This window comes from Lates calcarifer, linkage group LG3 (genome assembly GCF_001640805.2).
Source record: "Lates calcarifer isolate ASB-BC8 linkage group LG3, TLL_Latcal_v3, whole genome shotgun sequence".
Lineage (NCBI taxonomy): Eukaryota > Metazoa > Chordata > Actinopteri > Centropomidae > Lates > Lates calcarifer.
In genome coordinates this window covers 718,072-1,006,429 of record NC_066835.1, presented here as the reverse complement: position 1 = coordinate 1,006,429, position 288,358 = coordinate 718,072, and the positions used below count along the sequence as shown (strand labels likewise).

The window sequence follows — 288,358 nt, the reverse complement described above, 5'->3', positions numbered from 1 at the left end:
GACCAGTAATGACTTTTCAATGAGACAGATTATAAATTGAGAGTCACTGGCAAATTTGAATAAAGTGACAAGTATTCATATGTGAATGTTGTAAAAAGTTAAAAGTAAACCTGGGGGCTCATGGTAATATTAGACAGACTGTAAAAATATACTTTCTATTCTCTGTGATTGTTAAGGCAAGAAGTACAGCTTTGCTGTGAGTAAACTCACTTATTGTATTTTGGATTTCTTTAAGTCCTAAGTCATTGACAGCATACAGGGTGGTCCAAGCCTTCTCAGATACCCTGTCATTCAATACGTGGTTTTGATATGAGCGGATAACAAACAGATGCAAACGATTCTCTGACTTCATCTGACTTTTTGCCATCATATTTTTATTTTTATTTTTCCCATTGTTAGTCTGTCACTGGATGGGGAACCTGTCCCTCACAACTCACATGACTAGTTCACAGAATCGTAAATCAAATCAGAACACAAGGAAATAACAGACAGTGCTGGAATTACTGGAAGTTACTCTTTCCAGAAAATCTTCCCAATGTCATCAGAATGAATGTTAATAATCTAATTTAGTAAAAGTACAGAAAACTAGAAAGCTAGAATTAGGTGCTGGAAGATGTTGCTATGTTTGACTCACAAGCTAGCAAGCTCCTGATTCCTGCATTAACTGAGGCAGTGAACACAACAAGGATATAGGTGAAAGGCAGGGTGGAGCTTAACAGAGCAAGGGAGGATTGGAGTAGTTTTAATGGTGGTGCTAGCTTGACTTCCAAAACTTATTATTATTGTAGCTTTAACATTTTTCTAATTTAATTTTCTTTGTGGAAAAGTGCAGAAAATCTCAGGCTGTAGTTCAGTGTGGTGGTCAAAGAGGATAATTACATGCTGAAATTGGGCTACAAGAAGAAAGAGAAGTACATTCACTTGTAAACCAAATTTTAGTTCTGTTACTCTCTTGGTGTCGACTGATGTTTAAAATAAAATTATACCTTTAGATATGTCTTTTTGACCAAGATAGCATATTTGGCTCTGATTCCTCAAATTACATTTGACTAGATAACTTCCAAATCAGGTGCACAGACCGTGTTATCACCCTGTGTACCTCATATTATCTTTGATAATTATTCTGTGACAAATGCCATTCTAAAATGCACTTCTCTATATAAATAGGACTTACCTGCCATTTTACACAGCATGTTAGGATAACTGTGCAATAAACAACTTGTCTAGTATACCATGCTCTAATGCAAATAAACATTTATTTTATGTTGCTATTTCACACCTAATATTGTGGATTTTCCTTCCCAAAGTGAGGTAAGGTGAGGTAAGTGTCTTTTCTTCCCCTCACTTTCTAAACACTTTTAATTATAAAGTGCTTTGCTGCATTACTTCTCAGGCCCTGTCCTCTCCACATATCTGCTGGCATCCTCAACGAGGCAGGAAATTGAAAGAAGGAGACAGAGTCAGCCACAAAGCTGATGGAGGATGAGCTGCCGACCATAATTACCCCAAGTGCTATTCAAATGGCACCACCTCACTTTATGGACAGTTAAGAATACCCATGCTCTCTAATGTGCTCTCACAGCTCCATCAGTGATGTTCCTATCCAGTGGTCATATTCAGACACATTGCTGCAGTTCACACACAATGGCTGCTTAATAGCCAGCTACTTTAAGACACTACATCAGTACCTTCAGGCTTCTGCTGAGCTTTATAGCCCATAGACTATTCAGTGAATGTTCCATCAAGACATTGTAACAAATGTATGCTTTGCTCATCAGGCTGTTTCTCATATACATCTAAACAACATATTCTATACTCTCTTAACTCTATATATAACTAGGACCACTAGTTTGCTCAGATGTGAACTTTAAAGTTTTGAAAATGAACATAGGAATGAATAAAGAAAATCAATTGCTAACTTAATTCATCTGAGAATTACTAAAGAAATAAGGGGAACAATGATACATTGCGGTGACATGGTGGTACAGTGGTTAGCACTGTCGTCTCACAGCAAGCAGGTTCTGGGTTTGAACCCCAGTTCGCCTGGGGCTTTTCTGTGTGGAGTTTGCATGTTCTCTCTCTTCCTGTGTGGGTTCTCTCCAGGTACTCAAGCTTCCTCCCACAGTCCAAAAACATGCAGGTTGATTGGTGCGTAGGTATGAATGTGAGTGCGAAGGGTTGTTGTCTCTACATGTTGGCCTTGGCCCTTGACTGGTTATCTGTCCAGGCTGTACCTGACCTCTCGCCCATTGTCAGCTGGGACAGGCTCCAGCCTATGGATGACACATCGCTGCCGTTTAGTTTCAGTTACACACTGAATTACCACAAATAAAAGAACTGGACTGACTTATTGGGCAGTTTTGGTGACATCATCCTGCATCATCATTTCCACATGGAACCACATGGGAACAGCAGGTCATGCATCTCTTTAGCAAACCTGATTTTAACCTGTTTTTTATGTTCTCTGATGAGCACATGAAAACATAATTAGTCTAACTGTAGGGCTGTATTTTCATTTTGGTCATTAGATGTCACTGGTGCGCCCTCTATATTGTACTGTTCATGTGTTTTGTCCCTCTCAAGACCCGGTACTTGGGAAGTTGGGGTGATGTGCACCATGTTTTGGAGAAAGTTTCAAGTTGTTCTTCTTTTTGGTCATGCTGTATGGTTTAGAGGCTGTGTTTGAGGAAATAAAAAACACTGAACTCTCAATCCCGAATCCTGTCTCCAGTGTGTCCTTTTCTCCACCTGACATCCCATGATACTTTTAAAAAACACAATGCAGAGCACTGGGAGGGCAGAGTGGCTAAACGAGGTGATGGATGCGCCGAGGGAGTGGGCTACATAAACATTAATAGTACTTACTGCACCTGGACCTTGTATTAACTAACATAGTGACAATCAAGTAGAAACAGATGAAAAACTGGTGTGTTGTACTGTCATATTATGAGGAGTTAGTTACTGAATAGTCACTACATTTGATTCAGTGTGAGAAAGTAGGACACAAACACGAAACACCACCGTTAGTGACAGCATTTCTCTCTCTGATCTGGGCAAATCCCTCTCACTCAAGTGTTGACATGCAAAGGTCCTATATGTTACCATGGTTACCAGATGTTTATTTCATAAATATACAGATGTCTTGTTCAAGACAATTTAGCTTTTGATGAGTTCATATGAAAATCACATATCTGCATTATAAAATCCCTCTTTCTCCTCTCTCCCCCATTTCTCTTCTCTCACCTCAACTGGTCGAGGCAGATGACCACCCACTCTGAGTGCCATTCTGTCTCAGGTTTCTTCCTGTAAAAACATTACTCCATAAAGTGCCTTGAGATAGTATATGTTATGATTTGGTGCTATATGAATAAAATTGAATTGAACTGAAGTAATGCATCACATAAAAAAGAATAGTATGACAGTTTTTGAAACACACTTATTAACTTTATTCTAAGCCAAAGTCAGGATGAAGTAAGCCTCGTTTAGCAAACAGACTGGAAGCAGGGGAAAACAGCTAGCCTGACTTTGTCTATCAACACCACATCAGATCATTAACTAACATGGAACCACTTCTTTGTTTAATCTGTTCACAAACGGAGATGTAAATTTGTGGTTGTGTGCTGGAGCTATTTCTTCGTGGATGCCAGAGATGATGTACAGGTACTGGGTGGATGGATAAACTGTTGTTCATCAAGCAATAGTTATACCACAAATATTCATCTACAAACAAACTGAAAAGATGGCATTTGATGCATTATGCAAAGTTTTTTGAGTTTGACTGACACTGGACTAAAAGTCAAGGTATCTTGGTTTCTTTTTCTTTTTTTTTCTTTTTTTGGCTGATGTTTTAAATATCTCATGTTTGCTCCTCCAACTTTATTGAAGTGTAATAATAACTTACTATAATAATAAATGATGTGCCATACCATACACTAATATTCACTGTTGTAACTGTATTACCAACACCAAACATGGATTCAAGTTTGTGATTTTCTTCAACCATGCAGTAGAATCCACAGTCATGCATGAGAAACTCTAACAGAACAGGTTGGGATGAGAATGAGCGATTCAAGCCATTTGAGTCCCTCCCTGTACCCACACAGTCACTCAAGGTCAGTGTGGAGGCTCAAAAAAGACAGATTTCCTCCCCAAGTGTGATAAGCCTTGGGGCAAGCACACATATTTCAGATGTTCTCTGATGATAATCGTCAACACTATACGGTGGCCTGGGGGAAGTGATTAAAGCACTTTGTCTTCAGTCATACCTACCTCGTCCAATCCTCGTCTCTGATCCCTATCTGAACCTTGCTACTGTTTGCCTAGACAATGCAGAGCACATTTCTCTATCTCTCCCCATCTCCAAGTGCATCTCTACTGCAGTGTTTATTCATAACACTGAAAAACATGGAAAAAGAGTATTAAGTGAAGTTTATATTACTCAGTAGACAGTCACTATCATATTGAATGCTGAGCAAAGGAGAGTTAGAGCTCTGCTGTCTGCAATTTAAGTTAAATCCACGAGTTGGACAACATGCCTGCAGCAGATACAGATACCTTCAACTGAAATGTTTTCTAATGTTTCAGAGGATTTGTCACGTGGATGGTTCATTTTAACTTAGCATAAATTAATTTGTCAAAAATACTAAAACTTACAGCCTTGCTGGCAGCTCCTACAGGGTGTATTGTTAATAACACCCCAAAACATGCAGTTGACAAGGTGCATTCAGACTGAATGTCAAGCAAAATTTCACCTCACTTATGTGTGTGAATCAAACTGCTTTGTGAATGACGTATAGTCTGGACACCTATATATTATAGAAAAAGTATTCCCTAAACAAAATAGTTTTTGTGTCTAAACCTAACTGTAGCAGTGGCAGATCAGGAAATGGTCAACGAAATGGAAAGAGTATATCATACTTTATCAAGTTATGGTGAACATATTAGCAAACAGCTGCCTATTTACACATCGAGCAGACACAGATTTAGATTTAGCTCTGTTTTGATCTCCTCCAAATCCTGAGAAAACTCTATTTTACCTTATTTTGTAATTCTTCCAGCGACTAAATGCTTCACTATGTTTAACTGCTTACAATAGGTTTATCAGAGATTTCTTGTTTAAAAAAAAGCTGAAAGATACTGAAATGCTCTAGAGCAGATTTTGTTCTAATTGTATGTAGGTTCATCACTGCAAATAACCTCTTTTACAGTACATATATTCATTTAATCCTTTGTAAATATAAAAATATTGATTAGTGCGGCTTTGAAAACATTGAGATGGTACATATTTTGTCATTTAGTTTGAAGGATTCTTTTATCACCACTGTGTATTTTCTTATAGACCTGTAGGCCTTTGGTCCTGTTGTTGATGAACATTCATAAAATTAAGTTATATAGCCTTAGCTCACAAAAATGTTTGACTCCTACCAGCTCAGACACCTTTGCATCTACTTGCATCTTTCTTTTGACTTTCTCTGCTATCGACCTGCCTCAAACATTTGTATAAACACATCTTTGGAGAAACCAAATAATACACAGATAATTTTGTGATTCTAAAAGACTATAACTGTGTCCAGAGGGTGGTACATAAAGCTTTACCTCTTTCAGAGCAGGAATGTACTCACAAAATGTAAAAGGAATCTGTCTAATAAAACTCTTTTTTAGCCCTGATTGTGGAAGTAAAGGGAGAACTATGGGGCCACCACAATTATTACTAATCGAGTGCCATGAATATCTACAGCATATTTCATGGCATTCTGCTATGGAGTTGGTAAGAAATCTTGGCCCAATCAAAAGTGTTGGACAGACCAACTGACATGACTATTGTTATAGAATGCTAACATCTATAATACAAGCTTATATAAACAGAAGTCGCCTTTTCAATGGAACAGGTGTTGATGCAGTTAAGAGAACCATTCCTTTTTTAAAGTTCAATATTTATCAAACACAGACAGATTCAGGCAAACTATGATTGGCTTAATGAGTCATCTTTAAAACCCTTGTAGAGTGAGAGAGGTTGTCCTGGGTAGTGGATGAGCAAACAATTGTAAAATCCTCTTTGCCTTTGTATATTTGTGCTGTTTCAGAATCCAAGGAAGATTACTGTTAAGATTTGGATCTATTGCATTTGAGATAGCTCCTAGAAAATCAGGAATGTTCTGTGAAGTAGCTTTCTAAGGGCATAGAAGATCAAATACTTCAAGCAGAAGTACAAAGCATTATAGGGGTTTGAGCTCTTCTCAGGGGCTGTGGCTGATTTGAAATGATAAAAATAAAATATCAAAGTTTGAGGTGTGAGCCAAGGAGCGAGAAGAACAAGGTTCAGGACAGGACTGTGAGTATAAGGTCAGATCCCTGGACCTTTGAAACACAACCCTGTCAGACATGTATACATATTCTACAAAACCCTGAATTATAAATGTAATGTTAAGGTTAGGCAGCTCAAATATTTGGTTAAAGTAATGGTTGTATTATTTGTCTGACTGTGACATGATGGAAACAGTTTCCTTACACCTTCCTAGGAACTGGATGTTAATCTCTTGCAGTTGAATCATCCAACACTGGGCAATGAAACGTTATGGATGCACTTAAATTGGCTGCAAGAACAGCTTAAAAGCTTAATTAGTTTAATGCTCTAGATTGGAGAAAGTGTCAGTGGAAGTGGTTAAACTTCGAGAATGGAGTAGTTTTGTTCCAACAAACATAGTGCAGGCTTGGAAAGTGAGCCCTGAAAGCCAGAATCATCAAAGTAATAGTTCATACTGATCATCAGCTCTAAATAATGCAATATGTTATGTTTTACTTGTTGTATGGTAATGGTAACTGTTTGTAATGTCACGCCAAGAGTGAGATGAGCAGATTGATATCAGACACATAGCTCTGTTTTGAATAAGGAGCTAGAGACAGAATGTTGTTAGCCTGGCTTAGTATGGACTGGAAACAGGGGGAAACACCTAGCCCGACTCTGCCAACAGTTTGATAACAAAAGTAAGCCTCTACAGCTCTTCAGCTCACTGCTTAATATTGTATCTCATTTGTTTGGCTAATACAGAAAAAGAAATGGTAATTTGTGCTTTTAGGGGGAGTTGCATGCTGGAATTATTTCTTGGCAAACAACACATGGGTGCAGTAACTGTGTGCAGCAAACCCAGATCTTGTCATTATAGTGTGATTGCCAAATTTGGCAACAACTTAACACATAGACATAAGACTGATGTTGATCTTCTCACGCCACTAAATATTCTTAATTTTGATTTATAACAAGATTATCCATCTGTCACTCTTATCAGTCAGTGAGACTGTATTAGTAGTAATTTAACCCAAACCATGATCTTTCTCTAAGCTTGACCAACTTGTTTTTGTGACTAAATTCCAATCATATATTAGTCACAATGCTGTCACATTAGAAAACAGATTTATTTTCCAATACACTAAAGGAAGGTACAAACAAATGATGTTGTCTGGCAATAGGGAGGATATGTACTGGGCACTGACAAGGGAGATATTTTTTTCATTTAATACCTTGTACATGTTGCAATCAGCATCTCTGTGCAAAGCCTGTTCACCTTAAGTAGGCTAATATGGATTATATAATAGTTCATTTCACATTCCCAACTTTTATAAAAGTAAATGCTTCTGCTATTTGTCTTCCTTTTGGCAAATGCATTATCCTCCACCACTCAACATGCGTAGCTGTTTATGCCATTGCCATGATGGCTGTTAAGAATGAGCAATAAAGAAATGTAGCTGGAAAGTAAAACAGCAATATTGCAGTATTCCACTGGTGCACATGTGGAATTAAGTTAGTGAGTACTTTATGTCACAGCATGCTATGACAATATGTAAAAGTTCAAATAGGGATCGGTTCAATCGGTCTTGGAAGCGAAGAGCTGTGCTCTGCTCTCTCTGCTGGTGTGCTGCTGGTAATTGATCTGGCAGCACTACTAACCATCTGGGCTCCAATCTCTTCAAACACAGTGAAAAAGACTTACCCTGCACTCACTCAGATCTGTTTGGAAAGGCTGGATGGATCTGCACAGCCAGTAGGCACAGAATCAGGTTGAAGGGTGCATTTCTCAGAAGTGCCCTGCCTGCTTCTGCAAACACTGTACTAACTAAAGAACCAACACACACACACACACACACACACACACACATATGTATATACAACTGCCTCCAGGAGATAGTTTTGTACCACTATTGTACACAAAATAAATACATCTGCGTGTTTGCAGTGATTTATTAATAGATCTGAAAACATATTTTTGTTGTTACTTTCTTAATATAGATTTCTACATGAACATAAAATTTTCAGTAAAAACTAAAAGCAATTTTAGTAATTTAACACAAGAGATTTCTATATGTGATTCAGCTAACCATATCCAGTTTGGTTACTTATTCCACCACAAAAGGCATTTGGATTGAAATTTCCTGCTTCACTGTCACAGTAGGACTAGTTGGCTTTCATTTTCATTTTCTGATATATATATGCGAATGAAGAAGACCAGTCGGTTAGCAATCACGATGCCCAGATTTTGGGCAGATTTTGTTGATTGCTGAGAAAGATCTGAGCTGGATACACTGAACAGAAGGACTGGTGGGAATTACCAGGACTTCAGTCTTAGAGAGACTAAGCTGAACAGCATTCAATCATCCATTTTGAGATACCATTGAGACAGACAGTGAACCAAGACCGTCAAGTCATCTGGAAGAAAGGTCAGATAATGCTGGGTGTCATCAGGATAGCAATGGGAAGAAAAACCATGTGAGTGGATAAAATCTGACAAAAAACAGGTGGTACATATTGAAAGGAGTAAGAGACCAAGTGATTGCTCCAGAGACTGGTGCTGTGCCAGAGATGCCTAGTCTGGATAGGAAGGACAGGAGGATTTGTTGGTTCACTGTGACAAAGGCAGAATGAGAACTGATGACTAGGCATTCTCTCTCGCTAACTGTAAGGTTTCTATATCTGATGGCATGCAGTTTCAGTAGAATGACTGAAAATTTGTCATAAATAGCAAACTATGGGCTTGCCTGGGGAGAAATCGGGAGTTTGTGTGGAGTTTACATGTTCTCCCTGTGCCTGTGTGGGTTCTCTCCGGGCTCTCCGGCTTCCTCCTACAGTCTAAAGACATACAGGTTAATTGGTGGTTAAGCCTGTAGGTGTGAATTTGAGTGAGAATGGTTGTTTGTCTCTATACATTCCCTGGCCCCCCTCCCCTTATTAGGTACACCTATACAATCTAATACAATCCAGTACAACAGCTCTGCCACATATCCTTTTATCAAACTTAAAATGGACAGCTTTTGTGAAAACTGTGTTAATTAAGATGCAGTATATCCTTATTAGTGAGGTTGTAGTCAGTGGTGGTGTTGTGGCTGCATTATACTGAAAAGGGTTTTGAATATTCTTCCCCCCTCATGTTTGTAAATGAGATGGACAAAACATTAGAAACAGCTCTCAGGATAAAGTAGTTCATTTCCACACTGCTGCAACTTAAAACTTCAATGATAAACAAATACAGAGAGATGAATACCTCCCTGACAGTGACAGCTCAAAACTGAACGTTATTATCTTTGTAAAGGTAAAATTTATAGCTGAGCTGTTATATTGGGTTGCATTGGATTTCACAGATGTCCCTAAAACGTGGCCCTACATCTCTGGCCCTGTGACTGGTGACCTGTCCATCCTGGGATTGGCACAAGCCTTGAGCAGGAAGGATAGAGCTGGTCTGAGATGGACTTACTGTTGACTTTTCAAGAACCAGGTAACTTGGACCTGTGTGATGTTTAAAGATCATGAAAAATATCTTAGGGAAGCATTTATCATGGGCATGATCACAGGCATGTTTGTGAATGTTTACAACTCTTGGTTCAGTGTGTGGAAATAAAATTGACTAGAACTATGGAGCATAGTACTTCACTGCCAGCTGAAGTCCTGTCATATTCATGAAGCCTGTCATTATAACCTGACATATCACTATCAGAGGTGGGAACAAGTCATTGCTTTGCAAGTCACAAGTAAGTCTCAAGTCTTGGTTGGTCAAGCCCTCAAGTCCCGAGTCAAGTCCCGAGTCAAGACAGGCAAGTCCCAAGTCAAGTCCAAAGTCAAGACCGACAAGTCTCAAGTCAAGTCCTAAATCCTGCAGTTTGAGTTTCGAGTCCTTTCGAGTCCTTTTATCCACAGAGTAATAATATGTTTACACAGATAATGTATACTTAACATCTGTATTTATTTATTAAAACAAGTGCAATTGAAATTGCAGAAAAATTTTATTCATGTCATTTTTATTCAATGTCATTTTTAACATTTAACTCATATTTTGTAAGAATATTCTTAATTTTAAACCACTCTTTACAGAATAAACACATTTGAAAAAACAATTGCAACTGTAATTATTTGTACAAAAGTGCTAACATTGTATTTGGCATATTGCATTTCAACTAGTTCCACAGCAGTTTGTCCTGTCCTGTACTTATCTCATCTCATATTGTCTGTGTGTTTATGTGTGTGTGTGTGTGTGTGTGTGTGTACATGTGAGAAACATATCACATACATGAACATAACAATGAACAGGGTTGTGCTTTTTATACATCAGAGCCCTATGCTGCATTGCATTTGCAAAAGACCAAATTGGCCAAAAGTCTGTCAGTCATTTGTGCATGATGGGGATGTAGTATGATGTCACCATGGCTGAAAACTCACTCCATTGGAGCACTGGAGGCAGGCACTGCCAAGACTCTGATGGCCACTCGGAACAGTGAAGGAAGAGTCTTCATGTTCAATGCCCAGAACAAAAGGGCGTTCTGTCCTTCGGCTATGTCAAGGTAGTGACTTAGCTGTAGTGATGGAGTAGTCCCAACATCCTTCTTCTGCCTCTTATGGTATGCAGCAAACAGCCCTTCTCCTTCTCTGAGGTCCTCTTGCTCCTTTTCATCAACAAAAGGAACAGGCTGCTCAGTCTCTGCAGCATCTTGCAGGATCAATTTTGGAAAAACATGTAAAAACAATAGCAGAAACAATAGAGTCTTTATTACCATTTGTGTTGGTGATGCAGTGTGTTAGACTGAAATACTACAGAACACTTAATTATTGTTGCAGTCAATTAGATCAGATTACGAGGGGAAAAGTTACATTAGACTCAGTAACATTTACCTTTAACTTGTTGTGCCACCTCTGCCTTGATGTCACGACTGACCAGCACATGGGGCTCCACCCACAACAGAGAAAAGGCTGGATCCAAGGCAGCTGCTTTGAGGTAGACTGGATCTGAAAAAGGAGCAGTGACCCCATCTTGTGTCCTGGCCATTTTCACATTGAAGATTCCAAGAAATCTTCTGTTCAGGGATGCCTGGAGACTTCTGACCAGGCTGCTCAGGAAACAGACTTGAGGCTTCAGCTTCTCAAGGTGGTAGTTGAGGGACAAGACGGCATTGATTGTGATGACCTTCTCCCCCTGTGTCAAATCAGTTGCTTCTCCAAATGGCTTCAAGATGTCCACCAATTCCTTCAACAGATTCCACTCCTGTGCTTTGAATGACAACTCCCTGTGCCCAGCCTTTTCTAGAACAGCGCAGAGCTTTAGATGATTGCATTGGAGAAGCGCCTTCACTTGCCTTAGTGTTGAGTTCCATCTTGTGTTGACTGCAGCAGGGATGCCTTTCTGTTCCCCAAATTCAGCATCAAACACATCTTTGAATGTTGTGCTTGTGTGCAGCAGTGAGCTGAGTTTTGATAACTTTGAAAGAGAAGGAGATACCACTTTTGTTTCTTTCAAACTGTCTCCCACCACCAGCTGAAGAGTGTGCGCAAAACACTGCAAGCGCTGTTTCTTTGCCATAGCAACATTACTGTTTGCTGATCTTCCAGGATTAAGTCACACCAGAGCTCAGGGTCATCAAGATGATCTCCGTCATCGCCATCCTCTTGTTCACTGGGGAAGCACACAGTGAATGCTTTTCGCATGTTAGCAGCATTATCACTAATAATGTAGTCCAGTTTATGTTTAATGTTGTATTCATCACATATTAACTCAAACTGGTCACAGATTCTTTCAGCAGTGTGTGAGCCTTGGAAGCACTCACAGGCCAAGAGATTGGACTTCAGCTGTATCCTCTCTGCCTCTTTCTCTATCCAGTGCACAGTGACACCCAGGAATCCCCTCATCTTCCGGTCAGACCAAATGTCCACAGTGACTGAAACATGGTCAGTGTTGCTCTGTTGCTCTCTCTCTGTTTTTGATCTCAGTGTTCTGCGACACACTGGGCTATACTTGCTGTCAAGTACTGTCAGAAAGTGCAGAAAACTCTTGTTTTCCACAATAGACAGGGGCAAGTTGCAATCAATAATCAGGTCGGATGACTCATGCTGTAATGCCCAACACGATTGTACAGAAACTGCGGGATTGAAGGCTGTTGTGGTTGATTTGTGATGCTTTTATTCATCTGGTATTCTTCAAATCTGTAAGAGGTAAGCATATCAAACAGAGGTCAGAAAATCCCTTATAGCCACAAATGAATTGTATTGAAACTACTCTTTTATTACTCAAATTATTAATATCAATCTTAGCATTGTGTTATGAATTGTATTGTGCGTGCGTGTGTGTGTCTGTGTGGTAAACATTACGTTACAGTTGCTGCTGACCGCTGTCTACTGTGTGTGATACTGTACATTGACTAACGTTACATATAAGTACCTCATACAACCCTGCTTAAAAAAATCACTAAACAAATGTATGAATAAGGGAGTGAATTCGCCGTGGACGTTTGCAATGTAACGTTAACAGTGAGTTTACAGCCTCATTGATTTAACTACACAAGAAAAAAAGATACAAAGAAAAGTTAGCCAACGTTAGCTTTCATTCAGAACTTACCGTTCTTTGTGCAACTTCAAATGTCGAACGAAGTTGGAAGTTGTTGCGTCTCCGTCTGTAATCTTCAACCCGCATGTTTTGCAAACTGCAGTTCATTTTTTGTTGACCACCTCGTAATTTTTATACCCAAACGAAACTATCTTTGGTATCATTTTTTAATAACTGGTGCATTGTTTGACAGCTCCTCTTCATTGGTTGTCCTGCAATTTGATTGGATGGATGCTGTCGGATCAAAACAACCTAGATCTAATTTGATTGAATGTTGTGCCGACAGCAAATACACGCACAGGCGCACACATACGCACCATGAAAGATACAGAGCGTTCCTTAATATACTTATTAATCTTTGGATTTTGGGGAAAGGAGCAAGTCTTGTCAAGTCAAAAGGCTCAAGTCCAAGTGAAGTCACGAATCATTGACGTTTAAGTCCAAATCGAGTTGCAAGTCTCTTTACATTTTGTTGAGTCGAGTCTAAAGTCATCAAATTCATGACTCGAGTCTAACTCGAGTCCAAGTCATGTAACTCGAGTCCACACCTCTGATCACTATTACTCTGTTGATAGACTCATACCAACACTGTTTGCTGCTACAGCTCCCTCGACGACCTCCTCCTCATGTGCTATATTTTTGAGATTTTTGACATAATGTAGACTAAACCTAACTGTGTAACCATTTGCCATAAATAGCAAGTTCCTTGACAGAAGTGTCTCTGACTGAACTATCATCTTGGGGCAGCAGTCCTGTGTCCTCCACTGACACACATCCTGCCATTCTGTTTGAATTAAATCAGCATTGACTCATGTGCTGCTTGTTGGGACAGGCCTAAGGATTTGGAACAAAACTGATGTTTGAACCTCTCCAGTTGTGTAACTGGTGTTGCAAATATGCATAAATATGATCTGAAAGTTCTCGTTGTAGTAGGGGCACCACTGTCCAGCTTAGGGACAAAAAGTGTTTGAACATAAATGTTATATATTACAAATCTAATCAGTCAGATATTTGAAGTCATAACTTCCAATTTAAGGGATCCAGTTCTCCTTGCAGAGAAACACAAACAACAACTACGTTCAAATCTATGTGTCATTTATTAACTACATCTACCAAAGTGAATGAATTATAAAAGATAAAATTAAAATGGATGTAAAGAAAAAGACATAAAGATCATCACACTAACGTGTGAGTGATATGGTGGAAAAAAATAGGTTTCGGCTGTAACTGATATCATTGTATTATTACAGAATCATGAGATGTCTATGAATGAGATTGAGAGATTTAAGTTTTAATTATTTAATCATCAACTGTGTCATAAGTAGGTTATGAATGTTTTTGACTGCTTGAGCTTGGATTTTTACTGAATTATTTGGAAACATTTGATAAATGCAATGATGTAGTTGGACAAGATGAAACAGGGGATTTGACAGACTGGAATGTGGTATTATTTATGACCATTAATCTGGTTGTGCCCTGCAGAGAAAGATAAACAAAGGAGAATACCATAGTAAGGGCCTGTGGGTCTGAGAGAGTCCCATCTGCATAGTTCTTTTCATGTTACTTTCTTAATAAAAGTAACAGTGCAATGCAGAGATGAAGTTTTGTTGGATAGAATGAAGATTTGGAGATTTGGAGTGTTCATTCCCCAGGTCAATATCAACCTGGGTCCATTAGAGTTTATCTTCTAAACTGGCTGTTTGACCTTTGAACCTGGTTGTATACTCCTTTGTTCAGGTCATAATTTTTAGTGACCTTACTTTTGCCCTAGTATCTGTCCTGGTGCAGGCATGTTTACCTCTCCCTCACTATGAACTCTTCAATAGCCTAAACGTAGATGCCAGGCATGATGTTGCTATACTGGGTAATAATATATGGTGAGCCTATGGTCTGTGTGGGAACCAACTTCAGTTACCAAGGATAAGAAATGTCTTATTGGGTGGTAAATAAAGCTACTGATTGGAGTTTTCAACCACATCCATCTGAGATTGGAGTTTGCCCAGTTACCATAGAGCTGGTTCAGTTGTCATCACATGACCTACAGTTAGCACAGAGCTTTAGTCTGACAAAATAATCTTCTCTCAGTCTCTAGTCCAGATGTCTTTCCAAGGTCAAGAAAGATCTTTCATGGGCAAACCTAGACACAGACACAAAATATTGTTAACACAAATGACCCATGGCTTAATCTGCCAGTCTTGTTTAAGATGGAGCAATAATAAAAAATATTCAGGGAAGTAGTATCTTGTAACTTCATATGTATCACAGGGGACATGTACTCTCTACACCTGTTACAGGACAACAGTAGCCTGATGATATCCATTGTTGATATCCATTCTGGATTATTTTCTGTACCAGTGGGGTTTTTTTGTTGTTTGTTTTTTCCTTCTACAATATCTATGCATGACAAGATCATACATTAAGGTCAGAGATTGATGCCAGTAAGGGTTTAACAACTAAGACACCTGGTATAGTTAGAAATTTAAAAAATAAATAAGTGTTGGTCCATGACAAAACACAGACTCTGGTTACCTGCATGAAAGTCAGAAGCATTACACACTCACCCACCACCACCTTTAAATCCATACTTTCTGCATCACTGCATAAACACAATTTCCTGCACTGGATGTAAATCATGTGCTACAGACTGACCAAAATTAACATAACTTCTAGGATTACTAGGCTGATAGTGGAGTTAGTAGAGTCCAGGAGTAGAGTTCCAAAGAAAGGGAAAAAGTGGGGAAAATATTTAGGTAAAAACACTATAAAACACAGTATCTGTGTAAATACATCATGAAACAGACCACATCTTATCTATCAATCTATGTCAAATGTTTTTGTCTAAAAAATAATCACGGGTATCATAGCTCTAGCATTTAGCATAGCAATTACGCTATACCTTTTCCTAATTGTAATATATACTGTACTAAAGATGAAAATACTTGCACCTCAGGAAGGCACCCAGTAAACAGCCAGAAGCTATCAGCTGTGACTGTGCCCTTTCTTCTATATGTGTACTTGTGTTTGAGCAGGAGAGCAGGCAGAAAATGGCAGCAGAGAAGTGGAGGCTGTCTGCTCAATGAGAGCGACTGTCTGCTCAAATCTACGGTGGGCACAAACACTCTGCAATGTCCTGGTTAAGGGAGGCCAGCCAGCCAGAATGAAAGGTAATCTCAGATATCACTTTCAATACCCCTCGCAGCGGGTGCAATGTAGAGGAGATGTATCTAGCCTTCTCAGTGGATTAGGACTGTGTTCTCCTCAGAGAAGAAGTGACAGCGGAGAAGTCAATCTCCAGGGAAACCTCACTTTCTGTGTGCCTGTCCCTGTCTGTCTGCAGTTCTATCTTCCAATACTACTGTTTTGAACTGGTCCAGAATTTCAGCAATCCATCACAGTTTTGGATACATAAATACTTGTCTTGTTTATGTCAATTTAAGGGAAAGCTATAGTTTATTAGATAGAGTTTTATTTTTTAGTTCATTTCTATTGGTGGTGCTAACTTAGTACTTAGTCACTTCAAAGTTCTGTTCTCAACCACATTCACAAAATGAGGCAACATGGAAGTACAGGTTATTCTGTGGCATAAACATATCTGAATTAAGCAAATAACAAGCAATTTACAAATCAAACCCATAAGACAAGTAAGAGTCTATAGCCAGGTTTGAAACTCTGGGAGGGCATATTTGTGGTTTGAGCTAAATGCTAATGTTACCATGCAAATATGCTCACGTATAATGTAACTTGTTTACAAATACACAACTTACTCTGTAAACAAATTTTAATTTCAAATAAAAATTGCTGATATAGTTTTTATTAATTAAAAAAAATTAACAACCCCCCCACCCAAAAAAATGTATAGTAATATTTACACATTTGTGGATCCATTTGTATGCAAGAAATGGATTTTTCACATTGTGGATCACTTCCTGTCAATTTGTGGGTTACATGATCTATGTGACCTCCCTCCTATTAGTCAGAATAAGGTGTTAGCTACTCTGTTCTGGTAAGGTTACAACACTGTAAAACACTTAGATATAATACAGGAAATATATGTACCTTACTGTTGAGATCTGGGAACATAGTGCCATTGCTAATGAGAAGCTTGACCTGGCAACAGCAGATTCACTTTAACCTACTGTCATTCATTTTTCATTTTTCCTGTGCAATGTTCCAACTCCAAATAAAGTGGCTGAGTTTATTTGGGTAAACTGCTGGTTTATCTACAGTCTGTCTGATTGGTTGATTGTTTGTTTCTCTTGACTTAGACCTGAAGAAAACACAGACTCAGGAGGGTGGGTCACACTGTATTTTTTTGTTTAAAAAAAAAAAAAAAAAAAAAAAAAAGGGAACTGAAGCAGAGCAGATAAATTTTACACTGTAGGAATAATAAGAGGGGACTTGGCAAGGAGGGACAGAGTGGTCAGTCTGTGGATGTAGATAGCTAGGCTTGAGTTGAGCAACAGGCAAGAAGACAAATGGGGGATGATCTTGGAGCACAGGAGAAACCAGTTAGCACTTATGAGAAAAAAACCTAGAAACACGGTAAAGAGCCCTGATGGAGTACCACAAAAGTAGACTGAACAATCTGGTGATAAGTGACTTGAAAAGCATAGTTTAAGTACTGCAAAGCTGATGGGATGAGAAGCATGCTCATGCATTCAGGAGAAGGAAATGAGTGGAGTCGGTTAGGTGCAAGGGAGTTCACAATGCCCACAGAAGACTCTCTGCAGTGACGCCAGCTGGGAGACACTGGCAGCTTGATTTGCACAACAGAGGGTTTAATGCTTCTGATTTCAAAGGGTCCCATACAGCGGGGAGAGCTTCTTGGAATCTGTCTTTCATGGAATATGTTTTCAAGAAAGCCAAACTTTCTGATCTGGCTTTTAACAAGGTACCAGGATCAAATGCAGATCACCAAGATGGTTGTCAGCCAAGTGGAGCAGAGAGGAGTGGGCATCCCTCCAGATCTTTCAGGAACAACATATGTAAGCTTGAGTTAAAGGTCCGGCGATGGGCATACCAATATTTGCTATGGAAGGGGAGTTGTATGCATATTCAATCCAAATGAGTTGACTGCTCCAGGACAAGGAGTTACTGGCAGCAATGTAATGCAGAAATGCTTCCAGGTCCTGGTTGGCCTGTTCTGCCTGACCGTTGTGATAACCAGATGACAAACTTAGTGCAGCACCAAGAGCATGAAAAAAGGATTTCCAAACCTAAGAGACAAACTGGTGCCCATGATCAGACACTTTGTTGACAGGGATTCCATGGAGCAGGAATACATAATCAACCAGGAGATCAGTAGTATCTTTGGCTGTGGGGAGTCTGGGAAAATCGGCAAACAAGGGTAATGGTGGTGCCTGGAGAGAGAGGCAGTTCGGTGACAAACCTGAGTGCAATGTGGGACCAAGGGCAACTAGGCACAGGCAGAGGGTAGAGAAGTCCAGCAGTTGTAGGTCTTACCACAGGCGCACACAGAGCAGGTTGAGATGAAGGCTGCTCAAATCTTTTCAGGGCAATCTTCCCCTGCCTGAGTGGACATGGAACTTGCACTTACACAAACAGTTTGTTTTGTCATCTTTCGAGGATCTGACTGATGTGGATGATGTGTTCAGATATTGAACAGGAGTAAACCAGGATATCATCTAGGTAGGTGAAGACAAAGTGATTGAGTCCCTGAGCACATCATAAACCATAGTTTGGAACACTGCTGGAACATTGGTGTGGCCAAGTGGCATCACTAAATACTCAAAATGGCCAAAGGGGGCGTTGAAGGCTGTTTTTCACTCATCACCTTCCCTTATTCCCACCAGGTGGTAAGTGTCCAACTTGAAGATTCAATTCAGTTCAATTCAATATTGTTTATATAGCACCGAATCACAACAGAAGTTATCTCAAGGCACTTTTCATATAGAGCAGGTCTAGACCATACTTTTTAGATTATTATAATTACAGAAAGAGACCCAACAGTTCCCACCAAGAGTAAGCACTAGACAACACTGGCTCACATCTGCCTCAACTGGTTGGGTTGAGAAAGAGAGAAAGAGATGGGAAGGGGGAGAGAGGGTAGTAGAAAATAGCAACAGAAGAACATAGCATAACGTAGATTCCATGTAAAAATGTTAAGTGGTATCAATAATACAAAAGTAGCAATAAGAGTAAAGACAATTAAAGTTGTAAATGCAATAGTAGTAGTGAAGCGAAGATATCAAGTTAATGATAAGTCTTTATGGGATATGAATCTATTCTGAGAGAGAGAGAGGGAGAGGGAGAGAGAAGCTTAGTGCATTGTGGAAAATCCCCAGGCAGTCTAGGCCTATAGCAGCATAACTAAGGGATGGTTCAAGCAAGCATGAGCCAACCCTAACTTTAAGCTTTATTAAAAAGGAAAGTTTTAAGCCTATTCTTGCACAGGGTGTCTGCCTCCCAGACCAAAATTGGGAGAAGGTTCCACAGTAGAGGAGCCTGATAGCTGAAGGCTCTGCCTCCCATTCTGCTCCTGGAAACTCTAGAAACGACCAGCAAACCAGCATTCTGGGAACACAATGTTCTAGACCAGTCCCAGCCTTGTCAGATGCGTACAGGAACTGATGAAGCCTCTTGGATGAGAGGTGAAACATCTTACCAGACTACAACTAAGTCCAGTTGCGTTCGATTTAAATTTCCTTGAGATAATGTTCTAGTGAGATTGTAGGGAATTATTAGCTCTTTAAGATAGGGTGGTGCCTGACCATTAAGGGCTTTGTAGGTCAGGAGGAGGACTTTAACACAGGAGATACATGGTCTCTTTTTCTAGTTTCTGTCAGTAGTCATGCTGCAAGTCTTTAGAGACTTGTTGGGGCAGCCTGATAATAATGAATTTCAACAGTCCTGCCTGGAAGTAACAAATGCATGGACTAGTTTTTCAGCATCTGTTTGAGACAGGAAATGTCTGATTTTGGCGATATTATGCAGGTGAAAGAGGGCTGTCCTAGAAGTTTGTTTTATGTGGGAGCTAAAGGACATATCCTGATCAAAGATAACTCCAAGATTCTTTACAGTGGAGCTGAAGGCCAGGGCAATGCCATCTAGCATAGAATTGGTCCAAGCATTGACCCTTGAGGAACTCCATATCTAACTTTTGTGTACACCGAGGAATTGTCGTTAACATGTACAAACTAAAGTCTATCAGATAGACAGGACTTATACCCGATGTAGTGCAGTTCCTTTAATGCCAATAAAATGCTCCAGCCTCTGTAAAAGGATGTGATGGTCAGTTGTATCAAAAGCAGTACTAAGATCTAACAAGACAAGTACAAGCCCATTTTGTGATGCGATGAGTAGGTCATTAGTAACTTTCACAAGTGTCATCTCTGTGCTATGATGTAAACTCTGACTGAAAATTCTATCCTGAAGATAGTGGCACCATGAAGGGATTCAAAGGTAGAGTTGCTAATTGGTAAGGGGTGTTTACTCTTAATAACCAAATCCCAGAAAACAGTATATTCTTACCCACAAAGAAGAAGCCTGGACAAAGAGGAAGCGAGAGGGGCAAATGAAGCCAGCAGCTAGACAGTCATTTGCATATTTTTTCATGACCTCATGCTTTTATCGAAAAAGGTTGTAGAGCTGGCCAAAAGGCAGAGGAGCACCAGATAGTAGTTCAGTCGCACAGTCATATGGGCACTGTGGCAGCAAGGAGATTCTTGTTTGCAGAAAAAAACATACTCAAGAGGAACAGCAGACAAATCGGGAGATTTTTGGGTGGGGGAAACCTCTGTAGGTATTGGGGAAGACTGCGGGCAAGACGAATGACAGAAATCACCCCAGTTTATAATCTTTCCTGCAAACCAGTCTCTATGTGGATTATGTTGTTTCAACCATGTATGTTTCAGAACCAAAGGAGTAGAAGAAGAGGGAATTAGATTGATCTGGATGTACTCACATGGGTTATTAGAGAGAACCTCACCACTCGTGTAAGTGACACGAGCAAGAAATCTTCCATCCAGAGGGTTTACTGTGATAGCTGAGTCCAGGGATACCAGCCTGGGAAGCTAGCTTCACATCACGGAAATTATCCACCTCCACCAGAATCAACCAGTGTGAGCAGGTTAATACACAATAAATATTTCTTTCTTGTTTGGTTTTTGCACAAATTACCATATTATCAAGTATCAAAATCTATTTGCTGCTGCCGTTCAGTTGTATAGAAATATTCTTTTTAGGGGACATAATTGCAAGTGGAATATATTGGAGCTTTCAGAAAAATATTGGATCCCCAGTCATAATACTTAATTGGAGTTGGAGTTGTCAAAACATTTGTTTTCATTAAAAAGCAAACCACATTCAGACAGAGCAGCTCTGTTTCAGCCTGTAAATGCCCTGTCTGTATGGGAGGCAACACAGCCTACTTCCCAGGCTTTATCTGTAGCTGCTGCATGACCTCTGTTGGTGAGGCAATATTCATTTCATTCAAGGTCAGCTTTGAGATGTAGTGGATTCACTCAGCTGTCCATCTTATAGGATGTAAAGAAAAAAACACCAAAGCTGACTCATTAACCATGACTCTTAAAGCAGAAGAAAAAAAAGAAACAAGATGAGAGGAAGAAGCAAATCAATCTAGTATTTGCCAACTGCAGGCAGTCATGGATTTGTGCGACTCACAGCCTTGTCTCATCTCAGAGTGACAGCGTAGAGTAATGACTGGTAATGCTTCGCTGTGATTACCCAATGTCATTTTTCTTCTCGCCACATTCACACTTCATGAGAATGTTTTATCTGTGTGCAACAGCAATGTGTGTGTGTGACTGAGAGAGTGAATGGATGAATGAGTGAGGGAGTGAGTGAGACAGCAAGTGAGAGAGGAGTAAAGGAAGTAGAGGCAGGGAAAGCTGAGCATTTTATCTCCTCTAGCAGTGTGTTATTGCAATGGAAATGCCCACAGCCAAAATGTAATGTTGTGTTGGTCACTGTTATGGTGCAATAAAAACTATGATAAAGACAATTATTATGTAGAATAAGATATAGCATTGCACTTGACAAAATGTGCAGTGCATGCCTTATTCTATACACCAACATTGTTGTTACAAGATATGTATGTAAAATGTGCATGTGGTATAAAACATTCTAGCATCTTATTTACTGTGGGCTCCAGATGTAGAAAAATACCCATAATGTATCTTTCTTCTTAGCAGAATAATGTATTAATCAATTAATGAAATACCTTTTGTACTGTAACAATGGACTGGTCTATACAGCGGAGGGTCAGAGGAGAGCAGGAAAGCAGAGCCTCACCTGTCATCATGAAAGGTGAAAAACAAATAATGATAAAATAAATATTAATATTTGTTCACTGATCTTTGCTTATAAATGTACTTTCTGTAGGATTCCAAACATTGAAACTGGTGCAAACCTGTTCCTATCCCTCTATAAGTTGCCAATGTAATGTTTGTAGACACTTTTATTATATGTCCTCACTTTCCATAGTCTATGTAATGTATTTCGGCCGTACATGAGCCCACAGGTTTATGCTTGTTCTGCTGTTGCTCTTCTACACAGATATGACAAGCACTTACACGGTAGCAAAAAAAAAGTCTATTTATTTTTATTTTTTGCTGTGACTGCAAAAATGGAAGATTCTGTATCTAAGCTTGAAATTTTCTCAAAACTGGACTTTAAATGAAAACAGGAAGTGATAAATAATGGAAGAACAATGCCAGAGCTAAAAGGATTGCTTCAAACGACAAGACAGAAGATAACTTGCTCTTTTCAAACAGAGTGGTACACCCAAAAAGGTTGGCTGTGTGGGCAGACTTTTAAAACTAAAAGGTTCTCCCTTTTACGACAAAGTCACAGAGATTTTTGTCTGGAAAGATGGGCAAATATATATGATTTACAAGTAAGGGTAAGACCATGCATACACTGCTGTACAGTCCACGACAAATATATGAGAGTAATGATAAATACAATTTTATACAAAACAAGATAATAAAATAATAAAAAGAAAAACTAAATATTTTTTGTTTTGTTTTTTGTTTATTTTTAAAATAACTTATTTTTGTCATGGACTGTATATAATTTCATTTGTATTGAATGAGTATGAATTCTGGAATTGCGATGGCAAATTAACACAGAGGTGAGAGATGAAACCTAACCAGTAGTCAATGTGCAAGCAGCCAATTGAATGGTGAATTTAAGTTAATCTACTGAATTCAGATATTTTTTAATCTGACTCTGAAAGAGTCAGTGCCTCACCAGCCACAAACCTCATTGTATGTCACTGGGTTTATATATATTATTACATTTTGAGGTCAGTTGCACAAAGTGTTAAAAGGAGGCTGGGGATAAAGACACTCACAGAATACAAAAAACCTGTATATTATAGTGTATAGTGTAGTGTAACCAGAGAATATGTAAAAAGCAGATTATTTAAAAGTAGTTGTTGTAAGAGTAGTTACTGCTACTCTTCTGGGATCTGTTCCTTCAAAATACCGCTGTCTCTGCATGGAGTTGATCTTATCCACAGCAGCACCACCATATGGTCCATACTGCAGCCAGCCATCTCTCCATGAAGCGCCTGCTGAACCTGGCCCACCTCTCACTGTACCTTATTCATTTAATCAAAGCTTTGATTAGGCTAACAGGCTGTTGAAGAAACTGAGCTAAGAACTCTGTGTATTGTATATGTTGCTGTGGATGGAGATGGCAGAAGGGCCTGAAGGCAGGAGGGCCACGACTGGTCTGAGGAGCCAATGGGGAAGTGAAGAATGAGGCAAGTTCATTTGTAAAGCACCTTTCAGCTGTTGGCTGTTCAGAGTACTGTACATAAGACAAAAGTCAAGTCAAGTCAAATTTTATTTATATAGCGCCAATTCACAACAGAAGTTATCTCGAGGCACTGTACATATAGAGCAGGTCTAGAATGTACTCTCTTATCTTTAAAATAAGATATCTTTAAAATTTAAGATTTACAGAGAGAAACCCAACAGATCCCACCATGAGCACGCACTAGGCAACTGTGGCAAGGAAAAACTTCCTTTTAAGAGACAGAAACCTTGAGCAGCACCGGACTCAGGGTGAACGGCCATCTGCCTTGACTGGTTGGGTTTAGACAGAGAGGGGGGTGGGGTGGGGGGATGGGGTAAAAGAAAAACAACATTGCAGATACACAGACTAAGTCAAAATGTAAATAGTAGTAATAATAATAATAATAATACTAATAATAATTATAGCTAAAGGAATAATAATGACAAACATTAGTAGCACTAACACTATCACTAACACTAATAAATGTTTAATTATGTTTAATGATTGTAACATCATCAGTTGAGCTGGATCATGGGAGCAGCAGGAGACTCTACAGCTACAGACCAGTAGCAGAGAGAGAGAGAGAGAAGCACAGCCTGGGCACTGATGTGCTTGAGGGAAGAAACACACAGTGATGCAGTGTATTGCAGTATTAAGACAGTTTATAGTAATCTCGTCAGCAGGACATCATGGACAACATTTAATAACTACTAAGCTTAACTGATGCATTAAGACTGACCCAAGCCACCGAAGGAAAAATGGTAATCTGAAATAGGAATCAGAATAATATGCTAGCCAAAAGTTAAGGCATAAAGATGAGTTTTTAGTTTGGATTTAAAGGTCTGAACTGAGTCAGCGTTCCAGAGGAAGGGGGCCCGATAGGAGAAGGCCCTGCAGCCTGCTGACTGGGGACAAATAGCAGCCCTGCACTCTGAGAACGCAGAGCACAGGAGGGAATATAAGGGTTAAGAAGCTCCGACAGGTATGAGGGGGCTAACCCATTTAGAATTTTATAAGTCATTAGGAGAACTTTAAAGTCTGCTCTAACATTCAAACCTTCTCGATTTGGTTAGCATTCTAGCTGCAGCATTCTGAACCATTTGTAGACTTTTAGTGCTAGCACGCGGTAGTCCCGAAAGCAAAACATTACAATAATCCAGTCTAGAGGAAACAAAAGCGAGAACTAGAATTTCAGCGTCTGCTATGGAAAGAAAAGACCGAATCCTAGCTATATTGCGCAGGTGAAAAAGACAGTCTTTGTAATGTCTTTAATGTGCTGATCGAAGGAAAGAGCAGGATCAAGTGTGACACCCAGATTTTTGTCTGTTGTACTTTGAGAAATCACACAGTTGTCAAGGAATATACTTACTTGATCAAACTGGTGACTATATCGTGCTGGGCCAATAACCAGCATTTCAGTTTTGTCTGAGTTTAGAAGCAGGAAGTTTTGAGACATCCAGCTTTTAACAGAAGACAAGCAGATCTCTAATTCCCTAATTTGAGCGGCATTGTCAGCCTTTATAGGCACATACATCTGGGTATCATCAGCATAACAGTGAAAGTTAATTCCATGACTCTGAATAACTTGGCCAAGAGGAGAAATATAAAGAGAGAAAAGCAGAGGGCCAAGAACAGAACCAAGAGGAGTGTGGGTACTCCATATTTCACATCAGAAAAGGCTGATATGGTGTTATTACAAGAGACACACTGAGTTCTGTCAGATAAGTAAGATTTTAACCAGCTGAGGGCCAGGCCAGAGATTCCAAATCTATTTTCCAGTCAGTCCATGAGTATACAGTGTGGTTTCTTAAGTAAAGGTTTAACAGAGCTGTTTTGAAGGTAGAAGGAACAGTGCCAGTCGTCAAATAGATTCACAATATTCAGCACTGCAGGGCCCAAGACTGGCCAGAGATCTTTGGAGAGTTTACCTGGTAAAGGGTCAAGAAGGCAAGAGGTGGGTTTAGAGACTCAGTGTGATGCTCAGCTGGTTCTGCATCAGATGCCAGAGAAAATGAACTGATTTTTAATCTAATCTCATCAATTTTACTGCAGAAAAAATTCTGAAACTCACAAGCAGTAAAGGGCGAGCAGCTAGGAGCCTGCTGCTTTTCAGTGAGTTTAGCTACAGTGTCAAAAAGAAATCTAGGATTATGTTTATTGAAAAATATGCTGATCTGGCAGTAGACAGTGCATGCTTATATTCCAGAACACCCCGGTGCTACTTCTGATTTTGATTTATGCCATTTGCGCTCTAATTTCTGGCAGGCCTGCTTCAGAGAACGTGTGTCATCTGTGAACCAGGGTGTAGACCTCTTTGACTGTCTAACTTTAGTGGTGAGAGGTGCAACTGAATCAAGAAGACTAGACAAGGTTGTATTTAAATCCCTGGTACAGTTTTCAACAGAACCTACTGCTGCAGTAAAATGGGCCAGGACCTCTGGTAGTTGCTCACCAAGAACAGTTAAAATTGTGGGACCTATGTGTCTGGTGGAAGATACATTTGAAACAATTTTAGGGGGACAGGCCAAAGTTGCATCAAATTTGATAAGAAAATGGTTGGAGATAACAGATGTGACAGGAGAGATAGTCAGATTAGACACCTCTATCCCACAGGAGAGAATCAGGTCTAGAGTGTTACCACCACAGTGAGTAGGTTCATGTACAGACTGTGTGAACCCAAAAGTATCAATAAGTGCCAGAAAGGCTTTATTTAGAGGGTCAGATGCCTTATTTGGGTCAATGTTCATAATTAGAATGTCATCACTATATGTGACAAGACATGTTAAAAAAAAATTCCAAATTCATCTAGAAACTGTGAGTAGGGGCCAGGTGGTCTGTAAAGTACCACAAGGTGGAGTGGTTGCAATCTATTTCCGTGGTGATGGAGATCTGAAGCTACTGGTGAAGTTTTCAATACTACAGCCTCAAAAGAGTTAGAAGTGACATTTAGAGCTAAGGTTAGACCAAAGAAAGACTTATAAATTAAGGCGACTCCCCCACCTTTTTTTTCGTAGCCCGAGGAATATGTGCATTGGTACACTCAGGTGGGGAAGCTTCATTTAATGGCAGGAACATATCTGGTTTAAGTCATGTTTCACATAGACCAATCATATCCAGATTATGTTCAAGAATCAAATCATTTATCAATAATGCCTTAGTAGAAAGTGATCTAATATTTATAAAGCCAAATTTGAGGATCATGTTGAGCCTGGAGCTGCCAGTAGCAGCCTGGTGTGGCAAGGTACTTATAGATGAAGTATTAATAGGAATGAGGCATCTACTTTCTCTATTAGGAAATTTTAGTGGCCTTTTATTCAGTACTTTATGGGACACAGCACTGTCACCAGTGGCAGGAGTGGTGTTTTGTACATGGTGATTAAGAAACTTAGGAAACTTGTGATTAGTACGGCGGGGAATGGAGACAATCTCAATGCAGTAGATCAGGCTATCAGTCTGAGCATCTAAAAAAATTTTCCTACGTTAATCTGCTGCACACCTCATCATTACCCCGCATGGGTAAAGGACCGGAGACAACTAACTGATGCTGATACATCTTTCTGGCAAACTCAAACGTCCTAGCTAAATTAGCTACACAAACTAGCTAAACAAAAGGCATCAAAACAGCATATGGAAGAGACACTAGACAACACAAGACACAAAGGCTTTAAAGAATAAAATAAAACATAAGCTAAAACAGAATAATACAAAAAAAAGAATAGAAAAGTCCAGTAGGAGAAACATATTTGTATTTATATTTGTTTTAAACTATATAATAGCTATATAATAGATTGAATTTTAAAAACTGATTTAATAAAATGTTCAATCACCTCCTGGTTCAGAGTTTGCATGTTTTCCCTGTGCCTGCGTGGGCTCTTTCTCTCCTTCCTCTTCCCACAGTCCAAATTGGTGACTCTAAATTGCCCATAGGTGTGAATGTGAGTGTGACTGGTTGGTTGTTTATATGTGTTGGCCCTATGATGGACTGGCGATCCGTGGATCTATCCAATGGATAGATGGGACTTGTAACCATTGTTTTGGCACCAAAACTATTTATTTCACTTTCAGATTAGTTTTGTGTTGTTTTTATTGCACTTGGCCTGATCGCAATGACATTTAGAAAAAATAAATAGGCGCTGAGCAAATATATGCATAAATGTTTTGCAATTAGTCCAACTTTTGTGAAATCTGGCAAAACATTAGCCAATAGTAAACCACCTTGACAGTGCTTACCTTTGAAATAAAAGAAAGTCCAAAACAGACAAAACTACCATTGTGTAGCTGTGTTATACCATTAGTTTTTATATAATCCTCTTCTGTCAGGGTACAAAGAGCCAGAGACATGGTTTACAGATAGCTATGAGACAAGAATCGATGCCATAAATAGGACAATGAGACTGAGAACTATTGTGAGGTCACTGTTGTGCTATTGTGAGAAGGGCATGTTAACAAGAGCCTGTCAGCATAGTGACTGTGCTCCTCCCTCTCCCTCGTGTTCTCTGTTGTTTGCTCTCCCTCTGTGTTTTTGTTCGTCAGTATACATGATATCGATGAGCAGTTTCATAATTGTATCATCAGATCTGCGGTCGCATGTTTTGGATGGTAATGTGACGAGAGTGAGTGACTAAGTGACTGATTACCACCTGGTGGTGAGTTGGATCAGGTGGTGGGGAAGGCTGGCAGACAGACCTGGTCAACCCAAACGTCTAGTGAGGGTGAACATTTAGTGGAGGCCCCTGTCCGTGAGGTTTTCAACTCCCACCTCCGGAAGAATTTTTCACGCATGGGGAGGTCGGGGACATAGAGTCCGAATGGACCATGTTCAAGCCCTCCATTATGGAGGCAGCAGGCAGGAGCTGAGGGCAGAAGGTTGTCAGGACCTGTTGAGACAGCAACCTGAGAGCCCGTTGGTGGACAGCAGCGGTGAAGAAGGAGGCCTTTTAGGCTTGGCTGGCGCAGGGGTGTTCTGAAGTGGCAGACAGGTACTGGGGGGCCAGGATGCCTGCAGCTTCTTAGACTTAGACTTAAACAGACTTTGTCATTCAAATTTACACCATACAGTGCACATTAGAACAATATTCCATTGCCTTGGCTTGAATAGTGCAGAAATGAAACAGCAGCAGTGTTGTACATGAAATAGAGTGTTGCAAAGAAATAAAATAGATATACAAGAAAGAACAGCTATATATAAAATACTTGTGCGTGTAGGTTTGAGTGGGTGCGTGAAGGAGGGTGGGGGATTTTATTTTGAGTTCAGCAGTCTTATGGCTTGTGGGGAAAAAAACTGTAGTTGACCTGGCTGTTGTGCTCCGAAGGCTGCAGAACCTCTTACCAGGCCAGCAGCGAGAAAAGTCCGTGGTGGGGGTGTAAGTGGTCTCTGCTGATGTTATGAGCCTTGGTCAGGCAGTGCTTTTGGTAATGTCCTGGATGGGAGGAAGTGTAGTCCCATTGATTTTCTTCGCTGTCCTCACCACCGTTGGCAGGGACTTCCAGTCCGAGGCACTGCAGGTTCCTGACCAGACAGAGATACAACTGGTCAGTATGGTCTCTATAGTGCCTTTGTAGAAGATGGTGAGAACTGGAGGGGGGAGGTGTGCTCTTCTCATCCAGCACAGAAAGTACATGCGCTGCTGAGCTCTCTTTACAAGAGCTCTGGTGTGATGGGACTAGGTCAGACTGTCTGTTATCTGCACTCCCAGGAACTTGGTCCTGCCGATTCTCTCCATTGCTGTGTCACTGACGAGGAGTGGTGTGTGACTGGGCTGGCTCCTCCTGAAGTCGATGATTATCTCCTTGGTTTTGTAGACATTCAGGGCCAGGTTGTTGGTTTTACACCCAGTCCACCAGATGTTCCAGGTCATTGTTGTCCTGGATAAGGCCCAGAACTGTCGCGTCGTCTGCAAACTTCATAGTGTGGTTAGTAGTAGACCTGGTGCAGCAGTTGTGGGTCATCAGTGTGAACAGCAGCGGACTCAGGATGCAGCCCTGAGGGGAGCCGGTGCTCAGGGAGATGACACTGGAGTCGCTGTGCCCACCCTCACAGACTGAGGTCTGCTGGTGAGGAAGTCAAGCAGCCAGTTACACGGGGGTCACGGAAACAAAAACTCTGGTGTGTGAGGAGTTCAGGGGGGCTATAGAGAGGGATTTTTGGTTGGCCTGCAAGGAAGTTATGGCAAATCATTCAATGACTCAGGAAGGGAAAGCAGGGCTTGGCTCAGGCTTTGGGCGCTGAGGTGGTCAAAATGTTCCTCAGTGGCAAGGCACGAGGCATGGATGAGATTCACCCTGAGATGCTGGAGGCTCTGGACATTGTGGGGTTGTCTTGACTGACACGCCTCTTAAATGTTGCATAGAGATTGGGGACAGTACTAGTAGAGTGGTGGTCCCCCAAGAATTGGGACTGGAAGGTGTCGAACTGCAGATTCTGGAAGAACAATATGATCCATCCTGGCCGTAACATTGTGACAGCAGCCATGTTGATTTACTTGAATATATGGGTACTCATTTGACTACTTTACTCTGTGGAGTCTGTCACTAATGTAGTGTCAGTAAATTATTTTGAATATTTATTCCACTGTCCTAAAGGATAAGGTTAGGCACACAGTATAGTCCCTGATTCCCTTCTGTTATTGAGATGGACTTTCAGTTGCACTATGAATTGTGTGTTTAGGTCTGTATTGGAGCGCCTCTGCTGTTGTCTCTAACTGAAATACTTGTCCAAGTGACAACAATCTGTGAAACGCATTGTAAACTCTAGTCATACTTGAAAGATCTTTCTGACATAGTCCTTAGTCCTCCTCCTGGTTTGAATCATGTTTGATGGATTGAGACAACTTTGTGGCAAATGATGACAGATCTAACCAGGAGTTCCTCAAGATTCCCCTCTTGGGGGCTCCTCTAATCAAACTCTTAATACTCCTACTTGCCAAGCTTATAGGAAACAATTACTGTATATTAAAATAATTACTCATAATACACATGTTAAAGAGTTAAGAGTAAGTTATTTATTAAAGAATTTCATCAAACACAAAAGGGGGAGGCAGAACTACAAAGTAAAAAGGGCCAATTGGTGCTGTCTAAATTAAAGAAATAAATATAACCAAAAGAGGAACCTAAAAATTAGAATTAATCCTAGAATTTTCTAAATACAACCTAAAGTTTCTTCTGCTTCTCTGGGATTGGGTCGCAATGGCAACAGGCTAAGTAGAGTATTCCAGATGTCCCTCTCCCCAGCAACACTTCCCAGCACTTCCTGGGGATCCCAAGGTGTTCCCAGGCCAGATGAGATTTATAATCCCTCCAGCGAGTTCTGGGTCTACCCCAAGGTCACCTCCAAGTTCCCGGAAAACCTCCAAAGGAAGGCACCCAGGTGGCATCCTAATTAGATGCTGAACCACCTCAACTGGCTTCTCTCGATGCAAAAAAAGCAGCAGCTCTACTCCAAGCCTCCCCCGGATGTCTGAACTCACTCCTGTCTCTAAGGCTGAGCCCTGCTACCATATGGAGACTCATTTGGCTGCTTGTATGTGCAATCTCGTTCTTTCGGTCAGTACCCACAATTCATGACCATAGGCTTGCCTTCTGGCTCAGCCCCTTCTTCATCACAATGGCCCGGTACATCTACATTACTGCTGATGCTGCGTAAATCCACCTGTCAATCTCCTGACCCTCCGTAAATTCAATCATGAACAAGACCCGGAGATACTTGAACTCCTTCACTTGGGGCAGCAAATCTCCCCCACCCGCAAGGAACAATCCACTGTTATCCAGCAAACAATCATGGCCTCAGACTTATAGCTGCTGACTCTCATCCCAAACACTTTGCACTCACCTGCAAACCATAACAATGCATGCTGGAAGTCTTGATCTGATGAAGCCAACAGAACCACATTATCTGCAAGGAGCAGCAATGCAATGGTGAGGTTCCCAAACCAGACACTCTTATTACCTCAGCTACAACTTGAGATCCTGTCCATGAATATCACAAACAGGGTTGGAGACAAGGGGCAACCTTGGCAGAGTCTTAAGACCCACTAAAACATTTCTGACCTTGTGCCAAGGATGTGGACACAGCTGAGGAAGTGAAATTTCTGTTGTGCCTTTTAGACCAAAGCAATGGAGTGAACAGTCCGCTTGAGGTCCCCACTGATGTGATTGCCCAGGAAGCTAAAGCTGGACACCCTTTCCACTTCTTCTCTCACCATTTTCACTGGCTGAAGCTCCTCTTGATGCTTTCTTAAGTCAATGATGAGTCCCATTGTCTTTTTAATGTTCAGTGACAAGTTTTTAACTACACACCAGCAGAGGGAGGCCCTACCCAGTATTAGCATGGTGTTACTATTCAAGTTGTAGTGTCTGACGTTCCATATATGGTTTTTACTCTCTTGGAATGCCTGAAGCTCCATGTATGTCTTTCTATTCTTTGGTTCATGTTTAGGTTAGTAGCCATGAACATATACATATAAGGGACAAGGAAAGGGCCTTTCTTCCCTTCTCTCTGTTTCTTGGGAAAGTGAGGTCATTGAGTGAGAGCCCGATGTCTTGCTATAAATCGTAAAGACGGCTCACAAATATATATATATATATACTGATGTTGAGAGCTGTTAGGAGAGAGATCCATATTGGCTTGGATCCTCTCGCAGGCTACTGCAGAGCTTGTTTTGATGCTGGACTTCTTTGCAATAAACTTCTATATGCAAGCAAGACAGTGTCAGTGGAGATCTTCTCTTCATCATCTTCATATCATCACCATTAAATATACCACAAAGTGCATAGGCAAACATGGCTGAAAGCTTTTGTGCATTTACACCTCATTAAAACATTGCTCCACTCTTCCTTAACTCTTCTGCTTTCTTCTGATTGGTACCCTTTTGAAGTGGTGATAAGTGGATTGTGGTGATATTTCAAGCAAACTATTGTTTTAAGTTAATGTCACATGTTTTTTCAATCCTAAGATCAGCCATTCAGCCAAATGGAGAAAAGTACTCATTGTGTTATTTGGTAGCATTGTGTGCACCACACTGAACATGGAGAAGAGAAGAGAAAGAAAAGAAAGGAGTTCCTTGGCCACAGTTGCTAATACTATAAAAAAAAGGAAAACTTCAAAGCAGATGTAAGTTCTTCCAAGATCAAGGGTACAACAGGGTATAGTTACTTTCTGAATGACAGTTGGCTTATGAGATCATGCTACAATAAAAAAAGGCACATTCGGGGCCACACCTGTGCATTTCCCTGTATTTCTAGTGCTTGTGCTTATGTCTTTGCACCCTAGTGTCTCTCTGTTCTAGTACCGCTACCTGCCACTTGGAACCCCTTACCTTTACCTTCAGCTGGTGTATGTGTCTGTGTCTGCTCTGTGGTCCAAAACAAATTTTAATACAAATGTAACAGCTCTGTCTCAGTCACAGGTCATGGCTCCTCCAGCAGGATAATAACCTGAAATACACATCTAAAAGCACCCAGGGAAGAATGACAGGAAAATATTTGACCATTTGAAGTTATGTCCTATGATCCTGATCTTAATCAAGTTCTACGGAAAGAGCTGAAATTCACAGTTGGGAGAAGGCACCGATCAAATGTGAGAGAACTGAAACTATTTGTCTAGGAAGACTGGAACAAACTACCACCTGTGCAGTATACATGAAAATCTGCTTGAATTTAATGCTTGCCTCAAATGGGTTTACTACAAAATATTAGGTCAAAGGTCCCAGTATTTGTGTCAATACCATTTTAATTAGTTGTATTTAATATCTATCCATCCATCCATCCATCCATCCATTATCTATACCACTTATCCTTAAGAGTCGAGGCAGTGGACAGTGGGCAAGAGGTGGGATACACCCTGGACTGATCACCAGTTTATCACAGGGCCAGTTTCAACTTATTTCAGCTTTTTTAAGTGGAAGAGTATCATTTTCTGTATGTTACATACATGTTACAGATAGGCCCTTATCTCTTCTGTTCCTTGGTTAATGAAAACTCCATGTATCCTTACATTACATCCTTACATACAGCACAACCAATAAAACAGAAACATAAAGAGGAAAAAAATGTATGATACTGAATTTACTATGTGATGTCTTACCGATGTCCATTGTTCATGTTGGCAACAACTCAGCGCTTATTTGACTGCTGTCTATTCTTTCTCTCCTCTCATTTTAAATTCTGAATAGTAATAATCCCTATTGTGGTTGACAGATAATTCTGTGTCAAAACAGAAAGGAAACTAAAATACCATTTCAAACTTATAAATGGCATGTTCTTACCATCGAACATTTAGAAAACATGCAACAGTTTTGAAGACGGTTTTTCCAGCAGGTCAGTTATTATGGCATTGTGCAGCTGTATGTTTGAAAAATGTCACTGCTGATTTGCCCTGGGTTTGTAGCATGATATTTGAGACTTGGTTGCTGTACAGAATTGTGTACATACCTGTGATGAGCACATGAAAAAGAATAAAGAAAGAAACACTGAGTAATTCAGCATTATGTACTCCTCAACAGTGTTAATTTCATCAGTACAATAGAGTCTTATACTCACTACTCTGCTGCTTAGAGTTCAGTTTTTAGCAGAAATACTGTTTTCATTCACTATTTAATCCCAGTAGCTTCTAGTTTACAGTTTGGTGGGCTTTGTTCTATTTTTGTTTCTTGCCTTTTTTTTAGATTAAGTTCTGTCAATGCAACTCAATACTCAATACCTCCAAGGTTGTGTTAATTCTGAATTCATGAAGAAAACACTAGCAAATTAAAACAGGGAGGTTTCTTACTAAATATGATTAAATATAAGGCATCAAAGATTAGTAATAAAGAACTGTGTTTAATATAGGCCTGTTTCAAGAAGGCCTCAGCATCTGACAGCAAATTATTATTTATTCTAAACAACAGAAACACAAAAACAGATGACAACTGTATAGAGCATAACATCGTATTCATTGTACTTCACTGTCCAGAAAACAACGTCAGCCAGATGTTTGATCCTTGTGGGCCTTGTGGGCAGGGTTAGGCAGTGAGAGTGTCCAGATTGTCTCTGCCAAAAGCAAAAGAAGACCCCAACTCTGAGATCCATTCAGCAGGCTGCGGTACTCTGGCTGCTCGTTCTGCCCACCCTGCCAGATGGAGGGCTAATCACAGGAACAGCATGCAGCTCGACCCCCTGAGTTAGCCCTGCCTGTCTGGACACAATGCAGGATGCTAAGCTCTGTTTTTCACTGTACTGGTCTGTCACACTGCTGTTTGCTTGCTCCATCTGTCTTCCTCCTTCTCTGATCCATTTTAGAAGTTTGCTTCACTGGACATCCTATTTCCTGTCACTTTGTGGCTTCTTGTACTCAAATATTACAAAAGCCCACAGAAAAAATCTAAAAACTAAGCAGATAGCAAACAAGTGGAACAATGAGTCCAAGAAATCCAGAGCCGGTTAGATTTTGCTGTGACCTACTGAGTATTCTCCAGAGAGGAGCAGTTGCAGGAGATAAGGGGGACTGTTCGAGGTCGATGGTATTGAGCCTGCACTCCTGTCTCTGACGAGATTAGTTGGCAGAGAGAGACGTTAGGTAAGTCACAATTTGAAAAGAATTGCAGTTTATAGATTATCTGTAACCTTCTTGTGCCCAAAAAGCCGCTCTTCCTAACACTTATCTGTCAATGACACAATTCTGTCATGATGAGATTGTATGTGTTCAGTTTCTCTGTAAATTGCAACATAGGTGTTCAGAATCAGCAGTGTTTCAAATAACGGCAGACAGAGGGTCCTCTTGTGTGTCCATATTGACTGTATTTGTTGATTTTCAGGACAGTCGTCAAGCAAAGAAATGGAAAACCATCTCATGTCCTATTTAACTCAAACATGATAAACAACTGTAGCCTTCATCAGGAAACAGAACTCTACAGGATTTAAAGTTTGATTCACAGACAGATAACGGGCAGATGGTCTGAAGCTCAAATACACTAAGTTTCTAAGTTTCTTTGTTTCTGTTTATCTGTCTATTTATCTACTCATCAGACACTCCAGAACATAATAGTTGACTGGAGTGCCATGGAATTTGCTGAGGTATTTTATTTTCCTGATCTATCCTCTAACACTGCCATCATCCCAAAAGTTCGGTTTTTGACAACTAGGATGGTTGGCAGATAGGGGGTTCAGAAAGAAAAGGAAAGCAGCAGAAAAATAAAACAGAAAAAACTTTTTTTTTTTTTTTTTTTTACAAAAGATATGTTAAAACGTTCTTCCTCTGAATTCATCAATGCTGTTCAGACAAATCAAGAAAAATCACTCTTTGAACTGAAGTTTAGAACGTGGTTCATATTTTTGTAGCTTTGGCTGTCATTCCTATCAGCAGTACTCACATCTGACACACATTATTCTTTTATTACCTGTGATATATAAAATATGTATAATATAGTGTACATGCCATATTGCTCAAGCTTTCCATAACACATGTAATCTGTTATGCAGTACGGAGTGTCTGCCAGTTAAACTTGGCCTTACATTAAATTCAGGTTTCCCCTTTGTCATCTGACACCACCCATATCCAGCCCTTCTCTACTCCACACACTGATATGATTGGATGTACAGTATTTGACTTTGACAGCAGATACACAGGTTTCCATCAAGTCTCATACTTTCAGTATTTATGTTAAACTTTGTCACATTTTAAACTAGCAATTACTGATTTTTAGTGGCAACATTAACATTTTTATCACATTTTAGAGTGATATGGCAAACAGTGACCTATTTATACACCTAGCAGACACAGAGCAACATCAGCATTAATCTGGAGTAGGTCTGTCCACTTTATTGATATAACTCCAATTTTCACTCTTCTTTTAGGTGTAGTTTTGTCTCCACTAGTCCGTGAGAAAAGTTTCTGGCTTTTTACCTTCTTAATGTTCTACTATGTTCTACATATCTACCATCTACCTAGTTTGCGTTCTGTTTGCTGCCAAGCAGGTGGTTCAACTGTGGGTTCATCAGAGCTTTGTCATAAAAAACAATTGTCTGCTGCTGCTGGACACAATGCTACAGTACACAGCATAAATGAGTACACCTCCTCTGAACATTGAGACACATTTTTTTCTAAATGAGCACCATCACAATTCATAGGAAGATGACAAAACTGAAATTTATTAAATATATTCTCAATAACAGCACAGAGAAATATGTCATTTACATCTGTAAAATCAGTAATTTAGGCCACTTTACTCAAAGCTGGGGTTGCAGAAATTAGTACACCCTTGAATCAATCTGGCAAGTATTTAATATCTAGTACTTAGTATGTCCTCCCTTACTTTTATGCACTGCACTGACTCTTCTTGGCATCAAGTGTACAAGTTTGCAACATACTGTTCTATCTATCCCGTTCCACTCCTGGAGGATAACCTTTGACAGGGCTACAGACTGCGACCAATTAGTTGCATTTTGCGACCATTTTTGGAGACTGTGTGACTAAATACACAGCAAAATCAGCAGTGTTAATTCAACACCTATTGAGTTAAATTCAACTCTTTGAAAGTGTTTATATTGGTCCACACTACACTCTCTCTCAATAGTTAAAATTTAACACTAGTCGACACACTTGAGTGTTGAATTTATACAACGCTAGTGTATAGTGTCAAAAGTTAACACTAGCCATAAATTCTTTTTTAACACTGTACAGAGTTTCAGCCCTATTAACACTGTAGAGGATGTAAAATTGAACTCAATATTTAACTCTTTGTAGAGTTGATCTGTTTTTAAAAACACCATCCATCATCTATACAGCTTATCCGTTAAGGGTCGTGGGGGGGCTGCAGCCTATCTCAGCTGTCACTGGGCGAGAGGCAGGGTACACCCTGTACAGGTTGCCAGTCCATCACAGGGCCAACATATAGAGACAAACAACCATTCACTGTGGGAGGAGGCTGGAGTATCTGGAGAGAACACATGGAAAAGCACGGAGCCCGAACCAGGGCTCAAACCTGGAACCTTCTTGCTATGAGGTGATAGTGCTAACCACTGCACTACTGTACAAGCCAAGTGCATGAACTTCCGTGGATAATCTCAAAACATGTTGTTACCGTGTCCTCGCCTTGAAAATAAATTAATAAGTTACCTCACTGTTCCATTGCCATAAAAGACCAGCGGACTGCTAACTGCTATTTTCCCCATGAGCAAAATGTTACTAGATCCATTAATTCACTTAGCAACACATGTGATACATGGTTATTCTTTTCAATTAACTAGGCAGTACCATAGACTGTATGGGCAGTACATGGCAAGTTGATTAGCTAACACTATGTAAGCAACCAGGATATTTAGCATAAACCACTAGCTAAAACAAATAGTACTGGGTAGGTAATTTAAGATTAGATGTACACACATCAATGCTCCTGTTCACAATTGGAATGTTGTCTGGTCACGACGAGTCAAAAATAAAGACAATCGCTGGCTGGTCTCCTGCCTCTATGCTGGAAAACACGTTGGACCTCTGGCAATAACACTGGCTACATAGTGAAATCAACTCTGTAGAGTTGTTAGCAGAGTATGTAATTTAACTCTCTGTATCAACACTGACACTGTCTGAGGATTAACTAGCGTTGAATTAGACTTTAACAAGAGTTGAAATGACTCTATATTTTTTCTTTCAACTCTAACACTGAAAATCTAACCCTTTTGATTTTGCTGCAGGTCCAGTGTTTCCTAAACATTGCTTTCTTTGTGGCAGGCTGTATATCATATATGTCCATGCTGCTTCTCTGACCCCTCTGCTGCATTCCCAGTGCATGCGCCACACACACACAAATGATAAAATAAAATTTAAAAACCCTGTTATTTAGTAAAGAGAAAGAACCAGTAACAGCCTGAGCTGGACTGATAAGGGTAAAGATAAGGGATGGATGAAGATAAAACACTAATGATAGCCATCCCTACAGCTGGTTAGTGCCCTGAGTTACCCTGACTTAAGTAGGAAAAGCAAATCACTGTTCAAATCACTTCACTCTAGGTCTGGTTTAACCGGTGATATTTTGTGATCATTATTTTATGGCGCACAGTGTGATCACTCTCAAAAATGTGAAAGATTACTTTATTTTCTCCCATATAGAAGGGCAACTTAAAACATTCATGTAGATTTTAATGCTTTTTAATTAAAATAACACAATACATTGTTATTGTCTATTTATTACCAAAGCATTTATCAGTAATATAGTTAACATGGAAAAAATATGAATAACTTGTGTGGCAAGTGGGAGGATGGAAACAAAAATAAGTTGCCCGACAACGCCACCTGGGGAATTTCACCTCAGGAAATAGATAAACAACTGGTAGGTCACGCCAGTTTCGAAAATCACCACGAGACAAGAGATGGTTAGGAAGGGACTAGAAAATCAAATTTATTTAACAAATGACAAAAAAACGTATATATATATAAATGTATAAAATTTGATAGAGCGTCAGCTGTGTAGTCAAAAAAGAGATACACAAAGGGGAGGGGGGAGAACTGCACTGGACAGGGCTGAGGCTGACCACAGCGGCCCCAACAAAACCAAAATCAGGGGAAGAGGAGAAACTAAACTTAACCACCCGTGGCACCATACACTCACACACTGGATTGTGAAGAACCCACCACCAGGAATTGGGTCGCCGCCGTGGGCCCGCAGGACCTGTCCATAAGAGAAGGGGAATTAAAATTGGGCTCGGTGATTAGCACAGCTGACGCTCACACACCTACATACACATACATACAGACACCTACACACATACAAAACCAATATGTGAAAATAAAAAAAAATAAAAAACAAAAGGAACAAAACTGAATCAGATCACCCACTAACATTAAACAAAAAAAATCAAATAAAGAAACAAAAAAACTAATAGGAAAATAATCTAAAAGTAATCCGCAGCTTCAGGCCGGCGGCGAACCGCAAACGGCCAAATGGAGCTGGCATGCCGGCAACAGGAGAAGCCAGAACAGCAGCGCCCCTCCGAAAGAAGTGGCGGAGGACGCGATTAGGCTCGGCTTTTACTGACGCCGCCTCGCGCCGGACCATCCACAGCTGCAGCCGAACAACACTGCAGCATAAAATAAACAAACAATCAGTAGGAGGCAAAACAAAAGGAGATAGCGGACAACGCCGACTCACCACGCGGAGACACCCACACCAACACGGGCTTCCAGCGGGCCAACCCAGCCCAGCAGTCTGCCACACTGCATGAGGAAAAAGTGTCACCAAGGCGCATATAGGCACGTTAAGTAAAAGGAGGAAACAGGTGCGCATTACCTGTGTGCTGACGAGGAAACGCGCACCTCAACGGCAAGCACGACCACAGACACCCGCGCAACCACCAGCCCAGACTCTGCCACACCAGGCCACAGCCACCACGGGCACGGGCGGAACCGGAAAAAGGAGGAGTGGGAGACGGCGCGCAAGGCATGGCCACTATATATGTGGGCACGGCGCCGTTTCGGCAATCGGTGCACCGGGAAACTGGTACAGCGCCCTACTGTGGGGGGGGGCGAGTAAACAATGCTCCGGCTACACTTGCATCGAATGTCAATTTAAACGTGCTCCTAACTTTTGGGCTGGTGCTCCTAAAATTTTCAGTAAGGATTGCCAGTGCTACTAGAGGAAAAGTTAGTCTGGAGCCCTTTTTGATGGGGAGTGCTGCTCAACTTGTGTCTTTAAAATTCTCCACAAGTGCTCAATAGGATTGAGGTCAGATGACATACTCGGCAACTACAGTACTTTCAACTTGTTCTTCCTTAAGACTACAGCAGTGGCCTTGGGAGAATGTTTAGGGTCATTGTCATGTTGAACAAGTGCCCAACAACCCAGGGTATGGAGATAGGGTAGCATGTTCTCTTTCAAGATTTTGCAGTAAATCCGCAAATTCACGATGCCATCAGTGAAGTTCAATTGCCCCACACCCTCAGCACTCATACATCTCCATACAAGGACATTACCACCAAACTTTTGCTTGCTTTTTGTTTGTTGATCTTAGCAGAACATTTATGGGGATAACCAGAACATTTCAATCCTTTTTTTTATTTATCCTTTTTTAATCCATCCTTTTTGAAATTCTGTGTCACTTTTGCTGCTGTGGTCTGACTTAATAACAATAATTTTCTAATCATCTTGTACCCTTTTTATTTTATGTGTAATGAAATAATTGTCAGGGTTTGAATGTTTTTCCTGTTTTATTTTGGTATTCTGTCTTGTCTTCCTGTTTCCTGTTCTTTGGTTATTCCAGTTGTCTTTACTTCCTTGTCTTGATTACTGTCCCCGCCCTAATGTGTTTCACCTGTGTGTCGTTATCTCCTTGTCTAGGGGTATTTAGTCAGTGTCTCTTCCTCTTGTTTGTTGCCAGATTGTCTTGTCCCTCGTGTCAGCTTTCCAGCATTTTCCCAGTTTTGATTCCGTGTGTTTTTGACCTTTGCCTGAGTTCCTGCTCTTGGATTTAGCCCGTTGTTTTTTGGATACCGTTGCCTGATCGGACTGCCTTCCTGTGTACCTGACTATTGCTGTGAATAAAGAACCTGACCTGCCATCTTTGTCTGAGTCCTGCATTTGGAGTCCTGCTCTGCTGTGTGCTTGATAATAATCTTCTTTTTCAAATTTCAAGATAGCTCTCTACCATGTGGTTCCATTATTGTCATCATTAAGTCTTAGAGTGATTTAATGTGTTAAGTACCACTTTGTCAACCAGTTATACCTGTTTGAGTGGGATGGTTCAGCAGACTCATCTGGTGATTGGTTGCCCTAAATGAGCACCACAAAACCTTTTAGTAAGTGTTATTTTGTAACATTCTACTGGGGTGTACTCATTTTTGCAACATGGCCTTTTACTATTTTGACAAGAAAATCCTTTCATGTTTAGTATTGATATATAGCATTGGTAACTGACAAATGAGAGTTGAAGGAACATCATATCATATTAGAATTAGATACTGCAGAATCCAGTGACAAATCTCGGTGAATATGTCACTATAAGTGACCCCTTTCACATACATGAACTCGTGATCCATTGTAAGGATAAAATAATTGATAACTGCTTTAATCAAGTGCTAACAGTTGTCCAAACATACAAAAACATATAACACATACACAAAAAACTTGGCACTCATTACCCTGCCCAATCTGCAAACACAGGGTCAATTCAATTTAAATTCTGTTTTATAGCACCAAATCACAACAGACGTTATCTGAAGGCACTTTTCATATGGAGTAGGTTTAGACCATACTCTTTAGATTATTATAATTAAAGAGAAACCCAACAGTTCCCACCATGAGCAGCACTAGGCAACAGTGGAGAGGAACAACTTCCTTTTAATGTATTGCTGTCTCTTAAGTTGTAGTTGTGTGGCTTTATACAGTTGTCCTTTTATGAATAAACAAAGTTGTACTGAATTAAACTGTTGTGTAATAACATTATATTACATACACATGCACAGTCAATCTTAGAGACTAAATGCTGCACACTCCCACGTACTGTGCAATGTGCCAGAAACCTCGAAAAAGGGTTCAACCTAACTTTGAATTTTTTAAGAGGACTCCGCTCCAGTTCATTTGATGATTCCTGTCTATCATCTGTTCATGACATTTACAAAGCTTGTCAGTATGGAGAGTGTCCTAAGAGAAAAAAATGTGCATGGTTTACACAGCACACTGGACACACACAGTCTACTCAGAGTTAAGTGCACATGTTCTGACAGTAGACACAAAGGAAACTGTTGAACTTCAAGTCTTGTGATCTATCAAACCCAGTCTGATAAGAATGCAAATGTCTTGTCAGGGCTTCTCATGGTCTGTGGCAGTAGTGTAATGGACACTGACAGGCCAACCCAGCTTCTCTGCAAGGAGCATGTATGATGGAGAGTCATTAATTAGTCCAAACTGTGCAGCTTTCCACAGGTTTCAGGCTGGCTTGCCCATCACTCGCCTGGTTAAGGTTAGAAATCACTCAGTGTTCCTAACATCCTGGAAAGAGAGAATATCAGGCAGTGTCAGACTTTGTCAGGCCTCTTTTGTCAACACAGTGAAAAAGCAAAGAACAAGACAGACAAGGTGAGGTGAGGTGTTGTTATGGTAATACACTGTAAGTGTCAAAGAAAGACAGACATAAAAAAATAAAAGAAAGGGAAAAGTATACTTGCCGCTGTGTCTGAAAACCATTCGCAAGCTGTCTTATTTAGATTGAGCCAGATAAGCTGGGCAAACAAAGGTCAATGTGTCAAAAACAAAAATGGAAAAAAACACAAGATAACAACCGTTCATCTGTTTAAGTCAACAATATGGTGCTCATTCTGTATGTGCAAACCCTACATGCTTTGACCTAAAGCCTAATCATGATACCTAATCAAATACCTGCAGAAGGTGACAGACAATGAAACCTTAGAGACAGAATAAATATCTAAACTGTGAGATAGTAGAATGCTTTCATCATTTGTTACGACTACATTCTAGCATTTAAAACACAGTTGTAAAACATTTTATACCAAAGCATTACCACAATTCAATGTTCTGCTGATGGCCATCAGTGGGTTAAGTGCCTTGCTTATGGTGCCTCAACTTTCTACATTCACTATCTCCTCCCATACAGCATATTCCTAAGTGGAACAGAGTCACTGTTAATGATCTTCATTTCACCAATGTATGTTTCACTGCTCTGCAGTCCAAATGTCTGATGTTACAAAGGTCTCTTCTATAAACCTGTGCATCTCATTCATATTCTGATGATATACATTTAATAACAACCAATTTCAATGCACAAGTTATTTACATTTATATTTCAGTATATATTTCAGCATCACTTTAACACTAAATGCATGTTTATATATCTAAGATTAAATAATAATTACAACACATTAAAACATGTTTTGCAACAAAAGCAGATTTTTTTCTAATGATACATTTGTTTTTTGTTTTGTTTTTTTTGATGGTCTTTGGGAGGCATTTCTGTTTTCCCAGAGAAGGTCAATCAAAGGACATTGTGCTCACTGCTCTCTGTGGACAGCATTTAGTTTACTGAGGTAAAAAGTCTCCAGCTCACCCAGAGTGGCATTTTGAACTGTGCCTCAGCAGCCCTGACCTGCTTTTCTACTGTAATGGTATTGCATTACAGCCAGTTCCAGCTTACTGAGTCTTAAGATTGAGCCCTTTGCAGTTCAAACAGGTGTGACATTCAGACAAGCTGTTCTCTTTTGTCCTTGGCCACAAATCGAGATCTCCCAAAATGTAATGTTCTGTAGCTAGCTGATGCTTGAGTAGGCAGGGGGGATGCTGGGTTGAATATATCACTCCATCAAGGAGAATAATTTCTGTGTTTTCCAATACCCTAAACATCCTATCCACAGACAAATCCAACAGTAAAATTTTCTATGTAATTTACATTTTTTACTCAGTGGTAAATTATCTTCTGTTTGTGGCAGCTTTCATTTTTCTCTCCCTAATGTCCATATTATCAAACAACCAAGGTTCCTGAGAGTAAACTGAGGTTTAACTCATAACAACCAACAAAAAGTCCAAGCACTAACACGGTTTCAGCACAAAAGACTCAGATATCCTGCATCACCCCCAAACCCTCCAATAATGTGTTTCAGTCTTTTGTTACTGTTCTGAGGACATGATGTATGTCAGTCGGAGATATTACTGCTCTTGGTGACACACATCATGTAAATCATGTGATCACTCCTTTGATGAAAAAGTGAGGAAGAGAAGCCTCTGTATGGTAAGTAAGTAAGCATATTTCCAAAAATGTTGAACTATTCCTTTAATCTGACTTTACCCTTAAAAGTTAGCCAATACCAAAAAGCTTGAAGCGATGTGATTGTGATAAAATGAGTGAACATCCAAGTTTTATTCTGAAACTGCCAGTTTTTGTGAGAAACTGTTTGATAAAGATAGAAGATGATGTTGGAAACCCTATTGTATTAGTGTTACTCAGGGTTTACAAGGAACAAAGAAGAATTCTGCAGTCCTCACATCAAATTAGAATCTAAATATCTTATCACCTGCTTTAAATCACCTCATCCATCAGAAGTCTACAGAGTAAATTATCCATTTTTTTTTCACTCGTCACATCTCCTGCTGTTTCTCATGTCTATCTACCAGCTCCACTCATCTTCTCTTCTAATGTCTTCTCCCTATCACTAATGACATTACAACGTCCTGTTGTGGGGTGAGTGGGAGAGCTGCTTTCACTCACACTGCAGTGCTGGGACTTGTTCTAAATGCTGTAAAATAGAGAGCCGGCATCCTAAAGTTATCCCCAGGCTAGTTGAGGTTCAACTGAAGATGGATGTTTTTTTGAAAAAAAAAAAAAACAAGAAACATCTTCTTGGGGTTTACTTTCCATTTTCTAAGATACTTGTTAGCATATCACAAAACTACAGATCCTATCAATTTTTACCAGCAGTTAGCATTAACAATTTGTAGTTCTGAGTTCCACCCAGACCCTTATGTAATGATATCTTTCTAACCTTTTAGCTGTGGTCTCTGCAGTCTAATAAACATCTGTGCAGTTTGCTCCCCCCCAAATACTATTGTTACAGCCATGTCTGAACTGGCCACTGCAAATTGACTGGCCTCTTCTTCTGAGCTGCTGCTGTTTAGCTTTTGGGAAAAGGTGTTTGTTAAAGACAGAAATATTAAAGTAACATCAAGCAGTTGCTGCCTGATCTCATCAACTGTTTTAATCTCTTTATTCTCCTTAATCTTCACTCTCCTATTTATCTACCTTGCTACTTACTGTGTGTGAGACAGCGTGCAAGGGCAGGTCAGAGCCTGCTAGGTTTATAGGTAGTGCAGGTTTGGAGCCCACTATCTTAAAATGTCCAGCCAGTGAAATCTTCACAGTTCAGACTAACAGACCCATAGCGAGGTCTATACCATTAACTCTGTTCTCTCAAGTTCTCTTTTCCTAAATACATCAACCACAACAATCTAATCATCATCCCCACCACTGGTGGTCATCTACTGGTAGTCCCACCGATTGGCCCAATACTGAAAGCTCTGGTCCCAAGAAGACCCTAATATTTGGTTTTACAAATGTCAGATACTAAAGCCTTACTGATTATTTAACTTTTTTGCATAATGTGAATATGATTTGTTCATGTGAAACCATTAAATGAAGTTTTCTCATGTGAGTATGCCAGTGTCCATGTTACTTGGGTTACTAAATAAGGTGGGTATGTCACATTACTCCACAAGACTATTTTCAATTTAACCTCTCTATATTCAACTTCTGTGATGCTCTTGTATTAAAACCATCTCTATAGCTGTAAATGACTTTGTCCAGAACAACAGACTCTGTCCATCCCACACTGTGGTGCTCCACATACCACTTGGCCCTTATTTCCCCATTTGATTTTTTTTTTTTTCTTTCAGGATCATAATGTTGTGATCTAAGATTTTTTCTTTGCTATTGTTATAGAATTTTGGGGCTTATAGCAGCCTATGCATGATTCCCTATTCTATATCTATTTTTGAGATTTTTATTTAACCTGGCATTGTTACATTATAATTTTAAAAAGCCTCATTGACGATGTGATGGAATTATATATAAAGATTGTTATTATATCATTACATAACATACAATGTTTTGTAATGTTTTTCTATATTGACTGTGCTCCACCCCTTTCCAAATCACCAGGGGTGACCCTGGTGTATTGCATACTTCTCGTGATTAGAGGGTGACTGTGTATCTTTGCTCTTCTGCTGATTGTTGAGTATCCTCTGATGAAGGTCTGACAAACCGAAAGCTCACTCAAATAAAGTGAAAACACTGCATGGATTTGAGTGTGCAGAGATCTTTTCTATCACTTAAGACAAATTTAGTGAATTTATCTCAGACAGTGTTACTTATTCTGTTGAGATTTTAATCATTGGCAGTTTCAATATTCATTCCCAAATAAGGTCTATGATACTCTAAGTCTTTCTTCTTGAAACTTATGGTTTCACCTAGCTTAAGTCAGAGACCATCTGCTGTTTGTTTGCTGCTGCCTTCTCTGAGAAGTAGCTCAGACATCATCCTGGCTGCCCTCAGATAAACATGAGGCAGGGTACTAACTGTATCCTGATTCAAGGGAAATCAAGGGATAGATTCTAATCTATAGTGTACCTAACCTATGTGAAGCAACAGCATATTGCATGTTCCCTTGAATGCTACCAATGCCCTTCTCATATGAGATGTAACTACAGCAAGATTCTAATAGGAATAGCTTGACACAAGGAGAATATTCATTCATTCATTCATTATCTATACCGCCGATCCATTAAGGGTTGTGGGGGGGCTGGAGCTTATCCCAGCTGTCATTGGGCAAGAGGTACACCCTGTACAGATCGCCAGTCCATCAAAGGACCAACACATATAGACAAACAACCATTCACACTCACATTCACACCTACAGGCAATTTAGAGTTACTAATTAACCTGCATGTCTTTGGACTGTGGGAGGAAGCTGGAGTACCCGGAGAGAATCCACACAGGCACAGGGAGAACATGCAAACTCCACACAGAAAAACCTCAGGCTTGAACCTGGAACCTTCTTGCTGTGAGGCAACAGGCGATTAACCACTGCACCACTGTGCCGCCCACACAAGGAGAATATTCTACAACTAAAATGAACAACCCAGTTTGAGTCAAGTATTCTTATAATGATAGCAGCACAAGATGATGGGAAACCCCCCAAACAACTTCAAACCACGTGGGGAAAATATAACACTGATTCAGCCCATACAATAGTATCAAGCAAGCACATGCCAGACAACAACACAAGAAATTAGCTATATGAGCTCTCTTCATGAGGGAAAAAGCCAGACACTCTCTGGCTCCAGCCTCTGAAGAGCTGCTGTTTTTCTCACTGTAAATCCAATATATTTGGGTTTTGGACTGAGGGAGATACAATTTGAAGATGTCACCTTGGGCTCTGGGTGAGGCTGTGATGGCTGTTTTTCAATACTTTATGACACTGAATAGATAATCAACAGATTATTTTAAAATGAAAATAATCATTAGTCACAGCCCCAAACCACATGATGCTGAGCAAAGGGCTGGAACTTAAGTCATTTGTCTTATTACAAATGTAAATGTTTTCTTCTGGAACAGAACCAGGGTGTTCCAGCCCTCTATAAATATGACAAATCAGAGGATCAGATCAGAAGCCAGGGTTACTGAAGGTCATAGATTACAGCTGGACAAACAGAAAGTATGGATGAAAACAATTTTACAGGACAGTTGCCTTGGTTTAGAGAATAGCTGCTTTTTTTTTCTTTTCTTTTTTTTTTTTTTTGTGCAGACAGATCGTGATATCATTTTTAAATAAAATCTCCGCCTGAAGTGTGTGCCTCTAACCTGTGACTTATGCATACTGAATGCTCAACATTTTTTCCTTTTGGGGGCTTGAAGCAGTGCTTGATTTGTTTATCAAAAGCTGATAGAAAAAGCGTAATTCATCCTGGAATGAAGCCGCTCATTGCAGTCAGTGAACATGAAAATTGGATTCAGGTAGATAAGTCAATCTTTGGGTTGGATCCTTTTACTGTTGACCTGGGAGAGTGAGAGTGAGGAGGTGGAGACAGAGCACTGCTACAGCGTTTCCATACCATATCAGTCCATAAATGTTTGTTTATGTGACTTTACTTTTGCCTACAGAAAAGGAATTTGTTTTATAGTCTATAGTGTTTTATACTTTGTTATATTGACTTTTTGCTTTTATTTTCTGGCTTATACTATGACTTAAAATAAAAGCATTTACTGAAATTAAATGACTTTGATTGCATTTTAAGTTCTGAAAAGCATGCAATTATTAAAAAATTTGTTTTATATTCACTCATGAAAAACACAATGAGATATTTTGGAGGGAATACAAAGCAATAAACTTTGCATTACAGAGCTGGCTTTCAGAAGAGATAAACATGATTTAGCACCTAATCCACTTGGCCAAACACCAGATCTCCATGCTGTATTTTTAGAAAATGCCTTTTGCTCAGAACAACACAGCCCTCTGTGCATAGCTTCGTATTTGTAATAGAAATGCACTCTCAGGATGTGTCTGAAATCCTCTACAGTACTGAGATCAGCAGTGTCAGCAGAGAGGATTCACTTCTTAATCATCAGTGTGGCTGAAAATATCTTCAGAAGACAGGCCTTTGGGTGAATGAAATAATTTTTATGAAATTTTGTTGTATTTGGTCTGCACACTAAGAAATTAATTGTCATGGCTGGTGCCACAACACCAGGTTTTCCTTGTGTCCTCCTTATTGTGTGTGTGTGTGTGTGTGTGTTGGGGGCCTGGTTTTGGCACCTGGTTAATCTGCACACCTGCAACTCATCACCAATCAATGCCAGTACAAGAACCCTGGCTCTTCCTCTCACTCATTCCCAGATTGTTTTTCCTCGTATGAAGATATGTTGTTTCCAACTATTGGTCACTTAGCTACTTCTTGTTTCTAGTACTTGTATTGTGTTTCTCCTGTGCCTCAGTCCTGCCTTCACCTTACTCACTGTCTCTGCAAGCTGCTGGATCCTGACTCGCCTGCAAACCATTCTGCACTATACCCCTCTTAACGTGCCTGCCTGTCCACCACTTCATCACCCCATTCAATCTATGTACCTAAATCCATGAAATATATATATATATATATAAAATGAGTGCGCTGAGAAACAGTAGCCTAGGTATTTGACTGTAATTATGGTGTGTGGAGAGAGTGAGAGAGTGAATAATTACACACATTTGCTCTCTGGACAGGATTAACATCGCTGATTAGTCCACAAAAGTGTAATGCTGCTCCAGCTAACTATCTCCAATGAACAGTAGTTTGTAGCTTCACCAGTCAGCATGTACAGTCTGAAAGAAGCTTAATGCTTATTAATCACAGGACTATCAACCTAGATGAGGTTTGACTGCAGTGGATCACAATAAGGCAACATGGGATACTGTTAATGATAATTCAGTGTTATGTTTTCATAGAAAGGGATTATCACTCAACATCTGGCTTATGTTTTGGAAAGTACTGAGGACTGGTAGTGCTACTCACAGTGGTGGAATTACCATGTGAAACACTCCAGCCTGGGCTTCCAGAAAGAGTTTGTCCCAGTCAGGAGAAAGAGGAGCTTGTTTATCAAAGGCTTGACGCTGCTGTTATCAGCTCTATGCACTGATGGGTTCCGGTTGGTGGGAAAGTGTGGAGGAACTGGCAGCCTCTCCATTCCTCTCCACCAGAGAGCTGAGCTACACACAGCCTACAGTGACTATTTCTCTCATTCCAGTGTGGGGCTTTACTGAGGGCTTCTCTGTCAGTGCTTACAATGAATTCATATATAAATGTAGAATAATGACAGTGAGTAGCATTTGCTATAAATAGATAAAAAAATGCTGAATGCTGCAATGTTGGTATTCTATATAAAAGAGGACTGTATATTTATCCTGTTTCAACTTGTTATCCTATGATCCTCATAGTCATTTACTCCCTGCCTGTATCTGTTTTATGATTGCTTTACAAGGAGCAAGGAGCAGATGTGAGCGAGAGTGTTGTCCCTCCCTTTGCTGCCTAAATGTAGAGACAGCTACAAAATGACAGAGATCCGCTGCATGGAAGCATCTGTGGCCTAGCCTGACATTACTCCAGTCCTCTATTTGGCAGCTCCTAATTCCTGTTCCAGTCGAAGGGTTTCTGCATTGCCAAGAGCTAATGGGTCATGTGACGTACCCACAGGACACCTGCCATCCCAGGAACCCCCCCTCTTGGCTCTGACATTTGATCATGCAGAGATCCTCCTATTTGTTTTGGATCAGTTTTGTAGTATGGCCTTTGGGGAAGAAATTGACAGTAGGTTTTAACTTTGCTATATTTACAGACAGTCCAATTGAATTTAAGTGCTGGCCTACATTTCCATACTTAATAGTGTCATTATGACAGCAGCAATAGATGCACTCTAAGCTGATTGAACTAATTTACTGCCTTCCTCTTTTGTGTTGTTTTATTGCACAGTTTAAGCTAGCCAAGGGGGGATTTCATACAGCAGGTTTAGAATGCAGATATGTTCAGCTTCCGTCTGCCAAACTGATCTCAGAGGCTTTGTCTTAAGCCTTGTAGAACCACTGGAATTGTAGGAGGAGAATTGAGGATGATGTGGTTGTCTGCTGTTGCAGTTCACCCTGTCAGAAGCTTTTAAAAACCTGTTCACAATAAGCAGCTGGCTGGGGATGCTTTCTGTTCACGGCTGGCATGCTCAGACGCTCCCGGATGTGTCTCCTGGCTATTGTCCCTATAAAACACTCTTTGCCGTGTGTGTAAAAAGCCGCATTTAGCATAATGAAATGTAGGAAGCAATCAGTGAGAACACTGACAGAATTCAGGCTGACATGTGGGATATTTCCTGCTTGGGAGAAGTCTAATGTGGTTTATACTCACATCTAGTCTCATAACGGCATAAAAAGAGGCATGGCTATGCAGACGCTACCTGGGGCTGCTTTGCTTCACCATGATGCCCACACACACACACGTTAGTAAACAAATTAGCGTTATTTACATCCAATCATTCAGTCTATGCATTGAGTTAGTCGTCTTTGTCATTCATTTATCATTTGTCTCACCTTTCTCTTTCCCTCTGTTTGTATTTACTTTATCACTGAAGGCTTTCAGTATTGATTTTGGATAAGGATTTTTAAAGCAAAAGGTGTTTAATAAAACCCAGAAATGCCTGAAACATGTCTGTTGTTGACCCTTCTAGACCCACAGTGGTGAATACAATCAGCAATAGATTGATCACACCTCCTTTGTCATCAGAGTTTGGTCTCTTGTCATAGAATTGTAGGTCAAATTTAAGAACCTCTCATATGGAGGTCACTTGTGAATTTGGGAAACATTAATATGAATTATTACACATACCCCAATAAATCTTTCGTCCATTGAGATGGCTTTATAGAGTCAGATGTAATAACACTAACTAAATAACTGTAATTAACAAAAAAGTTACGGCCTGAGCTGTGTGCCATAGAAATACTAAACTTAAATTTACACATTTACAACAACACAAAACACACTAACTAAACAACCAATTGTTGCTAGACTTTGTAAGGGAGAGCCCTGACCAGAGACAAGAGCCCTGTACTATGAAACCAGTTCAACACCACTAAACCTAACAACCATATTCTCACTGAGCAGCCGTACGGCCATGGTTATCAACCCATTCAGTCAATCCAGGATTGACAGTGCATTCATATGAAAAAGGCAGAGTTATTAATTGTAACAATGTTATTAGAACCATGAGTAAAGTACCTAATATGATAAAAGATGAAACTCTGACAACTCTCTTTATTATTTGTCACTTTATTATAAAGTCTTTTGTCCTCATTGGGGTCCTGTGGGAATGGTGACTCTAGTTTTCCAGTGATGTGACTGGTCAGTAGTTGGGCTGTTGATGAGTTTCAATCTGATCCTCTGACCTGCTCCAGAGCAGGTTAGCCGTTCAGCATCAGTTACCATGGTGATTTACTGTGCTAAGAAGTGAACCACCATTGTAATACTGAAAACCCAGTGTTAAATCTGAGTGGAAATTTTCCCTCCACTACATCCCTGATTACAGTGACTTCTCATAGTGGTAACCATTTGTGACATGGGGTGCTTGAGGAAGTGAATGGTACATCTGTCCTGGGAAGTGCCAGGAAGTGTAGTACAAAGAGCTGGTTTTGTCACAGATAGCAGTTCTCGCTTTGGCTGCTTCCATACACCTGGAGCCAAAGCAGCCTCCACCGGCTGGGGAATGACACAACTGCAGCACCAGATCTGTCAGTCAAAGCTCCAAGGAAGCAGAACCAAAGGGGGTCTCATGTGGCCTGCAATTTTCTTGAGGCCATTAAACCCACCCTTTTAATTCCGTTTCTAACACTCACTTTATTCTCGTTGTAAAATGGCCTTTCAGCGCTCAACCTCCAGTTGAAAGCTGAAAGACAGGGATGTGAAAAGCACTTTTCAGAACAATACTGAACACATCTGCTAATGTCTTGTGCTAAAAGGAAATATATTGGTGGACATGTTCATTCAGTCAGGGCTCTGTGAAGATTCTTAGGCAGGTCACTGGATAATGTGGTGTAAGGATATAATTGTACATTGATTTTGATTTCATTTCCATCCTTTAAGCAAAGACTTGACACATTATCATACCTTACACAACTCATCAGTGCTAGTCATTTGTTGAAATTCCTAAATACGTGTGTTGTTCTTTCTGTTGTGTAGTGGGGAACAACTGCACAAGACTAATAAATAATCACAGTCCGTGAACAAGCAAAAATACCTGCAAAGAGGCAGGAGCACTTTGATGGTTATGCAGCACAGACTATAAAGTCTGCTGTTTTGTTACTAGTGTGCCTTCCTCAGAGACATACATCACAAGGTCTAAGTGTTGTTAGCAATGCAGAAAACATTTACATGGCACTGTTCCAGTTAACACATGGCTTATTGTACAGTAAACAGTACTGCCCCTTAGAATTCATATAGCTGGGGGGAGGCAGTTTAAAGTTTGATCAATTTAACTCCCACTCAAGGTGGACGTTTCTCTCAAGCTTACATTAAACCTAAAATGAAGCTGTTGCCCATAAGTTTCACAAATACACAGATCATCTATTGTGGATGTCATTCTGTCATTTCTGTGTCAGACCAGCTCTATATCAGCATGTAGCAGACAACATACACACTATAAATAAAAAAGAAAGGAGACAATATGGAAAACGGATGTGAGGTTTATTCAGTCTGTAAAAATAGAAATTGTTCAGTAACTAAACTGATAAATCAATTTTAAATGAAACACATGAACAAAAGGACCAACTGAAATGATCACTTATTACAAGACCTTAATCTTTAGCCTGAAATCAACATTCTGCTGAAAGAGGACACAACACTGTGGCAGAGAGCTGAGCTTTTAATGATAGATTGAATAGTAAAAAATTGATTGAAAAACAAACATTGCATAAAGAAGATGCAGCTAAAGTTTTGATTCTTTACTTCTCTAAAAATATACCTGTTTTAAATTAGAAGTGGACATGACATTTTCATATGTCACGTCTTAGCTCATGTAGTCTTTATGTCATGACATCACCTGGTGTGATGATGGTGCTTTGTGGAGGGACAGTCAGTCAGTTATCATTTACACTGTTGTGACAAAATTACTGTTACTGAAACCAGATAAAAAGAGATGTCTGACTAGGGCCAATGGAAAATGTGGCTGCAAACTTCAAAAATAACAACTTTAAAATACTGAAACAAAAGAAAAAGACATGACTATATAATGTGTTTGTTCAATATTGAGTTACATCATTACTTAATCAGCAATGAGCTTCCGGAGTTAAAAGATGTCAGTTACTTGGCAAAGAGTATCCCAGGTGTTGCACATGTCCATCACTTCAGGAGAGTGATTTGTTCAGACTGGAATCTTCTATGGCCAAATTTACAAATATAGTGTGAACAGTTGGTAAATAATCTCAGCAGATGGAGTTTTCCTAGTTGCTATGGAACTGTCTGATTCTGAGACAACTGAATGGTTTGATGAGTATGAAAATGATATGAATCATATGCTGTGGCCTTCACAGTCTCCAGGTCTCAATCTGCACTCTCCACCACCATCATAAAATGAGGGAACATCTTCTGGAAGAATGGTGTTCATTCCTCCAGCAGAGTCCTGAAAGCTGTGAGAATCGATGCCAAGCCATAATTATTTGACAGTCAGGTGTTAGACCCCATTATCATTTGCACAGTCCAGGATGTACCCCACCTCTTGCCCAGTGTCAGCAGGGATTGGCTCCAGGCCCCTGTGACCTTCAAAGGCCAAACAGTATACCTAATGAATGGATGGAAGAATTAACTTTCAGCCTTAATACTGTGAAAGAAAACTAGTTGAGAAAGAGAAGAAATCAAACCATTTGTCTGATTGAAATTAAAATGTGTATTTGGTTTTACTGGTATAACATCCATATCCCCTCTGTAAATCATGTCCTTTGCCCTTTTTCAGCACATGAAAGAATTTATACTAATTTATACTTTTTGGATACATGGAAGCACCCACTGTTTGAAATATACTAGTCAGAATGTAGTTTATTTCCAAGATATGCACATAGCTTATCAAGCAAACATATTTGTATGATCATTACCACTCACATAGTAATGGTGGCACTAATAGTGAGGCAATTACCTGCAACACAACACAACACAAAAGGAGACATGGCCTTTGACCTATGCACCACCTTAGCTTTGTAGCTAATTTCTCCAAACATGAACAAGACATGGACATGTCTCATCTAGATAGAAAGCTAACTACCTAAGCAGCTTTGTTAGCACTCTGCACAACTTAAAAGCTGCAAATGCTATCATCAGTCAATATAGAGGCTAAATGGTGTGCTCCTCATTCTTCTAGGTCACTGTTAATAGTCCATCTTTGGTGTGTAAGCCACAGTTACCAGCACAAGATTTTTTCATTGTTGCTTGATGTCCTTGCCTACCTCAGCTGTCAATCAAACTTGTACATTTACATTTAAAAAATATTCCAGCAATGATTTTTGACTGCACAATGGGATGATTTTTTGTGATTTCAGTTGGAAAGAGTTGGATGACTGCCACATCATCTAACACAGTTTTTTGAGTCTGATTTCCTGCCTCTAAATCAACCAGAGGACGAACTGTATACGTTACCAGGTGCGAAAGAACAAACAACTCTGCGGCTCTGCCCATACCAACATACAGGTAATGTAGATTGAATAATAACTTGTTAAAGTCCTGAAATGCAGCTTACCTTTTATTCCCCCCCCCATCCCTCTCCACATAAGTGTGCCCTTCTCAATTTCCAGCTTCAGTGAGAATGAAGAAAGATAGGGGGAGAAAATTGGAAGTTTGGTTTAAAATGCAGGCAGCCTGGCTTTCTGCTTGATGGCCTGTGACATCTCCCTGCACCACACTTTGCATGGCAGAGTAGGAGCTTGTAATAGAATTTCCCCCACTGAGGAGGTTAATTACACTCTTTCTCTTCACTCCTCCTCACCTTGCTGCAAAATAAAATAAAAATGCACCACATCACCTGTAAGCTCCTGTGACAGCCGCAAATCCCTGTCGCCATCTTACCTTTTAAGATTTAATTCCAGGTTAATGTCTGCCATCATGTTGCATTATAGGAAGACCCTCTGGGGAACTTGAGCTGCCTTCAGCCAAAATGACTGACATGACAGCTTCTGGCAAATAGGAGAGAAGAGGAGGGAGAACAGGTTGTCTATCACTGTTTTGTGAAAAGAGGTCATCATGTAACTTGACCATTTTGAAAATACTGAGGCTTGAATTTATCACAAAGCACTCATTAAAGGATGACTAGCGATGGACTGATAATAGTACAGCAGACAAAATGCCACAAAGAATTGTTTAAATTCTGTTTTGGCATAATGCTGCAATATAACAAATGTGGAGACAGTCTGTGTAAATGGTTAGCTTGTCTACAGCCAGTCATCTGACCACTCATATTTGTTTCCACTGGACAGATTTTAGCAATGTTGCAGAATTCCGTTTTTCAGATAGTATTATATAACCAATAGAGTTGATGGTAAGAGTAACAGAAATAAAATCTGTGTTGCAATAAATTGTAGTTTTCCTCCTCCAAGAGGACAGCTAAGTATTTTATCCACATCATTCAGTTTGTGCTGCCCTCACTAGGTACAATCTGACCAGCCTGACATCAGCTTTTGGCTGACACATAATTTTCTGGAAAATTCCCAAACAATTGCTTTTGCTTACCACTGAAGAGAGAGTTCGCCATAGATAATCAAGTCCCAGGGTCTCTTGCCTTTGATCCTCCACTTGCTGCTATCTGAAGCAGCCGGGATGCAGCCTCCAATCATACAGGTTCATGCTTCAGCGAGGCATGGTCAAAATCCCACCATAGGCCAGTGTGCTGCAAGTTAGTGGGGTGGAATGAGGGGGAGGATCTCCTCCTCATCACCTTCAGGAGGTGCATGTTCACTTCTGATCCATCAGCCTGTAAGGGCTGTGGCAAAGGAGATTGCTGCTACCCCAGGTAATATAGCCAACTGCCTGTACTCACACTCTCTGTAAGGAATTTACAGACCTAATTAACCGACAATTTTCAGTTAGCCAGTTTTCACATCATCATGTTTAAAAACAACCTATGACTTAACTTGACAAACTTAATAGGAACATTAACAAATTTCAATAATATTAGTCTATTGTGGACTATTGCGACTGACATGGACTCACTGCATCAATTTATTCGGGATGCACATATTCAAAACTGCAATCAGTGGAGCTCAGTCCAAGAATGTGAAGTTTGTTTAAATATATAGAGCATGTAAGGTAGGCTGCTTTCATATGCATGTACCACAAAGTTCCTCAGCTGTCATACTGTGCATGATTTTGTGTAATCCACTGCAGATGATCATTGTTGGACTCCTTGAATACAATGTACAACAATGACAAGATTATATTTTATATTGAAATATTCAACAGCTGAGCCAGATGTAATCCCATGATTAATCAACCCTCTCTGACGGCTTACACTGATCTTTAAAGAATAAAAAACAACGTTTTTTTTTTTTTTTGAGGGAGGAAGAGAAAAAATAACAAAATAAGTTTGTGTTTTGTAGGTTGACAGGAGAAGGAAGTTATATTCCCTCCAAGTCCACAGAGCTATTTATTATTTTGTTGATGTAGGTTCATTGTAGATAAAGCTTCCTGAGGAAAAAAGAAAAAAGTCCTGGGTTTATGTTTGCTAAGCTTAATTATATTTATAAATGCTTCAGTGAGGTTTTCAAGAGCAGCTATCTGTAATGTGTAATATTTCATATTTATGAAGCATCTGCATAATAAAGATAAGGTATTCAATTAACTGAGCCATAAAAACACCATGTTATTAAATATTAATCATTCCACTTATTGCTTTGATTTCTAACTACTTAATTACAAACACACTGTTCTGCTTTGGCGCTGTGAGTTTGGCTTTTCGTCGTCTTTTAGCAGACTATAAAGTGTTTAGCAAAACACTTCACACACAGCTATAAAAGCATGTGTGAGCTAAGTGAGGGCCACCCAGTCCCACACACACCACCCACTGTTTCACATGCAGAGAATGTCCACCATTTTATTTTTTATTTATTTTCATTTTAAAAATGTGACATGCAGCTGGTGAGATACAACCAGCTACATCACCCCACGCCAAAGCTGCAAAATGCTGTACATCTTACGTGTTGTATTTGTAGAAGTGATGCAGACTAATTTCACAGGAAATCTTGAAGTCTTTTATTTTCACAAAAATAAATAAAAATGGATGTTTGAAATGTATGAACAGAGGTGGACTACATGGACACTGTGTCGGCTGTGTCTTCAGGAGGCAAAACCTTGACCAAAATCCTTCCTTAAAGAAATAGTTCAGCATTGCTTGGTGTATTTCCAAGACTGAGATGCTGAGGCTGCAGTACAAGGCTGCAGTCAGGACCTGGTTAACCCAGCTTAGTATGAAGACAAGACTGCCCTAGCCTCTGAAACACATATGTTTCTGACTGACGGCAAAACAACCCTCAGACAGGTGTACTTACTCCAAGTTAGTTTTGGAATAATGTATTATTGATTTTGAAAGAACTGAAAGGTGGCCCATTTTCTACTGGTGTGTTTGTATGAAATCACACACACATTTTCCTGTAAACTGTGTGTATGTGTGTGTCACCCACGAGACACAGTAACAGGTCAGAATGAAAGCCTCATTATATTTTAGCTGCTTTGCTGTTGATCAAGCAATAACATTATACAGATGAATGTAGATTAAATAGAAATTCATCAAGATGGCTCAGTTAAAATGAAAAGACACTAATATCATCTTTCACTTCTGACATTGTGACCTAATCTTCATGGTTGCCGTTCTCTCGGGGGGATGGATTGTGTCTCATCTGTTTCACTGCCTGCCTCATTGATAAATTCCATTGACAAATAAAAGGAAAGCCTTAGAAATTGCTGTTTTCCCCTCTGCTGAAGTGTCAATCACACACACAATCTGTGAACTGAGGAGAAGCTTTCTTGGCCGTGTGTGTGTGTGTGTGTGTGTGTTGAAGCTACAATACATAAAAAAAGGTCAGGCAGACTGGGGCAGGACTCAGCTCCTTAGCCTGCCAGCCATGGAGGTTGCAGACTAAGTTCCCTTCAGCTCTGCAGCATGAAATCCAGGGCTGTAGAGGGGGATTTGGCTTCTTGGTCTAAAGCCAAGCAGGGAATTGCATGACTGGCCATCACTGGCACCAACACCCAAACCCAGAGACGCTTCCCCTCTTATCTACCCCTCACCATCATGCTGCTGCAGCTCCTACCTCGTGGTGCATAAGCAATATTTCTACCAGCATCCTCAACAAACCCTCCCTAGAGATTTATCTGGCTGTTGAAGTAGAAAATGAATATTTTACAGTTCACTTGCCTGATCAATTACCTACAAGCTGTTGCTGTATTTGTGGCTGGTCGGAGAGAGCGCTTGTAGGTAGTGATAGAAAGGTCCATAGGGATCCTTCTCCTCTTCCACAACAACAGCAAAACCAAAAAAAGAGCAGAGGAGTTGTGAATGAGATGGTCTCTGGTGAGCCACTCCATTTTGTATGCACAGCTCTGGGATTGTTGCAAAACAAATTAAAGCTTTTAGACGATAATTAGCGTAGGCTAATTTCTAGAGGTTACAGACACACTGGGCTGATTAGAAGTTGCCAAGTGCTCCTTGATTCAAGGCCAATTTGAATATTTACTAAATAAATATATATATTATCATCAGTGCTCACTGATTAACATCTATCTTTATGTAGTGTCTTCATGGAATTTCCCTCTAATAATAATTGTGACTGTTGGATGGTGACTGTGCTGCTCATGTGTTTTGCCTTCATCTGAGGAAAACAAAACATCAGGGTGTTGAACACAGTGTTCCATACAACCAGGAGGGAGTGGGTTTCAGTCCCACATACAGTCTGTTTGTGCTCTGGGCTCTTTGGGGTCCCAAAGCTGGGGCAGAACAGACTATTATTTACATTTGTCTTTGGAAGGTCAAAAAACTTTCTACCACATTCTTGAACACACTTTCTATCACATTCAACATGTTTCTACCAAACATGTTGAATGTATTTCACACATTTTAAATGCTGCATTGTTTCATCTTGTAAAAAACAAAAACAAACTACATGCTGATAATAATAATAATAAGGTCTTATTGATCACCCTCCATATTCTCCTGATTTGGCACCATCTGACTATTTTCTGTTCCCCAACATGAAAAAACACTTGGCTGGGAAGCACAGTATCTGCTGTTGAGGACTTTTGTGAGCATCAGGATGAAGAGCTTCTATACCACAGGAATCCCAGCGCTGCAAAACAGATGGAAGACGTGTGGACTGCAGGGGAAACTGTGTTGAAAAATAAACAAATTCAAATTCAATCTAATTCAACCATTGCATCTGCCTATGAATCCCCCCACCCCCCACCCCCTTTTTCCATGAAAAGAAAAAGCAAAAATTAAGTAAAAGAGAGAGAAAAATGGAGTCAATCCAAAATAATATTATACATGCATATAAAGCTCTCTACACAATAACAATAGAATAGAATTTGAATAAAAGGGAAATGAATAACATGAACATTCTTTTTTTTTTGTTTGTTTAACAGAAACCCCCTGCTCTCCTCCATCCACACACACATACGCATAGTCTTGTCGCCATGGCTGTAGGGGACATTACATTAACTCACATTAATTTCCTGGAGACTTACTCTGACCTTAACCATAACTACCACTTGCCTCATCCTGACCTCAAAACACATCTTTACCCTAGCATTTAATGATTTACGTCATGGGGACTTGCCTTTTGTGTCCATAAGGAAAACAAGTCCTCATAATGTGACTGAAGGTTTAGGTCCCCACAACATGAGGAAAATCTAGACGATACACACACACACAGTCTTGTATCCCTGACCAGGGGACATCACATTGACTTAATGTAGCAGGAAAAACACCATCTGCCCCTAGCGGAGGTGAATCGACTGCCCCTTATTTACTTTGTTTGTTAACCAACCAGCATTCCGGGGCACCTTATAAAGGGATGAGGTGCTCTTCCTGGCCCCCCTCTTGCTCGTTGGTCTCAAGACCGCTTCCTTCTGGGTTACCTCGTTCCCGTCTCCAGTTTCCCCTAGCAGGTAATGTAGCAGTGGCTGCCTCAGTCATGCTGTAAAGCATGGCACAACTCACCATTGATCACCGCTCATTTTATTTGACTGCAGCTGATTGGGCTGCGGCTTCGTGCTGGTGTAGTGTCTGGCAAGCTGTGCTCTCTGCCATCTATTGGGGTGCCTCGCTGCTGCCGCTGCTCCAGGTAATAGACGCCTAGATCAGTGTGTGCGTGTCTCCTGGCTGCTTTGTATTCCTGCTTCTTCTTTTGTTAGTTTGTATTACTTCATTAGTTTCCTTTCTTTGACAGACTGAGCTGGGCAGCTGTTAGAGCAGAGAGAGGAACTGCTGCTTTGCCTTGCCGTTTTTTGCCATTGGCCGTGGACTGACTGTTGCCGACCACGGCACCTGACAGCTTTGCTCGTGGCCGATAGCCGGCACCAGAGTCGGCCTGGTCGGCCCTGCAAGTGGCATAGGCCTAAATTTTAATGTGTGGATGAATGCGTTGGGTTTCCCCATTTTCACTGTCTCTTGTTTTATTATATTGTTTCATTGTTATTGGGGTTACTTTCTGAGTTGGGATGATTTGTGTTGTGTTTCTGTTGCATTTGTGTTATTTCCTTTCCCTTAATTAGTCTTTACTGTATTTGGATTATTTAGGTAATTTGGTTAAGTCATTTGTATTTTGATACTAATTTGTACTTGTGTTAATTGGATCTTTTAAATTTATTTTCTTTTCCAATTGTGAATTCAGATTATTTTTGGCAGCAGATTTTGTTGAAGTCTTGAGTTTGTGATTTGTGGCCTGCCCAACTTTTATATTTTGGGTTTGTTTCTCTTGGTAAGTTTTGCTTTATTGGATTTCCTTTGGGTACAACCCCTTTTATTCATTTCTTGTTTTCTTTCCTCCTTTTCAGTGCTGAGGGCTGAAGGTGGTGGTCCTGGGGTCCGAGGTGGTGGTTTCCCCTTCCTGTGTGACGTGCGTCTCCTGGGTTCCTGGTTTCCCCTTCACTACCGGGTGCTTGTGTGTGCTTGCCACGCGAGACTGGGGTGATCTTTGTTTTCTTTGTGTGTGTGTGTGTTTCTTTCGGGATCTCTCACCCCCTCTGTGACCCATTCTCTCCACCGGTAAGCCTCAACCCTGATCCCCACACACACACACACACACACACACTTTGTTACAGTGCGTGTGTGGCGGTTTTAGTGTTTTTGTTTATTTGTAATAAAGTGTATTTTTCTTACCTGGAACCACATCTCCTGCCTATCTGTAGGACGGGCCTGGGCACATTATGGACTCTACCATCACCAGTCTATAATTCTCTGGGTGAAATTCCCAGGGTGGCGTTGTCTGGCTGCTCTTCATTCAGTCCCCCTCATATCGCCACATTAAACTTGTGCTAATGTTAACCTTTACTATGACCAAACCCTTATATGGTCAGCATACAAACTACATGACAACAGATATTGGGTTAGATGTCATGAGACCAGTAGCTGCCAGTTCATGAAGATTGTTTTAAATGTGCTCAGTATCTGTAACGGATGCCAGCAACTGATAATGTCACCTGTGAGACATAGCAGTAAAAAAAAAACAGGTTTACCTTAAGTTCCCGCTGTCTGTAACCACTGGAGTCACTGTCTGTCTGGTGTATTTGCTCAGTTGTGAGGTTTGTGTTCATTCTTGCTTGTCAAAGACTTAAAAAGCAGTGCAAGTTGGTGGGAACAATCTTCCAGTCCAGCTACACTCACACAGAACTTTATTAGGAACACCGCACTAGTACTGGGTAGTTCCTCCCTTTATTCTCACACCAGCCTCAGTTCTTCGTGGCATAGATTCCTCCAGATGCATCCCAAAGGTGTTCTACTGGATTCAGATCTAGTGACTGGAGAGGTCACTGAAGTTCACTGAACTCACTGTCATGTTCATGAAACCAGTTTGAGATGACTTCTGCTTTGTGAATTGGGACATTATCCTGCTGGAAGTAGCCATTAGAAGATGGTACACTGTGGGCTAAACATGGAGGACCATGTTCAGCAAAAAGGCTGTGGCATTCAAACCATGATTGATTGGTATTAAGGACCCAAAGGGAGTCAAAAAAAAAAAAAAAAACATTCCCTATACCATTTTGCCACCACCACCGACCTGGGCTGTTGTCAGAAGGCAGGTTGGGTCCGTGGATTCATGCTGTTAACCTCCATTTCAGGAGTGGAAGCTCAAATGGTCTCCCAGCCTGTATCTGCATGGTTTTATTCATATTATGGGCTGACTGCATGACTGCATGAATAAGCGGGCATACAGGTGTTCCTAACAAAGTGCCTAGTGAATGCAGTCTTCAGCTTGGGATAAACCCAAGCTTTAGCACTTAGAGAAATCCAGAAGTTCTTATAAGAGACATCACTTCAAATTTAAACAGTTAGGAACCCTCTCCATCAAAATTCACACACACTGAACTGGTTACCTGTTTCAGAAAAAATATCCACATCTGTCTATCTTTAAACTTTGAATGAAACCACCTTTATTCATTTAGAAATGCTGCCAGTTGTTCAGTATGTTTTTGCTATGGTAAAAACGCAACTTTGTGAGATAATGCAACCACAGTTCCTTTATAGAACAAATTACTTTGACCTCTTTAGAAGAAGGACTTGGACTACTGTTTGATTTTTACCTCATGTCTGCATGCTGCTGATTTTTCTTTGAAGTTGAATTAGTGAAGTGTCTGATTATGTCTCAATCAAACACATCTATTGTCCTGCAATCAATGCCCTGATTGCAGGAGACAGAAAATTTGCCTTGTAGTGTTAATAATGGAGTAGTATTCATCAGGGGACATTCAGACATGGAAGTTGGCAAACCCTGCAATCCCTTCACAGTGCAATCTCACACTTATCACAACCAGAACATACTGAAACACATGGACTGTGAGCATCAGTGAGAAATTTTCTTTGGAAAAAAAGAGGGAAACAAACACCTTAAAGAGGTTTGTCAGTGAAAGGTCTGACCTTGATCGAACAAAATCATTCAAATGCCTCAGTCCACCAAGTTGGAGCATTTTATTTTTCTGTTAAATGTTCTATCTTTTTGCAAAGAATGGCACAAGCATATGTTTATGCCAATAACTCATGCATAAATTGAGTGACTAAAAAAAAAAGTAAATAAGCTGAGGAAAAATAAAAGAAGAAATAGATCTTATTGATTTCTTGCCTACTAACACACCTGTTCCCAGTTTCCTAATCACCACAGCCAATACTGAAACCTGCCACTGTAGGCTATATGTCACTTTATGTTTATTGTATAATCACACAAAGTCTGCTCATGTAAGAGCAGTCATATACTGTCATATATTGAATCTTGTTGCAAAACAGACCTTGCATCTGACTTCATATTGTTTGCATGGCAAGAGGTAATTATAAACACAAATATAAAGATGAAGAAGGTAAGTATTTTTAAAATTTTCTTTATACAATTTTTTTTTTCACATTCTTTCCAAAACCTGAGCTGCACAGCCATTATACTGCCAATTTGAAAATCATGGTAGACGTTTGGAGCTTTTTAGACAAATCATGACTAAAAGTCCACCAGTGCCCCCTGGAGGCTGCAGTGTTATGTTGGATGGCACATACCAATGATGTTGCTATCCTGATAATCTTATTATTAATGAGGCTGAAAATGTAAAGTTTGTTTTCACAGTGGTGCCAAATGCAAAGCCTCAAAGTCATTTAGATGGTCTATATTTAGATTATGAGAAAACAAAAGTTTACTTTTTTGCCAATGGGCGACACATGAGGCCAAAATGGAAAGGGTTGATCCTCTCAGGAGTAGAATGAACTACTGATGGGTCAACAAGCCTAGAATAAATGACAAAAGGATCAAGTAAAAGCAGAAAAGAATTTAACAGTAGAAGCATATGGAAATAAATCAATTAAAATATGCTTATATACAGATGGTAAGTTTCACCTTTTAAAAAAAAAAAAAAAAACGAAATGAAAAACATCAATGGAAAGACCTCATTTAAACCACTAGGTGTGAAACTAGGCCAATGGTCTGGTCTGGTCTGGAACCAAGCTATAACATGATTACGTGGACATCTTATTAAACCAAAACCGAGGACAGCCATATTTGTAGTTATTCTTTTAATGTCATTATTTTGAGATCACAAATTAATTATTACACAAAGTTGAGTTTTTACTGCATTTGTTATCTCCAAATAACAAAGCTTGTTTTCTCATCTTAATAGGTTAATGATTTTGTTAATTGAAGTTTTCTCAGGATGATTACCTATGTACATTATAATATTATATTCACAAGCATAATTTATTTACATTTAATGATTAGATCATTCACTTGCAAGGGTCTGTGGATTGCTACAGTGGTGGGAAATTGGAATCAGGGCCAAAAGTTGTATTTACAACCACAAAGAGCAAGCAGTATAAGAAACCAAGCAAAGAGATATGTTCTGTCTGTCTGTCTGTCAATCTCCTCTGCTCTTCCAACACACAACAAACAGCTCAGTTCTCAGACAACAGCTGAGCAACAGTCATGCCTCATCCAGGATCCTGTTCACACTAGACCCAGCCCTGCCATTATGTTGAAAACACAAGCCTGAAGATAACAAGTGCAGCCATTCACAGTTTCTATATTATAATGCAGACAGCATACCCAGGATTACACAATAAGGTGTCTCCTGTATAGAGGATATGCAAATTCTGAAAGGCAATTGATGCAATTATGACATGAAAATGTTCTGTTTGGAATACTGATCCAATTTCTGCAGTGCACATGGTCTGATTCTGTGTAAACTGCCTGATTGTGGTGCTTCAGAGGAGGTAATCAAATTACTAATTAATCCTCTTCTGACCACAAATATCTATGGCACATTTCATGGTATTCCAGCCATAGGTTTCTGACATACTTGATCATAAACTAAAGTGTTGTCCTGGGTGAGTGTCACGATAAGACTCATTGACAAACTGACTGACATATCAATACTTTGGTAAGTTTAATAAAATACATTTGGCTAAAACTAGGGCATGAACCCAGATACATAAATGATTAACTGGGGCTGGGAGTTATTATTTCTGGCCTACATAGTGTAAATGAAATCTGACTTTATTTTGCTTCTGTTTATCAGGAGGGAGATGATAAAATAATCCGGATTGTGAAAATTGTGGGATTACACAGAAAGTCATCACAATGGAGTGATTGAGACTTTGCAAAGTGTAAAGCGCCTTTCTGTCTGACAAGTTGACGCAAGTACAGATCATCACGTCAGATACAGAAAAAGTAATTCAGACTTTTTGAATTTTAACAGTTATGCCATGCTAAGAGTTTTAACAATGGTTCCTGTAATCCTCACCCTTCCTTCATTCAACATGCAAGGCATACATGATTGAAAAGATTATGGTGGTAGTTATTTGATGAAAACTGCTTGCATATGTCTGCTGGAGAATAACCACATTAGTTTGCTCATGTGCCAGATATGGACACTTTTTAACTAGAATCCTGAACCGTGAGTTATGAATAGAAATCATCCCCATTATCACCACTCCTTTTATCTGTCCAAACCAACTGTATCCATCCCATCTCAAGCTCATCAACTCATTTGTGAAATGCTGGAAATTAATTTCAGTCCAGTCTTGCTGACAGTGATAGAGCACATTCACTAATTATATTGTTACCATGGTGACAGTGTGGGACAAAGCATGGTGCCACAGGTTTAATTTCTAATGAAGTATTTTTCCTTCAATAATATCTTTTATATCTCATTCATTTAGCATCTAAATATTCCATTCTATGAGGCTTCATGCTTGTGTTGGTTTTGCAAAGAACCTGAAGCCTGCACATTGTAAAATAACAAGAGGGATACATGAAAGTAGACCAAGAAAGGAGACTTTTATGAGTCAGGTCTGCTTTAGCTCATTATACAGTGACTTCAGAAAATATTCAGACCCCTTCACTTTCGGTACACTTTGCACAGCTCATCTATTGTGTTGTAGATTAAATTTCAAATGATTAAAACTACACTCAATCAGAAAGACCTTTTGCTGTGGTACTCTAATGTGTGGTCAGTCCACCTGTAGCAAACTCAAGTGACTGGACATCATACAGAAAGACTGTGTATTTAATTCACACTGTATGTCAGGACAAAGACCAAGCCATGATTTCTGTATAACAGTTATGTAAACAGACAAGATTTAATGTGTAATGGATTATCCATATCAGGTAAATTTAAAGGGGTCACTACATGGCTGGCTGGCCATCAGACATACACAAACAAATCCTGATAACGTGCTGCATCAGTGAGTAGGATGACCATCAAAAAAGTCACTGGGAGCAGCCTCACATGTTGTTTTTGTATTAAGTCTGGTACAGCATGCAGGAAGCTCTTTAAGTCAAATGAAAGACTGACTCTTTAACCTGAGAAAATGCAATTTTAAACTTCAACTTAAAAAATAATCAGTAGCTGCAGCCCTGTTGAAGAGTGTGCATAATTATCAATCTGTACAGAAAGTAATGGAAACCTGGACCAGTAGGAAAGACACAAACAGTGCTTGTTCTAGCCCACATGATGCAAAGGAAAAACATTAATGGTACCTGAAATATTAATATTGAGCACCACAAACTTTTAATATACAACCACTACTAAACCTTTGAAGGTTTAAGTTCTTAATTATTCTTATCTACCGGTTGTGTATGAAAACACGTTTCTGTGAAGACTGTTGATTGCTGGCTATATTTTGCTTTCAGTAAGTCATATCTGAGTAGATCAGTGGTGTAAATGCTGTTTGGCTCCTTACATTGTACATATCCTGTCTTGAAGCCTTTCTGTACATATCTGGACAAAGGTAAAACTTAAAATAACAATATTTTGGAGAGATTTGATCAATAACAGAGCCATAAAACTGATCTGACCTCCATATCAATACAGTCCTTTTTTTGGTAGTTGTTTATCCTTTTCTCACCCACCCATTGTCACCCCTAACATTTGCCAAAAACCCTTTTTGAAGATGTGTCACTGCTCTGGCTATTAGTTATTTTTATTTGTTGGTTAAGTGCATGTGTCTGGCTTTCTGCAGGATAAATATTAAGATCAAGTGGTTATGCCTCCCAGTCAAACATACTGATGATAGAGGGGATACAGTAGGAGTGGAAACAGAAATTGAAATGGTGCAACTGGGTTGGGGACTGCTGAGGAAGCCTTTTTTTATTTTTATTTATTTATTTATTTATTTTATTTTTTTTTGGGGGGGGGGGGGGGGGGGGTGTCGCAGATAAACAGAGCAGCCCCGGGCATGATGGGAAAGAAAAAAAAGCTTTGTAATAGCAAAGCATATCCTCCTGTCCTCAAGTGCGGCTTACCATATTTGCATCTCAGCTGCATGTGCTTTGAAGATTCAAGGACTTCTGTGGGTCTGGACATGTAGCAGGGATTTCTCTTCCTTTATTGACAGCCTACTATGAACATGTTCACCTGTTCTGTGAGTGTATGTACTGTACTGTATATTTACATACTGTGATATGCAAAGCATGAGTAATGAGTCAGTTTTTACATTTGTTTTGCTTAATCATCTTTTCACCTTTTGTTTTTACTGTAAATAGTCACACAGCATGTACACTTGATGATAATTGAACTGTTGTGTTTGTTTATTTGCCCTGTCTATGTGGAATATAATGACAGCAAAGATTTAGCCAGTGAGTAATTAAAATGACTGAGTAGTGAAAGGCTCATCTTGTGCCATTACAATGACAAATCTCTAAACTTGAGAAAAGCAAAAATGTAAAGTACCTTCATGAAGAGGGCAAGAAAAAAAATCAAAGCAATAAAATGAGGAATGTTACCACCATGCAGAAAATGTGCACATTTTATGTGCGCAAGTTAATTATGCCACTTCAGAGGAGCTTGTGAAAGGATAAGGAAAGCTGCATAAATTTAGCTGTAATCCAGGCAGGCAGAACTCATTTGCAGGGATGGTCTTATCTGGGCACTGCAGCTTTCTCACAAAATTAACCTTGGATATTTGGGCCCAATTCAGCCAGCGTTTGATACTCTCTCTCTCTCTCTCTCTCTCTCTCTCTCCCTTCACTCACACATTGTCTGGATACTACCCCTCCCCCATATGGCAGTACACCCCTCCTCCTCCTCATGTTCCCTATTTGTCTGTCTCTCTTTCTGTGTTACATTGTGTGAAGTCAAAAGTTTATTATTGCAGTTAGATAGATAGATAGATAGATAGATAGATAGATAGATAGATAGAAGTGTTCATAATTAACTGATATTTAAAGACTGAGACAAAGTCTCACAGCACACAGGAGTGTTATTGATAAACTTTTTATCTTTTTATATTTACACTGCACACTTCACACACAAAATGTACCTCAAAGTGACTTACATTAACCCTTGTGTGACCCTCCGTACATTTTTTGCATTTTTCAATTGAAAATACTCAATAATTTTGTTTCTGTTAATGGTAGTGGGACAAAATTTTGCAAGGATTTCAGTTTTTCTATCAAATTTCAAAATTCAACCTTTGATCTAATAATAGGGGTATAACACACTGTGTACAACCTTTTACCCTCGAAAACATTTTTTGCACCACTGACTCCCATTATAACATACATTTTTGATCCTACTCCAATTTTAGCATAAAACAGTGTTTCACATAATCCCTTTTTCTGTTGCATTTCTGACTATTGCTTGGTAACAGAATACATGATTACAACTAAAATGGTCTGGGTGTGTTGGTATTAATGTTAAGTTGTGGTATGAATGTGTGTATTTAGAAAATTATTTGTGTGTGTGTGTGTGTGTGTGTGTGTGTGTGTGTACAGGGAAACGTTTTTGCTCATCATATTTTGAACATCCCTGTCTCTCTCTCTTTCTTATGCCCACAGACCCCCACACCCAGTATATGGAAAATATTTCATATTTTGTGTTTTTATTATTTAAAATGGCATTAAAGGGTTAAAAATATTTGAGGAATACATGTAAATTTAATAGTTATGATCACGACTGAAGTTGGTCAAAAGATTTAGTGCACTGAAAGTGAAAAAAAAAAGTATAATATTTTTATAGCACTTTTTAGGAACTGCACATTTTTTGCACCGAGGGTAAAACATAATTTTCTGGAGGGGTGCACAAGAGATAAAAGTAACTGTTTAAAATTAAGGGACAATTCAAAATTTTAAAATCTGAAGAGATCAGGGAATTGAAATAACAATTAAATAACTATTAAAAAATAATGCTCAGTGAGGTAATGACTGAAAAGTTCTAAAATGTGTTGTGTGTATAATGCCCCCTGGTAGACATGTAAATCTAAAAAGTAGAGGATAGAGCCTTGTGGCACTCCATATGATATGACAGACTCACTGAATTGACCTCAAAGCATTTTACATTAAATGTAAGGACCGAAAAAAATAACATGCAAAACAAAAATAAAAGGATCATTTGAATGATGGTAACTAATAATAATAATAGTAACTAAAAAAAAAAATCAAGTTCTAAAATTTAGTTTGAATGCAAATTATTTGTAATATAGATGTAGTTACAGATCATGACATAACTTAATAAGGGATAATCTGTTGATATTGCGTTTTTAATTTGTTGCAATGCCCCCAAGTGGCCAAAAATATAGGTTTATTAAAAATATTTTATTATTTTCCCCACATGTCCATGTCCCTACTATTAAGTGCTCAAACTTCAAATACAGAGACAGGTGGAATTTCTCTTTGTGTGTGTGTGTGTGTGTGTGTGTGTGTGTGTGTGTGTGTGTGTTTCCTCTTTTTTTTGTGATTTGTTTCTTTTTAGTCTCCCATTGGAGCATATCTTCCTTGATCTTCCTAACAGTCCTCTCATACAGTACTATGCTGTATGGTGTCAACTGTATTTACTGCCAAAGTGACAGCGATCATAAAGTATAATAGGCCATGAATAAGTCATAAGCTTGCATAATGCAATAAATCCTGTCAGCATCTGGGCATGAACCCAGTGAACTTATAGTAGTTGCCTTTATCACTGTAATTGAGTTCTGCAAGAGAGAGACACTTTCAAGACATTCAAAATTATTGAATTGTTATTAGTCTTGCAACAGAAGTGTTTTTCCTCTGATGCTGACAAGGTAATCTTCCACTAGGTGCTCTGAAAGCAAGTGGAGCAGCCAGAAAAGCTTTTTTCCCCCAACTCTGATGCTACCCATAATCCTCACTGCCTGCTCTTCTCACATCATTTTGGCAGTGCGTCATCTGGAGACTGATGGTCCTGACAACGTCACCTGTCCCCATCTGTAACACTAATGTCCCTGTCAGGTGATGCCAGCAGAAAACATAAATCAGCCCTTCTGTCGGGCTGCTAATGGGACAACTCCTAATGTATGTATATCCCCCTCAGATTCATTCTGTATGCTGGAAACATATGCTAATCATGTCTCACTGTCCATGAGGCATGAATACGGTGGCCCTGAAGGTCAAAACACTACAACATGTCAGAAAACACATCATTTCACAAAACACAAAGACATTTCACAAAATGGAAAAGGAGGGACAACGGCCCCTCTATGTGATTAGACAGAACCCCTGTCTATTTAGAGTTTATCCAGTGATATGCTCACAGTCAGTGGGTGATAGAATGGAGCTTAAGGATCCCTAGAATGATCATAGAGAGAGAAAATGAGTGTATAGGCTATAATAATGAGGGCATGTTTTACTACAATCCTATGCTTTGATAAATTCATGCACACAAGATAACTTTATATACAGACAGCCATTACAACAAACTGATTCATACTTTGTGTGTGTCTATCGCTAAACTGCTGCAGCTGAGAGGGAGGGAGAGAGAGAGAGAAACATTGGATGAGAGGCAGGGTACACCCTGTACAGAGCACCAGTCCATCGCAGGATGTTCTGTTAACTCACTGACATGAAATTAATATAACCTGTATAACCCTTCACCTGAAGAGCAGCAGGTATGCTATACCGGCTCCAGTGCTCAGGTGCCAGGTGTTAAAGGCACTGAAGAGTCGGTGTCGCTAATTTTAAGATGACGGAAAGCCTTACAACTTGTTGCGGTTGTGATACACAGTTGTGTGCATTTAACATGATGTGACACTGCAGTTTGTAATGTTAAAAACAGTCTGCTGAAACTGTCAGTTTTTCAGTGCTCCCCGACACCTGGCGTGTGAGCACTGAAACTGGTACCAACTGGTTAGCAAATCTGCTGCTCTTCAGGTGAAGGAGAGCCCAGGTTATATTTATATAATGTCACTAAGTTAAGAGAACATAATATGAAGGTCACTATTTCCCATGTCTCTCTCTCTCTCTCTCTCTTTTGTACCAGCAGCTGCAGCTTAGTGAGGTATAGACAGCAAAGATAAAGCGGTGTGGCCCAGTTTCCAGACATGATTTACACTCTCATTATCAATGACTAATAAACGTCTATTTAAATAAAGTAGTAAGTGTAACTCATGCTGTCTTGTACACTAATAATCAACTTAACATTGATATTATAAGTAGCCTAGGTGCTGCGCACTACATGCTTCGCAGAGAATGTCAGTCTGTATATAAACTTATCCCATGCACACAAATTAATCAGAATGTAGGAACATAGTAAAATGTTTTCTCTCTCTGGTCTTTTTGTTTTTTGTGCAATGTCTTTGTGTTTTAATTACTACTATCGCTCTGTGTGTGTGCTGGATCTTTACAATTGCTGCTAAAACAATTTCATAAAATGAGAATGTTTTGCCCCCTAGAGGCCAGAAAAAAGCAAAACACAAGTAATGCCACTTTTTTAAATGTGCATTATCACAAATGTCATTATGTCTTTGAATGAAGTTTTCTATCTTTGGCTCTTCATATTGGCCAAATCCAGGAGTCAAAGCATATTATTAATACAAAGATTTTGTAATTGTGCTGCTATCCCTCCTCACGGACCTTACACCTCACATTGTTACTTAGAGATTTACCCATAGCTAATCCATGGAGAGCAGCCACTGCTGTGATTTCACAGGTCACTCACTCACCTTTAAGTGCTTTGACATTTCAATTTGCCTCTTACCTCAAAAGGGGTCTTCATCCAAATGGACTGTTTTTGATCCTCTCAGAAATGTCTACAGTAAAGTGTGATATACAAGCTTGGTGGCTCCTGTGCTGCTGCCTCGTTTATTTATGAGGGAGTTGTCACCAAATGAGTTAAACTTCATTCAGTTAGACTTGAAAATTTATTGCAAACCTTGTTGAGGAAATGTATGAACTCAAAAAAAGATTGTTTGGGACATAATGTTCAACACTGGAACATCTTTGCTGAGCATGACTTCATGATAAAATGAAAGCTTGTCTGCAGCAAGATCCACCCATTAAAGTTATTTTCTATGGAGGTACAGAACGTGTATAGAAATGAAAGAAAGAAGACAGTTCCTTGCTATTTTTTTTCACTAATTGGATTGAAATTAAGTGGAAGAAATTGTGAGACAATTAACTGTGCTTTTTTATCAGGGTTGCACAGTCTGAAGGAGGTTCAGTGGTGGCCCGCCTGCGCTGCCAGCCACAATCTTTCCCTCTGCTTTTCACAGCCTTTGTTTATCTCATTTTTCAATTAACCTCCACGATTTAACTCCCTCCATAAAGCCGGGTGCATGTTTGCTCCAAAGAACAAATAAAATGGTCTCTTTCTCTCTCCCTCTCTCACGTGCTATCTTTTCTTTTCCGTTTCTCTGTCTATCCCTCTGACTCCTCTCTCTTGGCTGCGGTGTTCTTTCAGCCCAGGATGCTGAGCTTCACAGCGCCTTGCAGGGTTTTAGCAGGCATGAGGCTGTATGTGTCAGATTAAAGAGGGGAAATCTGTGGCGTGCAGGGAGAGCTTTGTAGATATGGCAATTTGGTGATAACTTCCTCTTCTCTGCACCCTCCCTCCCACCCACTGCTCCCACCCTCCTACCGCGTGCCTTCCATTTGGAAGAGACCACTGGAGGGAGGGAGAGCTGCTGCTGCTGGAAAGCCTGGACAATCTTTTTCCCAGATCTGATCCACCCTGCCAGTTATCAGAGGGACTGGAATGCATGTTTGTTTTATTCCGACTGTTTCTGACTTTGCTTTCTAACCCTGCTGATCTTATAGTTTAAATTTTAATTAAAAATTGCCTCAGACAATCTGTCCATGGAAAATTATTTGGAGCTACATTAGGACATATCTTGCCTTCACATCTGAGAAATTCATTAATGCCTTTAATCAAACCTATTGATTTTAAACCACCACAAAACTGCACCCTAACCTGAGAGAGGAGGGATCAGTTTGCTGTTTCACATTGCTCTAACAGTGGTTAAAAGTAAGAGACTGAACCCCAAGATACATAGGCTACTCTGTGATAAATTATTACTAATGAGGAAGGAGGCCCAGCAAATCAAAATGAATTAATTGCCTGAAGAACATAGTGTGGTAGAGTAATTGCATTACTTGTTTTCAGTGTCACTTGGGTGCCATTTACTTTCACAATCAAAGGCCAGTTTGAAAATCAAATACAATACCATCTTGGGGCTGCACCACATTTGACAAGGCTGATTGAAAGAATGTAATACCCAGTGCCCAAAGAAACGCACACTGTTTGCCACAGTGCCCCCTCCCCCCTTTCCCCTTTCCTCCACCTATAGGGGGAATGTTTATCAGTGCAGCAGGTCCATGGTTATGGATGATCCAGGCTTGATGCAGTGAAGTCCCACCCCGAGGAGCCAGAGTGTTGCTTATTTCAGCAGAAAGCTTCAGCAGAGAGTGGCCATTTAGTAAGAATAAGCACAGGACATGTTGGATGTGATGTCAACAGAGGGTCTCTAATAGATCAATCTGACCCTCACAGATAAATCTGGAGTTTTATGATCTTGAACAGAGCTCTGTCCCTACTCCCACTCAGCAAGTCTAGGGGAAATTGTGTCTGGTAAACATGAGTGTGTTGTGATATATAAACCATCATTAATTCTGAACATGTTCATCAAATTACTCTTCTCACATAAGTAAATATTCTGAGATATTTTGCACCAGACAAGTGAATGTAATATATATTACACTGACATACACTCACCGAGCACTCTACTGTAGACACCTGTACACCTGCTCATTCATGCAATTATCAGCCGTTCAATCATGCGGCAACAGTGCAATGTATAAAATGGACTGGGGAAAAAAACAATTACCATTCTTTACAACTGTGGAGAACAGAAGAGCATCCCAGAATGAACAACACCTCCAACCCAGAGGCAAACAGGCTACAATAGCAGGAGACCACGTTGGATTCCAGACAAGTACAGAAATCTGAGGCTGCAGTGGACACAGGCTCACCAAAACTGAACAACTGCAGACTGGCAACACGTAGCCTGGTCTGATGGATCTGGATTTCTGCTGAGGCAGCAGATGGTACGATCAGAATTTGGAGTCAATAGCGTGAATCCATGGACCCAACCTGCCATGTCTAAACAGGCTGGTGGTGGTGGTGGTTTAACGGTGTGGAGAATGTCTTCTTGACTCACTTTGGGCCCTTTATACCAATCAATCATGGTTTGAATGCCACAGCCTTTCTGAGTATTGTTGCTGACCATCTCCATCTCTTTATGGCCACAGTGTACCATCTTCTAATGACTACTTCCAGTAGGATAATGCCCCATGTCGCAAATCAGAAGTCATCTCAAACTCTTGAACTTCAGTGACTTCTCCAGTCACCAAGTCTGAATCCAGTGGAACACCTCTGGGATGTCGTAGAACAGATTGGCAATGGCAGCATGAATATGCAGCTGACAAATCAGCAGAAATGACTGCAGTATTTTTTAGACCCAGCCATTTTTCCATCAGTATTTTTTTACCTCAATATTACTACTGGCAGTGTGGAGAAGGTCTTCAAACAGCATTTACTGTAGACCTCTGTGGTGGGAAATAAAATGGTTAAGTTTATTTCACAGGTGCATAATTACTTAACAATGTGGAGGAGATGAATTTCCTCAAAAGAGCTACTCTGTTTAAAATGTGTATGTGTTAAATAAATGTGTTTGGTCAGTGTTCAACATTCATACTCTTAACTCTTTATAGCTGTGAAATACTCCCCTATGTTCACCAGATAGCTTCTTACTGTAACTGTTGTTTGCTGTTCAGCAGGTAGTGGGCAGTGGGTTTAGCTGAAAGCAGCTGCCTGTTGCTGTCCGAGTTGGCTGACCACAACAAACAGCTCTTACTGCTAATGATCACACATAGTCATTTGTGTGAAGTAATTTGTATGTATAATTTGTAATGTTGTACCATTATTTTTATTTTCATTATAACAGAAATTAATAGTACAGTTGTACAGAGACAATAATACAGCAAACCTTCCTTTTTATGTTTCAAATTGTGTTTTCTGTCTTTCTGTTTTTGGTTAACTTAAAATGACATACTTTTAATATTATAGCTATTGTTAATATAATATTACATTAGACTTTAATAGGAAGGAATTATTCAAATAAAACTGCTCAGTTGAAGTCTGTTCTGTACCCGCAGGCATTTGGTAGGAGGAGAGACAAGGGAATAAAGTATTGAAATGGCCTCCAGTTCCCCAATATTTTCCTTGCACGCTCCCTTCTCTTGCTTTCCCCCCACTCTCTCTCTCTCTCTTTTTCTCTGTGTCCCCCTCAGCCTCTCTGTCTCCTATATGTTGGTCGACATCTTTGCTGCTTTAGCTCTATCCTACATAAGCCTGCTAATTGACTCTGGGCTGTCTGGGTTGATCTCCTGAATCAGACACTAGAGCTAGAGACCTTTCAGCCTACCAAGCTCACAACACAATTATGAGGTGACAACTCATAGGCTGCAGATAGTTTGTCAGTGCAGTTAGCATTCATTTGTAGGAGCATCAGACCAACATTAATAGGACTCAGGCAGGTCAATAGAGATAGGGAGCTGCTGCTAAACATGCAGGTGTGTGTATATTATACAGACAAACTGCTCTGGAAGGGGGAGGTGTTATATTATTGTATTAATGCAAATATTATTATGCAAATATATCTCCATATAAGAAATATGTAACATAGGCTAATCCCTCTGTATCCTAACCTGTAGATCTATACAGTCAAATCTGCAGTGCAGAACCTCTCCACCTTCTGGCAGTGAGAGTAATTACAATCTGTCTCTTTGTCCTTGCTGTCGATCACTTTCTTTTTTACTGTAATCCTTCCTCTGAACACCAAGTTTCTATTTTACCTGGAACAGCAGAAACTTTTCTTGGACACTTCCTAGCTTAATTAGCATCATGTGAACTAATTTGGGAGTAAGGGCTCGAATGTAATGGATTTATATGTCCTACACTGTAGATTTTATAATGACATCTTACAAACAGAAAGTTCAGATAAACTCTTCCATAGAGCTCTGGGGCAAAAACATTATGAGGCCCCTAACTGATTCCCTGAAGTTCAGGTTACATGCCATGGTTAGTAGTACTCAGCCTATGGAAACAGTTGTATTATCTTCTGTGGCTCTGCAGAGGCTTTATAAAGCCCCTAAGCTACTGACATTAACAAAAGCTAACTGGAGTAAGGATTTCACAGACCTGGAGTCCAGTCAATGAAACAACAGTGAAGGTGTGGTTTAGAGCTACTGGACTTACTACTACACTCAGACATCTTAATTCTGCTATTCACAATGAGAATCTGCTGGTGTAAACCACACCTCATGAAAAAGAGATCTCAATCAAGAATTGTTGATTTGCATAAAGCTGGAAAGGGTCACTGAGTCATCTCAGAGACTTAAGATATTCATCAACCTGCCTAAGGTTTCCCAAAGAGCACTGTGCCACTCCAGAACACTACTGGGAAAATGTTATGTGAACTGAAGTTAAGGGTGAATTGTTTGGTAGGAACTATGTTTGATGTAAAAAGGGCTCTGTACACCAACATGAAAACATCATCACAAAGGTGAAGTACAGTGGAGGGAGCATCAGGATTTGAGGCTTTGCAACCTCTGGGCTTGCACAGCTCACCATTACCAAGAGTCAGAGTGTAGTGTGTGTAGAAGCTGGGTGGTGTAGAAGCTGGGTGATGCAGAAGGAAAATGATCCTAAACATCAAAGTAAATCTCCTATAGAATGACCTCAAACAAAGAAAATTCAAATTAACTTCAGCACATTTTTGTGTTTGTCTAAACTTGTGACTTAGATGAAGATCAGATCATGTTTTATGACCAAAAAGAAAACCAGAGAAGTAGATCATTCTTGTCACTCTATATATTATTTTTCTGTTTATGTATCCATCTACTATTACTACTGTTTATTCAGTTATACATTCATTTATCCATCCTTATATGTATCAAAATTCATTGCATTCATTCATCCAGTCACAGCTCATTCATTTAGTCATTCCTTCATTAGACATTGATTCATTCATTTCTGAATTAATTTATTTAATTTATCAATTTAAATGTCATCTACTTATTTCTATATTTGTATAATGTTTGTTTTTCCATAAGGGGGATAGACCGATGAACTATTATATAATCTAATCCTATACTAAAACTATACAACACAGTCATTCTGACTGATTCATGACTGATTGATGACATGCTGACATGCTGTGGTAAGCGTATCATGTCATTTCCGGTTGCAAGTGTTTTAGAATAGCATCTCTGCTGTCACATTGTACATTTAATGCAATCAGTAGTTGCTAAATCACTCATAGCCCATTTTCATTCTGTTGCGACTTTTTCGCTGCTTCCACACCACCGTATCACACACCGTATTAACAACTAGCCATGGCCTCTCTTTCTCCCTCTCCTGCTCTCTCTTGCTCTGCGTGTCAGATGTTTAGTTACTCCTCTGCCTCGTTTAGTGAAAACAGTATATGTAATAAATGTAATTTGTTTGCTATACTTGAGGCGAGACTTAGCAAATTAGAGACCCAGCTCCACACCATGAAATCAAATTCAGCAGCTAATGCTAAACAGCCCCCAGTAGTCGGTGCAAACCTGCCTAGCATAGCTCCTGTTAGCCTTCCCCTGGTAGTTCCTAAGCAGCCATGAAAGCTGGCTGCTCAGGAACTACCTCACCCAGCTCTGGCTGAGTGACTGTTCGTAAGGACAGGCGTAGCAGTAGGCCAAAGCCCACTGTGGATTGTCACCCAGTTCACGTTACAAATAGATATTCCCCACTTAGCGACACACCCAATGAGAAGCCAACTCTGGTGATTGGCGACTCCATTTTGCAGAACATGAAGATAGCGACTCCAGCGACCATAATGTAATCCTGAGGCCCAGAGCGGGCAACATAGATTTGTATTTAAGGCTGCTGACTAAGGATAATTGTAAATATGGTACAACTGTTATTCACGTCGGCACAAATGACACCCAACTACGCTGGTTGGAGGTCACTAAAGTTAATGTGGAGTCTTTGTGTAACTTTGCATAGTCAATGGTGGACACCATAGTTTTATGTTCAGAAAACAATGTGGGCCAATTCTGTTTGTCATAGTTTACCACCCTCCTGACCCATACGCTGACTTCTTATCTGAATTCTCCAAGTTCATATCAAGTTTAGTGCTTAGAACAGGTAAAGTCATTATAGTGGGTGACTTTAATATTCATGTGGACGTTAGCAATGACAGCCTTAGCTCGGCATTTACCTCATTATTGGACTTTATTGGCTTCTCTCAGTATGTAAATTAACCTACTCTGTTTTAATCATACCCTTGACCTTGTTTTGGCCTATGGTATTGATATTGAACATCTAACAGTTTTCTCACAGAATCCCCTTTTATCAGATCACAATTTAATTATTTGAATTCCTGTTGCTGGATTACGTATCAACAGGCAAAACTGTCTTTACTAGAAATCTTTCTGATAGTGTGGTAGCTAGATTCATGGAAGTGATTCCCTCTGCCTTAAATTCATTGCCAAATTTCAATTTAACAGAGGACTCCCATATTATCCTTATTCTCTCCCAACTTCTCTTGTGGACAGGCTCATTACATACAACTCTAGACTCTATTGCCCCCTGAAAAAGAAAGCAATAAAGCAAGAGGCTAGCTCCATGGTTCAACTCTCAAACCTGTACGTTAAAACAAATAACATGTAGACCTGAAAGAATTTGGCATACCACCAAACTGGAAGAATCCCGCTTAGCCTCGCAAGACAGCCTTAAAAGGTATAAGAAGGCCCTCTGTAATGCTAGAGCTCCCTATTTCTCGTCATTAATAGGAGGAAAATAAGAACAACCCTCTTTTCAGCATAGTAGCAATGCTGACAGAGTCACAGCTCTATTGATCCATGTATTCCTTTAACTCTCAGTAGTGATGATTTCATGACCTTCTTTAATAACAAAATTTTAACTATCAGAGACAAAATTCACCACCTCCAGCCTGCAATCAGCTCTGAGTTAAGCCAAGACACAGGATCTCTAGAGACAACTGTAACACCTAATCTAGACTGTTTCACTCCCATTGACCTCCACCAGCTCTGAAAGTTACAAACGACCTCCTAATTACTTGTCTTGTTAGATCTTAGTGCTGCTTTTGATACAATTGACCATCACATCCTTTTACATAGACTGGAGCATTTTATTGGCATTAAAGGAACTGCACTAAACTTATTTAAGTCCTATCTATCTGATAGGTTTCAGTTTGTACAATGACGTAGTTACATTAGATGGCATTGCCCTGGCCTCCAGCTCCACTGTAAAGAATCTTGTGACCATATTTTTCCTGTGTTAGCCTCTCTACATTGGCTCCTGGTCAAATCCAGAATAGAATTCAAAATCATCCTCCTCAAATCAAGCCAGCAGAACAAAGGTGCCTGAGTATACTTGTATGTGGTTTCTTGGCCTGGGCAATTCTGCATGCAACTTTGAACGTGGCCATTTGTGCTTTGCTGTTCACCAGTTCAGATTTTACCATGCCATTCTCCTGCTGATGGTGTTCTGACAGTTTTCTTTGAAAGAAGTTGAGTGGCTGATTGGAGTGATGGGGGTGTGTGGTCTCCAAGTGCTCAGCAAAAGGCTCCCCAAACTTAAGTGAACACAATATCACAATATTAGTGTTGGACATGATATTAGTGGGGATGCCATGGGGCTGGAAAACTCTGTGAACAAACAGGTTGGCAGTTTCTGTGGCAGAAGGTAACTTGGGAGGAGGGACAAAATGTACAGCCTTTGAACAGTCAGGTATGGTCTAGATGGTTCTCTTGTGGTCTGCAGGCTAAAGTCCAATAACAAAGTCAACAGCAATATGGGACCAGGGGTGGTTAGGGATAGTTAGTCATGTCAGTATATAGAGCCAGTTCACAACAGAGGTTATATTTGGGCACTTTTCACACGGAGTAGGTCTAGACCATAAATATACAGTAAATTATGATAAATGATATAAATATAATATATAATATAAATGTTATGAAGGTAGAGGGCACAACAGTCCAGCAGGTGGTTGGTGGGATGGTTTGCTGCAGGCACAGATGGAGCAGGAGACAACAAGGGTGTGGGCATCATAAGAGATGGAGGGCCACCAGAACCATTGCTTTGTGAAGGGGATAGTATGGTACACCCTGGGGTGGCAGGCAAGCTTAGATTAATGTCCCCAGAGCAGCACCTTGAGGCTCAGAGAGTCAGGTACCAAAAAGGCTGTTAGCAAAACTGTTACCTGGATCTGGTTGTGTGAGACCTTGGGAACGCTGGAACAGCACCTCCCCCATACCAGAGTCAAATGCATCTACCTCAACCACAAATTACAGGGAAGGATCATCAGTGTGTGAGCACTAGGGCGGTGGTAAATAGGGTCTTTAAAGCAGAGAATGCTGTTTCAGCCTCAGGTGACCGGGAAAATGGGATAGCTGTAAAGATGAGTTTTATGAATGGATCTGCTACCTTGATGAATCTCCAGTAAAAGCTGGCGAAGCTGAGGAAACAATGGAGCACTCCACCACTGCCGAGCCACACCTCACCATTTTCAATAATAAAAACCAGGAAACTGACAAGTGGGGTGTGAAACTCACATTTCTCAGCCTTAACAGTGAGGCACTAACCTATCATGCTGACAATGTTCCACCAGGGACAAAAAAGTAGGATATCGTTCACCAAGGCTTTTGTGAGTTTGAAAAGGCATTACCTTGTACTAGTACTGAAAGTGCCCCAAGTGGGGTATTAAAGGCCATCTTCCATTCATCTCCCTCTTTAAGGCCAACAAGGCCGTACACATTCAGCAGATCTAACTTGGAGAAGACAGAGGCCTGGTACAGGAGTCTATGAGAGGGCGCAGATATTTGTTTTTCATGGTTATGTCCACAGTAATCAAAGCAGGGGTGGAGGAAGAGATCTTTCTTCTTAACAAAGAAAAAACCAAGGGTATGGGCAGATAAGGCCAGCAGGCAGGCAATCTTGAATATATTTCACATTACAATCATAAGAGCAATTGAGGAAGCAAGGAGAGCACTCGTTGCTCACTAAATACCTTGGCCAGATCATAGAATGCAGCATTGGACAGCGGAGACATCAGGTGGCTTGTGGGGGGAGAAGCAGCCAGTCTCTGGGAAGCAAGAGGCAGTGTGAATGACAAAAGACAGTCCAGCTGAAGACTGAGACTCAGTCTAATGGGGGATGGTCTCTGAGTGGATAGATTTGATTTAAGGAAGCTAATGAACAGGGATTAACAAAGTCTAAATGTTTCTTTGGTCAGCCTAGTAAAATCCTTCCAGTAGTGACTTTATTAGCTATAGCTGCACCACCATCGCAACTGCATCTCAACCCCAGATAACCATTCACTCAGTGTGGTAATTACTCTGGTTATTAATAACACTGACAGGCACTATCCTGAACTGTCTTACAAGTAGCAGCCATGCCAATTATTCCCATAACTATTTGAAATAACATGAAGGATAATGTTACCTGCATTTCACCCTATCAGTGTCATGTGATTATTGTCCTATATGGATGGAAAAATAGGTAACGTTTTTCATACTGTTTACATGATACATGATTTTCTGTTTTAGTTTATGCTGTGTTTTCCATCAGTATTTGTCATGTCAAAGTGAATCAAGATGGAAGACAATGGCTGCCCAGGCATTTATCCTGATGTGATACCAGTGCTGAGAAGCCAGGGAATCAACTTCCTTTGAAAGAGCTGTCTAACGGTCAACAGATAAAGAGAGAAAACAAAGCTGTGCCTGAACATACTGCCAGCACCCAGCTTTACTCAACCTGCCAATTAACTGATTGTGGGCAAGTGATCAGCAGCAGCTGGCACCACAACCACATCCACCTCTTCCATGTCACTGTCTTGCTTAAATCTGTGGTTGTCTCTACAAATAAAACTCAACAAATTCAATTCCATCTTACACACATTTACTTTTTTATTTAAAGACATGTATCAACGCTGCTGTTCTTATAGTGACAAGTCCGTTATTCATCAGCAGACTACAAGCAGCTATTGGGTGCACATGCCAAAAATATGAATGTCAGTGTTAACATAATTACAATTACAATTCAAGCAGTTAATAAGCTTAAGCGGAACAAAGGTACAAGTGTAACATTGCCAGAGGTAAAGAAAAAAGTTTTTACACTCTGCTGAAGTGAAGAAGTTGGCATATAAAAACAAAATGCAACAAAGTACGAAAACAAAACGAAAACAGTCTCAGGAAAAACTTGAAGTTCATCAAGTATGTGACACTGATGCCTCAGTTCCGCTGAAGGGCCTGAAAATAACAGCAGATGAAAAAAATCACATCCATGTGGAGTGATGAGGATGGTGTTATGTTCCTTAAATTATTAGATTATTGGTTGTTAATGAATCACTGTCAGTCTGGTCCCTCCCCTGGCACCAATTTGCCTTGGGAGATCTTAGTGATACAACAGAATCACTGGGACACACAAACCCTTCCACCACAGTATGATGGCAATTCTTGGAGGGGGGCATCCTTGGCACAAAGTCAAACATGTTTTCCATGGGTGTTGGACTCAACCAAGGTTGCCCCTAGTCTCCAAACCTGTTTGTGATATTCATGGGCAGAATTTCAAGGTGCAGCCAAGGTGAGGAGAATGTCTGGTTTGGGAACCTCAGAATTGCACTACTGCTCTTTGCAGATGATGTGGTTCTGATGGCTTCATCAGACCAAGACCTCCAACATATGGGCAGTTTGAAGTGGTCAGGATGAGAGTAAGCACCTCCAATTTTGAGGCCTAGGTGGATTATTCATTCTGAGTTGGGGGAGGATTTGCTGCCCCAAGTGAGACAGTCTAAGCATCTTGGGGTCTTGTTCACAGGTGAGGGTAAGATGGAGTGGGTGATTGACAGGAGGACTGGTGTGGTGTCAGCAGTAATGTGAACATTGCACTGGATCGTTGTGGTGAGATGGGAGCTGACCCAGAAGGCAAAGCTTTCAATTTCCCATTCAATCTAGAGTACATCCCAGACCTCACCTATGGTCACAAGCTTTGGGTAGTGACAGAAAGAATGAGATTGTGGATACGAGCAGCAGAAATGAGTTTCCTCTGTAGGGTGGCTGGGCAAAGACTTAGAGATAGGGTGAGGAGCTCAGACATCTGGTGGGAGTTCAGAGTAGAGCTGCTGCTCCCTCACATTGAAAAAGGAGCTAGTTGAGGTGGTAGTACTGCTGGGAGAGGGATGTCTGGAATACTCTGATTAGCCTGATGCTGCTGCAACCCAAACCCAGGATAAGCAGAAGAAAATGGATGGATGGATGGATGGAATGGTTGGATGGATGGATGGATTTTGCAGAATGTTACAGAAATTTGGTTACATTTTTTATTATATTTGACTGGAAACCCTCCTTGGGTTATAATTTGGAGATTTCTTGTTTTTTCCCTCTATTTTCTCTGATGTTTCCCCTGCCTAGTTGTTGAGTGTTTCTCACCATTTTGTGTCCCTCATATGGTTGTGTGTGTCTCTCCAGCCCAACCATCTACTCACCTACAGCTTGTCATTATCGATTGCCACCTGCTTCTCTACAGTATAAGTCCGGTCTTCCTCTCTAGTCTTCCTCTCCAGTCTTTGTTGACCCTCTCAGTGGTAACACTATCATCAGTATCAGTTTTTGCATGTTCTTTGCCTCTACCTGGCTTGTGGACCTCGTCTTACCTGTTTTCTCTTGTCCCCCAGATCTACCCATCCTGTTCCAACCAATGTGTTCAGCCTCATGCTCTGTGTTCCCCATGGACATTATACACAACCAGCCTAGTCTTTGTTCATGGTTCTACCTATTCTGCTTCATCCTGAACCCCAACAACACTTGGCCTGACATACAGAAACACTCTGATGGACATAGCTTTCCTTGGATATCTGCCAGTCAAGAGACCCTGCCTTATGCGAACCCTTCCTCAAAGACTTGTCCCATCAATGCTAGAGCCCATCAGTTATTTGGTTACCAGACCTCTTTGCCATTTTGAACATTCTCCATAACCTTCTGTGCAATAAACTGTTGCAACATGCCTATGTATTTGTGTCTGCATTGTGGGTCTAGCAACCTTTATTGGTGAACTTAACATGTTACTTGTGTTTTTGTAGCCTCTGAGGGATTATGTGGATGACATTTCACTGCAGGAGGTAGACACCACAGAATTCTGCAGAGACATGCAGTAATCTTTGGTCTACATCTAGTTGGTCAGGGGGTTCATCCCACAACAAGATAATGACTCAAGTCATCTCTGCAGGCTATGTTAGAACTACACTAGAAGAAAGGAACAAGACAGAAAGCTTCAAATCATGAGATGGTCAGCACAATCTCAGACCCAAGGGAGCTGGTTTGGGATAAAATGGAGAGAGGGGTGAACACATGCTGAAACTTCTGCAACAGTGGTGGGATGAAGAGTGCATTGAGATATTTAATTAAGTAAATTTCAATTAAAGAAGATGGAAGATAGAGGTGTGCTAAAACTTTTGACTGGTAGTGTATATCAACAGAAATGAAACATTGCAACAAGGTGTATAAAGAAAGGCAAAGCAGATTCTTTTATTGTTTTTTTTATTCAAAGATTAAGATAAAATCACAAACAAGAAGAATGCCGCAAGCATTCACACTAATTATTTATGCAAAAATTATGCAATTTTGCTATTTATCCAATTTTGAAATTTTGCTATTACTACATTCTGCTTTTGCTATTATTTTGATCTTCTGCTATCAATATATCGTACTATTGCTATTTTGCTCTTGTGCTATTGATATACAATATTAACATCTTGGTTGGTTGGTCATGGTTTTTTCCTCAATCCCTGTACCAGAGACATTTATATATACGTTTGTTTTCCACCATGCATTTGTCTGTGGTCTTCAGTGGTGCAGCTGGTAACGTGGATGCCTACCAATCACAAAGTTGTATGTTCAAGTCTTAAAGCAGGCAGGTACCACAAAATGTCAAAGTAGTAATAATAATAATAAAGATTATTATAAATAAAAAGATCTAACAAAAGTTTTTTTAAATACCTGTACCAGAGACATTTACATATATTCTCATTTTCCACATTACATTGCCATGTGAGCTTTAGTGGCGCAACCGGTAGAGTGGATGCCTACCAATCACAAGGTTGCTGGAATTGAACCGGCAACCTTGTACCAAAAAACTTCCAGAAAATTTGATCAATAATAATATTAATAATAAAGATTATAATAACCATGGGAAATACCTTTTTCTAGTTTAAAGATAATTTATTTTTCTTGTAGTGGACAACAGTGGTTTCAAATCCCAGAATTTCTACAACACATTTTACACTTGATACTCTAAATATCACTGTGCGCTTGGGGAAAATGTTGGGAATTTGGCACAGTGTCAGGCACCAGAACCGCAAAATGGTGTTTGACTTAGGTAGAGCAATGATGTGAAAAGTCCAATTATACAGATACAATGTAAAGGAACTTAAAAGAAAAAAAATATGCTATTTAAGGTTGTGGTGGGGAAATTCTCTTTTCAGATACAACAGTGTTTTTAGTGGTGTGTTGAAGATCATATCACATTAAACAGCACTAAACAGCAATTTGATCCTAAAAGCATGTTTTTATGACTTTTTTTATGACTCAGCATTTTATAAAAGCATCTTTACATGTTTTAATAGATAAACACCCAAAAACTTCATCTGATCTGATCTTCATCAAAACTGTGTGGGTGTGGTTTGATCAAATTTGATTGAATTTGAGATACAAAAAATCTCCAATGTCAAATAACCCAAGGTCTCCTAACTTTCACAAAGAATTGTGTGTATATGGAGTACCCATACTAAGAAGCTGCATGAGAAAATACATTTTTTCAATGCCTGTAAGGTGTGTGGAGGATAAATCATTTCTGCTTAATTTACTGAAAAGACTTGTTTGCACAGGTATGACCATTACCCAGTGTATGTGAAAAAGCAATTTGGACCAAAGATGACTGGGAAACTGACACAGTGTGTATATTCTATGATATTTCATTCTCTATTTGCATGTGTTTGCATATTAAAATGATGGGGGGTTGCTTTCTATTTGCTCTGACTTACATCAGCCTCTGTGTTTGCTGTTAGTTCTACTGCCCTCTACAGGACATCTGCACAGGACACACCACATATAAACACACATGTAGAGTCAGCAGGACAGTGAATGCATATCCTCTGTACACACGCACACACACACTCACACACTCATGCCCCCTCTCTTAGTTTTATTCAAAGTTCGGCACAGAGCCACAACAATTAATCACACAATGCAACATAACACACTCTGCATGGTGTTCCTTGGGCCTCTAAATGGGGTAAATAACCCCAGCACTCACCATGCAGGGAGACATTACCTCAAACAAATATGATCAAAACAAAACTAATGACGTGTAAATTGTTTATAATGTATTCTGAAATGAGCAGGCCCAGTGCAATGACTGAGAGTAATCATAGACACGAGAAAGACATAATCAAGAGGAAATGAATATGAACATATCTGGAGCGCACTTTGACACTCTGTGTGTGAGTGGTTTGAAGGTGTGTTATACAAATGTGTTGTGTCTGGCAGTGGGAAAACATGTGATCTCTTCCACTTGTGCTTGGTGAGAAAAATGCTGTTTGAAGAGTGAATGACTGACAGATACGAAAAATGTTCCTCCGTTTCATAAAAGAGCAATCACAATTCTGAATGAACTGTTACTTGTAAGAGAGGAGAACTCTACTGCATTCTATTGAACAGTGACAAAAAATGAACCCCAAGGGTGTCATTATAATATATTTGATTTGATTAGCTTACACATACTGGTTACCAACAAAGGTTGTTATAATACATATATTATAATGGTCACAAATAACTGCTATATTAAATGCATATATGTCTTAAACAATATGATAGTAACAGTTATAGTTGTTATGTGATAAGTTAAACAGACAGTACAGTAAAAAAAAATGTGTAAAAAAATGTAAAAAGATTACATAGTCATAAGGAATAATTTATAAATGTTGAAGTCGAGTTATTGCTTATGGTTCTCACACATTGACAGCAGCTGAAAAGAGCTATCACCTCCATGCAGGCAAGCTAAAATTCCTGGCTTTAAAATGGGCAATCACTGACAAATTCTGGGATTATGTGTAGTATGCTCCAACTTTCACTGTGTATACTGATAACAACTCACCTACATTCTGTCAATTGCAAAACTGAATGCAACCAATTCCAGATTGGGTTGCAGAGTTGGCTGATTTCCACCTTACAATTAAGTACAAACCCAGAAGGGAGAACAGTGATGCGGATGCTTTGTTGAGAATGCCACTAGATGTAGATTCACTAATGAGAGAGTGTTCTGAAGAGCTGCCACCCAACACTATTGCTGCGACCATCCAAGCTGTCAGGGTACAGGAAAAGACCCCTGCGACCTGGTCATTTACAGCTGTATCCATGTCAGTCTCAGCTGAAAGAGAGCCACTGCAACAGTCAGTCCCATACCAAAAGAACAAGAGAAGCACAAAAATCAGACCCAGTCATCTGTACTTTATTGGACCACAAACTGTGGTTATAAACCACCACTTAAGGAGCTGAGAGCATTCAGTCCAAAGACAAAATGCCTGTTCAGAGAATGGGACAGATTGGCAATAGATGATGATGGCATTCTATACAGAAGCACCACTGCCCCCAGGCAACTAGTCTTGCCAGGAAGATACAAAAGAAAGGTATTGGAAGAGCTGCATGATAACATGGGACACCAAGGCACTGACAAAACAGTATCTCGCATACGTGACCGCTTTTTCTGGCCACATATGCAGGTAGACATAGAGCACTATGTGACTAAAGTCTGCAGTCAAGTCAACTTTACTTATATAGCGCCAGTTCACAACAGAAGTTATCTCAAGGCACTGTATATGTAGAGCAGGTCTAGACTAGGGATAGACCAATTATCCGCTGGGCCGATTATCAGTGCTGATATTCGGCATTTTGACGCATATCAGCATCGGCCTTTTTTTTTAATCCGATGGCCAATAAGAGATCAATTTAAAACTGGGTTATTTTGGCTCTGATGCAGCTGCGTCTCTCTGTCTGCAGTCACTACTCTATTTCCAGCATTGTCCCACCCACAGCACTATCTGATTGGTTACACGTAGAGCCATGGCATGGGTAACAGCCAATCAGCAGTGAAAGCTGTGCATGCACAGTGCTCACACCCACAGCAGAGAGGAGAAAAAGTTTGAACTTAAAACAAAGATAAGTGAAAGATAAAATAAAATTTCAGTTATATTGAAATTTTGGAAAACTGTATTTACTGTAGAAAACTTTAGGGAGCTATTTATTTGTTTAAGTTTTCATTTAACTTTATAAGACATGCTGCTGAGCCTGAGAGAAAATTTTGACGCCAGTATTTTCACTTATACTGCAAATGAATATCGTCTCCAAATATCGGTTATTGGCCTCCTTGACTACTAATAATTGGTATTGGCCCTGAAAAAACTATATTGGTCTATCTCTAGTCCAGACCATACTCTTTATCTTTTTTTTTATTTACAGAGAGAGACCCAACAGATCCCACCAAGCACTAGGCGACTGTGGCAAGGAAAACTTTTTTTTTAACAGGCAGAAACCTTGAGCAGAACCGGAATCAGGGTGGGCAGCCATCTGCCTCGACCAGTTGGGTTTAGACGGGTGGGTGGGGGGAGGTAAGAGAAAGACAACAATTCAAATACACAGACTAAGCCAAAATGTAAATAATAATAATAATAATTATAGCTAAAGGAATAATAATGACAATAGCAATAACTCAGTTGAGCTGGATCATGGGAGCAGCAGGAGACTCTACAGCTCCAGAGGCAGAACCCTGCAGTAAGAGACAGCAGAAGAAAGAGAGAGAGAGAGAGAGAAGCACAGCCTGGGCACTAATGTACTTGAGGGAAGAAACACACAGAGTGATGCAGTGATATTAAGACGGTTTATAGTAATCTCATCAGCAGGACATCATGGACATCATTTACTAACTACTAAGCTTAACTGATGCATTGAGACTGACCCAACCTGCCGAAGGAAAAATGGTAATCTGAAATAAGAATCAGAATAAAATACTAACCAAAAGATAAAGATTAGTTTTTAGTTTGGATTTAAAGGCCTCAACTGAGTCAGCCTGTCTAATATCAATAGGAAGGATGTTCTAGAGGAAGGGGGCCCGATAGGAGAAGGCCCTGCAGCCTGCTGACTTCTATTTAACTCTGGGGACAGATAGTAGCCCTGCACTCTGAGAATGCAGAGCACGGGAAGGAATATAAGGATTAAGATCAGACAGGTATGAGGGGGCTAGCCCATTTAGAATTTTATAGGTCATTAGGAGCACTTTAAACTCTGATCTAACTTGAATAGGGAGCCAATGAAGGGAGGCTAAAAATGGAGTAATGTGGTCAAACCTTCTCGACTTGGTGAGCATTCTAGCTGCAGCATTCTGAACCATTTGTAGACTTTTAGTGCTAGCAGTAGTCCCAAAAACAAAACATTACAATAATCAAATCTAGAGGAACTGAACTAGAATTTCAGCATCTGCCATGGAAATAAAAGACAGAATCCTAGCTAGATTATGTAAGTCAAAAAAGGTGGTCTTTGTAGTGTCTTTAATGTGCTGATCGAAGGAAAGAGCAGGATCAAATGTGACACACAGATTCTTGGCTGTTGTACTTTGAGAAATCACACAGTTGTCAAGGGATATAGTTACTTGATCGAACTGGTGTCTATATCGCGCCTGGCCCATAACCAGTATTTCAGTTTTGTCTGAGTTAAGAAGCAGGAAGTTTCGAGACATCCAGCTTTTCACAGAAGACAAGCAATAAACAATAAGTGCCAGAAAGGCTTTATTAGAGGGTCAGAGGCCTCATTTAGATGAATGTTAAAGTAACCCATAATTAGAATGTCATCAATATATGTGACAAGACATGATTAAAAAATTCAAAATTCATCTAAAAACTGTGAGTAGGGGCCAGGTGGTCTGTAAAGTACCACAGGGTGGAGTGGTTGCAATCTATTTTCCTGGTGAGGGAGATCTGAAGCTACTGGGGAAGTTTTCAATACTACAGCCTCAAAAGAGTTAGAAGTGACATTTAGAGCTGAGGTTAGACCAAAGAAAGACTTGTAAATTAAAGCGATGCCCCCACCTTTTTTTCGTAGCCTGAGCAACATATGCATTGGTATACTCAGGTGGGGAGGCTTCATTTAATGGCAGGAACATATCTGGTTTAAGTCATGTTTCACATAGACCAATCATATCCAGATTATGTTCAAGAATCAAGTCAATTATCAATAATGCCTTAGTAGAAAGTGATCTAATATTTATAAAGCCAAATTTGAGGATCATGTTGAACCTGGAGCTGCCGGTAGCAGGCTGGCGTGGCAAAGTACTTGTAGATGAAGTATTAATAAGAATGAGGCATCTAGTGTTTCTATTAGGAAATTTTGGTGGCCTTTTATTCAGTACTTTATGGGACATAGCACTGTCACCAGTGGCAGGAGTAGTGATTTGTACATGGTGGTCAAGAAACTTAGGAAACTTGTGATTAGTACAATGCCGACATCTTTCTGGCAAACTCGAACGTCCCAGCTAAACTAACTTTGGTGACCTCAGACTGCTTCATTCTAATATTATTGGTGCCGATATGAATCAGAATGTTGCTATAGCTAGGTGTGGAATGTGCCTGAGCCCCCATGTTTCTCCCTGCGTGATGACAAGGCTAAACTAGCCCTAACAGGCTCGCTGTCGAGTCTGTGGCTAACGCTATCTGGAGTGGCCGTCATATCTAAGGTAATTCTAGGAGAAAGGAGCTGCTCTAGTTGACGGACACATCTCTCTAGCAGAGACACAGTGTCTTCAAGAGCAGAACAGCTAACACAAGCCATAGTAGTAGTAGTAATAGTACCCTCACCTCATTCCTACAGCTAACCGGGTTAGCTAACTTGGTTAGCTGTAGGAATGAGAAGAGGCTACAAACAGCTATGCTAAACTAAACTAATAACAAACAGGGTAGTCTCTCACTCCAAGAAAGTGTCAATAAACATCAAAAAATACAATAGAATAGTACAAAGCAGCAGCAGATAATGTGTAACAGAAGACTTCAGGACAAGAAAGCGAAGAGAGCAAGCAGAGCAGCAAGGAAGTGTCAGTCTCACAGAATCACGGCATACAGCACAGGTAGCATCACAGCGTCACCAGAGAGATGTCACTTGCCTAAAACAGAAAAAGCCCCGCCACAACACAATTAACCCTCAGTCTGGAGTCCGATGGGGGGGGCTGGGAGGATGGTTCCTGGTCCCGGCCGACCGTGGTGGCAGCTGCCATTTTCTTTTCGTTAGTTTGGTTGTCCATGTGTTTGGTTAAGTTGGTTAATTTACCTTTTTGTAGAAATAAATTCCTGTTTTTTAATCCGCCAACTCATGCCGTCTCCCTCTCTTGTCATAGTTGTTGAGCCGGGCTGTGACAAATGGGGGCTCGTCTGTTCCTAGTTTGGCCCGGTAGATATTTGTGTAGCGCTGTTGGTTCAGCGGAAAGTGAATTTTGATGAGTTGATGAGTTGATTTTGATGATAGAATTTGATGAGTGAATGAACCGGTTGTTGCGTCAGAGTGACGGTGACGTGCGGTTGTAGTTTTCCTCGTGGAGCATTTTTGTGAATGAAGGTGCGGTGAGTAAACCGTCTGGTTGTTTTGGGTTTACCTGTGGTGTCGCCATGATAGGTGGTGTTTTTGTTTGCACTGACCTCTGTTATTCCTGGAGACACGGCCTCGGTAAGTGGCTGCTGTTCAGTCCCTGTTAGGCTCAGGACGAATTCCCTTCGAGTTTGTCGGGGGGATTTGTAGTGTGGTGATGAAAGTGGTTGGAGCAGTTGTCTCGGGAGCACGTCCGAAGCTGCAGGTGGGGTCGCCACATTGTGGTGGTTTTACCGGGCTTGCGGGATTTAGTGCGCAAGTACCCACTACAAGTAGCACCTGAAGACTAGGGGGGAGTTAATTCTGGAGTAGGCAGTTAGAGGGACGGAGCTGCGGTGGCGTGTGGCTGTGGATCTCAGAGGCTGCTGATCGTGCATCAGTTGTGGCGTGTAACTCGACAGGTAAGATTAGTCCGTATTTGTTAATATGGATTTGGTTGAGGAATTTTGAGTTCCAACGGAGGAATTACTGCAGTGTTGTTCGCGGGAGCAATTAGTGATGATTGCCGAACATTTTGAGATGGACGTTGGTGATAAACGGATGAAAGAGAACATGAAAAATATCTTAAAAGAGAACCTGATAGTGGTGGGTGTTCTCCCTCAGCAAGTATCTGCTGTTGCTCTGCTCTGGACTTGTTGGGGGCGGCTGCCTCTGGCGAAGCTAGAGGGAGTACCGTCTTAACATTTGAACAACAGAGGGAGTTACTGTTGTTATAGATGGAAGTGAAAAAACTTGAACTGGAGGAGCGCAGATTGACCTTGGGTAATGTGAATGGCATGAGGCAATTTCCTGGTGGGGTTGCGGGGCCCGCGCATGAATTCCAAGAATCTGCGCTTAGTTCCCCAATTTTGTGAACGAGACCCAGACACATTTTTCTCTCTTTTTGAGCGGGTAGCTGAAAGTAGGGATTGGTCGGATGCTGAGTGCACCTTGCTGCTGCAGTGTGTTTTAACAGGCAAGGCCCAAGAGGCATACTCTGCACTCAGTGGAGCGGAAAGTAAGGTGTATGTTTCTGTCAAGGCTGCGTTATTAAAAGCGTATGAGTTGGTGCCTGAAGCATATCGCCAAAAGTTTAGATCTTGGGATAAATCTGGTAGACAGACGTACGTGGAATTTGCCAGGGAGCTTGTGACTCATTTTAATCGTTGGTGTACTTCACTTGGTGTTCATACTTATGAAGCATTGTGTGATCTGGTTGTGCTGGAGCAGTTTAAAAACTTGTTGCCCAGTAATATTGCTACATTTGTTGCGGAACACAAGGTGAAGACTGCTGCTGAGGCTGCTGTGCTGGCAGATGAGTATGTGCTGACCCATCGTGTGGACCATGAGCACAGGGCTCAGGATGAGTTTGGTTTTAGGGGAGATGGCAGTAAGTTTCGGCCAGTTGGTAAACGGTGAGAGGAGACGGCTGGTCCTCACCATGCTACGTCAGAAAAGGCCGTCCGCTGTCAGGTATATTATGATTCCAGTAAGAAATGTAATTACTGCAAAGGCAGAGGACACTGGAAAAATGAGTGCCCTGCGAAGGCTGGATCTAAAGGCGGGTTCAGTAATGCGCAGGTTAAGCCGGTGGCACTTGCTGCTCCAGTCAGGTATAACAGTCCAGTTGAGTCGCCTTGTAGTTTTTCCTCTCGTGTCATCTCTCCCTGTTCCGTTTCTCTCTCTCCTCTTCCTTCCGATACACAGGTAGAAACTGCAGTGAATTGCAGCCCTGGGCACCGGGATTTCTCAGCGTTTGTGTCCGATGGCCATGTGTCACTGGTGGGGAGTGATGATAAGGTACCGGTAAAAATCCTGAGAGACACAGGAGCTTTCGATTCCTTTATTGTTAGCACTAGCCTGCCTTTTTCTCACTGCACTGACACCAGTGATTACATCTTAATGCGGGGAATGGGGCTAAACGTATTACCTGTTCCTGTGCATAAACTGGAGTTGGACTGTGGACTGGTCCAGGGCGAAGTGGTGATGGGTGTACGTCCCGCTGCCAATTCCAGGCGTGGATATTATTCTGGGGAATGATCTAGCTGGTAGCCGGGTGTGGGCCGATGGTCCGCTGCCTCCTGTAGTAACCTCCTCTCCTTCTGTTGCAGAGAAATCCGACGAAAGTGCGCAGTCTTTCCCTAGTGTTTTTACAGCTTGTGCGGTGACCCGGGCTATGTGCCGCCGGGAGGCAGAGCCGGAGGCTGAGCAGAGTGACACAGAGGGGAATGAAGCTCCCTCCGTGTCCATACCTGACTCGCTTCTGTCTGTTTCACGTGGTTAGCTGGCGCAGGATCAGAGTTCTGATCCATCGCTTAGTGAGCTGTTCCTGACACAATTTATGTCAATCTTTGGGATTCCCAAGGTGATCCAGAGTGACCAGGGCTCAAACTTCTCGTCTCACCTGTTCGCTCAGGTTCTGAGACAGCTCCGGGTGAAGCATAACCAGGCTTCTGCGTACCACGCTCAGAGCCAAGGGGCGCTGGAAAGATTTCACCAGACCCTTAGGTCTCTGTTGCGTGGGTACTGTGTTGAGCTGGATCAGGACTGGGAGGAGAGACTGCCCTGGTTGTTGTTAGCGGCCAGAGAGGTGGTGCAGGAAAGCACTGGATTTAGCCCTAATGATCTGGTGTTTGGGCATACAGTCCGTTGGCCGTTGACTCTGCTGTATGATCACGTGGGGCAGGCTGAACCCCCTATCAACTTGCTTGATTTTGTCAACGGGTTCTGACATCGGTTGTATATGGCTGGGGAGAGGGCTAAAAAGAACTTAACCTGCACAGAATAAGATGAAGCAGCTATATGATCGCAGAACGGAAAAACGTCAGTTCAGTCCGGGTGATCAGGTTCTTGCTCTGTTACCACTGGTAACATCTCCTTTTCAGGCGAAATTTCAAGGTCCATACACAGTTTTGCGCCAGGTTTCCGAGTTAAATTATCTGTTGGAAACACCCCAGCGTAAACGTAAGACTCAGCTTTGCCATGTAAATTTATTAAAGCCTTATTTACATCGGGGGTTGCAGTCTTGTGGGTTGGGGGACCCTGTGCAGCAGCGTATTATAAAACCGTTGCTAGCGGCAGATACGGTAGGGAGGCAGGTATCTGTGGCTGAGCCATCATTGGAGGATGATGGGGTGGTTGCACCTGATGAGAGCCTGTTGAGAGGCCGGTTAAATAACTCTGAATCACTGAGTAAGTTGGAGTTTTTGCTGGGGCACTTGCCCAAGGAGCAATGCACTGAGTTGGTTGCTCTCATTCATAAGTATTCGTGTCTGTTTAATGATGTCCCAACTCGCACACATCTGATTGAACATGACATTGATGTGGGTGATGCGCAACCTATCCGTCAGCGCTTTTACAGAGTGTCAGAGGAAAAATGGAGAGTGATGGAAAAGGAAATAAAATATATGCTCGAAAATAAAATTGCGGAACCTTCCTTTTCCAGCTGGGCGTCCCCTTGCCTGCTTGTGGATAAAGCAGACAAAGGTAAATGGTGTTACAAAGCTGGATGCATATCCACTTCCACGGATGGAAGACTGTGTGGATCAGGTGGGCTCAGCTTGTTTTGTTAGCAAATTTGATTTGCTTAAGGGGTACTGGCAGGTTCCGCTGTCACCGAGAGCTAGAGAGATATCTGCCTTTATCACTCTGTTTGGTCTTTACACATACTCTGTGATGAGTTTTGGGTTGTGTAATGCGCCAGCGACGTTCCAGCGTCTTATGAACATGGTTGTATCTGGGCTGTCCGGTTGTGCGGTGTATCTGGATGACATAGTTGTCTATAGTAACACCTGGGAGGATCATATCCTCCGTATTAGACAGCTGTTTGACCGACTCCATGATGCACATTTGACAGTCAATCTGGCGAAGTGTTAGTTGGCCAAGGCGACGGTCACCTACCTTGGAAAAGTAGTGGGGTAAGGGCAGGTGCGGCCGGTGCGTGCTAAGGTAACTGCTATAGAGAAGTATCTGGTTCCTACCACTAAGAAGGAGCTTATGCGCTTCCTGGGGCTGGTGGGTTACTATCGCAGTTTCTGTAAAAACTTTTCAACTGTAGTGGCCCCTCTGACTGACTTGTTGAAAGCCGGAGCAAAATATATCTGGTCAGCTTCTTGCCAAACAGCCTTCGACAATGTTAGATCTGTTTTATGTTCACCTCCTGTCCTTGCAGCACCCTGTCTGAATCGTCCGTTTCAGCTGCAGGTGGATGCCAGTGACGTAGGTGCTGGTGCTGTGCTGCTCCAGTTAGCCGATAACAGTGTTGAGTGTCCCATGAGCTTCTTCTCTCGGAAATTTAACTCCTATCAGTTGAATTACTCTGTGATTGAGAAGGAGACTCTGGCTCTGGTGTGGGCACTGTAGCATTTTGACGTCTATGTGGATTCTGGTGTTCCTCTGGTGGTCTATACTGACCATAATCCTATTGTTTTCCTCCATTCGTTACCTGATGCGATGGTTTTTGTTTTTACAATCATATTGCTTAGAGATACGCCACATCAAAGGACCTGAGAATGATGTGGCTGATGCATTGTCCAGAGCTCCTTGCTCTTAAAGATGCTTGTCATGTCTGAGTAACCTCTGTGGTCTCCTGCCGTTTTCCTTTCTGTCACTCTTAAATTGCTTCTCCAGGCGCCGGGGTTGCTGGGTTGCAGAGTGGGTAGTGGTGGGGGTTGGCTCAGAGATTATTCCAGGTCCGGTGAGTATGCTTGAATCAAGAGGAAAGACTAAGCTCAATGGTTGTAAAATTTTCAGAAGTTGGCAGAAGGTAGGTAAGGTTTATTGTTGTGTGTGTAAGCCACATTACTAAAAATTAAGTTGTACTACTGCTATTATGGGTTGGTTGCCAACGTCAGTAGTTGGGTGTCGAGATTCCTGATAGGAACCTCTCTTTTATGGGGTGTGACGACTCCTCCACCTGGACACTAGGTGTCCCTGTTGTGTTTCTCTTTTGCATTTCTTTCTTGCTGCAGGTGTAGGGTGGAGGGTCATCAGCTGATTGAGCCACACCTGGGCCCAGTGTGTGCTCCTTCTTATATTAACCCTCAGTCTGGAGTCCAATGGGGGGGGCTGGGAGGATGGTTCCTGGTCCCGGCCGACCGTGGTGGCAGCTGCCATTTTCTTTTCGTTAGTTTGGTTGTCCATGTGTGTGGTTAAGTTGGTTAATTTACCTTTTTGTAGAAATAAATTTCTGTTTTTTAATCTGCCAACTCGTGCCGTCTCCCTCTCTTGTCATAGTTGTTGAGCCGGGCTGTGACAGTCACACACAGCCCTTTGAACTGGTATGTACTGATTTCCTCCATCTTGACAGATGCAAAGGCGAATATAAGTATATCCTTGTTATTGTAGATCATTTCATATGTTTTGCTCAAGCACACGCCACCACATCAAAGTCAAGAAAAACTGCTGCAAACCACATCTTCAGTGACTTGGTTTAAAGTTTGTCTCTCTCACTCACATCCACCATGACCAAGGAGGAGAGTTTGAGAATCAGTCAGTTCAGTCAGTTAAAGAAACTTAGTGCAGTGGCCGGGTCCAGAACAATACCCTATTACCAATGGGAACGGTCAAGTGGAACGTATGAACAGGACATTGCAGGACAAATGCTGAAGACACTCACTGAAACACAGAAATTGAACTGGAAAGAGTCCCTAAACAAACTGGTGCATGCTTATAATTGTACACATTGTGAAGTCATAGGCTACTCACCATTCTGTCTTCTGTATGGGAGATCACCCCGGCTTCCAGTTGATATGCTCTGTGGACTGCACCCGCAATCAGGCTCCAGTGACCCGCAGAACTATGTGGAGAAATGGAAACAAGGCATGGAAGAAGCCTATGCCATTGCCAGACCAAAATGCCCAAAAGCTGCTGAAAGGAACAAGCGGTGTTACGACTCAAAAGTGAGGAGCATGTCTTGGCTAAAATGTGACACCTAGGGGAGGACCAGGTAAACTCCGGAACTATTTGGAGGACAGGGTTCATACAGTAGTCAGACAAATGGGTCGTGACCTGACAATTTATGAAGGAAGACCAGAAAACGGTAAGGGATGTGCCGGGGTCCTGCACAGAAACTTGTTAATGCCCTGTGACCACTTCCCTCTAGGGAGACACAACCCCTACCCCTATAAATGACAAAAACAAACACAAAGGGAGGAACCAGCTTGCATCTCAAACCCAGGAATCTGATGAAGACAGTGGGGATGAGTATGAACTTCATTATAAGCCACTCTGGGTCCCCACAGTATCAGCAGAAAGAAACAGGACATTGCATGACCCAGAGATGGAGACTGAACACTTAAGCTCACCAGCAAGAGATAGAGTTGAAATGCCAGTTCAGTTAGAGGACTTCAGTGAACCTGTAGAAAGCCTGTTTGGGATGTCACCATATGCTCCTCCATCATCAAGTGTTGTAGCTGAACCTGAAAAGCCACCTAACCAGTGACGACAAAGGGAGAGACATCCTGACAACACATGATCTGTGATCAGCTTGGCATTCCTTCTTGCTACAGTTTTCAGCCAGCATCTCAAATGTTACCTGTCTACCATGCATCGGGACTGATTCAAGCCTTCTTCCATATATGGACTCCAGCAAGTATGAAGCCAAAGACTTTACAAGACAACTGTTGCCATGGACAGTTTATATAAGAATCAGAATCAGACTTTATTGCCAAATAAGCTTGCACATACAAGGAATTTGTCTTGGTATATCAGTGCTAAAGAACAGTGATAATAAAAGAAAAAGTAAAAAAGAAAAAAATATATTTACAAGGAACATAAATATACATAATTAAAATGTAAAGTGTAGAGTGCAAATGTTTGAAGGTGGCAATGATTGTCCGTTGAGATGTGCGTTAATGTAACGCATAGGTGTGTGTATAATGTTAATGTAATATGTAGAGGGGGATGGGGGGATTATAGTCTGTGACAGTCTGTGTGTGTGTGTGTGTGTGTGTGTGTGTGTGTGTGTGTTGGGGGGGCTAGATCTTGTTGAGGAGCCCAGTTGCAGAGGGGAAGAAATTGTTCTTGTGGCGTGAGGTCTTGGTTTTGATGGACTGGAACCTCCTGCCAGAAGGGAGTGTCCTGAAGAGTTTGTGACCAGGATGGGAGGGATTTTTCCTGCCCGCTTCAGGGTCCTGGAGGTGTACAGGTCCTGGAGAGAAGGCAGGTTACAGCCGATCACCTTCTCAGCAGACCGGATGATGCGCTGCAGTCTGCCTCTGTCCTTGGCAGTAGCAGCAGTGTACCAGATGGTGATGGAGGAAGTGAGGATGGACTCAATGATGGAGGTGTAGAAGTGCACCGTCATTGTGCTTGGCAGGATGTACTTCTGCCACCGGAAGTACATCCTCTGTTGGGCCTTCTTGATCAGGGAGCTGATGTTGAGCTTCCACTTGAGATCCTGGGTGATGATGGTCCCCAGGAAACAGAAGGACTCCACAGTTCTGACTGGGGAGTCATACAGGATGATGGGGGAGGGTGAAGCTGTGTTCTTCCTGAAGTCTACAACTATCTCCAATGTCTTCACAGCATTGAGCTCCAGGTTGTTTTCATTGCACCACATAACCAGCTGATCAATCTTCCTCCTGTAGGCGGACTCATCCCCACCACAGATGAGCCCAATGAGGGTGGTGTCGTCTGCAAACTTCAGGAGTTTGACAGACTGGTGACTGGAGGTGCAGCAGTTGGTGTACAGGGAGAAGAGTAGAGGAGAGAGAACACAGCCTTGAGGGGAACTGCTGATGGTCCGAGAGTCAGAGATGTGTTTTCCCAGCTTCACATGCTGCCTCCTGTCTGACAGGTAGTCTGTGATCCATCTGCATGTAATTTCCCAGAGGGAGTCATCCCAAAGGTCCATCTAAGTCTAAGTCTAAGTCTGAGTCAGGCACACTCAGCTGGGAGAGTTTGTCCTGTAGCAGAGCTGTAATGATGGTGTTAAAGGCAGAGCTGAAGTCCACAAACAGGATCCTGGCGTAGGTTCCTGGGGAGTCCAGGTGCTACAGGATGAAGTGGAGGGCCATGTTGACTGCATCGTCTACAGACCCGCTGGCTCTGTAGGCAAACTGCAGGGGGTCTGGGATTTGAGGTGGGACAGCACAAGGTGCTCAAATGACTTCATCACCAAAGAGGTCAGGGTGACTCTCTTCAGTCAACACCCAAACCAGGCCAGTTTTTAAACCATACTGTGGTCATTTTTCACTTTATCTACACAAATGACACATGTCTGTGTTCAGTAAAGTCTCCTGGTGCTGGTAGTCACCTGATTTCATTGATAGCAGCTATGTTTTTTCAATCAATACCACAAGTTCCAGAGGTGGGTTGAGCCACCTCTCAATATTGTGTGACTAAATGAGAGACCAGGTTACTGCAGCTGCCTGTACACAGGTGATGGACATTTGGAGCTCCTCTGATCTCTGTGCTGTTTACATACACACACACACAAACACACACACACACACATACACAACTGACACCTGAGGCCTGATGCCTGTACTACAAAGCAAGATAACTTCCTGATTAACCTGTACTACGAAACGTGGATAGGTTTTACCTGAGGTCTGTTACCATGGTAATTTATGCTGCATCTCTAAACTGCTCTGAGCAGTTTATGTTCGTGGTTAACTCTGTGTTACCAGTGTTACTTCTACCTAAGCTCCACCCCACAGGTGGAACAACCAGTCGATATTGGCACAACGACTGAGAGAGGCTGACTCTCCAGGACAGGGGTTGTCTAAAGATGGTCAGTGCCCCCTTCCTCACCACACCCCACCGCCAAAAAAAAGTATGTACTGGATGGTAGAGATGTGTGGACCAAAGGATGGAGTTTTTATGCTCCGCATTTTCCATTTTCACTTTCAGTTATTTTAATTTGTATTTTTTTCTCACAGTCAAGCAGCAGAATTGAGCATCATTAGTGTTGCATTATCAATTTGAATAATCATTTACAATGGGGTGGGGGGCATTATTGTCCTGAAAGACAATATAATGTGACAGGCTGTTAATGATGGGAAATATGAACGTGAACAACTTTATAGAATGTTTCTATTTCATCCAGGTTCAGAAGTTCATACTGAACATAACAGCATTACATTCATACATATACAATCTGAGTGTTCCAGGCAGAACATCATTAACAGAGAGTAACAGCTAATTTTCAGACATGTGACCCATGTGTTGACTGTAATCCAAGTATCTGAGAAATGGTCACATAATATTATGTGTCCTTATATCTCATATTACAGATTAAGAATCCAGAGAACATGTGACAAGTCTCCCTGGCTTTGTTGGTTTTGCATTGTGTCGCTAGAGTCTCTTTAAATTCCTCTTCATCTGTGCTCTCTTCATCTGAGAGATACGCTACACGCCCCATCTTAACCACCGTCATACCATTTAACACAGATCGAGGCAGTCGGGGTTTGTCAGCCCCGACTTTCCTTGATAACCTGAGTTAAACACCCTTCGTAGTACAGGCCTCTGTACATTAACACATTGGTCATTTTGATTGGTGATTTACCCTTACACTCATTTCTCATTTTAGCTGTTTGTCTCTCACCTCCTCTCTCTCTCACTCTTTCTCTCTCTCTCTCTCACTCATGCACACACATCCTGCATACTTTCTGCTACAGAAACCATTCAACTATCAAAAGGTTTAAACTATTAACCTTTTTACATTTGTGCTTATTCAACTTTCTTCAATTCTTTATGCTTTTTAAAATGTTCGACTTTGTCTGCAATTTTGCTATTCAAATGCTTTCAACTTTTAACTATTTCTTCTGCATTTCAACAATAATTTCAGCCATCTTTCAGCATTGCTTCAGCGATCCATTCAGCTAATCAGCTTTCACACATTCATTTTCTAGTTGGCACTAATATTAACTTCAGTCCTCATCACACATAACAAATATTCATGAATTTTCAGAATTTTTAAATCCTTAAATGCCAGTTTTAGCGATTGAAGTCAAAAAACACGAGAAGTTGATTTTTTCCCATCCCATACATGCAAATTGGATTTCATTGGATCAATTGGATCAAAAATTGGCAGCAACATTGATTCTGATCTGCATCAATATATTTTTATTATAATGCCATTATTAACTTCAGTCCTCACCATATGTAACAAAAGTTCATTCATTTTCAAAATGTTTAACCCCTTAAATGCCAGTTTCTGTGATAATACCTAATTTTTTATAGCAAAAAAGAAATAACATTAAATATTAATATAAAATTAATGGACAAATACCTTGCTTTGTTCTAGAAATTACGTAAATATACAAGTGTAGTTGGCCTGCATATGATCATGTAAAAAAATAATGTATCACTAATGTATAAAAATGTATTAAGAAGAAAAAGAAAATATTGCCTGTACATATTACAGTACATGAAAAAATATCTTCATCTAGTGGAAAACAATAAAACATGAAATTTTGAAGGAATGTCAATACCAGGGAATGAAAAACAAAAAAAATTAAATTAGAAATCAAATTGCAGTGGTAGTGTATTCAAAAAATTTTTTGAAATTTTGAATGGGAGTCAATGGCACAAAAAAATGCCAAAGGGACACTGATTGCTCTATTTAGTTTAAAAGGCATATGAAAGAAATCATGAAAAATTTTATTTATATACTTAGAATATTTAGCATATAAATGCAAGTCAGGTAGGCCTATCATTTGATAGTTGAAAATATTTTCTGTAAAGTTTTTTCCTCACTACATGATTGCCTAAATGCTTTCCAAAGCTAGGTAATTCCCTGATAGTAGTTTCATAGATGTTGGTGTTATTTGCCCGGAGCCATGTTGGTCCACCCCACTGTAGGTCTCGACGCACAACCAGAGCTGTGTGGCACTGCAGCTGTTGTGCAATGTGAAAAACCAAAGCCAACCCCTGCCAAGGCAGTGAATTACCAGAGCTAATCCCACAGGCGGAAGCTGAGGATCTTTCATCAGAGAACAAAGCTCTATTTCTTCTCTGACTGAGGCGCAGACACCGCAGAGGTTTAGCAGGGTCCTCAGAGTCCTGCCCAGGAGGGTTTAGGGCTGGACAAAGGTACAGTTACACAGTGTTTTTGGAAAGGATGATAAGAAAACACAGTAGACAAGGAATACAAAAGAAATAGGTGATGAAATATGAAGTACTAAGGAACCACATTATGATGCAATAAATGACAGTAATCCTCCTAACATACCTTTGTGGCAAATAAACTCCCATTAAATCAAAAAAGGACAAAAACTGTGAAAAGAAGGAAACAAACACTCAAATACAGGAGACGATTTTTTAGTCTTGCTTAGCCCAAAGACTGGAAGCAGGAGAAAGTGTGCCTTTCTTCAGAAAGTGAAAAAATACACTCCATCAATCAACTCCAAAAGCTATTGATCTCCATTATGTTAGCTAACAAGCTAGTCACTTACAAATTATGACTCTATACTACCTCACTTGACGTTCAAGAGAGCCCTCTACAATAAAGCCTTGAAGACAAAGTCCACCCACAGAGGAAGCTGTAGTAGATAACTGCCTGACACACAACTTTCAACTAGGATCCCATTTTATTTCTTGACTTTTCACCTGCAGTTTGGTTAGGGTAAAGACAGCAACTACAGAATGCCCATGGAATCTATCTCATAATTGTCAAAGGAAACAGAAGTACCTATCTACTGCTATGTACAACAAATCCCCTTGTGATCTTTTGCATACTGATTAGGTTGATTTCACATGTTCTCACACTGAAACATGGCTGCAACCATAGCTCCCTTGTTCCACTGTAGTGGAGGCAGACAAAATTCTGAATTCTGTGAGTGTATTCCCAATGCCCTGCACATTCAGTACAGGCCTGGAGTCAGGCTGTGGTTAGCTTTATTTGGTATGGCAGGGGGTAGCAGTTAGCATGGTTTTGTCCAAAGAAAATACTTCTACCAGACACCTCTAAAAAGCTGATATGTTATATCCTTTTCATCATTTTATTCAGTTGTTAAAACATTTTGTGGTTTAAGTGAACGGCCAGGTGTAGTGACTCCATTTGTTCTGTCAGCTATTTTCAGTGGTAATTAAGGTTTGTTCTCAAAGTTGCTAGATGTTCTTAAACTATGTTACACTAATCTGTATATCCAGATGTCATAACCAGGTTTTGTACCATTGCAAATGTACAAAACACAGCAAAAAGTCAAAGTAAAAAAAAAGTTATGTTTTCTGAATCTGTTTGTCAGAAAATAGCATATTATCTGTATTATTTGTTTGTGTACAGAATGTGGTAATTTGTGCACTTCAAAGTAGTCAATAGACATGTTTTTCACTTTAGACAAAGCCAAATTGTTTTCCTATTGCTTTCTATCCTCCTCAGGTAGGGTGACTCTGATTCCTTTAAGGATGACTTCAAAGACCCTCCTTCTATTTCTATGTAGAAATCTCTGATCTCAGAGGTTTTGACTATGATGTCCAAAAAAATGTACACTATATCGATGGAGGAACTCATTTTTTTCTACAGAAATGGAGGAAGCCACTAGAACTCTTGGGAGTTGAGAATAATCTGGATCTAAATAGATAATCTGATGGACAATAATCACATTTGTGGACCAAGACTATGGATATGACTCATATCATTTATTGCTGTCTCACCATATAAAATGGGCTATTGTACAGAGTAGTGTTTTGTTTCACTGTGTTACTAATGTCACAACTTCGTTTATTATTTGAACCAGTCTTGCAGCAACATCTTTGTAACTTTGCCTGTTTTTTATTGTTTTTTGTATATTGTTTGTTCATTTGTTTATTATTTAAAAAATGAATTTTAAAAAAAGAATGACCACAGAGAACTCCAGTTCCCACTCTGCAACACAGAAAGAAGGGGTCAAATTGTAAAAATGGACCCTGTAATTCTTTCATTTTCCTCTTCTGCTCATTTTCCTGACTGTCTTCACAAAGGTCTGAGAAACCCATAACAGAAAAGCACAACCCTGTTGCTAAGCAGTTCTCAGTAAACATTTCCTGTAACCCAGCACAACATCTTTCTATTAAATCATATGTTGTGATGTGAAGAGTTGCCAGAGGTTAATTTACCATGGTGCAGACATCCCACATTGCTCTACCTGTTTTGATATCGATGCAAATGGCTGTGTTTGAGGACTTGAGGAAACATGATTTCTCCATACAATTTATGGGCGCAACAGATGGATTTTCCCCTTCAGGAGCTGAATGAAAAAAAATAACATTCAATATGTAATTACCTTCCATAGACATAGTCATGGTCTTGTCAGGAATTCAGTGTGCACCCATGACACTGGCGGTTTAAAGCAAAAGAAATAAATGTTTGTTTGGCTTTGTGGAGGAGGGAGAGAACTACCTCAGCTGTTCATCATGAGAAGCAAGTCGAACCCCCATCTGATACCGGGAGACATCTCACCATACCAATGAGTTCCTGTCAAAGCACACACACCCACTCTCTCCCCACCAGCTACATCTATATGCAGTATTTGTAATGGTTGTGTGAGACTCTGTCGCAGTATATTTTTTATTCTTATTAACTGCATGGGTGCAATTTATTTTCCTCTCAGGCAATGAAGGTGGTTGGGAGTGAGGGAAACTCTGGTCAGAGCTGATAAGCTGCTGCTCACACGCAGGCCTGCTGGAGGGACCAGATTTACCAAGAAGACAATGTCCACTAGGTCAGACACATGCACAAAAACACACGCACATATACACACTCATTTGAATACACTGTACTTGTGAGGACATCAGCTACATTACTACAACAGACTTGAACCTTTACATTTGAGGAAAATTCTGGTGGTTTTTAAACTGGGTCTGATACAAAAAACATCTAACTTTAGCAGTGAGATTTTAAAGATGGAGACTTGTCAGTCAAGGAGATAAAGAGCTTAACTGTATATCATTATTTAGATCATATGAATTCTATCATTGTAGAAAAGGTCCTGTTCTTATTGTCAACATGATCTCATTTATTGCTTATAACTACATGTCATCACTGTGACATCATGGTCATGGAAGTAATTAACATCTCTGATGAGCAAGCAAGTGATGGTGATTATCTTACATGGTTTATGAGCACCATGACCAAAGTTAAACCCAAGTCATGAATATTCACGGCGGCTGTTTGTTTATATGAATAGAAATACAAAAACAACAATGTAATGATAAGGGGAAAAAAACTACAGCTTGCAGTGCACAGTCAGAAACACAGAGATGTCTATAAAGTGAAAGAAGTACTGCACTGTCGGAATATGACAGCCAATCCATCAGAGAAATGGAGGCTGTGTCTAAAGCACCACAGAGAAAGTGCCTGGAAGTTTTATAAATAGTTGCATCTTTTAAAGGCAATTGGAAGTTGTCAGACACATACCATCTGCATTTCTGAGAACATTTGAGAATATCTCCAGTAAAGGCACTCTTTGAACATGACTGAAACATTATAACATGCAAAGTGGCAGAGCTGAAAGCCTCTGTAGAAACGAGTGGATCTCCTGCCGAGTCTATTCACTGCTCAGTAACATAGTGTCAAGATGCCAGGGCTAATGAAGAGAGTTTCCATGACATCTATTAACCTTGTTTATACTTAAACTGTGTGTGTGTGTGTGTGTGTGTGTGTGTGTGTGTGTGTGTCTGTTACTGAGTGTTGTGAACATCCATATTTATGAGGACAGCTGAGAGTTTCCTTTTTCTTGTCCTGCAGAGAGGGGCAGTTTGAGGTTAGGGCTCAGGGTTTAGGGTACAAGAATTGCAAGCTTTCAGTAAATTGGCCAGTTGGCAAGTTAGTTAGCAAAGTATCTTTTCTTGCTAGACCATTTTTGTAATCCTTCTATTTTTTATCTTTATCAAAAAGTAGACCAGTGTTTAAGACACAATAAGTAGCTGGAGCCAACATGTGAGCTCAATTTGGAAAAAAAACATATTGAAAACATTTGTGAATAAAAATGTAAAAAAAAAATGTGATAATCTAGCTGGCATGTCTATGGTTAGTAAGGTCCAACAACAGATCTCCATCTTCATCAAGGAGGGAATCCAAATTCCAAAACCCAAGGTGTTTTCAATGAATCTCAAAACCTGGCCTGTATATAAACAAGACTCTCATTGTGTACAGTCATGACATTCTTATTATCTAGGGTCATATCCAAATCAATTATAGATTATGATCCTTATAAACTAAGGATCACAATCTATAATTGATTTGATAACCATAAATTATGATTAACTTTTTAGCCGTGAAATTTACATGTGTGTTTCTCTTTAAACCATAAATTGAAATACTGTATAGTACAAGATCAAATGTCACATTCTTATTATTAAGATAATAGTTCAAGAACAGTGCCCCCTCCTGGTACCTTTAGTTATCTTTAAATTAACATGCACTTTGACCTGGAACATAAAGTCAGTAGCTTAGTCTTAGCCTGGAACTGCATTTTTGCTGCATAATCTTAGCATCAATCTATTGCAATCCTTCCTTTTGTTTATGCCTTTGAAAGCATTGTCTGTAAGTATTGGTTTAATACAGAACACAGAACAATATCTGGATATTAGTTTTCTTGAAGACCTTGTATGTTTTTGTTGTTGTTAGCCTAGCCATATAGCCTGTTTATTGTACATGAGTCATAAGGGCTGTAGTGTAAAAGTACAACAACAATACAAACAATACAGAACAATACAATTGATCATTGTCTTACATCATGTATTATCTTCATTAGTTACTATCATATTTCAGAGTTAAGGAAGTTTCTAAGTTTGTAAATGGTATCTGTACTTGCACTTGAAGCATTATTTTACTGGTGCATTGTTTGTATGAGGATTTACACAGTAGCTTATGATTTCATCATGCATCTTGGTCATTGTATTTTGTTTATGTTTTCTAGTTTCACTCCCATTCAGACTGTTCATGAAGGTACTGCCCAATAAAGTGCCAGGAGCTTGGACGCAATATCCTTACTCCTGTATTAATTTGAATGGAGTTTGGCTTACTGCTGAATTGTGTACCTCTGCATACACACACAAGGAGAGCAGTACAAACACCCTCTGCCAGTGTATTTAATACATCTTGAAAAACACTGTGTAATTATTATTGTTTGTGTGTGTGTGTGTGTGTGTGTGTGTGTGTGTGTGTGTGTGTGTGTAAACAGTGAAGATATTTGCTTCTTTAATTAGAACTTTAACACTATTAACATCTCACACAATCAGATGTTTCAGGTAGACTAAAAGCATCTCACTCTTTAATAAAAAGGTCTGTCTCTGTAGGAATCCTATCCATAATGTTGTTGTTGACACTAACAATAACAATCTGAGTCTGTCAGTGGCAAAAACAAGCACTTTAGTGGACGTACTTTAATATATCAAAGTTCTGACGACATAAAAAAATAAAAAAAAAAAAAAAAATATCTAAGAAAATAAAATTATCAAGTCACATTATTTCATCTTACTGTTTCAATGATACTGACATCTAGAGCATGGACTTAAGTACTTTCAATTTCAGATACTTGTCATGATCAATATCATTATCACTGCACTTTATTTTTTCATTATTGTTGTACATATCTTTATTTTTTTTTCTTTATTTTTTTTTAGATTTTTTTTTTTTTTTTTTTTTGATATCATTCTTTTTCATGATATTTACAACAATTTTGTTTATATATTTTTTTTTTTTTATTTTTTTTTATTTTTTCTGCATTAGTTGTGTATTTTAGACAGCTGGCTGACTTTATTGACTTCATGCAACTTGTGTTATCATTGCCATTTGTGTGAATCTTGGTAAAAACATTTGCACAAGTGAGCCTCACACAACAGAGTAAGAGAGGTTTTGTACACAACAGTAACACAAAATAATCTTAACTCTCCATCCATTGGAATGTTCCTCAATAAGGACTCCTGGAATCCCTGATGGACCCATGGGAGTCCCTGAGCCCCAGTTTGACAACCACTGTATTGAATAGTAAATCATTTTATTCTATGTACATCAAATTGCATCATCAGATTTATTTTAGTGAAAGCTGGAAATGGCACTTCTTTAAATATAATTTGTTCTGCATGTCTGAGAAGTAATTGGTTACCAATGAACATTTTATTGTATTGAGACATCATCAGGCACTGCCAGTGCGGTAGAAATACAAAAATACAATTCACTGTTGAGAATAAAATGTAAAGGCAGTCCCATGAAAGATAAATACAGAACATGGTATCACATGATTTACACCATATGAATGGATAAATATTCCAATTTAAATGCAAAATCTTTAAGTAGAGGGAGGCTATAGATAACACAGACATTTTGGTACATTTTACTACAGGATTCATAAATAACATCCAATGCAATTACTCCTATTCAAATGAAGTTTTAAACCTTACTTGTCATGGTGTGTCCTTTTAGTAATGTTTTTATTTCTTAAACCCTGTGTTTTTCTTGCTCTCAATGTAATTGCTTCTGTCCTCTGGTTCATCAAGCTGACTGATATCTGTGGTAGGATACTTTCTCAAGATCTCAGCTATCTGCACCAAGCCTGCACAGGCTTTTCTGCTGCTCGTCTTAAATCAAACTTCACTAAAGCAGCAACATCCACTTTTATCATCTGCCGTATTTCATTCTACCCCTCAGAGTAATGGGTTGAGTCTAATTTTCATTATGTGTAGCCTACAGTATGTTTGTGCATTTGTCCCTTCTAAATGACTCAAGCACTTTCCTGTATGTTTGTATATACCAAATAAACAGTGAAGTCTATGTGTGATCATCCACAATGTCATTTTTAAATTGATTATAGAGTAATTCATATCCCTGTATTCCTAATTAAAATATTTTCAGTGTTTGTGATTACTGTCTTCACAGACACATGTTGAGTCTGACATTTCTAAATAGACCCTGTGCACTGTTGCAGTTAAATTGTGTGTATTGCCATTCATGTTTTATTGCCAGTGATGAATGTTCAAAATGTTCAAACTATCCTCATTTCTTCATAAACTGAGCTAACTACCTAGCTTCATTTGGGTTTAGATAAGGGTTTGTCTTTGTACTGATATGGAAATGTGATTAACCTACATACTGACTTATTAGAAATTATTTAGTTTTTATTTGTATGACAAATGAGCAAACATGAGTTTCTGATGAAGAGCATGTGTTATGATCAAAAGCTACTGTGTACAGCAGCCACTACATGGATCTTGAGGTGAGATATTCCTGCTTCCTGTTTCTGGAAGCACAATTATTGACTACAGCATTTTAATTCACAATTAGAAAATAGACCGCATTCATGCCCCTTGTCCTTAAAGTGATGTTTTCTACCAAAGACAGAAAGCAAAGCGAGTTTTTGCACTGCACCATTTGTGTGGATTTGACATAAACATCAATGTTAGCTCTGAGCCAGCTAGCAACAGAAACACCAACCATGCATGTGGAGTGTGTCTCTGTGTGTTTGTATGCAGCTCTGCCTCTGACCTTTATTTCCACTCTTTGTGAAGCATCATGGCTCAAGTTGAAAAATGACCAACTTGCTGTCATGTCTTCATTTCAGTTCTTGCCACCCAGTAAAAACATCATGCCACCTCTAAAATTTCACTCACATTCTGTTTTAACAGTTGGTCTTGTGAATTCACTGAACTGAATGTTGATTTGTTGTTTGGGAGACTGTTTGGATTCCACTCTTTAGTTTTGCTTCCATTAATTTCTGTGAGAAGGAAAAAAGAAATATTTTTATTAGAGTTTTTATACTGCAAGACTGAGACTGATAAAATGATTGGATTGACAAAAAAGGGATGATCCTTGTTCACAAATTGCATCAAATTGCACCCAGTCATCGCCAAAAACACAAGCTAATATCTCATGTCATCTAATGTTTACAGGGCAGCCTCACTGTACTGCTCTATCTATTTGCACTACTAAGGAATTGTATAAACTTTGATCTGGTTGGGAAAAGGTAGCTATCCAGTGAGCATTAAATTTACACTTGGACTCAGTAACATTATGACATTGATTCCAATTTCAGACTCAGTTGTTGTCATAATCCCTACAAACACTATATGGCTCTGTGCTAATTAAAGATAAGATAAAATAAGATAATCCTTTATTAGTCCTACAATGGGTAAATTTACATCGTTGCAGCAGCATAAGTGATTGAAAAGATAGAAAGACATAAATACAAGTAAGGGCAAGATAAAAACAAGATAAGGCTATAAAAAATATACACAACAGTATAAACATGACAATGTAATAAAAAATATTAACAGAAGAGCAATATACACAGGACTTTATACATAGACAGAAAATGAATACAGGAAGCAAGGGCAGGAGAAAAAAAATGTTGAAAATGCTGTTATAATGATGCTGTAATGCAGTGATGATGACGATGATGGTTTCCATGTTATCTCCTAAGTGTTTTGATGCAAACTGATTAAAAAAAACCTACCACTCTCCAGCACAATACAGGGCCATTTGTCATCAAGCAACGACAGGTGTAATCATCCTTTTTGCTTGCCTACTCCATCAGTCTTCCCCTTACCATGTATCAGGATCAATCTAGGCTCATTTATTTTAATCATCTCTTATTTGCTAAATTGGCAAAGTCAAAGGAGGACAATAGAAACGAAGCTCATTTTGATAATGAACCAAAGTATGAATTTCTACAGCTGCATCCTTTCAAAAAACTTTCCCATTTCTTCACTTTTTTACAAGACATTTTGCTGGGTATTATAAAAAACTTGAATTAAAGAGGAAAATCAATTATGGTCATTTTCAACATTCAAAATGATTATTAGAATTAGTTGTGATTAAAATTGTACAATGCATTGGGTTGCACTAGATTGTACAAGTGTCCCAGAAAAGTGGGCACTGAGTATTCATAAATGTTTTTCCATCCATCCATTATCTATACCACTTACCGTCTGAGGGTTGCCAGCTGACATCAGGCAAGAGGCAGGGTACACCCTGGACAGATCACCATTCTATCATAGGGCTAACATACAGAGACACACAACCATTATTCACACTCACATTCAGGGGAGGAAACTGAAGAACCTGGAGAGAACCCATGTAGGCACAGCGAGAACATGTAAACTCCACACAGAAAAGCCCCAGGAGAACCAGAGTTCAAACCTGGAACCTTCCTGCTCACATTATGACTGAACTGGAACTTTAGAAATGTTTATCAATTTTTATTTTGTATATTGTAACACACTGTGTGTTCAATGTGTTTATTTAAAAGCAACCATTTGTTCTCAATTTTCCTTCTTTTCTGCTGCTGTATGTATTTTTTGTTTATGTATTTATTCATTTATTTTTGCTTCAACATGAACTGAGTTTTCTGAGCAAAGAAGACCTGAAAGCATGGGTATGTCATGTATTTGATATCAGGCTATTGGATTTTGTTGTGCTGACAGACAGTTTTGAAGTGCTGCAATTTTCACCTGCCAACCAGGTGAGAACAACACAATGATACAGATTCAATTTTTTTCATTGCTTACAAACATTTTAAACTGTTTAAGTAGTGCTAGTCACTGAGCATAATTACTTGCATACGAGTATCCTGGCTATAATCTGGAGTATCCCTCTTTCTCAGCAATTTAGGACTAATGTGTTAGACAGCACTATCCACCACCATCATCAAAATATCAAACGAGGGAATATGTTTTGGAAGAATGCTGTTCATACCCCCAGTACAGTTAATTTGTGAATCTCTGACAATAAACACTGAAGCTGCTCTGGATGCTCATGATAGAGTAACACCTTACAGAGACACCTCATGCCTTTTTCCTTTAGTTTCAATGGCTGTATTTCACTGTGTGGTACATAAAAACCCCCCACCATAGAGCAATACTGTATTTTTTCAGCAGGGAACGTTTTCGTTTATTTTTTCAGTGTCGACAAATGATATGATGTATTATTGGTCTGAGCAGCAGGTGGTGAAACTGTTCAGCCTATAGTAAGTGAAGACTGTCTCTCTAAGTACTGATGCTGTATGTAGGCTATGTGTTTGCAAAAATAGAACTATACATGTATGTATCCATCAATGTAGTATTACATTTAGAAAATTAAGTACATAAACTCAAATACTAAATCATACTTAAAAGTTTTATTTGTATTTATTTACCACTTTTTCCTTTTTCCATTAATTTATTTCTGATGTGGCTATCCTGTAGCTTCATAGTGTCCCCATGGTAACAACATCCAGTCATTTGTGCGTCACCGCTGTGTTCTCCATTGTTCACATAACATGCCGTTGAAAGGAGACCTGCCTCATTCCCTGTAGTAAAAACGAACCAAAAAGTGAGTGTTGCTTTCCACGGTGCAATTTTCCTCTAATATTAAGCATGATTTTATTAAGTCAAATTTGCCGGCTCAGCCATTAATGAACATTATTTCCTGTCTCGAACTACTGCTAATTAGCTGCTAGCCGGCTAAGCTAGCACAGCTATGTTTTGTGATTAGCACTTAGTGTTGCTAACAACGCTAACACTGACCTGTTGTTTGTGCAGTTTGGCACTTCTGGTCTGTTACTGTCAGTTAGTTTTACCCTTGCTGTTCTCGTACTTATATCTGGGTGAAGCGGACTCAGGGATTTACGTAACATTTTCGTAATTTGAAGTGAATAACTACAGCTAATGCTAGCCACAATTAGCTACCTTGCTTTGTAGACAAGGACGTGAGGTGTTAACGCAGCTGTTATAAATATGAGGTTGTTTAACGCTGACGGAATTACTGCGTACAGTCAAGCTTGTCCGGTTAAAATAGTCTGTGTGATTCGGTATTGGTGGAAAGAGCAATACGTTGGTAACAACATGACAGCACTGCACAGTGTTTTTATAGCTGCGGGAATACAGCGGTGCGCTTTGTTTGCTAACAGTTTGCTAATACTCGTCACAGAGTGCACGTGAAGAATGTGCATGAATCTCTTATTTGTCCCAGTGTCAGCATCAAAAAAGCAGCTGGGATATATCCTCTTAAACCTGTTGGCGTTTAATTGAGTTATGGTTATCTGCCAGGTCTGGGACTTTTTCAATAAGAAAACCAGAACTACTTTAAATCTGGAGCAAGAACTAACTAAAAAGAGCTGTCCGGGGTCTTACTCCGTAGAGCAGGAATTGTTAGAGTTATGAACAGGCAGAAAAACAGTAAAAATAAAATAAAATCTTACAAACAACATTCTACTTTACAGCCCACTTAGAAGTTACATCAGTTTAGTGCTGCTCAAGATGCTGTGTGTCACTTAGGTTGCAGTGAGGGTTTGGCTGCAGACTTTGCAATAATGGTAAACCCCATATATGATATCCAGAGATCACAATATGGCTGCTTTGACACTCTTTTTATCATTTGTCATTTATTTGTTCTTTGCTAAGCTAGTGTGGCTAGCTGTAGATCTATCTATTGCAAATGTAGCCTGCTGGACAGTTTAACAATTAAAGCAACATTATGCAACTATTTTATCTTAAAATAACAGCATCTGAACCATTTTGACAGTACACTGACTGGTAATACGGCGACTAGTGTCTCTTTCATTCCCATGCAGTGCCCCCTACGCCTTGCACTATGTGAGTTTGGTGATTACAATCTCTTGCGAGAGGTGCATTAACTGAGTGATAGTTAGTGGCCTAAACCACCAGAATCAGGCCCGACAAATTCAAAAGGAAAGAAAAAAGAAGAAACTTCTAAATTGAATTAGGCGACCTCTGGCTCTGGAAGCCAGGGATCATGGGCAATATACACTGCCGTGTTTCAGTTCCCCGGCTCCTGCAGTGAAATTTTACAGAGTACTCCCGCACTTTCTGCTGCAAATACCATTCAGCTACCAAAATGTTCATCAACTGTCAATGCTTTTTTAAAATGTTCAACTTTTTCAGCAATTTTGCTATTTAAATCTGTGTACCGGAGATATATCATTTTCCACATGAGCTGCAGTGCGGGCCTCAGTGGCGCACCAGGCAGCATGGGCGTTTGCCAATCAGAAGGTTGGTGGTTTGATCCCAGGCTCCTCCGGTCATTGTGTTAAAATGAAACTTTATTGATTACCACGATGTTCAGCTGTCAAAATGGTTTTAACCTTTTTAGATAATGCTTATTAAACTTTTTTCAACTATTTATGCTTTTTAAAATGTTCAGCTTTCTCTGCAGTTTTGCTATGCATATATTCTGCTATTTTAAGCATCACGTCAGCATTGCTGCAGCATTCACACTGCATTTTCTGCAGGAAATGCATTTTCTAGTTTATACCACCATGCCACCCAGTAACAGTCACCCTAAAGGAAACACTGTATATTAGATTTAGTTGTTAGTCTGTAACACTATAGGTAATAGCTGACATGTAACAGCCTGACAGGCTGTGGCAAAAGACCCATTTGGAGCCACTGTATGGTTTTGTTTATTTATTGTGCATTCTAGGCTACTATAAACATAGTGTCAACATGATGGACACTGTGGAGGAGGATGGCTCCCTATGAAGATATAAAATGTGTTTTCATTTGCTAATTCAGAGCAAATGAAAACACATCGATGATTTCGGTGATTACACTAATGAAAACATATTTTTGTACATTAACTATCGGCTAATGGATCCATGTGTTACACACTGGACCTTTAACCACTTGAACTCAGAACTCATCAAGTTTAAATCCCCACTCATGGCAACTGAGGGTGCTGCTACTGAGCAAAGTTAGATTTTGTTGCTTTAATATTAACAAACTACTTATGGGCATTATGTCATAGCTTTTCTATTCTGTTTTGCTTCAAATATAATAAGTAATGCACTATTACTAAGCAGCACGCAAGAATCAGTTTGTGCCATCTGGGGGTGGAACATGAGTGATGTGCTGTATTTGTGTGCCATATGCCAGTGGAACAGTGGGCCATATTACACAGAATGGTGTAGCACAAAGGATTAATGCAGATGGAAAATGGTATCTGTTAGTTGAGCGCAGCAGTGGCATACCATAATCAGTAGTAGATAAAACTGGTATAGAAAAAGTATTGTTCAGGAACCCGTATCGAAGTCAAGGTATCGGTAATGGTACCAGTATTGAAAATATCCAGCCCTACATGTACTGTTTCACTAAGACATCAACACTCCTAATCCTGTTGATAAATCGAAAAAAAATATTAAAGAAGGGATAAGTCATAGTTTTAAATTGACTGACAGCTAAAGCAGCCTAATATAATTGAGATTTAGACACAATTTGAGATTTTCATTAGGCACTATTTACGTGTTTATAGAGGATAGCAGAATTCATATTTATTTGATTAATCTCCTTTTGACAATCTGTTACATGTTAACGTCAATCTGATGTGTTGAGGCTACATCTCCCTCTAAGTGAGTGGGACTGATCAATTTTAGATATCATGTAACAGTTTTTGTATGATAAAGAATAACAAGATTTCTCTAATTACCTTCCTTTATTTAAATTGTTTTATAGTTTTGTACATCTTATTGCTGCATTACAAAATCCAAATTTGTCATCTTGCTGTGTGGCCATAACAGCTTACTCATACTTTGTTTTCTGGTGTTTCATTTTTTTCAATTCTCCTTTGTCAGTGGACCGCAGTTTGAAGCGCCGGCAGGTGAAGCCACTTGCTGCCTCTCTCTTAGATGCCTTGGATTATGACAGCTCAGATGACAGTGACTTTGAAGTGGGAGATGCCTCAGGTAAGCATGGTCTTCAAAGCAACTAGCCTCCATAAGTCTAAACAGTACAGAAAATTTTACATTAGTAATTAAATATACCGCTGTGATATTATACATAAAATTAGGGATGTGCATGAATAATAATCAACTAGTCGATTAATCAACACGGTAAACGTAGTCGACATCTAATTTTAAGAATGGACAAATTTTTATTTGACCAATTTTTAATCGGGTGGAGGTGTGAGGAATGATGCGGAACTAATGTTTATGGATCTGTTTCTGCTGAGTGCTTCTTCTCTGCTCCATCTTGCTCTGTATGGTGCAAGAAAAAGACTGCAACAGACCTCTGCAAAAAAAATAAGCAAAGCGGGGGTGGGAGTGTTGCTTAATGGTCTTTGCAGGACTTATTGTTTTAGAAGTTTCATGTTCAAAATATGTTTAATAAGGACCTGTGGGCTGATAACCGAGCTGTCGCTAACATTAGCTCACATTGTTTCCAGATACTCAGCTTGTTTTTATGTCAAGATTCCAGTGTTCATCCTTCAGGAGGTTTTTACTGGGAGCCGAATTATCCACCTGAGGCCTCATTGAATGAATAAAGCAGTTTCATATTCAAGAAAAAGAAGAAATATTTCTCAGTGACGTGGTCATCTGAGAAATACGTGACGTGGACGTTGAGAGCAGCTGTTTGCTCAGCTTGTTTCTCTGAAGATCCAGATGTCTGATGACAAAAATTGTCATCTGGTTTAAAATTGACTTATAGATCGATATTGATATATATCTTGATATAAATCAAATCACTATTTCTGTTGAACTTAGAGGTTCCTTTTTACTCCTGAATGAGATGTGAAGATACCATAAGGTCAATTTTATGGCTGCCCCCTAAATGTCGACTATTTGATGCATCGGTTAGGAAGACCCTAATTCAACTCGCAGAATGTCAGTGGACAAGTTGTTACGCTTTTTTAAAAAACTGCCTCGCAGTCCACACACAGCACTGGAGGAGCAACAGAGTGACTGAGGCTGTAAACTTTATAACCAGATTTTGTTTTGAAATGACCAAACCACAAAACTAATGTAGAGCCCAGTAAAGAGCCAACATAAAGTTAAATACTTGATGAAAACGAAGGACAGAGTGACAGCGCGATGCAGGCAGTGTGAGTCGCTGCGATTCTCTCTACTCTGCTGTCAGGTGAGAGCTGTATGCAAGTCGCGAGAACAGACACAGCTAAAGCTGAAACTACTGGTGATATGATGAGTTAAAACTGGCAGACAGTGTCAGAGAGATAACTGAGCTGTGACTTAGACACCAACTTAATGTCTGCTCTACAAGCAATACCACATAATGACAAAATGGAAACAGAGTTTTAGAAAATTTTGCAAATTTATTAAAAAGGAAAAAACTGAAATATTACATTGACATAAGTATTCAGACCCCTTCCTATGACACGTGAAATTAATTCAGGATCCTCCCATTTCTCTGGAAATGATCTGGAAAGGCACACACCTGTCTATATAAAGTCTCACAGCTGACAATGTGTATCAGCCATGAGGTCAAAGGAACTGCCTGCAGAGCTCAGTCAGGATTGTGTCGTCGCACAGATGTAGTGAAGGCTACAAAGAAATTCTGCTGCATTTTAAGATTTCCAAGACCACAGTGGCCTCCATAATTCTTACATGGAAGCTGGCTGACTTGCCTAACTGAGCAATCAGGGGAGAAAAGCCTTGATAATGTGAGAGGGAAAAAAAGATTTTTTGATTTTAGCATGAGGGTCTTTTCACAGTGGGGGCGATTTTTTCATGTGATTAATTTGCGTGGCAATTTATTTTGTTTTTGTTATGAGTACTATCACAAAAAATGCAAATATTACGTGGTGAAAAGCAGTGTAATTTTTTTTGAAGGCGGTTGATTTTTCTGAGCTTTCGCACCACATATAAAGACATCACAATCACACAGACTACCGGAGGTTGCTCTGGGTCAAAGGATCCTGTTAATTGGTCCACAGATGCAGTGGTCGCCTCTCCATATGAAAGGGACCTTAAGACCCCAAAATAATGGAATCTGACCAAAATGGAGGGGTATGAATACTTTCTGATAAATGCACAATAAGTTCTTATTGCAAGTCACCATTGAAGAGGACTCATAATATTAATCTCAGTTAAAGCTGCAAGCAGTGTTGAACTGGCCCTTGCACCCCGCACCTGTTGGGGGACCTGTGGCCAGGGGGTCCCTGCAGGTCGTATGGCGCAGTTCTGCAACTGCGTGACCGCCAGACATAGAAAGTATGAGTCAGAAGTCCCTTACTGCCCCCATCGGGTGGTGCTATGACTATACCTGAATATTGGCATGTAGATGTGTTCAGGCCGTGACACTTAGCAAACGTGAAGTGTGGGGCAGATTGCACAGTGCATGTGGGAGTGACAACTTCCTGTTTAATGGCGAAGCATCAAAATTCACAATTGCGACACAGCAAGGGCATCCCATGAAGACTCACTTTCTTCAGAATTCAGCACCATTATGATCTTAATGCTTGTCTGACCACATTTGAGGTTAATCACATCAACCTACTCAGATAAAACACATAATTTCCTGTTGCCAATAGGTGGTGCTATGATTATATCTGTATATTGGAATGTAGATGTGTTCAGGACAGGCCTGTTGTCAAACCTGTGAAATTTGGGGCAGATCAGACAAAGTATGCATGAGTTAATCAACTTCCTAGCTAATGGTGAAACATCAAAATTCGCCACAGACATACCCTTCAACATCAAAATTTTCACAATATGGCATCATGAAGTCCTTAAGGCTTTCCTGACCAAATCTAAAGTGGATCATGTCAACCTGCAAGTAACAGGATGTCAAGTCTAAAACATGTCATTTCCTGTTGCCAGTAGGTGCCGCTATAACTTTTTGTGAATATTGACATGTGGGTGTGTCACATTCCATAGTCATGGAACCAGACAAAAAGGTGGAGACCACACCAGGCATAACTTTTTAACAAAGAAATTTATTAAAAAACTCAGAAAAAGGGAGTCAGTAATCAGTAGTGTATTATGGATGCATGTTTGCAAGTGAGGTGGCCGAATGTGTGTGTATGAGTGTGTGGATGCGAGAACCTAGAGTCAAACCAACATAATCCACTAAACAAAGAAAACCAGGCCCCAAACAGTCCCCTACACAATGTGCTGGAGATCCAAGCCAGACAAACTGCAGAGAGAGACTGCCTGCACTGAGCAGAGTACTTCAGCCTGCCTAGTGTCCACACCCACACTTCGCCAGGTGCCAGCCATCCAGCCTGATGATCCTTAGCAGACACCACCAGGACTGGGAGGGATCTCCTCCATCTGTCACACCCCCCGAATAAGACAGAGGTACCAACTCTGACCCGGTGAGATACAACAAAACAGCAAAAGTACCAAACACACATTACTCCTATCATAATTAGACTAGTTAACTGGAACATCATATCAATATAAACTGTCCAAAGGAACATCATAGCAGGTCACACAGAAAATCCCCTCTCCCCCCATTATCTCACCAACACTCACCCTTCCCATGACCCAGCAACTTTGGATCCAGAACAAGCAACTTTAAGAGAACATGAGAATGAGACCGCGGCCTGAAAACAGGAGAGGAGAGGAACACAGAACAGGCACATAAGGGACATGTTATAACACGGGTGCACGGACAAAGTATCTGCCACCCTATTGTCTTTGCCCTTAATGTGACGGATATCTAAATGATACGGCTGCAAAAATAATGCCCACTGCATCAACCTTTGATTAGGATTTTGCAATGACCGCAAAACAGTCAAAGGGTTATGGTCCGTATAAACAACCAACTGGGAACCTGACCCAATATAAACATCAAAATGTTGCAGAGCTAGAACCAAAGCCAGTGCTTCTTTCTCTATAACTGAGTAATGATGCTGGTACCCTTTAAACTTCTTAGAGAAGTAATTGACTGGGTTTTCAACCCTCTTCTCATCCACCTGCAGTAACACAGCACCTGCAGTCCCAGCATCACTGGAATCCACCTTCAACGTGAAGGGATGGTCCAGCTGGGGACCTGCAAGCACTGGAGCCGATGACAACAGTTCTTTCAACTGTGTGAAAGCCTGTTGACAGATGGGAGACCAGACATATTTAACATCATCTTTCAACAAATCAGTCAGAGGAGCACTCACTGAAGCAAAATTAGGACAAACCTCCCTATAACCACCAGCCATTCCTAGGAAAAGGAACAATTCCTGCTTTGTGGTTGGAACAGGGAACTCCTGTATAGCTCTGACCTTTTCCTGAATTGTACGCACTTCTCCTTGCCCAACCACCCTCCCCAAATAGGTCACAGTGGCTTTGGCAAATTTGCATATTGCCAGATTGACTATCAGCCGTGCCCAAAGAAGCCTGTCAAACAAAACCTTTACTAAATGGTCTTCCCATGTATCACTAAAAATGACAACATCATCCAAATAGACTGCCCAACCCTCCAGCCCCACACCACCTTATTCATCAATCTTTAAAAGGTGGCTGGAGTGTTGCGCAGCCCAAACGCCATAACTGTGTATGAATACAAGCCAGATGGAGTTACAAATGAGCAGATTTCCCATGCTCTGGCAGAGAGCGGAACCTACCAGTATCCTTTAAGAAGATCAAACTTGCTAACGTACTTGGCAGACCCCACCAGATCTATACATCCATCCGAGGCAGAGGGAAAGAATCAGGTTTTGTTGCAGCATTAACCTTCCTAAAGTCAGTGCATGGCCTAAATGTAGAATCAGGCTTTCGGACCAGGATACAGGGAGACGACCAGCTGGAGGTGGAAGGAACAGCAAGACCGTTTTCAAGCATATAATCTACCTCTGAATCCAGTAGATGTCGCTTTTCAGGATTAACCTGATAGAACTGTTGAGTGATGGGCTTTGCATCCCCCACATCCACATCATGCTCTATTAAGTTGGTACATGTAGGGGTATCAGAGAACAGACCTGGATACCCTTGAATAATCCCAACTAGTTGTTTTCGTTTAGTCTCATCCAGTTGTCCAAGCTGTGAATCTAACCTGGCCAAAGTTTCAGAATTTTTGAGACAGGGTTGTAACACCACATCACCATACATCTCTTCCTCCAGTCCAGTACCAGCCACCAAAACAGGGCTATCTTGAGCAACATTGTTATCACATGCAAAATATGGTTTAAGCAAATTTACATGACAAACCTTGACTGACTTTCTCTTATTTGGCATCTCGATCAGGTAATTTTGCTCTGAAACCACACAGCAATGATTTCAAATGCTGATGAAAACGTTCGAGTGCCCCTTGACTTTGTGGATGGTATGCTGAAGACATATTATGGGTTACATTAAGTTGTTTAAGAACCTGGGAGAACAGTGGAGAAGTAAAATTTGACCCTTGATCTGTTTGTAACTTTTGGAATTCCAAACACAGATATAAACTCACTAATAGCCTTCAACACAGAGTTTGTAGTGACTGACCGCAATGGATAAGCAGCCAGATATCTAGTGGACTGACACATTATTGTTAGCAAATAGGAGCAACCAGATTTGGACCGAGGAAGAGGTCCTACACAGTCCACTATCAAATGATCAAAAGGCTGACTCGCTGCAGCAATTGGACACAAAGGTGCTGGTTTTAAAGACCGATTTGGTTTACTGGTAACCTGACAAGTATGACATATCTTTATATATTTGGAGACATCACGTTTCACACGGGGCCAGAAAAAATGCTGTAGCACCCGATGGTAAGTCTTTTTGACCCCCATATGACCTGCAATATTATCACGTGCTGTCTGAATCACCAACATTCGAAATTTGTCAGGTAGTACCACTTGCACAATGGGATCCCCACCAACCCCATCACCATGAGGAGCCCAAACCCTCAACAGCAGGTCATCCTGGAGTAGATAACCCTGTCTAATGTTTCCCACCTGACAGGCAGGCACCACCAACTCATACAGGTCTTTCAGAGATGGATCCTTTTTCTGTTCCTGCACCAGGTCTGCACGAGAAACACAAAGATCATTTGGCACAGCAAAGAACAAAACTTTTGCTAGGTCCCTAGTTACCCCACTGTCAGACAACGCTGTAGCCATGACGTGAGTCACTGCACACACCACCGAGGCTGCTTCCTCCCCCTCCTTCGCCTGCTGCTGCACCCCCTTCAGTGCCACAGTGGGACCTGGTGCAGGATTTAGAGAGGAACAACATGAAAGATCTGTCTGCTCTGGATGCATTGATACTGGAGATGTAACAGCACCCCCTAGAGGAGCTGAAACAGAAGGACATGGCAGCGGTTGCTGCTCAACCTGGACTGAATCTTGAACTCTAGGTGTCAAAACAGGTCTTACATCATCCGTCCACATACAACCATCAGGTACTAGATCATTACCCAAGATGATGTCAACTCCCCTCACTGGAAGTTCGGCCCGCACAGCAATTTCCACCTCCTGAAAGAAACCACAAGATAAAAACATCTTATGCACGGAACAAAAAGGGTTTGAGGCACCAAACCTCTACAGGGCACACAACTCCCTGTGTCTGACTGTGGAGAAAAAGGCAAAATTTCAAAAGTGTGCATGCCTGACGATGTACCAATTTCATGTGCTGAGCACACACTCCTGAGATTCACCACTGTGAGCAACATCAGCATACTGTCGCACACTGTAATTTTATGCGCTACATAGTTTTGCTATGCGTGGAGAAAGCGGGAGCAGTGCGCGATTGCGCAGGTGCGCAGCTTAGAGGGAACATTGCTCCTGAATCTCTCAACACTTTAACTGAGACTTCCTTTGTACCCACCCTTTAACTTCTCAGAACCATCAGAGATGAATATCTGATAACACAAATCAGCTTCAGGGGTGTCCCTTGTTTGAATTTTCATGTCAAAAGGTGCCACCAACTCCAACTGAGGTAACAGGTCTATGTACTGGTGCTACCAACCCAGCTGATTTAACCTGAGCAGATTTACCTTTCCCAGCCAGCACAGGACACTATTTTTTTCAGTGACCCTTTTGGCGACAGTAATGACACACATCCAGTCCCCCTTTACCATAAAGTTGTGGCTCCATACATGGAGGCCCATTCATCCTCTGCGGTTTGTCACCATTTAAGTGGGGTTTTTCCCCATACAATCGCTCCCCAAAAATGCGTTTATGAGTTAACACATATTCATCAGCTGTAACTGCTGCTTCACTGGGAGTGGTGACTTTACGTTCAGTGATGTAAGTGGCAAGTGATCTGGTACAGCCTGTTTAAATTGTTCTACAAGTATCAGATCACATAGAGTTGGAAAGGTCTCGACCTCAGCTGCCTTACACCAACAATTAAAATGTAGTCCCAAACCCCTTGCAAATTCCACGTTTGTTTTCCCATTTTTTTCCAGCTTCTGAACTTTTGGTGGTATGCTTCAGCCACAAGCTCATAAGCTTTTAGCACAGCATCTTTTACCTTTGTGTAGACCTTGCAATCTTTCGCTGACATAGCGGAATACACCTCCTGGCCTTTCCTGTGAAGACGCACTGCAACATTAGTGTTCGCTCCTCATCAGGCCAACCTCTAACATCAGCCACACGTTCAAACAGTGAAAAAAATGTCTCTACATCCCTTTCATCATACTTTGGCACCAACCTTAAATTTTTATTGACATCAAAATGATCAACAGTTGCACCCTCCTTACCAGCATCAGCAGGTAGCGCCCCTGCTTTAATCAGACCCAATTTCTGCTGCTCCACTTCCAGTTTCATTTGTTCCTTCTTGTACTTCATTTTTTCCAGTTGTTGTTCATGTTCCAATTTCATCATTAATAATTCCTTTTGCTGTTCAAAGGTTAGCCAAGGCACAGAAGTAGAAATACCACTCTTACCATCCTCTGTCTTCAGAACTCCTTCCTCTTGGAAATTTGTCTTCACAATACTCATGATGGTTTCCTTTGTGCGCCTTGCATCCACGATGAGTGCATAATGTTGTGCTAGTTTGAGCAGCTGTTCCTTTGTACATTGTTCCAAAACTTCACATGAAGGAGACTCAATAAACTCATCTACAGTAGTAGCCATATCTAAACCCAAATCTAGTAACCTAGACACTTCAACAGAGATAAACAAACAACAACAAGTGGCTCAAACACTGGGTCCCCCCTTTACTAATCGCCTAACCATAAACTAGATATACTCAACCCTAATTTTCAGTGGCATTGCTGGGTTCGCCAAGGGCTCTCCCAGGGTACCACCCAAAACAGTAAAGGCAAAAAAAAAAAAAAACAAACTGCACCAGCCCCTCTATTAGTGACTGCTGCTACACCTAACAGGGGAACACCACTGAAAACTTTGCCACAATTAACATTTACCAGTTTATCTCCAACCTAGATGAACCAGTACCAAACTAAAGCTCTGCACTTATCAGATCACTGTGTAACTCTCCACCAAAACCACACTAGTACACAGCCTTAGCTTTGGACGAGCCCCCATTTTGTCACGTTCCATAGTCAGGGAACCAGACAAAAAGGTGGAGACCACACCAGGCATAACTTTTTAACAAAGAAATTTATTAAACAACTCAGAAAAAGGGAGTCAGTAATCAGTAGTGTATTATGGATGCGTGTCTGCAAGTGAGGTGGCCGAATGTGTGTGTATGAGTGTGTGGATGCGAGAACCTAGAGTCAAACCAACATAATCCACTAAACAAAGAAAACCAGGCCCCAAACAGTCCCCCACACAATGTGCTGGGCATCCAAGCCAGACAAACTGCAGAGAGAGACTGCCTGCACTGAGCAGAGTACTTCAGCCTGCCTAGTGTCCACACCCACACTTCGTCAGGTCCAGAGGGGCGCTATGGAGCCATTTTACAGCGCCAATGAACGAGACCCCATCAGATGTCAATTTCACCAGGTCTGATGCGTGTACAAAGTTTCATGAGTTTCTGAGCATGTTTAGGCCCTCAAAAATGCAATTTTAGTGTCACAGGAATAATAATAATTCCTACGATTACAATAGGGCCTTCACACACTAGTGCTCGGGCGAGAGGACTAGGACTAGCCTTCCTGCCAGCAAAGCTACCGTTGGCAGATATCGTGTGTAATAAAAGACTGATAATTTGGACTGACTTTCAGACGTTTAGGGTTGGCGAATCAAAATTGTAGCAGACTTTGTGATACATCACAAACATTGTCTGTCCATTGAAACAATATTGTATTGTGGCAAGAAGGGGGGACGTTAGCAATGGCGGCCTTAACACCGCCCAGTGAAAGACCTCTTTTGCTTCTAAGGAAGTCGATTATTCACACTCAAAACACTGAAGGAAAAGTTTCTCTGTGAAAGCCTTTAACCTTTCAAACAACAGAGCATGAGACGCGGTGGCCTCGAACGCGTGCTCCTACAGCGGAGTAGTTCTGAGATATTTCAAGTTATTCAGCACAAATCCCCACCGGGGGGTTTCAATCCAGTAATCCAAGCGCTTTATCTAACTTAACATCGTAAACACAGAGTTATCAACAATTTAAAATCATGTTTAGCAAATCTTAATTACACATACTTTCTGAGATGTAAAGCATGCAAGGAATTCTCATTTCTTATCTGCTCAGACAGGAGATTTTACTGGAGTGGTAGTACGTTTGACAGTTGCTATTTTTCGACACCATCCACTTGTGGACTCTAACAAGTTTTTTAAGCATTTAATGTTTCATCATTTAACAAAGGCCACTTCACTCTTTAAGTGACAGTGGGTGTGGGTGTTGGACCACCACACACAGTTACAATCGTCTTAGCTGTGGTAAACAGCCGCTAGTGTATCAGGTAGTTAAGCTAATAGACTAGCACAGAGGCTCTAAGGCAGGCTAGATCCTCCAGACTACGCTGACAAATCTACCCACACTCAGGGCGAATTAATGACTACTGGGACATGCAGCAACCACAACACGCCAACAGACCTTTATAATAAGCGTATCTGTTACCCTATTGCATGCAATTTTTCGACAGTTATCATATAGCTAAGTGAGCCATAGCATCTATTCTTTTTCTACTGTGGCTAATGTCTATTAGAGGGTACATTACCGCCCCTACTAGACTGGGAGGATTATTTACGACAGAGCAATCAATTTGTCAACAACATGCATTAACTTCGTAAATCACACACTAAGCTTAAATCGTGAATACACATAACAGTGACTTTCTAAAGGTTTAAAATGCTCACACAAACAGCAGCAAGCAGCCAAGCCAGTATGCAGAGAACACGGAGATGTGACGTCACTTTGCAGTGGAGATATGGATTTACAATTGGCCTCACACGCCATGCCAAAAATATATGTAGCATAAATGCTTGATTACTAAGGTGAAGATATATGGAGTGAAAATATGTGAAATAAAATATAAACAGAAATGTAAGGATGATCAAACTAGCATGATGAACTAACAGTACGCAAAATGAGCAGGGTGAGATGGTGGAAGCAAATCGTTATAGTCTGTAACTATAATCTATTTGTATTAAATTTTGAGATGTCTATCAATGGCAGAAATTAAAGTTTACTTAATTTATCATCAACCCTTGTCACGAGCAGAATGTTAAGAGCAGCCTACTGTGAGTTGCTGCAGCTGCAGACTTGGCTGGAATCCCAGCGGCTGAGGCTGCGGTGGTAACACATGAAACGCAGGACCCAGGTGGATTCTCCCGGAAGCCAGGTCTCCAGTTGAGCTTCGGGTTGTTTTCACTGCACCACATAACCAGCTGATCAATCTCCCTCCTGTAGGCAGACTCATCACAGATTGGTGATTGGAGGTGCAGCAGTTGGTGTACAGGGAGAAGAGTAGAGGGGAGAGAACACAGTCTTGAGGGGAATCGGTGCTGATGGTCCGAGAGTCAGAGATGTGTTTTCCCAGTTTCACATGCTACCTCCTGTCTGACAGGAAGTTAGTGATCCACCTGCAGATGGAGTCAGGCACACTCAGCTGGAAGGTCTTGTCCTGTAGCAGTGCTGGAATGATGGTGTTAAAGGCGGAGCTGAAGTCCACAAACAGGATCCTGGCATAGGTTCCTGGGGAGTCCAGGTGCTACAGGATGAAGGAGGGCCATGTTGACTGCATCGTCTACAGACCTGTTGGCTCTGTGGGCAAACTGCAGGGGGTCCAGGAGTGGGTTGGTAAAGGATTTGAGGTGGGACAGCACAAGGCACTCAAATTACTTCATTACCAAAGAGGTCAGGGCAACAGGTCTGTACTCATTAAGTTTTGTGATCCTTGGTTTTTTGGGGACAGAGATGATGGTGGAGGCGTTGAAGCAGGCTGGCACATGGCTTGTCTCCAGTGAGGTGTTGAAGATGTCAGTGAACACTGTGTGTGTGTGCACATGAATAAAACAGCTGATCAGCACAGTGCTTAAGGGTGGATGGAGAGACTGAGTCTGGCCTGGCTGCCTTGCGGGGGTTCTGTCTCTTAAAGAGTCTGTTGACGTCTCTCTAAGGTGTCTCTAAGGTGTGCAGCTTTGGAGAGGCCCTGACCCCTGCTGTGCTGGGGGAGGGTGAGAGGCTGGTGTAGTGGGGCTGGTGGATGGTGTCATGGGGGATGGTGTCAGGACTGTCGCACTGTCTTTTAAAGCGGCAGTAGAACTCATTCAGGCTGTTGGCCAGGCATGAGTCGTTTGTGGAGTGGGGGACTTTGGGCTTGCAGTTAGTGATCTGTCTGAGCCCTCTCCAGACAGAAGCAGAGTCACCTGCTGAGAACTGGTGTTGTACAGAGTATAGCTGAACCTGTACTTTGACTCCCTCAACCTGTCTCTGTCCCCACTCCTAAACGCTTCCTCCTTCTCCAGCCTCAGCTGTCAGTTTGACTGTGAACCAGGGTTTGTCATTGTTATAACTCACCCTGGTGTGTGTTTGTATACAGCAGTCCTCACAGAAGTTGATAAATGAGGTCACAGCCTCTATATACTCATCCAGACTGTTGGTGGCAGTCCTGAATACATCCCAATCTGTGCAGTCCAAGCATGCCTGGAGATCCTCCACAGCATGGTCATTTGATTCTAATATGTGAAAAGAATTATGTCTAACTTCTATAGTTAAGCGTAGACATGGTCAGTATATGGTAGTATGGTTCCACGGCGAGTATTTAAATTAATTCCTCATATTACTATCTTAGCTTAACAACATCGTAGATAACTCAGATTTTCACTGAATTAATAAAATGGTGTGCTTAATAAAATAGTCAGACAATCATTTCATGTAGTTTCAAAACTAAAGGAAATGTGGACAACTGTTCTGGAGATAGTACAGGAGTGTGACATTATTTACGACCTCTGCCTGGTGCAGAGAAAGATGAACAGTGGAGGATAAGACTATGGTTAGGTCTGTAGATCACAGAGTCCAATCTGCATAGTTCTTTGTCAGATTACTTTCTTGATAAAGCACAGATGAGTGTTTAATGCAGAGACAAAGTTTGTTGCAATTGAATGAAGAAGAAGTGTTCATTCATAAGTTCTAAACTGTTGTCCATTAGAATAGATTCTCCTGAATGGGCCATTTGACCTGTGACCCTGGCTTGGGAGGAAGAATTCTGTATCTGCCTCTTATCACAGAATGTTGGGGAGCCTGAAGAGAAGATAGGGGTTCAAGTCGTAATTCTCAGTGACCGTACTTTTACCTCTGTGCAGTTTTGGGAATACATTACTGTCTTTTTCTATGAATTGTGTGATAGTCTGATAATAGGTGCCAGGCTGACGCTAGGCTGATGCCCGATGTCGCTACAGTATCGAAACTTTAATACAAACATGGATCATGTGTCACCACATTCTTAAACAACACAAAGGTGATTAATTGATCTAACAGAAGAATAGTACTAGTGACAGTAATAGTAATACTAATAGTACTAATACTGTTTTTTTGATCATTGAATAAGATAGAATGATGGGATAAGATGTAACATCTCAGCCCTGGAATGTTGTAGAAATCCCCAACTTTAACCATATTATCGGAAAACATTTGCTCAATATATGGTTCCATATACATGGGTCCATATGGTTCCAGACATGGTGACAAATAGGGAGATATCAGTCTGATTTTTGCTGATCAGTAGTCCTTTCTGTGTTACTTTTCATGATAAAAGTAACAGTCAAAACAATCCAATGCAGAGACTAGTCTTGTTGTGTAGAATGAACTCATATTCATTCTGGAGATTTTCATGGTTTGTTCCTGTGTTAGTCTTGTGGCCATTAGAGTCGATCTCGTAGAACTGGCTATTTGAACTTTGATCTGATCATAGATGTCCTTGGTGTACTGATAGCTGGTCTGGACTGTATCTGTTATTTTATCAAGTTTATGGGTGACCAGTTATAAGTTCAGTCTTTTCTTAAATTTAATGCTGTCTCTGGTTTTCAGCTTATGTCCATTATATATCACCCACTATAAACTTTTCCACAACCCGTGAATGATGCTAGGCCTGGTGTTGCTCTGAAGCACAAAAAGTGAGACAAAGCCCAGATAGGAAAATATAATTAAAGTTCTGGCACTCCCTTTATATTAATTAATTTTCACCTTATGTGTAATGTCTCCAACTCACCCACAACAGTGCACATCCTTAAGTTGTTAGACTGGGGCTGGAGCTTGATTGAATGTGCCAATCCATGTTCTTTGTTTCATTGAGACTTTGACCAAGTGCATCAAAGTGTCTTGGGTAAAATAACTTTAAATCACATTTAAAGTGACTCTTTTTACACTGAGCTATTTTCCCCTATAAATTAAACCTTTTAATAAACTTAAGTGGTTCAGACCTTAATTATTAAAATCAAAATGATGACATATGATAGTAAAACATCTTCAGGCATTCCAAATTTGTGGGTTAGGGGGAGGACAGGTCTTCACTGTGACATGATGCATTGCAGAAAACGTGACAATATGCATTGTGAAGCTGAAAACTGTTATCATGATGTGATTGATGAAGTGAGTGCTGTGTGCTGAAGTAATCCTTTACACTTTTGTGAGTGATTGCACTGTGCGCCTATACGAAATAACACTGGTATAAGAGGACTTAAAGTGAATAGGTTTGGACTGCCTCAATAATGTAACAGCATCTGGCTGCTTCAGGTTCTGTTCAGTCGGACGTCTGTAGACAGTTCACTTCTGTAGTGACCACACCATCAGCTGACTGGGTGACTGTAGTGAGTCAACCCCTCTATCACTAATTCCTCTTGCATAATTGTTTTCTCTCACAGTTAATATTTTTCAGATTCATCATCTGTAACAGCTGTAATTCTCTGCTGTTTGACAGTTTTGCCCCGCATTTCATTTCTGCAGTAAAGACATCAGGAGACGTTGTGAACTTGTTTTTGCTAGTCATTAATCTATTTCCTCTGTTGAAACAGAACATATTTCAGCAGCTTCACAAACTCCTGCAGATTAAACTGAACTAACCCAAGACTTTTAGGGCTGATTAACTCTGAAAAACTCACTATAACAGACTAACAACCTTTTCTAGCCTCGCATCCTAATTAGGCTAGAAAATCCACAGCGCAACACTCAAAAATACCGTAGTTACACTAATACTCACTCCATTCATAAAAATTGGTTGTAATGAATGGAAATGTAGTTGTACCAGGGGAAAAACATTGCCTTATATTATGGCCAGTATAGTATCCTTTGTTGTCATCTTCAGAATAATAGAATAAGTGCAAGAAAGATTTTATCTGTACATTTGGAATTTAGTGTACAATAGGGAAAACACTGTAAGAAACTGGGTTTTGTGGCAACAAGAGATTTAAGATAAGTGATTTTATTTTTGCAGTTTACACTAAGAGGAAATAAATAAGAATTAAAGCTGCGAGCAGCGTTGAACGGGCCCTCGCACCCGGCGCCCGTCGGGGGAGCGGCGACCGCGGGACCCCGGCAACCGCGGGGTCAACGCAGGTCGCAGGGCACACGCTGGCGTAACAGTTCACACTTCCGAGATGTAAAAATTTAAAATAAAAGCTTTTATGCTAATTATTTTCTGTGATAATATTTTTCAGAGCTCATCATCTGTGACAGCTCTTGGCTCTCCTGACTGTAACCTCCCTGTGGCAGCTTCTCACAGACTCAATTAACTCCTCTTCCCCTCCCCCCTCAAACACACGCACACACACACACACACACACACACACACACACACACACGCACACACAGAGAGATACCCCCTCCCAAAAGGAGATAAACTCAGTTTTAACTTGAGTTTAAAAGCTTTGAGCTTTGAGCAAAAGCATTTTTTTTAAGTTCTGTTATTGGATGCATATATAAATCATTTGTACTCAAACAAGGCTTATAATGAAGTTATTTGAACAGTGAATATCTCATCTGCCTAAAGTCAGGGCGAAGCAACTAACCAGCTGTAGGGATGGGTATCATTAGGATTTTATCTTTATCCATACAGACCCCTATCAGTCCAGCTCAGACTGTTACTGGTTTAAGAGAGTGAAGTTTACAGCAATTTGCAAAATTTGGAGATGAGTGACAAACTAACCAGTTAGACTACATACAGACAAGCTTTCATTTTAGCTGTTAGTAACAGTTTGCCATGAGCTTAACCAGCGTGCTGTGCTTCGTGTTAAACATGTCATGAGACTGTGGACAACGCTGAAAAGATTACTTTACTAACTACTGGCCGAACAGGCAGTTTGACAAAGAAAAGGTAAAGGCCAGCAGCTTTTACTTTTCAATGCACTTGTCGTCAACTTGAGTGGCTTATATTCAGCTGGTTCACCTCAACGCCGGTGGATGTAGACGTGCACTTTTCCTGTTGCCGTACACTGAGTAACACAAAAAAATCAGCTGACCCCGTGTGAAATTTCCTAACTGATCAAAACCAAACTGTAAAGACAGCATCAATCCACGCTCAGCTTTGGTCAAGGGGAGACATGAATTCAAAATAACCTACAATTCCTTCAAATTAATTTGAAGCCAGTTTAATTTTTTGAGCCAGCTTTGACATCTGCAGATATGAGTTTCTGAAGAGGGGCCTGCTGAGGCTAGATGTGCTGAATAATATCCATTGTAATATCAGAAAACACACTGCATTAAACATTGTCTTAGTTCACTGACCTGAGGTCAACAGGTTATATTACCAACCTGTGAGGTGGCTCACCCCCGTAAGATAAACACATAAATAAACGCTGATAGAACCGATAATTAAAGGCACATCAGTGACAGGGAATGCTATTAAAACTAAACTATAAACGGGTGACATTTACTGCAAAAGAAGATTTTTATTGATACATTTCAGGTAGAATTTAGTTTTCAATAAGGAAAATGCTGTAAGAAACCTGAATTTGTGGCAACAAAAAATTTAAAATAAAAGCTTTTATGCTAATTATTTTCTGTGATAATATTTTTCAGAGCTCATCATCTGTGACAGCTCTTGGCTCTCTTGACTGTATCCTCCCCTGTGTTAGCTTCTCACAGACTCAATCAACTCCCTCCCCCCCCCCCGACACACACACACACACACACACACACACACACACACACACACACACACATACACACAGAGACCCCCCTCCAAAAACCTATCAAAGAGTAATACAATGGCTCCATCTATAGGATAAAGTAGAGAGTTGCAACAGGAAGTTACCCCAAAATCTGAGCTTTCAAACAGGAAGTTGGGTTTCCGAACTTTGACGGGCCAGAACAGGCACACGCTTCGACCAAAACTCACAATTTTCGGAGGACATCTTCCAAAAATCCTCAAGGAGGGGCTGACAACATTTGAAGTGAATCTGGTCACCCTTCTAGAAACTGGACATCACACTATAAAATATGTCATTTCCTGCTATAAATAGGTGGCGCTACAACAATTGTATGAATGTTGACATATGGATGTGTGCAGATAGGTACCATTAACAATCCTGTAAAGTTTGATGCAGTTTGGACAAAGTATGGCCGAAATATAGCAAATTTAAAGCAACTTCCTGTTTTGTGGCGAGTGATCGAACTTTGAGGGGCCATAGCGTCCACGCCCTTCAACAAAAACTCAAAAGCTTCACAATCAAACATCGTCTATGTCTTAAGAACATTTTACCAAATTTTGAAGTCAATCGGACAATGCATTTAGGACAAGATAGATTTCCTGTGACCCCTGGAAATGGCAAAAAAGACACAATTTTTTCACCTTCCGGTCAAAATAAAAATACTTTCTGTTGGGTTTAGAATATGGCTCCAAGAGACTTTTTGGTGCGTCATGGGATGTTACATATGTGTGCACATTTTCAGACTTTTAGGTGCAACGGGCTTGAGGGGCTGTTCAGTTAAAAAATCTAGGTGGCGCTACCGAGGCCATTTTGCCACGCCCATGCTCAAGACCCCTAAATTATTACATTTTTCGCCATTTTTGGTGCATGTTAAGGCCCTCAAAAAGGCGATTAAAGAGGCACCGGAAGAAGAAAAAAAAAAATAATAATAATAATACTGAAACCGAACGAAAACAAGAGGGTCCTTGCAACTTGTTGCATGGCCCCGTTGGGCCCATGCAACTCGTTGCTCGGGCCCTAATTCTAAGATCTTAGTTTGTTTTCATTCTTTCTTCACATATCCTTAGATGTATCGTGAGTGTATCAAATTTCTGTGCAGCAGTATATTACAGGCCTGGGAACCACAAAAACTCCAGAAAAATAACTCTTGAGGGAAAAAAATATAAGAAGTAACTAACTGCAAAACTGTGAAAAAACAACAGAGCCGGTTAAATGTGGTTGCCAATTCTTTTGGCGTGTCACCCCTTGAAACAAGCCAGTATCTACTTGTCACTCCTTGTTTTAAGTTACAACTTTCCTGTGGACAAGTTGGATGCAGTTGGACTAAAGAGTGTTTTAGTTTTTTCAGCCATCTGGATTAATCGTTGGCCCCCATCCCAGGGTTGGGAATGACTGCTATAGGGCTGAACAATTTTGAAAATTGTATTGCAATTGCAATTTGATTTGCTATAGAATTTTTGAAAGCCAAGCTTCAGTCCAGTATTCACTATGTTAAAGGTGATGGAGCATTACCATTTAAGAGATCATTGAAATATTAACTGCTCTATGTACTAATCCAAGGATGAGAATGAGAATATACAAATCCAAAATGTATTTCTTCTAAGAAAAAATGGCATAGAACATGCACATAATGTACCATGGAACAATTCTCACAAAACAAACAATAGCACTATGCTCGCTTGCCTTCTTTGTAGTAACTTTACATTGGTCATACTGCTGCTTGTGGTGGTTTTTTAAATGCTGATACATTGAGGGGGAATGACAGAAAATTGACAGGCACACAGAGAGCTGGTAGAGACAGCCGATAAAAACTATGGAATTTGTCCTGGTAGAAAATACAAATACACATCTAACATAATGTTAACTAGTTCACTATACCAATTTCTCTTCTTTATCTCTCTTCTTCTCGGCTCAGTCGGGTATTTTGCAACTTCATAATATCAGTGGCAATAATTTTCCTGCGGTGAGCCGCCACTGCAATAGCGGAAACACTGCAGTCAAAGTTGGTCATTTGGTCATCATGCTCAGTTATCTCTCTGACACTGCCAGATGATTTTAACTCGTCATAACACTGGTAGTCTGTGCTTTAGCGGTGTATGTTCTTGCGACGGTCATGCAGCTCTCAGTAGGTAGAACTCACATGACACTGGAGCAGAGAGAACCAGAGTGACTCACACTGCCTGCATTGTACTGTTGCTCTGCCCTCCATTTTCATCAAGTATCTAACTCCACAGTTAGTTTTGTGGTTTGGTCATTTTAAGACTAGGTCTGGTCTAAAGTTTACAGCCTGTCGCTCTGTTCCTCCTGCAGTACTCTTTGTGTGAATTATGAGGTAGCTAAAAAAGTGTAACGGCTCGTCCACTAACATCCTATTGTAAAAATAATCGCAGTCTGTGAATCAGCTGTTCCACCACATCCCAAAGGTGCTCTATTTGATTGAGGTCTGGTGACTGTGGAAGCCATTTAAGCACAGTGAACTCATTGTCAATTTCAGGAAAGTAGTTGTGATGATTTGAACTTTGTGGCATGGAGCGTTATCCTGCTGGAAGCAGCCATCAGAAGATGGGTACACTATGGTCATAAAGGGATGCATGTGGTTAGCAACAATACTCAGGTAGGCTGTGGCGTTGAAACAATAATGTGGTACTAAGGGGCCCAAAGAGTGCCAAATAAATACCATTACACAACTACCACCAGCCTGAACCATTGAAGCAAGGCAGGATGTATCGATACGTTACGCTGTTTGTACACCAAATTCTGACCATACCTTCTGAATGTTGCAGCAGAAATCAAGACTCTTCAGATCAGGCAACATCTTCTATTGTCCAATTAGCCCATCTGCTTCAAGGTTTGACGTGTTGTGTGTTAAGAGATGATCTTCTGCAGGACTTGGTTGTAATGACTGGTTATGTGAGTTACTGTTGTCCTACTGTTACTAACAGCTTGAAGCAGTTGGGCCATTCCCCTCTGACCTCTGGCATCAACAAGGCATTTTCACACAGAGAACTGCTGCTCACTGGATATGTTATCTTTTTTGCACCATTCTCTGTAAACCATAGAGATGGTTGTGTGGGAAAATCCTAATACTAAATCTAAGAATACTGCTGAATACTAATCAACCCCGCTACAGACAACATGCCACGTTCAAAGTCACCTGTCTTCCCCATCCTGATGCTCAGTGATTGTTGATTAGATGCATTTACAAGCAGTTAAACAAGTGCAGCTAATGAGGTGGCCAGTGAGCGTATAATAATTTCTTTGAAAACTAAACTTAATTTCAAGTTTGCTTTAAACACACCAGACAAAGCTCCTAGAAATGGCACCAACTGAGCCTTTTAGAATGACCCAGTTGTTCAATTTTTGATTCATTTGTTGTTGTTTTGTGTTCTGCTAGGATCAGACGGCACAGGCAATGGTAGTGATGAAGAAGGGTCTAAACCGAGCGCTGCAGGTTCGGAAAGTGAGTCGGACAACGCTGCTTCTGTAGATGATGGTATAGATGAGGAGGAGGCCAAAGACCTGGCTGCTGAAGACAACTTAACAGAAGATGAAGAAAAGACCAAACAGCTGCCTTCGTCAGACAGCTCAACCAAAGACATCCCTGCTGGCGCCTCACTCAAGGGCCGACGCAAGAGCAAGAAAACATCAGAACCCGAGCCTGCTCAAGCTGCCGACACTGCCTCAACTTCTGGATCTGGCAGTGTGAACACTGAAGAGAACCAGGCTGAGCCCAAGAAATGGAATTTCCGTAGGAATCGTCCCTTGCTGGACTTCACCACTATGGAGGAGCTGAACGAGATGGACGACTACGACAGTGAGGATGATAATGACTGGCGACCCACTGCAGGGAAGAAGAAAGGTAAAGCAGCCACCCAGAAAGGAGGCACTGAGGAAGAGGATGGTGGCAGTGCTAGTGACGACGACGATGATGATGATAATGATGATGACGATGATGATGAGGATGAGGATGATGACAAGGAAGATGGTGATAACAACAACAGCAGCAGTGATAGTGACAAAGAGGTGAAGAAGCCCATGAAGAAAGCAAAGACCACCAGTAATTTTGATGAAGAGCTTACTAATGACAGCATGTCCCAGGGAAAGGGTAATGAGGTGAGTAAAACCCTAGTCTCACAGGGGAAACTAATGACAAACTTATATATGTATATAAACTTCAATCATACTTTTGTGGAATGAGCAACACAGCTAAACGTGTGGGTAGTGCCCCCCAAAATTTGCCAAACTCCCCAGCAATATTCTCTTGTTGGTATTCACTCCTGTTTTGAGTTGCTTGGTGGTTTGAATGATTGTTCTCTCCCACAGTAATAAGGAAAAAACAACACATATTGGCCGTTGGTCATTTTACACTGTTAGGGACCTCAGTAGCGTGTGGAAGATCCATATGCAGCCACAACAGCTTGGCACCAATTTTGGGAAAAAATCTTACGATGTTTCTAATAGATATTAGAATACAATAGAATAGTACTTTATTGATCCTTGACAAGAAATTGCTTTGTTACAGCAGCAGCACACCAACCAAGAGTAAATATAAATTAAAATTAAATTCAAATTAAAAGGGACAAGTGAAATCAAGAAGAAAGAAAAACAAGAGCCATACAAAATGTACAGAGTATACAGAATATCACACAAGATATTACACGTGTGCCACTATGTGCCAAGAGGCATACAATATATTGCATGTGTGAAAATAAACAAAATATTGCACTATTAATATTCCAGAGAGCAGACTGTATGTCTGGTGATTATTGGACATTAAAAGTCAAGAAAAGTTGAAGAAAAACACACAAACGTAAAAACACACTACGGAGCTGCTGCAACAGGCTGCCGCACCACCGGGCCATCTTAGATCAAAGGATTGTGATTTGATTTGATTTGTGATATAATTTTGAAAGTCAAGCTTCAGTCCAGGATTCACTATATACATGTAAAACCTGTGACGGAGCATTACCATTTAAGATATCATTGAAATATTAACTGCTCTGTGTACTAATCCAAAATCTATTTCTGTTTCTTCTAACAAAAAATTGTGTAGAACATACAAATAATGAACCATAGAACAAATCTCACAACACAAACAGTAGCACTATGTTTGCTTGGCTTCTTTGCAGTAACTTTACATTGGTCATACTGCTGTCTGTGGTGATTTATCAGATGCTGATACACTGAGGGTGAATGACAGGCACACGGAGAGCTGGTAGAGACAGACACAGCTGATTAAAACTATGAGATTTGTCCTGGTAGAAAATACAAAATACAGATACAAACCAAACTTAATATTAGCTAGTTCATTCTACCATTTCCTTTCTTTTTCTGTCTCTCTCTCCTCGGCTCAGCCAGGTACTTAGCAACTTTACAATATCAGTGGCGATAATTTTACTGTGGTGGGCCGGCACTACAAAATATGCTATAATATTGCAGAAACACTGCAGACATAAAGTTGTCGTCTTGGTCACAGGCCCGTTATCTCTTTTGCCACACTGTTGACACTGTCATCCGCTTTTAACTTAATATTAGTAATAATATTAGTTAACGTAATATTACCAGTAATTTCCATTTGTCCATTCTTGTGACTAGCATACAGCTTTCACCTGACTCCTGCACTCGTTTTCATCAAATATCTAACTCTGCAGTTTGTTTTGTTGTTTGGTCATTTTAAGACCAGATCTGGTTGTAAAATTTACATCCTGTCGCTCTGTTGCTCCTGCAGTGCTGTGTGCGTGAACTGTGAGGCAGCTAAAAAAAAGTGTAACGATGTGACCACACATCCCTGTTGTAACAATAATTGCAGTCTTTGCGGTTTGCAAATTGCATTACTTCAAATTGCGTTCAGTTTTGATAAATTGTTCAGTTCTAGGTCAGACCATAGGGATGGGGTTTTTGTAAGTGGCTTTAGTTGTGACTCTGTTTCCTGATTCTCCAGGATGCCTTGCTTGATCGGTCCCAGACGTGGAGCACTCAGCACATCCTCATCTGCTGTGTCTGTCTGGGAGACAACAGTGAGGACGCAGATGAGATCATCCAGTGTGACAACTGTGGCGTGACTGTGCACGAAGGTAAGCTGTAGAGTTACAGTCTTACATATCAGTGTGTTGACAATAAGCAGAGCTAGGAAAGATTTGTATCTAAAGACACTTGTTCTCATCTGTTGGATTATCTGGCAGTATATACTCCTAGTTTATTCATCACTGCTAACAAACTACTAGACAAAAGTCATTTAGTACTTGTATGGATGCACTGTGTCTGCACCACCACCACAAGTTAAAAGGTTAGTTTCAAGCTCCTTTTTACAAAGTGGTAGTGGTAAGACTGATATTGTCATCGTCATCATAGAGAGTTGTAGGGCCTCACTATGCTTCAGATGAAGTGGTTGTCATCTATATCACACCACTGCTACAGTAGTGACTTTGCTGCACTACTGTAGATATTGCTGATGCTGCTGTAGAAGTAATATTTAATTATATTTAACACGGAAGTAAATTTTGATCCTGTCCTCAGTTTCTTTTTAAAAATATTTACTTATAAAAAAAAATAATCAGTTAAGTGGACAGACAAAAGGTAAGAGTAGATAATTCAATCATGAATTCATGTATGTCTTTTCATGACACATCGGTATTTGTCATTTTCAGGTCTTCTCACTCTGAAAATAAACTTGCTTTTCACTTTGGTTCCCTTTTAAAAACACTTGTTGCTTGATATAAGATGAAATGACTTGACTCTAAATTCAATGAACATGATATCCTTAATTATTTTAGATGGTCAAGTTTTTTTAGACCCCTACAATTTTAACTCATCATCAAGATGATTCCAAAATCTGAAACCCACCCACACTTACATTTCAAACACAGCCTCTTAAATTCTAGGTATATTTTCTTAATTTAAAAAATCTAAAAATACAAACAGGAAGGTCATTGTTTATAGCTTGAAAAAGTATTTTAGCTGTTTTTAAATACACAATATCTATAAATTTAAGATGCTGGAATGTATATAAAATAGATTAGTAGATTCAAAATAACTAGGGTTTTGTAATATTCTAATCGCTCTTTTTTGAAGTTTAATTATAGGGTGTATATTTGTTCTACGTGCGTTTCAACACAATATGACATATATGGCATTATAAGTGAACAGTACAGATAAACATTTCTTATTCAACACTTCCCTTGTTTTATAAAGAACACCAACAGATATGGATAATTTTCTTTAATATATTCTATATGGCTCTCAAAGTTTATGGTCTATAATCACTTTTTTGTTTCATAAACTCTTTCAATTTCAACACCATGTAAACTCAGTTTTATATCACAGTTTGTGCTGAAACCACCAAAGACCATATGTTTTGTTTTGTTTTCATTTAGAGATAACTTTTTAACATCAAACCATTTCTTTAAGGTGATCAACTCTTTTTCTACTGTATTTAGTAATTGTATCACATCCTCTTCCTGAACAAAATAAGTTTGTGTCATCTGCAAACATTATAAATTTCAGTATATTAAATGCAGTGCATATATCATTTAATATATAATTTAAATAAAGTATAAACAACTTAATTGATAAAATCCCAACAGCTTCCTTTTGTAGTTTTGTTGCTCCAACAAACAAAGCCCAGTGGACACAACAGTCAGGCAGCAGCCTCTCATTTTTTGCTGGTGCTGATCATCTCTTTCAGTTAAGATAATGGCTGGTAGTATCAATTGTTGAAAACTAACAAATTTTGTGTATAAGCAAAATAAATGATGGAAGGAAGTTCTGCAGCACATTTGCACTACTGAAATGTAATTGGTGTAATTTGGTAGCCTATTTAATGATAGGTAAATTTTATTTTAATTTTTTATTTTTCTCATCTTCTCAGTCTCTGATAATGAAACAGTGCCTGGCTGCTCACAACCATTGCTAGCCTAGCAACATAATAAGGTTACAAACAACCCACAACACAGCCCTTGAAAATACTGTGGTTCCACTAGTACTTACTCCATTCAAAAACTCTGTTGTGATGAATGGAAATGTAATTGTACCAGGGGAAAAACTATTGTTTTATATTAGGGCCAATACAGTTCCTTTCTATGGCATTGTAGTGTGTAGAATAAGCAGAGCTAGGAAGAAAGATTCATTTATACGTTTGAACTGAAATTTAGTTACAATAAGAAAAACACTGGAAAAACTGGGTTTTGTCTTTAATTAGTCTTTTTGTCTTTAATTAGTGATTTTTTTTTGCAGTTTACACTGAGAAAGAATAAATGAGAGCTCTAAGATCTTAGTTTGTTTTCATTCTTTCTTCATGTATTGAGACGTGAGCCCTGTATCGAGTATGGTGCAAGTATGTTATACCCCTACTACCGGGTACACTGTTGTTGTTCTTCTTGTCTCTATCCCAGGTTTTAAAACACCAGTTATCCTTTCAGTTGTCAGCACCTTTAATATGTCACACAGTAGACTTTAGTAGAATTCAGTAGATTTATTTGCCATATTTTCCACCAGACATTTTGGCCGGTAATTTTTTTTTATCTAAAAGCTGGCATATGCAGGCTAATGTAAACTCTACACCAAACATACACGACAGAATGAAAAGAGCTGCTTCTTTTGATTTCACTATAAATAGTACAACTGTGGCCTTTTCTAGAAGTTGCACAAGACATTTATGGTATTGTCATTTTAATAAGAATAGTAATGAGTGCTGAAATAAATGATTGATAAATGATTAACAAAAGCCATTCATTAAACAAAAGTGCCAGACATTCACTGGTTGCAGCTCCCAAATGTGAAGATTTACTGTGGATTTTAGAGCATGGTTCAGAGCAAACACAATATCTGAAGATGTAATCTTAGGCTTTTAGAAATTAGTCATTATTGTTCACTATTATGTAACATTTTTTGCGTTAAAAAATTCCACGTATCACATTGTGTTGTTTTTAATGCTCATAGCACACACTGACAAAACTGCTGGTTTTGAATGTTCACATGACACATGTGGATACAGGGAAATAGGACAGTGGATGTATACATTGTTAAGCTCTCTGAGGTATATTGTTTTTTTAGTTAAAGAAATCAGTTTGACCTGAGCTGCCAGTGCAGCTGTACCTGGATTAGAATTTTCCAATGTCATGAATACAGCTTCATTACTAGTGCTGATACATTTCAATACATCTTCTCTAGAGATGAGAAAAACTATATTTTGAAAAATATATCGGCTGTCTGTGAATGGCTGAGTCCATCACCACTTGGTTTTTTTAGTGCACTTTGCTAATTTAATGGTCTGCCTTGAAAATTCGGCTACATAAAAAAAAAATCCTGTAATGCACAGGTGTGCACTAAAAGGAACTGGCAGTTGGAGTTGGGCCATACTGTGCAGGTTACACTGTCTTTCACAAAAAATGACAATTAAGCCGCAATGTTTGCTGTGTGCACTCTGATTATTTAATAGTATATGTTATCGACACCTGTTCATTTGGACACTTGGAGTGGAGGCGTCATTCGTCTGACCCCATGGACTCTTTTAGAAATAGTGCTGGACAGCCTGTCTTTACCTGAGTGAATCAGCACCTATAAGTTGTTGGACTGATGGTGGCCAGTTGGAAAATTCTGACATACAAGGAATGGCTATTGAATAACAAGACTAAGGCTGTAATACAATTTTATTGAACATTTTGTGTTCTTCTGTCTTTCTCCTTTAACATACTCCCCTTCTGCATCAACACACCACTGCATTCAGGTCTTCCACTGATCAAAGCAGGGCAGTAGGTCTTCTTTGGACTTCTGACACAGACTCAAAACGTGTTCCTTTGAGCACAGATTTGATCTTAGGAGAAAGGAAAAAGTCACATGGTGCTAGAGTGAATAGGGAGGGTGATCAAGCACTGGGATTTGTTTTTAGGCCAGAAACTGCTCTTCCTTTTGATCAGGGGTCAGAAGTTTTGGGACAGCTTTGGCACTCACTTTTGTTATGTTCAAATTTTCATGCAAAATTTGCCAAACTGTCTCTTTATCAATGGAGACCACTTCTGCTATCATTCTTATACTTAGTCATCGATCATTTCAAATGATTTGTTCAATTTGTTGAATGTTTTCAGAGGTTTTTAATGTGGACATCTTGGAGAATCCTTTCTGCCTTCACAGAATCTTTTGTATCATTCAAACACACGTGCACGTGACATGCAGTATTCCCCATACAATGTACAAAAAGATTCGGCCTCTGTTATGTTCAATTTCACCAAAAATTTCAAGTTAACGCCTAGCTCAATTTTTTAAGCTAATCATTTTCCGATGCCTTAGCAAAAACATATGCACTTCAGTAGCTAGCAGTGAACTAAAGACGTCACTTACAGCAGTTGTTCGTGAATACTCAACCTTTAATATATAACACTCGGTGTGACTGTGAACCAAATGGTTTTATCCTCATAAGCACAGTCTCATTATTTAATAGCCATACCTCATATTGCCCAGCCCTACTTTAGTAATAAAATTCTGACAGACTATGTGGGCACATATTGTGCTGCTCTGCCCTTATTTTCTTTCAGTCCTTAGTATTTACAATAGAGTTGGTTTTAAAAAAAAACATCAGTCTGTAGCCTCCTTGCTTTTGTAGCCACAACAGTGCTACAGAAAATGGTGACAGGAGAACATAGCATGATACAGATTCATGTAAAAATGTAAAATGGTATCAATAACACAAAATAGGTAATAATAGTAATGACAATTAAAGTCATAAATGTAATAGTAGCAGTGAGACAAGAAGCAGTACTAATAATTTCTAAATAAAACAGATCAGACTCTACAGCTCCGGAGGCAGAAATACCTACAGAAAGTGACAGAAGAGGAGAGAGAGAGACAAAAAAGCAAAAAACTATGGGAAAGGGAAGATATCGAGTTAGTAATGTATTTATGGGATATAAATCCATACAGAGTGAGGGAGAAGCTCAGTGCATCATGAAACACAACTGATTCTAGATGCAGAAAATACCGAGACATATATCGTGTATCGCCATGCAGCTGAAAAATACTGACATATGATTTTTGATGTGTATTACGCAGCCCGAACAGATATACATCATACACTGTTGATATAATAAAACAATGATCTATATGATCCAGGGTAAACAGCAGCATTTATATTGCGTCACCATTAATTGTTTTTCTGTAATGCTGTATAACATTATAATATTGAGCAAAATATTGACAGTTTATTGAAAGTATTTCGGTTATACAGCCAATATGTTCATATGTATCTGAAATCATAAACTCTCAACTTGCATTACACTGTCTCAGTCCACCATCACTTTGATTGGCTCAACTGTGAACACACACTCATACTCATACTGTGAAGGGTGGGAACAGTCCTAATTAACCCAATTCTCCGTTGGCAGACAAGAGATATTAGGAGCAGGTCTTAAATTTATCTTGTTCGTTTAGTTTGTTGATATTTTCTTCCTCTGAGATGTATTTAATTTGCCTGAAAAGACACGGAAAGGAGATTTAAGTAGTTTGCAGTGGGGGCTTGAGAGAGAGGAGGCAATGGCAGCACTTGGAGCAGTTCTTATCTTCCTCTCCAAGGACATAAATGATGTTCCTTTTTTCTTGGCCAGTAAAATATGGACCTGAATTCTAGCAATGAATTTGCCATTCCTTTGTACTTGTGCTAACAATGGTAAGATCTATTGTGGTATTGGGTGCTTAATTCATATTTTTTTCATTTGTATGCATTGACAAAGCACTGCTAATTTCATTCATCATAAAAATGTCCTGTCATGGAATATTTCTCAGTCTTACACGATAATATTTCTAGTAGTGGCATCACTGTTAACACTAAATTGCACAACAAACACTCACTAATTGTTAAAATAACTACTAATAAAATTATAATTAACACTTTTTATTGTCCTATAGGTCATTGTAGTTGTTGCCTTGAGCCTTGTTTTTATGCATGGGCAGGAATTTTTATTGTTTCTGAAAACATAAATGTAACTCAAATACAAACAAGCAAAACAAGGAAACAAAAAAAGATACCAAGTGCATATTTGGTGTTGTGTTTGAGACTTCACTTTCTTTTTTCCCAACATATATTGGGGTCCATTTAAAGGGACTCTATCAAGCACACAGCAGAGCAAGACTCCAAATGCAAGACTAAGACAAAGATCGCAGATCAGGTTCTCTATTATAAGCAACAGTCTGGTACACGAGAAGGCAATCAGATCAGGCAACGGTATCCAAAAACAACAGGCAGAATCCAGAATCAGGAACTCAGGCAAAGGTCAAAAACACAGGGAATCAAAACTGGGAAAACACTGGAAAGCTGACATGAGGGACAAGACAATCTGGCAATTGACAAGAGGAAGAGACACTGACTAAATACCCCTAGACAAGGAGATAACGACAGTAATCAAGACGAGGAAGTAAAGACAACTGGAATAACCAAGGAACAAGACACAGGAAGACAAGACAAAATACCAAAATAAAACAGGAAAGACATTCAAACCCTGACAGACTCTTTACTCAGATTCGCCAAAAAACAAACAAGCAACTGACCAACACCATGTTCTCATTACTCTCTAGTGATAGAGATTGGGAATCAAATCAAAGACAGAGGAGGACAGGAAATGTAATACTGAATCACATTTTTTTTTCTTTTAACCCTGTAACTCCATTCCACTCTATGCAGTGTTACTGATTGGTCAACAGTTGCACACAGACTTGTCTGGTGAGTCTAATTCTAACATATTGCTTAGTCACCACTTTAGTGGTTGCCAGGAAAACACCTAATTATCAGAGCAGCTTTTCCCTATTGGGAATGTTTCTACCTGCACACTGATACAGTAGTGTACCTGTCTAATCTCTCCTTAGCCAACCATGAAAGATAATAAAGGCCTTAAAGAAGTCAGGATGATCTTTCTCTTCACTGCTCTGTGCACAAATATATTAAATATACCATTCTGTAATATGCTTTATTGAATGCATATCAGACGAAGTATTGATTCTCTCAACAGTAATTGTGATTCAGTTTATCATTGAGACATAAATTGTTGACCCCATTCCTATATTTGTATTTTTTCAGGCTTTTCCATGAGCAGAAAAATATTCCATAGAATAGTCTTTTATTAAAGAATCTAGATTTTGACAGCTTTATTTGCAAATTTCAGTGTTTTGGTGTGGGTAGTACTGATGTTGGCAATAATATCATGCAAGCAAGCATCTATACAAAGCACGTACAGGAATACTGTTCTTACTGGCCTGCCTATTGATTATCAGAGTCTTGCCAGTCATACGGCCAGAAATAATTGTCATACCATAAGTTCTTCTTCTTTTTTTTTTTTTTTTTTACTTTAAATGCCAAAGAATGCTCTTTTTTCCTACCGGTTTTCCTTTATCCAGTAGTCTAAATCCAGGTCCCTTATTTGCAATCAAAGGATAACAGTTTTCTATCAACAATAGGTAGCTTTGAAAAAGGTAAATCCTCCTTTTCCATCCATCCTCCTTTTCTTGATAAGTGATGTGAAAGTGGCATTGAATTTTACACTCAGATGGGAGTGAAATATACTCAAATGTGCCATAAATATATTTATTTCCCCAAATTTGCTCAACTCATGTATGCTAGCATTTATTTTTGCACTTTAATGATGGGGAAAGGATGACTGGTGTTTTTTATGTGTTTTTGTTACTCTTAATAAAGCCCATCTCTCAGTGCTTTCTGACTTCCCTACCCTTTCTCTGGCACCTTGCCCCACAAATGTATAATTTCATTTTTAGGTTCAGGGACACTCAGTAATTTCCTACAGCTAGCCACTATCATTTTCATAGATTTTCCACATTTTAACGATATTTCAGCAGGAGCAAATTGTGTATTTATTGTGGATTATTCTCCGTCAGTAGCAGATTAATCAATATTTAGTGCTGTAGTAAGTATTTCTGGCAGCAGAACTGCGTATTTGGGATTGAGTCAAAATAAACTACAGTGTATGTGTTAATGCTACTAACTGAGCATGTTTGTCCAGTGCAGCAGCATAGCTCACTGATTTTTAATGGCTTTTGGACAACAGAGGAGCTCTATGACACAGATGAATATGATCCACATGAGATTTATAAACAAATAGAAGACAATAGAACATCACCAGCCTTATTCTCTAAGTACACAATGTATAGTTAAAACTTAACTACTCAAAACAATTTGAGTGTACTTTTACAGGAGTGTTATATCCAAAATTACTGTTTACATTCATCAAGTTTAGCAGTAGCTGTGTGTTGCCACAGTGACAGCAAGGGTTAAATATCCTTCAGTTTACTATATTTTTAAAAAGCATGTTTACTTTATGACTTTTAAAAAAAAAATGGAAAAAAAGACAATCTAAGCATAACCTTATTTTCAGTTAGTATGTATTATGAGTTCTTCATGGTTCTTTATTATTTGAAAAACAAACAAATGTGTTGTCATTAATAGCATTAGTAAAATTAATTAGTAACAAATATATTTTTTACAAGAACCTCATGTGATGTTTTACTTCTGCTATTTGGGATTAGAAATGTCTTTAAACAGCAACAAATGGTTGCTGCTTTATTGCCTACCAAATAACCAGCTGATTAATCGCCTAATGGCTCCAGGTGTGGTATTAATATGGACATACTGATGAGTGACTAATAGAAAGCCCAACATAAAATGGCTTATTAAGATGTTGTTTCCCACAAGCCTCCAGAATGGCTTCACGTTGATACTCTCTCATTTTGTGTTTTAATGGTAGTGGTAGAGAATGCTGTGATCATTTGGGTTGAGATCAGGTAACTGAGGACCAAAGTATGTTTTACATAATTGTCATCCCACCAAATCATTCAATGATTTTTGTGCTCTGCATGAACTCTTTGATTCCTATTTTTTCTTTTAATATGTCATTGGATTGTATGTAGATGATAAGTATGAGACTACTGCTAAGTTAAAAATGTTAGTGGTCACTGAGCTGTAAGATGGCACATTCACTCTTGTGAGGTGTACATCCCTCCCCTCCCATGAACAAACAGCCCCCTCTATTACCTTTATTCTCTGTCTTCATGCACACATGATTTTATATTATTAGTGGATGCATCCACTCCTAGTTGGTGAGCCTTTGTTGAAGGCAAGAAAACAGTTCTTTTTTATTCAGTCTCATAAAGTTAAAAGTGCTTCTCTTGGTTCAGTCAACTCTACCTAGCCCCTTCTTTTTTTCCTGCCAAGCTCGTCATTTCTGACAAGGATAATCTTTCCTTCAGGGATTATGAAGCTATCCTGTAGTCATCACTTTTTGTCAGCTTAGCTCATATTAGCCAGCAACCCATGGCTTAACAGTCTGAGCTTTGTATCTCAGTTCAAAAGGAACATCGAAGATTTGTGCCACGGTTTAGCCATAAGTCGGTTAAGCCAGCATGGTGGGCATTCACAACTCCCAGTCCCACTGTTCAAAGCCCAGTCAGTGAAGATGAAGCACCCAACAGTTGCCAGAGGTATTCCAGTAATACCTGTCTTTACGAAAATAAATTTTGTGTGGAACTATATTGGAGCCAGCATTCTGCTCTTGCCCACATACTGTGGAGAAAAATTGAGGTAGAAAAATGCAGTAGTTATCTCCAGATCTTGGGTAGTTAGATTTTAAGCAGATTATCTGTTTTGAATGTCAGGCTGGAATCCAGCTGTGACTAGATTACTAACTACGTTGGTTTATTCTTCCCTTGAGTTGATTTCAAGAAGAAACTAGAAAACTGAAGATAGAGAAGAGTTCAAAATAAGTGATTCACCATGACACACAGCACATGGTCTTTCAATCAGAAAAGCACATGCACCCTCCAAACAAAGTGTAGAGCTGAATAAACAACTCCGTCTGCCCCACTGTTTACTTTTGATGGGCTGCCCTACTCCCCAGTGTGGTAAACAGTGACGGGCACTGAACTTTTGATTTGTGAGTCTTTCCCATTGCCTAAAACCCTGAAGGCTGGTTGACTGAATTAGGAGTTAGAGTGTTATCTCCCCAGTGGAGTCAAAGCACAGATTGCTGTCCTCATTGGTAGCGAAGAGCACGTCTGCCTGGTGTAATAGCTGCCATAGAAACCACATCAGCCTAGTAATTGTTCAGGTAACCTCAGGAAATTAAGAGGACAACATTAAAATGCTTTTGCCTGCCTTCCTCTTGCTTCTCTCAGGCTATATTTTTTTTTATCAAATGTCCATTTTGTGGTGCTGCAGTGTCACAGAAGATTGACAGCTTTTGGATCTATCTCCAATAAGGAGAAAGATGGATCCGAGAGGAGTAGAACAGCCAATCTCATGGTTGCACATACTACAGAGTACAGTAAACAGTACTGACACTTGTTTAGGGTGTAGACTTGAGCCAGCTGAATACATGTTATAAATAGGGATGTAACAATATCAAAATCTCACTTTATGTTAATACCTCAATAACAAATCTGTGATGTGATATTTATTGCAATATTTAAAAAAAGGCAAATGAAGACTTAGGGGAAAAAATTGGTTTATTGAACAATGAACAAGGCATTAATTTCAAAGTGCAAAAACATTCATTTGTATCTCCCAATGTGTAGGTAACTGCAGTCTGGCAGTGTCTGCATATTGTTTCTTGTTATTCTGTTCCCCTCTCTCATTGCATGACTCTTGGAAACTGAAATACTTCCACATGTCAGATCTAAAAGATGCTGGAGCATCCACAGTTTCAAAGGCTTCATCTCTCTCTCCCCTGCTTTGTCCACAATGGTATTGAGACACTTTTGTTATGTCGATATCGTGAAATTGACGATACCATTACATCCCTAGTTATAAAGCAATGCCAGTATGTATCTCCATGATGATTGGTTCCAGGTCCCTAATTACAGTAGTTAGGCAAGAGGAGCACTTGAAACACCAAATTCTGGTGGCAGTGGAGTGCAAAGCAGACTTATGGCAGAGTAGGAGGCAAGTCCATGTAGTCAACTCCTCACAATGACTAATGCATAATGTCAGTGTACTTTGAAATGATTCATGCTAGTAATAAAAAACTAGAGTAGCACTTACTACTAGCACTTAGTACTTGTTCCACTTTTCGTGAGCAGTTATAAAGGATAAAACTCAGTTTATACTTGTGAATTACATGGCTACTCTGTGCCTATGTGTATGAGCTCCAAAGCTACGCAACAGGCTATGCTGTAGCCTGGGGACCACAAGCAATGTTATCAGCTGCTTGGGCTGCTTTTGGTTTCATTTACAAGTTTCTTATAGTGGTGGATATTACTGAGAGTGAAAACAATATGACGCAGGTGGAGGAAAGACCTTCCTTCCTTTCGCCACAAACCAGCTTCCTGGTTCAACTTTCATCACTATCACACAACTGCAGTAATAAAGAAATTGTTTGCAAGTGGATTGGTTTATGCTTATTGGACTTGAGTTAACATGCTGGGCTGATGAATAAACTACACAAAAATGGGAAATATGCAAATGCGAATATACATCGGCTGAAGCTCTAACACAGACAGTTCTGGACATATTTTAGGATGTCATAGGACAGTTTGAGGTCCTGCTGGGGACCTGGTACCCACTGACCCAGAGCATCCGCTGGCAGTATATGTGATTGTGATGAGATAAATTATGCTGCTTTTTTGCTGTGTAATATTTGTATTCTGTGTGAAAGTACTCATGACAAAAACAACAGTTTGAAAAAAATATAATTAAATATATTCTGCAAAAAAAGAAAAGAAAATACCTTTAGTGTGGAAAGTGCTCAAGAAAGCTTTTCAAAAGTGCAGAAGTACGCAGGACAGCAGAGATCAAATGTATCTGTATGATTCTGTCATCAAAATCAGAATTAGAATACTTTATTGATCCCTTGCAACAAATTGTTGTGTCGCATCTGTAATAAACAGTATGTACATATACATTAATATTTACATGCCATTTATTGTATTTATCCTCTAAAATTTGAATGAGTGACCTTAGCTACATGTTAGCTACATGTTTAAAGCTACAGTGTATCATGCATCATTAGTTTGCTTTTGACTCCAAACTGTACAGCACAGCTCCAAACTATGGTACACACCCTCAGCTACACTGGCCTTGGCCACCTCCCAATTGGAACAGAACTGTGGCTTGGTTTGCTGCAAATTACATTAAAGTGGGCTTCACAGTGCATGCAAAATAAGTAGTCAATTTGAGAGAGAGAAACAACTGATTTTGAGATGTTCAGCAGATCTTAGCAGTTGATTAAGGAATCTGAGACCCCCCCCCGCCACCCCCCATTTTGGACACTAGTGTCAGATGGCCGCTGATATAGTCAGCTTGGCCCATATTTCTCCTGCCTCTTTGAGGGTAGTGACAAACTGTGATGTTCACATCACTGCTCTATATGAGAGGCAGTGATATGGAAAATAGGATGACTGATCTATCTTTAATATGATATTTGCTGAACAGAGTAACTGACATTGCCACACCGACAATCCCTTTCTGTCTCCAGGATGTTACGGCGTAGACGGTGAAAGTGACTCAATCATGAGCTCAGCCTCGGAGAATTCGACAGAGCCTTGGTTCTGTGATGCCTGTAAGAATGGAGTGACTCCCAGCTGTGAACTCTGCCCCAACCAGGATGGCATCTTTAAAGAGACAGATGCAGGGAGGTGGGTTACAGTAGCACAATGACCTGGTGGTCAGTTGCCATTTACAAGGGAAGCAAGTAGAATGTGTTCAGAAACAAATATCACCTGATGACCTTAGCTGGTTGCAGGCAGCCAAAGGCTATCTAAATTTTACATATATTCAGTGCTGGGGAGAAAAGGAAGTTAGAGAGAGAGAGAACTGGCAGAGGAATGAGAGAGGGGGATGGAGAGAAGAGAAGAGATATAGGAAGAAAAAGACTGAGAGAAAAGAGTGTGTTATGTGAAGCGTGGAGACTTCAGCCACGTTATCGCTGATAGTGCTCCTCAGCCAGGCTGCACCCGAATTTACTACTTCACTAGAGCATGAAAAACACAGCAAATTAAACTGAAGCGGTTGCTTGCCAGAGATGGATATCTTTATATTGGACTTCGGATTCTCTTCCCTAAAGTCCGCATTTGAAATTGTGTCACAGTAAAGTGTAGTCAGAGTCTGGGGCTACATAAATCTATAAATCCATTTCTTTTTGAAGTGTCTGAGCAAGTCGCTGCAGCCAATGTCATATTAACTTTCTTTCATTTACAGTAATTTATACACTAAATGCAAAATTAACCATACCCATGTATTTTGATAAGTTTAATGGTGTTCCTTGAAATCAGCATGCAGAAGTCCATACATTATAAATGTCACCTTTTAAAAACTGCTTTTCATCTTGAAACAATTTCAGGTCATGATTGTCATACTGATGTAATTTGTGCTGTTTTTCTTCAACAAATCAGTTTATCTGCTGACTTTATTTTCTTCATTTTTCTTTTTAGATGGGTGCATGTGGTTTGTGCACTTTATGTTCCTGGAGTAGCATTTGGAGACATTGATAAACTACGACCAGTGACACTCACAGAAATGAATTATTCAAAGTACGGGGCCAAGGCAAGTACTCTTTGTACGTACTGATGCATTGTTTTAGTTAGATTTCACTGACATTTTAACATCCCACAGAAGCCAATTTTATGTGCACTTTTTGATTATGTTATTCTGGCTTTATGTCCAAATACAGTCACAGAGCCTCCCTTTGTTCTCACACCAGCCTCAGTTCTTTGTGGCATAGATTCCACCAGATGTTGGAAACTTTCCTCTGAGATTCTGCTCCATGTTGACATGACTGCATCACACCCTTTCTGCTGATTTGATTCAGATCTAGTGACTGGAGAGGTCACTGAAGTTCACTGAACTCACTGTCATGTTCATGTAACCAGTTTGAGATGACTTCTGCTTTGTGACATGGGACTATCCTGCTGGAAGTAGCCATTAGAAGATGGTACACTGTGGGCTGAACAGGGATGAACATGGTCAGCAATAAGGCTGTGGCATTCAAACCATGATTGATTGGTATTAAGGGCCCAAAGGGAGTCAAAAGGAAGGGAGTCTGTTGCCAGAAGGCAGGTTGGGTCCATAGGATTCATGCTGTTAACCTCTATTTCAGGAGTGGAAGCTAACATGGTCTCCCAGCCTGTATCTGCATGGTTTTATTCACCGCTGCCACATTATGGGCTGACTGCTGATGTTCATGAAACCAGTTTGAGATGGTTTCTGCTTTGTGACATGGGTCATTATGCTGCCATTAGAAGATCGTACACTGTGGACACAAGGGATGAAGATGGTCAGCACCAATACTCATAAAGGCTATGGCATTCAAACCATGATTGATTGGTATTAAGGGCCCAAAGTAAGAAAACATTCTCCACATCATTACACCATTACCACCAGCCTGGACTGTTTAGACATGGCAGATTGGGTCCACGGATTCATGCTGTTGACTCAAAATTCTGACCGTGCCTTCTGCTGCCTCAGCAGAAATCCAGTTTTGGTGAGCCTCTGTCCACTGCATCCTCAGATTCTGTACTTCTCTATTGTAGCCTCAAGGTTGAAGGTGGTGTTCATTCTGAGATGCTTTTCTGCTCTCCACAGTGGAGAGTGGTTATCTGAGTTACTGTAGCCTTTCCGTCAGCCCCAGACAGTCTGACCATGACCTCTGACCTCTCCCATCAACAAGGTGTTTCCATCTATAGAACTGCCCACTGGATGGCCTTTGTTTTTGACTCCATTCTGATTAAACTCTACAGCCTGTTGTGTGTGACAATCCCAGGAGTTCAGCATTTTGGGAAAAACTCAAACCTGCCAGTCTGGCACCAACAAGCATGTGTTGGGCACAGGTGGGTGTTATTGACATAAAAAATGAGTAAAATATTAATATTTAAAACATTTATATTGACTAATTAATATAACATAAAATATTGGGATTTAATTTACATTAAATCCACCTCAGGGCACCAGATAGCCAATTCATAAAATCAGTCTCATAAAAAATGTTAATTATGCATTTGGAACCTTGATTAATAATTAAGTTAATAACTACAACCACGACCTCGTGTTGTACTTGCTGGTGCTTGATCTTAAATCCTTTGGTAGGCTCTTGCGTTGCTACCAAAGTTCAGTCCAATGCAGGCCTGTGTTTCAGGAAGGCTTCATTGAGGTCTGAGAGCTGAAAAGAGAGGCATGACTCTCTCAATGAGTCCTGAGAAGAGTGACTTCTCTTTCTGAGAAGAGAGAGTGGAAGAATGTGGAACTCCTCTCTCAAGGAGTTCCAAGAAGATAAAGACTGAGAAGACTGAGCAGAGAAGGGTGCTTCTTTTTTATGGCCATGCAGTGACCAATTATAGCTGAAGTTGGAGATTTCATAACTAGGTATGAAAAGGTTAAGCATGCTGGGAGACAGACTTTAATGGCTCTTCTTTGTACAAAATGTAGAACAAAATGTAGCCATTTGGTGTTGTCCTACATTTTGAATAGGCTGAGGTCCAACACATGCCACTGTTAAAGTCATTGAGATCAATTTTTTTCTGCATTCTGATGTTTGATGAGAATGTTAACTTCTGACCTGTACCTGAAGGATGCAGCATGAAGCATGTCCCACCTGTCTGAGCGCTCTCAACATTAGTTGTCAAAATTAGAGAGTTGATTGTTAATAGATTCAATGCTTGACTCTGGAAAGACAAGGTAATGGGTAACAACGTGTAATGTTTGTGGAGAAAGTGCTATGAAAGCTTTTCCTCCTGGACTTTGTTGCAAAGTTGCCATTGATGTGGAACAAACCACTGTTTACCCACATCACAGTCCCTGTGGACAATATTTGGATTTGGATGGAGCAGAGGAGGCTGGTTTGGTCAATTTCCCACCAATGGAATACCCCTGGCAGCTTATCTGGTCCCATCTCACAACCATGGTGTGGGCAGGCCCATTACCCCCCCCTCCTAAGCACTGCAGGTTCTCTGCTTCTCAGCTAGACAAAAGTTCCTGAGCACAGGGTGGCAATGTTTGTGCATTGAGCTTTGTCACCATGCACCATTTGGATGAGCCAGTATGAGTGGAGGATTTGTTTGACCATTTGCTTGATGCCATTCAAGTTATGCAGATGGAGGCTTTGTGCAGTATTATCCTGAGGGAGGATGCAAAACTCACCTGCACCTGATGTTAAATTAAAAAAAAAAACCCTTATCAGTCCATAATCATGACCCAGCCATAATGACAAAACAAAAACAATATTCAGTTTTAGATTATTTTTTCAAATTTATTAAAAAGGAGTTTGGAACAAGCAGGACTTTTCCTAGAGCTGGCTGCCTGGCCAAACTGAGCAATCAGGGGAGACAGCCTTGGTAACAGAGGTTACCATGAAGATTGTGGTGGATGCATGCCTTCCTGTTGAGAGGTCTGACTTGAATGCTAAGGGTCTGACCCTTGTGTGGTGGTGACGATACAGAGTGCGAGAGCATTGTTTGTTACAGGCCTAAATGGCAGTTGTTTGAGCAGTGGTGTCAGGACTGACACATACTGTACTCCCATTTCAGGGCTCTATTGTTGACGTTTTAACATTTCTTCAGGAGCTGCTGGGTCTCTCCCTTTCCGTGACCAAGGTCTATTTAGCAGGTGTATCTACTTGTCATGTTTGCTTTGATAGGGTGCTTACCCTCATTTAAATCATAGGCACCTATGGTTAAGTCCAGCATCCCCTGTTGGGATTTGGCAGTGGCCTGCAGTTGCCTCCAGGTGTGAGGGCACATTCAACCAAGGGCATGGCAACATTATGGGTGTTGTTTAGAGGGTAATCTGTGAGTGATATCTGTGCTGCAGTTAAGTTGGCCATAGTTTTAATGTTTGACAGCCCCTTTGGTGGCTCATACTGACAATATTTCAGAAGGGTTTTTGTTGTTCTTTTATGGAGGACATTAACACACAGCTTAAAAACTACACGTTCTAAGATTCATTTTGATGTTTAGATTGTAGATTGTTTGAAAGAAAAGGTTTTGTCTTATTAACTCTGCTTCCTCCTCCTTGGTGTGAGTGACAGTCAGCTGTCAGCCTGCTGTGTGCTGACTTGGTGGGGGCGACTACAGATTATAGTGATCACTTCTCAATAATGTATAAGAAATGAACAAAAGTATTTGTTTCCATTGCATTATTTGTGCTTTGCTGAATAACTTATTTGGATTTGGGTACATCCCTAGCATGAATAGAGATGTCTTCAATCAGGTCATGCAAGGGTGTGATATCCCATACTTCTGTGATGTACTCGTTCCTCTACTTCAGGGAACAGATATTTTAGTTAGTGGTTAATCACTGCAATGAGCTCAAATGAAAGGGCTGAAAGCATGTAAGCAGTAAGTTGGATTGATTTGGAGTAGATGGATACCTTCTGCCAGCTACAACCTGAAGTCTCCCTGTTGTATTCTGTTGCATGCAGGAGTGCAGTTTTTGTGAAGACGCCCGTTTTGCCAGGACTGGTGTGTGCATCAGCTGTGATGCTGGAATGTGCAGGTCCTACTTCCATGTTACCTGTGCACAGAGGGAGGGACTCCTGTCTGAGGCTGCAGCAGAGGAGGTAAGCAGAGCAACCTGGATACACAATGCCTCACAGAGGCATGTTATCACTTAACTAAGTGGTGGAAAAAAGGATCCCTTTTAGGTGTCATGCTCCCAGCCAGTTGTCTAAATGACAAGTTGAAATGAAGCAATATTCAAAAGAGTTGAAAATTTATGACACAGTCAAAAAACCTGTGATGAGACGTTAAAGGTGGATTACTTCAAGTGTACAGACAGTTTGTACATTTTGACTTATTGGACCATTGTGTAGGATTTAGGGGATCTATTGGCAAGAATGGAGTATAATACTCGTGATTATATAAACATAGCACAAAAAGTGAGGAAATTTGTGTTTGGTAGATTATTTCTTTGTTGTAACAATGCTTCTTGGCGATGAATCTTACACCATTGGAAAGCCTATTTATTACCCTTTTAAATGGTGTCACAGTTGTAAGGAATATGCATTTGTGGGATGAGCAGTAGAGCTGAGTATGTGGGTTGCGCCCATGAAAAATTTGCCAGATCTTCTCTGCCATTGCCAAACAGCTTATATTGCTGTTGCTATTGACTCTTGTTTTGAGCTTCTCGTACCCCCAGGCGCTGCCATTCAGGTGCCTGATTGTGAGCATGGGCCGTGCTACAGTGATCAGTAGGTGTCTGCTCCAAGAATCGGCATGCCCATGTGATAGGACGTCTTCAAGCTGGTGTTCCGCAAAACCAAAGTTGCGGCATTGTTTGGAGTGAGCCCTAGTACCATCTCCAAAATGAAGTTCCATTTAACGGGGGATGTCAGAGACAGGCCGCGAAGTGGGCGTCCCAAGAAGATGACACCCCAAGAAGACCGTTTTCTCACCCTATCAACATTTAGGTACTGTAGGTTGTCCTCTACAGATTTGCAGTCAAGGTTTGTAGGACGATATGGCTGACCGCTCTCTGGCCAGACAATCCGGAACAGACTGCACGCAGCCAATCTCCGGTCTCATAGGGCCAGGACTGCCCTTCACCGTCAGGCCGGTTTTCGCTGGTATTGGGAACACGTGCACTGGAACTTGAACATGTTCTGAGGTGCCAGGCTGTTGTGGCTGTGTATGGTTCTTCCACACGCTACTGAGGCTCCTGTTTGTTAAATGAATAAATTGTTTAATATGTTTTGTTTCTTCAAACTTCAATCATCCAATCCACCAGTCAATGGCAGAATAAGCTGTTTGGTGCTGGCAGAGAAGATTTGGCAAATTTTTCATGAACGCAACCCACATACTCAGCTCTACTGCTCATCGCATGTTCCTTACAACTGTGGCTCCATTTAAAAGGGTAATAAACAGGCTTTCCAACGGTGTAAGATTCATTGCCAAGAAGCATTGTTACAACAAAGAAATAATCTACCAAATACAAATTTCCTCAAGTTTATATTTTTTGTGTATAATAAAAACTAAGAACGGTGTGTTTCATTAGCTTAGAATGAGCCATTTATATTTACATAGGGAGCGGGTTCTTTTCCACAGAGCCTGCCATGTTGCACCAATCATATTCCTACAGTTGCCCAGAATGGACAAACCAAATACTGGCTCAACCTGAAGGCTACCATAGGTTGCAATCTGGAGCTTCACCGCTGGGTGCCACTAAATCCTACACACTGGTCCTTTAAGCGTGAGTTACTCATTGGTTTTGGTATTGATTTATGGACAAACAGGCAGAACTAACAGAAAACAGAAGCAGAAACTGAATGAGCAGAAACTGCTGAATCAGCAGTCCTTAGCTCGCAACAACACTGACTTGTCCAAAAGGCAGCAGCTTTAGGTTCTAGCCTGTGAACTATAGGCAGCATAATGCAGGCGGTCACTGCTGTGCCCTCTCTGATGCTCTGCGGAAGTATTGCAAAAACATATAATATATATTTATAATTTTTTAAGGGTGGGTTTGAGCTAACTGCTAACAACCTAACCACTCAGGAACATGCCAGCACAAGTCAATCATTAGCTCACCAACTCTGATTTGCTAACTATCAGCTGCATCAGCTCTGAAATTTTGCAGTTTTAAATGCTGGAGTGATGTAGCCATCAGATTGACACTACATTTATTCATGTTGTACGGTAAATAGATAAGTAAATAAATAAAAGTACTATTATTATTATCATCATTATTATTATTATTATTATTATTATTATTATTAGGGTTTTTTCTAATTTGCTGTTATCAGACAAATCTCTATTTACAGGTTACAAAGCTTCAGGCTATTAATAAGCCAAATTGTTGATAATATTCACTGCAGCAAGCTGCATCAAGGCCAATATATTTGTTGTAATAACAGTTGTAAAAGGCTACTGTCGTGAATGCTGTAAAAGATAATGTCCCTGTTTCTACTAATTGTTGACACTAGATTCATGTGGATTCATTTTTGCTTCCTCAGGATATTGCAGATCCATTTTTTGCGTATTGCAAACAGCATGCTGATCGCTTTGACAGGAAATGGAAAAGGAAGAATTATCTGGCTCTACAGTCTTACTGTAAGGTCTCTCTGCAGGAGAGAGAGAAACAGCTTACTCCTGAAGCTCAGGTAAGATTTATTAATTCATATCAGCTGCAGCAGCCAAACCTCAGTACAGATTTTCAAATGTGCATTTGTGTTTGTACTGCAGTCTATATGGCCAAAGTTCAGACATTTTGCTTCTGGGTACTTCCTCATTGGAGTAGTGGAGATTAGACCTAGGTTTGGGTTTGCAATTAGGATTAGGTTTAGGGTATATCATTTTCAGTTTTTACAGTTAGATTTATGAAGAACATCCAGCAAATAACTCATTAAAGAATGTATACTAACAGGGGAATAGTCCCTCTTATTGGCCAAACAGGAGAGGTTATTTGAAATTATGATTATGATGTATTAAAGGAGAACTCCAGTATTCTTGAATCTTTGGAACTGGTGTAGTATTGAGCAAGAACAGTGTACCCAGCCACCATGAACAGCTGTAAGAATCCTCTCCATAATGTGGTCAAACACAACAATCTGAACCTGTCTGTGGCAAAAACAAGAACTTCAGTTTGACTCACTTTGACATGGACAATTGCCAAGTTGAAATACAACAGCTGTTTGGCAGATGTGGGGTTCACTGTTCTTGCTCAGTAGGTGACCGAGGCCATTTTGCCACACCCATGCTCAAGACCCCTAAATTCTTAAATTCGCCGTGCCTCGTCTGCAAATTTTCAGGAGTTTTGACGCATTTTAAGGCCCTCAAAAAGGCGATCAAAGAGGCATAATAAACCGAACGAGAGGGTCCTTGCAACTCGTTGCATGGCCCCGTTGGGCCCACGCAAAATAATGCCCAGTTTCAAAAACACCTCAGTGTTGTGATTGTGATTTTTATTTTTATTGATATTTATGGAAGACAGTCTCTTAGAGTTGTGGAGAAATCAAAAACCCTTTTATTAAATTATTATTATGATTATTATTATTATTACTAAAACCTGTGGCCGTTAAGTGAATTGCAGTCTTATGTCCTGTTGCTCGCACTTGAATCCAAAGTTCTTACTGTCTTTCAGTTTCTTTACCAGCCCTCACAGTGTTCTTGCTGCATGAGTCACAGTTCAATCATGGCAATAACGTTACCGAGCAAACAAGCAAAGGTTAGCCAGGTAGCTGTAACTTAGCTACACCACAGGGATCCACTGTTGGTTTTTTAGCTGATGAAGAAATATTAACAATAATGTTAGCTCTCCTGTCCAATAGGAAGTTAGCCAGCTTGGGGTCATGTTTGATCCAAAAAGCCAAACGAAGCTCCTTCCATGAATTAAATGCCCTGCTGATGTTGACCCTAGTTTTCCACTGACATCAGTCCAATTTACATTGTGGTGGGACACTCAGCAGTGAGCACATACAGCTGAGTATCATCAGCATAGTGGTGAAAATTTATTCCATGACTGTTAATTAAAAAAAGATGAATTATAAAGAAAAAAAAGAGATGCCAAATTTGAGATCCAGTAAGAGAAGCATGCAGGATTGGATGGAATCTGAATCCATAGAGGGTAGAATATCATTTACCACTTTATCAAGTGACATTCCAGTAGAGTGATGAAGCCCTGAAGACGGACTGAAAAGGTTATGAAAGATTACTATGAGACACAACTCTGTCTAGTATTTTTGAAAAGAATGAAAGGTTCAATATAGGCCAGAACGTAATTATGTGTTGTTACATGCATACTTGCTTACTAACATACAGCAACAGTTTGGTTTCTGATGTGTTCTTAGCCAGCATGTCTGAAGGGTTTTGAGAAAACTATTGGTTAGACTGTCTGCTCTGAAACTTAAGGGGAATCTTCTCCTACATTTACATAAGCACTTGCAACTTTAAAAGATTAACACTAAGTTGCTCAAATGAGATATTCAACATGGTCAAGAATTGCCCAACATGACAAAATATTATTAAAGTGAAATTACACCAACATCCTGAAAGTATTTCATTTTCCATGTGTTGAACAGAAACATGACTGATCCATAACAATGTGGCTTCCAGAGATCTGTTGAAACAGTTCAGTAAATTTGTCCAGACTAAAAAAATAATGACTTACATGCTAAATGTCTACATTTGTGTTCTTTTGGGCATAGGCTGGTCAGAATTGAGTTAGCAATGAATGCACCAAATTAATAATTAAAACAATTAAGATGCTCCTGACTATTATTGAGAGTACCACAGCAGCAACTTCTTGTCATGGTGAAGATATTATGTTTTTTGTAACTGGATTGTGATTGGACACACACACACACACACACACATACACACACACACACCATACATGCCTGCAGACTGCAACCAGTGACACTTTATACTTGCAAACATTAAGTGGTCATGTTCAAATACACTAGCAACACTCAGTCACTACATATTATCATGAGTGACACAGTGTGTTTGTTTATCTAGACTTAACTAGACAATAATTTGTTCTGTACTTGTTCTCATTGTTTCTGACAATTTATAAATTATTTGTCTGTATAAAGTATTTGTATTTTTATGTGTTGACATGACTTTAGCCTTCATGATGACTCTGTTTGGAGAGCCTGAATGTGATTATAAAATGTGAGTGACAGTACACTAACGTCACTCAACACAGCCAGGTGCCAATGGAATCATGAGGAAATGTCAATCACACATGCAAAGTGTTCCAGTAACATAAAATACCACCCCCATATACATGTCAGGATATTGTCACAATATCAAGACTCTTAAATTAGGAAACAGTTTTAGATAATAGTATAGATTTGTGTCAATTTGCTAATGAGTTATTAATATTGTATTAATAGAGTTATTAATAATGCAGGAGTACGTCTATGAACATGAGTGTGTTCCTCCTGCAGGCCCGAATCACGACCCGCCTGCAGCAGTACAGGGCAAAAGCAGAGCTTTCCAGGAACACCCGGCCTCAGGCGTGGGTACCACGGGAAAAACTGCCCCGACCTCTGACTTCTAGTGCTTCAGCCATCAGGAAGCTGATGAGGAAGGCAGAGCTGATGGGCATCAGCACAGACATTTTCCCTGTAGACACGTCTGATGCTAATGCCAGCTTGGACGGACGCAGGAAACACAAGCAGCCCGCCCTCACAGCAGACTTTGTCAATTACTACCTGGGTGAGGAAACCAGTCACTGCAGTTGTATTGCTTTTCTCCTCTTGCCAGTCTTGTTTTACCAGTTATTCTTGTGTAATGGGGTAGAGATGCCTCCATGTCTGAAACAGTAAGAAAAAACACTTTTCCACTCTCTCAAACTCCTTCTTGCAGTGGGTGAAAATCACTATTGATGCTTTAGATGTCTGTAAATGAACAAGAATGCATTTTGGAGCAGAAATGCATAGGGGATGACATTAACTTATATCTCCTTTTCAAGGTCACTGGCCCGGATCTTTAATTACTTTTAATTTGGCAAATAAAGGTAAAAAATATACACTCTTAATGAAGAAAAGGAAATTATTTATTTACACCGCTAAATAACAGAGATGGTTGCTCAGAAATCATCGGCAAGACAACAGTTTCACAGGAAAATAATGTGAAATTCAGTTCTAGTTTCAGTATTTCAATTGGCCTGAGCAGAAGCTAAATTGAAAGTTTTATACTTAATCTGTACTGTAATCTGTAATGGACAACCAAATACTTCTTGAACAGTGTCTGATCTATGTCTGCTCCTCCCCCAAAAAACTGTACTGTTGCCGGTTGAGTTACGTTCTGGGTAATGCAGGGGCCAGATTTTGATGAGGAAGAAGGATGTGCGGACTAAAACTAAAACACAGTCTCTGGTTCTGCTACATTAGTTGAGATTAGTTTGTTTGTGGTCTGAAAGCAAACAGACCAACCACAGCAGATCTGTGATTTTAGCATTAATTCAAAAGCCAAACTACCAATAAATCCAACTGCTCTTCGTTAGCTGTTCAGGAAGCAGTCTTATAGCAATCTTTAAAAGTGGTGTTAATGTAAAGTATTTTACAGACAAAAAAATCGCCAAATAATACATTTGAAAAAGTAACCGTGGTAACACATGTATGCGTCAGCATGTGAGTGTGGGTTTTTACCCAGATCAGTCAGACTGTCAAAAGCAGTTAAAACTGTAGTCTGTTGTGTATTTTGACAGTTTATTAAAAAGACATAGCAAACCAATGGAAATACTCCCAGAATATTGCTGTTCAGATGCTTCTTTTTTATCCTGTCTTTACCTGTTTGTCATGATTCATAACATGACATCAGTTTGTAGCCTAATGATATTAGTCACTTGATTTTGATAGCTCCACGTGGGTCCTTGTGATGCATTAATGATGCAGGATGACATTAACAAAACAGCCCAATCAGTGAGTTACCTGTTGGTGTGTATGACGTATTTGACATATTCATTCATAACATATTTTTTATGACATATTTCTCTTCTGTATTTGCATAAACCAGATGAGAACTGAGATGCAACAGTAAATCTTTTTTTCCTTGGTCTGGATGAAATGAACCCGACAATTTATAGTGATGGACACTATTGATATTTGTAGCATACAGGAGTGAACATGTCCCAGTTAGGATCCATGTCTCTTGTAAGTGAGAATGAAAACACACTACTGGGTTTCCTGCAGTGTTATATAGCAGAGGCACCCCACCTTGCTTGAAATAATTAACATCACAGGACATTATGTCATGATATGCACTGCTTTTTCCCCTTTCCATCTTAGTCCATTCTCCATCAGAGCTTATCTGATAAGGAGCACTGAACTGAAAACAAGATATGTATGTTTTAGAAAGAGCCACTCTTATTTTTGTCTTCTGCTCCATGCACTTATATTTACTGCATCTAAACATCAAGTTAAAATTTCGTTTTTTGAATTTACACTTAGAAACTTGTAATCACAGATTTTTGTTCCAAAGGAATGATGGCTGGTATCAAGACTGTAATTTTAAGGAAGCTAAAAGCATCTATCTCCATTCTGTATAGCATTAACTACTGTACAGGGTGGATAAGTTATTGTGAATAGTGTGTAAAGGCATTTTCTTCCCAAAAATGATGATGGTGCCAGATGTGGAGGAGACACCACAGCAGTAACCTTGAGAGCATACTCCATTAGCCTGCAGTAGATGGCCTATCTGCCATCAGCACACTCTGGTGCCTTTTCCTGTACATAGATTGTGATCGTGCCATTGATTTTTGTCCCATTGATATTCAGAGCGGAACATGCGAATGATCCAGATCCAGGACAACATCTCTGAACAGAAGAACTTAAAAGACAAGCTGGAGAGCGAGCAAGAAAAACTGCACGTGGAGTACAACAAGGTGAGGAGCAGAATCTAAACCTGCTGAGGACTGTCTTATTTCTGGGGACAGACTTGCTCATGAAACGTGCAAGCCAAATGCTCAAACACATAATCATTAAGTGCTTATTTGAAGTTTAAATGAACAATGTTTGAAATTTATTTTTCCTGTTATTACATTAAGAAAGATCGTTCGTGTGGCAGTAATTCAGACACGCATCAAACATACAACTATATGAACAAAGATTTATCAAGAATCTTAGCATTTATCAAAAATCACAAAAACAGGAACAGCTTTAATGATGAGGTAAGATTCAGATGTTAATGGAGCATATCTGTCGAGAATGAGAATTGTTGTGACAAAGGCAGTTGACACAGAAGCAGCAGCTGCTACTGATACCTGATTCTCTAGTAGCGGTAATATGTAGTGTAACAGTGTCAGCATCCACTATGCCTGTATGTTCAGTTCAGTGTAAGATTAAGAGAGAGGATTCAACATGGTTAATTTGTGGACATGGTATTTAGAGATACTGTAATTTTTTTGTGATGTAGGTGGTCATCCATTCTCATTCTCAGTATTCATTTTTAATCGTCAGTTTTTATGGCGATTGTTCAGCTAGCTTGTAAATCAGTATCACCAGATGAGATATGGCCTTACTATGCTATATGAAAAAAATGAATTCTGTGCCAGTCTCTCTCTCATCTCTCCTCAAACATGACCTCTGTGAGGAGGCAGCTGCTCCATCTGTCAACATGAGTAAGGGAATACAATGGCAGAGTAAAAGTCGCACGAGTTAATGTTGCGTTCAGTCTTCTGCCGCGCGTGTTAAGCGTTATTAATGGAGTATGTGTTGCTAATTGCACTGCTTGAGTTGCTTTTACATGGTTTTGGCATTGGACCAAATGCCAGTGTAGGAGTCATTACAAATCTAGCTATGACTGATATATAGCAGAGCAGCTCAGTACAAGGTTCCCCGTGATAAAAGTCCTCAACTCCTGCTCATCATGTGTGTGGTTAACATTAAATAGTTACCCTGACTGCAAAACTGTTTCAAAGGTTCATCTGCTACATTTGTACCTGTGTACATCATAATTTCTATAAGGCTTGTTTTATAGTCACTGGTTTTATTGGAGTTTGTTATACTAAAAATGCAACCCCTCCTACTACTGTTGTACCTCCAAACTAGAGCTTTCAGGTTCTGTTCTGTAATAAAAAAAAAATTTAAAAAAATTTAATCACATTGACATTTGCATAATTCACATTGAAAAAAGTAAACAGCCCTCCAACATAACCTTAGTTGGCAGTATATGGGTTTGTCCATTCCATTTGTCTAGACAACAAGTTAAAAAACACATTATTGTTTAGCTAATGTTTCTACTTCCTTCAGCAAATGCCATTTAATTTCTTCCATAAAATATAAGAACACTTAATGGGATTAATAAAAATGAGATGTTGTATACTCATACAACATCTCATTTTTATTAATCCCATTAAAACAACGGCAGGCGTTATTGAACTCAGAGATGGCTGCGATATCCCAGGACCTAACCAAAATGTTCCCACACTGCTGACTTGAATTTACCTGTGTGGGGGGCATCTCAGAGTTATTATTCATCTTGAACTAATTAAACTCTTGCAATACGAGATTGTGGATATCTGTGTCGTGGTTTCGGTTTCAGAATCATTACTCTTCTATTATTATGGTGAACTTGGTCTGAATTATGATTGGAACTCATAATGAGGATGTAGAGTGCAATGATTGTACCAAAGCTGTCACTGGTTTTATTTCCAGGCTTTTCTAAGTTACATAGTCCATATGTGCAGGTCATGGGCATGTGCTGGCTGGAGAAGGCAGAGTGGCAGCCACCACAGTGTGCATTCTGTGCACCTGATGGCACAGTCACATTCACTGCAGCAATTTTACACACAAACTATATGAAAACTAAAATCTCACTCGACACATTATTACGTAACTGCTGACCCTCTGCTCTGCAAGCTATTTGTTGTGATCTTAATTTCTACAACAGATGATGATAATTTAATCAGTTAGCCTATCTACCATAGTTGAGGTGAAAAGGGCTCAGTATAATCAAGCTTAATATTGGGGAAACGTAGAAGCCAGACTTTCCTGAATCCTGCCACTTGCCACATCCTGGCATCATCCTAGCATTTCAGCAGATGTGGTGTGAATCTCCAGAACTGACCATGAGTGTCAGCAGCATACAGTCCGGTCCTCTTCCCTGCACTCAGGGGCTGGGGAGAGTGAGACAGCATTGATGAAATATTGAGCATTTGATTGAATTTGAGAGATTGATTTGAGATTTGAGTAAAATTTGATGTGTTAGAGGCCTCATTATACATCTAATGATACCTCTCACATTTAATATCTATAACCTTCTCTCAGTTCACCTCCACACGATCTGTGTTGCTAATGTCTCCTGCCTCCAAACTTTGTAGGCATGGATCAGAGTTTCCATACAGGTGCACACATTCTCCCCAACTTTTGTTTTTGTAGATCCTGACTTCTGCATAGGATGTGGTGGACAGCCAATTTCAAGAACACAACAGTTTGATGTACTTAACACACAGATAATGAGACTGATATCCAGCTAATGAATTCAACTTTTCATCTGTAAGAAGAAGAATGATTTCCTCTTTCTTCTTCTCTTTCTTTAAAAGCAATCTACTTGTGATAAATTCCACCTTATTTCAGGATTTTTCTTGGAATTTATGTCAGTGTCTTAAAACAATACTTAATTATGGAAATCTTTCTACACAGAAAATAAAGTTAATGACAGACTTTTTTGAGTAGAAATGCATATGTGTATGCTTTAGAATATCTGATTGTCTGTTTAAACCCCTGTTAAACTGTGGTATCCTCATCTGATGTTGTATCTCCCCCTGCAGCTATGTGAGTCTCTGGAGGAGCTGCTGAATATAAATGGAGAGCTGCGGAGTGAAGGCCAGGCCATGTGGACTCTGCTGGGGGGCATCCTGGGCCAGGTACCACTACAATCTCTGCCTCTGTCTTCTTTTTTAGCATAGCAGTGATTTGTGATGGAGAGATATCCAGAGAATCAGAATCAGAAATCAGAATCAATAACTCTGCTGCAGAGTCGTGCACAGGTCCAGTTTTACAAATCTGCACCACACCCACAAAGTTCAGTACTAAGACCGACTCATTACTACTGCAGTTATCTCAAAATCAAATCTAGATCCGACCTAACTCACTAATAGAAGTCAGATGCTCTGACCGATTCCCATAACATTTATTACACACATAGGCTGCATAGTCACTCATTATAAAACTCATTCAGACTGTATTAATGCAGGCCTTGCATGACAGTTGGTCATGTATTGTTCCATTCAGATGGGCAAAGCTCTCACTCAGTCAGCTCCCACTTATTGTTGATGTAATACAAAGTGACATGGTGGTAACTGATTTTGTGGCACTCATCTGTCCATACATTCACAGTGACTCTCTATTGTAAATTGTACATTTATGAATTGAATTAAAAAATGTAAAATTTATAAATTGTAAAATTACAATTATAAATTGTAAATTATAAATTTGTAAAATTCCCCATTGTGGGACTAATAAAGGATTATCTTATGTTATTGTTGTTACAGTTATCACATTCTCAGTTCTGGAGTGATGATGAATTCAAATAAACATATTTTTTATCTTTTCTACCCTTACTTTTGTGGGTTACCTGTGGGGACCCAGTGCTGGACAGTGCTATATAAAAAATCCTTTCATTTTCCACTAACTTATTAACCTGTCATGGACATTAGAGAGAAAATAACAGAACCAAAACAAAGAAAGCCAGTTCAAACAGGACCATTTACAAAAGATATTTTAGCTATTAGCACCCAGATCAGGGGTCTCATATTAGTGGTTCAGGGGACAGATCGGGTCTGGGAACTGATTTTCTATGTTCCCTGGGATTTTGTATGCTTGCTTGTTTGTTTGTTTGTTTTTCCCCATTGTGATTATTTCTCAGTAGTCTTATTTTATAGTTAAGGATGCAAGGATGGAAAAAATGTGGAGTGCAAAAATTTAATTGAAGAAAACCCTGTCTAGATTATATTTTTATTTGACAGAATATTAAACCAGGAATGAAAGGAAAAGTAATGTCTGGTTGTTTAATGTACTTTAACGGTGGACTTTAACCTTATTGTTGACAAGTTGTTTCAAATCTCCCTCAGTGGTGAGTTAAGAATTGAATCAGACCTCACACTTTTAATTGATAACTATAACTAAAGCAATGAAATGGCTGAATGGAGCCACATACCTGAAGCCATAGCCTGAATATAGCTCCAGTTAATTCATCAACACAGCGGGAAGTAAAAAATAGCTTAGAGCTGCTCATAACAGAAGCACTCCCTTGTCATTGGGTTGATATGGCAATTGTTAATGTTATTTGTCATAGTATTTCTGTAAGATAATTCATAGTTAAAAATAATTCATAAGTAGGTTTTAATGCAATGATTGTGATAACTGTGGGGAAAATTATCAATGAAGAGAGGTAGGTGAAGATAGTTTGAACATATTTATCTCAGGGTCTACTTACTAGCTTTTTCAGGTGCTCCATTGTCATTACATGACTTAAAAGTCAGAAAGCCAGCAACAGAGTTTTATCCACTAGCATGAGATTGGTAAAACTACTGTTTTCAAGGTCAAGAATGAACTTCAGTGCTCAGGGAATAGGATGATGATGAGAATACAATGTCAGAGCCATGTGGTTGCCTGACTAATCAGAGTGGAATCTTTTTTGCAGCCATGGTATAATTCAAGGATTATATTTTGTGTTTATGTCTTTCATTGTCCATAATGTCCTTAGACAACATTTTCTTGTCACTCATTTAACAATCACCTTTGTCTCCACCTCATAGAAAGTTATTTAAGAAAACTGATATTATATCCACTGCCTGGAGAAGTGCAATGACAACTTTAGGGGTTTATGTATACACATACCGGCTAAATCCCAAAAAAGCCTTATTAAAAGTATAATCGTCGTATAATCGAGAGCATGAGCAATGTAGATAAATGGTCCAAAGATGTTAATATGTTGGCAAAGCAGCAAAAATGGACACAAGCAAGAAGGAGACAGGCAGGGAATCTGCAATGACCACCATAAATCACCTAATTATGATCATGCACGGTTTAAGTAGCAACATCAGTCACAGCACTGCATGCTTTTATGCCATCTATCTGCCACATTTTCATCTTCTATTTGTCATCCTGCCTGTGCATTTGCAGAAATTATTGATGTCCCCAACTGGGACTCTCATCCCTCTTCCAGGAAACAGTCAAGTGTTTTTGTTCCTGATGCTCCTAGAAGTTTAGCACTCCTGGCAACTTCACAAAAAGACACTTTCCACCAGCCCCCAAAAATGCTTCAAGACTCAAACAGCTACCAGGGGACAGATATTATAACAGCTTAAGTGTTACAGTGCAGTCTTTTTCAGTATCAACAAATTAAAGGAAAACTCAGCATAAATGAGTGGATAAACAACAAATGCAGATGCTTCCACAAAGGTGCACTGTATGGTACTGTTAAGTAATTAACATCAAATCTCTGTGACATGCATAAAAATACTGAGCAGGCCCAGTTGATTTTGTATCAAGATGTCATGAGGAAAAGATGAAAGTGACTTTGAAAGGAAGTTCATCGTTGGGCACAGATGGTAGAAGCTTCAGTCACAGACTGCTCACCTGGCTGGTGTTTCTATAGGAACAGTGATAAAGTGACATCTGCATTAAGGTCTATGGGAAGGACGTCAGTAAACAGGCAGAAATTCAGGTCTACAGCGCATATTTGATGACTGTGATGTTGGTGCATTAGTGCGATATGTAAGGAGATACAGAGGAGTAACTCCTCCTTAGGTGACAGAGAATGTCATTGCAGGATGTGGTCAGACTGTCAGCAATAGTCTGTCAACAATTACATAGATGGGGATGTTGTAGTAGGGTTGCAGTGCTTAAACCCCTCATTACAATGATGAATGCACATCTGAGAGTTCAGTGGTGCAAAAAGCAAAAAGTGATGTAGTCAGATGGGTCATCCTTAACTGTATTCTAGTTTGTGAGTGCATGTATGATGTACACCAAGACACCGGTACAAGCCTGAATGTTTGACCTCTACAGTGGGGGCTCTGTTATGCTGTGGGGGGCATTTTGCTGGTATTGTTTGGGTCCACTTTTCCCCTTAAAGGGCAGGGTGACTGCAAATCACCTTCTTCCTATGATGAAACATTTCCATCTTGATGGGAGTGGGCTCTTCCAGGATGATAATGCCCCCATTCTTAGGGCAGGAAGGGATACTGGATGGTTTCATGGGTTGGAAAATGATGTTAATCAGATGCTGTGGCCTTCACAGTGACCAGGTCTAAACCCAACTGAACTATGGGAGGTTTTGGAACAGTGTGTTAGACAGCGCTCACCACCACCATCATCAAAGCACCAAATGAGGGGAAATATTTAGGAAGACTGGTGTTCATCCCTCCAGTAGAGTTCAGAGACTTTAGCAAGTTGTTGCAAGCTGTTCTGGTTGCCCAGTGCCTTACAAAGACAATTTGTTGGTTTTTCCTTTAATATGTCACTGATTGAACTCAAAACTGATTTGGTTTGTTTGTATACTTGCTCAAGGTGATGTGCCATTCCTACATACTGCCAGGATTTGTTTGAGTCTTTATCTATAAGGGCGAGCCCATTCAGCATCTGCACTTAACTAATCTCAAAAAAGATTTATCTAATGTTAGGTGCAGGATAAAATGTTGCCATTACACAAGTCTCAAGTATAACGTATTGAATAAAATGAAGTAAATTTTATGGAACTGAAGTGGAAGTGAATAGAAATCAGAAATCAGAAATTATAATCTGAGTAACAACAATATCAGATTATTGAGTCAACAGATCACATTATACCAAATCAGAAAAATGGTGGAACATTGAAATAACCTACACTAACCATTTCAAGCTAGAAGAAATAATAATTCACTACAACAGACTGGAGTCTTGGAGGCTGAGTAAATGCCACTGGTTTGTCTATAATTTATCCAGTGTTGCATGATTATAAGAAAATCTATGCTTATAAAGATATAATGATTTAGAAATTGCGTTGAAAACATATGCTCTTGTTATTGACTGTTGAGAGAGCAGCTAGCCAGGCTAGGCAAAAAAAGCCAAACTGGACTTGGTCAAGACCAGATAGTATAATAGGATAGTCCTGAGGCCAAGACTAAGACGAGTCAGTCAAAACACCCCTGAGACTTAAAGTCAGACTTTTCCATTATTGCTTCCAGCCACATGTATTCTCAGGAGGCAGTAGAGAGATATTTGGACCCCAGAATTTAATGTTAGATCTGAGAACTTCAGAAAGAAAGACTGTAGGCACAAAGATGTCAGCATCAGTGGTTTAGTCTTACAGCTAAACTTACACTCAGCAGAGGTAGTTATGAAGGAGCCTTCCTCTTTGTTCAGAAGTGTTTCCAAGTGATATTTTGTGCTGCAGCTTACATTCCCAGTTTTACGATCTTGAACGTGATTAAAATGCTCTCAGCCACAGAAAGTTCCTAGTTTATGTTTTGATGTGTTTTCCCTGAGGACACGGCATTGTGTCAGGAAGCTAGACAACTCAAAGCTTGTCTGTGTACCTGACTGCTCCCACTCACTGTTTATAAAATGTACCTTTAAATTTCTTCATCTGTCTGATAAAACATGTTAACAATGTTGAAACTGCTCCATATCAGCAGTGGAGAGACTTTCTCGTGGTCGGATGCAGGCAGGTTGGGGAGATAACCTCAGCAGGCCCTTGTGCTTTGGTCACCCTGTCCCCCCATCTATCAGGCCTCCCTGCGGGGATGCTCCTTCTGTGCTACAGGCAGGGCGAGCATGCTCAGATTAGAGCTTCCTCAGGGAAAACTTTGTCTGTTTAGTGATTGACTTGGTCCCTTCAAGATAAGTTTTCTAATTAACCTGCATGGCAGCAATGCACCTAAGATGGAGGAGGAATAAACTGTCGATCTGCTGCTGCTTTTCACCTGCCACATACCTGCCACATACAACAGGTTCCTCTCTCAGCTCTCCTCACAACTCTGCTGTAAGGGAACTTTGCAGTACTGCTGTAGCTAACACTTTATTTGGACAGTCCAAACTCTCAGAACAGATGTTCAGTAAGTGTCACTTGTCTCGTTGTTGCATCTCTATAGACAGGATTTTCCCTAGGTTTCTGGAGGGCTTAGATGCACATAGGTAAGACAGTGCCTGAATTTGGACTGTGATTTTTCTCATTTCATTTCATCACCTATTGTCATTTGACAATGAAACAGCACTCGGCAACTAACCAAGGTTTCTTTTCAGTCACATGTCTGTAGGCAGGTCTCTTTCTCAGTGGTTGTAGCCACTAGCCAGCTGACTAAGATATTGTAGCGGGTCATTAAATCTCTGGCTCATTCCTCTCAGGATAATTTTTTGATCTTATCATCTGTGTTGTAATTCTTGGCTTGATTTTCTCCATAGTTATTCCCTTATCCCGTATCCTTTCTCTCCAAAGGGTAGAGAGCCCTAAGTCTAATGTCTTAGTTACAGTGATAGGGATAGCTCAGATAAAATCAGTAACCCCTCACTCTGACTTTAGTAACACCAGCCTACAATTTCATCTTTCTTTCTGGAGTGTAAGTAGTAGGTAGTGTAGTAAGACTGGATGAAGTTTGGTCTTACAGAGACATGACCTCTTCCTAAACTTGGCTGGATGAGCAAACCACTTGTTGAACAATCACTGCCCATCCTTTTTACTTTAAATCATGGAAAAACAATAACAGTAGCTTGTGAATTGTTTCCCCCAAACTATTAATCGAAGTCAGTTTCAAACATTTGGCCATGCAGTTCAAAGAATAATGCTTTATTATATCAGCTTGTCAACATGCATTTTAGTAAATTCCAGTCTGGCTTTTTTATGTTGTTCTTTCAATAATGGAGTTCTCCTGGGTCTCCTTCCATGGAGCCCATTGTTGTCTAAAAGGCGACGGATGGTGATCAGACAGTGACAAACCTTGACCTTGGAGTTCAGCTTGAATGGCTTTGGATGTTTTCCTTGGCTCTTTGTCTACCATCTGCACTATCCTTCTGATCAACCTGGGGTTGCATTTCTTCTTGCAGTCCCATGGACCTCATACTTTTTAATAATGTTTGCAACTGTAGTCACAGAAGCATCAAGCTTCTTGGAGATGGTCCTATAGCCTTTACCTTTAAGATAGTTATCTACAATGTTCTTTCTGTGCTCCTTAGACAAATCCCTTTGCTTTTTCTGGTCCATGGTCAGTGTGGTGCACACAATGATACCAAACTACAGAGTGGCACATTTTCTCGCTTTAAATAGGTTGATTGGCTGATAAAAAGAATTAAAAAAAATTGAAGACACCTGTCACAGTAATTAAGGTTAAGCAATTAGCTTGATACATAATTAGAATGCAATGATTTATAATAATTTTTAGGGGTACCAACAAAGCTGTCCAGGCTAGTTTTACCATATCTTGGTAAAATAAACAATAAATCATGTCTTTTCACAATTTTATCAGTTTTCTCTATCACATACTATAGGCATATAGGTATATATGGGACTATTGCTTTTAATTTAATCAATTTTCAAGAGGAATGAAGCATTGCTTCAAAAAGCTGCAAGGGTACCAACAAATTTGTCCATGTCTGTTCATGAAAGAGCTGTCAGGCTGAATGAATAAAATGAACAGAAGTGGCAACTCAGTCTGGTTGTCGGGCTACAACAACAGGCTACAACTTTGCCTTCCAGAACCACTGTCCTCTTCACCCTACAAGCTCTTCAATGGACAATTTATACTTTGTGTAAAGGAAAACAAGTTCCTATGAAAAACTTATTTAGAATAATCCAGTCACCATGCTATCCACACTACCGATGCCAGTGTTTCTTGAAAGACAAGCTGCTGTTCATGCCTGAAAATATTAATGATACTATTTTTTCTTGTTTTGGTAGAAACTTAACACTCCAGCTATTCTGAAAGCCCCAAAAGAGAGGAAGCCCAGCAAGAAGGAGGGAGGAACCCCAGGGAAGTCATCTAGCCTGCCAGCGATCCTCTACAGGTGAACATACTGTGTCTAGACAGCGCGAGGGCAAAGACAGGATTAAATAAGATTATTAAATAATAAAGTTATGATAGTGAAACCAGAGGGTGCACTTGTTTGATATGTTGTTTGCTTGCTTGTTAAATATCATGAAATGTCATTTGATACAATCTCCACAAAACAAGTTCATCACAGATGCACTTTTTTAGACTAAATGATGCATCTCACCACTGTGTATTTTCTCACACATAATTTTACCTGATGTGTTTCTACAGCTGTGGTATCTGTAAGAAGAACCAGGACCAACATCTGCTTGTGTTGTGTGACACCTGCAAGCTCTACTACCACCTGGGCTGCCTGGAGCCACCACTAACACGTATGCCCAAGAAGACCAAGAACAGCTACTGGTGAGAGACATTTAAAAACAAATGGGATGTGAGGAAATGGAGACATATGGGGAAATATTGTGTACAGAAGTTAACTAACTATTTATCCATTCTTGTATTAAGCGAATTTAATTTAATGTTAGGGTGCTTATTATAAGTCACAAGATAAATGTCTTTGTTTTTAAATATCAACGTTCCCATTTTAAATTTTCTTTTTTAATGTTTCTTAATATAGAAACACAGGAGTTTTGTGGATAATGTAACAATATATACAGTTTTATGTTCTGGCCACAGGTTCTAATTATTTCTTTGTTTCTAAGAAATCAATTTTTTGTTGTTTTTTTCTGTTAGCTTGCATGTGGGTCTAAATACTGCAATACCAATTGAATCTTGGCTGCAAATGCTATGGAGAGGAAGCTAGCCAGAGACATGAATTAGGGTGGTATTGAACCCAAAATGCTTCACTGTCGCAGTTCAGAACAATACATTGCGTCATACCTGCTGAAATCAAAACTGGCCCACAGTCTAAAATGAGTTAATTTAAGTGCAGTCTTTGCAACACTGTCCGCTCTGTGATTGTTTGTGTCTTGCTGACATGGACCTTCAGAGTCATAATTGACATCTACCTCAACCTTTTTCTGTCTACATATTTGTATCTTTAACTTTTTATGAAAGAAAACACTTAACCAGGAGAGTTTCATACTGATCCAGTCAGTAGAAGTACTCTATCTGTGAATCACACAACATTGTCTGTGAGAAAAAGATGGGATTTTATTTCTGGAACCAAGAGTGCCTAAAATAGCTCCTCCCACTTTGCAACTCTATAGTTGCCAACAACCTTCACCAAACAAATGGTCCTGCTGAGGTTACAGTGAGAGACAGATAGGGTTTGGGATACTGTGGGGCCATATTGGTATGAAATATATTGCATAATGGTTGCATAATACTAACATCATAAAACATCTTCATTCTCTGAGTATCAACAGAAATTGCTTTTGATATTCATTCTCTGTCAGATATGAGCAGTAATACGTTAAGACCCAGAGTTTGTTTATTTATTTCATTCCTGACATTTGAGGCCAGTCGATTGCAGCAGGATTATCAGATGACAGATGCTAAGATGGTGGAAATGTCACAGACTCCAGTCTCAACTACTGCAGTTCCTTATCTGGAGAGGAGATTTGGTGATGAAAAGGAATAAGCCTTTTCTCTGTCTCTTGTAAACTGAAGAAATTGAGAGATGCATCTGGTGTTACATTTCAGGATGTGTTTGTGAGTGTGTACCCTGGTCTGTCTGTGAGTGGAGTAATTCATTTAAATTCAGAATAAAATGAGCATGAAGCTCTTTTGCTTTATTTGGTGAAAATTAGAGACTATTTGAATAATAAAAGTGTGTGGAGTCATAACTGATTACAGGATTGCACAGCCACAGAGACTACAGGCTACTGTGGTCTAATGTAAAACAAACAGAAGAGGCAGGGCTGGTTGCTTTTGTAAACTGATTGTAAGACGGTATTCTTGCCCAGGTCTAAATTTGACTTAATGCGGTATCAGTATTATCTGATGGGGTTGTGTATTGACAAGGACTTTGGATAATGTTTGTGTATAGGCTTGTTCAAATGGTGAAACAGTTCAAATGGTGAAACAATAGAGGATGTTTATCTCCATTTCTCTTCATCTTTGGCTGAAATACTCAGTATGATAAGTGGATATGTATCCATTAGCACTAAATAACAATGATGACGCCCATTTTCTCTCAGGCAACGTCCACACTAATATGTTTTCACTTTAAAACAAAAAGGATCTCCGTCCAGATGAACTCTTTAGCTCCACATCAGAAATATTCTCTGTCCATACTAACACACCTGAAAATGCAAATCATATGACCATTCATGTACACTGGCAACAAAGACACCAAGGTCAGTGTTTCCATACTGCATTCACCACTGGTAGTCAAGGCCGAAATGGGTCATGTGGTAGGAGTGTGAGGAATCAAGATAGAATATGTTATGATTGATAAGACCCAATCAAGAAGCATATATTGGTGTCATGGTGTCAAGATAAAAAGTACTGCATTGTATTTATCAGGGTGATGGCAAGAGGAAAGTAACTGTTCTTGCGTCTGGTAGTTTTGGTACGTAGGGTTCTGTAGTGTCTGTGGGAAGGGTGGTGCTGAAAAAGGTAGTATCTGGTGTGTGAGGAATCTGTAATGATTTTCCCTTTCCTGGTTCTTGCAGAGTACGCAAGTCCTGGAGAGTGAGCAGGGGAGCGTCAATGATTTTTCTGCCGTTACTCTTTGCTGCAGTCTGTACTCTATTCTGTTTTGTGGCTGCTCCTATTGCGACTATGATGAAGGGTAGTAACATACAGCACATGATTTGCAAAGCAACATTTATCACTAACAAAGTAGCTAACAAAAGATGACAAAAGAAACGGAATACAGTGGCTGATAGCAATGTTGCTTATCCTGGAAGACACAGCACAGAGAGCAGCTTTGGATATAACAATGTGCACAAGATGGATTCAGTGACTGTGGTGTAGAGCTGGCTCAACAACTCCTGTGGCAGTTGTCACAGAAAGTGCACCCTCTGCTGGGCTTTTTTGAGGATTGAGATTATATTGGTCTCCCACTTCAGGGCTTGGGAAATGGTAGTTCCCAGAAATGTCTCCACCGGTGACAAGGGCTGAAGGATATTGTGAGAGGGAGCTGAGCTGAGGGGTGTCATCTCGATATGCAGACTTGTTGCCATCTTGGATGGATCTGATGACTGTAGTGTCATCTGCAAACTTCAAGGGGTTAAACAGGTGGGTTGTTAGAGGTACAGTAGAGAGAGAACGCATTCCTGGGGTACACCATTGCTGACTTTTTGTATACCCTAAGTGTTTCCTGCCAGATGGCTGGGGATACAGTGAGGTGGGGGAGTTAGGAGGAGAGTATTTCTGCAATTATGGTTTTGAATGCTGAGTTAAGTTCACAAACAGAACTGGGCAGTCAAAGTGTTGCAGGATGTAGCCTATTGACATGTTGACTGCATCATCCATTGCAGAGGGTCCTATAGGTGCACTGTGATGTTCTTACAGTGGGACAACACCAGTCATTCAAATGACTCAGACATTTCACAGTTTTCAGAGTGACAGGCCTATTGTCATTCAGTCCTGTGATGGAGGGCTTCTTAGGGACCAGGACAATGGTGAAGCATTTGTAGCTGGATGGAACTTCACACAGTTCCAGGGATCTGTTGAAGACCTGTGTAAAGGTTGGAGCCAGCTGGTCAGCATGGGCTTTGTTGGGCTTGTTGGGCTTGTTGGGCTTGGTGGGTGAGGGGTGTGAACTTGTCAAGTACAAGACATTTAGGTCATCAGCCAGGTCTTTGTTGAGGGGATGGTATCCTGTAGTTTGATGTATGGCTTTACACACTGATGTAGGATCATTGGCTTTTCTGTGTTGCTTTGCTAACGTGTTAATGTCTTTTTTCAGTGAGTTTCTGGTCTACTTGTGTAGGGCATTGTCCTCACTTCTGCATCTTCCTTGGACTGACAAAGTTGTATAAGTCGGACCGTGAATAATGGCTTGTTATTGTTGTGTGTGCAGAAGGTCTTCTGCTTTGCCTTGCTGGTCCATTTCTTCACTGTTTTTACCACAGGCTTTGCACATTTTAGCTTTTTTGCCTTTAGGTTATAATAAGATGAATGAAACAATGATCAGAGTACCGCAAAGAAAATCAGCTAACAGAGTCAGTGATAGCACAGTTCAAAATCCCTGCTGTCAAAACTTCACTAACACAGCTTCCTCCATCTGCATCTCCTGATGTTAAACATTTTTTCTCTAGTGAAAGTAATTTGAGAAAGAGAGCACTGCACTGAGGCTACCACCCACAGCACCATCTTGGATATAAAATGGACTGAAATGGTAAATGGACTTGTACTTACGTAGCGCTTTTCCAGTTGTATCGACCACTCAAAGCGCTTTACACTACGCGTCACATTCACCCATTCACACACACATTCACACACCAATGTTACAAACATCGGGGGCAACGTGGAGTTCAGTATCTTTCGCAAGGATACTTTGGCACGGACTGGAGGAGCTGGGAATCGCTGACCTTCCGATTAGTGGGCGACCCGCTCTACGTCCTGAGCCACAGCTGCCCCATGATTGCATGTATCCAATTTCATGGCAGTCCACTCAATATTTGTCAGGATATTTCTGTCTTAACCTTAGGTAGTGGACTGACATTGCTATTCTTAGAACAATGTGGCTAGGGGTGGGAATCTCTAGGCACCTCATGATTCGATTTGATTGCAGTTTAGTTTGCTACGATTATTGATGCATCCATTTTTTCATACAGATTTTTTTTTTTTCATTGTGTGACTACTTGAAACTTTGAAATGATCCATAATAATGTAAGTAGCCTTAATAATGCTTTCTCTGGGATACATGCCCCAGTATAAATGTCAAGATGAATTTTCAACAACAGTAAATATTTATCATTGCATTAATTGATCTAGTTATGGTGTACTGACAGAGAAAGCATAGGTGTATTTCTACTCAAATGTGTAGCAAGAGTAGAGTGTTAACTCCAAATAGAAGCTGTAGCCTACACGCACATTCTGTACATCAGTGTATGTCACAGTGACCCCCGCGCTAGTGTTCCATTATCAATTAATGCTTAGAAAATCGATTTTTGACATTTGTTAATTGATTCAGAATTGTGCACGTCTGCATCCTAATGCATCTAAGAATTTGTTTTTCCCCCCACCACTAGTAGCTATCTTTGCTAAAAATCATCAACATCTCTCTGGCATCAACAAATATTGACATCGAGCGCTTCATGAAGATTGTAGTTATTACAGGGCTGTTGTGTAGGTTTGCATCACATTTCACAAGTACTGATTTTACTGTGTGTCCAACTACAGTATATTTTCTACTGCATCTGTTTATGTTATATAATCACTGATGAGGACTGATGGAAGATTTAAGTCAGATTTTGGCTTTCCATACCCCTTTAATGGGCTTAAAAAACTTCTTGAGTTAAAGTATTTTTAACCATTTTGGGAAAAAGGTCTGTTTTCTTTCTCTCTGAAATTGTGATGAGAAGATGGGCAGCACTTTCAGGTCTGCATGTTGTTAGATCGCCAGTTGTATCCCGGTACGGGAGGTCTGGACCAGCTCTCCGTCTAAAGGGTCAGAACTCACAGCTGTAGTGTCTCTACCCAACCTACAGTTTCTGCTGCTTTATAAGCTGGTGACAAGGAGATTCGCCTAGCTACTAACTGTCTACTTCCAGATGCCTACCCTACTACCACTAATGTCACACCCAACCGAGTAGCCCTGTGGGTCGGATATGATCACCAGTCACACCTGTTCACGACAGCTCTCCTCTTAAAGATCTTTGCACTAGGTATGGTGCTAGGAAATTGTTTAGTGGCCCTGTAAGCCCCAAGGGTCTGTTAATCTGTGAGGCTGAAATAACCTTTAAGAACCTTATGATGCATTACACACTCTGACCTAGTGTTTTACCTTTCTAAGAAGAACAGAACAACTGTCCACGACTTATCCTTAAATACAGTTTATGAATTTTATTGAATATAATTCTGGCAAGGGCAAAGCATACAGCATAATCATATAAAAAGCAAAAATAATATAATTAAACTCCCAATTAGTATAGTTCTGGAATAAGTAACTCACTGGTTCCTATAATGAATGCTGAAGCTGGTCACTAAGATGGGTGCATATTTTGGTGAGAGAGCTGGAGGGGTTGGCAGCTTGGCCTTAGCTGACCTCTCCTCTTTTCAGGCCGGTTCTGAGAGGGGTGACTCTGTACAAAGTCCCTGAGGACCTCGCCCAATTCACAGTTCCTTTTTCTGGGCCTGGCAAACTTGTTAAATCGTCAGAGAACAATTCCTTCACTGCAGTGGGGAAATTAATAATCCTTTGTGAAACTCCTCTTGACAGCGAATAATCTCCCAGATTCCTTCGTTCTAATTGAAGAAAAGTTCGCTGATTCCAGCCCTCTTGATGACGGCCGAGGAGGGGTCTTCCTTAGGTGATGATCCACCGATGGTCAACGAAGAGTCCGAATAAATTGTCTGGTACCTCACCTTTTATCTGGTCTTGGCCAGCTCTCCAACCCCACCCTCTGACTTCCTTTACCAAACCATTTTTTGACAATGCCAGCTCCAGCAACCCTGACGCAATCTCTCAGATCCAGTGCTGTCCGTTATGTCGCAATCCTTTCTGGCTTCAAATCTTTACCAATAGTGACCGCACCCATCCTACATACCACTTGCTTCAATCGTTCTTATTCTTGGCTACCATTAACGTAATTAATCATTATATTCAATAATACCATTAGTACAATCATTCTTCATCGTTCACTCTTTGCATTACAATCACTGTTTAAATCACAAATCATGATTTTCATACCCTCATACCATTCTTTACAATGCTTTACCAACTTTTCTTTTTGCTAAGACCAAACAGGCCATCTGGTACTTTCCAGTCATGTCACAATCCTGTCATTGCTTAATCACAGTTTCGTATGATTTTCCATTCTTTTCATTCAATACATTGATTACAATGCTTCACATTATATTGATTAATATTTTAAAAGATTAGCCAAAACTGTGCATCTTACTACCATGGGCAGAATCTAGCATTAGCTCCTTTTTTTTGGCGTCGGGAGTGGGTAGATCTCAACCTTTCTTGACAGTGTTCAGTACAGAGCTGGAGTCAAGATGTTGTAAGCCTAGCTTAGCACAAAGACCAGAAGCAGAGGAAAACAGCTAGCATGGCTCTTTCCAAAATTCAAAAATATTGCCAATAAATATCATAGATTACTCTTTTCTCTTGTTAGGACAGTTGGCATTATTGGATTTTCTTTTTTTCCACTCAGCTATCTTGATCCAAATAAGGTGTGAAAGTCTGTTTTTATTTAATTTTTTTTGCAGTAAAGAAGTATTTGGGCCTGTGAAAATAAAATTAATCAGTACAGTTCAGTGAGAGGAGCTCTCTTCCTTCTCCCCAGGCAATGCTCCGAGTGTGACCAGGCCAGCAGCGATGAGGCTGATATTGCCATGGAGACACTACCTGATGGCACCAAGAGGTCCAGGAGGCAGATCAAAGGACCAATCAAATTCATCCCACAGGAGATGTCACCAGAGCCCAAGAAACATCAAGTGAGAGGCACGGTGTGTATTTACACACTGGAAATATAAAATGTGATCAGTAGAAATTTATTTGTTAAACAAAACCTGTTCTTTATACAGTTAAAAAGACTGAAAACTGTTATATGCCCATCTCATCTCCACTTTGATTAGAGTGTAACTGATGACAGTGTTGGCTATGGCTATGATTGATCTGTATTGATTGTGAATAATTAACTTGACTTGTCATTACTCTCATGCTCTTCTTGAGGTTGTCGCAAAGTTGCACAAGGTGATCATGTGTTCCCCTGAGTACAAAATCAACATTTGTGACAAAAGGGTTTGTTATAGAAGGCAGTGTGCCTGCATACAAAATTCAGTGGATAAACGTCAGTAGATGTGGATTCTTTGGTGGAATGGAGACAGGATGCATCCACTCAAAATCAAGAAAATATTTCACCTCAAATGAAAAAAAATGTTGTTCTCCTTTGAAGTGATACAAGACTTCATTTGATTGGAGGTGTGAGATAAAAACAGGAAGGAATGTGTCCAGTGGGGAAATGATTAAAACAAATCTGCTTCACAGAAGGAAGTTTTAAAATCAGTCTGTGCTCCAAAAGCAAAAGCTCCACCAATCAAATTCATATGAATAAAGCAAAACTTTTGTTTGTGCTGTCTCTGTGGGGCAGTCTTAATATTTTGAAAGGCTCATAAAAAATGAGAAACTCAAAAGCTCAGTTAAACAAAACAATGCATCAGGCCCTCACAGAATCAAAGCACTGATATCTGCAATTACTGCACAAAATAATATGGAGTTTCCAAGTTAATGTGGTTTTATGGAAAAATATAATCAGAAAATTTCTGCACTTGACAGTCATAAAGATAAAACCTTTAGACGACCGAGAAAGAGGATTTAACTCCAGTTAAAAGCCAGTCCAAATACAAGAGGAAGGTTCACAATTCCTCAAGCCGGTCTTAAACAACAGTCAGGTGCCTATATGACACTCAAACAGGATTTGCTTTCTGTAGACATTGTTTATACTGGCCATTGAAAGATCCTTTCCTAATGCACTTCTGGAGTGATGGGTAAGGCTTTAACCCAGAAGAAATCATTAAGATAGTTAAAAATTATAAATCTATATTGTTCTTATGCTGAGTTTGGTTGGCAATCTACCAAGTCAGTTCAGCATAAAATAAAATAGGCTTTTAATGATTTTTTCAATCTGTCTTTACTTTCTCAGAATGTCTACAGGATTGGGTAAAAGAAAAAATGTGACTTAATATAGAATGATGATATGCCAACTAATAAACACAATAGAAATAATATTATTTCAGTAACACACTAAATTAATGTTCAGTTGTTCAGCACCAGGGACAGAGGTAGATATTCATGCAATTTTAAGTAATCTACGCTACAGTTGTGTCAGTGTTGCCATAAATCCTCTGGCGGTTTCCTTGTGACTTTTTCCATTGTCCATAAAAGAGTGACAGCATGTGTACTGTGTCAGCTTGTGGTGTAACATTTTGTGTCAGCTGTGAGAGGGAACAGAGGTCTCTCTCCACTCCTCACTGGATCCTACTTATCTGTGCCAGCCATGCTCTGATCTTATGATACTGTGTTGCCTCCTTGCTCCCTCAAGAAACCCTCTGGATTGATATCTGACAGCCTGGTGGTGAGGAGGGGAGATGGGGGTGTCTTTCACCTCTCTTTTGTTTTTCCACTGTCACTGTGTGACCCACTGCCACTCACCTGGGACTTGATGGAACTTTCCTCTTGTGACTGGATACTCACAGCAGAGCCAATGCCACTGAAGCTGCCCCTCTATCTACAGTCTCAGTTACAAATAGAGAAATTAACAAAGAAAAGGAGTGTTCCATGCACTTCCCACACTCTGCACTCTGTCTTAGAGTGGAAATAGCATAGTGTCAGAGCACAATGGCAGTCTGGGTTAATGTGTTTTTCTGTTCAGGTGTGGAAACCTTAGGTCCAGACATGTGCTGAGGACTCTGCTAGAGCTCTTAGGGATTAAGCAGCTTTCTGTTTCTTTCTTTCTTTCTTGCTCTCTTTTTTCTCCCTTTTTTTTTTTTGGAGCCATAGCCACTCGGGTGAGGCACTTCATTGCAGCATTTATCTTCAAATGCAAGGTGTGCAATGGCAGGCACTAAAAGGGCCCTGCTTTGCATTTTTAATGCTTTTACCAGGGCACCCAAGCGCTGGCACTCTAAAGCCATGTTTCAATTTATCAGGACTGGCTAATCGACCTCCTGCTGGCCTCCAAGGCTGCGGTGTGTGTGTGTGTGTGTGTGTGTCTCTGTGTCTCTGTGTGTCTGTGTGTGTCAGGGAGTTAGTATGTCAAAGGGTGTGTATGTGTGTGCGCACCCACACTTGTACCCACATACACATATTTGGCCAAAAAGGCTAACATGGCCCAGTGCCACCTTGATGAAGCTGAGGGTCTCATAGCTGTTAATCATGGCCTGTAGTACTGCCTATTGGAGTAAAACCTTTAAAGTCAACCTGTGGGCTGAATTTTATTTAGCATGTCCGTAATGTTGCTGTTGTAAAATTAATGCTCCATAGCACGCACTGTCACATTTTACACAGCCCTGCTAAAGATAGCCAGACTGAGCTTCATGCAAGGGCAGTTCATTAACACATTTGTGCTTCAGTGTGGGAGATATAAAACACAACCTGTGTTTTTCAAACTCTATCATGGATCAGTTTTAAAAGTAACCATTTCTCAGTGTCACCAGGTTTTGTCTCCCCTCCCTGATGTTCCTCATGCATAAATTAATCAATGCACTAATTAAGTGAAGGTTGTTTGTTCAAGCAAAAGTAGATCATTCTGAAAATTAAGGAAAACCATGTCTCTAATAATGATATATGGTGTCAAAATAACTTAAGTCACAGGTTAGAATAGTAGAAATTAAAGACATGTTTACACACTTGAAGGTTGTGTGCAGACATTGACCTTGGGTGCAGACAGGGACTTGTGTCTTACTATTAAGGATACATGTGCCATAACTAAATCTAGTCAGCATTGTTTAGATGAAAATTTGATTGGACAGATAAAGCTGCCACTTTATTGAATCATTTTTTAAAAACCTACAGACCCTTTCCAAAAAATTAGAATATCATGGAAAAGTTTATTTATTTCCATAATTCCATTCAACTTTCATAGATTATAGATTCAGGGCCCACAATTTAAATGATTTCAAGTATTTATTTGTTTATTTTTACTTAATTTGGGCTGCCAGCTCGTAAAACCCACGAAAACAGGAATTCATAAAATTAGAATACTGTGAAGAAGTCACCATTTACTTCTCAGTTTTTGAAGAAAAAAAAGAAAGAAATTAAGATCACATCAAAATATGGTATTTTCACGATATGTCAATCTTCAATACTTGGTTGGGAATCCATTTGCCTTAATCACTGCCTCGATGTGCCGTGGCATTGATGCAATCAGCCTGTGGCATTGCCTGGGAGTTATGGAAGCCCAGATTTCCTTGATGCTTGCTGTCAGCTCTTTGTTTTTGGGTCTGGTGCCCCTCCTTTTCCTCTTGATAATACCCCATAGAGTCTCAATGGGGTTTAGGTCCGGCGAGTTGGCTGGCCAGTCAAGCACTGTGATGGCATGGGCATCAAACCAGGTTTTGGTGTTTCTGGCAGTATGGGCAGGGGCCAGGTCCTGCTGGAAGATGAAATCTGCATCTCCATACAGATCCTCAACAAAAGGAATCATGAAGTCCTCTAAAACATTCTGGTAGACTGTTGCAGTGGCCTTGGATTTAAGAAAGCAGAGTTTACCAACACCTGCACTAGACATTGCACCCCAAATCATTACTGACTGTGGATATTTCACACTGGACCTCAAGCAGCTTGGGTTCTGTTCCTCACCCGTCTTCCTCCAAACCCTTGGACCTTGATTCCCGAATGAAAGGCACACTTTACTTTCATCGGAAAAGAGGACCTTGGACCACTGGCCAACAGTCCAGTCCTTCTTCTCCTTGGCCCAGTTGAGACATTTCCTACGTTGGCTCAGGCTCAGTAGTGGCTTGACCCGAGGAACCCGATAGTTGTAGCCCATCTCCCAGATGCGTCTGAATGTGGTGGTTTTTGAAGCTGTGACTCCCGCCTCATTCCACTCTTTCTGGATGTCTGCCAGGTTCTTGAATCTTCTCTGTTTGCTAATCCGCTGAAGCCCACGGTCATCTCTTTTGCCGGTGCATCTTCTCCTGCCACATTTTGCCCTTCCACTAGACTTTCCATTGATATGCTTGGACACAGCACTCTGTGAACAGCCAGCCTCCTTAGCTATGAACTTTTGTGACTTACCCATCTTATGGAGGGTATCAATGATGGTCTTCTGGTCAGTTGTCATGTCTGCAGTCTTCCCCATATTGAACTGAACTGAGACAACTGAACCAAACTGAAGCAATTTAATGACACCTGGGGAAACCTGTGCAGGTGCTTTGAGATTAGTAGATGATTAGTGTGTGACACTCATTCATGCCCCGCAAAATTTGGGCTGATTCCTGTTTTCGTGGGTTTTACGAGCTGGAAGCCCAAATTATGTAAAAATAAACAAATAAATACTTGAAATCGTTTAAATTGTGGGCCCTGAATCTATAATCTATGAAAGTTTAACTTTTTGAATGGAATTATGGAAATAAATAAACTTTTCCATGATATTCTATTTTTTTGGAAAGGGTCTGTATTTAAATAACAGGACAAGTCATTTCAACAATGGTTGGTTGCAGCAAAGGTTGCCAGAGGAGGATTTTGTGGTGCTTTAGATTGATTTTCCAGCAATTTTAGACTAATTACTATTTCATATCATAATTTGTTTATCTATGAATAATTAAAAGATTATTTTACCACTTTGAATGTTTTTACACTCGCAACCAATTGCGCTTATTGGTCTTTCACTTTGTTTAACTCTTTGAGCCCAATTGATGCAATTTGTGTCTAATGAATTGCCATAACACTCAATGGCCAATAGACCATACACTATTGCTGGAACCAGCAGAATTTATGCTTCCTGATTATAACAATATCTCTGGCCATGGAGTTCATGTCTGTCACTGCTAAACATCCACTTATAACCAGATCTTGCTTCATAATCCCCAAATCTACATGGTTCTTATTGACACACTGACAGTTTCCTGTTGATACATTTACAGATTTGTGCTGTTTAATATGATCAGAAAACCCAAACCCTTTCCTCTAGAGCTTCTGACACACCAAAAAATGTAATTTCTGGAGTAACTTTGAAAATAAGAATGTACAGTGCATTCAGAAAGTATTGAGACCTCTTCACATTTTATTATATTGCAGCCTTAACCCTAGAACACTAATGTACACTTTTGTAACACCATCACTAATGTTGGGTATATTTTACCCGATATAATATATATTTAAAAAAAAAAAAAACTTCTCATGAAAATATATTCAAATACAACAATACATGGCAAATTTAATTACTCTTATTTCTATCTGTACAATGTTTCATAAAACAAAAAAAGAAAAAATCCTTAAAAAAAAAAAAATAATGCAGCTGGGAACTTGTTCTTTTGTCCAGCTGTTCTTGGGACATGTGAGCTTTGTCCTGTGAAGTTAAAGTCTGCCTGCATCACTGACAACTGTGGGAGAGATAAACAAAAAAATGGCATTTTTTGAGGGGGAAAATGACCAGCTGACTATATTTTTTTTAATATATATTTTTTTAACCATATGAATTCCCTTGGAAATTACCACTAAGTGATATTTATTCATACCCATAACTAAAGCTGTTGTAAGCTATGTTGATATCACTACAACTTCACCTTTTAGCTAGCTAGATAACCTAGCTCTAGTATCAAAGACGAAATCTGCGTAGCTAATGATTGCCAACGTAAACAAACTTTAGCCATGTTTTCTTCATTTGTTGGCATGCCAGAGTCCTCAAGCCTGTGACAGGATGATAGCTGTGCATGATATGGGGCAATAAATATGGCAGGCCTGAACGTTGTTACCCTTGGTTTAATACTCAAACACTAACGTTGGGTAAAATCCACCCGAAAAACATTCTACTCTCAGTCACCAACATCAATCCAATATCACTATTTTCTAATAGTGATTTTCTTCTTTGAAGAACGACAAGGGAAATTTAAGACTCAATTTAGAGTTCAAGAGGCTAACTGCAGGTGGCAATAAAATACTTCTCTTAATGGGACATGATTTACTGCTGCCGTAGCCCACAGTGCTATCATCAAAACCTCCAAATGAACATATGACATTAATCATTTGGAAATTATATGAATTAAGTTAATATATCTACTTACTACCACTTCCTATGCTCTGTTAATTTCTCTAATCCTGTGTGAAATGATTCATGCTTGTTAAAGATGCACTGATGTACTTAATTAAAAGATTGATTTTGCCTCGTACTTATAAACTGCCTGCAGTTTTAATTTTCTCACCTGAGCAGAGCCTGAGATTAGCTGTGCAGTGTGGCTGAGCATCTTTCAGCTGAGCCAGCTACTAAACTGCTCTCTGCTCTCCCTGGCCTTATATATTACTATAACACACACTACCTTAATGCAGAAATTATTAAATAATGTCAGGCCTTTTATTTGGTGCTGCATTTGCAGGAGAAATGGTTATGTTCTGAGGGAGCCAACTGGCAGCATTCTTGCAGTTAGCATTCTTAATGATAAGTGCTCCATCTGGCAAGTGGTGGTGAGCCAAAGGCGACAGATGGAATTGTTTTCACAATCTGTTTAAATATGTTGTCGATTTTTCCACCCCTTTTAAACCCTCTTTAGCAGCTCCAACACTGGCTTGCTAGCAGCAAGAAGGAGATGTTTGATTTTTATTTCCATTCATGCTCTGTTCAGTCTCCTGGGAGGGAAAAGCACACCCTCTTTTCCAGTGCTGTTTAGCCTGCACAGAAAGAATGTGATTGATGGTCTGGTATGGTCAGAAGTCATATTTAGTGCCACAGTGACCAGCTGTGTAAGTGGTTTGCTTGTAATGCTGCAAGTCTGGCAGCATTCATGTGTTGAAATTAAGAGATTAGGAGTAACAACACAGAGAGGCACTGAATCGATCAGCTCAGCTCCCTCACAATCTAAACCACATCTTTACTGGGAAAAAAAATCCACCCATTAACACTCACTAACATCTGGCTTTTGTCTTTATAGGGAAAGGTTACTATCAAATAACTCTGCAGTAGTCACAAGTATTTATGGGCTCCAGCCCCACTCAGCAGAGACCAAAAAATGACATCTGAGCCAGGTGGACACTCAAGGTTACAGAAATTACTGAAATTTCTTACATATATAATCAGAATTGTTGAGGCTTTGGCAGAACGTTGTGTGTATGTCAAGTTAAGTAGCTGATTGCTTTAACAGATTTTCAGGGCCTTTAAAGGTTTTCATTCAGACCCTCTCACCAGAACACACACGCAACAACTGAGTCTAAAAATATACATGGTTTATTTAACTGCAACCCACTAACAGTGAACAAATGAAAAAATGTAAAGATTATCAGACTGACATGATTAACTAACCACTAGTAAATTGAGTGATATGGTGGAAGCAAATAGGTTTAGGCTATGAATGGTATGATTATATTGATTATATTTATACTGAAACCTGAGATGTCTATTAATGAGACGTACAGTCTGTAAGTAAGAAAAAGTTACTTGGAACAGCATATGGTGACAGAGAGAGCAAAGACGCAACAATAAGTCTATTGATATAAAATGCATGGCAAATGGCTTCATATGCTATCAGCAAAACACAACTATAGGCCCAGAAATTCAGGTGTGTGACAGTTTTATCCCTGGAGAATGTCACATTTGAAGACATGGTACCTTAGCCTTTTTTTTGACTCAGTCAAAATCATTTTCTCATTAGACTAATATACAAGACAAGATATGGAACTTGATGGTGCTATTACTGGCAAGAAAGAAATTATGAATGAAAACAAGCACATTGCTCACAAATCTAAAACAAAATAGAGCTGATTAATTGAGCAGACAAAAGAATAAATTGTTTCGAGTACTATTGATAAATGAGTGGCAGTACAGGACATAAAGAAAAAACATTTGATTCAATTAATAGTGAAAAACATTATGTCTCACTGTGTGATTGAGATTTAGACATGGTCACTAGATGGCAGTATGTTTCCATGACAAGATATTGAATTAATTTTGCAATCAAACATTTCAGTCCTAGAATGTCGTTTAGATCTTCTGTTTAGAGTTTCACCAGATAACCTGAAAAGATTGGCTCAACAAGATAATTTGGGTTACAGAATGGTTGGCCAATGGTTTCATATGATTTCAGACATTAGAAGAAATAAGGGAGATGGTGGCTCTTTAGCTGATAGGAATGTGGTGTGATTTACAACAAATAATCTGGTTAATGCCTTGCAGGGGGAAGATATAGTGGGGAGAACACTAGCTTGGGTCCAAGTTTTTCAAAGAGTCCAGTCAGCACAGTTCTTTTCATGTTATTTTTCTTGATAGCAGTAATTCAAATGTCCAATGAAGAGTTTAAGTTTTTTTTGAAGGATTGGAATGAAATTCTGGAGATTTTGAGTGTTTATTCCTATGATCAATATGGCTTTGTCTGTTGGAGTTGATCCTCTGAACTTGCCATTTGACCTTTGACTTGGTTATATACTCCTCAGTCTGCTAATGGACGGTCTGCTTTGGGAGAAAGGTTCTTCTGCTTCTTATCACTGAATAATGGAAATGCAGGATCGGAGGGGGGCTCAGGCCATAATTTTTAGTGACCTTACTTTCACCCTAATGCACTACTGATGCATGTCCGTTTACCCCTCCCCCACTATGAACTTTTAAATAGCTTTAATCTTTCAATCTGTTACTCCATCCTACCCTCGCTCATGAAACAAGACCTTTATATACTTGAACATCTTCACTTGGGGCAACAACTCACCACCAGTCAGAGGAAACAATCTACTGTTTTTATACCCTCGAACTTCAAGGTGCTGACTCTCAAACCAACTGCTTCACACTCAGCTGCAAAACACCCCAGTACGTTGAAGGTCAGCATAACCACATCATCTGCATAGAGCCACAGCACAATCCACCCAGGGCTGCCAGGGAGGACCTCAAGCCCTGCTTACCCTTCCTGACTCATCAAACGGTTTGCCAAAACTATAGCTTCAACAGGCTATCTGTAGCTTCCCTGAACTCCTCCCGTACCTAAGTTTTAGCCTCAAAGACTGCCAAAGCTGCAGCACCTCTGGCCTCCCAGTACCTGTCTGCTGCTTCAGCCAGACCTCCAGCCCTCACCACTGGTATCCACCAGCAGGTTCTGAAGTTGCCACCTTGACAGGCACAGATCTTCTGACCACAGAAGTCCACTGCCACCAGGTGCTTATCAGTTGACAGCTCTGTCCTTCTCTTCACCCAAGAGTCCAACACATACAGCCACAGATCTGAAGATGTGACCACAAATCATCGGTCTTTGGCCTAATGTTTTCTGGTACCAGGTACCCAGGAAGGCCTGAGCTGCAAAAGCACACACAACAGCCATTGCCTTTCCCTCAGTGACTCATGGACAAATAGAGGAGACCCCCTCATTCCCCAGAGAGATCACAGCTGTGTTAGAGCTTTTATAAGCATCCACACACCTACCTGGTGCTCCTTACTCCAGCTAGAGAGACCCCTTGCCAGGTGTTTGGTTCCAGAAACTGTGCTATACATAGAGATGAGCCTAAGTATATCTAGATGGTAACACTCCACCTCCCGCATCAGCTCAGGTTCCTTCTCTGCCAGAGAAGTGACGTTCCATGTCCCCACCAAAATTCTGCGACTCCAGACATCAGTGTGCCTGGGTCCCTGCCTTTGCCTGCCCACCTGCTTGTGAGGCACCTGATCCATGTATTTTTTTTTAGATTAAGGCTCAGCCTTAAGTAGTGTCTGCAGAAATTCCTCTCTAGTTATCCATGGCTTCATAAATCAGATTAGGTTTCAATCCAGGGCAAAAAGTTCACAAAGAACTTCCTATAGCTCATAAAGCTTAACACTGTGAGTTTATTGTTACAAGTGAAGGTGACCTAGATCATTTTTTAGCAACTCAGAGCTTCTCTCATCTTGATTTTAGAAGCTGGGTAGTCATCGGACACTGTTTACAGAAATTCTAGTGAGTAATTAAACCACAAAGATAGAAATTTAAACTCTGTAGATCTCTAGAAGGTGTTGACCCACAATGAAAATGAATATTTTACTTAAAAGGTACAGTGCATTATTATTGTGACTGCTGCTTAAATCAGAAGTGTTTGTGTTTCACAGAGAACAAGAGGACAGAAGAGGAAGAGGGTTCCCATCTGTGAAGACAAAGAAGATAAAATTGAGGTTTGTTTCTTTATTACACTACACAAAACAACCTGACATGCTACTGACATGTCCCGGTTCTTCATGAGCCAGTACAGTTCTGTTCATTACCTCCACTTATATCTGCTTTTTTTCACCCACTTTACTTACTCACATATTCTTTGATACATTTCATCTACCCCTAACAACTTAGTGTTTTTCTTTTTTATTACAATTTTTTTGTTAAAGAAATCACTACAGTGTTATACAGTATGAGAGAAATGTACTTACATTACATTACATTAGACTTTAAAATAAGACTTCTGGACATTTTACCTAAAAACTGCACAGCTGCCTGAAGTCCAGAAATTTCCATGTTGTTACTGACTGTGAAGAATATTCACATCACTCTAACAGTCACTTTGATGAGATTCATTCAGGAAATACTTCTCCAGTGTAGTTTCCGTCTTTCTCCAGTTTAATATATCACTCCCATTTACATCCCATCCACCAACAAATGCCAATAGAAAGGCTCTTGATTCTTATCAGCTGTGTTTCCATAGGAACCACTGCCACGGGAACGCCGACAACGGCAGTCTGCAATGCAGAAAAAACCGAAAGCTGAAGACACGAGGACTGAGTGTACAACCTGCAAAGGACCAGGTGACAACGAAAACCTTGTGAGGTGAGAGAATCTGTGTGTGTGTGGTACACATAAGGAGCAGGGGGTGGGGTGATTATACATGCTCTGTGTGTGTGTGTGTATCTCATGAGGCAGCCATATCCTCCTGATGATTAAAGTTCAGTCTTCATTAGGCTCTGGCCGCCTGGGCTGTGCAGAATGAGGGGGCTGAGGGTATCTTCTCCATAGGCCACCTATATTGACCTGCCACATACATTTGCACAGTTCATTAAGGCATAATGAATAGCTCAGTTTATTCTGCTCGTTTCATGGGATTTCAGGTGGCAGACATCTAATGAACAGGATTTTTCTTTGACACTTGAATTCTGTGGAGATAGAAAAAAAATAGATCACAACAGGCTTGTCAGCCCATTGTCATGTGATGATTCTCTTACAAAATGTTTTTCTCCATTCTCACCAGACCTCAGACTGAGCCGAATTCACCTCATGAATCACTGGCTCATTTTAACTTGAATCACTTTGTGACTTTTTGAATTGTTTTGTTAAAGCATAATTCTAACTATCTGAATGTGATCCCCATCTCTCTCCATTCTACAAGTAACTGTAAATTCTCAGATAGTGGCAGTGAGAACCAGAGTGTTCAAGAGGCATTTATTCCAAAATATTCCTTTTTAGTACATCTCTCACTTTTCTAATCCACTCCTGTTTCAGCAACAGAGTCATGCTATGCCAACCACTCTGCTACTAGTTTTTATCAGAAACACTGTCACTGAGTCACTCACAAATTAATTCCAACTGCATCTACTTTGCTTTGCTTTTTTTAAAAATGCAACTTAAGCTAGTCAATGAAAGGCAACACTTTATGTACAGATATTTCAGATTCCAGTGATTGAAAGAACATAATCCCTCCAGAGTTTAAACATTTAGTCATTCAGCAGAAAATTAATTGCCTACTCTTTTGACAATTGTATAATCGTCAAAATGACTTTCAAGCAAAAATGCAGAACATTCTGTGAAGATATTACTTTGGGGTCTATGAAATTTTAATTATTTTCCGATGTTTTCTATGCCAAACAAGGAATCTGTTAATCAGGAAAATAATCGAGGCATTAAGATGGAGGTGGAGAAAATCATCAGTTGCAGCCCAAAATCTTTTCATTTACAGCCAGACTTTTAATGTAAAATACACTGAACAGCCACAACATTACAAACTGTAACTGATTGGTTTATGTGCAAGAAGTGTTGTGTTCCAATGACTTTGCCAGTTTTTGATCGACGCAGAAGCGCTTGGAATTATTCTGAGTAGCACATTTTTGAATACAACATGACTCTGTTGTACTGATGAAAGTAATGCTGTCGAACTGTATAATATACTGAATTTAAGGTAAGGCAGGTCATTTCACCACCCATCATCTTCCAGTATTTTTATCTGGCTGTTTTTATCACCTGGCCTTTATTTGTTCATGGAGGTTTATCATTTGAGACTTAATATTGGATTTTATTTAATATTTCACCTTTGAAGTGCTCCGAATTAACCCAGGTGTGGTGCTATATAAATGAAGTTTTAGTTGGCTTACTCACTTTTTAATTTAGTTTCTTTTGCAATACAATATATAGTTGTATGTGTAAACAAGAAGCTTTAAGGTAAACCCATGTAAAGGTAAAATCTAATTTAATACTTAACACTTATATCTATGCAGTGACAGCTTGTACAGCTTTTTGAAAATGATACCATGTCCATGGCAAGACCAGTGTTTGTGTTTTGCTTGTCGTGCTCTTGAGGCAGCGTTTAAGTTATGAGGGTTGCTGGTCGGGGTGTGAGGTGTGCTGCCCTGACTCTTTCTATCTTTGCATTGCACAGGTTGTGAGAGCCGGGGCAGCCACCTCACCTCCCATAAAAACTCGGGACAGATGACCGTTGGCTTAGAGACAGAGAGAGGCAAATTGAGGCGTTCGAAGAATGGCGCTCGGGTCAGGCTGAAGAACGAGACCGTCACGCCACCGCAACCACTTCTGATCCGAACTGGACCAACATCTGTCCAATGAAAATTGAGCGGAACTTTCTGAATCTAAATTATGGAATCCAAGTCATGAAAGGTTGCTTTTGAGCCGATAAAGTTTGGTTACTGTTGGACTATCAAATTGCTTGTGCAGGCTATGAGTAACTTGGTTTATGATTTATTTAAATTTTTTAACAGTTATGGCTCCAGTTGCATCTATGCAAAGGTCTGCATCTTCAAAGTTTTGACTGAGTAAAAAATGGTGTTCTGTTTATATAGTTCATGTATTAAAACATTTAGGTAAGTTAACACGGTAATTTGCTTGTGCTGTTTATGTAGCCCAGTGAAATAAGAGCTTACGATCAAGCAACTGATAGATGCAACTGTTCCATATATATGTTTTATTAGGAACTGAGTCCAGTTAAAGTTTACCAGGAAGGTCAAGTGCTCATTCCGTGGGGTCTTTTAGATTGCTTTCAAATCTAGTTGTAATTAGTTGGTCCAGGGCTGATTAGTCTCTTGACTGCTCATATGGCAGCTAAGTTTGTTTGGCTTCTTCACTTTGTAAGAAATTATCAAAATACTGTTGGCTTGTTGATCATGTTGCCTGCATTGAGGAACAACAGCAAAATGCTGAAGGAGCTACAAAAGTCATAGAGCTGCTACACTCTTAGCAACAGTTGATTTGTGCTTTGTCTGACTTTGGACTCCCGAATCAGTCCTCTCTATGTCTCTTGGTGCTCACTTGCACCCAACATATATGTGAAATATTTAACATCAGTAGATTTTTTTTTTCATTGGTACTAGGCTGGTGCTCTGAACTTCTGATCCCCCTGCACTCATCAGTGCCAATCAGTAGTATTGATTGGAGCTATCTACCACCCAATCACTCTTAAGAATTTCAGTGTGATCTGGTTAATTGCATACACATTTGAACCTTGGCTTTCTCAGATATGAGTGTTGTGTTGTGTTTAAGTGAGTGGGTGACCAGAAGTATTAAGAAAAGTCAGTAATGTTTATGTTTAAAAGCCAACTGTTTCTGGTCTCTCAGCTGTAGCAGTAAAGTAATGCTACTATAAAGCATCTGTAGTAGAAACAAACTAGTGTTGTTAGTTGTAATAGCACTTAAATATTTGTCCAATGTCTTTAGTGTCTTTAGGCATTTAGAAGTCTTCCTCTGTATCCATATCTTGAAGTGACAGTTAAACTGACATGTCCTCAGAAAGGACCCCAGCTTTGTGTCCATGTCCCTGGTGGCCCATAGTCATCGCTGTCAAAACAGTAGCTGCTTGCTGCTCTGTCAGGGTTCAGGACAAGTGTCATATTCTGCCCTCATGTGTCACTCAGTTGCCTACCCAGGGTCCAGTATGCATGCTTTTGGGAGCAGTCAAACCCATGCAGTTTTACTGCTTTTTGTCTCTCTGGTGTGTGTCCACAAACAACATTGCAAAAGGTTTGTCTTTTGAGATGAGATCTTGGTGCAGAATGACTTGCTGACCCCTAACTACTTCTTTCCCATCACTCATAGTCAGTCAGTCTCAAAGACTGCTTGTCAGTTCTACAATGCATGGCTGTATCTATTTACCTAGATCTGTATAATAATTTAAAACTGAAAATAAGTGATGTGGTCTTATAGAATTTGAATGCCAGGTAGTTACGTAGTGCGATGATGTGTACAGTATTTATTGAAGAGGTCAAACATCCATTTGTCTTTTTCTGCCCACATACTTGATGATATATCTTAAGCCTGTGTTTTGAACAGAGTTGAACTTTGATTTGTGATTTAGTCTTGAAGCGACTACCATATTTTCTTTTAATTGCCAAACATTGTTTTTACATTTGTTTACAGACATGCCTCGAAAGGAATATTTCAGATTAATTGTGTACTGTACTGTGGTACTGTATGAAGTACGAATAGGAATGTTGCTGCTGTGTATGTAAAGTGTCTCAGCCTCTGGCCTACAGCTCTTGAAAATTAAGCGGAGCTTTAATAAACTCTTGACTTTTTCACCTTATTGCTGCAGTGATAAATGAGTGTCAGACAGCTAATTAATCGTTCTAAAGGTGCGGCAGCGGCGGTCCGTTTGTGCGTGTAATGCCCTCTGTCATCTATGATTTATCACCTGGGAAGTGGCCTTCTTGTGGGGAAATGTTGCTTCTCAGTCCACATAGAGTACAGTCTGATTCTTTCATTCTTTTCAGAAAGAAAAGACCTCTGAAAATAAGATTTAGAGCAAGGAATACTAAGGCTGACAGCCCAAAGACGAATAATAAAGAACTGATTCTACAGTAAATGTGTGTGTGTGTGTGTGTGTGTGTGTGTGTGTGTGTGTGTGTGTGTGTGTGTTTGTGTGTTTGTGTGTGTCTGCGTCATATTGGAATATGACAACACAGATGGTAAAGGCCAACACGTACAGTTGTATGAAACAGTTTAGGCACTGGTGGACAAATTACATACTTTGTTTATTTTTTTAAGTGAGAAGAAATAAATGCTCCTGCAGCAGACAGACAATAAAAAATTAGATTTACTTGTGGCATGTGCTAAAATTTGCTGATGCTTTTTTAAGCCAGCAAAGAGTTTGTCTACTCTTGATTCAAGATTTTTCAGCCAGTATGTTTTACTCAGATTTTCAACAATGTTCAGGTCAAGGAACTATGAGGGTCATTCCAAAATATTTTGCTTTTGTTTCTTGAAGTAGTTCATGGAGAATTTTAAGATCTGCTTTGGATCATTGTCCTGTTTTAGAAGCAATGTGAAATATTTCTTATGCCACACAACCCCAAAGCATAGCACTTCATTTTTACTCTCTGGTAATTTTCTTGAGATTTCTTGAGTTAAGATTTTTCAGCTTTCCATGACAACTGAGCAAACTATCCACTTATTTTTGTCAAGTTCCTGACAGCACTTGAGATATTTTGCTACCATCATCGTGTAAAAAGCCCACGTTAAATTTGGTAACGTGACTAAAGGCAGTTTCTCTGCCAGTGGATGGACACTCTTTTTTCTTTAACAAGTGTGGGAGAACAAAACAAGAGATATATGTTGCTTTTCAACATGGTGGCAGCATCATTTGATGGCAAGATGGAACCAACCATGACCGTAGCAAACTGTAGCTGCCCCAATCTTTCATCCTCAACTCCAGAGTCTCTGGGGACTGAACAGCAACCAGCAAGGTTGGCTACAGCTGGTTTCTGGTTAGGGGATGAGACTGAGGTCACGAGGTACAGCAAGAGGGGGGGCAAGGGATAAAGAGAGAAAAGCTAGCAGGGAGGTTCTGGAAAGCAGTAACCTTTCCAATGATGAGTGCATTTCCCATTACTGCTCTGACACCGGATCCGGGGAGATGATTTAATGGCGGCATTTTGTTTTTGCTGACTTCACCCTTTTTCCCCCCTATTAAAACAGAAAACACGAGCTCAGGCTGGGGCGATGTGGGAAGTGTGGCCAAGCATCTAAAATCTATTACTCCCTAGCTTCCTTCTCCTTCTCTTTATCCCACTGATTCTGCCACAGTGTAGGTCTGCTGAAATACTTTCTGAGGTACAGAAAGGAGGCCCTGCCTCCTCCTCCTCCTTAACAGCTTTCTGTCTTATCCTCCCTTTTTGTATAATATTTTGGCCATTTCAGCATGTATTGACAGCAACGGTGTTGAGAGACAGTAAAAGCAGAGGAGAGAGAGGGGATTGTATCATACAGTCTATGGATGGCATACAGCAAAGGACCCAGGCTGGATTCCAACCCAGGCTGCTGCAGTAAGGACTCAGCCTTGCTGGTACATATTAAACCAGCGCCCCTCCATCTTATCCCCTTTTAACTTTAGTCTATTGCCTCTTACTCCAGTTGTTCACCACATAGAAAAAGGACAACAAAGCCCAATGGGTGCCTTATATCTTAATTGACTACCTCATCATTGACTTGTTTCAAAGGAACTTCAGTGTGCTACAAGCTGTGTGTATTTCTAGAGTAATTTCTGTAGCAAGGCAAAGTAGGCAGAGTTTCTGGCAAGGTCAGGGCTTGAGTTTGTCCCACAGAGGTGAGGACGTAGACAAGTTGCTGAAATCTGCTCATCTACAGTGTTGTGCCCAGTCCACTGACGCCTCCTACTGGAAAACATGAGAAACTTGAGTTATACACAAAACACCAGGTGAGTGCTGTAGAGATCACTCTCCTTCCATCAGCTGTGAGCCAGTTGTGTCTAGATGAGCTTATAAAGGCAGTCACTCTAACTTGACTTTCTCTCTATAGGTGCAGCTTCAGCAGTCAATTCATTACTTCCCTCTCTTGTAAAACAATGGCTCTTTTATAATGTTGCAGTGACCTAACAGTAAATCAAAAACTAGGGGGCTCACCAAGTCCAATAATCCACTCCTTTCTATGGAAACACACCAGAGCACTTTGTCATGGATGAGAGTCAATGGCTGAGTGCTTTGTGTCATATTGATTTCTGTCACATGGCCACTCCCAAGGTAATTGCATCGCCCACTTGTGATAAATTCCCTGCCTTGTTTCAGGCACTTGGTTTCAGACACCAGGGCTGCTCAAGACAAAAGTTTTTGAAGCCACAAACCCACAATCAATACATGGACCCATGACTGGGGGTACAAAGCAGTAGGGAAACAACAACAAGCCATTAGTACTGTCATGCTGATTTTTATCATTGCTTTTGTTATGTGGTTTGATTTTGAAAAGAAATTGAGAAAATGGGAACCAAATTCTTTCTAAATATCTCCTCCTTTAGGGGTTTAGCCATAGAAAAGCTAATCAGAATAGACAAGCGAAACAATTATGTCCTAAAAAAGAAATAATAATAAACATCAACTACTCACATTTAACTGATATATTAACACTTAAAACAAGACTATGTAACTTTTTTTAAATAAAACCCTCTTCTTCTTACAAATAAAAGTTAAAATACACCCATCAGCCAACATCATGACCACTGGTGGATGAAGTAAATAACATTGATCATCTCGTTATAACACAATGTTCTGCTGAGGAACCTTTGGTCCTGACATTCATTTGGACATTACTTTGTCACATACCACCCACCTAAATATTGTCACAAACCAAGCACACAAGGGCAGAGGATCTGCTGCCAATGTCCCAGTGCCAGACACTACAGGAGATCTGATCAGATTGGGATCTGGGGAGTTTGGAGCCCAGGTCAACAGCTTTGGCTCTTTGTCGTGTTGGTGTGGTGGGAGCTTTATCCTGCTGGGGGAGGGCCCTGACATTGGGGACCTAGGCTCCAAACTCCCCAGATCCCAATATGATTCAGTACCTGTGGGACCTGCCTAATATTGCATAGGTCCCCCTCATACTGGTAAAACAGCTCTGACCTGCTGGGGCTTGGACATGGGATCTCTGAAGATCTCCTATAGTGTCTATCACTGGGACATTGGCAGCAGATCCTTTGGGTCCTGTGGGTTGTGTGATGGGGCCTCCATGGATCTGACTTGTTCTGGATCATCCCACAGATGCTGGGTCAGATCGGGATCTGGGGAGTCTGGAGGCCAGGTCAACACCTTGGGGTCTTTGTTGTGTTCCTGGAGACATTTCTGAGCAGTTTTTGTGGTGTGGTGGGAGTTTAATCCTGCTGGGGGAGGGCCCTGACATTGGGAGCCTAGGCTCCAAACTCTCCAACTGACATTGGGGAGTGTTGTTGTCATTGGAGGGGTGTGTGCTTGGTTTGTGACAGTATTTAGGTGGGTGGTACATGACAAAGTAATGTCCAAATGAATGTCAGGACCAAAGGTTCCTCAGCAGAACATTGTGTTATAACGAGATGATCAATGTTATTCACTTCATCCACCAGTGGTCATTATGTTATGGCTCATCAGTGTAAACTCTACCTGCATGCAGGTATTAACAGAGTCCACCTGGAGGCCTGCTAAGGCAATCCAAGTTGAACCCACAGGCCATGGATGCCATGCAAGCCTCAGCTTGAAAGCAGCACAGAGATGGGCAAACATTCCACCAAGGTTGGCCACCTGGTTGCCCATCTGCACCAAATTTTGTACAGAACCTCATTGAGGCAGAGCAAACCACTGGCCCAGGTTTTGTGTTAATCAGACAGACCTATGTAAAGATAACACACCCTGTGTATGAGCAGAAGTCATTCCTTTATATCATATCATCAACTCTTCCAATAACTTGTGATCATGAGAGTACATAGATGTTACATGCAAAGTCAAAGTCAACTCATGCAGATCGCTAAAATAATTTTTATTTATGATTTTGCGACAAAACCTCCACCTAATGGCCTGTTGAACCAAATTTTGTGCAGAGCATCAGCAGGACATGAAAAACTACTGGAACAATGTTTTTGCCACTGGACAGCTTTTCTTTTCTTTCTTTCTTTCTTTTTTTTGGATTCCATAGATTCTATTTGCAAAGTTTTGTGCAGATCAGACTCACAGCACTAATATATGTTGATGTTGTTGTATAACAGACTGTACATGATCAGTGTGTTGACTTGTTATCTGCAATTTAGCATATACTATTATCACATATGTGTGCTTAAGGTGAAACAGTTAGGGCAAGGGTTTGCTTGAAAAAAACTAGTTCCTATGGTGTGTAGCAACTAGTTCTTCTGTTGTCAACTTTGTCTATTGTCTGACATGTTGCTGACATGTACATGTCTGACAACAAAAGGTAAACAGCTGTTCTGAACATCTGTTCTCAAACGCAGGAATAAGAGTCCAGCCATTAGACGTAGGAATCTTTTAAATGAAGAAAACAGTGCATGCTTTCAGACAGTCTCAGAAAGACATTCATAGTGTTGCATTTGGATTGTATACACAAAAGATAACAGTAGTTGTATGAAGAATCAAAAGAAGAAAACCTACTGCCTACTTTCTCACCTCCATGCACCTGGCCAATGAATGAAGTGCGCATGCTTATTGGAGAATGTGGAGGATAATGTTACCAAACTGTATGTACATATTGCTGAATAACAGGCAAATTACAGTGTCAGTTTGCTGACTCTTCACAACTTGTCAGTATTTGCATAGAGTTGGAGTTGGACACTGTCTTTGCAAAAGTTGCACAGGCTTGCTTTAATTTGTGCTTTTTTCTCCCACACTGTTTCAAAACAGCATTTTCTGTGCTCATGAACTGCTACTGACAGTTCCATGCTAGCAAGGCAAATGCTTTGAATGGAAAACACAGATAAGTAATGGGCAAAATTCTGTTACATTTTCCTCTGGATGTGAGCAAAATATTCAAAACCAAATATTTATGCAATAGCCCTTTGATAGGAACTCCACGTATTACATTATCAGTGTGATTTAATTTAGTTGTAGTGATACATCAGTGAATATTTCTGCAGGCTGTATGAATGAATAGAGGCTCATTGCAGTTTCTCAAGTGATAACTCTTACTCTTCACGAGACCTGGTGGATTAGATCAAACAAAGTCAACTTAACCCCCTTTGACACAGAGATCGCACAATTTTGGCATTAAGAAGACCCTGGACCATGCTGTTTTTTTTTTTGATTACACAGACCCACACAAAGGCAGTATATTGGCACCCCGGTGTGTATTGTTAAACAGCATACCTGCATGGCAGAATGAGAGGTGTGATGTGTAACAAAGCAGTCTCAGTGTCAGTTAGTGTGTCCCGCCATGTGGGCTCCCCCTTTTATACAGAAGTCATTCAGCTCTGTGACTACCTCCATTGCCAGCTTAAGGGTGGAGCAATAAGGCCCATCAATTCCATTTCTGTACCTTCTATACTGAACGCCAAGTTGGAATAACAGTTACTCCTCCCAAGAAAAGGTTGTGTAAATTCAGTAAAGACAAGTCCCTGGGTGCTGCTAGAGGGGAGGGGGGATCTGAGAACTTCACACAGAGATTAAACACCAGATGAAAGTGGACACGAATTGCCAACTGAGAGCAACACATGTAGCAGACAAAAGCAATCAATCATGTCCCCTCCACCACCTCACCTCCAATAAGATTACATCAATCAATAACCTCTCTTATGAGTGATTGGATTTGTCATGCTTCAAAAGTACAAGGTGCGGTGTGGAGGTGTTGTGTGTGTGTGTGTGTGTGTGTGTGTGTGTGTGTGTTGGGTTGGGGGGGGGGGATTTTCCCAATGATTAAAGCAGGGCCAAATTGCTTTGATAACATCAAGGACCTTGCAGTGGCTGGCTGTGTAAGGGCAGTGTTGGGAGCAGATAGAGTCTGGTGTTAGCAGGTGACTCAGACACTGTCTGAGAGACTGAGAACAACACTGGCTACATTATGCAGATGAGCCAGCGAGGGTCCAAATTCATCATCACCAAGCAAGCAGTAACAATCAAAACTGTGTGTTGGGCTTACACACATTTTAGGCAGCATAAATTGATGTAATATTAAATTGATGTCACACTAATTTGGTCTGAAAGGATTGGCAAACAAATTTGCAAAGTTGACATCTGATTTTGAGTGAAATGTCTCAACAACTATTTGATGGATTTTCAGGAAATTTGATTGACATTCATGTCCCCATCAGAATGAGCTGTAATCACTTTGGTGGTAGTGATATTTGATCAAAATTGTCCAATGATGTTGTATGTAGTCCCTTCGGTGAGTTCTGAGTCTACCCCAGGGTCTACCCCAGGGCCTCCTACAGGTTGGGTGTGCCTGGAAAACCTCCAAAGGAAGGTGCTCAGGAAGCATCCCAATCAGATGTCCAAACCACCTCAAATGATTGCTACTAACTTGCAAACTTGCTAAACTTCAGAATATTAACATCATGTTATTGTGAGCATGTTGCTGTTCTGCTGAGGTTATTTAGTGTAGCCTCACAGAGCTGCAAGCATGACTGGACACTAAGTTTTGTTTTAAGTCAAAAATGTCTCTCAGAGTTGTTGTAACCAAGAGATACAATATAATAAGTTAAATTACCAAAAGAGACTTAAACTTGATGTGGAATCTGTTTGTTTGCTGTGTTTTTAGCAAGAAATTTTGACGTTATGAAGAGACTTAAAATAAATATGTAATCCTTAGCTATATTATAGCACATTATTGAGGTGTGACCTAAAACTAACTGAGAAGGAACACTGAGAAATCTCACATTCTCTCAGTCATTTGCAGTCATTAGGGGTCCAAACCTGAAGGGGCTGCTTCATGCTCCCAGCGCCAGCAGGTATAGAATGGTGCACACGCCAGAAACAAAACAAATGACACGTCCACCAGCAGGTGGTGCTATATGGCCAGTACGTTGTACACTGCGCATTCAAAACCCTACATCCTCGCCTTCCCTGAATTGAGCTGACATACAAAGCCTACTTTTTCAAATTCCTACGAAGCTGTGTCCAGTCAAAACAGGAAGTGTTGCATATTTTGGCAACAGTCACACCCATTAATATGAAACTTTGTCCAATAGTTTGTCATGCCCCACTGATGGTCTGTGCAAAACTTGACCCAATAAGCCACTAAATGTTGCTTTTTTTGCAAAATACTGAAATATGTTGAAATATTTTTTTCAAACTAGTTTTAACTAGTCTTAGGCTATAAATGCAATCTGCAAAAAATATAAAGAAAAAACTTGTACTCATACACAGTAAGCTTAAGACAAAACTTAAGCAAGTGGTCTGGCATACCACACTGGGTTTATGTCCAAATTTTTGATAGTCAATTGATTACTGACTTGAATGTTGAGTAGAGGAATAAGTGAATGAAACCTGTTCTCCAAAAAAAATTATCCTTTAAGGAAAGGAGTTTTGAAGTTTGGTTAGCAGTTTCCCCAGCTTCTGGACTATGTGCCAAGGCAGGGTAAATGTGTACTGTGTCTCTTGGCATACAGGAACCTTAGAGATGAAATTGATATTGATCATTGACAATAGATTCAACAACAAAAGAGAATATTTTGCAAAATGTAATGTTTCATGTTTAATGTTTAATTTGCACATGCTCTCATAATAGGTGGGACTAGAAGCTTGCTGATGGTTATAAAAACTTGCTGTGCCAGTTAATGAGCTATTGTGGCTAGCCAACTAGGCCCGCAAGCTAACTGGTACCATGCTACGCTAGCTAGCAGCTAAACTAAGCAGCTAGCGTAGCATGGTTGACTGCTAACTGCTAGTTAATTTGAGACATATTTACACTATTGACTCTTGTGTCACAGCTTGTTGTGAATACTAACTACGAGAGAGAGATGCTTTGGTGGGGCAGTTTTCACTTTGGCAGAATTAGACAATTTAAATTGGGTTAAACTGGATTGTTGGACATTGCTATGATTGTTACATCCATTTTGGACTCCCTATCTTTGTTCTGTCAGATGTCAGTACTGTTAAGACATATTGCTCTTGCTCTCATGATGCTAATATACATGTCAAAATTCAAGTTGAACTGTCCATGAAAGCTCCATGTGGATTTACTTAGTCTGAAAAGAGATATCTGTCTGAATCTGTTGTAAATGCTGGTGTATTAGGCCCCTATGGTAGTGGACTGAAATGTTCAAATGTATAGCTCATTTTTGCAGAAAAACAGGATGAAATTCAGTCCACCTTCCACGGATAGATGAAGATTAAAAACTACCTTATCTCACCTACACATACAGAGAAAAGCCTGTGTCTGCATCACCGAGCTGTGCTTTAATTCAAAGATCTTCCCCATGATACACAGTTGCCATCATAAAGGGTTCATTAAGGTAAAGTAATTAGTGAAGCATGTTTGCAGTCGTCAGTCCTGCCAAATGAAAAGAGCACTCCTGTGAAGTTGAGAAGGTGTTCAAGAGTCTCCAGCAGCAAAACTGAAGAGTTTGTTCCTTCCTTTTTGTCTTAGTTGGAGATTCATGTGAAATCAATTGCTGATTTGTGTGCAACAATGGGAGTGTGCTCATTAGTGGAGCACACACACTTTGGTCATATGTCTTCTATTAGCTAAGGTGGCTGGAGGATACTTTAAATTCCCATTGTTTCCAGGTAGATATGCATACTCAGCCCATCCAAGATTCTTTGGTGTGTGTTGTGTGTGTGAGAGAGAGAAAGAGCGAGACAGAGAGAGAGAGACTGTGTGTGTTTGTGTTGTCTTTTGTGTTGTTTTGTGTTTTAGTACATTTGTGAGAGAGATCCACCTGCCTCAGCATATTTGTGCTGATGTACAGCAGCTCTTTGCTTATGCCCCTACAACTCATAAGATGTCAATTATCTATGCCAATTAAATTTCTACTCTGATTTTCGTAAATCTGCCGTGCTTCAGATGTTAAAACTACAGGTACATTATTACACCTGTTTTACAGTGTTTCTTAGTCTAGTGCCAGAGGGCTGGATTCCATAACTTTATGCTAATCAGAGTTTGGTTAGTCTCAGTCTAAATAGAGGTTGAGTACCCACTGTGTGCTGCTGGTTGCTCAAAGGATAATTCTGATTTATTACAACATGAATCATATTTTTTGCATTTTGGCCATCATTCCTGGCAATAATAAGTCATGAGGTCAATTTCTTAGGGCTACAATTATGTTGTCTGGCATAGCAAGAAACATGAACAGTTACAAGTAGTAAACAGATCTCCATGCTGGCCAGGCTAATTTGGAAGAGAACAAAGGTGACTGGTAGTGTCTACTGTTAACATTCATCACTCTCTTAGGCAACACACAAGTGACATTATCAGTTACTGACATCAGTCACAAATGTCCAGCATGTTTAAAACAATGTTTATGAGAATGACTGGCAGCTACTGCATCTGAAGACATGTCAACCACAATATGATTTTATCTGTCAGTTGTCAGCACCAGCTGACCAAGACCGACAGACCTGGTCCAACTTGGTCCCATTGGTTGTCATACCCGAATCATATTTATAACAGTAAGTTACTGTCTGACAGATAGCTTCTCAGTTGTCTTTTTGTTTTACTCTTACATTCGTGTTTTTATTATGTACATGTAAACATTTTGGGTTCTTTAGATATTCTGGTTGTTATCCATAGCGTAGTCGGTGTCTAATCGGTCCCAAATTCATTCTGCAGCATAACAACCCCAAACATGCAGCTGGAGTCAAAAAGACCTTCCTTCAACAACATGAAGAAATACAGTGGTGGAAAAAAGTTTTTGGACACCCTTAAAATTTAACACAAGTATCATCATGAAATATTTGGGGAAAAATCTTTTTTGTGTTTCAAAAGGTATGGCTGCATTAGACAGACACAAACAAATACAAATAATATTTTTTTTTTTTGTTTATTGTTTACAAGAAAAACTAAATTCTTGAGTTTCAATATGTCAGTTCTCAACATTGTCGGTATCAAAGTCAACGAATAACAGAATGTGTTCAAAACCGAACAAAAAAATAAATAAACCATCACGTCATCAAATTGATATTAAGTAGTAATGCCATTAGCATGCAGTAGAGCTCTGATCCTGGCATGTTTGGCATATTCTTCTAAATTCTTTGGTTTACGCTTTGAAACAGACCTTTTGATAATCCACCACAGATTTTCAATGGGGCTTATGTCCGGGGATTGAGCTGGCCACTCATACATTGCTCCTGCAGCCAAGTTCTCCTGGCCCTGGATGTGTGGCAAGGGGCATTATCTTGTTGAAACATCCAGTTTTGACCTTGACGGAACAGTGCACATGCAGAAGGGAGCCTGTGAGTTTCGAGAATGGCACAATACTTGGCAGAGTTCAATGCTCCATCACAGACAGTGAGATGACCAACACTCATGCATCCCCAAACCATGAAACTGCTTCCACCATGCTTGACAGTAGGTACTGTACATGCTGGAGATGATGCTTCGCCTGGCCTTCTGCGAACCCTCACATTATCAGGAGGAGGATAAAGCTGGAAACTGGACTCATCTGACCACAAAATCTTCTTCCATTTCCTGCCTGTACAGTTCTTGTGTGCTTGGGCCCAACAACGCCAGGCTAACCTCTGTTTCTCATTGATCAGGGGCTTCTTGACAGCCTTGTAGGACCTTAAGCCATGATCTAAAAGTGGGCCACAAACAGTGCGGGTGGAACACTGGACACCAGTTTGGTTTGACCACTGCTGCTGAAGCTCCTGTGATGTCATTCGGCGGTTTTCCCTGTACACGCGGATCAGGATGCGGTCATTTCTTGCTGAAGAAACCCTTGGACGCTCAGATCTTGGTTTGTCTTCTAAGCTGCTGGTTTGTCTGTATTTCTGCAGAGTGTATCCAACTGCTGAAGTGCATCTGCACTTCCTGGCTATCTGGCGGCAGCTGTACCCTTCCTGGCTGAGAATCTGTATCTTCAGGCGTGTTTCCTGTGTTAGGTTCCTTGTTTTAGCATGGCAACAAAAATTGTGCCTGTGACGATAAGTGTGGTCAATACACATTGTTTGTGATTTCTGAAATTTTGAGTGTTGTATTGTTGACAGAGTTCACAGATCAATCAACATCAAATTTTGCATGCTGACTGAGACATGACCATGGATCATGTCATATAAATTTCAGAGAAAAAAGTTCAGTTCAGTCAGTTAGTAGAGATTTTGACTTTTGAAAGATTTTTGTTCCACAGATTTCCTGGGGAACCTCAGCCTCTTTTCACATTTTGCCTTAGTCAAAGCTTGAGACACTGTTGCCATCAACTACATTGCATTCGTCTGTAGAGCCATCAGATCTGGTACTAACAAACTGCCTAATTCTTTTCGGCACACACATCCAACACAAAGCTGGCTTCACTGTGGAGGGCTAGTGGTTGATATCCAACTACTGGCCGCCATAAATCATCTACAGACAACTTCTTGGACAGATTGTATAATGTGATTTCACGATATTCATCCTGAAATCACAGCATGAAAAGACCAAACAATCCCAACAAAATGAAACAGAATCACTGTGGAAGAGCAGTGATCACCTGCTGATTTCTCATTTTATTGACACTGATGTGAGGAAGGGGGATCAGCTGCTTCCTAAATGCCTCAGTTCTACAGGAGTCACAGTGATGTGTTTGTTAAAAAGAAAACATAATGTAACTATTATCCAGGGTAAATGTGGTTCGTTTGTCTTTATCCATATATCCATATATTTATGCAGCATGTAGTGATAGAATCAACACTAATCTTTCACACATTGCTTAATAGTCATAGCTGATACTAACTTAACCTACAATGAGTGTACTCATTTAAAGAATGATAGCAGAGGAAGTGGTGCCCATGCTGCTATACATAATGCTTTTCTTTTCCTCCATTTAGTTTGTGTTTCAGGAAGCATCATTGTCTATTGTCACCCACTTAAGGGTTGTTTCAACCAAATTGCCAGTTTGCAATCAGACATATTCAATCCTCCAAAAACTGTAAAGATTTAACCAATGAAAGATTTTTCAAAGAGCAAGATTTTCCTTTGGATGACTTCTTTATCAGTTGGGTGATACATAAAATCTTGTAGTATTCCTGCGTAACTGTATATTTTGTTGATATAGCCATGTCACAAATATTCAACCCCTGCATAATATTGCTATTTATAAAACCTTCTACTTGTTTGTATGGTCTAAAGTGGGGTTAAGACATAATTAAGTCTTTGGGAACTCTATAATGATCCTTAATTTGCAACATAAAAAGTTGGACAGAAATCTGGCAACTGCCTCCATCAGCTCCACTGCCCGTAGACTGTGACTTAATTTCACTGTCACTAATCACCAAAGCCCACACTATATATTAAAATAACAGTGTTTGTATAAGATTGTAAAGGCTGCAGTTACAGTTAACATGGTAAGTTTTGATGAAAGCATTCAGCTTTCATGTTTTCCATATGCAGTTCACAATATATTTATTAAAATTTTTTGATGTAAATAAAACACAGAAATACTTAAAAATACATAAAATTCATCCATAAATTCTCATAACATGTCAAACTAATACTACTTAAGATTCCATGCAAAGTTACTTTATATAATATACTGCCCAACACTAAAATTTACTTTAAATGAAATCTGATTCAGGTTAGGATGTGTGATGCCCAACAGATGATGACTGACACAAATGCTTTATAATTATAGCAGTATAGTGGGCAAGTGCTGGAACAATAGAGTAATGGATTGATTGATTAGTTGACTGACAGGAAATTAATTGTCATCACTGATTGATCGTTTAAGTTAATTGATCATTGTAAATGGAATACTTTTGGTTTTTAGACAGTTTCAGATGTCAGTAGGGTCAATACTGCATTAACACACAATAAAATGTATTAAAAGCATGGGTCTATCTTAACAAGAAGAAATTGACCTGTGACTGTAGCACAAAGAAGCAAACTTTTCTTTTAATCATTTATTAGGCTGGCTACCCTTCAACATGCTCTTCCATCCTGATAAACACACACACCCCACAATTAGAGCCAGTTATGTCCTAATCAATGAGGTAGATTCACATTCTTCTGTGAAAATCTGATAACAGCAGTAATAGCCAATGAGGTCAACCTGAACCCTCTCTATTCATCTCCATTACTGGGGGAAGAAGGACAGCGTGAGGGGTTTGAAGGCAGGAGGAGAAACTCAACAAAACAGTAATGACAAATGTATATATATGGTTAAAATACATGTTTTAATATTATACCCAGGAAAATATTCAACACAAGCTAAGTACTGGACATCTGGCTACTGCCCAACAGCCTTTAGCCCAAAACCAATCTTCTACATCATATGCAGTGTATTCTAATACCAGTTTATGTCAAAAATTTGCTACATTGAGCTGGTATGGATCCACCCAAAATAGACAAACCTTGACTATTAAAGTTGTGTGTGCTTTAGCAAGGGTAGCATGTTTAACACTCCAGATTTATCTTAAGCAATGGTTGGCCAACTTAGATGGCTAGAATACTGACTTCTCAGCAAAATCTACATTTGCAAGTAGTGAAGCAGGATCCCGTTGTTGTGAGATGCTAAAATGTGCAAAAAGAGTCACAGGGCAAGTGATACAGGCATGCAGGAAACCATTCGGTATTTGGATTATGTCTGTCTGAAAAAACTATGTGATTTGGTCCCCTCTTTTTTAGTCAGTAAAAATATGGATTTCTTTAGTTTTCATTTTTAAACTCCATTTCAGTCACCTCTTTTTCCATCAGTGATATTGCATGGAGATTTAGTCACAGTTTTTGTTAAACAGCATCAGTTTCGTCTCATCAGTGTCTTGTTTTCATTTATGGAATTAGCACTTTGTGGGACAGAAGAGGAAGAACATGCTCGTAATTTGGTTCTGCTGTGAATATACAGAAATTATGACAGCCTGTGATTGTCTACTCAGTTCTACACTCATATATGCTGTCAGCTGGACAGTAATATTTACTTTCTTGCCTGTTCATTTCAGTAGTTCCTAAACCCGCAAAATTCAGTATTCTTGGTCAGTGCAAGTACAGATACAAGCATGTTAATCATCCAACACAAGTTTTTCAGTGTGTGTCCTCTGTGTGCTCTGACCCTTGTTGCGTCATATGAGGGCAGAGGCAGTCCAGCTTTAGTAGACCTGGCAGGCATTTATCTGATACTAACAAGGCCTGTATTTGTCTGGTGGCTGATACGAGCCATTGGTCAGTCAATGGCTGCATAAGGTCAAGGGAGTGGAGTGATTAGAGGGACTTTGGAATGCATTAACAAAGTCTGGCTGACTGACAGCTTGCTGCATTGTCATCATCCATCATCGTTCCTGAGCTGGCCTCATCACTGAAATAAGACAGCAGCTTTATTTATGTGACATGTAACACGTGCCTTTCCTGTCTGTGCCTCAGGTGTGACGAGTGCCGACTCTGCTATCACTTTGGGTGTCTGGACCCCCCACTGAAGAAATCCCCCAAGCAGACAGGATATGGCTGGATCTGCCAGGAGTGTGACACATCCTCTTCCAAGGTGAGTGTGTGTACAGTATGTGTATACATGTCTCAGAATGCAACAGAGGAGAAACTCACTTTGGGGTTTGCTTTGACATCGCTCATCTTGAAAGTATTTTGTCAAGAAATCAACATGTATATCGTTTTTGTTTTGCTCAGCTCATTTTATTCTGTGTGAGACAATCAAGCTCAAATCAGCATTCACACATAATATATACGGTACTGGTCAAAAGTTTGGACACACCTTCTCATTCAATGTTTTTTTCTTTATTTTTATTTGCCAGAAGTGTGCAAAGCTGTCATTGCAAAAGGTGACTCCTTTGAACAATCTAAAATATAAAACATATCTCACTCTCAATTTTTCCAGAATGACCCTTTAAATTCAGTCCAACCAGAAGCTCATATACCAAATACCATTTTAGCTTTAGGTCTTAGCTAACAGCATCAAACACTACCATACTGATGTTATTATCACTAATCACAGTTAGCGCCCTAGTATGCTAACTCCAATCCTGCCAATCACAATTAATGCACTGAATTAGTACAGCATTAAAAATACACATTCTCGAGATCAACTTGGTGGTATTACTTTGCTTTTAACCAAAGTTAAGGACATGTTTAACCATACTCTCTGTCAACATAAACTGTGTTTACATAGTCGCATCTGCCGCATCGTGTCTGACCACCCTGCAGCTCAGTCTGCAGTGCTACCTCTGCAACTTGGCTAAAAATTGGATTAAAACAGTCCAAATTAGTTTCTGTGTCTTGAGTTAAATTCTTTTGAGGCTCCTTGCACAGCTGACCACAACAAAGAAATTGCACTGCCAGAAAAAACTATGCTAGTGCCAGAGGCATCGCCAGACCCCTTTTACTGGGGTACATGCCCCAGTATAAATGAACTGTGCCCCAGTATAAATGATAATTGTGGTATACTGACAGGAAAAGTTGTAATTAGATGTATTTCTACTTAAACGTGTAGCAAGAAGCTAACGTTGACGTCAAGACTATTTGACTTAAATTGGCTTGATTAATCGACTTCAAAAAGTAATCAAAATGGCCATCCCTAGTTCATACATTCATTTTTACTTTAACTAGTAGTAGTTTTAGTAGGAGTGTGGCCATGGGGTGTATGTGTGTGTGTGTGTAAATCATATGTGGGTAAAACTAGCAGGGAGTTAAAAATGCATAGAACAAGGTAACATCAAATGTAGAAATATGATTTCTCCCTCACCTGCTCATTTCTTAGGCACCAAAAAGTAATAATAATAATAATAATAATAATAATAATAATAATAATAATAATGATAACACAGTAACTTATTATTATCAGTGAAATCACTATGTGTTAAAGAGGTCTTTTTTCCCACTAGAAATTTGTCAGTGTCTGACAGACTGAGGCAGGTATGCCCCTTATTCTAGGCTTAACCATGGACACAGTGGCTCCTGTCTTGAGAACTACCTCCTGTCATAACAATATTACCACTCTTGAGGGGTGTAGATTAGTACATTTAACATATAGGGAGAACTGTTAGAAAGCAAGTGGGTTTATAGAATAGTAGTTATTGAAGCCTTGGACAGGACCAAAAAAGATGAAAAATAGATCAAGGGAGCAAAATATTCTGCTTAGTTGTATTCAGCACAGCAAGCAAATACATGAGTCTAAAAATATAGAAATGATTATTCTCACAGGAGTATTCTCCTTCATCAGTCTTCCATTTAAGCTTCTTGTAAGCTAAGATCTACCTAAGAATCACACATTTACATCACTTTTTATATGGCTGGAGGGGGGGAGGCATTCACTAATCCATACATGGCATACGTTTCAAATTTTAGACGTTTCATCAGTATTGACTCAGAGTATTTCAGTGGTTATAGGGAGCTTGCTTTCAATGAACACAAAGGCATATGATACAAATATGGTTATCACATGCACAGTGCATGTGGCTTGCATAAGCAAAAATCCTGTTTACTGAGAAGTCTCACATACATTATTGTTTTAAATGAAGCCCTTGCTGCAGAGTGAGTTGGAAGTACCACGTCACTCATGACAGATATGCAGCAGCAGCTAACAGTATTGTGGCCATTTTCATTAATACATTGCACATACTTCAACAACTGCTCTCAAATGGCCTTTCAGTCTGTGAATTAAAGCAGTCTCTACTTCTGTGGTCTTGGAGGGAACCTCGGGCAGAACACACTCTCGACCTGTGTTTTCTTCCAACAGGTCACGTTCAATTTCAACCCAAACAAACAAAATTCAACAAAAAACTTTGTCCCTGTGTGATGTTACAGTGAAACTTTAGTAGCACTTTTAAAGGCACACTATGGACTTTTTGACCACTATGGTGCCTTGGAGCCATGCTTTTATTGCGTCCATGTTTTGTGTATCTTGTGCTGAACAAGCACAAACACAAGGTTTCACAAGCTATTATGCACACAGAAGAGCAGGTGATGTGATACACGTGTTTGATTGGTTCATGACTCTCAATCTGCCAGGAAAAAGCAGAAAAGAAGACAAAAACTGTGAATGTAAACAGTGCAGCTTTAAAAATATTCCACAATTTGGCTTGTAACACACAGCACATGAAAATTGCTGAATGTAAATATAAGTTTATAAGAAAACTCTACAGTGTCGTTCTGATGATAAAAATGGGCCACAGTGTGTTTGAAATCACTACAGTCAAATTTTATTGAACTCCTGCTTCCCAACTTATTGTTGAATTATATCCTAGGAGGCTAAAAGCTAACACTGTATGTCAGCCCATTACGGCAAGTGTCCTCTCACTTATTGAAATTCAGTGAAAACTGATAATCAAGAAATAAAATACTGTGCATCAGTTTTTAAAAACCCGATTTAATTTTTATGAAAAGACACTTCGACATGACATCAAGCTTGCAGACCTTCATTTTTTTCGTCTTTATTTGTTTGCTTGTTTTTGTTGAATTATGTTGCAGTAAAGGGTAACATTTGGCCACCTCTCAACCTAATTAATAAATGTATCCCCATTTCCATCTCACTAGAAACTAGAAGTTTGTCCTTCTAGGCTTCATCTATGTGGAAAATGGGAGCTGATTGATGCTGGCAAAGAGGACATGAATTATAAAAGCCATCGTGGAAATGCAGAATCACAGAAAAAAAAAACAAAACAAAAAAAACATTGAATTATGAAGAAAACCAAAAGGTTAAAGCGCTCTATCAGTGTCAGTGTTATAAAAAAAATACAAAAAAGAATAACAGATAAAGAAAAGATGAATGCTAGCATCAGTCCAGACACCATTATCAGGTCTGTCTTATTACTGTATATTGAGAAAAGAAATCAGGGTTAGTTCCTGGGTCCGTGTACATCACAGCCCATTGATTTTCATTTTGGATTGGGAAAACAGAAAACAAGTAACAAGCCTTTTCCTATTTTTCTTTTTGGTATAAGAAACCGGAAAAACAAAAAAACAGCTGTTTTCCAATTTTTGTTTTGGAACAATGAAATCAGAAAACAAAGAATGACAAATTTTTTGTTATTGTTGTTGTTGTTGTTTTATGTTAACACAGGAAAAATGAGAAATCAGTTACAGGCTTATAGTCAGACCACAGAAACAGTGATGCACTGTGAAAATGGAAAAGTCATTATTCTGGTGGTTTGTCATCTACCGGTGCTTTACAGTAGTACATTAGCAGTTTATAAACTGCAGCATCACTTTCGTGATCATTCTGCTCAACATTCATTTATTTCCCATGTTGGAACTCTGACACCAAAACTATACTGATGCCTAATGGGCAATGGGAAAGTTTGTTCAACTGAATTCAGGATGACTCATTGATGTATTGATGTAGTTTTCAGTGCCACAGCAATCCCTGGCCTCGTGTTACCTTACATGAAAATGATTGCAAGTTCCTTGCACAGATTTTATTTTATACTACGTATCCAGATACCTTGCAGATACCCTTATTTGATATATCAAAACTGACATCAGAAGAGAGTAAGCTGGACTGGCGCATCCCTGAACTGACAATGACTCAATTTTTTTGACATCTACAGGAGAAATTCTAGTAAACAGACTCTGATGTCTACAATCAGTGGAATTAAGATTTGGCTAAGTTTAGACAAACTGCCTGATTAAGTTTTAGTGAAAGATTTAAGTCATGGTTCAGTAAAATCAGTGCTGTCTTTTGGTAGGAGATGAAAAGTGAACATTGGTTTTCTGTGTGAAAGTCAGATGTGTGACTGACCCAACAAATGGACTGCCAGTGCAATGCCATATCACTAACTCCACCTTTGCTTTGGAAATAGAAGAAGAAAGAGAGAAACCTAAACTAGGTAATTTAGTGTTTGAACACTCACAACAACACACAACAATCAGTGCTGCCATTTTTTCTGGTGTGGATAGTTTCAGTGAAGTAAAAATGTTTAATAACATTTGTAACATTTGTATAATTCAAATCTCCATGTCAAATGAAATCTGTTATACACCATATTTCCATGTGTGTTTATTCACAAATTACAATTATTCTGTAGATCTTTAGTGGTAAAGACAAATAGTGAGTATTAAGTCTCTCTCCCCGTCAATTGTGTGTGTCATCTCCCTATCATCTCTTAGACTTTAACATCTTATTCCCCTCTGGAGTATCTTGTCCCTATGAAGTTGGCTTGCTCTGCCCCAGAGCAGGGCAACATTTCACTGGTGACAGGAGAAAACCTTTTCTGTGTGACGTGACAGATATTGTGAAACCTTTTTTTGTCCCCTTTTCATTCCTTATCACTATAGGCCCACTCAAAGCATTCAGTGTACCAGTATATCAGTTTATGTTCTACTTTGGAAAGAAGTTCATACTGTAGATCAACAAAAGAGGTGAATGATTTCTTATTTCCAAGGAATTTTTATTATTCAAATTGAGATCATCCAGCACACTGAAAAGGAATGTTAAAACAACAGATGGATAAAAGAAGCCAACATGTGTACACCATTTCTATTTCAGGGTCTCCATTTTGAGAGACAGTTAAGAATGTGACATTTTTGAGAAAGCATGTACAGACCTTTTAAGGCACAAGGTGCTCAGAGTGTCTCAGTAATAGCAAGTATGGGGAGATAATTGACTCCACTAAGGGCATCTAAAAAGCACTCTGAGATGAGAGCTGTATTTAAAGAAAGTTTTATTATCTACTTCTAAATGCCAAGCCATGCACCGTTTTTGCCTGTGGGGGGAGAATGTTTCTTAAATGCCAACATTAAGTGCAGAATATTACCTGATCGTTGTGACAGAGATTCAGCTGCTGGCAGAGATAGTGGGCGGTCAGCTCCTCTTCCTGACAGTCTGCTACAAAGAATGGTACAGGAAGTGATTTTTCAGAGCTCCCTGCAGCTACTGCTCTTATCTGAGAGGAAGATGTATGATATCTGAAGGAAGAGGTGCTAAGGAATCAGCTCAGAGTGTCTTACAGTATATGATGCTGACCACAGTTCTGGTTTAATCTCTTGGTTGAAAGCCAGCTTGTTTGGCACTAAGATTTCCAAAGGTTTGCTTGAATTAAGTATGAGATCTGGTAGAGTGACAAATTTAAGTCATTAAGTCATACTCATCCAATATTGAAGGTAAGAGTGTTAATACCTGTTCCAGATTACCACAGTTAAAGGTGGGGTAATAAGTCATAAAGACAGGCAAGATGGGATGAATCATACAAATGGAATAACAGCTCACCACTTGTGGGTGATATGGAAAACATCCTTACGGTATAGAGATCACAATGTCAATATGTATCAAATCAATTTAGAAGATGTTAATAGAGAAAAACCCAGACAATTATCATCTACATTAGGTAACTGGTTTTTACATTTAGTATGGGTAATAACTCTGATTAGTGTTCCCCAATTTCTGTACCAAATGTCATAACAGTCAGTCCAATATTTGTCAAGTCATTCTGATCAAAACCACAAATGTTCACCTAATGCTTGCACTAGAGGAACAGTCAGTGGATCACCAAAGTCACAAGAATTCATTCTCTGACAACCATAATTGTCTGCACCAAAATGTGTGATATATCACCAAAAAACTTTTTAAAAAATGACAGCCTCCTGGTGTTGCTAGTGGAAATATCAGGGGACAAGTCAGTATGATGAATTTATTAGACAGATTTTCTGTACAAAATTTCATGGAAATGCAACTAATTGTTGTGAAGCTATTTCAGTCTGGACCAAAGTGGTAGTTTATATGGCAGAAAATTTGGTATGACGATAAAAGATTTTAATGGGATGGATACAATAAATGGTATGGTAATAAATTTATATTTATGATCTCATGGTATATGTCATCATATCGCCCTGCATACTTTCACACCTCTATCACCTTGCCAATCAGTGCATAAAGTGGCCACAACATATTGTCTGTTTCAGATACAGTTACAAAAATTGTCAGATGTAGACAGAAGGGGTTTCAGGTACTGAAGCCTTTAGGTCAATGTACGTTTGAAGTGGTAAGAACAATCTGTGTATCATTCGTTCATTTGTTTTTCAAAAGAAAACCAAAACTAAAAAAACAAAATATTTTCAATATTTGTTTCCAGAACCAAAATGAAAAAAATTTATAACAACCCATTTTTCCAATTTCTGATTTTGTGCACAAATGGAAAATGGGAAAAATGGATAACGGGCGTTCTATTGAATTTGGATATTTTGATTTGATGCAAGGCGTGTGACCAGGAAGTTAACTTTGACCTTACTCGCAGGATGAAGGCATAAAAGGGAGAAGAAGAACAAGAACAAGAAACAATGCATATGAAAGGAATCTGTGTATGTGAACACTTACCTTATCAACTGAGGACGTCTTTTTCGCCTGAGCTGGTGCTGATTACAGAATCTTCTGACTGACATTTCTGAGCATCTCAGGACACCTAACTGCCAAAGCACACTGGAAATCTCGGAATGCCTTTTTCATCCTCAAAAAATTGGATTATTATGTCTGCATTATCTGCCAGTCCAGCCATTTCTTTCTTTCTTTCTTGTTCTTGTTCTTGTTCTTCTTGTTCTTCTCCCTTTTATACCTTCATCCTGCGAGTAAGGTCAAAGTTCACTTCTGGGTCACACGCCTTGCATCAAATCAAAATATCCAAATTCAATAGAATGCCCATTATCCGTTTTTTCCATTTGTGGGGTAGCTGGTACATGGCCTGATGTTGATACTGATGTTGATACTCGGGGAAATATAGGATTCCCTAGTTACTCTTGCTAACAGAACTGAGTCACAGCTGATATTAATAAATGGTTGTGACCTTTGTCTTGTATTAATTGTTGAAATATGCCTAATAAATGTTAAATTGTTTGAAAGTTAAGCCATTTATCACATCACCATAAACTTTTATTATGTCACTTCAATTTTTGGCTAATGATCAAAGAAAACCTGTTGAAAGCTGTTCGTGACATCCCAACCACTCACTCAAGATAGAACTCTTTTTTCCTCATTACGTTTTGCTTTCTTAATTTTAATCATTAACTTTCAAAAAAAAAATCATTTTAATGTTTTACCCATCCATCTCCGCTAACCCATGATGACAATGGTATAGAAAGCTTGTAGAGACTTAACCAAAATGAAGCTATAATTGCTGCCAGAGGCTTCTACAAAGTATTAAGTTAGGGGTCTGAATACTTTTCAAAATGACAGATTTCAGTTTTTGATGAAGTTTTCACTTCATGGGTTACTAAGTTTAGATTGATCTGCAAAAATGGCAATGTATCCATTCAAAAATAAATCTAAACACAAACTGCGAAGTGAAGGGGTATTTTCTTAGGCCACTGTTGCTAGCTGTGTAGGAAGGCAAGAGTACGAGACAAGACAAGATTTTATGCTATTTTTAAGAAAACTTCAATGACAAAAAATGTATTTGACTCAAAGTCACAAAATGCAACAATGCAGGTGCTTTTTGAAATATCTATGTATGAGTTTCTAACTTCTAACTGAAGCTATGTGTGACCTTCTAAATATACTCCCTTTCATAAAAAATTAAAACAGTATAAATAACAAATTTAAATAAAACAATATTTTTCTTAGTCGTACGGTCATGTTATTTTTCAAGAGCAGGTGTCTTTGCATTACTGCTTGTGTTAGCCCCGGATGTGCGGCACTATTTTGAGTGCCTACATATTGTTTGTGTCTTGTCTGTCATTCTGTCACAGTTTATTTTTCCTACTGGGTGCCCAAAATGCTGCCATACAAGCAATTTAAAAGTGGTAGGGGTATCCTCAGTGCTAATTTCGTCTGTCATGCTAGTTGCAGCTGGATAACATCTCGTGAGACAGTTTCCGTCAGTGTTTCTGAGGTTGTAATGAGGCTATTAATGATTGGCATCATGGCATCATCATTGGCATCACTGGCACATGCCAGACACATTTTAGAAAATAGTCTTGTCATATATTGAGTTCTCAGCCCAACTTTGAGGTGTTAGAGATCAACAAAACGTTGCACATATTTTTTGTGATCATGTGCTCATTTGTAATTTGGCTGAGCAACCAGACCAAATACAAATATACAGCAATGTTCTTACTATAGTTCCTGCCAAGACACCGCCAAGTCTTTGTATTTCTGTGCGTGTTTCTCTTATTGTCTCCTACTAAAGGTCACAGTAAATGGGATTCTGTCTGTGAGGTTGTGATTAATAACAAAATATCTTTTTGATGATGCTGTGTGCCTCTGATTTGTATTGTTGAGGTATTTGTAGAACAGTAGAAATTACAGAAGAGCTGCTTGTTTACGGGAAAATGTAGTAGCTGAGCGTTGGTGCCATTGCACACATTTCTGTTGTGCAAAGGAGCAATAAAAGGCTTTATTAGACAGGCTTGAGTTCATTATAGACGCTGTGTTTCTCTCAGCCTGGTCGACTTAGATAAACCTCACTCTGACCAAGGCCACATCCCTCCCGCTGTTGCCCCCAGGCCCTCACAGAATTGATTTCAGTAATAAAGTGACAGTCTTGCCATAATATATGGATGGCCTTTAATTCAAGCCTGTTACCGTGCCAAGGGGTGCTTGTTTAAGGCTTTATTTACACCCTTGCAGCGCTGCCTGGCATGCTGAGCTCCACGGTGAATCAGACCAGAAGATTTGGATAAAAGGTTTGAAATGCCAAAAGCTCTTAAAGTTGCTCAGCCAGTGTTTAAAGTACTCAGCTGTGAACTTGTGTGGGATGCACTACTTTAGCTGCACTCAAACTTGTTGTCATCAAAAGGATTGCAACTGTGGAAATTACTATCCATAAAAGTTTCATTTTCTCTACTTCCTCCACAGCCATAGGCCTACGCCTACTCAGCAAACAGTTTGTAAGTTCTATTATGACCTCAGAGTATTCAGCTCTGTTTACACGTATATGACAGTTATGTGCTTAAAGTTTGTGTTTTCAAGATGTTTATAAGACCACTGTACCTTAAGTGTTTGCAATATTTGATGGTTTGTAGCAGCTAGTGAACATTTTAATGTCATTTCCAATTTAGAGAAAGATTACCTTTACAAGCTCTGCCATCAATCAGAAGCCTCATCACTTGACCTGTGAAAGACTGTAATTAAGTTAGCCTAATTAAGTTAATGGAGTGTCACACTTGGCTGACTTAACTATGCAGAGTAAATTGAAAGAAAAATAGGCACCATTACTCATCACATGGTCTGGTATTTAGAGTTAGGCACAGGGAACGCATTTTTCACCAACTCCTCATCCAGTGAATGTCTATTTTAGTGGAAAAATCTGACCTTTAACCTGTTTTTATTTTCTCAATGAGGCATTTTTCCATAGCAGTCTTCTTGGTTTAATCAGTATCACTGGTGCATTTATGGAATGAATATAAATCATTAAATTGATGCCCTCTATATTCTCTTATTTGTATTCAAGTTTAATCTTAATGCCATAACGAGTGTGTGATCAATAAATCCCACAGTGGAGCTATGGTGGTACTCAAGCGAATGAGGCACTTAAAACATGATGACCTCATCAATGATGGTTGTCTCTTAGGAATGGCTAGAGTTTAACTACAGTTTAATATGATTTAACAGCGAGCAGGGGCAGCTAAACTAGCCTGCAGGGAGCACAGGACATGGTCAGTGGTGGCCAGGCAGGATGCTAAAGACGAAGGGAAAATCAATGGCCAGGAGTCACCTCAATCACTTTAACTAGGTGCTACAGACGCCCGTGCCCCTCTCAGGGGCCAATTTGTGGAGTAAACAAGAGTGTGTGATTGCTGTCAGGGTCCCCGGTGGCCCCGGCAGTCCATTTCTCTGGATCTGGCTTCATTCTAATAACCCTCTTTACAGAGAGCATATATGAGGCCATTTTGGAGCCCTCAGTATTTTATGGCCATAAACAGTGCAGCAGACACTCAGCAGCTACAAGCCTTTGTTAAGATAACATTCTAAAAAAGTCTATGGCTCCTGCTGTAGCTAGAGAGGATGCTGTATTCTGTATTTGAATTGTGTATTCTGGATAGAAACGCAACACTTCCCTTCCATAAAGATACATAACAAACATTTCTTTCTGTGAACCTACCACATAGTTGTGTTTTAGATATATTTTTGGCCTGAACTGCTGGTAAGGCATAACATACAAAACATATTCACATATATTGTCTTGTGTGACTTGCATTCATATAAAACACAATAGAGATGAAATTGTGAGTCAGTTAATCTATAGGGAGAAATATGTGAACTGTAGTTTAATTATTTAGTGATTCCTCCATAGATTCAAGTTGTGAGTCCAACTTGTGTTGGGAAACAGATTCAAAACAGAAAAGAAAATGCATATAAATGCAACAAATCTGTACAAATATGTACAATATCAAAGTATAAAGCAACCTTAATAATCCTCAGTTGTCAAACTACTACTAAGACAGTTGCTCTTAGTTCCTTTCAGCTCTCATTACAGTTTTATATAATAAGGCTTGAAAGTGGCAGGCAAGTGGTGTTAATCAAACGTCAAATCTCCCAAATATAAAATAATACCTGTATGATGCCTGGGCCCTGGTCTTAACTGGATTTATGTGTCGTGAATTTTCAAGGCTAATCAATCTAATCTTTTCAAGACTAATCACAGGTAATGCTTCTTCTTCCCTGAATATGTAAGAGAACTAATAATGAACACCATAAAAATAGACAGAAGACTAGTAATAATAGATGCAGGACTGGTGATCTACAGTGCATTCAGAAAGTATTTAGACCATTTAAATTTTTCACATTTTGTTAAGTTGTAGCCTCATGCTAAAGTTTGAAAAAGAACTTCAAATTTGTCTGCAGAGCTTTTCATAAGTTTAGAAACATTTATACAATTCTGTTTTGGCTTTGTTATCATGGAAAAGAGTGTAGATTGATGAGGGCATTTATTGTTTTTAGCGTGAGGCTGCAACATAACAAAATGTGAAAAAAGTGAAGGGGTCTGTATACTTTCTGAATGAACCGTATGTAACACAATTTATTTATACAATATAACTAGTAGCAATGTAATAATAGTTATAGGGGTTATACAACTGAAAGTTACAGACCCAACAGTACATGAGGACTAATGGATATGAGACTAGAAAGACAAGTTGGTGCTTGACCCCATACTGTTTATATTTCTAGAAACACTGGTACCTCATACACGTCAGTGAGACAACTTTCTTTTTCCTAACAAACAGTCTTTGGATACATTATGCAGACACCAGCCAAGTTTTATTTTAGCCAGTCCTCAAATTATTTACATAATAACTAACAGTTAGAGCTAATTCAGCTGTTTAAGTCTTGCGAACAAATTATTTTTTTTTTGTTATTTTATTTAGTTTTGTCACCAGTCATAAAATACATATTTTCAAATGCATGATGTAATCTCCTCAATGGTAAGTTTAACATGACCAGTAATTTATGCTTATTGTTTTCAGTAGGAGAAAATTTATAATGGTGTATTTAGGATGGGTAAGACTGTACTGGTGTGCTCATACAAGCACGTGGTGAGCCACACACTTATTGTGCAGACACAGATACATTTACCAAAATGCTGGTGAGCAGGACTGTGTCTCATTGGTGCTATAAATCACACTAATGGGGATGAGCAGAAAGCGTTTTGATCATAACAGAGAGGTTTCGTAAACTAGCCGCTGAAGTCTCTACCAACTTGGCTTTTCTTATCACTATTGTACATGTATCTCACTGCTGTCTGCTGCACCTCACTGCACCGGCTCATTACAGGAACCAGTAGTTCGTCCATTTGCCATCACTAAGCCCCCAAACACACTTAACATCAGTATGAATCTTGTGTTTTTGAAAATCTGTGGCCTGAAATTTTGTACTTAATACAAGTTATTGTTTCAGGTATTCAAATGAGGGCCCCATGAGAGGCAACAATAGGTTGAAGTCTTTTTCAAATGTCATGGTAGCTCATTTTTTAAATATTTTTTGTAGCAGCCTGATGGAGTGTGGAGTAGTGTTTACTTCATGAATGCTGGTAATCTGTGGAGATGGAAAAAATGTGCAGTGTCTCTAGCTACAAATGAATTAACTACCTGATTAATGTTTGGGTCTTGTAGCAATGCCATGAATTAAAGTGAATACATTTACACTGACAATGAAGTATGTATGTTTGGGTTAATCACAGTCAGTACTGGTTTGTTCAGTTGAAGGTAACTTGTCTGGAAACCTTTACTGGTGTGAAATTGGTTATGAAAAAAAAAATAAAATTAACATGAAAGATGTGAAAGAGCTGTTTAGTAATTAAAATCAGCTAGCATTAGCTGCTATGCTAGGATTTGGGGGAATTTCTGTTAAATATTCTATGTGGAACTCATTATACCATTTAAAACACATTCAACATTTAGTCAGAAGTCTCCTCTACATTTTCATCTTATGTGACTTTTTTAGAATTTTCTCCTTGAAATGTTGTGTGCTCTCAGCTCTGTTCAGAAGTAAAGAACATATAGAAGACCAGTTTCCCCGCAGTGCCTGAACACTGATATCTGTTTATGATTCTGTGCTTTTTTCTAAATGTTTCAAATTGGAAACAGAAAGTAGCTCTCTTTTCCCTGACTGTATATCCTCGTCTTGGAGGCATCTGTAGTTATTGAGGCGATGAAAAGAAAAACCTGCTTCTGCATTTTACCTCTGATTAAATTAGGCATTGCCTGGTAAGTTCACCTCAGTATCAGTCATGCCTCACTAAAATGGAAATACATTTCTTAGAAAAAAAAAAAGGACATTAAAGAATGCCCTTTGTAATAAATGAAATGGGAATTGCAAATATGCACAGTCATGAAATTTAATTGTGCTCTCTGGTGACTGGTTTGTGGGTGCTAAGGAGCAGAAGAGCAGGAGAAACGCTGAGGGCAGAGGTGGTTAAATGTAGCGAGTAACGTACTTATGGAACAGGCTAATGAAGCTACTGTTTATGACTCAATGCAAATGTGTCATTTCTTGATTGGCAACAAGATGTCAGTGCACACACAGAGGCACTCAAACACACAGACACCCACATAAACACATATTCCATAATGTGCTTCTACCTAATGGGTAGTATTGTCTTTTATTAAGATTAATTTTATTTTATTCATGCCTTAGACTTTAAAGAGGAAAAAGAGGGGGAACGTGCACTACCAAAATTCAACAGTCAATTCAACACCAGTCTACAGTATGAATACAGACAGACAGAATACAACATCAGAATTTTAACTTTAACTTTTTCAGTCAGTGAAAGGGAATATGTGTATTTGTTTTTTAGATGAATTTATAGTCATATGAAAACTAATCTGATCTTGATGTATAGGTTGAGGTATACGATGCTGCTTATGATGCTTAGATGAAAATATTGCACATATCTATATTTATTCATCATTTGAGACAGTTACTGCCCTTAACTGCAACTTTTCCTGTATATATTTTAAGGACTTTCTTAGTATTTATACTCCTTACTTTTGTCATAATGTTTGTTGTTACCTATTGTTGTTTTATCTTGCTGTCTCTGGTGCTGTAACACAAGAATTTCCCTCACAGAATCAATAAAGTACATCTATCTATCTATCCATCTATCTATGTTGATCTTGGAGTGCAAAATTGTACCAAAATTATATTTAAAAATGTTGTTTTTTAGGAATATCTCAATAAATACACAAATTATTAAATGAAGGTGTAAATGTTAAAAATGCCATTATGAAATAAATACAGACTATGAAAAACATTTCTAATTTTTAAATAAAAGTTGCTACAGTAAACTATGGCTTTAATGGGTTAACGACCAGTAAATATCATGTTTTATGAGCATTTAAATAATTACACTGAATTTTTCTAAACTAGTTTCTTTATTATTAATCTTTATAATTATTTATTAATCTTTATTATTAAATCCAGTTCAAACTAGGATTTAGCCCTACTCTCACTGTACAATAACACTTGATAGTTCCACTTGCTTTTATTGTTTGGTAGCATTGCACAAAATTCAGCTATCATCTGTGCAACTGAGTATTTGAGAGGGTACAATAAAGCAGAGCCTCTTCTGCATTCATGCATTGTGACACAATCATAAATAAATACAGTGAAAACAGAAAACATGATAAGAAATCAGTCACACTAATTAACTGCTAATTCTTTTGAGGACTGTATAGGCTTGATAAAGGACAGCAAAGCTTATTAAAGTACACACAGCATTGCACGTTATGATTCCTTTACAGTGGAATTTTAATCCGAGTCTGTGAGGTTGATTGCATTGAGCGTGTGGGTGACACATCTCTCTTTGTGTGTGTATGTGTGTGTGAGGGTTTGTTTTACTATAGTTATGCAGTCCGGGAGCCCACTATTCTGTCAGATCCAACAGCTTTGTGGGGATGAAAATACTGGAGCCCACAACTTAAAATGGCTGATTGAGGGTTAAGAATTGTTTTTAGGGTTAGGGTTAGGGGCTGGGGAATGCATATAGTCAGTGATGGGACCCCACAAAGATAGGTGTACAAAAATGTGTGTGTGTGTGTGTGCATTCAGGGGTAGCAATTAATGGTGTAAGCGGCGGGGATATGAGGCTGAGCAGTGTTGGTTTTTGTTGCCACCTAGGGCTCAGTCTCAGTTCTACATCATATGCCAGAGACGATGCTCTGCCCCTGCCCTTTAAAATGGCGACCTCCACTCGAATGAAAATGTGGCATTTCCTTATCATATTTGTGTATGTTAGTGCCAGAGGGTACCTGCCAGCCTATGGAAAGCAAGTTGGGAAAACAAACCTACCCTCCTCCCGTCTCCCTATCCTCGTCTCCCCAGAGGAAATTGATGGAGATATCCCACAATGCCAGAGCACATCAACTCCTGCAGGCCTGTTGGTGGGTGAGCGTCTGTCTCTCCACTCCCTGCAAAGCAAACTTCTCTGGCAGGGGCCACTGGTGCAAAACACAGCTCCATACCAAACCTTCCACAGTCTACAGTGACAGAACAGGGAGGAGGCAGAACATTGCTGCTTCAAGTCTCCTGTCCTCTTTTTCTGGATTAGGGGCTGGAGCTATGTTTTAAACATACTACAACAACACTACATGCATATCCTCAAACAACGGACATAGATAATATTAAATTTGGAGAAATTATCTGTATCTGTGATCACCCTTTAAAAAAGGGATATGACACAGATTACTTACAGATTACTGCTAAATGAGTTATCTAAATGTGTGATTTTCACCAGGACAACAGGGAAATGTCCCCCTCACTTTTCAAAATCCTGTTTTTGCCCCCTGCCTCCCACTTGTATAGTTTATGTTTGATATTCTCATAAAACTCTCTAAACAGGATTTTCTTAATGTCCAGCTGCCAAAATCCAGACGACAGAAGAGAACAATGCTCATCTAGCTCCATGTCAATCATTACCATGCACTCACAGCTATAAGCTTTACTAGCAGCAGACTTTCTTTACCCCAGGTTTTGCCTCTCAGGATACATACTCTATACACACAGAGTCAACTGCCTTTCCTCTTACATGTGGAGGTTGTACTTGTAGCCTAATAAGAGGAGGAGAACTGTAAATTGCCCTGTATGTTTCTGGGTTATGAAAACATCTTATCTTTTTTATTCACAGTAAATATTGTCCTAAATATGCTGGAATTAGTACAAAAGGGTTGTTTGTGTGTTTGTTTATGGTTCATACTGGCTTGTCTCTAAAATTAAGAAGGTCGAGGAAGTACCTTCAGAACCATCAGTAAGCCAGCACTCTGGGAGCTCAGTGTTCTAGTGGTATCGTAGGGGATACAATGATGCCAGATTGTTTTGTAGGAGAGGAAGAGGGTTTTAAATTCTGTTCTGTATTTTACAGACAGCCAATGTAGAGATGCTAACACAGAATAAATATGATCTCTTTTTCCAGTCCCTGTCAGTAATTGTGCTGCAGCATTTTGAATCAAGTGGAGAGTCTTTAGAGACTTGTTATGGCAGCCAAACAAAAATAAATTGTAATAGTCCTGCCTGGAAGTAACAATGCATGGGCTAGTTTTTCTAACATCCTTTCGAGACTGGATGTGCCTGATTTTTTGGTGAGTGAACACTTGGACACTGGGAGTTAAAGAACATATCCTGATCAAAGATAACTCAGAGATTCCTTATGATGACTCTTGAGGCTAAGGCAATGCCATCTAGAGTAATACAAAATGTGTTGTTGAGGTGTCCAAGTTGAGTATCACCTGCATAACAATGGAAGTTTATGGATTGTTTCCTGATAGAATTTGCCTAAACGAAGCATATATAAGATGAATCAGATTGGTCCAAGCACAGAACCTTGTGGAACTCTCGACCTCTATTCCAGATTTCTGTCCTATTTCTCAAAAATAAGACAGTTTAGTGTAATTCCTTTAATGCCAATTAAATGTTTCAGTCTCTGTCATAGGATATAATGGTCAATATGATGCCCCATGCAGTTCAACTGGCTCTTTTCAACACAAAGGAGCAGTGACTTTACTCTGAGCTCCCTACAGATGTCCAAGATCTAAGGCTGAGCCCAGACATCCTGTGGAGAAAACCCATCTCAGCTACTTGTATATGTGATTTCATTCTTTCAGACACTAGCCAAAGCTTGTTACCATAGGTGAGAGTTGGAATGATCAACTGGCAAATCAGAAGCTTTATCTTCTGGTTCAGCTCCCTCCTTACCACAATGGTCCAGTACAAGATTACTGCTGACACCACACCTATCTGCCTGTCAGTCTGCCACTCCATCCTACCCTTACTACCCCAAGCTACTTAAACTCCTTACCTTGGGGTAGCAACTCACTCCCAAACCTTAAGGGGCAATCCCCCATTTTCTGGCAAAGAACTATGGCCTCAGACTTGGAGGTACTGACTCCCATCGCAACCGCATCACATTTGGCTCCAAACTGCTCTAGTGTTCAATGAAGGTCACAGCCTAATGAAGCCAACAGACCTGCAAGCCACATCATCTGCAAGAAGCAATGCATGCAGGAGTTACAACGACTTCCTGCTGAAGCATCGAAATTTGCCATGGCAACACAGCAAGGGCATCCCATGAAGACTCACAGTCACCATTATGATCTTAATGCTTGTCTGACCACATTTGAGGTGAATCAGATGAACCCACTTGGATGAAACACATCATTTCCTGTTGCCAGTAGGTGGCACTATAACTTTTTGTGGCTATTGACATGTGGGTGTGTTCATGCTGGGACCCTTATCAACACTGTGAAATTTGGAGCAGATTGAACAAAGTATGGCTCCGTCCCAGCAACTTAAATGCAATTTCCTGTTTCATGGCAAGGCATTGAAATTTGAGATGCCGCCACGGCCACACCCTTCGAGGTCAACAAAATCTTTTAATAAAAAATCTTTTAATCACAAAGGCCTTAAGAGCATCCTGACCAAGTTTCAGGTCGATATGATAAAATCTGTAGGAGGAGTTTGATCAAATTTAACGTCCCCAAATGCCAAAAAATTTCCTCAAATTATCAAAATTTTCAAATTAAAATTAAAATGCCAGAGTTCCTGTAGGTTTGAGGCCATGATGTCAAGAGACTTTTTCATGCATCTCAGCATGCTACATAATGCCTCTGAATTTTGTTCACCTCGGACAAACTAAGCCCAATGGCAAGGGGGTTTTGAAAATTTCCAGTGGGCGCTATGAAGCCATTTTATGGCGCCAATGAACAAGACCCCTATCAGATGTCAATTTTTGCCAGTTCTGATGCGTGTGCAAAGTTTCATGAATTTTTGAGCATGTTTAGGCCTCAAAAATGCGTCACGAGAATAATTCCTATGATTATAATAGGCCTTTGCATGCTAGTGCTCGGCCCTAATAATATCTTGAATTTATATAGCGCCTTTCACGAGACCCAATGACTCCAAATAAAACAAGCCTGGGTGAATAAGTGACTTTTCAGAGCAGACTTAAAAGGGACCAAAGATGTAGCATGGCCATTCCACCCTGTCATGTTCCTCCAGGTTTTTACATCATCACTCACATGAAGTCCCCAGCAGAACTATACAGTCCCCAGGCAGAATATTTCCAGGACACTACCAGAGACCTCAGGAAGGTGGTACTCTGAGCTGCTGTTCAGTGCATAAGCACACACAACAGCCAGAGCCTTCCCTTAGTCACAGTGGCACTCATAGTCTAATCTTACTAGACTATCTTGTCAGGCTGAGCGTGATGCTTCCAGTTTGGTGGAGCGCCATATCCTTACAAGTTTTGTGTTGTTTGCTTTAACATGCGGAATGACTGTTCTTATGGAAGCACTGAGAGCAACTCTGCTTCCTGGTCTCAATCTTGCTTTGTCATGGCTTTGGTTTTCTAATAAATTGCTGCTCCATCCAAAGCGGGACCAGGTGTTGCCCAGAAAGTCTTTTTACAAACCAACTTGACAGCCAGTGGTTGAATTATGACATGCAGCTGTACGTCAGATTAGGCAGGGGTCCAGAGTAAACTACGGTGTCATTATCATCGACGTGAATAACAATTTTACTGTATTTAGTTTTAACTTTAACTAGCAGTTTTAAGTAAGATTCAACATCGCCTGCTCTGGCCCAGGAAACTACGGTCGCCAGTGCCACTAACTACCAGTTACCAGAATTGGTGTGTCACTGAGTGTGAAGAATCAGTTTGAAACATGAACTGTCTGGTGGGGAACTGTAGGTTTCTGCTTACAGTAACATTTCTCCTTTCAAACATTCACCCAGCCACCTCGGCTTATGCACTGCACCCTGGATGCCAGGGGAACACTGACAGGAGCTACACTTGGTTGGATTCAAGGCAGAGGGGTAACTAAACATGTGACACACAGAGCAGAGAGGGAGATGGAAAGACAAAAACAATAGCTAACTGCTAAGCTAAAGTTACGAGCAAAACTTAATAGTGTGTGAACAGCTGTAGGATAAGCGCAGAAGTTGCAAAATAAAGGAGACCTTTAATGACTAATGTCAGTTTAGATGTGCAGTTTTAAATAGGTAGTTAGTCACTGTAATGACGGATATAGCAAAATAAGTGGGCTAAGATGAACTACACTACACTTCCCATAGTGTCACATCTCAGAGTCACACAACCCTCTGTTACGTTTAGCCAAAACAACTGGGTAATGGTAACAAGTCTAGTAAGCACAGCAGCCAGCAGCAGCGGACCAGTGTTCACTGCTGCCTGCTCATTCACGTGCAAGAGAGGACGTATGAGCAAACGCACAAAAACACTACAAATAAACTCAGTCTCAAAACACCAGGAAATCTGAGCAGCTAAGAGTGTGATACCACAGAGCATGCAGAACAATGAGTGGCTGGACAGCCAGGGTTCTTATACTGAGTCACTATAGTCGATGACTATAGTGGGATGCAGGTGAGCCATGACTGGAGCTACCACACCTCTGCAAAGAGCACACACATACACAAAGACACAGGGGAGAAGACACTAGGGGAAACAGACAGGAAGACAAAATACAATAAACACAAAGAAATCTTGAGGTCACAGGGGGAGATGTGATAATCTTATCAACCTGGTCTATAATAATCCCACTGTACCCTACCTTACCAGCACCAACCAGCAGACAGACACAGTTAGAGAGACCAGCCGGTGAGCATAATAAAGCATTTAACAGCTAAAGACATATTTGTCCTAGGATGTGGTGGCAACCAAACTATTTTCATCAAGTGAATATAAACATAACTCATACTAATGATGTTGTGTGTCCGTTAGATGTGTTAATAGGCAGTTGTTGGCTAAAACATTTGGCACATCAAGTCTCTAAGTCCACAATATGTCATAATGTGTTGAGTTCACAGCCTCTTCCAGTGTGGTTTTGAATAATGTGGTCATTCTTAACAAGGTTTAAGTCGTCATCTTTAAATTATGTATGACACATGATAATGTGGTTGACTGAATATATGTTCTCTAACAACAACTAACCCCCTCCCCAAACAAATTGTCAGATACTCCCCAGGTGATATGTTAATTTCAGATATGATTAACAGCATGTTTTCTCCATCTGTCTGACACTTTTAAATTGCATGCTGCACAGGCAATATCTGTAGACTTACTCCATAAGCCTGACTATAAGAGCAGATAAATGAGGAGTGGGCTCTAACAGAAGGCAATCTTCAGATTTAGTATCACTTCCAGCATGGTATTTCATTGGAATTCAAAAATCATGAAAACAGATGAAGACTGGGCTGTGTCTGTCTCTGCTGCTGCCCTCCCACCCAGACTGAATGAGGCAGCTCTGCAGGCAGAGAGACAGCAGGAATATACCAGCAACAGTGCACTGTGTAGTGCTTAGACCCATCTGCTGTCTTTCAGGCAGTGACAAGACTGATACTGTGCTGAGGGGTGGAAGTGAGGAGGATAAAGAGCACATGAGGATCTGAGAAGGCCCTGAGAGGCCAGGAGGATGGGTGTCACCCCTTTCCCCAGGGACACACACTAAATCAGTAGAGGGGACTTGGGAGGCACATCTCTGGCTTTATGAGATAGTTAGCATGCGCTGGCCCCTCCTCCCCTCTTGTTTCCCATTTAAGAGCTGACTGGCCCTCTGATAACAGATGGTGCCACAGGTAATTGGAAAATTGGCAGGCCTGTCAGGGAGATTTGGTGGATGGCACAAGTGTATACGAAAGTGGAGTTCATGAGGTGTCACACTACAGCTAGATTTATATCAGCCCTATGGACCATCTCCAGTAAGTATCCAGAGTTCAAGAAAAAAGTAGCACATTTTTCTTCAGGGGAGACTGCATATCAAGACTGATCCAGAGACTCTGACAAGGTTCCTGTTAGTAAAGAGATGATTTATGATATATGGACGTTCTTTGCATTACCCTAACCTTAATTCACTGTTTCTACACACGCCTTAACAACTGTTGCAATAGCTCTGCACACCCCTCACTCTGAATTATTTACAGTAGAATCCAGGAAATACAGCAGTCCAGCTCATCTTTATCCAAGCCTATCTGACACTTTAAATTAAATCTCCATTAAGGTGGTTTACATGATAGGTGGCTAAAGAACAATGTGTTAATGGATGGCAGTGTTGGTTGGTCAATCCACCAGTTTTGTTCAGACTAAAATATCTCAACGTTTATTGGATTGACCGTTTGCCATGAAACTTTTTCAGTGGCTCCATCATCAGGTTCCAATTGGTCCAGTGCTTCAGTTTTTGACCAAATATCTGCAAAACAAATTATATTCCTGTCAACCTCAGATGTACTTTGGATTTAGTGCCACTAAATGCTAGCATGCTAATACATCAAACTAAGACTGCAGAGAATTAAGTATTATACCTGCTACAGATCAGCATTTTTATAGCAGAGCTGGTGCCAACTGTTAGCTGTTTTCCAGATATATAATTAAAGCTGATTTTTAGGAAAATGTACTTTTTAAAGATGATAAAGTCTTTATTCTAAAGCAGTGTACTTTTTTGCCTAAGATTCTAATATTAAATTAGTCTACCAATGAATTCCTCCAGCACATTTGGGTTGTAAAAGCTCCATCTTAAACTCATCTTTTCAAAGTTTGTTTTTTTTAGTTAGCAATGCAGGTTTTTCAGAAGGTTTTAAGGCCCCAACATTTACTTTCTTCAGACCAGACTGTGTTTACATCAGTCAAGAAATCAGGAAAAGTTTACAATATTTATCAAATAATATCTGTATATTTCAGTGAGTGCTCAAAGAATGCATGTTGGAGTGAAATCAGGCCCAACTGACAGAGAATTAGAGTCTAACTAATGTCTGCTCTCAGCTAGCCTGAAGAATGTTGATTCACGAGATGTTGTAGGCTGTAGATCCTAACCTGGTAATCACACATTCTGGTGTAGATGTGTTTATTAACCTCTGGAGGAGGGATAATTGTATCTGTCAGAGCTGCTTAATCACCGCTGCAGCTCTCATCACTGTCACTGTCACTTTGTCTGCTTTACTAACTCAGCTGGCTCCTGGGTTGGCCTACCATGATTCCTATTAGGTGTGTGGCACTTGGTTGCATTTAAAACTCACACACGCATTTAGACACACACATTCTGAAAAAGTCAATGTTCTTTTTTAACTTTAACCCACGAAAGAATGCATAGTTAAGATGATCAATACAGCACTACCTAGTTCATTATTTCGCCTTTAATACAGTGAATCCAAAATCAAAAGCCTGATTTTGATTTTGATACTGTGGTCCAGCATTTTTAAGTAACACTTATAAAATCATCCATCCATTATCTATACCGCTTATCCGTTAGGGGTTGCAGGGGTGCTGGAGACTACCCCAGCTGACATTGGGTGAGAGGCAGGGTACACCATGCACGAGTTGGTAGTCCATCGGAGGGCCAACACACATAGACAACCAACAACCATTCACACTCACATTGACACCTATAGGCAATTTAGAGTCACCAATAAACCTAACATGCATGTGTTTGGACTGTGGGAGGAACCCACACAGGAACAGGGAGAACATGCAAACTCCACACAGAAAAGCGGAACCCAGAACCTTCTTGCTGTGAGGCGACAGTGCTAACCACTGCACCACCATGCCGTCCCTAAAAAAGCAAAAGATGTCTAAAGTGCAAAAAGCAGTTACACATATAAATCATAAAGTCAGTAAAGAAACAACATAGAAAATTACTTCTAATGGCAACTAGTAAAACAAACCAACACTAAACTTGCCACTCTTCTTCCTCATTCATACCCAAACCTTTTACGCAAATACATACTGCCCACACTTCCCTTTCTTATTACCTACACCTGTGAACAGACACCTTAAACTGTGTGTTTTAACTATTGAGCCAGAGTGCTGAAGCGCTGAGAGCTGGCCACTATAGCATGTGTAACTTATAGGGTTTTCTCATAGAAGGTCTCTGGGCTCTGGTCTCTTTGGATTTTGATAAAGGCTGAAACATGACTCTCAGGTTTTCTGTCTGAACTGTAGGTTAATGGGTATCTACAGCTCGCGTGAGACCTTGACAGACTCATGGAGGACTCAATGATGGGATATGTTGTTTTAGAATCCTAACAATCATTTTCTCATGCTACCATGTTTCAGCCTTTCAGAAAGAACTTGTTCCAAGTCACAGATGCTAGTGGAACAGAAGATAGCTAGGAGATAGTGTGGGACTTTTCTCTATCATCCAGTTAACCCAATAACCAAAATAAATTCTACTGAAGTATAATTGCTGTTCATTTAAACTATTTATTGTGTGCATTTGTGTTTCCTTCCTCTCCTCTTCTCTCAGAGACCTAAGCTGCAGCTGCTGTTTTGTATAGCTGTATAACACTTAAAAAAATGCAGCACAAAACAATCCCCACTTCGACTATATAACACACTCTCCATCAGTAGATAGTAGTGTTTGCATCGTTGTTCAGGAACTGTAGATGCTCATACTTTATGTGATTTTGAGTATTTGCAGGATGGGACAACCATGTTGGCTTGAATATTGACAGTTCAGTCTTTAAAGTTCATGAATCAGCTGTGAGCAGTGTGCCAGTAGTGTCTAATCTAGAAATACAAAAGGTTTCAATAGTTAATGTGACCTCAGGAGATTTTCTTGATTTTCTAATTCATTGTTTCATTCATTGTTTTGGTTTGATTGGCAATCAGACCAACAGTGCCTAATCAAAACAAGGCATGAACTTGGGTTTTCACACATATACATCCCCTCATATATGTGTGATGTGTCCTGTGTTTGCAGGAGGAAGAGGAGGGGCAGCTGGAGGAAGATGACTCCATTAAAGAGGAAACAGCAGAGCAGGAGATTCCAAACTGAACACCAAAAGAGGACATAAGCACACCACTGCTCTGTGGCTTCACCTGCAGTCTATAGCACATGTAACTTTCTACTAGCCTCCCAAAGTTTGTAGACAGCCAGCAGTTAGTTTCCACTCCAGATAGTGTAGCAACCAGAGGTGTATTTTAGAAAACACAATTTAAAGATGAAATCTTTGGATTTAAGAGTAGAGTTTGTACTTTTTATGGACAGGGCTGGACAGATGGACAGATTTCAGACATCTTCATGAAGCGGCACATTAAAGAATCCAGCCGCAGGTGAACACACACAACTGTGCTTCTTCAGAGATATGTGTCTGTTACCGCCCAGCCACCTGAAGTATTAATGACAATTTCCATGCAATCTATTTTCATACACTAATGATCATTAGTCAGTGTGTTCACACAGAGTATCCTCAGAGTCCTGTTTACAAGGCAAAGTTAGCAGAGCGGGGCTGAACTGACAGAACACCCTCTGACAGCAGTAGCGATGTGCTTTCCACTGTCTTTGAACGCATTTCAGTTGACAATTGACTGGAGGATTTTATTTTTATATTTTATGCATACCTTGTTACTTCTCTTATTTTAAATACCTACTTATTTTCTCACTTACCTATTTACACTTATATGAACTATTGAGTTTTGTGTTAATGTTCAAAAACTTTTTTATCTTTGATTTTCAGTATCTTTAAGTGCTACATACGAATATACCGTCATGGGATTTGTAATAAAATCTTCCATGTTTAGGAAATGTGTCCACTCAGAGATTGTATTTACATACTTTGTAAAATAGAATTAGTTTTGGACTCCTCAGCCAGATGGAGGTTTGATCTGCTAGTTGTCTGTAGTCCCTGGTCTTCAAGCTCTCTGTGAATCATCATTCACTTGTCAACCAAGTTTATCAACTGAAAATTAATTGAAGCCACAGAGAGAGAACAAGTGTTCATTATTTAATTCTCTCAAATCAACTACTACATGTAACTTGATGCTAAATAAGACAAATTTACCTTAAATTAGAAGTAATTTCAAGTTGATATGAAGTAATGATTACTTTTTATTTATATGTCATCAGAGAGCTAATAGTGACCAGAGACTACTGAAGGCCAAAGCACTGTCAGACTCTTACGCTAAATCTGGAATTATCCCTTAAAGTGCCAATAAATCTGAACTGCAAAAAAGTATTACTTCTCTATCACTGATACATTAAATGTTAGAATGGGCTCAGTCAGTGGTGTCTGACTGTAGTGACATATTGGCAGGTAGGAATTATAATATGCACCATAAGGAGACACAAATCTGATTCATTCATTTGATTAAATGACTGGTGACAGTTTTTTTATGTTTTTTCTTACATTGGATAAAATGTGATGCATTACAGGCTGCTTGGATACATAACAGTCATAAATGTCAGCTTGATTTTGTGTTCATAACATATTTTAATTATTAATATTTATCTTCACCTTGACCAACTGCAACATTAAAACGCTGCTTACATGGCAGCATACTGTATATGCACATGAACACATAAATGCATCAATACTCATAATCCAGTAATATACAGTATGTAGCCTAATTGTTACAGGCCTGGTATTGTGGTCTGTTTTTCTCACCAGGTACTTTAGTCTCACCTATAATCACTATCAACTCCTTTCAGGTGTCAGGTGTGGCAACATCAAGCCTGGCATCTGTGATCAGGCTGTCACGGAGTTCAGAAAGGTAAATGAACCTGTACCAGGAACAGTACTAAGGTAAAAATAAGGTCACAGAAAATTCTGGCCTGAACCTCCCCTTCACTCCAGCTTCCCCATCAGACAGCGATGAGAAGCAGATATAGAAGAACTTTTTCTCCCAAACCAGACCACCTGTTCACACTATGAGGAATGGATCAGGATGGGGATGAGGATCAGCTCTGATGGACACAAAGTCGTATTGACTACAGGAATAAACATTCAATATCTTAAGAATCCCACAGAACTATTTTGGATATTGGACAACACTTCCCTGTTGGGCACTACTTGAATTGTTTGCCATGAGCATACAGCCATACACTGTGCACTTTATCTCTGTTGTTTTTGTCCTTTTTTTTTTCAACACATGGTCTTGAAGTAATTTTTTCTTTTGTCTATATGCACTAGTGATTTCTTCTGTTTTTCCAGCCAAGCACAGTCAACTTAAGTCCAACCAACCAAAGTATCTGAATATACTTTTATAATTTCTTTTTAATAATCCTGCATTTTCGTCCTGAAGATTTTTGTACCTTTTAGCCAACGCTAACTTTTTCTAGATAAACATATTTTGTCATTCATTTAGCACGAAGATTGCTGCCAGAAAATGGCTACCCAAATGCATCAGAGGGCTGAAGGACCGTCTTTGATGTCCTTTGAGTCTGAGCTCCTGAAACAGGAGCTTCTGCCTTAAGTCCACCGTGGGGAAAGCTGCCAGCCCCAAGCACTGATAACACAGGTCACAGTCCTGGGTTTCAGCTGCATCATCTCTCATCTCACTTAAATCTCTCAGTCTCAATCATAAACATCTCAGAATTCTGTAATAATACCATGATGACAGTTATAAACTAATCTGCTTCCAACATATCACTCTGCTCATTTTACCAACTGTAGTTAATCAGTTAGTTTGATTATCTTTACATCTTTATTTATTTTGTATCATTTATTTACTTTAGTAGATGTAGTTAGTAAACCATATATACATTTAGACCTAGTTGTTGTGTGTGTTTCTTTGTAAGAGAAGAACTGGATCCCTTAAATCAGGAGTTACAGCTTCAGATATCAGACTAGATATAGTAATATAGAACATGCATGTTCAAATTATTTTTGTCCAAAAGGACAGTGGTGCCCTATATTCTAAATTATGCCTGCATGTTTGTTAAATAGGTGCTTTTATAATCTGGCCACACTCCTCTGTCTGTCTGTCTGTCTCTCTCTCTCTGACACACACACACACACACACACACACACTGCACTGCTGTCTACCTGTCAGCAGGACCTGCAGCTTACACTTCAATAATATACTTAAATCAAGTCTTTAATTAAAAAAATAAATAAAAAATAAAAATCATTGCAAACTAAGTTTTGTTTTTTGTGCTCATTATATTGTTTCCCTTTGAGGGTAATAACATAATGGGGGCTCATCCAGGATCTTTAGTAGGTTGTTTTTTGTTTGTTTTGTTTTACCCCAGATTGATTCGTAGATGTCACTGATTAGTTCTTTGTTAGTTTGTGGAGACTGCAGCTTGGTGTTTCCCTCTCTTCTCATGTCACTGCAGCTTGGTTGTTTGAGTTGCTTTAGTTATAAAGTCAGTGCTTGAGAGGTAGATAGGGTGAGTGTTCCAGCTGGACATTGGTCCTTCCAGTGGTTCACTCTTTTGTTATTTTACCCTTTTTATTTTGAAGGCTATTCTGGGTCAGGGCAAAGTTCAGGTTGCTGCACTAGGCTGTGTCTGTGGCTCACTGTGAGACAGAGTTCAGTGTTTAAGCCTGGTATGCCTCAGAGGATAGATAGGTGAGTTCATGTTCGGCAGGTATCCAGAGATTTCTCTTGCTCTTACATCAACAGAAACAATAACTAGCTCACTCTTTATCCAGACAAAATGGAAACATGTTTCTTTTCTTAATGAAACAAAATGGTGTCATATTTAATTCTAGAGATGTATTTGTACCACCTCTTCTGTTTTCTCCACAGCCCGCGTTGTCAGCACTGTAGAGGTGATCTGCTATTTGCTCAACAGGGAAAATATGTATGCTTGTGTCATTGGTCTGACAGGGGAGGGATTTGAATTGTATTCTGGGTAAATTTACAGTAACAGCTACTAGGGAATTTCAATCGTAAGTATAACAATAGCTGAAAAATGCATAATTATGATTTAAACAAACAAAAAACAAAACAAACAAAAGAAATGTTACCACAGTAGGCCATATATTGGTCCTATAGTTGAGAGAAATGTCAGATATGTATGGAAAGCCATTTGGGCATTTACTACATATCCTTGATATCAGGCATCATTTTCCTTTCCCACTAGTTTGACAAAGTTGCGCACTAGTTGGACAACTGCATGCACTAGTTCGCGACTATGTCCAACAAGTTTGATGACTACTCTTACTAGTAAGCATTTGACATTAACTAGTGACACTTTTGTCCAACTAGTTCACATCTAAGCCTTACTAGTGTAGCAGGAAAAGCATCATCTGCCCCTAGCGGAGGTGAATCCACTGTGTCTGGTCTGGTCTTTCCGACTTCCGCTTGTTAACCAACCAGCATTCCGGGCCACCTTATAAAGGGGCGAGGTGCCCTACCTGCCCCCCTCTTGCTCGTTGGTCTCAAGTCCACTCCTTCCGGGTTGTCTCGCCCCGGTCTCCCCTGGCAGGTAAGGTAGCATTGGCTGCCTCGGTCATACTGAAGAGCATGGCGCAACTCACGGTTGATCACCACTCATGTTTGTTTGATTACAGCTGATTGGGCTGCAGCTTCGCTGCTGGTTCAGTGTCCGGCAGGCTGCTCTCTCAGCCGCCTATTTGGGGTGCGTCGCTGCTGCTGCTCAGGTGCAGAGCATGCCACTGCTGCTCCAGGTAATAGATGCTCCAGATAATAGACACCTAGGTGTGCGTCTTCTGGCCGCTCGTTATGCCTGCTTTGTAATTGTGTGTATTATCACATTAGTTTCCTTTCTTTGGCAGACTGAGCTGGGCAGCTGTTGAAGAGAGGTTGCAGCAGGAGCAGGCTGTGGCCATGCCTGGTCCTAGCGCTATGCCCTCTATTCCTGCCGTGCCCCTTGCTGCTCCTTCTACTGCTAGTGCTCCTTTGACAGAAAGACTGGTTTATGTCCCCCGAGACAGGAAATATCCCATGTTCAGGGGAAAAACAGGGATAGGGCTAGCAGAATGGCTTGAAGAAATGCAGGCTTGCATGAGAGTCCGCCATTTGACTGTACCCGATCAGGCATTCTTTTTGTTTGATCACCTGGAGGGGGAGGCTCGTGAGGAGATTAAATTTCGTCCTCGTGCTGAGCGGGAGGATCCAGCTGTGATCATTGGTGTTTTGCAAGAGCTTTATGGTTGTACTGACTCCAATGTAGCTTGACAGGAGGCGTTCTTCTCCCATCAGAAGCAGGAAGGGGAGACCCTGCAAGAGTTTTCTCTTGCATTATTGAGCCTCATGGCGTCTGTGAAACAGCGTGCACCGAGTGTCATCCCCAATTCAGAAGTGTTGCTGCGTGATCAATTTGTTGAGTGCATCATTGACGGTGCTTTGCGCCGTGAGCTAAAACAGTTTGTGCGTAGGCAGCCTACTACTATACTGCTTGAGGTTAGGGGTGAGGCAATTAGTTTGCCAGGAGGTGTCCGAGGCCAAAGTCACTCTGTCCCTTCAGTTCTTGGCCTTCAGTATGAGGTCAAGGGTAGTCCTCAGGTACTGGCTCATACACCTCAGGTGTCTGAGCTGAATGAGATGAGGGAGATGCTGAAACTTCAGCAAGAGCAACTTAACCAGCTCACACAGAGCATATCCTGCTTGTAGAGCTTTCAGCCACGTGGTCGCGCTGCCCATTGTGGCCCTCTTATCTGCAGGTGGTGTTCACGGTGCTATCGTGAGCTCTTTGGGCAGCATGGTCTGGCCCTGTTTGGTTTGCCCAATGTTTCTGGAGCCCCAGAGTCCATTGTTCAGGCCCTGCAGAAGTGCCATCAGGTTGGTGTGGAGAGCCCCCCCGAGGCCTCAGGGAAGATTTGGGTGCGTGGTAAGAAGGCTTGTTGGATCCCTGGTGGTACAATGAAGATTGTTGCACTCACATGTTCAGAGCACTACTCAGGCTCTGCAGTGCTGTTCGAGCCCCTGGACTCTGGCAGCTACTTGTGCCTAGCGCCTTGAAGGAAGAGGTGCTCACTGCAGTTTATCAAGCACACGGCAGGACAGGACTCCAAATGCAGAACTCAAACACAATCAAAGTTCAGGTCCTTTATTACAAGCAAAAGTCCAGTACACGAGTAGGCAGTCCGATAAGGCAACAGTGTCCAAAGGGAATAGGCGAAAATCCAAAATCAGATAAACAGGCAACGGTCAGGAACACAAGAAGTCAAAAACAGGAAACAACGCTGGAAAGCTGACACGAGGGACAAGACAATCTGGCAACTGCCAAGAAGAAGAGACGCTGACTAAATACACCTAGACAAGGAGATAACGAGACACAGGTGAAACACATAAGGGCGGGGACAGTAATCAAGACAAGGAAGTAAAGAGAACTGGAGTAACCAAGGGACAGGAAACAGGAAGACAAGACAAAAATACCAAAATAAAACAGGAAACATTCAAACCCTGACACAGTTCATCAGAGGCATGGCCATCAGGGTGTTGAGAGGACCCTGGAGCTGCTGCATCAGCGATGTTATTGGCCAGGTATGTCCACTGATGTGGCAAACTGGTGCCATACCTGTGAGAGGTGCCAAGTTGCCAAGGACACCCAGCCATGGGACATCTGTTGGCTTCTCGGCCCAATGAGATTCTTGCCATGGTCCGGGGGCTGTACAAAGGACCTTACGGGCCACTGCTGGGCATCATACTAATGTCCATCATCTCCCAATACCTGCGGGAGATAGGGACCAGGCATCTGCAAATTCTGCTGGTCCAAGTTTGAATGTGGTTTCAGCTCTCTTTAGGCCGTGGAATTAGTTGGTCTTTACTGGTTCCATCGTCGGGGCGACGATGCACTTTGGGGGGGTGGATTGTAGCAGGAAAAGCATCATCTGCCCCTAGCAGAGGTGAATCCACTGTGTCTGGTCTGGTCTTTCCGACTTCCGCTTGTTAACCAACCAGCATTCCGGGCCACCTTATAAAGGGGCGAGGTGCCCTTCCTGCCACCCTCTTGCTTGTTGGTGTCGGTTCAGTGTCCGGCAGGCTGCTCTCTCGGCCGCCTATTTGGGGTGCATTGCTGCTGCTGCTCGGGTGCAGAGCATGCCACCGCTGCTCCAGGTAATGGATGCCTAGATCGGCGTATGCATCTTCTGGCTGCTCGTTATGCCTGCTTTGTAATTGTGTGTATTATCACATTAGTTTCCTTTCTTTGGCAGACTGAGCTGGGCAGCTGTTGAAGAGAGGAACTGCTGCTTTGCCTTGACTGCTGCTTTGCCTGGGCGTTTGTTTTATTGGTTCGCCTCACCGCTCCTTCAACCCGCTTGCCCAGCCGCCGCCTTGAGTGCTGTTGGCCGTGGGCCGACTGTTGCAGGCCACGGCGCCTGACCGCTCTGCTCGCGGCAGATAGCCGGCATAAGAGTCGGCCAATACAGAGAAGCACGCTGAGTCCAGGTAAGTTTCAGAATGTTTAATGATAAACACAACAGCTACTACAGCGGCTATTTGGAGATACACACACGGATCAGATGTAAAACATGCACTGTTTGCATATGTGTATCATAACTGAACAAAAGGCAGTCAACAAAAATTATGGCTACCTGACTCTCCTCTCTCCCCCCAGTGCAGGTGATTCAGCCCCTAATATAACTAACAACTGCCATCTACGGTGCCCACGTGACCAAAACCCCACATATCACCGTGGCAACCATACCAAACAAATCAAAACCCAAATAATCCCCAGCAAACAATGTGTGGCTCCTACAACACCAGCCCCTAATTATTAAGTTAATCTAAATAATTACTCACATACCAAATAGGAGACACAAAAAAAGACTTTCAACAATAAAGCTCAACAATAAGTGTCCATGAATAATCCACACTCAAATCTTCTTTCTTCCTGAATCATATATATATATATATATATATGACTCAAAGGTCCACAGTGTCACTGGTCAAAGTCAAACAGTCAAAATCCAGCAAGATGAGTCTAATAACAGTCAAAAACAAAGTCAAAGAAGTCACAACTGAAGCCGGCATGCCTTCAAATGGCTTCAGCCTCCTGCAGCAGGCAAACCTTCATGATAGGCCGGTCCAGACAGCTGCTCCGGGTTTTATCCGCACCTGACAAACAAATCCTCTTCGGTCCGGGAAGGTTTGTATCACTCATCCCACAGGCCAAGAGTTTTGAGGTGCCGTGCTGTCCATGATGATGACAAGGTCTCCCACGATAAGATTCCTCTTCACTCCTGTCCATTTTTGCCGCTTCTGCAGCTGAGGCAAGTATTCCCTGACCCATCTCCTCCAAAACAAGTCAGACATATATTGAACCTGTTTCCACCTCTGCATAAATGTCTGAGGGCTCAAACACCTCAAACACTCCTGGTGGCAATGTTGGTGAGGTCTTTAACAGTAGCAGGTGATTTGGCGACAGCGTTTCCAGGTCATTTGGATCCATGGAAGCTTTGGTGATTGGTCTGCTGTTTATTATGGCCTCAGTCTCATAAAGCACTGTGTGAAGGCTTTCTTCATCCAAGTTTTGTACTTTCAGGGTTGAATTAAGAACCTTTCGAACAGACCATATCAACTGTTCCCATGCTCCCCCATGATGAGAGCCAGCAACATTCACTGCAACTCCTTTGACCTCAGGATTGCCAAGTGAAAGGTGATGGAGGTCTTCCTGGTCAACAGGCCATTCATTCTCAGGCTGCAAAAGAAAGTGAGGCCCTGACACCCATGTAGCATCCCCAATGAACATGTCAACTTTCACGCCTCTAGAGGCCATATCTGCTGGATTGCTGCTGGTGTCCACGTACCTCCATTGAGCAGAACAGAAAACTTTGAGGATTTGTGAGACCAGGGTTTGCAACAAAGACTGAACCGCGAAGTCTTGTTCCTGATGTATTTCAAAACAGATGTGCTGTCCATCCAGAACACAGAGTCCAAAAGATCCATCTGTAATTCCTTCCTCCAAAGCATGTCACTGCGACTGGCCATAGTTGCAGCGATAAGCTCCATCCTAGGGATTGTAACACATTTCAAAGGAGCTACTCGAGCCTTTCCCATCACAAATGCAATGTGTACTTCAGAGTTCTTGGTTTTCAGCAGCAGGTAAATCACTGTTCCATACCCACGTTAGCTGGCATCACAGAAATGATGTAACTGGGCTGAAGTAACTTCTCCAAAGCCTGGTGGCTTCATACATCTGCCAATCTCAAATCTGTCCGACAGATGCAGCTACTGCAGCCACTCAAACCATTCTTTAGAGACTGACACACACACGGTGTCATCCCAGCCTATCCTAAAAGCAGTGCAATAGCTTATCCACTGTTTCCTCACTGTAGAGATGCCCATAATCCTCTGCACACTTTCTCATGATCGCAACTGGTTCCCTCCTAAATCAGGTCACCACTCCAATCAGAGAGCTGGTAAGATCAGGGCCTTGCAGAAGTTGAGCGTTCAGTGATGTTCCTTGATATCTTGCTCCACAGTCAAACACAACTCTGATCTTCTGTTTAGTGGGATGGTAAACTCCGTGGTATGGTATGTACCATATTTTTCCATCGCCACAGTCCAGCTCCTCTTCGGGCACCTTCTCTGCATAACTTTTAGCCAGAAGGTCGCATATAAACATGTTGTAGTCAGTATGAAAAGTTAAGTCCTTCTGAGACCCTCTTTTCAAACAACACAAGCGCTGCTCAACAATTTTCTTATTATTTGGCATGCTGATGTCAATGTTCCTCAAAGGTAATGGAATCTGGTAATGCCCCTCCACCTGCTTTACTGAGCTGGTGACAAACTCCAGGAACCTTTGATCTTCTCTGGACATTGTGGGTTGCTCATCAACACTGCTTTCAGGGAAATCGTTCTTGAACTGTTGCTGCCAGAGGACATCCAGGTTCATGACTGAAACTCTGTTCACAGTTATTTGTGGATGCTCCCAGTTAACAGTCTCCCCACTGTTTCCTGTCAGTGGACCATTAACTGTCCAGCCCAGCAAGGTATGGATAGCATATGGTCCATCATTCACACTACACACCACCTCCAGTGGTTCCAGTGCTTTAGGAACATTGGTTCCTATAAGTAGCTCTATTCCTGCCTCAATCTGAGGTAAGTGAATGTGTTTCAGGTATGACCATTGTTTAATATCCCTTTCAGTAGGGATATTTTCTCTGTGCACAGGCATGGACTCTTGCGTGTAAGCGCTTGGCAGCTCGAGAAAATTCTCCCCCTCCAGTGCTGCAATCTCCAGGCCTGACACGATGTTACTGCTTACAACTTTCTCCTGGCCCATGGTTCAAAAGAGAATGCGCCCCTTCCTCCCTGTGAGGTGAAGCTTCTGCATTAAACTATCAGTGCAAAAAACTGCAGTACTCCCATGATCCAATGATTCAGGAACAATTGGCAGTTTACAGTCCTGGTCTCCAGCCCCTGTAAGGCCATTTGACACCAGGGTGTTGTCAACATGCAGCTTTGGTCTCCTCTTCGTCTGCTCAGAATCATTAACGAGTTCCTTGTGAAGTACAGTGGGATGTTTAAGGCTACACCTTGAGCAAGAAAACCTTTTCCGGCAATCTTTACTGATGTGTCCTGAACACAAGCAACCAAAACAGATGCCATTTTCCTTTAAGAAGCCTATTTTCCTCTCTGTACACATACATCCAATGTGTGTTCTCCTCCACAGCAGATGCATGCTTTCCTTCCTGTTTGATTTCCTTTTCTTTCCTTACAGACTGATGGTTGTTCTCCACAGGGCCTACAGTGGTAGCAAAACTGCTTCCTTTGTTTCCAGGACGAAACTGTGGCTTGGGTTTGTTTGTTCCTCTATTTATGGTTATTGGTTGAGAGTCTTGTATGTTACCAAACACAGGATCCGTCATAATTTTCACTTGCCTTTCAACAAAGTCAGCAATATCTGTGAACTTAGCTCTCCGGTTGTGTCGTTCTTGCAGCTCACATGCACGGTCTCTCCATTTGTCTCTGAGTTTATAGGGAAGTTTTTTAATGATGCTCAACATGTTGGAAGGCATATCCAAATCCCAATGATACAGCGCATCCTCCATGGCATTACAGCAGGCTTTGAGGAAGATGCTGTAGTCCTGCAGGACTTTAACGTCCTCTGCTTTAATTGGAGGCCATGAGAGGGCTTTGTCCATGTAAGCAGAGGCGATCTTTTGTTCGTTCCCAAACTGCTGCTTTAATAAGGCTTTTGCTTTTGCATATCCTCGTTCCAGATTTATGTGTTGACAGCTTCTCACAAGTTCTTTGGCATGACCTTTTGTGTGTTGTTCCAAAAAATATAAACGATCACAGCTGTTAATTGTGTTCCTCTCAATTCCATTCTCAAAGGCTTTAATGAATGTGTGATATTTCAAAGGATCACCATCATAAATTGGGATCTCTCTCTTAGGTAGAGCTGAGAGGCATTGTTGCTGCATTAGCAATGTTGTTATTTCGTTTTGTTTCCTCATAATGCCAAGAACGTCATTTCTGGTTTCCAGATCCATTGTATTAAATCCTGGTTGTACATGCAAATCCTCTGTGTTGAGTGGGTTCATATGAAATTGTATTTGGTTTTGTGTTTGCTTCAATTTCTTTAGGAATGAATTCATCTGCATTGACATTGAGTAACTGTTTAGACTGTTCCTTTTCCAAATATGATTCCATTCTATCAGAGACCTTTTTCCACTTGTTGTGCTTCTTATCTTAAGAATTTCCAGTTTTGCCATTTTTTCTGCAATTTCAGTGTTCAGTTGGAGTTCTTCTCCCTTTTTGAGCAGACGTTGCTCTTCTTCCAAAGCATACTTTTCCTTTAATAATTTGTGCCTCTTGGCTAAAGCTGCCAGCTCAGCTTCCGCCCTTAAATGTGCAGAAGAAGTTGAAGAGCATTGTGACTGAGATGTTTTGTGCCTTTCAACATTTGAAACACTGTCATTTGGGTTAATGTCATCCTCAATTTGATTTTCTCCATTCATTTCCACAGAATGCAATGGCATTTCTGGTGAATCCTGTTGCTCCTGAGAAACATTTTGTCCATTTTTAACAATCCATGTTTGAGTGTCCTTTTGAAATGCAGTGCTGTAATTCATGATGCTTGAAAACCATTCCTTTTGTTTAATGAGTTCATCCTCCGGGAGTAGTGGCAACAATTCATTGTGTGCAGTTGTGGCACATAGTATGTTTAAATTCCCCAAACACTGTTCCACCTGAGACATATTCTCCTTTCGTTTCATGAGCTCCCCAGCAAACAATGTGTGGCTCCTACAGTGATTATAAGCACGAACAGCACCAGTGATGCTGAGAGCATTCACACTATTGTTCTTCAAATCTTTATTCTTATTCTTCTGTACGTTTTTCGGCATCTAACTAGTCCCGCATACTCTGTGCTATTAAAACCAGGTATCAAAATGTTCAGTTCATTCAGGACATTCCTGCTTGTATACAACTTTTTTGTACTATTTATAATTTTTGTAATAGTCAGCTTTTTCTGCTAAATTCTTCTCATTCAAATGAATGGACAGAATGTTCAAATTCTCAAAACTTCAGCCTCTTTAAACCTTTACTACTTCAGCTCTTAAGCTTCTATTCAACTTGTTGATATCTTGTACAGTTTTTGAATGACAGCAGTTTATATTTCATGGTCATTTCTGGCAATTTCTGAGTTTATAATGGGTGTGTATTGCACTGGCTAGAGTGGGTGATCATCCACTCCATTCAGTCCTTCAACTTTTTCAGAAATGTTTGTGCTTCACCTCTTCTCCTGCCCACACCTCTCACTTCTCACAAACAATTTATACCTCAAATTGTAGATATTTTTGTGCTCTGTCACACAGTGTGACTCCCTAAGCCACAGGATTCATGGTTTTTGAGGCAGCAGCCTCTGATCACCAAGAGGAGCCCTCAACTGCTCCATTCATCTCCATATTATCTGGTTCTCTCTCTGTGTTCATAAAACAGCCAAACCAGGCCAGTTTTTAAACTGCCATCCTGTGGTCATTTTTCACTTTATCTACACAAATGACACATGTCTGTGTTCAGTAACGTCTCCTGGTGCTGCTCATTTCATTGATAGCAGCTATGGTTTTTTAATCAATAACACAAATTCCAGAGGTGGGTTGAGCCACCTCTCAGTATTGTGTGACTGGGAATGAGCTGCCTGTACACAGATGATGGACATCTGGTCATTAAGACCTCCTCTGCTCTCTGTGCTGTTCACACACACACACACACACACAACTGAGACCTGCACATTAACACACTGGTCATTTTGATTGGTGATTTACCCTTATACACACCTGTCCCTCAGCTCCTTTCTCTCTCTCACTCACACATCCTGCATATTTTCTGTTATAGAAACCATTCAATTATCAAGAGGCTTAAACTATTACCCTTTTTACATTTGTGCTTATTCAACTTTCTTCAACTCTGAAAAAATGTTCAACTTTGCTATTGCAATTTTACTATTCAACTGAACAGTTCAGCTGTTGGTTTTAACTTTCAGATTCTGCACCTACCCTCTCTCTCTGCTAATTTCCACCACTTTAATCATTGCTTCAGAGAGAGAGAGAGAGAGAGAATGAAAACCATCAGAATGACAGGAACAGGTTCGAATGTTTTGTCTGTTTGAGAACGTAACAGGAGAAACTCATAATCATGTGGTTGCTCTCAGTCATTATGTCTTGACTGAGGCTGAAGAGATAAAGTAGATAAAGTGAAACCTCTAATACACCAAGCTGTACTCAGTGAAGTAACAGTACTACTGGCACGGTTGTATAACAGTGTGTAACGGGCTACATTCTGTTTTTGTACTGATACACATGCACCTGAAAACAGGACAGCCAGACTTTGGAGAGTAAAGCTGTTCCTGTTCCAGCCAAATGCTGATCAGGTTGTCCTTTCACCTCACGCAGAATGCGCTAATCTAACCAGAATAGGTTTAGGTGAGTACACACTGTATTGATTTTGAATGTGAGTACGCACTTTAGTTTGTTTACACAGAAAATGTACACACATCAACATCAACCTGACTGTTTTCCAGGGATCCCAGGGCACGATTTGAAAGAGACAGTCTCACCTCAGAGTTACGTGCGGCTTTCTTGGACATTGCCGGAATTTAACAATTACATTTGCCAGAGCTTTCCCACAGTTAGCCTGAATGTAATGGGATTTCATCTCGCAAGAGCTGATAAGTCCAGGGTTCTGACTAAAATCCAGGCAAATACACTGTGGGACCTGAAGGCAGCAGTGGGCAGAAGCAGGGTATATATTATTCCCCACACCAACATTACCCTGCCATTAGAGGCGAGTTTTAGTTGTTGTTATTGTGAGTAGTAGCACCAGAGCTGCTACGATTTATCCATTTTCACGCTGGTCGATATGAAACCTTTTCTTCACAGAGCATAATACATCAAAAGACCCTTGGAGTGTATGTATGTGGAATATAGGCTATATATATTGACATCTGAACTTTTAACTCACTAAAATTGGCCTTGGCTTCAAAAGTCCAATAGGGACTCTCATCAGCACATTGACAGTAGTTAGTAATTGTTTGTTTTGTCCATCAATCATCATCTGATGATTGAGGTACAGACCTCTCTGTTGTGAACTCTAGTATAGGACCCCAATGCAGAGAACACACACAGGTAAGTTCCAACAGAAGGCTCTTTAATAAGGCACCGATGAAAAACACAGGAACAATAGGCAGACAGCGTGGCAGGCGACCGGCTGACTTAAGAAAGTTCTGAGGACACGAGGAACAGAAAAAGCTGCCACTGGAGAACACAGGTAGCCACAGAGAACAGGAGAATCCAAACACAAGTTGCGCTGAGAGCTTGCACACAGGATACAGCAAGGAATACTCTGGCAAAGGACTGGGGTGAAGGCCGGGCTTAAGAAGGCGAAGGGAGAACGAGCGGAGTGGAAACAGGTGTGTGTAATCAGCCAGCAGGAGGAGACAGCCACACCTCTAGCAACACACCAGCTCTGCAACCAAACAGAAAAAAGGGAAGGGGGAACAGAGAGAAAAAACACGAAAAAAAAACACAACACAAAGACAAACTAACCCAAACCATAACACTCTCTTGGGATCTCTGAGGGATAAAGCTGGCCAGGTCTTTCTTAGTTGGGACCAAGCAGCGTTAGACCAGCGTAAATATTTCAAAGGTGTCAACCTCATCGCTTGGTCGATTGTGCACGGAGGTCCGTGTATCAAAGCCCTGGATCCCTGCCTCTTCCAGCTCATGTGTGGCCAGGAGCCACCACTGGAGCAATTTGACTGGCATGTGCTGCCTGAACCAGATGTGCAAAGCAAAGTCAAAAAGGTGCTTAGAAATTACCATGTGGATATTTATTTAAATTTCAAAACAAACAGTTGCTTTTACACCTGGTCAAAGTTTACAAAAGCATTAAAAATCATATCATCCCTACTAAATCTGTGCAGGACAAATAACTTCAGTCTATGATTCCAGCTACATTGTGCTCACTCAGATTTCTCTTTAAGATTCTACAGTGCAAGACTGCAGAGGACCTCACTGCGCTCCAGCAAGACTTGGGGGACTGGATCACTGATGGATCGCTGGATAAATAACTAACAGGTCACGCCAGGTTGAAACAGTCACCACAGGGCAAGAGATGGTTGGAAAGAAACTACTCAAATCAAATTTATTTAACAAATAACAAGAACCTATATAAATGTATAAGATTCAATAGAGCGTCCACAGAAAAATATACACTTGGCCCAAATGGGGAGGGTGTAACTGAACTGGATAGTGCTGAGGGTGACCACAGCCACCCCCCAAAAAACAAAATCAGGGGAAGAGGAGAAACTAAACTTAACCACCCGTGACACCATACACTCACACACTGGATTGTGAAGAACCCACCACCAGGAACTGGGTTGCTGCCGTGGGCCCGCAGGACCTGTCCATAAAGAGAAGGAGAATTAAAACCGGCCTCGGTGATCGGCACAGCTGACGCTCACACACTTATATACACATACATGAAAGTGCATGCACACGTGCACACAAAAACTAATATGTAATAATAAGAAACAAAAGAAACAAAACTGGATTAAATCACCAAACTGATATTAAACAAAAAAAGAAGAAAATAAAGAAAGAAAGGACTAATAGAAAAGGAATCTGAGGCTAGATCCGCAGCTTCAGGCCGGTGGCCAAATGGCCAAACGGCGCCAAACGGTGCTGCATGCCGGTAACAGGAGGAAGCCAGAAGAGCAGCGCCCCTTCAAAGGAGATGGCAGAGGACGCAATTAGGTTCAGCTTTCACTGGCGCCGCATCACGCCGGGTCGTCCACAGCTGCAGCCGAACAACACTGCAGTATAAAATAAGTAGGGAGCAAAGCAACAAATTAAAAGAAAAGGAGATAGCGGACAACACCGACTCACCACGCGGAGGCACCCACACCAAAACGGGCTTCCAGCGGGCCAACCCAGCCCAGCAGTCTGCCACACTGCATGAGGAAAAAGTGTCACCAAGGCGCATATGGCACGTTAAGTAAAAGGAGGAAACAGGTGCGCATTACCTGTGTGCTGACGAGGAAACGCGCACCTCAACGGCAAGCACGACCACAGACACCCGCGCAACCACCAGCCCAGTGTTGCAGGCCAAACCTGTCCCTTTTAGATAAGTAAGATGCAGGTTATGTGTGTGTGTATGGGCCTGTGTATGTGGGGTGTGTGCATGACGTAGGAGGAAGTGCTCGCATGAAAACACAACAGGTGTAACCCCGTAGCTGTTCATGGCGTACAAGTGTGTGTGAATGCAGCCGCAGCCACTGAGAATATTATCACGCCAACAACCAGAAAAATACGGTCAAGTGTACAACCTGCTGCAGAATTCAATAAAGTGCCAGGATCTCCACCGCAGAGCTGGTCCGGATTTTGTTTTGTTGCTGTTACCATAAGGAGCCACGCTAAGCTAAGGGAGCTAGCGTTATACCTGAGGCTGCCCAACTATGGTTCGGAAGCCGCGAGACGGGTCGGTAACACCAGACTCTGCCACGCCAGGCCACAGCCACCATGAGGACGGGCGGAACCGGAAAAAAAGAAGGAGTGGGAGACGGGAGACAGGAGTCTTTGTCCTCATTAGAGCAGCTGAAATTGACAGGGCGTTGTACACAAATTGCTAAGAAACTACGTTTTAACACAGAAATAGTAACACTGTAAATTTTTGTTCCAACTATTTAGTCTTTCCCAAAATAACTACATAATTTGTTGGTTTATAAAACGGCCAATATGATACACCAGTTCATAGAGGGAATGACCGCGTTTGGTAAGCTGTGGGATCTGGTGAAGGAGAACTGGATCGCCTTCCTGCCTTTATTCACCAACATGCAGGAACCTCTGTCAAAGGCAGCCTTCAAACCATCTTCAGTTACAACTACAGCAGCAGAGGAACCAACCATCGTGAGGCAGAGGAGGACACCATCTACAGCTGGGAGATGGTTCTCAACATGATTGAGAGTACACATTATTCATTCATATCTTTATGAAACTACTAATCATGAATTTGTAATAATTCCGTTACTCTCTACACAAATTAAACGGTCCAGTTTAAATGACAGAAGGCAAATACTCCAAATGTTATTGTGTGATGTTTTACCAATTTAGTAATTTAAATTTGAAATTATCTTACACCGGTATAGTCAAAGCCATTACAACAAGGCGTACACATGATGTCATCAAATATACCTCTGGTCTCTAAAACCTGCATACACACCCTAACATTTTGATAAATGGCCAGTGTGAGATAAACACAGTCCCCATCTTGAAAAGTTGGACCTTTGATTTTAGAAGCCAATTGTAGATCTAACTTTGATTAACTTTGTTCCCGACAGACAAAGTAAACTAAAATTTGAAGACCTTCTGATTTTCATCACTGGAACAGATGAAGTTCCCACCCTGGGCTTTCTTTGGAAGCCCTTCATCGATTTCTACGAACAGGAGGGAGGCCAGCGTTGTTTGCCCTACGTGTCGACCTGCATGATGTGTCTGTACCTGCCGAGAGGCGTCACACAGGAAGAGGAATTGCATCAGATGCTTTACCAGGCCGTAAAAGAGTCTTTGGGATTTGGAAAGGTGTAGGCCATGGCAGGCAGATTTACAGTACCATGAAAAGATTGCATTAACAGATAATCACAGTCAGTTTGCACAGTTTGAACCAAAGAAACCATGTTTACAATCTGAGTTCTCCCCAGGTAATATGTAAAGATTTGTGTGCAGTTTGAATGTAAACTACATTATGTTCTTTGAAGAATGTTGTGAATCTCTCTAGCACACACCAGATACCTGTCCTTCAAGTCTGTGGTTCCATCCATAGCATTTTGAAGATGCTGCTGTTGTTCAGCACTTAGGTTATTGATGTCTCGCCAAGCTGGCTTCCAGATTTTCTTGGCTGTAAGGGTCATCTCCAAAGATGCTGTTGAGAGCTGTCGACTCCTGCCCGCTGTTGGCCAGCACACCCTCCATCCAAAGTTGTATTGGTGTACGGTTGTTAGCTGATCTCATTCTGTGGTTGTTCCAAGCCTGTCTGAGCCGGTCATATTATGTGAGAAACAAGTCTATGCCCCTATCCAATAAGGCTCCCCAATACTCCCACCAGTACATAAAAATACAAGAGATGACCCCTGATTACCGAATGAGATGCATATTGCCATCTATGTGCCACAAACTATTAGGAAATGGCACATAGTATGTTCTCCTAGCCACAGTCTGGCTCCATCTCTGGGCTGCAGCGACTGGATCTATGCGATTAAGAGTCTCTTGAACTCTTCTCCTCTGTACGATATTCCCGTCAGCATGCAGGTAGGCCCTAATCATCTGAAAAGAGTTTGTAATTCACGACAATTCAGATAAAGAACATTTATCTAAAAAATACTATACATGAAACCCCCTAGGGAACATGCTGTGGTACACTTACTTCTGAGCCTGATCTTGGAAACTGGTTATGGAGTCTCCTAACATGTCCCTCTAGTTCAACGTCACTAATGGGAGTGAATCTGTTTCTCGCTGAAATCTGAAAAGACTTAATTTTCTTATGCAGATATGAGGAGGAACAGCCCAGCATTTTCGCTGTGGCTCTCACTGTGAAGCCTTGAGTGAGAAGCAGCTCAATTTGCTCCCTTGTAGGAATAATGTAATAGGAATATTAATAACGATAATGGTTACTCTCATTAAGCATGGTATTAGTAGTACAGAGAAAACTTGGTTTGTCATACCACCTTCCTCCTCTACCTTCTCAAATAAAACACAGCGTTACAGGTCAATCCAGTGGGTTCCAGTCTTTAACTAACAGCAGTGTGCCATCAGGGTCAAAGGTCAGATGTCAGTCAGTTATTAACAGCTCCGCTAAAGAGATTTCTCCCTCTCAACTTCACTCTCATGGTTTAACTAATGAGAGTCTTGAAATAAGCATCTTAAAATCTACAGAATGCCAAACCTGTGTGTCCAGTAGCTATTTATTTCAGCGTTTTCAAGAAACAAATCCAGCTGAACAGCAGCTTTTAAATTGCCAGGTTAAAATGAAAATTGAACACAGTCTACTAGTAGTACTAGTAAGCACAGCTTTACTAGTGGTACTAGTAGAGTCAAAGACACATTACTAGTGCTACTAGTAGACATTTGTTAAAAGTGCTTACTAGTACTACTAGTAAGCACTTTTAGCCTTACTAGTGCTACTAGTGGGCATTTTGGCGCTCACTACTACTACTAGTAAACAGTTTTAGCCTCACTAGTAATACTAGTACGGTCCAAAAATGCCTACTAGTGTAACTAGTGGATATTTTTGTCCTTACTAGTGTCACTAGTGCCACTAGTAGGCTGCATGCAAATGAAGGGGGCGGGACGAGGATTTTGATTGGCTGGTGTTCCTGGCCCTGTGTGTGCTTGAAAGACTCATACTTCCTGTTGTATTATGAATTTTTTATGACCTGTACTTTATTATTTTCTCATATTTGTTGTATATTTCTGATGTAGGCTTGCTCTTTGTTTATTATGGGGTTTTTAAACAAAGAGCAGTCGATCTTTCTAATGTTATTGTTTACTATGTTAGATGAGTTATGCTACTGATCTGCAGTAGTTAATATGAAGTTACTTACAAAGTTTGCATTTAAAAGGCTCCATTGTAACTGATTTTATTTTGAATTAGAGATTGAGATCCTCCTCTCTTAGCATTTTTGTTGATAACATGTTCATGTGACCCTGCTGAAAGGAAAGAAAGAAGCAGCAGCAAACAGGAGGAGCTGCCTTTACAGAGGCAAAAGGAGAAATAAAGCAAGCAGTGAATCAGCATAACAAGAAAACTATTAAATAACTTTTGTTTCATTGCTGTTCATAGAAAATAGAATTCCTCTGACAATAAGCATGCTTTACTCTGCAAAGACAGTGAGCTACGAGTCAGCAGTTAGCAAGAGTGAAAGCTTATCAGGCCTTGAAGGGTTAAATTTTGGAGGGGTGGGATTCTAGTTGGAGAGCTTACTAGCTCTAGTGCTACTAGTAGCACTAGTAAGCATTTTTGGCTCTCACTAGTTAACTAGTGCGGAAAATTGTGTGTTACTAGTTAACTAGTAAGGCGAAAAAGCGGCCACTAGTTTACATGTAGGTGATTTTGAGGCTCACTAGTTAACTAGTAAGACCTAGAGCCTTACTAGTTCGGTCTAGTCGTCAACTAGTGCGCCAGAAGTCTTACTAGTCGAGATTGTGGTGCTACTAGTGTGGCATAAGGTCTTACTAGTAAGGCTTAGATGCAAACTAGTTGGACAAAAGTGTCACTAGTTAATGTCAAATGCTTACTAGTAAGAGTAGTTGTCGAACTCGTTGGACATAGTCGCGAACTAGTGCGCGCAGTTGTCCAACTAGGGCGCAACTTTGTCAAATTAGTAAAGGAAAATGATGCCTGATATCAAGGATATGTAGTAAATGCCCAAACGGCTTTCCATAGAGATGTCCATATAAGGTACCAAAAGCATAGCATATGATGCAAAGGAGGACATATTGAAAAAATAAAAGATTTAGAGAAAAAATATTTGTTGCAATACTAACTCCATAAAAACCAATGTAAAATCAGACAGTACTGGATAATGTGTCATTGGATTATTCAGTCTCACAGGAATGGAGGGATTCTCTTATCAGGCTGATGATTCAGCCTTCAGTCACGCAGGCCACACAGCACTGCACAGGTCCATGCAGAGTGGGGGGAGGGGTGGGGGACTCCTACATATCTTTACACCCCCTGACACTGTCCTCCTCTCTCCAGTGTGTTTCTCAGATCTTCATATTCCATCAGCCGTCAGACCCGGGACATCAGTGCTCTTGCATTCTGACATTAAGGCATCGAGGGGTGTAATTCCAATTTGTTTCAAAGGAACTATTAATTTGCCCATTTTGAGGCCAGACAGGAGGGAAGCCCTGTAAGACTACTGAACCGTGAAAGACATTATCTGCAGAATTGATGACGGGAGGCATCAGCGCCTGCAGACATTTGAGCTGGGCTCCCCGCGGTCGAGCTCCCAGCATGCCGTCTGAGAGCGATGTCATTAGACGTATGATAACAGCGATGGGCACATTGATGATAGAGTGGCCCGCTTTGCCACCCAGTGCCCTGCCAATCTCCCATTTACACCCGTAGCATACTAAACAGCTTCTGATGATGCGAATAATGCAAAGAGCAAGAGTGGTACTTAACTGCCAGCTCTCACAGCAACAAAGGAAACACTGCACACTTTGTTGTGTTCTCACGTCCACAATACAGCCTCACCATCGCAGAACACACTTCTCATGATGCTGATGCTGCCACTGTTGTGCAAACACATCTATCTGTAACAATCACAGCAGCTGTAGATTCTGTATCTAGGCTGTAGAGTTACAAGTCTTTAACACTGTGGTAAAATATTAAGATCATTATCATCAAATCTTACTGTTAGATCAGCGATTCTCTCATAACCAGCATCTCCACTGGAGAGTGGTACTATTAGTAACAGTAGTATTGTTCAGACATTATCCATGTTTTTTCATGGTTTCTATTAATAATAATATTAGAGAGTCATCTTTTAATTGTAATCTGTATATTCACTTGCGTCACAGGTATCATGTACAGGATGTCACATTCTTCTTGTGTAGCTGTAGAACTGTCTTAGCTATATTCAGTCAGAAAGAAACTGGTTCTGAGTGCTTTCTTTTGTAAGTTCTCCCCCTGTAAATTTTCTTTTAACTATCTTGTCAGTGTTTGTCAACAAAGGAGTCTCCTGGATATCAGAGAAAAAAACCCAATGGGCTATGGGTTTGTGTTATGTTTATTTGTTTGTTTGTTTGGTTGGTTGGTTGGTTGGTTGGTTGTTTGTTTGGTTGGTTGGTTGTTTGGTTGTTTGTTTGGTTGGTTGGTTGGTTGTTTGGTTGTTTGGTTGGTTGGTTGGTTGTTTGGTTGTTTGTTTGGTTGGTTGGTTGGTTGTTTGGTTGTTTGGTTGTTTGGTTGTTTGTTTGGTTGGTTGGTTGGTTGGTTTGTTTCTTCTCTTGTAGGAGATGTTAGAATTTTGGTAAAACAGCCTTTAATTTTACATTGTTGGTTTCTATAATATGTAACCATTAGCCTCTAAGTCTCTGCCTGTATTTTCTTATTTTCTTTGTATTGTACTGGGCTCGGGATGTTTCTGGCCTGAAACCATTGAGTAGTGGGTGTGCAGCCAATCAATAACAGCGTATTAAGGATTCTGTAAAATTGTAACAACTAGGATACATTGCTGTCTGTGTCTCTCTCCTTGTCCTCTGTCTGTCATGGATGTATAAAGAGCTGAGGTTCTGTGTCTGTTTGACCGAGGGTGAGTTACACAGGTAGAGCAAAAAGGCCATAGTGGACTGTTAAATCAGGGTCCAGACGACAGGATTCAAATGCACAACCTAAACTTAAACAGTAGAAAATCAGGGTTTGGTACACAAAAATCAGTTCAAAAGATTAGACAGATGTGTCAAACAAACAAACAAACAAAAACTCTAGGCTACAACAGGGTCAAATCTGAAAGAAATAAAGTTGTTACAACATAGAGATCGCAAGAAGAAAATGGCTACATCATTAGACACAAGGAGCTGAGACAAACACAGGAGGGAGGAAACACAGAGACTAATCCTCTAAGGCAGGGGAGACAATTAGACACAGGTAAGACACACCAGTGAGAAGCAGGTAATCACATGAGTGGGAAACACATGAGGGCAGGAAGTGAAGTATCTCAAACCACACCAGAAGAGAGTATTTCAAAATAAAACAGGAAATAATGACTGAAACTAGAAAAAGACAAACGTGAGCTCAGGTGTGATACAGACATAAAGAAGAGTGTGCTTCAGCTGCAGTCACGCAAAATCTGGCAGTGTGGCATCTTCCTGCAGAGTTGTGCAGAGGGAAGCTGCTCTCTCCTCACCCCTGCTGCTCTACAACTATTGGATGTTTTCATGTCCCCCTCAGGATGAATTGTAATACATTTTAACAGGTATTTTAGGTACTTTTTGACTGAGCACCTGTGAAGCTAAAGATTTAGCTATACTTACTATATACTATATATAGCTATATTTTGTGCTTATTGCTAACTAGCAAGTCTTAGAATGCTAACATGCTAAACTAAGATGCTGAGTACAGCAAAGATCAGCATATTACAATTGCTATCATAAGAATGTAGTGCAGTAGGCAGTAGGCAGTAGTAATGATGCTAAGTTCCGCCATGTTTCCATGTTTCTGTCATCTTTCTCAGTATGATGTGACTTCTGACCACATTGTTTAGTAATTTACACAGACGTATGTGTTCTTAATTACAGTGGGACCTATATGCTCAATTTACACAAACACAAACCAGACATAATTACACATACACAAACCAGACATAATATAGTTGTTGTAAAGAGAAGAAAAAGAAAAAGAAGCTAAGACAACAGGAGACAAAAAGAGAAAACACCACTTGACAGATAATTTACATTATACTTTTCCCATTGTTTGCCTTCCCAGAGCTATTTGGACTCAGTGTCATGCCTGGGGATGTGGATCTGGACATCAAATTGCCACCCCAGGAACTGGTGACCTGCTCCACCAGGTGCAAAATGTGTGTATGAATTAACTTTTTAAAAAATATCATATTATTTGGTGGTAAAATTAAGGAAGGCAATGGTAGAATACTTGATACTGGTTTCCCAGATGAGGACTCATGACCCACTTCAGTGGTCAGAATTAACTTGTGTCACTGATGAATAAAACTATTTTGTAATCTTTTCTGGTCACAGCAAAAGTATCTGCTTGTAAATAACTTACAATGAAAGAACTGTCAGTCACTTTGTGTGTGTGTGTGTGTGTGTGTGTAGAATTTAATAGCATACAGTATGGAGGTGTCTGTTTGTACAAAGCTCCAAAACTTCATTGACACCATAAAATGTGTACACACAGATCTATCTGATCTGTCTTGGATGTCTTATGTATCATTTTATACATAACAAAGTTTCTGGCTTTGTACAGTACATTGCTCATCTAGCAGGATTAGAGAGCTTAAAAGATTAGACTGGAATTTTTTATCCTATCAACAGATCTGATTAAAACTAAAAACAAAACAATTAAGTATATGTATGCACTGTATATGTATTGTACTGTATGGCTAAGGCATTTGTGCCCACTGTCCTCCAAAAACTACACTGAACTATTTCATTACATTTGGGGGACATATTCTTACATTGCAATAAACTTTGCCAGTGTGGCTCATCTCTCTTGTCTAGTCAAACTAGGAAAGCAGTTCAAACACAGAGGAAATCCCTGTGCATGCTGAATGCCCAGCACAGAGCAACTCTTCATTATTCATTTATTCACAACAAACTATTCCAGGCATGGTCACCACAGTATAGAATAATGTCACCCAATGCAGCTGTAGCTTTTTGCTGAGGAAGCAAGAGTTGTTGGCAAAAGAAACTGCCAGTGTTGCTGTTGCACTGGATGATTCTACATGAACTAAGACATGTTGCTACACTAATGGGTATTCTTTACAGCAGCACTTATCCCAAGAGGCCAAGCTAATACAGTGGTTATGGGCACTGGTAGCAGCAATTTTTCAGCAAAAGGTCATGGACTGTGAAACAAGATGCTTTTTGTCTTTTCAAACAAACCAACTTTTTTATTTAATGGCACGTCAAGTTAAGCAGTGCAGGTGGTTCATCTTATGGGGCGGCATGGTGGTGCAGCGTTAGTACTGTCGCCTCACACCAAGAAGATTCTGGGTTTGAGCCACAGTTCAAGCCCGGGGCTTTTCGGTGTAGAGTTTACATGTTTTCCCTGAGCCTGTGTGGGTTCTCTCTGGGTCTTCCAGCTTCCTCCCACAGTCCAGACATATGCAGCTTAATTAGTGACTCTAAATTGCCTTTAGGTGTGAGTGTGACTGGTTGTTTGTCTCTATATGTTGGCCCTGAGATGGGCTGGCGATCCGTACAGGGTGTACCCCACCTCTCGTTCATCTTCCGTCTGCTGGGTGGGTTTGTGGATCTGTTTTTATTTCTTATTAGATTTTATTTCTTATCTGGTATAATACAATACAATTATCTCTGTTATCTTAATTGGCTGGTCCATTCTAGTCAGTAATGGGTGCAGACGTTTGGCCCAAATAAGATCATGAAACTAACATTTCATGCAAAATTTCCTAAATTTAATCCAAGTTACAAAAACTAGAGCTCATGTCCACCTGTACATGTGCACCTCGTGTTGGATAAGACCCATGCATTTTCACCCACATCTGTTCGTTTTTGTCATTAGGCTAACAACCCATAATTCAGTCTGTTCCTGTTTTGACAGATCCAACAAGTAGCAATCAGAGCTCTTATGTAGACAGCTTCATACTTTCATTCATTTATGTACATTTATTCTGCTTTTCCCCTTACATACTGTACAGCTGTCATTTCATTTTAATGGCTGGCAGAGAAGCACATTCATCTAATTACATATCTACTGCATATGTAAAAATAACCTTTCATTTGTATGGTTAGTAACTGTGATTCCCTTTTTCTTGTGTGGATTTATGCAATGAAATATCTTCTTATGTTCAAATGTGGGTTTTAGCATTTGGGTTATAAATGCTGATTTTACTTCATAATTTGTGTTTAAAATATTTGAAACTGACCATTTTATGTAGCTTTTGCCTCTGAAAGAGTATTTAGATCATCTAAAACCCTGACTGGCCCAAATCTTTGTTTTTCTGGTGTGTATTTTGTACTATATATACGGCCCTATGAGCAAATACAAAAAGGAAAAACATCTGATGAGAAGCTTGTCCTTGGCACATGTCAAATTTACACCCACATAAAAAGGTAAATACCCCACAAGGCTGCACAGATACAAGCTGCTGATTGTCCCTCCTATTACAGCTTTATGGAAGGTGTAATTCAAACAGATATCACCCACCAGTGAGCCTTAACCGAGAATCAGCCCATATACCTCCAAAATACCTCAGCCCTATAGAGGAGAGGATAAGATGATGGAGAATTATATGCTGTTCATGTTATCTGTTGCTGCAAGTGGAGGTTTCTTCTATTACTCGTTCTCCTTCATGGGGACAAGCTCTGTGGTTAGTCTGATTTGTTCAGCCTTATTCTTATTTTCAATGAAACATGTTTAATCATACCTGTAAACTCAGTGTCTGAAGAGCACACATCAGCAGTAAACTGTATTAGACACACACACACCTTCAGTATATCTGACTGATGGATGTATAGTAGAGTGTGTGTAGTAGGGCAGAGGCTCAGCCAACCCTGTGTCATAAAGCCACCACCTTAGAGGACACCACCTGCCATTCCTCTCAATCGTCAGTGGACACACACATCACTTGTGTCCCCTTTCCCCTCCTGTATGTTGCCCAAACACAAAACAACTGTACAGTATGGTTACACAGATACACTATATTGCCAAAAGTATACACTCACCCATCCACGCAAAATCACAGAGTGGGGTCAGCTGAGAGGTCACCAACTTTCTGCAGAGTCAGTAGCTACAGACCTCCAAACTTCATGTGGTCTTCAGATTAGCTCAAGAACAGCGCGTAGAGAGCTTCATGGAATGGGTTTCCATGGCCGAGCAGCTGCATCCAAGCCTTACATCACCAAGTGCAATACAAAGCGTCAGTAAGTGACGCTTTGTATTGTATTCTACACAGAAGTGTGTAGAATTTTAATGAATAGTTACAACAGTTACTTCCAATTGAAATATGAATTAAGGTATGATTTAACTATAAAATGTCAGGAAATTGTGAAAAATGTCCATCACAGTTTCCTTGTTTTGTTGACCAATAGTCCAATCCCAAAGATATTACAATTACATATGAACCACAAATCCTCACATTTGAGAAGCTGAAAGCAGACAATGTTTTACTCAATAACTAATGTAAACAATTCATCTGATTCATCCATCTAGTATCTATACTGCTTATCCTTGAAGGTCACAGGGGGCTGTATCCCAGCTGATGATGGGTGAGAGGACAGATCTCGTCTGTCACAGGGCTGATAGAGACAAACAAGCATTCACACTCACATTCACACCTACAGACATTTTAGAGTCACCAATTAACCTGGAAGCTGGAGAACCTGGAGAGAACCCATACAGGAACAGGGAGAATGTGGCGTTCAAACCCAGAACCTTCTTGCTGTGAAGCAACGGTACTAACCACTGCACCACCGTACCCAGACGATTCATTGATTGCCAAAACTGCTGCTAGTTATGCCAGTTAATTTTCTGTTGATCGACCAATCAATCAATTCAATCAATTAATTGACAAATTATTTTTTCTTTCACACTGACTTGCTTTCTTTCCAAAATAGAGCTAAGAGGATCACACAGATTTGAGACTTGATTTGAGAATTGTCTTGAATTACCTAAAATTTTAGATTTGTTTTTAATTTCTGCTCAGGAAGTCCAGTATCCATGTACACAGTGAACACCACTAAACTCAGGTTGCTCAGTTTCTGATCCAGTTTGTGGGGGATAACTGTATCAAAAGCTGAGCTGAAGTCCACAAACAGCATCCTTACATAGGTGCTGTCCTGGTCCAGGTGTGTAAGGGCTGTGTAGAGCGCTGTGATAACTGCATCTTCTGTCGATCTGTTTGCTCAGTATGCAAACTGGTGTTGGCTGAGGTCGGCAGGGATGGCAGACTTGATGTGAGAGAGGATGAGTCTCTCAAAACACTTATGTTACAGCATCTGGATGTTAGTCATTAAGGCAGTTCACTGTGTTTTTCTTTGGCACCTGGATGATCTGATTTGAGGCAGCTGAGGACTGCAGACTGTAGTAGTGAGAGGTTGAAGGTGGTGGTGAATACCTCTGCTAGCTGGTCTGTGTAGTCCTTGAGGATCTGTCCTGTGACTCCATCTGGACCAGCTGCTTGACTCCGTGCAGAGTAGATCTGACCTGATGTTGGTGCAGCTATATGGGGTCGTTCTTCCCTGGTAGTGTAGGATGGGTGCTGGCTTCTCTGTTCCAGCGGTCAAAGTGAGAAATGAAATATTTCAGAGCATGTGTTGTTGTCCTTAGCCAGTGAGAATCTTTATCCCCTGCCACATGTATCTGGTGTTGTTGCTGTTAAAGTGTTCCTCTATGCACTGCTTGTACCTACTTTTGGCCTCTCTGATGCCCCCCTCACACATCTCTGTGCCTCTTTGTAGACCTGCTGGTCCTCAGATCTGAATGCAGAGTCCCATGTTCTGAGGATGGACCTGACCTTGCTGTTAAACCAAGGTTTTTGGTTGGGGAACACTTAGGCAATTTTTGTATCCAACACACTCTCAGCACAGAAGTTCATATATGAGAGGACAGCTGATGTGTGTCCTTCTAGGTCTGTTTCCTCAGCAAAAATCTCCCAGGCTGTGTCTTCGAAGCAGTCCTGCAGGGGCGAGGTGGCTTCCTTAGTCCATACTTTGACTATCTTCGTGGATGGTTTCTGTCTGCAGCTGAGTGGTTTGTATGCTGGGATCAGGGACAGAGACATATGGTCTGAGAGTCCCAGATGTGGCTGAGGGCTGGCCTTGTAGGCATGTGAGATGCTGCAGTAGACTTGGTCTAAAGTGTTTCTTCTTCTTGTCTTCTCTCTTGTCGGAAAGCTTACATATTTGTGGAATTTGGGCAGGACAGTCTTTAAGTTGGCATGGTTGAAGTCTCCTGCTGTTATAACAATGCTGTCCGGTTGCACTGACAGATGTTGGCTGATGGAGTGGTGTAGCTTCTCCATGGCATTAGTTTGTAGTGGTATATATACAGCTGTTATAACGGCTGGTGTTATAACATACAGTACAGTAGCTTAAGGATTCAAGGATTCAAGGATTCAAGGAGCTTTATTGTCATTTCAACACATGTGAACATGAGGTGAAACGAAATGGGTTACTCTGGTCCCAGTGCAAGCCAATTACAGAAAGTAAAGTATAGAAATACAATAAGAATAATTTAGAATAAAATAGAATATATAGATATAGGCTAAAGTAATATAAATATAGAAAAATTCTATCCTTCAGGATGCAGGTGGCCCGTTTCCTGCATCTGGCGGTGTAGATGTCTGTGGTGGTGGAAAGGCTGCGTCCCACAGTCCTCTGTGCAGCTTTCACCACCCTGTGCAGAACTCTCTTCTCTGCTGCCGAGCAGCTGCCACACAATGATGCAGGAGGACAGGACGCTCTCCACCACGCATCTATAGAAGGAGGTCAGGACTGAGCTCCCCAGTCTGGCGCGCCTCAGCCTCCTGAGGAAGTAGAGGCGCTGATGTGCCTTCCTAATCAGGCAGGAAGTGTTGGTGCTCCAGGTGAGGTCATCGGAGATGTGTACACCCAGGTACCTGAAGCTAGAGACCACTTCCACCGCAGTCCCTCCGATGTGCAGGGGAGGAGGGAGGTGTCTGCCCCTCCTGAAGTCCACGATCATCTCCTTGGATGATACAACTGTGCTACATTACACTGCTCTTTAAAATGTCAGAAATGTGATTTATAAATAAATTTATCATAGTTTTATTCAAGCAAATGTTGTAATGCTGTGGTTACAGCCACAGTGTGAAACAATTGTTTACATTTTGACTATTAACTACAATGAATCAAGTAGTGTCATAGCATCCTGGTACATTACTGTAGCCCTCAGACAGTGCACTACATCATCTAAAAGCCTCTTTTTGTGCCTGTTGTTTTATATCATGAATATGAATTCAAGAATATGATTTAATGAGTAAATTGATTTCACTTGTTTCTTGTTATTTGAAAATATAACAGGCTGTAGAGTTTTTCAGTCCTCTCTGTGCATCCAAAGATACACAGTTTACCAGAGAACAAGTCAGTGGCTTCAGGGCTTGTTTCAGAGTCACACTGAGGTTACTCTATCTCACTTAAGTCTTGTCCTGTGTGAGTTTGTTTGAGCACTTAAATTGGCATACTGTTGTAGTTCTCTACATGACCTGCCAAGGATAAAAAATCTGTTTACTGTATATTGCACCCCACTCCCCCTAAAATACCATCTGCTGCCCAAACAGCGCTGTGCTCACAACCTCTAAAAATAGACTTGATGATTGGCTTCTGAGGAGAGGGTGGGTCCAATTCAGCCTGAAACTAAACACTTGCTCATGAGTCTGTCTTTGACTTACAGCTGTTTTCATCTCCTCTTGTTCAACATCACATACAGGGAAGTTCACCAATCTGCTTAATATCTACTGACTGAGAGGGGTTTGAAGACCAATGACACTGAGTTTTATGCATATTCAACATTAAAATTCAATGATTTTATCATTTTACATTGAGGTCCTCCCTTAGACAACCAGCATAAAATTGATGCAGGCTATAATTGTTATACTGTAGAGGTTGCTAATTTAATCATATTAATCATACCATGCAGTGACCTGTTAGTGTGTGTTAAAGTGTAGCAGACATACTCATGTGAGCAGTGCTTTTGTCCATGTGGCAGTCACTGTTGTCTGACACTGTAGAAGGCATGCTGTTAGAGCACAAAGCAAGAAAACCTGAATGAAACAGTTGTTTGTTAAAGCTTTTATATTTTCTGTGTGTTATTGTTTCACAGCATGTATGCTGAGTTCTTGTTTTTATGTTCTTCTGGCCTTTAGAAAGATGTTGGTTATCTGATTATCAGTATGTTTTGGAAGTAAGCAGAAAAGGAGGTGATTGGGTCGGGGCCTCCACAGACCAAGGATAGACCATTCATCAGGGGCATTGCTAGGCATAAAGCTCTACCAGGGCAAAGGCCCCCCACCGCTACACGGCTGGTTGTAACTACATAATTGGGCATATGTGCATGTTTGTAGAGCACACGTCCGGAAGCATGTAAATAAGAACAAAACAGAAGGTACAAAATGCTTTACAGGAAGACACAAAAGAAAAGAGGCCATTGAGGGGACATCTAAAGACATGGGCACATATGATATAATGCCAGTGATGATCCTAGACAATTTACATGGAGGTATTGTATGTGGTAATTAAAATCAAAAGGCCTGGTATAGTTCATAACAGACATCAGAAAGACTTAATTAAATTCTTAATTAAATTAAGTAGAAAGTCATTGAGTTACTTTATTTAACATATTGTGCCTGTGGAAATCTGATAGAAATGTGTTGAGACATGCATGCAACCAATTCAACCAATATGCAGCATAAACATCAATTAAATGGATTTTTACCGATAATGATCTATAATGTACGGGAGTTCAAAGTCATGAAGAATCAAAATAAAAAAGTTTGTCCCTCTATGAAACTCAATTCGATGTTGACGTCTGGTCATGAACTTTCACTTACCTACTTAATCATTTCCTTTTTTTTTTTGAAAAGCTTGAATAAAATAAGTGAGTATTACTATCTGTGGCAACTAACACTTTCTCCATTTCCCTTATAATTAATACCAAATTACACACAGCTTTTTAGGAAATTATGAGAAAAGTTTCCAGGAGATAACTGTAAACTACAGAACCCATAACATTAAGTGCTAATGTGGTGTATACTGGAGAAAAAAAGCAAACATATTGCATAATTTCAGCCAGGTCAGGGGTCACTAAAATAATTTGGGTTTATCCTCAGAGGACCTTGAATTTGACAGCCCACATAACCATCCTTAGTGTCTGTTGGTACACCCAGTTTTGTTGGACAATTGCCAATAAAACCAGGATGAAGAGGTCACAGAAATAGAGCTGAGGTAGTCTAGTTGTGCAGAACAATGTACCTAACAGGCTTATTTGATTTTGAGTTAAGTAGTCCTTAATAAATATCTCTGTTTCATCATTACATCATTAAACACAGTGTCAAAATAAAAGGATTTAAGAAATACATGTCATTTATATGTGACAGCTTGAATGTTTTAATGTCCCTCTGCATTTTAACATGACTGGCAATAACCTGTGCAGTGTGAAATGACAGATAGCAGAAAATGCCCTCTGAAGTGCAGAGCACTGCAGATAAAACAGTTTCTAGGGGAAAAGCTGAAGAATCTATAATAATTTCCAGAGGCAGAGCCTGTATTTCTATCTCTGCACATATTTAAAGGTCACTGGTGGTTTTACAAGTGGAGGTAATGGCATTCCTACATTTCCATGAATTGGCTGATCTGTCACTGAAGGCTTGTTTATGAGCAGTTTGTTCCTCTCTGTGCTCCTTTCCAACCACAGTGCTCATTTCAGCCCCCATAAAATACATAATTGCTCTGATTCATCACTGAATTAGAGGGACTCTGACAGCTCTCACCAAAGTGCTGCTTGATTGGTGATCCAGGTGCAGCCACAAGCTATTATTGTATTAACTGATTAGCAAAAAATGTCATCTTTGGCTAGTTAGAGTGATAGAGGTCTTACACTGTCCCACTGCCTATACATACCCAGCCACGGTACAGCTCAGCCAGGAATTCTGCTCATAACATATTAATGTGTGAGGCGTTAAAGGCATACAGGCTCCATTCTGAGAAGTGGCTCACTGGTGTAATCAGCCTTTTTTGCATGACTGTTAATATCCACTTCAAGATGTAGCCCAGCTGGCATGAAGTAGCAGACAAAGGAAACTGTTATAGAAGACATCATGCCAGCTGTGGTTTTGAACAGTATGTGTCTTTGGGTTTTAATCAAATGGGGCTATCTCTCCCTCATCATCAAAACAATGAAGTGATAGAACTGAATGATAAAAGTTGAAGGCATCAGGATTATTACATTATGATCAACTGTTCACCTGCCACATTCTTAGTGCATCCTCACATTCACCTGAGCAGCTGTGTCTGTATTTAATTTTGCATTTCTATCAGTCAAACACAACATATCAACATCTGCTGCTCATGTAATAAATGTATAACAATTTTGGTGAATGTGCCATTTGCAAAATGATTATCACCTAAAATCTACAGTTATGAATTCTTCAAATTCACACTGAAAAATGTCCAATTCTATCAATACAATAGATACTGAAAAACACTGTACTGTACTTTTCCCACTTTCCTTGTGTTTCCTCTGTTTACCCCTTCCCTTGTGTTTCTTGTATATGTCTCTCTCTGCATTTGTATCTGTGGGTGTGGTGCACTACATCCTCTCCAGATGGCTTCATCAAGCCTGCAGTATTTAAACCCTGGTCCACTCATTGCCAGATCGTTCAGTGTGCTTTTAACGTTTTTTTTATTCCTTGTGTTCTTGGCTTTTTCCTGAATTATTCCTGTTTCTCCTGCACTCCACATTCACAGTTCTTCTCATCTGCCTGCCAACATCTTCAGCCACACTACACAAAAGTTGGTCCTCACTCCAGCCTGTCCAGTTAACTGTTGCCCACAGCCTCAGCCTACCTGCTCTACAACCCTCTTCATCATAACCACCCCTTAACATTCAGTAATAAACCTTTTGAAACTTTGGACAACCTGAGTGTTCTTCATCTGGGTTATTGTCATCTGTCCACTAGAAATCAATGACAGTTTTGTCTAGATATAATAAATAATTATGGTCCTTTCTCAGATTTTTATTAAACTATTAAACTTTTTTTACAGAGACCACCTTTATGTAAAGAATAATTACAATATTTTAAACTGTTATGCCAATGTTTATCATCTTTTGTTACATCCAAATATTTCCTATTTTTCATTTTTCAACATAAGAAGCTCATCTGATAATTCTGACAGTTGGAATGATTGTTTGTCTGTCTGTAACATTTCATCAGATTCATTTCATCAGAAGAACTACTTGACTATAAAGATATTCACTGGACAAGGGTAAAATTAGTTGCCTCCCAGGTGATTTTCATATTAACTAGTTTAGGAGAGTGAATCATCTATAAACCTGAGAAGTTCATTTATTAAAATGATCTGGGATCTTGAAAGCTCAACAAAGGTCCCTCTATGAATCAAATGCCCTGCTGATGTTGACTCTAGTTTTCTCCCAAAGTCAGTCCAATTAACCTTTGGCCAAACAAGCTCCATTTGTGTTGGAGAATTTCTTGTAGCAAGAGCTGCTTGTTCGCAGTGGTGGTAGGCTCCATTCTGAAGCTAACAATAATACACTGCCAGTGCAGTGTTGCAGAAGACTTTTTTTGTGCAGAAGACTTTTATTGATACATGAGAGCGAGCATCCCAAAAACTTAACCCTTCTTCTTTAATATCTTTAAGATCTTTTCACACATTAGCAATAAAAAAAAAAGCAATTGTTACATGTAAATTGCTTTAGGTTCTTCCATACAGTGCCTTTTAAGGTTTAATGATAAAGTGTGAAGGAGATGAGGGGGATGATGAGGGGTGATGAAGGCAGGGGACAGGCAGACAAGACTGGCCATTTGACCTTTCAGCTGATCATACACCCCGTTGTCAAGGTCCTGATATGCTGGTCTGGAGTTAAAGACTCATATTGCCTGTGTTTTTTACCTGGTTTATGGGTGTCCTGGTCATAATCTATTCTATTATAACTTTTTTTGTTTCTTTGTTTTATTTCTCAGTGCGAGGGGTGTCCACGGTATAACCCTGTGGCTTCCAGTCACATGTGTTTTGTTCTTTGGTTTTGTGCTGCTGTACTGTAGGTGCAAATTATTAAAAAATAAACTGCTAGGGGACCCCCATTAGCCATCCTTTCATTGCTCTCTCTGTGCAGTTTGCAATGCCACCTCATCCCACACTTGACCACTGGCAATTTAACTGTGCACAAATTAACTTTGGACTAATCAGCATGTGAGCACAAAACTGAAATAATGTTAGTTTAAAAAATGTTGTCTCTTCAAGACAGGTATTTAGGATTAGAAAAATGAAGCAGGACCCACTTCAAGGCCTTGTGCATATTTTACAACTAAAATTCATTTACATTAGCACAATTCAGTTGACATACAATAAAACTGAGGGGTTTTGGAGCTCCTCGAGCTCTGAGGTCACAAGGTATGTGGGCCTGAAAAGGAAATAAAAAAAAAAAAACATTTTACCAACATATGATAAACAAATAAATTGAATGGTAATTAATGATGATATAATATAGAATATTATATTTCTATTAATTTACTGGTTTCTTATAATATGTATTTTTGATGAATTTCCTGCCTACAGATGAGCTTCTTCAACAACCTTCTTCCAGTTTTCCAGTACCCATAACAGTCACTGACCTCCTCTGCAGCCAGCAGACACAGAGCACATTATCATCCCACTGAAGTCACCAGATAGTCACTAACTCTGCTGTCTGCTGTCAAGTGCAGAGCAGGTAGAGTTGGTTTAGCTGCTGGAAATGAGGCTGATGATCACACAGCACATGTGCCATAAAGACAGTAAAAAGCTTTGTAGTGCTGCAGAGTTGGTGTTAATTCTCTGTTTGTTTGTAACTGCAAACAGACTTTTTACATTACATCTACAAAATAGTGATTTAAGCATGCTTTAAGTCTTGCAGTGGTAAACCAGAGTGCAGTATTGTATATGAAACCACATCTGTGTCAAATACAAAAAATGAGCAGTGAGAATCCATTTAGACTCCAATGACACGCATTGCCTGTTTGATGCAGTATTTGTGCTTTAAAAATCAGAAAATATGTTATCCAGGTCCCTTCAGGGCCACTGAAGAAAAAAGGAAATCTACATCTCCTAAACTTGATGGATTTAATAATATTCAAGGTAGCTAAGCTGATTTTCATTTCCGTGGTGTCTTCACTGCAAAACACACTGAGCTGACATTGAGGGAAAACAGCCTTTTAAGCAGAGCGTAGTGCCGAGGACAGATGCTGATGCTCAGGTTGCTGCCTGTGTGTAATATTGAGAAAGGTCATTCTTCTGTGCCCAGCATTTTTAGTACAGTTATATCTCTCACCTCCAGCTCTGCAGAAGGGTGATAGCACCAAGGTGTGCTGTAATTTTCCTACATTTTCTCGTCTTTATCTTCTCAGCTGGTTTGGTACTGTATGAACAGAGCATGTCCTACACACATCCATGAGTGTAATCTTACATTGCGTAGCAGCTTCATTTAAATGAGCCCTTCTCGGGGTCATCACCCCACTCTCTCACTCAAACATACCCCTCTGATGAGTGACTCACGGCTGCAAAATACACTGGCCGTTACACACAGCACACACAGCCAGGGCAGAGAGTGTACCATCTGTATTCATTTGATGCTGGATAAGAATTGGATTCTACAATACATTCTGCATTTTTATTATCCCTGTTTAACAGATCTCACATAATCTGGCATTTAACTATTTGAATAGTTTTTGGACAATAGCAGAGCTCCATGGCAAGGAATAAAATATATCAGGTTTTACGGTGGCTCACAAGGACAAAGCACATAGAAGAGAGAGAAACAAACTCCAAATCCAGAACTGCTACAAATATGAAAACTGTGAAGTGTTTTGGGACACTACAGAGAGTGATGGCCTCAGTTCAGACAAGCAGCAATATTACAGATACACTTGTGTGCCCATCAGGCTTTACCTAACCTAAGCCTAAGTTTTTAGATTTTTCTGTACCGTTTTTTAAGATTTCAAATATATGGTCAGTTGATGGCTCCACTGGATTAAAATGGTGGTTCTGCTCTTTATTTGCCCAATGCCACAGTGAGTCACAGGATCACAGCTCCATCCAGCTGTTCTGGAACCAAAAACTTGAAGTTTCCATCTGTCTCACTACAGTGAGTGTTTAGAAATCCACATATTTTAAGATTTACATTTACCTAAAGCAGGGATGTAATTCTGGTGGAGATGGAGGGGATTTATCCCCCTAACTTTTATTTTTTCAAGTAGATTTTCTCACTGAAGTGTCTCTGATTATTTATTATTAGATCTGATCATTCAGATAACGGAAGTATTGATATGCTTGTGTGTATGTCTATATTAGCTATTTTGGTGCACTACACGGCCAAAGAGCCAATGGTTATATTTGGCAGATATTTTTTGCCCTGGGTTTGGTCTCTCAGGATTATCAAGGCGATGTCGTGGTTAGCATGAACCCCAGTTCACCGGGGATTTTCTGTGTGGACTTTGCACGTTTGGCCTCTCAGGCTACATACGCACTCAAATAACAAGGTACAAGGTAATATCTCTGCTCTTAGAAAAGATTTGTTGATTCCACAGCAAAGGCACAATGATGGAAGACACGATGGTCCATCACATCTGTTTGCTGGCAGGAAAGTGTATAAAGGACAGATATTGAAACTGCAAATACATTAATATTCCAACCCTTAAAATGAAATGGATGACTGCTTTTGGTTCTCTCCACATGCATGTGTTATTGGTCAGTAGGTGCTCTAAGTAGGAGATGTGTAGGGTTTGAAAACAGTGGGGGAGGCAGCAGCAGCACTTGAGCATTAGAATGTGCTGGATCTCTGTCAGCTGGCTGCAGGCCTCAGCTCACAGCGGGGAGCCTCGCCTGGACAGCTCTACACCACTGGAAGGCAAAGCACATCACACCCACTGTCTGAACCACACATGATAAGGCTTCATTACCATAAGTTCATTTTCTCCTGTTGAAATGGCTGCTAAAACAAAAGGGCAGTTGATTATTTTTCCTTGATCAGTGTAGCATTCAAGGCGTCTGATTTGAAAGGGGGGTGGGGGGATGGGGGGCAATGACAATTAAATCCCTCCCAGGGAGAAGGAGAAGTCTGACATACATACAAGGTAGGGAGGACGGCTGGATTCTTGAGGTGGGACCAGCCTGTCCAGCCTCCACAATGGACCCATGAGACTGACACACAAAAGAGCTGAATCTGACAGTCCGTCCACTCTGTTGGCTACCGTCTCCAGAGACGACGAGCTGGCCGCTGGCTCCTCCACCTTCACAAAAGCCTCCTTCAGCATTGTACTAAATATTTGACAGATTTGACACATTAGACTCAGTTCAAAGAGCCAGGGCCACGCAGGGAATAAGCTCATTTGAATAGGAAGAGGGTCAAACTTTATTGTATGTTCATGTCTGTCTGGTTTATGCTGAAGTGCTGAGCTGCAGATGTGAGGCACATGGTAAGTAGTAAAGAATTATCTCACATCTCTTCTCATGTGGTTATAGAAGCAAGCTTTTACCATTATGAAGAATGAACCAGAAATTGGATCAGCTGTACAGACATGTTATAGATGTATTTGCTAAAAATGTCTGATGAACATGAGATGGAGGGGAGAGTGGAGTAAGTGAAATCACTTTCTAACTAAGATGTCCTCAAAGAAAAGCAATTACCAGACTACATGTAGAAGAAAGTGACATTTTTAAAGTCCATACTTGGTCTTTTGGTCTTGTGTTCCCTTAAAATGAATGAACATTTTACTATTAAAAACTTAAAACACACACTTTTTTAAGCCGATTTTGGAATTTCTAGACTTAATCGGATACTAGTTATACAGAAAACAGAGATAACTGAGATCCTGGACAGAACTGCACCACAACATATAAAACACACAATAAAAAAATCAAATAATTCTAATATTTCTGAGACTATCTTTGTGGTGTTTTGTGACTGGAGGAAGGGCTGTGATTCATGACCTCTGTGTTACTAAAATAATAGGCAGAGCTGTGTTTAACCCACGTTCACAGAATCTCTTCAGTCAGCAGTTCCCTTTGTGTATGTTACTAATGTCATTAATGTTATTACTGTAATATACTGTGTAGGTAATATCAATATGCATTTGCAGTACATGTTTATAGTATGCCAGAATAGTCCTCATAGTTAACATTTGTTAAATTGTCATTAGGCAGGTTGTCCCTCCCTGTTTAGTAATTTATCTTCCAGATTTACTTTCTCTGACTGCATCTGAACACTGTTTCATTGCTGGCTTGAAGGCCTCTTTGTTGGACCTTCTGATCAGCATATGAACACATGTAAATCTTGATATTGTTATATTTGTTTGCATGTGACTCCCAGACTTGGTTTAAACCTCTAATATGAGAATATTACGACAGAAACAAATTATATCTGCAAAATCAGCTGTGCATGAGAGATTCAGCTCATTTTAAAGATCAGTTAGTATATTATTAGCCCTCTTTCCCTCCTTTAACTGATACGTGCTGTGTTGTGGACAAACTGCAGATTTGCTGTCGACATCTACCTGTCTCTAATCTGTTTTCATTAGCATGTGAATAACTCTAACGGGCATCAACAACAAACAAAAAATCTCATACTCAGATCCGGTTAGAGGAGCAGTGTGGAATTATGTCTTTAACCTTTGAGCTCTGCCATGGTGTCAGCAGGACTGATTGGTTGGATGAGAGGGCTCTGAATGGGGACAACCCTCACTAGCTAACTACTAATTTAAAGGCTTGATTGGTCAGAATGTGAATTCAGAGTGAAGGACAAACCAACCTCTGTGACAGCACAATGGTCTTTGAATGTCTTCATACAAGCACGTGTTACGTGTGTGTTTAAGCAGCTGGATGCTGGTTTGATGTCCCATTATCTTTTTGTCTTTGATAAATAGGGATTAGCATTTTGCATGGAGCTGCATCTGAGCAGAGAAACAGCAGCATTGCTAAGAAGGCTAGAAAACAGAGGATTACAAGAGGCTTTATGCTCTGTAATTTGATTTTAAAAGAGTCTTACCTTTGTTCTGTGTGCCCAGTTCGGATGTGCTGGGAGGTTGAGATTAGCACAGAAAATCGAGTTTGTGACAAAGCCGATTAGCAGCTGAAACAGGGCCAACAATGGTTTTCTTATTAGAGAATCTGCATTTTAGAGTAAAAGTTCTCCTGTCAAGCAAAGAAATGTTTCTATTTCCTCTTCAATTTTATGGCAAAATATGAATCACTATTGTATCTCACCATAATGAATTGAAGTTGTGACATATATATATATATATATATATATATATATATATATATATATATATATATATATATGTATATATATAATGTCAATGTAGACATGTTGAGTTTTCGACATCTCTTAATAAGACACAACCACAGTTAAGTCATTGATTTGCAGATTTTATTTTCATCAGAATGAATTCTGCTTCAGCTTCATCTGTACTGTGGTTATATACTGCCATCTGCTGGATGAATACACTGCTACATGTCAAATATGAACTGCACCATACTGTCATTGCAGAGCGTAGCCTGCAAGTTTTAGAAGAGACACGTTTTAAAACATGTTTTATCTTTCTTATTTATCAGATTATTTTATTTTTCAAACTTATTTTCTTTAAGGATAAAATACCAAACTAGAAAAAAAAAATGTATGCTAGTAAAAATGGAGTGGGTGTGAATGAATGAATAACAAGTTCTATATAAGTCAATTTGATACAATATCATTAGGATAAATTTGATTCAAATTTGTACTCATATTCTTAATGTTTAATTCTAAGGCTCTGCAGACACATATATGATAACAACTGACCATTGCTGGTTAGTGTACTTTGAGTTAAGATCATTATTATTATTATGTTGTTGTTGTTTTTTGTTAGGGAAATAAAGACAAACCATTAGCTTCCACATGGTTCTAAAAAGTAAAAGTATTTAGTCCAGAGAACTCAAATGAGCTCCCATTGCTGGAGCAAAAAACATGTAAAGTAATCAAAAATACCTGGGTAAAAAGCCACCTATCTGGTGTCCCTCTGATATTATTCTTATTATTTTACCAAATTTATTTGTCACTGACCATGTACAAGGGCAGCTGTGGCTCAGGAGATAGAGTGGTTACCCACTAATTGAAGGGTCAGTTGTTTGATCCCCGACTCCTCCATTCCACATGCTGAAGTATCCCTGGGCAAGATACTGAACCCCAAATTGCCTCTGATGCATCATCAGTGTGTGTTAGAGCACAATATAAGTGTAGTCCATTTATACAAAGAGAAAACCTATTGTCTCTTGTGTTTGAATTTGGACTTGCACACATTTCACCTGCTGATCTTTATATGATCCATGAATGATGTTTACTGTGAGAGAAACACTCAAACCTCTTTTTTAACAGTCCAAACTTAGTTAACTGACCTCCTGAAATTGCCAGTAGGTGTTCAGCCAAACTGCTTTTCAGTTCATATTTTGTTTCTGGGGATAGTAAAAGTTTCATTTTTCAAGATTCTGCTGTAGATTTCAATGGAACAACCTTCTCTTCTCTGCACAAATTCCCTGATTGAGGGCCCATTCAGTTTTGTGGTATTTCGTCAGTTACAGGAAATGTCATGACTGCTCTCTCGTCTTGCACTGAGGGAAACAATATCATTCTGGATATCTGAAATGAAGATGTCAGCAAAACATACTGGAAAAAGTGACAATATTTTTACAAGTGGGAAAACCATTCTGGATATCCAAAAAGATAATAAATGCCAAAATGGCTCACTTTCAGTTATGGATTGTAGCTATCTGAAATGGGAGTTTTACAGTCTGTTGGAGATATCCAGAATGTTCCTTCTTCAGTTACGCTGTAGGCTAGCTACTGAGCTAAAGCAAGGGGTTCAGTAATGCTAGCTAGTTTATGGTTAGTTAATTAAACAACCTGGTTTGTGATGGACAAAATAAGTTCACAGGACAAGAAAAAGCAGAAGACATACTAGTTCCACGAGAAAAGGGAAAATTAGTTGTTTCTTTTCACAAATGAGAGGGTTAGGTATGTGTGCCTCATTATGGTACCAACATTTCAATTGGTCAAAGATGCAACATTGAGTGCCTCAAGTCTACAGCAACATTGCACAGGACTTCCATGCGGGCAGCTGACTATGAACGGAAAAGATGAACGTGCTGAAGACAGCTCTAAAAAGACAGTGTTCTATTTTTACTGAACTGACAAAGAAGGTCAATGCAGCAATAGAGGCGTACTTTAAGGACATCCTAACAAAGCACAAGAAGCCATTCACCAATTGCGGGATGGTGAAAAAAGCAATGACTGTGATGGTTGAAATGTTATTCAGAGACCTAACCCAAGGTAAGACAAAAGTTATGATTGCTTTTGTTGATGTGCAGCTCGGTGATATAGTGACAAGGAGAGTCTCTGCCCTTTCTGCAAATGCTTTGCAGTAGTTGAAATGTGACATGACTAAATGTCCAGTTCGGCGGCTGTGTTCGCTCATTCCACCAAAGAAGAGTTTCTGACATTGCTTCCTCTGAAAACCTCTGCAAAGGCAGTACAAAGGTTATGGGATTTGGTCATGTCATGACAGCTGTTGCTGAGATGATCAACTCCTTTAGAGAAAAAAACAACAACACAGAAGGTTCAAACTGTTTCTTGAGGGACTGTCTGTAGAGTGTGGTGTTCCCCTCCTCCACACATAGAGGTCAGGTGGCTGGGCAGGCTAAGATACTACAGCACTTTTTTCTTGCTGAAGGAAATCAAGGCTTTTATGGAATCAAGGGAGCAGGACATCACTCTATTGTCTGATGCTGGGTGACTACTTGAACTTGCATTGCTGAAATATGTGACAGAGAAACTGAATCATCTGAACCTACAGTCACAGGACAAAGACAAAACCACATGTGATATAAACACAGCTACAAAGGCTTTTAAAGCAAGGGAAAAATAAAAAACTGCAGCCCTTCCAACATTCTTCACAGTGGTAACGATGTTGGAAATCCATACGTGGACAGTTGATGTTTTGGATGTAATGTGACCCCCTGTGCAAACTTGGGGGGGATTTTGAGGACAGCTTTGAGGATTTTGATAAACTTAGCCCTGTGTGGCATTTGTTGCCGACTACTTCATGGAAGTAGACACAGGTGAGATTTCAGTGGAGATGGCTGAACTGTTCAGTGTCACTGCTGTGGAGATGGAAATGTGGCTAAAGTCTGTACAACATCCCCAAAATGCAACATTTTGGAGCAGAACCGGACTCAGGGTGGGTGGCCATCTGCCTCAACCGGTTGGGTCAGTCCTAGAAGTTTGTTTTATGTGTGAGTTAAAGGACATTTCCTGATCAAAGATGACTCCCAGATTCTTTACAGTGGAGCTAGGAGCCAGGGCAATGCCGTCTAGTGGAGCTACATCATTAGAAAGTTTGTTTCTGATGTGTTCAGGACCAATTATAATGATTTCAGTTTTATCTGAGTTTAGTAGTAAGAAGTTGCTTGTCATCCAGATTTCAATGTCCCTAAGACAAGCTTGGAGTTTGGCTAGATGATTGGTTTCATCAGGCTCCATTGACAGATAAAGCTGTGTATCATCTGCATAACAATGGAAATTTATGGAGTGTTTTCTTCTTTTTCTTTTCTTCCCTGTATTGATGAAAATAATCTTAAACTTGAGTGTGGCACAGACATTCTTGCTGCCCAGAGGAGACTGTCCTCCTGTAAAAAAAATATTGGTAGACAACCTCTAGCCACCTTAGTAACTATGATCGGAGCCTAAACCTAACCAAACCTACAACTATAACCATGTCTTTATTATTGTTACCATGACGATGAAGGTCTGGTATGCCTGCCACTATTCTGCTCCAGTGAGTCATATCTTAGGGTAAGGACAAGTTATATGGTCTTTGTAGTTGTCCGTGTCTGTGGCAGTGTCCCTTTCATATTTTATGTAGTTGTTTGAGTTAAAAAAAAAATTAAAAAAAAAAAACAAAAAACTTCATTTGTGTAGCTGTAAACCTTGATCCCACTTCCAACCAATATAATATAGTGCTCTGCACAAAGTTGTTATTTCTACCTTTAGAAAGGCCATCCCACAGTTGTATACCATAATCATTTTGTGTCTGTCTGCCATCATTTCTCCTGCAATCCACATTTTGTAAATCCCAGGTCTGAATCCCCAGATCACTGGTGATAAAGTTAACTAGGTTAGTTCCACTGAGATTAAGGATTTTCCCTCAGGGAGATCTGTTCAAGACAGTTAAAAGGAATTCATCTAATATCTATACCACTTATCCTTAAGGGTTGGGGGCGGGGCTGAATTGGAGCTAATCCCAGGTGACACTAGGTGAGAGGCTGGGTACACCCTGGACAGATTACCAGTCCATCACAGGGCCAGAAAGGATAAAAAGGAAAAGAAAAAAATAAAATATTGCATACTGTCAAAAGTAAAGAAAAAAAATCAGCAGTACATTTTGTATTTATAAATCAATTAAACCTCTGGTATTCAAAGTCAAAGTCATTGCTTCGAGTTTGAAAAAACACATAAAGTCAGAGTGGGGACGAAAGCTGTCAGTGAAACCCGGAAGAAATGAAATGTAAATAGTATCTGGTGTAAATAACCTCTAGATGGCACTGTCTCATTTCCCAGGAGATGGAGCATGTACAGCACCAACAGAGTCCTCTCAGACCCCTCAGGACTGGCTTTAGCCATAGGTAACCCAGCTGGAGGGCACTTTGCTGGGGACTGACTGTCACAGAACCTACTGTTTTTTTCCACTTTTCTAAGCCTGAGGTTCATGTACACTCACACCACTGTGTAATCACATATGAGTGACCAGGTTACTTGTGTTCCATGCAAACATTATAACCACAGGCTTTACTGGGGTAGCTTTAAGTGAAGGTCTCCTATTAATAACACCTGCAATGCAGCGCATCAAAGACATCAGGTTATGCTCTATATTATATCCTGAATGTGCTTAAAACCAGGATAATACTTAACAGGGACTAAGGACAGATTGGCAGATGATGTTGATGGCATGACATAGAGATAATAAAGTATTGTAAAATTCTTGTAATTGTAATATAATATTCTAATGAAAAAATCTGATACCTCAGGAACGGCGGCGGACGTCTGACCTAAGGCACTAAAATGCCCTGTCTCCTGTACTCTCTGAGTTTGCATGTGTAGCTTATGTATACCCTGCTATAATCCCTTCATTATGTATTATAGGAAAAGTGTTGACAGACTTTATTTAGCCATTAGTAGTTGGGTTTAGTTGGTGTTATCCTAATTGGAATTGCTAATTGTAAGTTGCCGTTGGTTCAATAGAAATCTCGCGATATGTTGCATCCGGTATTCTCCAAGGAAAACGTACGCATTTTGCTTTAATGCTCTAGTGTTAATCACTTGCCTTAGCGTCAAATAATGTGCGTATCCTACTACCACTACTTTACAGACCTGTGCACTGAGTTTATGAGAGGGAATGTCAAGCGAAGAAACACTGGTTTGTGAGGCAGACCGGAACGGGGACATAATGGGTGAGTTTCCTCAGAATGTGAAATCTTTCCTGTTCTTGTTATGTTGATCCAGGACGTTAATGTTTTGTTCAGCTGGCCTTTGCTTTCTATATAAGCATAGTGTGAGTGGATATGAAGTGGGATCCCGCTCGGGAATAGTCATTTAGTGTTAAACGTTAGCCTAGCTCAGTGTAACTACTAGAAGTAACGACTGAGGTAAAAAAAAAAACAAACAAACAAACAAACAAAAAAAAAACTGATAGTTTAGTGTATCATCGCTTTTTCGGGCAGTTACACATCTCGTTAGTTATTGTGGTCTTCCGCTAAAAGGTTGGCGTATAACCATAACACCTATTTTAGGTCTAAAGTTAACGTAGTTCACGCTGTTTGCTGCCGCGCACAATGCTGTGTTATGGTGTAACGTTAACTTAACGATATAGTTAACATAGTGTGGATTAAAACCACGTCTTAAAGTTGAAGTTTTCTATCTGTATCTGGTTCTGGTTTGCCTGGTGTTTTCGACGTACGCCAAATTGATGATCACTGGAGTTACCTTATATTCAGATGATGTCTAGCAAGTAAGTTGGAGTTTTGTAAATAACGTAGTTTTGGACGTTATCATTTCAGCTATAGTGCTGTAATTGGTTCATACGTTAGTCTGGCATTTCCTGTGTTTATGTCATGAATGAGTAGCTCATGAGTAGCCTGCCTGCCGGAGTTTGTGGAAGGGTGAGCTACAGGTTAGCGTTAGTCTCCGAGGTGGTGAAACAGGTCAGCCCTGAATACTGAAGGTAACAAACTTGTCAACTAGGTCTCTGGACACAATTTAACTGCGCAAGCGCAACAGCGAGCACAAAGCGGTAGATCCTGGGCACCCGGACTGTGTGTGCGCGCCCATGTGTCTTCAAACACGTCTGCTATTTTGGTTCATGTGGCTGCACCAGCACAAAATGAAAAAGAATATAGAATATAAATCGGAGGGTGTGTTGTTTAGTAAATTCCCTCTTCATTACATCGGCGGTCTTCTCTATGTGTAAGAGCTGTAGCAATCACAGTGACGCATGACAGCTCAACAAATGAAGAGAGGCTTCTCCAGGAAGTCATGTTGACGTCTGGATGGTGCAGAGTGGCAGGACCTGAACGCACAGCAACTGAATGCAAAGCTTTTCTTTTAGACTCAGTTGTCAGTTCACAGTCCTGTGATAAATCCTACCTTCATAAAGGTTGTAATTAGGAATGTGCATGAATAATCGATTAGTTGACATGGTAAACATATTTAACATTTATTTTTAAGAATCAACAAATTTTTATTTGACCAACTTTTAATTGGGTGGAGGTGGGAGGAAATTTATGTTTGACTTCATAGAGATGCAGAACTGATGTTTATAGTACTGTTTCTGCATCTTGCTCTGTAAGGTGCAAGCAAAAGAGTGGAACAGATGTAGGGGGGTTGTTTCTAGATGCTCAGCTTGTTTTTACTTTAGGAGTCCTTCAGTGTTCATCGTTTTTACTGGGAGCTGAATTATCCACCGAGGCTTCATTGAATAAAGCAGTTTCATGTTCAATCAATCTTTCTCTGCAACGTGGACACAGGACGTTGAGAGCGGCTGTTTGCTCAGCTTGTTTCTCTGATTTCTGAAGATCCAGATGTCTGATGACAAAAATCCTCATCTGGTTTAAGATTAGTTATAACATTATGTAAAGTGACAGTGATGTGACTTGAAACATTAATAATGTGGTCAGCTAAAAATTTTTTAATGTCCAGCCATCTGGCTGACAGCTGGCGCTTATGGAAAACTGTGGATTTATTGTACCTAAACACTTTACTTCACGGAAGACTATCACCAGCCTGATTGAGGAAAAAGTGCAGTGAGGCAACTATAGCTCTGTAAAAGAATCTGATGGAAGCCAAGAAAATAGCAATAACAGCTGATGCACGGACAGCTCTCATGTCAGATTTTTTTGTCACTGTCACCTGCCGTTACATCAACATTTCAGGTTCTGTGCTTTAGACTCGCAGCACTGTTGACACACACTGCTGAGAATTAGTCTGAGGTGTGTTCTTGATGAGTGGAGTTTGGAAGGTTCAGTCAGTGCATCTGTACACTACAGTGCAAAAAACATGACTCGACATGACAACATATTATTATTTTGGTTTTTGGATGGAGGGCACGTGTTAATGATGACGTCACAACTAATCAAGTTATATTGGCTTGATTAATCAACTTCAGAAAGTAGTTAAAATACCCAGCCCTAGTTATAATGTTCAGTTTTTGTTGAAACTGTGTTAAAGAGGCATTGATTCAACTGTATAATGATTTTGGAGAATGTAGTTTGTGGTGCTGTTAAACTGTATTGCATTGCACAGAGGTGGGTCTGTTGTTTAGCCTAATCTTATTGTTTTGAATGAGGTGGACAAAATAATAGAGACACCTGTCAGTATAATGGAATGCAGTTCAAAAGCACCACAGATTACAGCCTCCAAAATACAGTTTAATCAACACCTCTTTAATATTTTTTTTAAAATTGACACCTTCATGAAAGGAGAATGTATTGCAGGACTGTTGCATTAGACTGCATTAGTTTTAGCTAGATGTTCTAAGTAAACTGTCAGCTAAAGCAGCTGTGGACAACAGATACTGTAAGAATCACTCAGGATTTAAGTACTCTACTTGCTGGAGAGTGATCCATCCAATGCTATGCATCAAAATGCATAGCTATGCTATGCTATAGCTATGCTGATGCTATGCATCCACTTCAAGGTCAGGAAATAACCAAATTGTCAGAACACTGCTTGTGCTGGTCTCTGTGCTGCCTGTGAAAATAGATCCATCAGTGTGATGTTAAGTACATCTCTAGATCATTTCTGTCAACTGCCATAGGCAGATTTCTCTATTTAGCAATTGCGTGGTGATTGATGACATCATCGATATATTCTGTGTTCTTGTTAAGTCTGAAGGTGGTTGACATGTTTTGGTGTTATATTCCTGGTGTTGCATGCCCACTAATCAAAATGAAGCCCCCTACATTTTGACTTGTAATGTTCAAATATAATTAACAGTGGTATCTCCATTTCAAAATCGCACCATACAAATGCTGCAGTTTATCTTGTCATCCAGAGGAGGAGAAGAACTCTATGATCCTGAGCTTCTACATAATAAGTAAGTCAGCATCTAAAGTTATCATGGGAATAGAATGTGTGGTATCTTGTAGTCAGAGACAAGTGAAATATTGTCTGTGCTGTTTGCATAGTGGCAATGACAGAGCACAGATGGTCAGGTTAGGCAATTGGCCAATATGACAGAGAGTGTCAGATGGCATGGCAGCCAAATACCAGGGATATTTGTTTGTTCAGGTGTGTCAGTGTAGTTGAAACTGTCATGAAACTCAACCGCACACTTGCCTCAGCGCAACAACACAACTGGTTTGATACGTTTCCTGGATCACCTGCTATAAAGCAGACGATTGGCTTTTTTGGAGGGAGGGGTGGGATATGTGTCATGCAACTGGCATCTTTGGCATTACAGAAGTTTCTATTCAGGATTCAGGAAGTGGTCTGTCTCATACCTTATAAAGTCTCTGGTGAACAGTGAACAGAAATATCACCAGTGCTGTTTTGATGTGCCAGTCAACAGCAGAGATACCTTGTCAAAATAATACCGTTTTCACATGGTGACATGGAGCAAGAGAAACAAGCCATTAAGTTGCATACAGCGACCTAATGATAATCATCAGTAGGCTATGTCTTGAAGAATCAGTATACGTCAACATGAGTGACATGTCATTTAGTAGTGCCATAAAGCAGTAGAATGCTGCAGTATAGACACATCTGTAGTGTGTTAGATGCTTGTTATTTCATAACAATGAATATTAAAAGAATACATGTGACATGCAGGCTGCAGTGTTACCATGAAATAACATTAACATTCACAAATTATCTGCAGAAACATGCACAGTGCAAGGTAGTAATAGAGTTAAATACTCAAAACATTTTTGGCTACATGTTTAAAGATGTAAAACTGCATATTATTGAAAAAAAAATTAAGCTAATCACTGGACTGATTTTACACATGAACATCAGTTTACTCTGCAGTACTCCATCTGTGAAAACAGTTGTGTAACATCCTCTGTGGGTCTTGAAGGAATTTTGTGAACAAAATAACACTGATGAAGTTTTAGGGTTATCTTAGCTCAGGCTTGGAGACTGTAATAGAGAAAATTTAACATTTTGTATTTAGTAGCAGTGCATTGCAAAAATAGCAAAGCTTAAACTTGCCATAGAAATTTTATAGGCAAATTCTCCATTTCTTTGAGACTGTTCTTATGGAATAGTGTGAAAGTGGTGTTACTCATGAAAGTGCGAAAGGAGCCAAGTCTGATCAACAGAGAGGTCTGGAACTGTTGAATGATGCATGAAATGTCTGCACTGTCCTAAGGTCGTTGTCACTGTTGTTAAATTCATGCTTTGTGCTCAGAGCCCAGCCTCTCTGGTTGAGCCACCTTGCAGCCCCGACTTCCTGGAGGCTCCCCACATCATTTCCGGTAGTTGACAACCAGTGAAGTGCACTGTGCATTTTTCTGCCTGTTACTGTCACATTGCTTTCCTGCAGTGATTTCATTTGTCAGTGACACTGTCTTAGAGCTTAAGCTGGACACACAGTATCTTAATGATGTAATGAATGCTGCTTTAAAAGAAGCTATGGCCTCCCTTGGCCTCCCATCTCAGTTTGTGAGGAAGTTGTAGAACATCTTTTTTGATTACTTTATGTAATGCAACTGTAATTATCACAATCAAGTTGCATCAATTCTTGCTTCTGTGATAACAATGTAGTGTAGTATTTTTTTCTGATTCAAATTGCATGCATACGCGATTACAATTGGTTAAGAAGTTGCAACCTGTATCAGTGTACATGACACTTCTGTTGGTTATGGCACCTTTCCCACAAAGCATCAGAATATAGCAGCAAAATTCTGACTGATGCTTTTTATGAAATGAGAAAGTACAGTGTTACACAGAGACATCATTTTTAATGCAACAGCCTTTTCTTTGAAATATCCTGTCATCAGTGTCTTTGAGTATGATGTTTGTCCCTTCACATTAAAGATGAAGTCATGTTTTCAGCCATTTGCACACAGATTCAGGCTGAATGTTTGATTGCTCTGCTGTTTATCAACTGTCTCCAGCACAGGAAGCAGTGGAGAGCACCCAGAGTGGAGGATGCATCCTGTTCAGCATTCAGATTAAGTGGTGACAACTTGTATAAACACACAGGAAATAACCGTTTTGTGATACAGTACAGTTACTCTACTGTAGGTCTGACTTTGTTATGCATAGTACTGTTGTAATGTGGTGTTCTCCTGTGGAATTATCTGCATTTCTTTATACATTTGGCCAGTTATGAAATACAAGGGCTCACTTACCAGCAGAATTTGTTTAATGGGTTCCATAAAGAAAGATTCTAATTTTTTATGTGTTGTTAGCTTATGTTTATCTATACTTGGGACTTAGATGAAAGACAGATCACATTTTATGATTTATTAGTTCGAAACAAAAACCCAACCCAATCAGCCTGTACATTTCATAGACATTATTAAAAACAAAAATAATCAAAATGCTTTTAAATTTTGTCAAACATTTTTTTGTGCTGCAGTTTCTTGTTACTTGTTCATCTGACATATGTGCACATCATCACAATATCTGCAGTAGGCTAATATTTGCATATACTATTGGCTCTAATTGCAACATGCTATTTTTCAACATATTATTCTTTATTAATTACCAATTTAATTCATGAAACCAAAGTTTATTTAAATCAGGAATTATCTGAGCAAAAAATAACAAATCTGATCAGACATTCTGTCAACTACTTGACATTTGATACTCAGACGCAGTCTTCTATAATGAATTCAGGTACAAAATGGTCATGGTCTAAACCACTGGTTTCTAGCCTTCTTTGCCTGAGAACCTGCCTGAGAACCATGTAATAAAAATTAACTTTTTTTTGCTTAGAGTTGAGATCACAATTCTTTCTCATAGTTTTTTTGTTTTGTCTTGTTTTGTTCACTCATTTACCTGATACATGAGGAAGCAGAACAGAAAATATAATGGCCATATCTTAAGTGGTAGGTGATCACATGTGTAATTTCTTTGTGCCCATCGGAGCTTGATGGGTATTTTTTCTGTGTAAGGTTTTATGGCTTCCCCCTCAGTGTTGACTATTCAATGCATCAGTTGGGAAGACCCTGAATCGACTCACAGATTATCAGCCAACAAGTCATTAC

The 288,358-nt window shown here is 40.2% G+C and overlaps 1 protein-coding gene across 4 annotated transcripts; it reads left to right on the top strand.

The window, feature by feature from the left end:
• The first annotated feature begins 113,974 nt into the window (after positions 1 to 113,974).
• Positions 113,975 to 237,943, top strand: phf14 (PHD finger protein 14). Of its 4 annotated transcripts, none has more exons than XM_018695439.2 (18): positions 113,975 to 114,085; positions 117,342 to 117,452; positions 137,314 to 138,032; positions 139,861 to 139,993; positions 152,381 to 152,540; positions 153,336 to 153,447; positions 157,316 to 157,453; positions 159,842 to 159,988; positions 162,779 to 163,049; positions 165,113 to 165,219; positions 168,106 to 168,201; positions 175,212 to 175,318; positions 175,576 to 175,707; positions 182,715 to 182,865; positions 193,143 to 193,205; positions 193,727 to 193,848; positions 212,482 to 212,599; positions 236,689 to 237,943. In XM_018695439.2, coding segments are annotated over exons 1-18 (2,763 nt in total). In that variant the 5' UTR covers positions 113,975 to 114,084; the 3' UTR covers positions 236,764 to 237,943. The 4 variants fall into 4 exon arrangements, with proteins under 4 accessions (XP_018550955.1, XP_018550954.1, XP_018550956.1 ...); XM_018695438.2 differs by having other exon boundaries at positions 182,715 to 182,877; XM_018695440.2 differs by lacking the exons at positions 212,482 to 212,599; positions 236,689 to 237,943 and adding an exon at positions 195,668 to 197,821 and having other exon boundaries at positions 182,715 to 182,877.
• The last annotated feature ends 50,415 nt before the right edge of the window (positions 237,944 to 288,358 follow it).

Bases quoted from the DNA above. Each gene is read 5' to 3' on its own strand.
- phf14 (XM_018695438.2), top strand. The intron at 117,453-137,313 runs GTAAGCATGGTC...GTGTTCTGCTAG, and splicing joins TGAAGTGGGAGATGCCTCAG to GATCAGACGGCACAGGCAAT. The intron at 165,220-168,105 runs GTGAGGAGCAGA...CTCCCCCTGCAG, and splicing joins TGCACGTGGAGTACAACAAG to CTATGTGAGTCTCTGGAGGA.